This window comes from Rissa tridactyla, chromosome Z, assembly GCF_028500815.1.
Source record: "Rissa tridactyla isolate bRisTri1 chromosome Z, bRisTri1.patW.cur.20221130, whole genome shotgun sequence".
NCBI lineage: Eukaryota > Metazoa > Chordata > Aves > Charadriiformes > Laridae > Rissa > Rissa tridactyla.
The window spans coordinates 56,517,426-56,805,783 of NC_071497.1; the positions used below are offsets into that span (position 1 = coordinate 56,517,426).

Below are 288,358 nucleotides of genomic sequence, written 5' to 3' on the forward strand. Positions count from 1 at the left end.
TCATACAAAACCCTAAAGGTAGCCATCATAATGCCTGCCTTTGCTTAGGGAGAGTTAGATGTGGTGCCACAGTAACTGATGGTCCAGTTAAATTTGAAACTAAAGCATGTGGAGAGTCACGAATTGTGATGCAATTGTGGGGAGACACAAATTGTTGTGTAGATTGACGAATCAGCCTGCTATATGGGGACCTCTCTCAAAACTACCTGGTGAAAAACTCTGAGAAAGACATATCCAATATTTTGTTGCTTTTAAAGACTGTGTCCAGTATTGGGGAGGCACCATCCTTGTTGCCCTGAAAGTCCTGGTAATGCTTGTGCACATGACTACAGCTTTCCAGTCACTGAAAACAATTCCCTTGCCTAGCATACTACTTACAGTCCAGGAGTAAGTTCAGCTGATGTGATGGGTATTTTCAGAAAAAGTCCACAACACCAACAAGGTCAAGCTGCTGCTCTCTTTAAAAATGGAAGTTGTGATTATCCCAGCACAACTTGTCTGTAACAGAATAGCAGTTAAGACTTCAACTGACGGAGAAAGAGATTGAGGTTTTGTTCTTCAGGAATTTTGGACTGGCAGCCTCCCTCTCTGTGGATTGCATCCTAGTAACAGCCTGGATTATAGTTAGTGTCTTCTGTTGAAGTGGGACCGCTATCCAAAATGTTTAAGACTGAACCAAAAAGAAAATCCACGTAAAGGCAACTTTGGAGGTTGCCCACTACTCTAGCCCTCCATGGCCTCCTTCTAGATCCCGGTCAGCATAAAACACCCAAGCCTTCCTTGAACAGGTGATTGGAGTCTGCATCTCCTCTGCCCACACAAATGAATCATTCACCTTTGTACACTAGGCTGTGGATGCATGTCTTCTTTCTGCTCTCCTAGATTGAGTTTTGAGGGTTTTTCTTTATACGTTAACAGTACCCAACGGATAGAAAGCACAGGCCTCATGCAAAGGGATCTGTAGACAAAGCTTCATTGTATTTTTAGAGAGATTAAATTTTTTGGTTTTCCACAGTAGGACTGTTTATAAAAAGGTACAGCAGCCACTTCTTGTCCTATTGTGCTCAAAAAAAGAACCAAACCAACCCCAAGAGCAAAATTTATTTTCACAGGATGCATAGTTCCGCTTGGTAAGTGTGAAGAATGCCACCCTTGTTGGCCAGAGCCAGCTGAAGGCTGCTGGTGAAACACGCCAGCATGGAGCTCCGCATCCCCAGGGCAGGCATGTCGGAGCCGAGGCCTCTCTGACGCTTGGGTGCTGGCGGCTGCCACTGAACGTGGGCGTCCAGAACAACAAACTTGAACGTGAGAGAAATTCAGGCTTTCAAATCCTACCTCCAGTGTCCACAGTTTAAGTAGTTCTGTGGCAGTGCTCTTATTTTGCTTCACTTGCTCCTGTCTTTTTGCTTCACTCGACATTTTTAGGATGCAGGAGTAGGTACGCAGATTCTAGACCTGCGAGGGAAAAAACAGCAGAAGTTTTCCACATTTTAGGAGCCACTCGAGGGGGCATCGGCAACTGGTACTTGACCACAGGCTGGCAAAGCAGGGACGGGGAGGGAGAGCCGGGCGGAGGGCCTGCCGCATGGCTGCGGGTCGGCGGGGAGCCGGCGGCTGGCCTGAGGGGAGGCGGAAGGCGGGGTGCACCCTCACCGCGGCGTGAGGAGCGGCGGCGGCAGCCAAGGGGGCAGAGGGACGACGGAGCGCTGCCCGAGGCGGCCCGGACGCCGGGGCCGGGGCGGTGACTCAGCGCCGCCCTCAGCGCATAAAAGGCGGGAGGGCGGGCAGGCGGCGGCAGCGCGCGCGGCACGCGGGGCGGTGGCTCTTGGGTTCGAGGGCCGCGAGTGCCGGCGGTTGGGGGGACGGTGGGTCCGCCGCGGGGACAGGGACGGGACCGGGACGAGTCCGGGGCGGGCAGTGCCATGGGGGCCAAGCTGCAACTCCTCTGCGCCGCGGCGGCGCTGATCTGCGCGACGGCCCCGCCGGGGCAGCCCGGCGGCCGGGGAGCGGCGGTGGCGGCCGCGCTCCCCGCGGGCGAAGGGGACGGGTACGGGGTAAAGCTGTGCGGCCGGGAGTTCATCCGCGCCGTCATCTTCACCTGCGGTGGGTCCCGCTGGAAGCGGCTCTCCCTGCTGGCGATGGAGCCGGCGCCCGCGGCCGGTGAGTGTCCGGGGGACGGGCGAGGCGCGCCGGAGCGGGCTGCCCTGTCGCGGGCGGCTCTGGGGCGGCGGCGCTGCCCAGCCGACCCCGGGGGCGGAGGGGACTCTCCGGGCGCCTCGCCTCGCTCGGGAGAGGTCCCGTGAAGAGAAATGGCGGGGAAAAGTGAGGGAGTGGGGACGGGCTTGTTCCTCCCGCCCCGAGCGGCGATGGGAGCGTCGACGTCCCCGTCTTCCCCTCTCGTTCCCCGCGCGGGTCGGCGTCTCGCCTGACTTCCGAAGGGAAACCCGCGCGTTTGGAGAAAAAGACCCGGCTGTCGCCGGGGCAAGCTGCAAAGTTTTCGGTGTGCTCGGAGACATTGCTCCGCACAGGGCTGAGCAGCCCTGCCGGCGGCCGAGGCTCACTGAACTCTTTTAAAAAAAAAAAAAACAAAACAACAAACTCACGAAGAATAAATCACACCTTTTTTTTTTTTTTTTTTTTTTTTTCTTTTTTCTCTTTTCCCCTTCCTGGCCATGCAGGGAGGTGTGATGCTCCCTCGGAAGCGGTAGGGAACGCCTCTCGCTATGGCTTTGCTCCCCATCCAAACTCGGTGGCTCTGCCGGCTGGGAAGACCCGGCTCAATTTTCCCTCTCTGCCAGGAGCTTTAAAGCTGTGCTCCTCGTCTGTCTGGGCTCTGTGCTAGGGGCGTTATTGGGTGTGGAGTCTTTTGGGGTTTTTATCACTCGCTTGTGCTGCTCTGCACAAACGAGTAGGCGCGTTGGAGGATGGATGGGACTTTTCTGGTGCTTCAGGTTATGCTTTAAACAGCAAGAACTGCTTTAGGCATCTTTGGTGAAACAGTCAATGGGTAAAGTACTCCTCAGAATTTTACTGCTGTGTGTTCCAAGTTCAGTGTATTGGGAAAGTGTAAGCAGATGGTTTTTTGGCTGTGTTCTCAAACTACAGTAATGTAGCAGAGTAATTTTAAGTAATGATTCTCGCTTATGTTGATAGTTTGAATAGTGGAAAAAAAACCACGTTTTCTAACAAGGACAAAAGTTGGAATTGTGGCTAAAATGTGCAATAGAAGAACATCTTTTTTTTCCTCCTTAAACATACTGTTAATGAAATAACATTGGACCTCAGTCAGTTAATGAAGCGGTATTTTGGATTTCTTGGGAGTTTTTTCTTGTTTGTTTTTTCCCAATATGTTGAGTAGCAGTTAAGTTACCTTTGTAATTATAACAAATGACATGTGTACAGCCTCTGCTGGGATTGTGTTCTTTCCCAGCAAACTTTGGTTTCCTTTTTATGAACAGTAGCTTCTGAGAGCATCAGTCACTGAGGTCCCCAGACTGTGCTGTGTAACTAAGTCTTCACTGCCCCAAAAGACTACTAAATAGCAGTTACTGTCTAATTGGTAAAGTAGCTACAACCACTTTTATTTTTGTACATATTCAGGCAGCTGTTCTATCTGAAAAGTAGCTTCTCTACATTCATTAGCCATACTAAAGTAAATATAACATTCACTGGATGTTCTTGTGTTCTTTCAGCTTTCTGAAACAAAATAACATATTAGCAGCATTAAGACCACAAGACAAACACTTAATTGGGATTTTTTTTTTTTTAACTTGAGAACTGAAGGAGCTGGTTTTGTTCACATTAGCTGAAGTAAGCAGCACTACTTCCCTTACAGAAGTAAAACCAAGAGAAACGGTATGAGGGGAAAGGAAGTAGAGCTGGATTTTTTTGAGAACACTCCAGTCAGTGAGACAAAGTGTGTTTCTAAGTAAATTCTGCAAGCCTCTGCTATGCCTTGAGAAATGAAAGAAATGAGTGCAAAGCATCAACTGAAAATAGCAATAGAAAAATGTATAAGAAGTTTACATACAGTATTTCATCCCTACATTTCATCTTCATATGATGCTAATTTGTGTGGTGGTGCATGGGAGAGTAGTCGTCTTATCTAATTCATGAGCCACATGGCATAACTCTATGTGGTTTCTGGGTACATGTCTTTACAACAAATTTTTGTTTTTATAGAAATATTGAGACTTCTGTGTCAGTAACACACTGCAGCAGTTGTGATAGGATGTCTACACCTCAGTCATGGTTGTAGCCATATACTCTCCATGTCTATCAGAGAGTGTAGCCTTTAAAACACAAAGATTCCCCTAAAAGTAAGTTACAAGTAAATCACAGAGTGGAGACACTGCAGTACTGACAGTCCTCCTAGAAAACAGTGCTTTGCTTATTACTAACTGAATGGTTTTTATTGCTGCTGCTTAGAGCTACGTGCTGCTTTTGATACTCCTACAGTCTGAACTTAAAAAAAATCTTCTCTTTAAACAGATTCTGCACAAACAGCAAGTAACAGCCTACTGGGAAACTTCAAGCTGCAATCAATTTTGGGTCCTGAAGTGGAGCAGCTGCAGAGAAGCAGCCCATTTCTTGGATGGGAGATGTTCAAGGACTTGTATAGTTTAAATGACTATAATGAATATGTACCTGTGGCGGATGACTTCAAAGAACTTGTTCGCCAGGTAGAGGAAGCTGTTCAGAAGGACAGGGGAGGAACAGGAATTGCAAACCCCCTGGGATCAAACAGTTATCTTTGGGCCAGGTATCCCAGAAGAAAACGGGAATCTCTGGGTTTGGCAGGAATGTGTTGCAAATGGGGATGTACAAAAGCTGAAATAAGTACTATATGCAGAGTTTAAAATTCTCTCTGAACTCATGCATGAAATTAATGTTCATTGCAGTGCTACTTGATTGAATACTGTATGGAGAAAGAAAACTCTTACTGTATTTTATTTTGTCTCTGTACCAGTCAGTACTACTGGTTTTCTTTAAAAAAAAAAAAAAAAAAATGCACAAGTGTAACTGTAATGACTTTGTTTTGCTGCAGTAACTTTTAGCCTATATTTTTTACTAAGTCTTTTCTTTTAATTTTGAGCCTTTACACTTCTATTACAAATGTATTATATCTTTGTAACACTTTAGGAAGAACTTCAATGTTTCATTAAAGTGTAATTATACTAAGTGTTACTGAATTGTTCTTTCGCTGTTGACGGGAAGAACATCCAGCGATGTTCTTGAAATGAGATTCATGGTACAAAGCTGTACAGAAAGCTCCACTCAACACTGACTCAGCTTGCTGATTATTTTGGACACACTTTTTCCATTTCCTTATAACTGCAGAATTGTTTTATGGATATTGTCTTTCTAAAAACTTTACCACAATACAACACTTGCAGCCTAAATTTGTCTTCGTATTCATGGGTGGACTTATTACTGGGTAAAATATTAACACTTTAACTATTCCTTGTTTACCTTACTTCCTCATTTTTTTTCCCTACTGCTGCTAAGTGAGAGCATTGGGTTTGCTTCAAATCACTTATTCTACAGACACTCAGACATCTTCCTGTGTGTTCTTATGGTATGCTGGTTTACACTACTTTGTCTGTATTTCTAAGTTGCTAATTGCTGCTGTATTTGTAAATAGCTAATTTAATCTTGGTAGTTTCTAAGCTTTTTGCCTTCCTGGCTGTTTTTCTCAGCTGTAACAATTTTTATTTCTAGCTATGTTTTTGATAGCTTGAGGGTTTTGTTTATTTCTGACCTTTATGAAGTTATTGGCCTTTATGGTAGCTTCATTTAGCTTTGTAGCAGCAGTTGACTCAGAGTATACTTAGAGCTTAGACTGCACAGTTGTTTCCCTTGGCTGATGGTGCTTTGTTCTTCACATTGTCTTTTGAAAGGTGTCCTTTGATTGAACTACCGCTTAGTGAAGTTATTGCATCACTTCTTTATCCCTTTTCCTAAAATATCATTGTTATTCCAGCAATTAGGCAGATATCAATCCTTTTTATTCTTTTAAACCATGTCTATTTTATTCAGTAGAGACTGGGCAGAATGGGCATTCACTATTAATGCTGTTATCTTCCAGCTGTAAAGCCCATCTCTTCCATCATTGTAACAACAATGTTTAGCAAGAAATGAGTTATCTTCTCCTTCACTGTTGTTGTAGTGGCTTTCTGTCACTCTGGGTGAAGGAAGCTCTGTAAGGTTCTGCTATGGTTTTCTTTGCAACAGGCTGGCTAAACTTCTATAGCTGACCTTCCAGCAACTTCACCTCACAAATAGTTTTGGGTTTGGAGACTCCTAGTTTAGATCAGGATTTTGTAGGAGAATGGTAGGCTTTGGGAGTAAATGGTACATAGAATTGCTAAGAAAAGGGAAAATGTGAAAACGCTGTCCTTCATGAAATTGAAAATTAGCTGGTATGCATTGTTTGGATTTTTTTAGAAAACTTTCAATAAGAAATATTGTGAAAGGCGAATATGGTGTTTATTCTGCTTGCTTGCTCGCTCCAGTAGCACCGGTCTGTCCGGGTGCACAGCTTGCATATATAGTGAGCAGGCTTTCTGATATCCTGAGTGAAACAAAGTTGTAGTTAAAACCTTAAATTTGTGAGCTGAAGTCTTTAACTGAACAATCTGGAGTTTAACTTGTCAGATGTAACACATTGGTAAAACTATAAATAGTTTAAGTGGAAATTAGTGTTCAAGATGAACTATTTCACGCGGGGACAGAATTATAAATAGAAAAATTGGTCTTTATCTGACATAAACAGGCATTTTTCAGAGGTATGAGTCAAGATACGTCTGCATGTGTAACCCAGAAAAAGGCTAAAATTTGTGTTTTCATCTGGTTTCTTAATAGGCTTTGTTATAGCCTGTTAACAGCTTTAGCAGGTCATCCATGACACAAATACATGGCACAGACTGAAATTCAACCTGTATTTTAGAGTAAGGAAGTATTTGACTCAGTGTATGCACCAGAGTGTGCAAAGGTGTTCTTTGTTTTAAAGCAAATTGAATTTTCAAAGCCCACTAAGGTTTTCAGTGTGGGTAGGCCATATTTTGTAATGGTTTCTTTGCAATGGAACCAAAGGTGACAATTATGTGTCACTCAATTGCAACAGATCTAGAGGATGCAATCTGCTCCTGCTCACATGACTCAGTGTCCAAACACACCTTTTTTTAAGACCAGAAGCAAACCTTTTACGTAAAATGAGGTGTCTGACTAGTTACATGAGGGAAGCAAACAGGTTTTGTAGCAGATAGCTCAAAATGTGAAATAATTACTGAGTTGGCATATTGACCCAAATATCTGCCTGGGAGGACATTGTCCCTGCTGAAAGCTGCTCTGGCAGTACGGCTCTACGTAGACAGCAGCATAAACATGAGCACAGCTGCTCGACGCAACGTACTGCGCTTACCATCACAACTGTTCAGAAACACTCTTCATGAGAAAAAAAGCTTTTTTTCGCTCATGTCACTCACAGAGCAGTTAACTATTGAGAAAAGTCTTGTTTCAGTAACTTGCTACTTACAGAAATTGCAGTCCCACTGATGTAGTCTTAATCTCCTGGAAGCATACAGTTTCTGCGGTATCTATTAAGATGTGTGAGCCATCTTCTGAACAGTAATTTTGAGTTTGTGAATACAAAATGATACATTAGCACATTCCCATATTATCACTGCTATTTGCGTCTGCGAAGGTTTATTATTCTGGGTGGTTTGGGGATTTTTTTTGCACTGCGTGTGTAGTCTGATTCACGTCTGACTGTGAACTCCTGGAACCATGCTCAAAGACATGGGAAGAATCCACAGCAGCACGTGCAACAGGTTTTCTAGCTCTGTTCCCTGCCATTGCCTTATTTAAACCTGAGAGAGCTCTTCATGTAAAGCATTAAGCAATGTGGAGGGTGTGATATGGCTACAGCCAAGTACCTCCAGCGACGATAAGGTGGAAGTTTCACCATATGCAGAATGCTAAAAGTGCTGCAGGCAACCATCTGACAAACCCCAGCAACCTAGAGGACACGGCTCCTTTCTCTGCCTCATCCTATTCCATCAGTTGATTAATTTGCCAGTTCTTAAAACTATACAGGAAAAAAACTGTATTTCTGAGTTACTGGAGTAGATGTACTATTCTCTTTTTTTTTTTCTTTTACCTCTGCTGCTAGGAAAAAGTTAAGCTTTATTTCTAAATTCTGGCAAAGCCAGGGACAGGCCTAGAGTCAGCACTCAGAGTTTTTGGAAGACTTTCTGAGACTGCTATCTTTCCTGCCCAGCAGGCAGCAGAGACCCAACGGAAATCGCAAGCTGCTTGCCTACTCAGCAGAAGAGAACCTGGACAGATTTGTGTCCCATCTGCCACCCTGCAGTCACTCACTGGTATCAGCGAGTGGCTGAATAAGGGTCCTTTCCTCATTTGTGTCACCTTGCCATCACATGTGAAATTAATTTTTTTCATCACACAGCTTTTCTGTTTCTTGGGAACAAACACCCAAGCTGTTGTCTCCTTTCCCTGGAATTTTAGCTCAAACAGTTATGTGCCTGTTACTCTGACTGCTTTGTGCCACCCCATTTGAGGTCAGGTCTTGGTATCAAATACCGCATCTGTGGGGGACAGTGAGTGAAAGACCACGTGGTTCTTTGCTGCCAGCTGGGGCTAAACCATGGCGGTGCATCACCCTCTTTTCCTCCACCTGACCTCCCTGCTAGCTACATTTTTCCTGGAAGTTTCCTATGCTTGATTTGCAATGCTAAAAGTTCCTCAGCTGCAGCCTACTCTCATGTTTTAACCTTCAAGTGTGTAAAGCCAGATGTATGACTCTTGAAGAGCACGCCGTTGTTAACACAGCCGAGTGAGGCAGCGTTATCGCTCACATACAGAAACTCAGATGAGAACAAAAACCTGGCTTCCAGCCTTGGTGCTTTGAAACCTTCCGGGTGCTGCCCTTCCAAGCAGGCTCGCGAAACAGGCCCCAGCAAGATGTGCCTCTGAATTCTCTGGATTACACTGTGTGACCTGAGACTCAGGTCCTTGCAGTTCCTGTGACATCTCAGCCAGCAAGTGCTGCATCCCTTCTGGCGCTGAGAAGTGCCTCTTCAGGAGCTGTTTTGTCCAAACAAACTGAAAACGAAATGCACTAAGATCACACTTTCTGCCTCTGCATCAGAACTGGGTTACCCTGGTTTCACAGAATCACAAAATGGTAGGGGCTGGAAGGGACGTCTGGAGATCATCTAGTCCAACCCGCCTGCCAGAGCAGGGTCACCTAGAGCAGGTTGCCCAGGATTGCGTCCAGGTGGGTTTTGAATGTCTCCAGAGATGGAGACTCCACCGCCTCCCTGGGCAGCCTGTTCCTGTGCTTTGGCACCCTCGGGGTAAAGAAGTTCCTCCTCACGTTTCGGTGGAACTCCCTACGGTCAAGTTTGTGCCTGTGACCTCTTGTCCTGCCGCTGGGCACCACTGAAAAGAGCCTGGCCCCATCCTCCTGACACCCACCCTTGAAGTATTTAGAAGTGTTGATAAGGTCCCTGCTCAGCCGTCTTTTTTGCAGACTGAAGAGACCCAAATCCCTCAGCCTTTCCTCATAAGAGAGGTGCTCCAGTCCCCTAATCATCTTGGTAGCCCTTTGCTGCACCCTCTCCAGCAGTTCCCTGTCCCTCTTGAACCGGGGAGCCCAGAACTGGACGCAGTACTCCAGGTGCGGCCTCACCAAGGCAGAGTCAGCTCTCCTGGTATCATTCTTCAGTAGCTTATTGAGTGCTAGCGTGAAGTTGTTCCCTGTGTCAGCAACGTGTGACTATATGCTTCTGGCACTGCAGAAGTTATCGAGCTCAGCAGCAACTAGTCTCAGCACCAAAGGCCACTGTTGAAGTGCTTCTCTGCCTCTGTAGTTTTGCATCTTTCAGCCCCTGTGCCAAGAGATGGAATCTCCTGAGGTGTTTCCCATGCAGCAACCCAGTGTGATGATATGCTTTTTCCTCCTGCCCTTTTTTCATTTGAGCTCACAACACTGGGCTGAGTGCCCCAGTGCGGTGCCACCTTGATCCCAGCAGTCTTGTTCCCTCCGCGCAGAGCTCCTGAGAGGCAGAGCCTTCAGTAGGCAGGTCAACATTCCTGTTCTGCTGAAGTGTGAGGTCTTGGAGTCTTTCAGTTACACGTGGCTACAACGTGTTGGTACGTGTTACAACGTGTCTACAACGGGCTGGTAACAACCTAGACACCTTGCAATGTGGGGTGAGAAGATCCGCCCTGCAGATCCCTCCAGCCCTGATACAAGGAACAATGTGGGCCAAGTTACCTGAACAACTGGGTAACTTTTCAGAACCTCCTAAGGTTTACAGCAGTATTGCTGCACTTCCACTTCAGAGGAAAGGCTGGTACTTTTTACACCTTGTCAGACTTCCTACATTACCAACATTCATCCTAAGTCTCTCAGCACTAGGTCTTTTGGGTCTTTTCCGCTCTCATTGAGTGCTGCATGAGAGAGAGACACGAGTGCATGTGTATGTATCTAAATCAGAAAGTGAATAGGTCATGGAAGAAGGCATAGTCGTCTTCATTGTTCCAGCTGTCCAGCAACCAGTCAGATGTGAGTCTAAATTTTATTTAACTTTTAACCTTGGTTTGACTTTGCAGACTCATCCACCTGTAAGAGAAGGATTCTCAGCTTTGCTTTTAGAAACTTAGATGACTTCCAGCCTGGCGCTGGTGTAGATGCACCTTCCTGTCTGTCCCCTCAGCTGTTTGTCTGCAGTGCCTCTTAGAGACGCAGAGTGCAGATGTCTTCAAAGAGATACACTCATCTCAGAGAGGACTTTTTATTCATTGGAACCTCACCCTTCAAGGTTCACACATCCCTTTTCCGGATTTTTAGACTACCCTGCAATTCCTGGGAATCTTTCCAAAATTTATATGATGAAGCAGGCCTTCCAATTTTTCTGCTGTCCCCCTCACACTCTCTTTTTGTCACACCCTCAGTAATTACAGCTTTGTCAATCCACCTTCAAGCACGCACAAGCTTTTTCTCTTACTGTGGGTCCAAGCTTGTCCAAAACTTTACTCAGGAAGAAGCATCCATCTCAAAATTTGCCAGTGAGCTGGTTTTGAGCTTGCATAGGGTCGCAGGCCACACAGAAAGGACATATTGGAAGCTAAAAATCATTATCAATGAGGAGAGAGTCTATTAAAAATAGACTCCAGCGATGGTCAGAGCTGTGTACCTAAATTCAAGCCTCGTTAAATCACAGTAACTTGGGCTTCAAAAAAAGCACCCGTGCTGCTTGTAGCATAATCCTTTTGCATGGAAGTGTGTGTAAGTGAACTTTTACTGGTGTTCCTAACTTGGCTTAACTATTCTGGCTTTCAGGCTTGCAGCATCCAATAATATCTTTTTTATTTTTTTTGAGCCTAAATTTAACCATAAACTTAGATTATAGCTAAACTAAATTGGTTGACCTGAATAGGTTATTGGCCCCCTGCTGTCTATGACGAGGTCATCAAGGAGCCAAGCTTTTCCCAGCAGTACGTGACGAGAGGATGAGAGATGGTGGTGATAAAGCCAAACACCAGAGGCTCAGGCGCAAGGTAAGAAGGAGCCTTTTGCCCACGGGGACGGCCGCAGTGGGGCCAGGATGCAGAGAGGTGGTGCTGCCTCCAGCCTGGGGCAGTTTTCAAGCCTTGTCTGGGTAATGCCTGGAGGAGCCTTGTCTGACCCCACAGCTGAGCCTGCTGTGGGCAGGGTATGGGGCAGGAGCCCTGCCGAGGTCCCACCAACCTGCATTTCCCTGGGATCTCCCCTGCAGGAGAGCAGCCGGGACTGGCTGCAGAAAGGACATGAACCCAGGAGTCACATACAAGATGGCAATCAGTATAAAGACTTAGATGTGGAAGGAAGTATTTTCCTGATGTGGTATCGAGAGAGGTAAAAAAAACCTCTTAGTTCATTATATATTCATTATATGCTATTGTTCATTATATATTAATAGATAACTAGAATATATGTGTATGTACACACATACTAGAATGAGTTTATTACGTAGTAATGCAAGAGGATAGGAAACAGGAATAGCTAGATGTCTTAAATCATATTCAAAATCATGTCTTAATTGGCGCAATAGAGATTCGGTTGGACAGTTCATAGAGACAAGTGTGGTCTGTTCAGGAGGATAGCTAGGACTAAAAGGCTATTTCAAGGATGAATATACTTATTCTTTAGTCCAGAAGGGCTAACAGAGGCTTGAGGGAGTAAATATTTCCCAGTAAAAGCAATATTGCTGTCATGTAGGGGACTATGGTAGGCTGTAAATAAAGAAGATAATGGAGATGAGCCTTTCACTGAGTGACCAAAGGACTTAACAAAAGCATAAACACTTCATACTAATGGGAAATTTCAATTATCGTTCTGACGATGAAGCAATACAGAAGTACACGGGGTATCCAGAAAATTCTGGAAAGGTGTTGAAGCACTCTGCAGAAGATGGAGAGACCAACTGGAGTGCAATGTGCTATTTAATTACAACCACTGCCACAGATCTGGCTGAGAATGTGGACATGGTGGGCATCATAAGAAAGAATGACCATCATATAGTCATCATTTCTAGGAAAGAAAGGAGCGTTAAAACAAATCATGACATAGAGAAGTAAAAAAGATAAAAACCCAATGTCTCCCCCCATGCTCCAGTATTTACTGAAGTTACCAAGTGCAATCGACCAGCACAACTGCACTGGTGATCTAGGGCTGAGAACTGATACTAGGCTAATGTCGCAGACGAGTGGAAGGCTCCTCACTTGAAAGAGAGAATACATTTTATTGAGGTAAAATAATAATTTGACAGAATTCAATAAATTTCATGGAATTTAACAAAGTTTAACAGTGGTTTGGCAAGGTTCAGTAAGTTTGATGGCAAGGTTTACCTTATTAATTACTCATGGAAGAAACATACAAAGGAAAATTGAGTTAGAATTGAGTTAAAGTGATTCACACAGAGTCAGGAGATGCAAAGAGCAGGGAAGACCCTCCCCTTGAGTCACAAGGTTCAGAGCGGACCCCCTTGCTTTCTAAACTCCTTATGGAACCTAGATGCAGCTGAGTCCAACCTTAGTCTCAGACTTGGACAACGGTTTATGCCTAATGGAATTATCTGTACAATGTTTACAATAATATTCAATAGCTATAGGGATTAGTAGTATTTCATTAGTATCAATTCAGCATGCCATCAGTCACTTGCAGAGGATCTGTCGTAGGTAGGGGATCGCTCCGTCTGGGGTACGGAAGGGTCTCAGGTAAGGCATCTCAGATCCTGAGAGGTGCCCCTGTGGGAGGGGAGAGCTGCCTGGCGCGCAGGCCAGCTGCGACTCAGGGAGAGCTCAAGCTGGGCCCATCCGGGTGGTAATATTTGTAGGTAACATAGACAAGATAGATGTCTTCAGTTTAGCTCTGGTGTCTTGTTCTGTACAGTGGTTATCTTGCGCTTCCGGGTTTTGAAACCACCTTTGGAAATATTTTTCGGAGGCATCTTCACTCCCTCATACATGACCCAGGAGCTTTCTACCTCGCAGCTTCACCCCAGGGCACGGAGCCGGTTGCCCCTCAGTCAGCCTGAGCCAGGGTATGGCTGGGGCTCAAGTGTGTCCATCTCAGCTCAGGAAAGAACAATTTACAGACAGCTTGTTAAGGTGGGTGTTTGCACCCTGCCCAGGCTATGACCACAGAATCATTGACATTCCCAACCTGTGGGAATTCAAAGAGGACAAGAAAGTTTTCAGGTAGTAGGAAAAAAAATATATATAAACTCTTTAATAAGTGGACAGAGAGTTACAGATCAGTCAGTCTGACTGTAATTCAGGGGGCAAGAGGAAATGTAGCAAACAGTCAAATAAACAACATGCAGGTACTTAGAAGATGATGAAGAACAACCATCATGGATTTAAAAATAAGAAACAAAAATCAAATCTTGTGGCTAGGTAAGACGTTATACATCTTGGCATCAAAACTGACAATCCTTGCGAATAAGACAAGGTAACACAAACTGAACTAAACTATTAATAAGAGGAGTGCTGTCGCACCCTCTTAGTGTGAGGTTCCAGGCATTTATCGAAGGTGTGCTGTCAAGGAGCAGAGACAGACCAAACTGAGTTCAGAGCATCCTCTCTTTGGTCCGATACTATTTGACATCTTCATTAGTTCCTTGCAAGAAGGAAGAGAGACAATGAAGATGCAGAAAGAACTAGACAAAACATGCAGAGGAATTTGCAGATGGCATTAAGAAGGAAGGGGCTGGAATTATGGTGGAGGAGTTCAGACTGATCTTAAAAATTAGGGAAATTATTTCCTAAACTAAGGAATAATCAAAAACATAAATAGAAGAGGTGTCTGTCTATACAGAAGAATCTGGAGTTGTAGATGATCACAGAATGAGATAACAATATCACATTATAAAACCAGGCAAACATCATACAGAGATATACAAATGAGAATCTTAACTGTAAGAAAGAGATGTGGGAATAAATAAGGCCTGCGGTACCATGCCCAGTTTGGGACACCACGATTCAGGAAGGAAGAAGTCTGTAAGACATTAACAAGAATTATCAAAGATATAGAAAATATGGCTTCTAAAGAAAGAATGTAGAAATAGCAGTTCTTTAATACAGAGCAAAGGCTGAGGAAAGAACTTGCAGAAGTCTTCGGCTACATAAAGGTAGCAGTAAAGATGAAAGACAGAAATTTTACAAAGTCAGTGTAAGACAAAGAGCAATGTGTTTAGCCTATAGAAATATATTTTAGAATCTGAAAAGACTTCTTAAGAGCAAGGCAAAGTGATCACTGGAATAGACTTCCCGTACAGGTTGTGGGATCCTCACTGGATATTGGATAAATATTTATCAAGAACGACTTCAATATGGCAGGAGAGGTAGATCTGCAAAGATATAAACAACCCCTAATCCCTTTCCCAGGATCTTACAATTATGACTTTTTTATAAATAGCAGAAAACTATCATTTTGGGATACTTAGTAAGTGGTATGTGGTACGATAAAAGGACTTGATTATGATCACCTGATTCAATCTCCCTGTCCATTAGTCTAAACTATACATTTATACTGAAAAGAAACTTAGGCCAGTTCCTTTAAAAGCCATTTGACAGTCCTCGTATCTAAGGAATTTTCTCTCACTTTGGGAATTCTCCTGTGATTTCTGAAAGATTTGCGAAACTTTTCTGCCCCCATTTAGTAATTCAGTTTGCAGTGGGATTGCAACCTGTTTGGTCCTTAATGGAGAAGTTCTTTTAGTCTTTTTTTTTTTTTCATTTGCTATCAAAATATCCTTTTAAATAGTAATATCTTTGGCTAAGCGAATAGAAGGATTTATGTCCTTACATCAGATGCTCTTCTGTTGAAGGCTGAAGCCAAGCTTAGGTTTAACATTAGATTTTATTCCAGGCCTTTTCAGAGGTCCATTCAGAGGTAAGAACCTGCATGTACTTAATTGTAAGCTTCACACGTCCTATACGGAATCTGCTGTTACATGGGCTAGATGTTAAGTTTGATTCACCTTTTTAATTGATAGATCAGTATTTCTGAGGAGAAGCCACTTCTTATAGTGGCCTGACTCAGAGTTTTTAATGACATAGTTAGAAAAGCCCATTGATCTGATTAGAGCTCAATCGGCTGTAGCTCAGGCAACGCATCTAGCATCCACATTTAATAGCTGTTCTTTTCAACTCCTCTTGATGTAATTGTTTAGCTTTTGTTGTTTCATCGTTCAGGTTAGATGTACTCAGTAACACACAAGATGATTGCTAACTGGAGTTCTTGTTGGGGGGAAATAACTGCAATTTTAAATGAATTGCAATACATTTGAGCTATATACTCAGTTATATTTAACTAATTTAAATATCTGATTTGTTAATGCTTAATTTCTTAAAAAAGTTTTACAAAAGCTTTCTAAAATTTTTTATGCATATATAAAGACTAAAGTTAAAACGAGTTGTCTAGGTTTAGTAAAACAGTAGTCATGATTACAGCAGCAAAGCAAAATCACTAATAGCTATTACATTTGTAGGATTCTTTTTTCTTTTTAAGAAATCAGTAATATGGTGGCAGCTGTATTACAGAGGGAATGAAATAACATCTTAATTTTCTCCCACCATGTAGCATCCAATCATGCACCACCCAGCTAAAACTGATTGTATGTACCTAAAATATACACTGATCACACACTTTGGACTCGGAGAGGATTTTTCTGCTATCCTTGTTTAGGTAGTCTGACTTGCAGCAATCCTGATACAACTCTGCAATAATATCCTTTTTCCTTCCAGCATACTTAATCCAGCTTTTAGTTCTCACATTTCCAGTTCTTCTGAGAGTCTTTTACAAGGTGGTAGGTGTATTTATTGAAGTCATCTGACGTAATTACATTCTTATTATTGCATATCGTTAAAAAGAAACAATTTCTTTGAGATCTCTTATCTCTATAATCAGGTTTATCTCCACAGATGCACTAGTTGAAGACCCAGGATTGACTGAAAATTTTATGTTTTCCATTCCGTCGTTTGTAGCGCAAGCAAAGTATGTTTGACGTCTTCCTCTCTGTTCAACCATGCAATTTGAAGGTCTGACAACACAGACAAAAGAAAGCAAGGTAAAGATGATAATTTGAATAAAAATGTGTTTTGGAGAGATCCAAAAGTTTTGCCTAGGTGCCTAAGGGAGATGTGCTTAGAAAAGATTGCTAGAGTTTTCATTCTAAACTTAAAATCCTTGAAACTCATTCTTAGTTGAAAAGAAAACTGATTCTTAGTTTTAAAGCCACCTCAGTTTCGTAGACGTTCCTGTTTCTTGAGTCCCTGTGCACTCCTCTGGCTTTCGTTGATGCCCCAAATACTTTTTTTTAGCGAGTGGTTTGGTGGCTGTTTCCGATGGCAAAGCCTGACTCAGTGCCAGGGAAGTGTTTGGTTTCCTACATGGCACTGATGGCTCTGCCTCAGCAGGCCCTCAGTCTGGTGGATGAGGTCGGTAATGGAAAACACGGGCTGAAATCGCAGTATACTTCTGTTGGGGTGAGGGCAGGTAACAAACCGTTTGACGTTGCTAAGCTTAATGTATTAAACCAAGCACGGGACAGGCTTTTCACTCGCTCATGTTGCACACCCATATACAACCACCTGAGACCAGCCCCAATGATGGCCACCACACGCCAGCAGAGTTAAGCCCAGGGGACCGCCTCGCTCCTTCCCAGCGGCCTCACTGCAGGGCTCAGTTCCCAGCTGGAGCAGCTGCACCTCAGCCACATCCTGCCTCTGTGCGGGGCTGGGCTTCCACGCTCCCTGCCACACACCTCCCTGATGGATGGCGGCACAGGGAGCTCACGCTCTGCTCCCCTCCCGCCCCAAAGCAAAGCTTTGCCTTTGCCAACAGTCACGATCCTGGTTGGCCTGCTCCAAATCTTTGTACACTTACCAACCGAGCGCACTAGTGGGAGACGCTGATTGACCAGCTCTGGAGCCACAGGTCCCCAAGGGCCGAACGGCCCCAATACAGCAGGCTGAAGTTCCTCTAGGGGCAGCCTCTTTCTTCTGTATCATATTGGTCCTGTCACAGCAGGACTGCCCAGTCACCTGCAACATGGGATGGCCTTTGTAAGGAGGTCGTGATATCCCTATATCAACTTCCTTGTAGCCTTAGAGTTATGCACCTTACAGCAAAATAACAAAATCTTGCTTAGTCCTGAGAAACAAAGAGCATATCCAGTACCTTGCTGACATGCAAGTGTTCCTTATTCAGATCTTCTCCGTGGATTTGAAATTTAAGTTATACCTCACAAAGACCTTTCAATACTGGATACCATTCTGCTTTCCACTTATCACTAATTTCTTCTGCTGAGAAAAAAATACTAGTTAAGGGTATGGATGCAAAAAGCAGGGAAGCTTGATTCCAGCTATCCTTTCATCAAACTACATTCTCATGTTATAAATACAACCTCATGCTCCTGAATTCCAGTTCATGCTCCAGTAATCTGCAGTTTTGGTTTAGAAGCTCAGATATGCTTTCTGTAGCTTTTGGTGTTGTTCCCTGGCAATTGCAATTTATCTCAATTAGTTCATTTTTTTTAATGATAGCATTAAAAAAAAAAAACCAACAAAAAAACCCCTCTCTGCCACCTGCCAGAATCTTCCCCACAGCCACGTTGCAGAAGGATGCACTCCCGAAGGACAAGCCCAGGGCTCACAAAGGCCTCAGAGAAACGTCCCCTACACAATGCCTGGTTGTCACACAGCTGCATGGAGACTCGGGGATCCTCCTCCCCTTACACCTGCACACATGCCTGGCAGAGCCATCAAGCCTTGCTCCCAGCACTGCAGACCATATCTGCCTTGGGATCTGCGTGTCCGTTGACCTGACGGCAACAACCGTGAACCAGAACTACAAGATACGCGAACGCCCGCCAACTCCTCCTTGAAGCACCCAGGCTTTTGGTTTTGCCTGCTGTGATGGCCAGCCTTTCTGCCGTCCCCATGGGCACGCGGGGGGATGCTGCGTGGCGGCGCAGGGCAGAGGCACATCCTGGGCACCAGCCTCCTGGTTCCACCAGCAACTCCGGCACAACGGGGCAGCGCCAGCAGGTCCCAAACTGCCCCAGAACCCGCGCTGTTCAACTTTGCCTTTCTTCTGTTGAGTGCTGTAATGCTTCGGAGTTAGCATTACTCCAAATGTAGCTCAAACACACTCAAACTGCAGTTTGATACTCTAGGAAAGAGTAAAAAAAAAAATGACCTGGTTTATGACAGGACCATGTCTTTCAAATCTTATGGCTTAACGAAACATTTTCCAGATTTAATTCTTGCAGTCCTGTTTCCTTTGACCCGTTTGCATCACTGGTATCTGGCTCTGTGAAATGCATGCATGGGGTTATTATACACCTGGATTTCTCCAAGTTCTATCTTTCAGTCACATTTTTTTTGACTTTAATATGAGAATTTTTGCTGTCTAGGCTGCTGTTTGCCTTCAAATTCATATTCTCTAGAGTTAATACTGGGTAGCGTATCACATGCTTCACACGAGTGCAAGTCAGATGTGCAGCGCAGCCCCGAACTGTGGGTTGTGTGGATTTCCGAGAGCAGCCACCTCCCAGACAAACACAGGAATTAACCCAAACAGAAATCACGTTTGGCCCTGTAGCACCAAGCTTTCTGTTGCTCACGTGCTCCACAGTCCTTTCACGCATTTCCAATGAGAAATTCTAGAAAAATATACGGCAACTCAATGTGCGCATGCACTTACCTTCTCAAATGCAAACCTTTTTCTGGCTTAACTCCAGAACAGGACACATTACCACCCAGAGTTCCAGAACTGTCAGGGTGCTCAGCATTTTTTCGGAGTCTCAGAAGAAACCTTGACAAATGGAATAAAGTTGCATTGCATGAAGAACTCCCACTGAGTTAAATATTCCTCTGCAGAAGCAGTGTAATTCAGAGGAGAGGTTGGTTGCTTAACAGAACTAATAATAAAAACAATCATGTCTCAGGTAAGACTTGGGCAGAACGCAAATGTCAAAATCGGATCCTAAAAGAACAGCTCCGTTACCACACAGACTTTCAGTAGTGATCCTACTTTGTTGCAGAGACCACTATTTGACTACTTGACTTTTTTTTTTTTTCCTAAGTTTATGGGGATGTGAGCTTCTTTTTTTATAAGTTCACTAAAAGTTTCACTTCTTTACAACAAAAAAGGGAAAATATCTAGGAAGAAACATAAGCAACGCAGAGTTGTTTCTATACATGAGTTGCTTTGGTTTGACTGATACTCTTCAATGAGCTGAAGTTTTATGGCACAGCTGCATATAGAAAATGCAACTGAATACACAGAAAAACAGGCACACAGCAAATTAGCTATTGCAGTCTTGCAGAAGTTTAAGGTAGTACCTCAGTTTAGTATGTTAGTCATTTTTTCTCATTCCCTGAAAAAAACCCAACCAAGAAACCCAACACAACACAGTTCACTAGAGTTCAATACTTCCTGTGCTGCAGAATTAATTTAACTAACAGTTCTCGAATCCTTTCCACTCCTGGATGTTTCTGCTTTGCTCAAAAAAATTAGTCACGTAAAACTTGAAGAATTTTAAGCTTTACCTCCTTCTTCTGCTTTTATTAGTATTACTTAACTATAACCTTAGTATTTAAGGTTTCTGCACTTGGTCACAGTAATTGGCATTGTATCTATTCATTTGTCTGCATCGCTACGGCAGACTCAGCTGTGTCAGTACCCTGTAACAGGCAAATACCTGAACTAGTAATGCTGTCTTGGTTGCTTTACACAATTAACATAATTAGTTTCTATTTTTTTTAATTTTTTTTTTTAATTTTCTTTTAAATGCCTCCCTGAATCCTTACTGAAATTATGACATAATATTTTTGGGTAATCTTTGCAAATACTGGACATTCTTATTTCTTTCCTTATTACTATCCACAAAGAATGTTCCACTTTGTCTGACTGCAGTTTGACGGGTTTCTAAACCTATTGCAGAATTCATTAAAATCACTATGACTATTTATCACAAAGTACAAGCAGAACATCACACTATTGCACAACAAAAATGTATTGAAGGCTATCTTGTGCCATACTTTATGACATAGGGACAACATGATTCATGACGTTTCGACATCTCCTACAGTATTGTCTTCTTCAAACTTTTTCATTTTCCCTGAAATTTGTTCTCTTGAACAATTAAAGATCCGCAATCATGTCAGTAGGTGTTGGGAGGAACAGCAGGAACAGTACATATAGTAACCTTTAAACTTCATTGGGATCATATTTTGTCACATGAAAGAAGTATATATTTGCATCCTCATATTTATATGCATATTTTCCATTTTGCCACTGTCCTCAAAATTTAACAACAGCATTCAACTCTGTTCAAGGTAAGTGGTGGTGGTAATTTTCATGTAAAGATACCAGAAAGTTGTATGAAAAGATGACAAAGTAATGCAAATCAAGAAGTGGCTTCATAAGAGATTGTGTTAGAAATGCTAAAGAGCTGTAGTTTGAGAATAGGAAATCTCTTAGTGGTCCCTGTCTCAGACTCACTCTCAGTGTTTAGAGAGGAGCAAAGGGAAGTGCTTCTTCATCCCAAAACAATTAGCTTAATGAAAACTTAAAAAACCAACCAACCAACCAACCCACCCCATTCTTCTTGTTAGGGAGTACCCAATATATCACCTTTACTTTGGTACATACAGGTTAAAAGGTAAAACACTACATATGGCTAATCTGGGAAGGTGACAAAGTTGTATGTGCTGTATTCTACCCCTTTAAACAGACCAGCTCTCTTCGATACCGATTTAAATACCAGTAAGTAATTTTAGGTATTACATAAAAGAAAATCTTGGCAGGCATGTGCCATTCATTGCATTTAGTTATTTTATTTTCATTATCCAAGCTCAAAAGAAATGCACAGTTCAGTTTCAGCTATCGATACACAGTTTTCTAAAAAATATCCCTTTCATGTTCTCTTCAGCAAACCACGTGTTCAAATGTTTGCCATCCAACCACAAGTAGCAGGTGTTTTCTTCCCCCCGCCCCCCCACAAAGGGACTTTTTCTACTTTAATATAAAGTATTGTAAACCTCTTATTCACAAAGCAAAATTCAGTAGGAAACTTCTTATCCAAACACCTTTTCAAAATTGCCGTCTGGCATGGCACAACCTTAAGCAGTTTCTTTTGGTATAGTAATTCTTGTATTTTTCATTCAGGTTAGGTCTCTGTGAGTATTTTAGATTTAAGGCAGACAAAACACAGTTCAGAAATATATTAGCACATATTTGTCATGGTACGGCATTTTCAACAGACATCAGTTTTTCATAAATCATTGTGCATTTCACATTTTGGAAAGCTTCTTCAGTGTTGAACATCAGCCTTTTTCCATCAGTCTTATTCTTCTATGCTTCGACTTTTGCTCTCAGAACTCCAGACTCCAGGTGTTTGTGATCATACATTCCTGAAAAACCTGCTTTCTTTACAAGAGATAAATTTCTTCCTACTTCAAACAGTGACATCTTTTCCCACACATTTCAAGGCAGTTAGTTGGTCAACATCTCAACTAAATGCAACAGTGAAAAACTTAAAGTCTGGAAAAAAATAAAATAATTTTTACATATCTCTTTACAATTATATTCATCTGTGCATTTAGCAATAATTATCTCAACTATGGAAGCTTTTAATCAATATTAGGACTTGACAAGAATATGGGTTTCTTTTCCTGAAAATTCATTCCTCCTCTGGCTTATTACATGACTGTTGCAAGGTGTGGAATATATTTAAAAACTAATTTTGAAACTTAACATATCTACACTGATAGACAACAAGCCAATATTACACTAGACAATACCTGTTTGCAGAGATTCCATAAGATATATTGTGCACTTACAGAAAAATTCTTTCATTTCAAATATAAGTGCAAAGCAGTTAATATTTTAATTCTACATCATAGCAGCAGTCAGGTATGCATAAATCATCACTTTTTCTACAAAAAAAATCACAGCATTTTGGGTAGCATAATGATTACACTGAAGTATGACAAATGCAATGCCAACTGAAGAAAGTTTCTAAAACAAAGAACCAAGTCTGTTAATACAAGGGCTATATAAAACTACGGCGTTATACAATGCTACTGTAGATCTGAGAGCTTTCAAAATGCAGTGTTTTTTGTTTGCTTTTTAAAATGGTTACTACAATTGGCAGTAGCAAATTCAGCAAAATCACTGGATTTACCTCCTCAACAGCTTTTTGAGAAAACCATTCAGTCTGCTCCAGGACCCAACATTGACGCTGCAGATGATCACACATCCCCTGAGAGTCCTAAGCACTACTTGGTCCTATTCACCCAGCTAAGGATACTCATCCTGAACGATCAAGCCCTTTGCACAGACAGACTTGTTACAAAAGACTGTATGTTCCTGACCAACAGCACAAAATTATACTGCAGTGTAAAGATATGGCTTTCTCTAAAAATTATAAAGTATTAAAGTAAAAAAAAAATAATTCACAAGACACTTAAAAATTATCCTTGAGTTCAACACTATATTTATGCAATCAAATAGACTAGGTAATCAGTCATACTGTAGTAGAACAAGAAAAAGACTTTTTATTCACTTGGAAAAATATCAGACTGGAAGATCTCTTCATTGCATTACACAAACTTCCCTGAGATTTTTACATAAATTATGTTTAGTCTACTATATACTGGAAACCAGTTAGCTACTGAGTGTCATACACTGCAAATTTTACATAATTCCTGCATATGTTATTCCAGCTAAAATGCTGTTTCAATGCTTTAAAGCTTTATCTTCTTTTGTTACAAAAAATACGCACACACAATTGAGACTACAAATGCAAAGACATCTTTTGCACAAAATTTTAAATCTTCAAAGCAATGTATAGAAACAGAGAAAACAGATGTTAAATTGAACAAAGCACTTTAAAAGTTATCTGCTTAAAACTGATTATGAAAGTAGTTTAAAAAAATTAACTATGCAAGTGCTTGGTGGCAAGAAATCCAATAGAAGCATTATTAAATGCAGTGAGCAGAAAGAAGGCTGATGCTGCCCTCCTCATTTAGCAATCTCCCTATTATAAAAATCATAATTTTGTATGAGTGATGCCAGGAGAGAAACATCATAGTGGTACAAAACACTGCTATACTGGCACTATGTTACACCAAGTAAGGGTTGGGTTTGTTTTTTTTTATTTTTTAAAGTTGAGGTACTTAAACTTCTGATAAGATGGATATACTTAACCACAAATCTTAAGGAGGCCCCACAGTGAAAGTAACTCCTCTGCTTCACTGAGTCACTGCCACAGATTTTAAAAATGAACATTTAATTTTAAATACAAAATGGATGTCAGGTCAGTTTGCCAAGCTGTATATCCCCATAACTGAACTTCTCTCAGCGAAAGTCCAAGAAGAACAAGCATCGTACTTTGCAAACAATAATGCTTAAGAATAAGTAAAAACAACAAAAAAAGATTATTTGAACTAAAAATAAACAACCTGCAACTGCTACTGCTTTGTGATACGAGATTATCCCCAAGTTTCATGCCTGAAGGCAAACCGAAGAGTTGTCTTGTCCATAAATTTTTGTTAGACTTATTTCAAAAGTCAAATGATACAGCATAAGTAATCTGTTCAGGTAGCTCTGATCTCCTTCCAGTTCTCAGTAACTGGGATCACGTCCTTGCCCCCCGCTGAGTGTGGAGCAATTGCAATTGTAATTCCTCCTTCCAAATAGTCTTAGGTTGGGTATCATCACAGAAAGAAACAGAAGGTAACTTGAGCCACTTCATTACAAAATAGACTAGACGTTGTGACTGGCTGTGTCAGATACTGGGCATAAGCATTCCTTTTTCTGTACTGGAAGGAAGGTATACGGTGATCATCTTAACAGCAAAGCGAAGAACTGTGAAATGGAGGGCATTTTCTAGGTTTTTAATTCTGCTTTAAAAAGTTTCAAATTTATAGATACACTTACGACTGCATGAAAATTACAAAGATGGAAAGAATAAAAGAGCAGCATTTAAAAGCAGTATGTTTAGCTTTTTCATATTCAGAAACAAAGTGAAGACACTGCCTTGTATAAAATGTCTTCATTTCTACTTGTTATCACTGCATCTTCAATTATATAAAGGGAATCTAATAGTACTCAGAGGAAAAGAAGTGTAAGAAAAACTGGATAACGTGTTTGCTTTTCTATTTTAAGTTAAAATTTTCGTATCAATGAGTAGGTTTTCTGGCTCTCCAAATTAAGAACAATTTGCTCCCTTTCCCTCAAAATACTTACAGTACATCACACAGCCTATTACATCTCTTTGCATATATTGCTGGCTGAGAACTGATTCAGACAGGCACATTAGAAGTTTCTGGGTTACATAACCACTTCTATTTTGTTATACAGAGAAGCCATTTCTGCATCAACAATGAAAAAATTATAAACCTGTATTAACAAACACAAGCCCTTGTGCAACAGACAAAACAGGGTGCCAAGTCACTATACACTCAGTATGAAAAGACTAGAAGTCTTTTCCGTGCATCTCCGTTTCAACAAGGAAATACACTGTCTTTTCATCTCTTAATCTCTATGCATTTTAAATCACCTCTTTTTTGCATTGCCAAGTAAGGCAAATAATGGTGTTGCAGACTGACCATATATTAGATTATTTTACTTAGAAAAATAATTTCTCTCCCTATTGAAAATTTCAGCATGTTCTCATAGTAACAAATATATCCTGATAAAGAAAACCAGCAGGATTCCCCAGTATGCAGATTGAGATAGGGTATTTGCCACACAGATTTCACTTCCAGCAAAGGTAAGATGCACGTGTGTACATATGTCAATTATACACAGCAAACCAAGTACATTTGGTTCTGCATTCCAACACATCCTGTGAACGAGGGACAGTTTTCTCACCCGCCCATGTTATCCCTTATATGATCCACTCGCTGAGCGAGATCCCTAAAGGTGGGACGCTGGGTAACATTATTGTTCCAGCATTCGTTCATGATAGCATAAATCTGGAGAAGAAACAAAGAAAATCAGTATTAGGTAAACAGATGCTACAAACAGTTGATAACTACTTTGAACTGGCCCAAAGACCATCCAACTTAACCTTCGGCTTCCAAGCAACAGTGGCACGAAGAGCTGGCCTGAAGTCTTGCTGTATACCAATCAGTTTATCTGCTTGATCCCAATGACAGCAAGAAGTGAGGACCACTAGCTCTGCTAAAGCTCTTTAAGAGGAGGTTTTGGGCTTTTTTAAAGTTAGTATGGAAATTCACTCAGCTAGTTTTTGAAACTTTCAAGAGACTTATGTTATTTTTTGAAGTTTTTATCTTCCTCGTTCTTGTATTTTGCAAAGCTCAAAAATGTTTAAAATGACAAATGCTTTACAAGTCTGACCAAAAATAAGATTTACAAAAACAGCAATACTAAATTAAGCTTTCCTTGTAACGTCAACATACACTTCTCCACATTTGTATACTAAATTTTTAATTATTCTTTATACATAATCAGAAATAAGCCAGAAAAGTTACTGCGCAAACGGCACCCACTTCTAGAAGTAGATTTAAATGATTTTTGGAAGATATTTCCATTACAATAGGCGTTTGGAAACAGTTCACTCTTTCCCAGACGTGTACCTGATACCTAGTCACAAAACAACTTGCCAAGCTCTTCACCTGTCCTCTTCTCACTAATTTAACCCAGACAATTATTATCAACTTATCATACTTCCAATCATTTTTTTACATGTCGCTTAAGAACAACCTGCATGGCTGCCAGGAAAAAAAGTTATCATCTGTTCCTTATTTTCCAGCAAATCTGAAGCTCCTGCATTGACCAAGCTGCTTTAGACCCAAGTCTCAAGCCACTTGTGAGCTACAGACATCTGGAAGATTTAATATCTGTGAAAACCGGCCTTTTAGGATGAAAATGGGAAGAGTTTCTGACAAGAGAGACATTTCCATCTTGCTTTGATATCTGAAGAAATGTCAGACATTGAAACCTTTGCATTAGTTCAGATACAGTTTCAGTAAAACAGATTATGTATTACCCTATACAAATGACATTCAGGTTATCTACAAAAGGCCAGACTTCCATAATTCAACAATTGTTGTACTCACACATACAATGCAAGAAAGGTTACTTCAGAGACTTCTCTTTTGATTCCCTATAAACTATTTCTTCCCCTATGGCTTCCCTGCCATACCTGTACCATTCCTTCTCTTCTCTACGAGACCACGTGACCCTGATCTCTACTCTGTCTCCAGTTTTGAACAGATTATTTCTCAAACTATTGCTGAGTGTGCTTGACTTTAAAGAGATGCAACAATTGATCTGAGCTGGAAGTTACACATGTTAAAAAGCATACCTATTTTACTTATTTTCCTTCCCTATTGATTCACCTACCCAGCCCTACCAGTTTGACTCAAGAAGAAGTGCACCCTACTCTGATGAAGAGAAAACTACAAGACTTAGAAGTAGTATGAAAGTATTTTTTAAAACGCCTGGAGTATTAGCAAAAACAAAAGAACACTGAATTAGTTTGTGTGTTCTGAGGATCGCTTTACATACATACACACTTCAGTATCTGTGAAGAACAGGAGTACTAATCTGAAGGCCCTGAACATAAAAAATATGATTCATATACTTAGCTGTGCTTACAGTTTGCAGGTAGCTATTGGCTTGAGAATGTTTGACAGTGAATAATGTACATGATAAACATGGGTATTCCTATGTTTGAGGAGGGAAGATCAAGAGAAGGAAAATAACCAAGATAAAGAGTTCTTTAAATCTTGGAATTAAATGTGAAAAACTTACGTAGATATTAAGATACTTCTGCTAAATGTTAGACGTCAAAAGAATCCACAGTTCACCACTTTGAACAAGGATCTCCATATGGGACTTCCGTGGAAGAAGTTCTATATTCTAATCTCATAGCCCTAATAAATTTATATTTTTGCAATAGAAGCCTGAGTGCCCCCATCAGTCACAATAGTCCTATTTGCTATATTTAGAAAGAGCACATTCTAGGCTCCTGAGGGAATACAATCTAAAGAATCAGAAAAGAAACGTGATTATACTCATCACGCAACTGATAAAATAACAGCACATCCATTCTGCTTGTATAAATGCTTCGGTAATCCAAGCAGAATGAAACACAAGTTTTGCATTTACCAGGTACTCACCCTGACGGAGCACCTTCCAGACTACAGTAACATATTAATACAATACTTCACCTCATCAGGACATCCATCCGGTCTCGGTAGTCGTCCATTGTTCTTCAAAAGCTCTATCAAATGAAATACAATCATCTGTCCTTGTTTATCATTGCCAATCATTCGCATGAATTCCTGAAACAAAAGGCCAACTGTCAAATAATTTTTAAAGGAAAAAAAGATGCTGCAATATTCTTACCAAGGGAAAATTCTTATGAGAAGAATAAATAAAAATGAATAAATAATAAATACAATAGTATATAACAATGATAAAATTATAAATTACAAGTCCAGAAAATATAACAAGAATCACACATTTTGTGTGTGTGTGTATAAAAATACATACAAAACTTAAAGCAGTATGTGAAAAATCTTCTGAAAAAAATGTTGATCATCATCTGATGATTAACTAGTTTTAAAAAGGATAAACCTCACACCTAATTCTAAAGAGCTCCCAGAAACGTTAAAACAAGATCCCAATGCTTTGAAAAATCCCAATCAAACACACAAAACACATAATATCATACCGCTGTATTGAAAAAAAAAAAAAAAAAAGAGATTAACAGGATTAATCAGTAACTACAGGCCAGAAACAGCACCATAACTAAAGCCAACAAAAATGACTTAGCTAAATCTTGCTATCCAAAAATCAACATAACCCAAAAAGTAGATTAAAATCTCACTCAGACTGCCAGAGATCAAAGTAAATGAGGAAGTACTATTAACGGAAAATAATTTCTAAGTACAACATAAAGGAATTCTTTTCCTCCAATGCTACATAAATTTCTTCAATGATCCTTGACATTAAAATGTGAAAATGGTCAAAGTTGGGGAAACAATGTGTAATTAAGAAGACTATGACAGTTAAACAGACCTCTTTAGCTAACTGGTAAAATTAATTTTTCTTGATACATACCAATAGGGTAGCCAACCTGATGAAGTAGTGAATGCATACACAGAGTTGATTTATTCAAAGTATATTCTACCTGAGCCCATGACTTACTCTACCACTTTCCATTTCATAATCCTTCTGAAGAAGAACTCCAGGTGTCTGCAATGTTTATGTTATTATGCAGGAAGAGCTGCCCCCTGCCTTGACATTCTTCCTTGATAGCTTAATCATTGTATCAAATTACTAAAAGGTCCACTGAGGTCAACGCAGAGATTTTCCAAGTGCATTTTTGCCTGTCGTCACTGTTCATCTCTCAAAACTACATTTGCCAGGACTGAGACACTGGCTGAGAGTGAGGGCAGCTCCAGTAAATATATAAAGGCTCAACTCTCCTCTGTTATGCCTGCAGAGGACTGCTAGGTGTAAGTAAGACCATGAATCTCATTTCCAATTGGAGAACTGTTGTTCAGTGTACAAGTAGTATTTTTCTCCATCCACTATAAATTTGTCTTTAAAGGAGCCTGTCAACAGTCTGCAAAAAGCCATTCTCTTTCGTTCTTGAACTTCAATTACTTACTAACTTGGGTTCTGGTAAAATAACAACATAACCTTAAGTTACCTTATTAAAATCAACTTAATTTTAATGTATTTGTTTGGCTTAGCCTTAGATTTGGAATGGCATGAAAAATACACATCATGTTGCAATGAAACAGTTGCATCTGGGATTACTCTCCACAAATGACAAGAAAGAACAATCTATAATGAGAGATTTTAAAATCTTTTTCAAACAGGAGTTACAGGATGGATATGATATGCACAGACTATCAGGTAATTTTCAGATCTCCCTTCCTCCTTATGGCTTGATACTAACACTTTTCAGCATGTTGCTTCTTCTGATTGGATGCTGCCTCATAAACACTAGGGTATCTCCAGAAAAGGATCAGTAAATATCAACCTATTTAGGTGTAGGGACAATCTATATCTTTTAAAAAACTTAAATAAACAAATAAAAAACCCACTCTCAGAACCATTAACTGTGTACTTACAGCTGGTGGGCTTTTGCTCTTGTCAATATATGTGAAGAGTTCATATAAGACCACACCAAAACTCCACACGTCTGAGGCCACAGAAAATTTGCTTTCTGTCAGAGATTCTGGAGCATACCTGCAACACATGGTAAAAGCAATATTGTTCTGTGTAACATGTATCTTTTTGGTTTTGAAGATATTTCTTTTAATAAGACTGACTTTTTTTTTTCCCATGAATAAGTGTTTTTTGTTCATAGGCATTAGCACATTCTCATTTCCTTCCACTGCCTTCACTAGTAACTATTCTTTTAATAATAGTTAATTGGCACTGAAAACACAAACCACCTTAAACAAACACAGTTAGCAATAACTATATTCAAACTTGGTTTTTTTCAACAAAGTTGTAGATATTTTTGTTATCTGTAGTTCGAATAAACAAGATTTTGATGCGATAAGGCCTGGAAAGAAAGACAATTATAGCCAGTAAGCATCCTTCTTCCATCATGTTCAGTAAGCCTTGAACTGTGTACCAGGTACTTCTGGACTTAAATTTTACAGCTCACAATAACATCTACTAAACTGCCATTTTGTATTATTTATTCTTTAAATATGACACTGTTACAGTGCCTAAGGCAGACTAAAATATAGACTATAATCATGTGCACGGAATGGCATTTTCTTTTGCTACCAGGACATAAAATGTTTTTTATCATAGTTATTTGCCAGTGTATTTTCTAAGGTATTTCTACATCTTTATAGAACAGAACTGAAGTATATATTTTGTATTCTGAACACAGTCTACCAATTTTCATTTCATAATCTTTCAGTCTCCCACAGGCTACACAGAGTATTCTTTTCCTTTCCAAGCTAAATGCACCTCGTTGGGAGCTTTACTGCATTTTGGAGCAACTTAGACCTCCTCTGGAAGCTCAGTGCACAAATACAGACATGTCCCCAAATACTGAACCCAGCACTTTATCCTTGCTAATTACAGCCTGTGGCATTTAACTCCACTTGGTCAATAGAGGTTCTATACAACAGATCTCAGGTAGAAAATACGAACAACCAGTGTTTAGGGAACTGAAAGGTCAAAAATTTTGAAAGCATCCTGGATAATAGTCCTTTCAGATTTCTTTTGTCTTTGAGTATCTTTCCTGTTGCAGTCTATTTCTTTTAAATATTTTGGTAATATTTAGGGGGATTTTTTTTTTTAAATCTGTTTAAAAGTCCTACAGTTACATGCTGTTCTGTAAAGTCAAACATCAGGCATGTGACTTTGACAATGATGGGCAAATGACTTGGAGTTTGCACTTAAAAATTCCATAATGTGCAAAACAATTGTCTGAAACTGCAAAAACTGAAAACATGCCATGATTTCATATACCAAAGGAAGACTTACCAAAATATAGGGCTTTCACCAGGTTCTTTCACTTTGTAGTATTCCTTGTCTTGGGGCAAGACTTTTGTCAATCCAAAGTCTCCAATTTTAACTCGGTTCTCATTCTCAACCAAGATATTTCTGGTTGCTAAATCCCGGTGAACGTATCTTTTTGTACCCAGATACTCCATGCCCTAGGTGAAAAGTTCACAAATGCAACAAGGAAATACCATTAAGTAGCTGCACTTTCCCTGAAGAGATGAATTAATGTCAAAGTTAAAACCAAACACAGATTGTTACCAAAATCGGTGTGCTTGAACATTTGTAATTCTCTGAGGAGTTTTGATTTTTTCATGATCATCCTGAAGACCTGTAATATCTCAGTGCTTCTTTTATATATGCGTACATACACGCACACACACACATTAAGAACCTTTTTCTTTGTACCTTCTGAATACAATTCCTTTCCCAGAGTCTCCTGCCAATACCTGCACTATCTGCAAAGGTGAAAATCCACTTTCCAATCCTCCATCAGATACCTCTGTCTCAGAGACCAGGGTCCTGAGATATGTTGCCACTATTGTTCCTTCAGGCTTTGGATAAAGCTTTGGATAAGGCCTGAAGACTTATATATGCAAGCTTCACAGCTTCTTACGAAAATGAACAGGGCAGGCACATTATGACCCTTCAGGTAGTAGGCTGAGATGGCCACAGAATAAAACAGGTAAGTTGCTGCAGCCTTTGTGTGTTCAAAAATCCTTGTTGCTTCTTTACTCTGTGAAAGATTCACTGTCACCATCCTCCTAGGTGGTGCCAAGTGTTAGACTCTTCCAACTCTTTGCCTGAAGGATGATTGTTTTCTTACTTACCAGCACTGATAACGAGTTTTGTTGCAGAAACAATAGTGAGAGAATTTCTTATGCCTGTTACTAGAGAATGACTTCTGGTTTTGGAGACACAGATCAGAGGGCTTTTTAACCCACTTTGAGTGGGTGGTCACACGTTCAGTCCTTCCTCTCTGTGAAAAGACTGACACTTCCCACAGATTTGGGAACATTTTCTGTTTTCCAACCTCATAGCACATTGCTTGCCCATCAAGGAGGTTTTGCTGGAGACTACGCACACAGCCTTGCTTCAGTGAAGCACGTGAATAGGTAAGATCAGCTTTACAGGTGCATGCAGCATCCTTCTGTACATGTCCCAGGTTCTAAGAGGTTCACTTGAGTGAGTCCAGTTTCAAGTAGGGAACTATCAAGCTCTGCACACTACCTGGAGAAGATCTCAGCTCTTGCCGAGACTCTACTGACCAATACTTCTCAGGCCATTTCTGCAGATATTGCAGAAGGAAAGTCTTCTGCTCTGAATGTGGCAGGGCACATTACCAGACATAACAGTATGTGAGAGTTACATACCCTGAAGAATACTCAATGTTAAATAACCTGCTGTTTCCACATCTTTGATGTGGGTATTGGCAAAAGGAATTAAAAAATATTTCTGGTACATGCCTTGAGGGTGTAGGGCGCTGTCTTTTTTTTTGGTGGTGTTTTTTTTTTTTTTCCCTCTTTTCTCTCCTCTCCTCGCACTGTTCCCCCCCCCCCTTTTCTTTTTCTTTCCCCAAACTACCGAACATGCAATGAAATCTAAGGTGTCCATAGTTTCTTTTATCTAAAGCATAATAACAGAGTAAAACCAGGGTAGGCGTAAGCCCTCTGAGGAAATGAGATATCACAATAAAGATTAGGTGTTTGCCCCTCTTTTCAGAATTTTGTGAAAGATGTTCAGTACCAACCATTGAGACTAGCAAATAATTTATTGCAGCTTTGGCACTTCTGTGGCCTCTAGTTCTTCGTACAGAAATCGGATATCTTTGCTCTTTCTGCTAAATTAGCTAATATTATTTACATTTTAAAGTAAACTTCTCGAACATATACATGCTGTTACAGTGCTTTTATAGTTGAATGTCCAAGATTTGAAAAATCGGTTATAGTATGTTACAAACAGTTTGCCTGGGCAAGTATATTTTACCTCAGCTCTGATTAGGGTGAAAAGAGGTTTTAATTCTTCTGAAAGAAATATCAGCTAAGCAAGCTATAAAATAAACAACAACAAATGCAGTATATTCTGCCTCAATCAGTAGACCAGCCAGTCTCAGCATCCTGTATTAAGATACTCAGAAGTTTGTTCAGTTCTTGAGTACACGAAAATGTGTTATGTTTTTTAGGGTTATGTGGTGCGAGCAGCCCAACAGTATTATAAAAGATACATCAAAATAGCCAATGATGGTTGTTTTAAGACAAATGAGACCAAAGAGATAAAAATTTGTTGAAAAATATCAATCATTTGCAATTTCCTACCTTGCATATCTGAGATGCATACAGCAAAAGCTTCTTGTGGTCCAGCCTCTCCTTATGTTTCTGCAGATAATCTCGTAAACTTCCATATGGTAAATATTCCATAATTAACCTTAGATTCCTACGACCTTTTAAAACAACAACAAAGAACACAATTTTTCTGTCATTTTCCAATAACAAGTTTTGAAATATATTTACAAATGTATATGAATAAAAGTAATAGAAAATAGTCTTAATAGCAAAAAACTAATTTATGATATGTACGTCACTACGCAATTTTTCATGTAATAGTTGACTGCATTTGTTCAGGAAATGCCACTTATTTAAACAAAACAATAATGTGGATATGCTTGATATACAGAGCATCACTAATCAGGATTGTTTCATCAATACTTCAGCTACTATTCCTAAAGCAAAGCAAAACTGCCACATGTATATCTGTCTTTATGTAACTCCTTCTCATTGCTGAACTGTAACTCAGAATGGCAACTGACATCAACTGGTTAGCAATTTTACCATCTTCAAAAACTTAGTCTGAGTTTGAACCCAATAGCCTTCGTTTTACAGCAGATCCTGAGCAGAACCAATGTTTTCATTCATCAACTTTAACAGCATCAACAATTCACTCAAACACGTCTGTTTCTGAAACTTTCTCCTGTCTAGTCTTTTACCATATAGGCTGTACAACAATTAGTAATATCCAGACTGGGACATTACATTGAGCAAAAAACAATAACAGCTACAAAATGGTTGCATTTTCCTACTTAATCCTAAATACTTCTTTCTAGGAAGACTTTTGTGCTTTATGATAAAGGAACTGGGTAACTAGCCAAAATCGTACTTTCTCTAAATCAATCAAATTATGCAATACGCTGACTGAATAAAATGTCCACGTTGTGCTGAGTAGTACACGACAGACACTGCTTCCTTTGGTTTGTACTCTCTAAGTTCTGGTAAACTTAGGACCAGTCAGTGACTTTCATAAACACTTATCTCTCTGAATTTCTCAGTATGCTTGCTTAGGTGTACACCTGAAGGTATATTCAACATAGTACATACCTGCGCTGTAGCATACTCCTTTGTATTTAACGATGTTATCGTGCTGCAGAGATTTAAGTATTTCAATTTCTCTTTCAAAGTCCCTAAGGTGCTCTTCTGTGCTATGCTGCAGCTTTTTCACAGCCACCACCTCCCCAGTGTTATCCTGCAGGGGGTCATACCGGCACATTTCAACACTGCCAAAATTTCCCTAGATCACAAATGGAAATACTTGAATTAAAAACAAGTCCACATCATTGTCTCTTCCTTAATGCTTGTTCATACTGCTTCCGTGCTCACTGTAGCAGCATTTAAGGTGACCGCAATTAATTAAGTGGAATGCCACAAAACTTCCCTGAGAAAGAAAGAGTGCAGGATCACAGCTAACAGTTCCATAAAGAAGCAAACAGCATGAGAGTAAAGGAGGCCAAGGAGAGGGGGTAATGTCCATTCATTTTCTTCCTCTTCTTTACAAATTTCCACTTGCACTTCCAAACTGTCAGTTGGGATACTGCTTTACCTGCCCGTGCAAAACCCCCTGCATTTAGGTTCCTCTTGGTTCTTAGTTCTCCTGTTTCTTGGTGGTTCCTCCCTCATTTGTTTCAATGTTCTGCCTTCATCCCTGATATGTTCTTTATCTGCCTTTATGCAGCGATCACCTACCCATTCTGTTCTTCTCCCTGTGCTGTGCTACCATTTACAGTCAACAACCGAACACCTGCAAATAGAAGTAGTTTTGCTGCTTCACTTTCAGGCTGGCTTTTGCTAGTACATGGAGTCAAAGGAATATATAGCTATCATGTCAATAAAAAACATAAACCAGCAAGGAACCATTCTGGAAAAATGCTACTTGGGTGAGGATCTGCCAGCTGCACTTGGTCATCTGTCTCGGCATGCTTCCACACAGCCAGGCTGCAATGACTTGCAGTACTAGTAACCAAATCACAGAATCACAGAATCTTCAGAGTTGGAAGGGACCTCTAGAGATCATCTAGTCCAACTCCCCTGCTAGAGCAGGATTGCCTAAAGCACACCCCTCAGGGCTGCATCCAGGCGGGTCTTGAAAATCTCCAGAGAAGGGGACTCCACAACCTCCCTGGGCAGCCTGTTCCAGTGCTCTGTCACCCTCAGCCTAAAGAAGTTTTTCCGTGTATTTGAACGGAACTTCCTGTGTTCCAACTTGTGCCCATTGCCCCTTGTCCTGTCACTGGGACCACTGAAAAGAGTCTGGCACCATCCTCCTCCAAATGCTGATTTCTAAAACCTAAAAATTTCAATGCCTACCTATATCTCAAAGACGTTACTGAATTTAGGGACTGCACATTGAGACTTCTAGAATATGCATGCACAAAAACCCCAGCCCCAGTAGATCTATGCAGGACATTTTAAATTAATACCAAGTACTAAAAAAAAAAAAAAAATAAGATTATGTCAGATGCAGCTCTGCATTACTGAAAAAGATTTTAGCTTTTTGGTGTGACTGAATTAATTATACTTTCTACCTTCCGATAGAAGAAAGCTACCTTTCTTCTATCGAATTATATCGTGAAACCAAAAAAGATCCAAAAGAAACTACATGTTCAGATATTACTGAAATTTTTAATTTCTGCAACAGAAGTTCCAATGTAAATAATTGTACATGGGGTCATCAGAAGACAACTGAAAAAGATAGTTCTTTCCTAGTCAATTAGAGATTTTTGAAACATACTACCTTGCCAAGTTGCTGTAAAAACTTCAGATGTCTTTCTTCGAATTGTGTTGGGTCCCGATCTTCAAAAGCACCAGAAAATCCAAGTGCTCCAATTCTCATATTTGGCAACATATCACTTTCTGTCAACAGCTCGTAATCTGAGGGGTAGGAGGAAGAAGGGAAGAGAGAAAGGGAACAGGAGGCACAGAGATGTGAATAGGTGAATGAAGACACTTACTACAATCATGGCATGTTCTACCTTTGCTTGGCATACCCCAAACTCAGTAGAATATTAACAACTACCTTAATTTCTATATAATAATTTGCAGTAAAAGACAAAGATGTATTACAAAAAAGCCAAATGACTTGAATCGACTCATAGTGAGTCTTGCTTTTATTTCCTTATTTTCTTTTTTGCAGGCTATTGTACTTCAAATTTAGCAACTATTTTGCAACAACTCCACTACTGCAGAGGGGGAAAGTGTAAGCTTCACAAGGGCTTGTGATAATATGCACCTACCACTTGGAAATAAGAAAGATACCTACATATTTTATAGAGGAAAAAGACAGTCACAAACATAATATACTTGGTTAAGAGACCAGAATGTTTGGGATAGACATTAATCAAACCAGAAAACTGCTTTGAATGATAATCATAACTTTTAATGTGTTCTCTTTTAGAACAAACTAAAATAGCAGTAACATACAGTCCTCACAAATTCAGATTTCTGAGGCTGCTTCGGAGAGTGGTTGTGGGTCAACATACCAAAAGGGAATGCACAGTATGAAAATGAAACAATAGGAATCAGGGATCTTTTTGTCTGGAGCGTTCTTGTTGTATCACAGACTCACCTGGAGTGAACAAACTATTCAAGTCACGTATAATTGCTCTAAATGAAGGCCTGAAGTCTGGCTCATAATCCATACAGTTGTTTATAAGGTTTGCTAGTTCTGTCCAGTTGGGGGCAGGAAGCTGGTGCCTATCCTCATAAAACTGTAGTTTCTGGAATTAAAAAGATAAAAGCCATTTTAATATACAACCACAAAGAGGTGCAAAAGCCTTAACATTCTCACCAGAGCAGCCAGACCTGTTTTCTCATCAAATGTACATCTGGCCAAACTTATATCAAAAGCCAAAGCTGACAATGTGGCAACACTGGAATAATGTAATCAGTTCTGAAATTACCAGTCAGTTACTGGTAGTGGATATAAAAACAGAAAATGATAATGGGAAAGATGGTATCTCCTTTGTTGGTAATTTCATTAAAACCTCAACTAGATCAGGTCCAGCAGAAAATACTATCCACCTGTGAGCTGGCTGAGCTCCTCCAGTTGTAAAAAGCTTCATGAGTTATTATGAAAGAATGTGGATCAGTACAGGAAAGAAGGGCCACTTCTGAAATACTTACGTACCTATAAGTTAGGTCTAGGCAGACCTTGGAGCTTATGGGAAAAGCTGATTATAACATGAGAGAAATCAGATCAGGCTTAGTGAGAAAGTAACAGTCCATTTATAAAAATACTACTACAAGTCTTTTTGTAGCACAGTAAAGGAAATAATCTTTTTGCTTCCAACTAAGGAAGCAAATACATAAGAAATAATATTTTTATGGAATGTGTTTCCTCTTCAACCCCTGCCCCTAGCTGAGACAAAGTTACCATTGCTGGTTTAGCTTAAATAGTAGAATTGTCTGCAACACACAAAGTCTTACGGTATTTGAGGTGTTCAATTACTAGAAAAATGCCAAAAATCAAAATCCATGTACATTGCTAGGAATACTTTTTGTTTAAAGTGATACACTGTTGCAACAAAGCAACAGAAACATGAATAAGATAATATAGGCAACGCTGTACTTTGTCCCTGTAAAAATCAAAACAAACAACATAAACCCAAACCTCAAATTATCACTTCTGATCATTATGAGTAAAAATGTCCTTTTCCTACAGTAGTCATGGGCCACACCACTCTACATACTTATGTATTTACAACAGCAGATGTTTTAAATTAGAAGCATCCAAAGAACTTTCATGACTGCAGACCTAGGAATACTTACTCTTGAAGAATCCAGTGCACTCAGAGGTTTGTCTCCTCCACTGCAGATTTCCCACAAAGTAGTACCAAAACTCCATTTGTCGGTGGCCAGGCTCAATTGTTTGGGATTCTCAATACATTCAGGTGGAACCCATGGTATTCTCTCAAGAAGAACTGTGCAATCACACAAAGGAAACTTCATGTTAAGATGAATAATAAAACCAGAAAATTCTATAACATACTTGATATAGTAAAAGTTACTTTAGTTTACATAGGTATTTCATTCTATAATATGCTTTTAATACCTTTCTAAGTTTTTGTTCCTGCCCAAAAAAAAAAGCTACAGAATATGTACAAAAATAATAGTTATAAATCAGAGTGGAGGAACACAAGTTTTATTGTAAAATGAGCCTAATGTTATAAAGCTTCCTTAACATCATTTCCACATTATAATTTTGCTCCGACTTCTTAATTTCCCCCAACATTACCAAGATTTAGTAGCTGGAACAAAGGAACTATATGGCAAAGAGTAAGAAGTACTTTGCTCATGGTTGGCACATTACAGCACATCAAAAGATGCCATAACAAGGAATTCCATAATATTTGATTTTTTAAACTTGATACTAATTGTAGTAACAAGTTAAAAGATGGTATTGTACTGATGTAGATCTAGAGCTCCTTAAAAAGAGAACCGTTAAGATTAATGTAGGCTTCTCATTTAAAAAGGGAGAGCTTAAACAGTTTATTGGAAAATAATAACTCTGCATTGCTTATAGTCTTTTAGATGTATTATTTCTTTTGGCATGTATAAATTTACCAAGTATAAAGTGTGTTCATTTTTCCAAAATGATTAAAAAGACTATATAAAGAATAGTAAGGTTACTTCAGTTTCATTAGCATAACAACCTTGCACACTCTTTTCATTTCATTTAACTAATGTTACTGTTTATAAAGCATTAGAACAGCCTCAATGGCAGATGATAGTCCAGTATTTTTAGGATCATCAAGTGGTGACGCTTCAAGTATTCACCAAGAAATGCACTGAAGATGATTTTCAACTGCCAGGCAGCATTTTCAAAAGTCCTTTTACTTTCAACTCTGAAAGCTTCTTCAAGCTATAAAATACATCAATTTAATCTTGATCAATAATAGGATACAAAGTCCAGCAGCTACCTGCAAATGCAACAGACCTACTCATGGTGCATTATAGCATCCTAATAGTACTGCCAGTGAAAAAAAAAGTTGAAAATGGGAACAGCAGGAAAAAACCCCTCATACAATGGAGAACTGTGGCTTTATTTCCTGTAGCTATTTGCTGATAAAGAAGATACACTTGAAACTGCTGACTAGGACTGCAGATATTTTGAAGTGACAGATGGATGAAGGAACTTACTATAATAGAAGTACCTTAGATGGTGGTCAGAAAAAAAAACCAACCCAAACTTATTTTTCAAGTCAGAAGCATTAAACAAGAAAGCTGACACAAAGACTTACTATCTCTTGGCAAAACTGTGATACTAATTCCAGGATCACTTAGTTTTATAAACGGAAGGTTTCCAGACTTCCTGTCTTCCTCTCTGATAAGCAAGATGTTTTTCGCACAGACATTCCCATGAACAAGGCCTTTATCCTCCTATGAACAGGAATGCACGTTTTACATACTGTCAAAAAAAATCTTACAGTTGAAGAGGTATTTTAAAAGTATTAAAAAACCAGTACTTTACAGGACAAGGGAAACATCAGCAAAGAAAATAATGATCATAGATTAAGTTAATCAAATCTCAGACATTTTTTCAGCTCCTCTCAGAGTTATAGTTTCTAGCCAATTTTCATTTATTTTAATTATTTACCTACAGTTTCAAGTTTAAAATTATTTGATGTACGTTAACTCTGAAGAATACTGATCCATCAGTATGATCCTTTTAAAATGAATACAAGAACATTTAAGCTCTGTTAAAGTGAAGAATCATCTAATCGCATATCTTGTCTCGAATAACAGCCTTTATGTTGAATCAAACAGACTGTAATGTTGGGATCTAATGCACAAAAAGAATGTACTAGCAGTTTGAACAGTACAATGGCTTCCCTTCCCAGTGGTTAACTACTAACACTACCAGGAAATAGTTTATGTCTAGCATCATGAGCTGAGGTGGGAAAACAAGGAAGGTTAGATTCCTGAAGGGAGGGAGAGGGTGGGGGGGGAAATTATTACTAGAAATATGTCTTTATTTCACACTAAAACACAAAGCATTAAAAAAGAATGGGAAATTAAATTGCACTTTGTGCAAGATACAAAGATCTGTCCTTGTCTGTCCACTAACTACCTGTTACATGCCTAGCCTATCTTCAAATACCCTCCAGAGTTTCATGTAGTAGCATAATAGCTCAGCCATTCTACATGTATTAGCCAGAAACGTTTGAATTCAGCCATTACCAAAACTGGCGAATAAACTACTTACCAGAAAATGCATGGCTAATGCCAACTGTTTGGCTACTTCAAGCTTCCACAAGATAGTGATGACGTTTTTGTTCTTTTTCAAATATGTGTCCAAGGATCCAAATTTTACATATTCTTGTACAAGGATGTCTGATTTAAAAATGGTAAACAAAGTAACAATTAAAACCAACAACAAATAATGGAATTTCAGGACAGATTCATTACTCTAGTACTACTCATCCCTTTCTTTGATATCTTGATAGGTGAACTAACTATAAATTTGAAGCTATATGACATCTGAGTATGCCACAAATATTCTACGTTCTTTATAGTTCTTCAGGGTATGGAAGTTTGCCTGATTTCTTCTTCAATGCAAAATTACTGGATTTAATAGTTTTTCAGAGAACATGTTTCCACCTTAACAAATTCAGTGGGCATCCTTCCACCCTCACTTGAAATGCACAATAAATAATGTAACTTCTAATAAAGCATAACAGTGTACAGCAATATCAATGTAGTGAGCCAAATAACATCCAAGTTGTTCACTTAAGCGCTGTTTAAAATCTATATTCTTCGTGAAAAAATATGATTTGCTGACAACAGATGCTCTTCTTAAAAACAGACTAATATTTGCTCTAAAAAAAAAAAAAATGTATATATATGACATATGCCTCCACGCGGCCTTCCAGCGAATAACTCAAGAAACAACATCCATTTCATAGTAATGCACAGTCTTCATCAGTTTCAATACAACAATTTCAAATTGTGTGACTGAACTCTTGCCTTCAGCTGCAAGATGCTCACATTGCAGCACTTCTCATTTAGACTCTAAAGCCACTGGAAACTGGTATACTTGGTTATAACAAATAAACTGTTTTTTATAACAAATTAATTTTATAGACAGCAAACTTATTGTTTTCTTACAATTATGTGAGGTAACTTGCATCAAATTTGTACATCAAGTGTGTAACTCAAAAAAAACCAAAACAGCCTCTCTTCCTATTTTGTAGTAACTGCCTCTTACTAAACTGGAGTAAATCTCTTGCCTTCAGAAATAGAGCCGTCTATGGAGGCCAACTGTGATCTAAAGCAGAAATAAGTAACATCTTTGGATAAATTTTTTTTTAAATTGGACATGTGCTCTACCTGAAATTTTATATATAGTCCCTGTGTGTGGTACAATGAATAAACTAGAAAAAGCACTTGCAGGCATTTCTGTGAAGAAACTGGTGTAACAAGTTCTTGGCCAAACATGGTGCTGTGCCATTTTCCAGCCTCCTAGGAGAAGCAACTCCTGATACAGAATCCGCCCTCCCTTTTGCACATTCCTTCCCTCTTAATGCAGGCAACTGTCTACACAGTTATGCTTATACAATTACTATAAAATGCTTCTTTTTGCTACAAATTTGTAATCACGGGGGGGGGGGGGGGGGGGGGGGGGAACAAAAATGTTTAGGGCAAACTGACATTTCTGCCCAAAGACTGAACGAAGAGGAAAAACTGCCAAAGTGAGACCCAGCAGTGCATATTTGAAGATAGCGCATACAAGCATATGACAATCATCCAAAATTCACATTTCATTACAAGATGTTATAAATGTATTTCAGGTGTTCTTAAAAAACCTTATTAATACATAGTCGCAATGCAGTAAGCTGAACTGAAAATACATTCTACTTCTGTAGACAATGCAAAGGTTTTACCTTTGTTAACATTTCATAGTGTTTTTGTTGAGTAATGGGACCTCATGCTTTCAGAACGGGATCTCTAAACCAAACTTCCCAAAACCGTCTGTGCTCACAAAGTCAGCACACACACGACAGGGAAAGGGTAGCAGTTTCTGTGTTTCTGATCATAATAAATGAAGATTTTATTGGGTAGCCAAGCACTTCCCTTTCTAGCTAACCACAGTTGATACAATATGGGTGCAATATTGTGTAATTTTTCTGTCATTTCAAAAGCTCATTTCAGAAGTTCAGCAAAACTTTTCAAAAGTGAGATTTTCAGATACAACAGACATGGCTGCAAGTCATTTACAAAGATTACTATTATACTGACTGTATTTACATGATTTTTCAATTTTTTTTCGTTATCACCATACTAACCAGTTCTCAAGACGCCAAGACCAATACTACCGCAATGTGAATATGTATTGGTTGTCCAGCTGGTGCAACAGGTTGTTTTGTTTAGGTCCCCCCCCCCCCCCCAGCCTTTACCCAGAACCAATGGCAAACTCTAATGACAGCTGTACGAAATTAGTACAAAAAGATAATTTCTACTTACTCTCCTCTCCACATACGCAGACTCCATAATTTAACACCAAATGTTTGTAAGAAAGCTGGCTCATCATACTTGCTGCCTCAAAGAAAGACTTTGAAGAAAGGGAGAGAGAGATCGAGAGAGAATAAATATCAGTGAAAACAAACCCCCAAAAGATTACATGATTTCTAATAAATTTATTAACATATATACATTTTTTAAAACATTTAAACTTTCTTCTCATTGCAAATATCCTATGTAACATATTTTATATTGTTTGTGGTTGATTGAAGTTTTTCTTGGTTTTGTGGGTTTTTTTTGTCTGTTTGTTTTTGGGGTGGTTTTTTTTTGGTTTTTTTGTTTGTTTGTTTGTGGTTTTTTTGGTTTTTTTTAAAATAACTGGTAATTCACATTTCAGAGAGGTCAGCAATCTCTTTTTCTGCAGGCAGGTCTGTCTCCGCATTTTAAAAAGAATCTTTTCTTCTGTGTCAGTTAACTAAGTAAACCACAGACAAATTCATGACACAGTGAATACTCAGTTTCCAATTTATTCTTTCATAATGCACTATTCAGTTTCCAATTTATTTCTTGATAGCACATTATTAAGTTAAAAGACAAGAAGTATTATATCACTCATCCACTACTGCGAGACCTTACCTAACCTTCTCAGGAAGGTTTCAGATGCTTTTACTTCTTTAGTCATTTTTTTATTCTTTTCAGTGGCATCTCCAACTACACTTGCTTGTGTACTGATTATTCACCCAACAAAAAAAGGTCAAAGTTAGCACATTTTCCTTCAGGCGACTATACCTCTGTACTCTTAGTCCTTTTAACAACTGATTTTCACCTAACTTTAGAATGTAGAGTATATTACCCAGCTTATTAAAATTAAAGTATAGGTTATAGTTTCTTTATTGTTTTCAACTGTCGAAATTGTATGCCTACATTGCTTATGAATACTAACTATCTGAAATGTCTCTTCCGTTTTTGCTTACGTTTTCATATAAATTTGTCTTAAGTAACCAAAAAGGTTGGTAAACAATGAATAGTTCCTTTGGCTTGCTGTAAATACAGCTAGATTAATTAGGAATTTGATACAATTATATAATCAAAATGAACAACAAACAGCCATATAAAGTTACATTAATATATTAAGCACTATCACATCTTGTTAAAGTCTTCAAAATTAAATTCTCCCATTCACAATCTTGGGCTCTATTACATTACCAGTGTATTGGTTTCTGCACAAAGGCATTTCAGGCTACCTCACAGCTTCACTCGAGCAGTGAAAAGTGTAAGTGAATACAAATGATTCTACATATGGCAAGTGTTTCTCATACACAGATACTTCGGATTTTTAAAGGCTTGATGCAAAACATTGATTTTACTGGAGAATCAGTATGACTACAAAACATTGAAGATAGTCTACCAAAAGAAAGCAATTTTCCGTAAATGTTGGTGCCTCATCTGTACATAATGAATTTACTGCTAAAAGCAATTCTGTGGCCATTCCACCTCTCCTGTGGTAGTTGCATCGTACAAAGAAACTGTTCTCTCGCAATCAGCGGGTAGCTCTGAATTCTCTGGCAGATGGTGGGGAGAGGGGAAATAAATTACATAAGCGTACTTCCCAAAGCCAGTCTCAAAATCCATCCTCGCAGCATCACAAGGCCAAGAATGAGCTTGGTTCAACATACAACCCTCTACCATATAAAAAGTATTCATTTACTGTAAGAAAAAGTAACGCTCAGCATAGCATGGACAAACGTTATACAGTAGTCAACAACCACACCTACCTCCGAGTAGTTTCTATGCACTTTATCCAGCACCTTTAAAAGAACTTCAGTTTGATGGAGCTGGCCATAGTCTCCCACTTCTTTCCTTACACCTTTGAAAATCTTAGTAAATGTGCCCTGTCCAAGACTCTCCTCCTAAAAGACATTAACAATACAGACGGGAAAAAATCAGAAATCTCTGCCTGTTTTGCAAAAGATCTCTACGACAACTACTCTAAATAGTACATACGCAAATCTTTATAGTTAGCACACCTCTATAATGAGACTGAGGGCACAAGGAAGCAACTATATCATAAACAGCTTAATTATTTGTTCATTTTTGATTGACTCCTCAAGGATCTCAGAAAATATTTTGCTGCAAGAACGAGAGAGGAAGGAATTGCTGTTATTAAGAAGTATTTAGACATCCCTAGATGTGAAGAAAACAACTGCTATTGTAGTCAAAAGGACACTTCTTATTTAAAAAAAAACCCCGAATTATTTGTACTAATGACAATTAAAAAAAAAATTCTTTTCTCTCACAGCTCTAAGTAAAGATCACAGCAAAATCTCCTAGCTCAGAAACAGCTCTTTTGAACACATACTGAGTTTTTTAAAGCTTAGTGTGTATTACAGCAATCATCTGCACGGAAGAAGCAACTAACGGACTTACGAATATCAAGTCCTCATTCCGGATTTTGTGAAAGACCATCTGGTTGACATTATTGTGCCTCTGTAGCGTAGGTGATGAAGGTACATCAGAAACACTATTGCTTCTGAAGACTAGGAGATTTGATTTATCTAGGAGAGGAAAGAAGGTGGAGAAAAGAAAAACAAAGTAAATTTGTAAAATATAAAACTAAAAAAATATGAAACTAAAAAAATTCAGAATGATATAATTATATATAATTAATGAGAAGCTGTTAATCCAACAAATAGAAGGTATCACACTGACATAAGTTTATTCAAAAAGCCACACGGTATTTCATTAAACAAATTCAAAGTCTAATTTTTTCTAATCAGCAAGAACACTTAGGTTCACTCAGCTAATTTAAGCTTCTTAATCACTCCTACTTTTGACAAATACTCTGAAAATATTCCTGCCTTTTTTCACATTTTAAATTCTGCAGTATTTGTAATAACAATCATGAATGGAAAAAGGGAATGTAAGTCTCCTCCTTCTTTTATATTACAAAGTTATACCATTAAAGACGTCCGTACCTTTCTGATGCCTCTTTAAAGCTTTTACATATTTTTGCTTTGGCAGCACTTTAGTGATCCTCACTGCCTTATGTTTAACAGAGTAATCATTCCTTGAGTGAGTCTGAAAAAGCGCTCTTCACAAAGTAGGGCAGGTCTGTTAGTAAAACTAAAACTGAGGCACGTATTTGTGGGTATATGTGTGCATGCATGTGCAATTATATTTATTTAATAATTTACAATTCTGATGCACACAAATTTCTGGTTTTGATGGAAATAAGGCTAAAAAGTTATTCTCTGAAATGTGCACATATCATTGTTAAATCTCTTCTAAGCTTTTGAATCCATTGGCTAATTTCAATCAAATTTAAGAGAGGTAAAAGTGATATCAAATAGTCTGTTCTTTTAAGTTTTTGTTTAAATAGGGACTTGGATAGAGACAAAGGCTAACTAATATTAACTGTAAGTAGTACTACTTACAATAGACAAAACGGGCAAACATTATCAGAATTCATAAAGGACAAAGATATTATGAATAAAAAAGCTAGGTTAAAACCTTTAATGTAAATTCAAGAAAAATCCACTCAAGCAGAAGGTCTGCTCTGTGTGTATTTTTCAGTGCTAAAAAGAAGTTGAACTCACACTGCAGCCTCAGCATAATTCAGCTAATATATCAACAATGAAAGAAATTCACTGGCATTGTTGGTTCTATTGCTTATGGAACTATTCTTAGTGAGAAAGGATACATTTAGTAGCTCCTTCCTTCTCAAGACATGAAAAGGCTTGATTGAAAAAGAAACACTGCTGCACACAACCCACTGCAATTAAGAAACCAGTTTTGCTTCTAATCATGAAACTGGCTACCATGATTCCTTCTGGAAGACCATCTTATACTAAAGTAAAATTTGGTAGGCACTAGGATTGAAAACTATGACTAACAAGGTGAACAAATAGGTCAATGAAATTTAAAAAAATCCACACAAACATAAGTATCTATGCACCTGAGTGTTATTCAACATTAACTTATTTTTAAATCTTTAATCTAAAAGTTGGAAACCCTTCTGTTTAGAAATAATCTTTCTCTTACCTTTTGGTTTTGGAGGACAGCATTTGATGAACTGGAAAATTATGCTGTCAGAACGGACAGTTTCTGTCTGGTAACAGGTCAACAGATCCTTAAGATTACCAAAACTTCTCTTGGTTCCACTAAGATTATATTCTCCATTCTCATTCTTTGTAATTAAGCAGTGCTTATAATCAGTGGTATTGTCACGCTGCAAAGATTTTTTCCGTTAAAAATAAAATTGATCAATATTTAGCACTTGAAAGCTTATTTAAAAGTATAGCACTCTAATAATTAAAGAAGGAATGCTTCAGCAAAATATTACCATAATTTGTTATTTTGTTCTCACTATGTAATATTGATTCTGAGAAAACATGATTCTACTCCCATCACTGGAATTAACATGTTGATGCTAAGAAAAACAAATGTTACGAAAACTGAAAAGATGGAGCTGAGAAAACAGATAATGGATCCTAGGAAAAATCCTTCAGAGCTAGTAATGAAAGCTTCTTCACCTTTAAATAGGGTAACATCAAAACAAAATTTTATTGGAAGCAATAGACCAAATGCTTATGCTCCGTGTTGTTTTGGCAAGCATTTGGAGATCTCAGCTGTATTTCTATTTTTCCGTTGTCTACAGTACAGTTCTAAGCAATTAGTTCCTAGCACAGATTTTCAATATGCACTGAATTATTTTTACAATGAGTCTTGAAAAGATCCCATTAAATATTTTTAAACAAGAGGAGCTCTCAATAGTGCTTTCATGGTCCTTCACGTCAACACTGCAGAAAATGTTCCAACAAATTCTGAATCTCAAAAGCCTTCTATTGGCTTGCCCAGAAAGACTCAGAACAAGAGAAAAAAAAATATTGACTAGGTCAGTTAGTAGCAGGCTTAACTCACAAGCCTGATTCTGACTTTGACTCTCTAAGCTTGCCTGGGGACTGATCTCTTAGTCTAAAAAATTCCATGTCTCACACGCTTCACTGACTGGACACAACATTTTTGTGAAACAGACCTTAAAATGGCTGTTCACTTCTCCTTCAACATTATTTTGTCATTTTCAGAGATGTACTCATATCTGTGACAGTATTTTGCGAACATGCTAGCTTGCTGCAAACCAGCAGGAAACCCCATGTATCACCTTCCCTAGTTAAAAACCAAAAGGTAGTTCTGTTAATTTAATTAAAGAGAAGCCCATCCTTGGAACAAAATCATGCAATTATGTAAAAGCAATATTAAAGTACAGTATTATCACTAACTACAGTCTCACAGAGGAGAGGAACATATGGTTCTTTAGCTGCATGAGAACCACCGACATTACAGGGATGGTTCCCATTCTAGCTAACACCAGATATCCAGCAGATCATCTGCACTGATGTAACAGCTGCCAATTAATCTGACTGGCCCAGCACTGGGCATGGGGACAGGACATGAACCCAGAAGAACCTGTGAAGGAGAGACACTCTCAGATCACCTAGGGCTGTATACTCAGTCAAAGCAAGCCCTATTCAGGAGGTGCAAGGACAGGGGTGGGCAGAAATCCCAGGGAAAAAAATCCAACTAAAAAAACCCAAACCTTAAAAAAAGAAAAAAAAAAACCCAAAATGCTCCACCACCCAAACATTTACTACAGTCCCAAGGGCCATGTCACCACCCTCTGAACTCTAAGGCTCTCTTCCCTCTACGTGTGTTGTTTTCCTAGGCATATGGATGTCATTAGTCATTCTTTACCATACAAATATTTTGATGTTTCTCACAAGACCCTGAAAGTTGGCCAATCTGACAGAAGCAGCTATAGAATATACACAGAAGACAATCATTCTGAAGAGAAAATCCAGAATCATTTACTGAACATCCCAGGATCATTATTATCATGAAATAAAGATTATACAGGTACTATCTAAGGCAGAATACAAACCTCTATAGCAAAGGTGAGGAAGTATTTTTTAAAATCTTTAGGACTGCAACGAAGAACGTAGAAACCAGTCTGATTACCCGCTTTCTTCAGTTTACTGATAGCAAAGTCCATGCTATAGTAAAAAGAAAATGTTTAACATTGCATAATTTCAAAATCCAAGAATAGCAGATATTAACACAACAACAATTCAAACTTTCAAGTTTTACAGCTTCCTTTTATTTTGTCCCTTTATTTTCCAATATTCATGCTGGCTGCTTACGTAGAGAGCAGTATATTAGAAATTCTTAATACCAAAACCAGCACAATTATTTATTAGATGACAAATCCTACAGCCTAAAAAAGTACATTCCCCTACGCTTATGATATGACTTTCAACACCCATTATGGAAGAAGCTGTAATAACACTGACTAATAAATAAGGAAAATATTTGTGTGGGGGAAGAAGGTGGGTTTAACTTGGAAAAGGGCTAACAAGAAAGAGGAGCTGAAAACAAACAAAACATTGTTTGTTACTACAAGAGCCGATTTCCCCTTTAACAAGCCTTGCTAACTGACTATTTCTGTCCAACTCAGGGAATGAGGAATAGAATAGAATGGCTTGAAAATGCCTAGACTCATTGCACATTCTTCTAAATAGCCCTAAATAAAGGCCAGGCTATAGCATTAGTCATTAGTGCAACAAATGTGATTAGAACTATATAGATCTCCATCCCACTCCTCCTTCATCTCTTCTGAAGGTTATAGCCCCTATCCTCTTCCTGTCATTGGGAAATTTACAGAACTACTCTTTATTAGCTGAGTAAACAGTGGTAGTTTCATGCAACATATCTTGTCTGTAACAGCTTTCAAGCTTTCCATAGCTAGAGCAAATATCCATTTTATTCTGCCTAACAAAACATTTCTAAGTTCCCATGTGTGCTTCGGCAAACAATACTACATGAACTATTAAAAAAAAAGTTTAAAAATTCAATGGAGGTACTAAAGTCTTCCTTTAATAAAAAACAAAAACAAACCACAACAAAGAAAGCAAACAAGGAGACAACATTCCTTAAAAACAGACAAAACCTCCAATTTCTATGGCTAGCAGTTTACTGCAATCCTTGTACAAATATTGAGGAGAGTGTTTCCTGAATTTGCCTTTTTCCCCATGGCAACTCAGATAATATAACTGATAGAGGCTGCAGTGAAAACATGAGATCCTCTGTCTATGACACTGTATGTTGCTGCCATGGTAGTAACTATAATTCTGTAAAATCAGCACCGTGACTTTGCTGCCTGTTTCACTTGCAGATAAAAAAGAATTCTAAGGGAAGAAAATTAAAACCAGAATCTTTCCATTTATTTTTTATAGTACGTCAAAAAGTGAAAAATAAGAGGAGAACTGTAAAGCATTTTATGTTACATAAATAAAGTAAATACACATTTCAAGATGTCCATTATGGTTCACAGTCAACTAAAGTCTTTCAAAAATAGTATCACCTTGTTAAATTGCTAAAAAATCGCTTACAAAATTGGTCCATGGCAGTTGCTTTGGATATTTTCAAGGACTGACGGTGGTGCTACTTCTTTACAGAGGTAATGGTGGGCATCCGCAGTTAATCTGTAATATCCATCAATTAATGACACAAAGGAGAGAGCTTCTCTTAATGACTGAAATTCAGCCTCCTGTTAAATTGCCAGGGGAGGATAAGGTGGGGGGGGGGGAAGGGGAAGGGAGAGAGGGAGAGGGGGAGATAGAAAGAGAGAGAATTTAATTTTTCAATAGGCAACATAAAATTTCTGGGTATGGTAATGGTATAACAGATATAAATACATGCATACATTAAAAATATCCCAACTGTTTTCAACTACCGTTTGTATAGTTCCACCTTCCTGGTGCCACCCAAAACTTCTTAGCAATCTCCAATGTTCAAAGTTAAACCCAACCCAAACCAATCGGCCACAGAAAAACCTCCTTACTTTAAATATATGAAACAGCAGAGGAATGCCTGACAAGAGGGAACATCTGAAAGGGAAAAACTGAGTAGAGGCAACTTAGCATGGCAGACACCTACTGCACTAGCTACACAGTGGGTTGGGTTTTTTCATAAAGGAAAGCCTTCACTTATCAAAGATTTATGGAGCTGCCTTCAAGTAGCAAAGAAAAATCTCTAGAAACGTACGTGCCTGAAAATTTAAATAGTAGTCAGCAAAAAATAGCATCCTGAGCTGGATCATAGATACAACTGACCTTTATCTACTATAAGCACAGGTGCAACTGATGGAAGTGGGAAGAAGAATAATGCGGTCAAATGAAACGGGGTGTGGAAAAGGTCTATGCAGAATATGCTTAATAGGTAAGAGCAGGGCAAAATTAAATCCATCTGTAACAACATATTTATTACTGCCAATACAGGAAAATAGAGTCTATTTTTATACAATTATCTAAATATTCTTATCATTTTGACAGCTGTACCACAGCATTAAAGACTGTCTTTACTTCAACAGAGAAGTGTTACTCTACCATCTACAGAGCCACAATAGATTTCATTCAGTCACACAGCCCAAGAGAACAGGCTTTACTATGTGCTGCACAAGTTTGCCCGTGACACTGGGGACACACTTAGTGGCTGAACACAATTCCTTCGTGAGTTCTTTGCTAGACAGCAATAAAAAAAGCTGGTGCTTTTGATCACACGCCAAGAACTTGTTTGGAAGTCTTCAAATTCTTTTAAAAAAGAGGACCTGGAAACAACTATCTTTCCAGTTGTTTCAACATGATTAGAAAACCCACACAAACAACAGACCTAGAAATCCAGTGATTTTAATCAATCCATATATCCTAAAATTGTGTAAAGTGCATTTCTACAGTGACTTCTACCAGCAGTGTAACAGGTTAAACAAAATCACAAATTCTACTTTTCACATCAGCTAATTCTGGGGTGTAAAGTGTCCACACAAAAATCATAAGCAAAACAGCAGCTATTGCACTTTTTCCAACTCTGCCTTACTCTTCAGTAGCTTTTTTAGACAAGCGCTTAGAAAGTCACTTTTACCCTCAGAAGCATATGCAGTTAAGTACCTAACTACTGCTATTGAGAATTTTTAAAGAGAATTTCCATGGCTCAAGATTAAGGAAGTCTCCTCCACCAATCTGAAATATTATTATGCTCTCAGTATCATAGATGCACATCACAGACAGTCCAGCTACTCTTATGTTTCAACGAAATATCGTAGTAGGAGTCTGTTACAGATCGTAGTAGGATATCGAAGTAGGAGTCTGTTATAGACCGCCCAATCAGGATGAGGAGGCAGATGAAATATTCTATAAATGGCTGGGAGAAGTCTCAAGATCGCGAGCTCTTGTCCTCATAGGGGACTTCAATTTGCTGGACATCTGCTGGGAATACAATACAGCAGGGAGGGAACAGTCTAGAAGGTTCCTGGAATGTACTGGGGATAACTTCCTGACACAGCTAGTGAGAGAGTCAACTAGGGAAGGTGCCCTGCTGGATCTGTTGTTTGTAAACAGGGAAGGTCTTGTGGGGGATGTGAAGGTTGGAGGCTGTCTTGGGAACAGTGACCATGAAATGATAGAGTTTTCGATTCTGCGAGAAGCAAGGAGAGGGGTCAGCAGAACTGCTACCTTGGACTTCCGGAGGGCGGACTTTGGGCTTTTCAGGAGCCTGGTTGACAAAGTCCCCTGGGTGGCAGTCTTCCAGGGCAAAGGAGCCCAGGAAGCCTGGATGATTTTCAAGAAGGAAGTCTTAAAGGCGCAGGAGCAGGCTGTCCCCATGTGCCAGAAGACAAGCTGTCAGGGAAAAAGACCGGCCTGGCTAAACAGGGAGCTAGTGTTGCAACTTAGGGAAAAAAAGAGGATCTATGGCCTCTGGAAGGAAGGGCAGGCCACTCAAGAGGGCTACAAAGAGGTAGTGAAGCTATGTAGGGAAAAAATCAGGAGGGCCAAAGCCCAGCTAGAACTAAACCTGGCTTCTGGTGTCAAGGACAACAAAAAAAGTTTCTATAAATATATTAGCAATAAGAAGAGGACTAAGGATTATCTCTGTCCTCTAGTAGATGGGGCTGGCAACATAGTGACCAAGGATGAGGAAAAGGCTGAGGTACTTAATGAAGTCTTTGTCTCAGTCTTCAGCAGTAGGACCAGTTGTTCCCTGAGTACCCAGCCCCCTGAGCTAGAAGACAGGGATGGGGAGAAGAATGAAGCCCCTGTAATCCAAAGGGAAACGGTGAGGGACCTGCTTCAGCACCTGGAGGTGCACAAATCTATGGGGCCGGATGGGATCCACCCAAGGGTATTGAAAGAGCTGGCGGAAGTGCTCGCCAGGCCACTTTGCATCATTTACGAGCAGTCCTGGACAACCAGGGAGGTCCCAGCTGACTGGAGGTTAGCAAATGTGACACCCATCCACAAGAAGGGCCGGAAGGAGGATCCGGGGAACTACAGGCCAGTCAGTCTGACCTCGGTGCCTGGGAAGGTCATGGAACAGATCCTCCTCAATGCCATTACACGGCACATGCAGGAGAACAGGGTGATCAGGCCCAGTCAGCATGGGTTTGTGAAGGGCAGGTCATGCCTATCAAACCTAATATCCTTCTACGATAAGGTGACCCACTTAGTGGATGAGGGAAAAGCTGTGGATGTTATCTACTTGGATTTTTGCAAAGCCTTTGACACAGTTTCCCACAGCATTCTCCTGGAGAAACTGGCTGCTCATGGCCTGGACAGGTGTACTCTTCGCTGGGTAAAAAACTGGCTGGATGGCCGTGCCCAGAGAGTGGTGGTAAAGGGAGTTAAATCCAGTTGGTGTCCGGTCACAAGTGGGGTCCCCCAGGGCACGGTGCTGGGGCCGGTTCTCTTTAATATCTTTACCAATGATCTGGATGAAGGGATCGAATGCACCCTCAGCAAGTTCGCAGATGACACTAAACTGGGCGGGCGTGTCGATCTGCTTGAGGGTAGGTTGGCTCTGCAGAGGGATCTGGACAGGCTGGACCGATGGGCTGAGACCAATGGTATGAGGTTCAACAAGGCCAAGTGCCGGGTCCTGCACTTGGGTCACAACAACCCCATGCAGCGCTACAGGATTGGGGCAGAGTGGCTTGAAAGCAGCACGACAGAAAAGGACCTGGGGGTGTTGGTTGACAGCCGGCTGAATACGAGCCAGCAGTGTGCCCAGGTGGCCAAGAAGGCCAACAGCATCCTAGCCTGTTATCAGGAATAGTGTGGTGAGCCGGACTAGGGAAGTGATCATCCCCCTGTACTCGGCACTGGTGAGGCCCCACCTCGAGTACTGCGTTCAGTTTTGGGCCCCTCGCTACAAGAGGGACATTGAGGTGTTGGAGCGTGTCCAGAGAAGGGCTACAAAGCTGGTGAGGGGTCTGGAGGACAAACCTTATGAAGAACGACTGAGGGAGCTGGGGTTGTTTAGCCTGGAGAAGAGGAGGCTGAGGGGAGACCTTATCGCCCTCTACAACTACCTGAAAGGAGGTTGTAGAGAGATGGGGGCTGACCTCTTCTCCCTGGTGACAAGTGATAGGACGAGGGGGAACGGGTTCAAGTTATGTCAGGGGAGGTTTAGATTGGATATTAGGAAACATTTTTTCACTGAAAGGGTTATTAAACATTGGAATAGGCTGCCCAGGGAGGTGGTGGATTCACCATCCCTGGAGGTGTTTAAAAAAAGGGTAGATGGGGCACTTAGGGACATGGTTTAGAAGTGTCTTTTGTCAGGGTAGGTTAAAGGTTGGACTCAGTGATCTTAAAGGTCCCTTCCAACCTCAGCAATTCTATGATTCTATGATTCTATGAAAAGCCTTGAAAAAATTTCAAATTCTTAACAGGTCATTAATTCTGAGCCATCAATGCAGAAAATGAATGTGAATTGCAATTCTACTATAAATGAGTGTGCTTATTGAAATATTTTTGGAATTTTTAAAAATTATTTTTACAGCAAATAAGTATGTAAACTGTACGCACCTTTTTTGTACACAGAAAAGAAAGCTCTCCAGTCACAGAAATGCCTGTGATCAGGAGCCCCTAAAGGCCCAAAGATCAGTCACAGAGATAAAGGAAGAAACAACTTCTATTGGGTTTGCGTGGAAAGGTTTTGTTAGTGGGGGAACTACTGGGGTGGCTTCTGTGAGAAGTTGCCAGAAGTTTCCCCCATGTCCAATAGAGACAGTGCCAGCTGGCTCCAAGATGGACCTACTGCTGGCCAGGGCTGAGCCCATCAGCAACAGTGGGAGCACCTCTGGAGTAACATATTTAAGAAGGGGAAAAAGTTGTGTGCAAAAGCAGCTGGAGGAGGGGACTAAAACTATGTGAGGGCAATAACTCTGCAGGCACCAGGGTCAGTGAAGAAGGAAGGGGAGGAGGTGCTCCAGCTGCCGGAGCAGAGATTCCCCTGCAGCCTGTGGTAAAGACCATGGTGAGGCAGGCTCTGCAGCCCACGGAAGTTAATGGTGGAGCAGATATCCACCTGCAGCCCATGGAGGACCCCATGCCAGAGCAGGTGGATGCCCAAAGGAGGCTGTGACCAAATGGAGAGTCTCTGCTGGAGCAGGCTCCTGGCAGGATCTCTGACTCACTGGAGAGAGGAGCCCAGGTTGTGGCAGGGGAAGAGTATGAGGAGGAAGGAGCAGCAGAGACATGTGATGAACTGACTGCAACCCCCATTCCCTGTCCCCCTGCGCTGCTGGTAGGAGGGGAGGTAAAGAAATTAGGAGTGAAGCTGAGCCCAGAAAGAAGGGAGGGGTGGGGGAAGGGTGTTTTTAAGATTTGGTTTTACTTCTCATTACCCTATTCTTATTTGATTGGCAATAAATTAAATTAATTTCCCCAAGTCGAGTCTGTTTTGCCCATGACGTTAGTTGATGACTGGTCTCTCCCTGTCCTTGTCTCAATCCATGAGCATTTTGTCATATTCTCCTCCCCCTGTCTGGCTGAGAAGGGGATGATAGAGTGGCTTGGTGGACACCTGGTGTCCAGCCAAGGTCAACCCACCACACAACAGCGTGACAGTTATACCTGCTGGAAAGCCTGACTCAAGTACAATGCTGGAGTTGAAACTGAAACAACTTTTAACATTAATGTATAATACTTTCCTAAGATCTTCTTCAAAGAATTTTAAACTGTAAAAGCAATGACATAAATTTTGTCCCAATACTCATTTTCTGGGTATCATCATTCCTTTGAAGCATTTTGAAGTCTTTTTCAATGTGTTGGTCGTTGGCAGACAGCTTACCATGACAACATGGAAACAGTATGCTCGATAGCTAAAAGCACAGACTCAAGTTTAAGACTCCAATTAAAAAAAAAGAACCAATCTACTTATCAGAAATACCCTCAGCTGAAGCATCTATTTCTATTTCAGACTGTGCACAGACCTTTGAATGCAAAAGACCTTTAGATACACCCCTTATATTGCTGAAATGCATTTAGTTTTACCTCATGGTTAACTAACATGGTAATTGGTTATACAATACTATAAATACCACAGCAATCGCACAGTCTGCTCAAAGCAACACCTATTTGAAAAAACAGAAAGCAAAGTAAACAGACCAGATTCTTGCTGTCTTGTTTGTGAATGGTGACAATTCTTCTCTCACTGGAGCCTTCTTGGCTTGCTTGTTTAATGCTGACATCAATGATATCAGGAAAATCACAGTATGTTTGTAAATCCTGCAATAAATATCAGTTATATAATAACACAAGTGGCAACAAAAAACCCCACTTGCAGCATTAGAATTCCTACAACTCTGAACTTCTAAGCTAGCAACAAAGAGTATCATAAAACCTTAAATATGCCATTACAAATAGAGAAAGGAGTTTTGTTTATGGGACCATCACTAGGAACACTAATTAAAAAATGCATAAAGAGCCATGAACCATGAATGGAAATATCCATATATGTGTTGGATTTTTTATATTTTTACTGTAGATATTTCTTTGCTCTGTAATATTTTGTGAGGATTAACAATGAACATTTTGATTAATCTTTTGGCGTTTAGTGGGTTTTTTTGGTTGGTGGTTTTTTGGGGTTTTTTTGGGTTGTTTTTTTTGAGGACTTATTATTAGCATCCTGATTAAAGACGTTTAGACGGCCTGTTAACAACCCAAAATGTCATGGCTTCATTCAGAGTGATACAAGCTGCAAAATTTCCTATAAAAGAGATGGATGTAGTATGAATGAAGAAAGGGTCTAAGAGAAGGTTCTCCCCTCAGCCATGGTCATTCAAAGACTATGTAAATTGAAGCACCGATCCTAATTACATGGGAAATTCAAGATACATTTTCCTTTGATGCAAGTTCAGGCAGTTTTTGATACTATGATATTCTGTACCACTTCCTTCAGTCTTTCACAAGTCAAATTACAATGTCATACAAATCATACTTTGTTTTGTTTACAGTTGAACTTCAGATGCTAAGTAACATCCTTAAATAAAGGTAGATTTATCTAAAATTATTCTTCCAAAGCAAATCGATTTTATTCAAGTCAGAATACCCCACTTATATGGCTGCAAGCATATCCCAATACATAAATAGGTATAAATAAGACTCAGTGGCTATCAGCTACAGTAAGTCAGCTCAAATACACTGAAGTCCCTGAAGATCTGGGACTTCAGTTCAGTAGTTCATCTGGTTGCTGGAAACATTAACTGGCAAAACAAATTTCTTCACAACCACATATGTCATTCCTGCCTTCAAAAAAATAAAAATTTTGTTTCAATTCAGTATCTCAATAAAGATTCATGAGTATAGTTCGCTGAAACAAGAGTTATGATCACATTTACAAGCAGCCTTACTCCTTTACTAAGCTTTCAGCACCAATTTTATAAACAGTTTCTGTACTAGTGAAAATACATTCAGCCTACACCATTTGTCTGTCATTAAGTCGGATAATATTAGTAATTATGAAAAAATAATTTGGCAATCTCTATAGGAAATATGATCAGTTCAAACACTACTCTTACTAAAGGCTTGGTTGCCTGCCCCAAAAGCATAGTATGCATAAATTTTGTTCACCTAAAACTAGAAATTGCAAAATCTGACATTTATGTTAGCTCCTACCATAGCAACTGGACTTACAGACAACTTCGGATAGGCAGAGGGCTGAGACATAACACCTATGACTAAGGTAACCCAACCTAATGCCAACTTACAGATATTCTAAGAAAAGCACACTTAAAAAAATCTGTGTATGTAATTAGATTTTTTTTGTGTGTTAAGTATTACCAAAAGAAAAAAGCATTTTTACAAATTATTATAGCACACTGTAAAAATACAAGCTTATGTAATTTGGTCTTGACTGCTGTGTATGATGCATCAAGACTACTAAACTAATGGATGGAATTATGTTGGAAAACATAACACGTGCTGCACTTCGCCTTTAATTTTAACTTGAGAAAATTCCCACACTCTCAATGTATACTGCTATGAGCTTGTAACGGATTCTGACAAATTTGACAAAATCAATAGTCACGCTGGGAAATCACACACAAAAGATACAATACTGATAAATAAAAATGCAATAGCACATGATTAATAGCTCTTTTACTAGCTCTTATTGTAACCATTTAACATCTAATTCCGTAACAAAGAGTACATGGACTCTGCAGTCACAGAAATCACACTTTAAATTTGCTACCTTATGCACTGGTAGGAGTCTAACTGCAGCAGGAAATAGGAAAAGGTAAATTCCTATTTCCTGGGTTTTTTTGAGTCCTTAAAACCCAGCTTTCACAGCGAATTTGAGAAATTTGTGCATTTTACCTATATGTGAGGCCAGGGTCATTACTTTTTCACATTGATTTTTTTTACAGTAATGGAAGTCCAACACTGAATTTTTCATTTGTCAAGCACAGAAGTACTACATGTTCAAGACTTTCTTCTAATACGTCAAACAAAAACTATTTTGAAAATCATGCACTGTTTAAGTCAATACATTTCTGTAAGCCTCAGCCATACAGAAGTTGTATCGTCACTGTGAAGTAAAATTTACTTCCCAAATTTACCTGGGGTAAATCAGAACTTCTAACAAAAGATAATCACTCTGTTACATGAAAAACTGCATAATTATTACAATAATAAAAGAAATTACCTGCTCTGCCAGCGACTCACAGTCCTTAAGTTTCCCTCTTGAGCACTGAATTCCACCATTTCCAGTTATTACAATGGTTGCAAAGCTTTCCTCTCCAGAAGGATCTCCACCAGGTTCTTTTACTTCAAAAACCTCTGAATAGAAGGCAGACTGAAGGGTTTCCAGATTTATAAGATACTTAAGTTTCAAGTTTCTGGCAGTAGCTTTGCATTGGCCAAACTGTTGTATAAATTTGCGGAACCTGTACCTTATTCTTTTTCGCGTCAAAATGTGGTAGTCTTGAATTTTTGCTCGCACACATTTAGGCAAGAACATTTTGTAGCTGTGAATACATAAGCAGCAAAAAAACCTACTAATTTTATCCATTAAATCCAGCAAAGATAATTAGTTCTGTGCTAAACAAGTCAACATGAAAATATCTTCTCCTCTAAATGTAATCCTTGTTATCCTACAGTTTAAAGAAAAAGGTATTTTCTTCAATCTGTAGTATATTCTTTCAAATACAGCCCTGTCTCTTCTTCCATTTTTTCCCCTCACTCTGTTTCAACATATATTATATAATGCATTTTCCATAAATCCAGATATGTCTGTTCTAATCATTACTGAAGTTTTGAGGTAAGGCAGCAGAAGTTACACAGTTGCTGTGTTTGGTGTATAAGTTGGAAAGAGGATATTGCACAGACAGAGGCAGCTACACGAATAGAGGACGGACTTCCAAGCTAAAAAAATATAGGTGGTAGAATAAATAATAGAATAAATGTGGTTGGTTCTCACTGAAGTCCCTATATCACAGTCCATATTCTGTATCAAGGGGCAAGAGAGTAGTTTGTCACGTGAATGAGCTGGACAATTTGTTGTCTCATGCTGTTTTTTATTCTTCCTGCCAGGTTTCATTAAGAGACAAACATCAAGCATTAAGTACAAAGCAGGAATAGAATTAACTCAGCTGGAGTGGAAACCAATTAGGTTGATAAACAAAACTGAACTGATAAACTTAAGCAACTTTGCCAGAGATCTGCCCAAGATGGTAAAGAGCGTGGAGCACATGACATGACAGAAGAGGCGTAAGGGAGCTTGATTCGTTCAGCCTGGAGAAAAGGCGGCTCAGGTAGGGTGTTCTACTAACTGTCTTCAGCTAACAGATGATTATGGAGAAGAACGAATTAGACTCTTCTCAGACATGCACAGTGAAAGGACAAGAGGAAACAGAGGATAATCAGCATCACAGAGGAGACTGATTAGATACAGGGAAAATCTTTCTCAATGAGGGTGATCATACACAGGACAAAACTGACAGAGATACGGTGGAATCACCATCCCTGGGCATTTGCAGAACTTGACTGTACAAGGCCCCTAGTAACTTCATCTAACTTTGAAGTTGGCCCTGATCTGAACAGTTGGTGGGTCTGGTGACTTGCAGAGATTTCTCCCAACTCAAATTATCGCTTACATCCTTTCCCACATGAGTAGTTGCTGCCTTACCTCTCATCAAGAGAGCCAAACCCATGTACCCAAAAACACGAATGGCCATCATGACACGAGCTTTCTATCAATTTCTAGTTTACACTATAGGTAAGTTTATGGAATCACTACGCAAGAATAAAACAATGACCAACAGCTGAACATCTCCTACCAGATGCTGATGTGCAAAAATACTATTTTTAGTTATCAGATAGGTGTGACAGTTATGGTAAGTATGGAGTCACCTGACTGAATTGTAAATAGCCAGTGGGGTTTGGTCCTTTTCTTTGGCCACTCTCATCATATCCAGAACAGCCATTCCAAGGCATTCTTCTTGTGTTTCATGAGTAACAGGCATCTGTATCCATCCATCCAAAAAATCATCTCGCCACTGAGAAAGAAGAATGCAAGAAAGCAAATAAAAACTGTAGCACTGCTGCTCATCAATAAAGGTTTTGTGGGATGTTGTTGTTTGGTTTTTTTCTTTGTTTTTTTTGGGTTTGGTTTTTTGGGTCTTTGTTTGTTTCAGGATTTTGTTTGTTTGTTTTTGAAGTCTGCATTCTTCTGAATTAAACCCATTCATCTGCAAAAAGCTGTGCATGTTCACAATGGATACCAGTAACCATCATGCTTAGAAACACTGTTTTCAAAATATTTTCATTTCAAATCTCAAAAAGGACCATATGGGGATGATGTTGGTCTGCATTGCGTCAGCCCAAAATGAAAGTCACACTGGAAGACTTCCACATGGTAGTGGCACAAGAAAGGAGCTACACACTCTCCCTGCTCTCCCCACAACTGCCATTTGAGCTTCATCTCTCCAAATACACAACATGACATGGAATTTAATTTTCATCTTGAGTGGGCTCCAAGCTATCAAAAGAGCCTACACAGTTACCATCAGAAGATGTGAAAGCGAACAAATACTAAGAACCTTTACCAATACGCATTAAAAAATAATCGAGCAAATCATACCTGTGCAAATAGGTAAGACATGACAACATCATCAAGAACAGGGCTTTCTGCACCTCGAATAATGCCATACCGATACGCTCTGCTGGTGCCATTGCAATACCAGTGAGGAAAATAAAACCTGTTAGGAAATATTTAAGTAAACATCAATAAACAAATACTTTTGCTTACCAATGCCAGACATTATCGCTTTCCTAGGCATGTAACCAATGCTGGCTGGTTTCAAGGACCAATATGAAGCCCCATTAGTCAATGGAAGACTTTGCATTCAGTTCTTGGTATCTTGAAGTACTACAACATCTAAGCAGGGTGATAAGATGTACTGGTAAGAATGAGGAGCTCTGCAAAGTTATCCTCACTAATCAGAATATAGTGAATTTTATATTACTGTCTTCCATTTTCCTTTGAGACAGTTCCTAAAAAAACACTCAGGCCACATTATGCAATGTAAAGAAACAAAATCTTTTACACAAGGAAAACTGTGACTGTAGCTTTAGGTGTCCACATTCAAAAATCAGGTTCCATCATTAAAATGGTCCCATTGCAGTCACCTGTCTCACTGCACAGGATAATTACTCTACATTTCAGACCTGCCACTGATTTCAAACAGGCAGACGTAAAGGAGATGAGATGTATCATTATTAAGAAAAATATTATTTTTACTTCTTGTGGGTTTTTTTGTTGTTTGTTTCTTGAATCTGGTGTGGCAAACATATAGTATATAAACTATAGTATATATAGTATTGTATATAGTATATAAACTGATAAATTATGTTATTCAAACCTACTCCAATAATTCTGATTCTTTTATCTATCTCTTATCCAGATATCACCAACAATCTGTCCATTACTTCTTAGAGAAACTATGGATCAACTAAGTATCTTATTGGTTGTCTTTTCTCACATAGTTTTGTTTTACCATGGAAAGTGCATAACTTTTTATTTAGATTACCTTATTCGGTAAATTAGGATGAGTCTGGTTGCTTCATCTACATGGAAGATGTGATTTGGGGGATACCACATTCTCTCTGCTTCACTCATGAGTGCAAACATGTTATGATACACTGGCATGATACCTAAACAAAGAACAGAGAAGCAAATACGTATAGGGAGTTGTTTTCAAAAAGAATCAATCTTATTTAAAAAAAAAGTATTGTGCGTTAAAAGTAGCGGATTGGCACATATTCTCCAGCTATTCATTGCACTGGTCTATCACTGTCAACAGCGTTGCAATCATAACTTGCAGACTGTTTTTGCCGGTTTATTTTCTCATTCTTCCTTTATGTTCTCTGACTGCAAAACGTGTTCACCTGTTATCCTATACTTCACTGCTAGATTACAAGATTTTCCCCATATGGCATTTAATACAACAGCTTCTTAGGCCTCTCAGTTTAGTAACAGCTAACAACAGTACATTACATCTTTCTTCACCTTTTCCAAAAACAGATCTAGGCATTGATTTTAAGATTTTAGACCAATGAAAAATAAGAAGTAAAGCAATACTAAGAAAGTCATCATGACTAGGACAACCACCTGACATTTATATTTTAGAAGCTCAGTTGAGAACAAAACCAAACATTTGTTGTTAATTAAACAATACTGAAAAATATTTTTTCCCCTCAGCAATTCAGGATTGTTTTAATAATAATTGACAAGCAATCCTACTTAATCAGAAACAATGGAAACCATTTGAGCATCGACTCTTCAGTAGCACCAGAATTTTAAGTTAAAGTACAGCCTAACATAAGACAGATGCCACAGCATCATACTATGCTGCAGTGTAATGCATCCACGCGATGCCAGTGCTACAATTTGGAAAACAAGCTGAATGTCTGAGAACTGACAGCACACACTGACAAACGTATTTTGAAGACAGGAAGGGATACAGGTCTAGAGGTCAGAGATTAGGATGAAAATTACAGTGTGAAAGTCACAGTAGGACGTAATGAAAGAAAATTATGTTTACATCAAAGCAAGACACTTTGGGGGAAGAAAGCAAAAAATATCGTAAAAATAACAGTTAAAGACAACAAAAGTAACTTAAAATGATGTTAAAGAGACAAAAGAATTCCGGGAAAAGGCAAAGTACCCACAACCCGGCCCAAAGACTTCGAATGAAATCATTGAAATTCACACAAGAAACCAGGAGGAAGAAAAAAAATAAATCCCTTATTTCTTTCTGTTCAGAACAACATCTAGGTAACTACTGAAGGGGACAGACCCGAATTCCTTTCATCACATCTAACATGCATGTAAAACAATCAGAAACAAGTAATCAACTCCATATATAAAACTGCATAAGCTTGTGGAATAAAACGTAATTCGGTCTTAAACAACAAGTACCTTAAATTAATTACAAAATGGGGTTTGTCTCTGTAGGGAGGCAGTACGAGGGGGAAGAACAAGAGGTCTATTGTGCAGAAGTCACATGAAACTGCTGAAATCTACAGGCTAATCTGACACTTGTTTAAACTAAGGCTTGCCAAAATATAGCAGAACTACAGGTCCTAACACATGGTTTTCTATGAAAAGGAGTCATAGACTTACAGGAAACTACAGAAACGGAAAACATTATGCAAAGTAACCAGAGAGAAACCAAAACTAAACAAAAACCCCAAAAGAATAACCCTGAAGGGATTAGTCACTGAAGGACTGGCTATAAATCTAGATGTTGCAAATTTGTGGTGCGGTAAGGCATATTTGGTCCTTCAGAGTTTTGACAAATACCAAATTACCTCCATTTCATGGAGTTAAAAAGAAATCTATCCCATGCAATCAAACATGGTTCTCATTTGATGTGTGAAGTGGGATAACAGATTAGTTGTCTATAAATTGGTAACAACAGATTTACACTTCTAAGGCTGTGTGGTGTCTGCATCCCAAAAAATTTCAGATCAATTACAGTGTAATGTATGTGAAACACAAGCCTATTTCAGGAAGCTAAATTCACCATTCAAGGCAATGCTGAATATTTACCTAGTCTCACTAATACTTTTCCCCTAACTATTAACAATCCCACTTAAACAGCACACTGAACAAGAAAAAATTTCCAAGTAATAAGTAATATTCTTGAATGTTAAGCTGCCGTATTTCACCAAATACATTACAGACATCACCACCACCACCCCACCTCTCAACCAAAACAAAAAACACCCACAGATATTTAAATCCAGATCATAACATTGCCATTCTGAAGCTTTATTTAAGTAAGAAGCATGACTTTGGAATTCTCCCTACAAATCAGAAATGTCAGTATTAACAAAAAAAAAATATCCAAAAAATCCTCTTTGCTATCTTCCTATATATGAAAAGTAAACTGTGCACTCATCCATCCCTCATACTTCAGCATTTATAATTCCAAATGCTAACTTGTACCTTTCACTGCCAGTGCTCAACAACATATCATAGAACCACAGAATCATGCAACAGTTTAGGCTGGAAGGGACCTTAAACACCATCCAGGTCCAACCCTCAATGCCATGGGCAGGGACACCTCCCACTAGACCAGGTCATTCAAAGCCCCATCCAGCCTGGCCTTGAACAATTCCGGGGATGGGGACTCCACAGCTTCTCTGGGCAACATCTTCCTGTGTCTCACCGCCCTCATAGTGAAAAACTTCTTCCTGATATCTAATCTAAATCTACCCTCTTCCAGTTTAAAGCCACTACCCTTCATCCTATCACTACATGCCCTTGTAAAAAGTCCCTCTCCAGCTTTCTTGTAGGCCCCCTTTAGATACTGGAAGGCTGCTATAAGGTCTCCTCGGAGCCTTCTCTTCTCCAGGCTGAACAACCCCAGGTCTCTCAGCCTGTCTTTGTAGAAGAGGTGCTCCAGCCCTCTGATCATCTTTGTGGCCTCCTCTGGACCCACTCCAATAGGTCCATGTCCTTCTTGTGCTGAGGGCTCCAGAGCTGGACACAGTACTCCAGGTGAGGTCTCACAAGAGCAGAGTAGAGGGGCAGAATCACCTCCCTTGACCTGCTGGCCACACTTCTTTTGATGCAGCCCAGGATACAGCTGGCTTTCCGGACTGCAAGCGCGCATTGCTGGCTCGCATTGAGCTTCTCATTAACCAACGTCCTCCTGTCCTTCTCCTCAGGGCAGCTCTCAATCCATTCTCTGTCCAGCCTGTATTTGTGCTTGGGATTGCCCTGACCCAGGTGCAGGACCTTGCACCACAGACATATCATATCTGTTTTTCAGGAAGAGGAGTTAACGCTTTTTTTTTTTTTCTTTTTTCTCCCCCTGAAGAATTATGCACTTGTGCCAGAATATTGCTACACTTGAAAAAGTTCAATGATTACACAAATAGAGCAAATCCCCTTATTACAGTCTTGTCAATTGCCCACAAAAGTCTGACGAAAGCAGAGAAGCCAGAAACATCTCTTTTCATGTAATTCTTACCAGCACTATTAATTGCACGGACTTTTCAAGGGAATGATAACTGCAATATTTAAGTGTTTTTCCAGAAACAATGAAAACCAAAAGACTGGGTTTGGAGGTGGACGTCTGGGGGTGCGATGGGTGGAATCAAAGTCTTCTGATGAAGCCTAGATACGTCAACAACAGTGAAAACTTCTGAGAAATTTATTTTCAACACAAGTAAAATCAGAAAAGCTGTTCACAACAGGTACTAAAAACCCTCCCCTGGATTTTTGCAGTCACTAACCATGCCATCAAATCAATCATTGATTGATTAGGAGACGAGACAGTGACTCAGACAAAATAACGCAGAACTGTTCTCCACTTTGCTTCTCCAGCATGAGCTATTAAATAAATTGTCCAGACCACTGCAAAGTCAAAAACATGACTATCTCTTGGCAAGTATTTATTTAGTATGTAAGGCCAAATAAAGGAGTCTCATCATGCTATATAGACTGTCAAGTAATATCACGAAAGGCTGTAACACAGCAGAAGTTTATTCCTCAAATGCCTACCTCAAGTCTAAAAAAAAAGAATTATTTGCATAGTAGTTTCTTCCTGTCCTCATTATGATTTTAGAGCACCACATCCAGACAAGTCACGCTACTTCATATACCCTGAAGCAGCTAAGGAAATACAGCTTTTATATATTTTCTCCTTTGTTGGCATTAGGTACTCTTTCACCCATACAGTGTGTTTTCATTAGGTAATGTCCCTCTGTAACAAAAAAATAAAAAAGTGGAATTGTATCACAAAAAGCCATGGCATCACTATGAAACGTGGAAGCCATGTGTAGTCTACAATAGAAATAGCGTCTTACAAAACTGTCAATTCAAGTCACTAGACATATAGAGACGAAAGCAATTAGTTGCATGGACTTAATGATTAAAAACAATATAAAAAAATCTCTAATTTTCCAAGTACAATACAAACATTAGTCAGTTCTCACACACAACTGTCAAGCAAACTATCTAAAACTTACGAAGGCTTGCACATACCAGGTGGAAAATTGCTTGGTTTTTCTTACATAAAAATAATGTCTTACCCTCATCCTTCATACAAACTGGAGGCTTTCCAAACTTTGACACCACATTCAATGGTGCTATCCTGTCAACAAAATGTTTTCTGCATAGTTAATCAAAGCACATGTTTCCTTTCTTGGCAAAACAGAATTACCCAGAGTTCTGAATAATTCATTCCTCCCTTTGGGGAGGAAGAAGGGGAGGGACGGTGTGTTGTGTGTGGATTTTCAGGAAAGGCTATCACTTACGAAAAAAACCAAAACACAACCCAATAAAACACCTAAGCAGGCAGTAATAACTCTGAGACATGTGAATTCGGGAAATTCAGCATGTTAAGGATAGATCTGCTTAAAATTCTCTAGCTACTAACACAAAATCTCCTCTGAACCATATAAGGAAAGATGTACTACAGATCACCACAATCAACACAGTTGCTTGAAAATGTTTAATTTTTACACTGCTATCTTATGGCTTTCTGGGAGGCACCGGCAGTTTTCGAGTAAAGTACCATAGGCTTCCAATCTATTTACAAATCAGATGGGTGAAAATTAAAAGGTTCCTAGGTGGAGTTTCAACATTAAAAGAAAACACACCCAAAGCCCCAAACACAGAACCCAACAAATTCAAGGTCTTTTATTAACTGCTAGCTGCCTGTAACTCAGCAACCCCGTCAGGATTATCAAAATAATTCCTTCTTGGGATTCTAGTTCCATTAAAAGGTTAAGATTTTAGGGTTTAACAATCCTAACACAAGGGGAGGGGGGAAAACTACAATGAGAGCCTGTTAGAAAGCAGATTAGTAGCATCAGATACATCCTACAGAAATTTAGGGTTCATATACACCAGGGGACGAGCCATGGCAGAAATGCAAGATGCCAAACGAAACTATGCTCCCTGGTTGACTTTGCCAAAACATTTTTCAGTGTGCTATTTAAATGTTTTAGTTACATTTAAAATCACTAGCTCTGCATACTGTGCTATTTAATTAAGAATTAAGAATCTCAAGAACATGGCAGAAATTTATTTGGCTAACATCAAAGCAATGCTTTGCTTATAACTGTAACTGTTTTAACTGTGATTTACAATATCACTTACCTAGTGTAATATAAAAATATCTTCACTTTATTAACTTCAATTCAGTAACAATTTGGATTATACATACAAGTAATGCACACATTTTTTACTCATTCATCTGATGGAATAAATCAACAAATTGATAGTTTAAAAATTAAAAGAAAACTATTTTTCCACATAATACTGGTCTTGTGTATAACGTATTATTCTGGTAAGTTACAGCGTACAGTCCACAGCTCTTTGTTTGGTTGGTTGTTGTTGTTTTGTGGGTTTTTTTTGTTTTTTGTTTTTTAATTACTTTATCTCATGATAAGAACTCTTAAATCCACTTACAAGAGATTGGGCAGTATCTTATTGCAAAGTTATTGGTATAGCATATTTACACTACTACAGTATATAAAACATCCTTCTTTCTGTATACAAATACATCCAAGATTCAAACTCAAAGACTTCAGATGTTCCCAGCAGTCTGTATCTGATTAGCCTACACCACAACAAAATTAAGTTCATCTTATTTTCAATTACACCTGCTCATTTTTAAACACAGATTTCTACATTTTTTCATAATTTACACTTTGAGTAAAACAAAAATTGTAAACAAAGTTTATAGTTGTTCTGTAAAGAATCACTTTTATTTGTTCTGTAAAATACCACATCAAGCTTGTGTTATCACTTTCTTGCATCAACTTTGGTGGCTTTCCTGAAGCATTACTACTCCTTGTGTTCCAATGGCCTTGACTGATTGATAGTTTTATAAACTGATTGTAAATATATTAAAAACAGCTTAAAAAAGAGATTTCATTTAAGATTTGAGAGAGTGGAGAAAATGAAGTGGAGATCATAATTTTGGAAAACAAGTGTCTGATACGGAATTTAGAAGATACATCTAACACAATGATTCTGTAACCTCTATAACAATTTCTCCATCATATTTCATTTCTACCATCAGTTAGGTCCTCTAATATCCCTTTCTCTCTTAGGCTGAGAGCAAAGAATTCCTTTGTTTTATATTTTTTTTCACAGCAATTAACACAGTAGTTAACATGCAAGAGCTGAACCACGATACTGACTAGTGAATTTAAACCTGATTTCAAGACATTTCATTTATTCCTGCGTTTCTGGCTAGAAAATGTGATACTCAGTTTCATGTTCAGATAGTTTTCCATATGAAAATACAACATACAAGAAGTTTCATATTTACTATATTTTTCAAAAAATGGAAAGTTGCTTTTAAATAAAATAAGGAAAGGCTTAGCTTCTGCATGCATGCCTCAAACCCACATGCAACAACAGAATAATATTTATATAGCCAATACATGCCATATACAACAGATCTAAAGTCAAGTCAGCACAGACTGGAAAACCTTCAATTGTTTGAACTGTGTAAAGGGTACACAATAAAGCTGTCTCTGTGACTGCTGATGTTTGCCTACATCCAGTCCTGCCTGCTGCCAATAACAGCCATACTTTGATGTAACCAGCTCTGCTATCAAGAGATCGAACAATTGCTCAGATCACAGAGAAAGTTCATTAACAATTACCACGTTTGTTACATTTCAGACATGCCTACTACCTGAACCACTCTCTGCTTTAGGAAGTATTCTGATTCACAGCTAACTCCCAAAAGATAAGTCTTGCCAACATAAACATTATTTGACTGTACAGGCTTTGCAGACCTACGTATTCTGCTGCACAACCACAAAACCTCCTAGAAAAAACAGAAAATAATAAGAAGTGATACCTCATGATTTAAGCATTAATAACTGTTATGAAAGAGGGAGAAAAAACCCTGCAGTCATTTCAGCCTTTTCCACCAATTTAGAAAGAAATGAAGTTATAAATTCCTTTGAGAAAATGGTTGTATAATACTGCCATAGTAGCTGCCAGACACCACTCTTCGGTGGATTTTGTCTACCTCAGCTCTACACTCAACATGATAAAACATTTTATTTATACAAGTCATTACTGATACACTTTAGAAACTCTGGGGAAGAATGCTGAAACAATAAAAAAATATAAAAAGAACTCGATAAGGAGTACTATTCATACAAAATTATTTTTAAAACAGTCAAATATAAAAGGATACATCCAGGAACTAGGTACTACTCATACCAGCAAAACAGAAACTGGTACCCCAAAGAGCTAGAAGTCTTGAGAAGGACTGGTGAGGTCTGACAAAAAAGGCAATAGAGTATGAAGTCCTCAGATGATGTCAAGGGAAACAAGACTAATTTGATTTGTGGATTTGCAAGAATTGGGTTTTGTATGTCTGTGATGTGGGTGAGAAGAATATCATACCTGGCCTGGGCTGCACATTTTCCTGCGAAACTGGAGATAGTGCAGAAGACAGCCAAAAAATTAAAAGTTATGACTTTCAAGCTAAACAAATCAATCAACTAAAGTTTTATCAAAAAGAAGACCTAAAGATAATTTGTTTATGGCAAATAAATATCTCCTTAGGGTTGGTGATGGGGAAAGTAGAAAAAATGTAACTTGAACAAACATCTGAAAACTGAAGCAAGGAAAACTCAAACCAAAGAAAATGGAAGAAAAATGTGGTCAGACCCGGAATAATAATAAAAAAAATAATCCAGTCAGATAGGAAGCAAAGGAAGCACAGCACTTGATGTCATGGTTGATGATGCAGTATATTCTTTCAAAGACCATTTTATTTTGCACAATTTTGAACATACCGAATTTCATGGATATGAGCCCTTATCAGTTTAATATTCTGGCAAGCTGGTACAAGAATATCTAAGTTAAACAAAGAAGCATTTTTTCCACCACTATCTAGTAAAATTGTCCGCTATTTCACTCCCTCAGCAACACTCTCAGTGACTACAGCAGTATTTATTTCCATTAAAAAAAAGTTAACTAGCGCCTAACGTAAAAATTCAGTATCACTTTAACACTCAGAAAGTGAAGAGCCCCTCACTGCCCCCCACTAGCTTTATACACCTTTAGATGCTGTACCTGAGGGTCTGGACTAAACGGACAAACATAACTAACAGAGGCAAAACCGCAGCTGAAAAAGCACAGGCTAAAAAATTGGGCATATTTTCTAAAGCAGGGAGACAATACCTTTTTTTGTTTTCTTCAACTGGAGGAAAGAGACTACAGAACCTTTGGCACATTGTGGAAGATAGCTGTAAGCTCTTGATTTGAGTCACCATCAAAAAGATAACTTGATTTGAGAACACTCCCTGGTCCATCTATCAAACTCAGGCCTACAAGGTCATTAGAGCAGCAGGAATCTCACACAGCTAAAACCTTGCAAACCTCTGAATACCACACTACTTCCTCATAATCTCCCAGAATGAATCCCAGGTAGTGCTTCTGCTGAACTAATTATATGTGCTTTGTGAAACTACCATATACAAGCAAATTACCAATGCACAGCATGCAACTGAGTTGATACAAGACATTCAACAGCACAGAAAACACTGACAGATCCCTCCTAAAAGTAAAATCATTAAAACCATACTTAAAAACAGTATAGCAATCAAAAGAAAAAAAAATCACAAAAGTATAAGATGTTTGGAGATCATAAAAGGTACAGTCAGAGTCAGCAGCTTCATATCAGTGATACAATGGAAAATAAAGATTTGGAATTACGAGCCCTTCTTTTAAATTCATTTGCACCTGAAATGCAGCACTTGAAAAGCTAAAACACAAATTCAGCCTTGACAGCCCAAAAGAAGTTAGGGAGAGACTCCATGTGTGCGTGCACATGTGCATGAGGAACAAAAAGACAGTCACTTTAATATACAAAGTTTATTGGAATTATTTTTTTTTACTCACAAATTCAGTGTACTTTTGCAATGAAAGAAAGATGCATGCAGAAAATGCATGCTTGAATTATTTTACTGTGGGTCTCAGCACCTATTCATGTTAAACTCTAGGTAAATGTAACAATTCAAAGGCATTCTTTGATATAAACATGGTTTATTTATTTATTTAAAATATACTGTCCTGTCATTAACTCTATTACCTAAACTATTATGAAAAATATTAACCACACACACACAGGCAGTCATGTTATATCTAATAGAACAGTTTCCATCTGCAAAGTGATTAAGGATGTATAATACACAACATATGCATAATTTCCAGGACCAATCTGTTTTGCAGGGTTGCATCAGAAAGTAGTAGTTCAAGCTATCTCCAGCTCCTGCTGTGATTTAATTATCAAAACTCTATCTCAACTCAATGAAAGAAGACTTCCAGGTAATGCCTAGTATACCCTTGAAAAAAAAGGTGGCAGTCACTCAATTACAATGTCACTTTCACCACCATTCCAACAGGAACAGTTCTGCAGCCTGATGCTAATTACTTCTGATACCTATTAATTCTGAAAGACCAGAGAGATTAGCATTTCAGTTAAAATGCCACCATTTTGATGATCTCTGAATTATTAAAAACTTTCTTGCATTAAGCTGAATTTTGCTCCTTCATTAGGAAAACCATTACGTATATACTTACCACAGGCTTTACAGGCAACAGCGCAAATCTCTTCTGCAATATACTCTCCAGCTGGAAATTGAAGGTAATCTCCACCTGTCTTCCCAGGAGAATGATAAAGGTACACTTGAAGCAATGGTTCCGTCTGCTTGGGTGCACTGGTATTCCCATGGATGTCACCATTTTGGTGGACAGTAGAAGTTGCTGTACCTTCCATATTTGTCATTGTAAGACAGGCCATTGTTCGTTTGGGTTCTCTTCAGAGCATTTGCCTAAAAGAAACGTAAGGAGTACTTCTTGACTAAACTGTATTTGATTTTGCTTGTAATACTCCTATTTAATGATAGTACTGTTCTGACACAGGAGAAACATTACCAGCTGACGATGAGAGAATGGCTTAGAAGGTTTACTAGAAGTTGCATTTCTCCTTGATTTACTACATAGCCCTAGTCTGAAAAGTAACAGATGCTGAGAGGAAAAACAAAGATATTAATTGGGAGTCTGAACAGAGGATTTATTACTTCTTACTGGATTTTAGACAGTGTCTGCTCACCTCTCCAATTGAAACATGCTAGTTAAATCTGAAAGCCAAAATAATCCCTTTAATGACATTTGTGCAGCTCATCATATTCACAGTTTAAATGCAAAGATTGCACTGAGAATTTACAAGACAAAACAGCTAGCTAGGTCACAAACCGGAACTGATGAAGAGAAGGATAGGAATAGCACCTTTCAGCTAACTTTTAGTCTTAAGCAGACACTTAAAACAAAATGTGATAAATGAGGTGAGACTCTAAGTAAGCAGACTTGTGTTACATCTACTAGTGGGAGGACTTCCAAGACCTCCTCCTTTCAGACCCATCATTTAAGTCTATTCAAAAGGAACTCCAGATAAAAACCCTCTCTGATAAATGTAATCAAAGAAAAGAAGAAACTAATAACTCAATATATAACCACAGTTATATCTGATAGTGCAAAAAAAAAAACCCCAAGCTTAAAAAAAACAGATTAACAGCACATTCCAATAGCCAGGTAAGAATGTCTTTGCTCTTCTGTGAGTCCTTCATAATATTAATCAGTATAATCCATGCTTATGATAAAAGCTTTGGCCACAGTCTGTAAGGCTTGCTTTTACTAAAAATGACTCCAAGTAGCTGCCACCTGGAATTCTGATAATTTTTGTGGCCTCCTCTGGACTCAGTCTAACCAGTCCATGTCTTCCTTGTGCTGGGGACCCAGAGCTGGATGCATGACTCCAAGTGGGGTCTCACAGGAGCAGAGCAGAGGAGAACTGACCTGCTGGCCACACTTCTTTTTATAGGATACAAATGGCTTTCTGGGCTGAAAGAGTACATTGCCAGCTCCTGTCTTATTTTTCATCTACCAATATCCCCAAGTCCTTCTCTGCGTGGCTGCTCTCAATCCATTCATCTCCCAGTCTGTAGCGACAATGGTGATTGCTCCAAGCCAGATGCAGGACCTTGCACTTAGCCTTGCCGAACTTCATGAGGTTCACATGGGCTCCCTTCTCAAGCCTGTGAAGGTCCCGCTGGATGGCATCCCTTCGCTCAAGTATCTAAGCTGTACTACTGAGCTTGGTGTCATTCCCAAACTCGCTGATGCTGCACTCAATCCCAATCCCACTGTATGTTGTTGATGAAGATACTGAACAGTTAACAAATATATTGAACATGAAAATATTACTGTTTAACTTAAAAATATGTTTATTGTTTTGCATAGGCATATGGGTGTTACATTCTTAAACTGCAATTTTCAACAGCTTCTGTTCGTATTGAGCTATGCTGCTTTATCATAAAAGAGCTGTTTGGAACATAATTTTTTTTTTTTTAATTTTCTGCTCCTAACTACAATTACTGAGGAAATGGTGAGCATTTATGTGGGCTAAAGATGACTCGTGCTACAGAAATAGATTACAACAGTTAAGTCAGCAGAAAAAAAAGGCTAAACACCTTAAAGGAGGAAAACATTAACTTCATGAGCTATGTGATAGACAAAAATATTGAATTACACATACTGAAGGATAAAAATATGCTACCATGATAGTAACTCTGGGGCAAAGAAAAAAGAAAAAAAGACACCGTAAGAGAAAAGTGCGTCATTTTATTTCTTAAACTAAGCAACACAGAGCCAGTGTACTGTACCACAGACATAAATCTGAACTTCTAGGGGCAGATGTCACTCACTACAGTTCTTGGGGCCCTGATTTAGGGGGGCAAGTAGATTCCCTGTGCCTCATTCATAGAGCCAGCCACGTTTAAATGAGAACATTTGTGCTTTCAGCTGCAAAGCCAGCACAAAGGTAACAAGTAAGTGTTCAATTAAAGAAAAAAACACATTTCTCTTAATCCACCAAGGAATTAGTGTTTCATAGAAGAAAATAACCACATCACTAGAAACGTAAAATTTAAAACATTTCTCACTACCCCTGTCAACAATATGCAAGATGTAATGTATGTGCCCTACCACTTGTTTATACAAAACTTTCACAGCTTTAATCTCCAGAGGAAGCCTTCTGTAATAACCACAGCAATTTTTCTAAAATATTTTAATATTAACCCTCTGTTGAAGGCAAACCTTCACCTGAACTGACAGATCCTTTCATCTTGGTCACTTGGTATTATGTCTATCCAACACTGAATGGAAATAATATTTATAGATCTAACTGAAAACCTGGCCAATTTCAAAAGTGAACTAAACAGACATGCTTGTGCCTAGCTCTTCGTCATAAAGTTTGCGCATTTACAAACACATCTGCCATTTCAAAAACCCCTCATTGTTCCCTCCTTGTTTCTATATTAAAAAACTCCATAACCCAAGGGAGCATTGCTTATTTATTCCTTAGCATGTGAAATAACCACACAGTGCAGTAAAAAATGCAAAGTAAATACTGTAACAGAATACTCTACTGCACTTTTTTTGTTGCACTCATTTCAAAAGTTCCATGCAACAATGTGAAAAATCTCCAGAGATTTTTTTGTATAATTGTGTGTCACTACTTTAATTTAAATAATTTTCAAGTTTCAAATACGTCTTCTATGTCAAAGCAATGAGCAAACAGGTGAAAGCAAGAAATATCTCCTAAATCAGTTTCTTCACTGAAAAATAGAAAACACATTTTCTTGGCCTTTTTCCTATGCGTCCAAGTAAACCCGTTCTATGGACAGAGCTTCATGAAACACATCATCACCACTCACTTGTGGTGTAAAAGAGGTCGTCATTAACAAAAATTGCTTTCACCTCTATTTCTTACCAGACAAATCTCCAATCAGACACATTTGATTCTCCCATCTTTGCTCCATCCAGAGACCATTGCATCAGCATAACAGAAACATTAAACATGGCAAAAAAAATTTAATTGCGGTTCATCCAGGATATTTAAGATATGACCTATTTTTCTGACCATTGTCAAAGTTGAGTCATTTGAGACTAAATATACTGGGAGACTTCAATCTACCTGTTTGCAGAACATATTTGAGTATCGTTTTCTGGGGTATACAGAACAGATTTGTTATCATATCATACTTCAAAAGAATTTCTGTCGGTATAAAGAATGTAAATGTTTGTGTAAAGAATTCCAAGAATTCCCATAGCTGTATAAAAGGATTTGATATACCAAGAATGGGACTTCTGTAGGTAAGTTACTCACAGTGTCACAGAAGTATTTTCCAAAAAGCAGCTATATACCAGGTCGACACACATCTGAAAGCGGATGTCTGACACAATCAAGACGCAGTGAAAGTGAAAAATGGCCTGTCCATTTATCCACGTAACAAGAATGTTTAACAAAATCTGGATGGAATATCAGCATCTTGACTTGGAGATCAAAGCTACTAACTATAAAAGATCTGATTCCGGTACTGATGAACCAAGGATTTGATCCAATAGGATTATTTTAATGTTCCTGATCTGGATAACATTACAAATCACAGCTTCTAAAGGATGAGATTGCTCTAACCACAGTCACCAGCATCTACAATGCAACATGTTTACATTATTATATGCAGAATGGATACATACAATTCTCTGTTGCTGTCTGTACCTCCAATGCACCTGAGGATTAATTTTACCAGCCACAGTGGGCTGCCCAAATTCATACGGTTCTTTTTAACTCAACCAGGAAGAAATTAATGACATGGAAACCCACCACTTATGCAAGAAATTTAATTAAAATATGGAGGACATACAAAATCCTCATGATTTAATAATATGCAGCATTCACAACCCCATTCAGAACAAGGTTTTTTTCTTCTTATGGTGAATTTGAGCTATGGGCTCTATGAGTTTGGCATAATCTAAACTCTCTTCTTGAAAATAATCCTCACCCACCTTCAGTTTGTGCCTATTTTTCCCCCCCTTTTTTCTCTTTTCTTTGTGGGTTTCTAGGGAAACCTCCAAGGCTCTGATCTTAAGCCATACCACTTTAAACACAGAACTTTTGAAGTTCAAAAATCAGTGCATTCTCTCACTACCAATAAATCCTCAACTGTTAAGTACCTTTTATCTCTTGATAAATCTCTGTATGAAACATGAGATTGATGAAGCCCTTCAAATAAGCCCGTCACAAGTCACCCACTTGTTGCTGGTATCCACAGGAGGTCAGACAAAGCAGGCACATGAGCAGTGGTGGAACATAACGTATCTGCAATAAAACCAAACTTAGTATTAGAAAAGTTAATGGCTGTGAACAATTCATAATGCATCATTATTTAAGAATTCAAGTCTGTGTTTAGGTACAGAGAGTGATCCACTACTACCTAATTTACCCAAATTCCTGTTGTCTTTGACAAGAACTTTTTAAATTTATGGTTTTTTAGTTACAAAGTTTAAAAAAAAAAATTTTTAAAAACACTTTTTGGTATGAGACTGCTCTGTAGTTCTAGCAAGAAACTGGTGTATGAAACAGACAGCTGACTTGAAACATAATTACCAATTATATTTTTTTTTGCACTTACCATGTTTTTCTTTTCTGTGAATACAGCATCAGTTTAAGAAAACTTGATGCCATTACAGGAAGAAAAGAGAAAAGAAAAAGGAAAAGTAATTACAAAAAGAGACATGGTGTGATCACTTCCTGTAGTAACACTCCCTTTAGCCAGAACAATTAATTCTATTTGAAACAGACATTCATTTCTATTCATGTGGAAGTTAACACCAAGTGCCTTGTAGCAGGAAGGACAAGGGCACACCCACCCTTGCTCTCTTTACACAACACTTCTGCGGTTGCAAGAAACACCATTTGAAAGGACTTAAGCACAACAGCAGCTTCCTGTACGAGTGAAAAAAATTATAAATTCCCTGTTGTGACCCTCCTAACATAGGAAAGGGCCTGACAGAGAAACAAAATGAATTTTAAAACTCAACACGGGAAAAAATAAAATGGAAGTTCAAAGGGGACAGAATTCAGAATGGGAGGACTCTGCAAGTTTTATATTTGGTGACTCTTCAGACAGAAATCTCCCTGGACAGGAGAGAAGAGACGGAAATAAACAGAGGGAAATAAACAGAATTTCCGCAGCACCATGTGCTGTGTCTACTGAATATATCATAATACCCCAAGAAAAAGGAACCTATCTCAATGAGCAGTAAATTCAGCTTCTCTCCACAGAAGTTAGACTGTTATGGCAATGATTAGAGTTTCTCCCCTTGCAATACTGGCTTTAGAGATAAGCAGTTTTGCCTTGTTTGGACAGCTGTGTATTTTGTATGCACCTCCAGGGACTCTCCTTCAAATGCTGTCTAGCCAGCCAATTAAGATCTGATCCAAAGTCCAGTACGGTCAATGCAAGTTTTCCAGATGTGTATTGAAGTGCCGGAGGGGTAGAAGAGGGGTTGTTTGGGGCAGAGCAGTCTACCACTGACCTACTGAGCACACATTCCATGCACTATGATCTAAGAGGACCAGCTTCAAACACGGAACCAAGCATGGAACCAACACCTGCTCCTGCAGGTTTCAGATTGAGAGGCATTGCTGGTTATTTTTTATGTTAAAAATACAGTTCCATGCTCAGAACTGCCTTGCATTCATCATTCCCAGTCAGACTCTTGAGTTGGAGCAAAACTACATGAATGTTTACCTAACTGCAGTTAATTATATAGTTTTTCCATAAACTCCAGATCAACTGCATAACGTCATTAGCTATATGAGACAGCTGCTGATGAACTGATGGGATAAACCAGGTTAAGATAAGAACTCAAGTCACTTCTACTTGCTGCTTAGCAGAGCCCAGTGGAATAAGGGTTGCAACATTTTGAATAAGCTCAGTGACATTGCAGCTTGCTTTTCAAATTAAAAATTGGGTAAAGCAGCCTAATATCAAGTCTGTCCTTTTTCACATGACAAACAAAAAAATTATTGCTCACTTATGAAAGAGCAGCAGCTCATAGCTCTGGATAAAAAGCAAGGAAATTTGAAGATGAAAAATGCCAAGCTGAACAGGCTCATGGTGGTTATAGTAACATATTTCTCTCTCTTTTTTTTTTTTTTTGGAGAGTCAACCACTTTTTTTCTTCTGCACACATTTACAGAGATACCTATTTATAGGATCTGCATCAAGATCCTATAAAACTGTTCAGTTTACATACTTTCAGGCTGAGTAAGACTCATCTGACACAACTTGTTCTTTTAGCAGCAAAGTTGCAAAGAATGTTACCTACATTCCTGGCTGTACGAAATCTGACAGTGCACCATCTTGCCAGCAACCTAGCTCCTCCATTTCCTCTTTACCTCCAATTTTTTTGACTCTACACCAGCCTACATTTTTGGCAGCTGCAAGGATTTAAATGTCCAATTCCAAAACAAACTTAGAGTCTAAAGAAACTCAGTGAAAGTAAATTAGTCCATCATCTCCAAATTGCTATTATCTGTAAAGAACATAATACAGTTTGTTATGCAGAGGAGGTTCTGCAACCTACAACAGTCACTTCCAAGCAAGTCTTCAGAATTTCTGTACAGTTAGTGTTTATTGTGCCTGTGTCACCAAGTACCTTGAACAGTGAACTTCGTGGCAAGAGAGGAGAAAGATCAAAATAGCATTTTCTATTGACAAGTAAGGCCTTGAGGACATAGGTTGTCTCCCAGCAACTCAACATGTGTATTGCCAGTAGACTACGATATCTTGCATAAACTGACAAAAATGTGCACACTTTCCATCTGCTATACACACATCCGTCTTTTAAGGAATCTGAATGAATATTGTAAACATCAATCATGAAAGCCTTCCCAAGTCATGGTAGGCAGGTGGTTAAGAGTGTAGGTAAGAGACTAGAAAAGCCTCACAAAAAATGCTAAAAGGTCTTCTGTTAGTAAGCAGTAATAGGAGAACATCAGGAAGTTCTAAAAATTATTATGTATCTTTTTATAAGACCTCCAAAATATTTATCTTTTTTTACCTCTAAAGCTAAGATTAGACTGAGAAGAAAAGCCAGTCAGTCTCCCACTTGTAATTGTTTTGGTTAGCTTTCTTGGTTTACCTTTAATATGTATACTTGCTATTTAATTATACTCTTCACAGTTCAGTGAAGTTGTGTCTTCACATACAAATGGAGTACAAGTAAACTTTCCCGTAACAAGCACCCAGCATGGTCTGTTAATGCTGTGAGAACTTTAATCTTAAAAAGATAACAGTATTCATATTCTGCATCTAACATGCAGTATTCCTTGCATATCTGGTCCGATTTGCTTTGTGCATGCAGGTCTGTTTCAGTGTTTTTTTTTTAAACACAAAAGTATACTGAATTCAAGGAACGAAATGCATATGCTACTTTGACAGGCAATAAAGTATTGTATTTTTAAAACATCAGCAGGTGCAGAAATGCCACTGCTCCGTAATGGACCAACAAGAGATTCTGAAGTCTTCATTCAGTCAGAACACACTACATCAGCTTCTATTTCACAAAAGTTCACTGCAACAGATTCACAACTTTCCAACACATATTCAAAAGAACACATTCTTCTGACTAACTTTATCAAAGTACTCAACAATACCTTTAAAAATACTAAGCAATCTGGAAAATCTGAGAACTTTTCCATTGCTTAGGCAACGGATGCCAAGTTTACACATCCAGTTAATCTGTGCTTTAAATGCATCATCTTCTGCATTAAGAAAACTCTGATCTTTTCCCAGTTCTTACTTTAAAAATAACTTTCACAAAAATATAAAATATTGTCTAAAAACATGTTTTAAGATTTTTTTGTAGAGAAAAAGTATGTCTTTAATTTTCACCGTCTTCTTCTAATATGCTCTGCCTATTGGGAGATCTAAAAGTTGCCCTGACACAAGGTAAAGCCACTGACACAAGAAAACAACTACTCATACAAGAAACAACTGAAAAAAGTTAAGCGACTCCCAAGGAATTTTCCTGTTTTATCAACTGTACATTAATTCACAGAAGGATTTTTAATATATCAAAATTTGAATGCACACAGTAACAAGCAGATACATAAGGAAGATGACAGATTAACATATCAATGACAAAACATATGCTAAAACAAGTGGAGAAGCAAAGATAACATTTGCTTACAGTTTTCACTTGGCAAACCACTGCCTGGATCAGCAATTCAGCAAGAAGCCATGAACTTTTGCACAAGGAAAGAGTAATGATCCTGGCCTGATCTGCTTGTATGACACACAGGGACTAAGTGGATAGAAGCTGTTAGCATGAGGATTTTAATATTTTCATTCTGATTAGGAATAAAAAAAAAAAAATCGTGATTTTTAAGTTCTTCACAACAGAATGAGGCCCTTGCTCTAACTTACCCTAGGAAGAAAGCTACCTGGGGATGCTGTCAGAAAAGCAGAATGAACAATACATCTTAGAAGCCTCAGCACCACAGTAACCTGACAAGTAGGTAAGTTACCTGAAGAGCAATCAAATCAAAGACCTGCCCACAAGCAACACCTCTGCTTTGGCCCATCAGAACTTTGGCAAAAGTTGGTCCATATCTGCTAAACATTTCAATTTCACCATGCTGATAAGTTTCAGCAAAAGACTATTTCATCAGAAAATTTCCAAGCAATTCAAATTGTTGCCCAATTGTTTTGGCAAAGATTACCTCCTGAGACAGTGGCATCTGAGGATCCTTAGTCCATTCGGAGACACCACTATCTGCACAGCTTTATATGCACAGAGGATATAGGAAGAGTAACCACAGTAGGTCAGAAAGACCTTTTGCATGAAGTATGTGAAAAGTGCCACCAGTCTCCCATGATTCCCTTACACATATCTCTCAAATTCTTCTGAAGCGAAGCAATAAAAAAAAAAAAAAGACAACAGCAAAATTAGGCCTAAGTGATATTTTCACAAGTATGCCACATCACACTGGGCTGTGTTTCATAAACTGTACTGAAAACTGAATTCTGTTTAATACCTCAGATCATGCAGTACTGGTTAATTAGTAGAGCATAGGTCTTCCTTAACCGATTCTTTGATTTCTTTCAAAAAGACATAAAAAAAAGGAACTGCCAATGCTCCTGTGTGCACAGAGCAAGTTAACTTAAAGTAAAAAGTGTTTCTGAAGATTGCTCATTACTAGTCTCATTTTGCCTGATGGCTTTTGGTTACAATTAATGGAGAACCACTATCCTACACTGAAGAATCAAATCACTAGTTTCTATGTAAAAGCAATTACCAGTGAATTACCAAGAAATTAGGAGACAATTTTAAAAGGTTAAAAAAAAATCACATTTCAAAGTGAAAAAAAAAATTGTGACTCACCACTGAAACAGAAAAAAGTGTTCTTCTATTAAAAGGCATCTTTGTTGAAAACACCATCTAGGGGAAAAACCCTTCAACAACCTCTATATAATACATATGATAGTTATAGCTATACTCAGAAGTTAAAATAAACATCGAAAGTGCAAACAAAAGCAAAAAGGACAACAGCAACAGTAGCAAAGTTGCTTGTCAAACTGCTTGACTTTCTTGAACATTGAGATGGAGATAGCGGGGAGGTGATGCTGGAAGACACTTTTGAAGAAAGCAAGCTATCCTCTCCCAAATGCAATGCCCAGTGTCATAATTGAAGAGGGATTTGTCAAAATATGAACCAACAGTTGTTGCTACAGTACTGTGTGGACAAAGAATAGCATCAACAGTTGCAAAACAGATGCCAGTTTAGCAGATGCTGTCAAGAACCACATAGGCTACACTAAGCTTTCAGAAGTCGCACACATTTCACGTTGCAGTCTGAGAGCGCTGAAGAGTGGCACAGCAGACACCGGCCGTATCACAATGGAAAAGGTCTCAAAACCGTTGCTCTTCTCTCAGCCTCCAAAGACCTGTCCTTTTCCTGTGGTAGGCAGGGATTTCTCAGGTAAATGTCTGCTCTCAACAGCTTAATTGTGGTAGAAAGAGAAGAGCCAGGACCCACCACTTGCTGTAGTCTGGTACTTCTGAAAAGTTCTTTATCCTCTCCAACTATAGGAGTGCTCTGGATCTCCGAGTCTATAAAGGTATCTTCTAGGCAAATAATAATACAATAGTTTCATCAAGCGGAGTTATATCCTGGTAGGAAATACAAGGTTCTCTTCCTTCACAGAAGACCAAAGGGTTTCTCACAGCAAACATTTCTGTGAGGAAAACCAGTCATAACTCTTTCCAGTTGCTGGCAATTGGCTATTAGAATAAATTGCCCAGCTTGCAGTTGCTTGGGGAGATCTTTCCAAGACTTGGATTTTAAAAAATTAAAACTTTTGGACTGTCCTTCTGAATTCTGTCTTCTCCCTTTTCTTGCCCTCTTATCTCACTTCCCCAGTCAGGCAACTTCCCTCCTCAGAGGTTAGTAAAACTACTGCCTCTACAGTAACTGTCATATGTGTTTACACTGTTTGCAGAAACTCACGAGGGCTGAAGAGCTCGAATTTTCTTCCTGTGAACCAAGAGCAGAAGATTATGTGGCAGGGGGGAAGGGCAGTGACACCACTAGTCTCCTGTAGGCAAGTGGGAGGTACACAGAAAGAGGAAGAGCAAAAGGAGAGACAAAAACTGTCAAAACAACATTTAAAAATCTTCTTTCCCCTCTGTGGGTTACGCCACTTATTTTTATTTTGGTGATTATTCTCTTCCAAAACAGCTTAAATTTAGCTGCATCAAAAGAAAGAGGGAAAAAATTAATTAAGTACAGAAAGAACCCAATTACTGGCCAAGTATCAGAACAAGATCAGAACAAGAAAAATCTCTTACTCAAAACTCAAAGACAGATTAAGGAAATTTGCAGTCACCTTATGTACACTGACAAATAATTGCACAGAACGGTATTGCTATGCCTTTCTTGCTATATTGTTCTAGATGAAAAGGTGTCTGGTTTCAACAACTAGAATATCATGACTGAGTCTACTCTTCTCTGTCAAATTTCTAAATCTCTACCTTTAGAGATCAGAAGTACACTTTCACACTTTACCATACTAGGTAAAGTAAAGTACCATGGAGAATATAATCACAATCCCAGCCACCGTTTCTGCCTACAAAAAGAGAAACCAAAAAGACATCCACTATGTTCTTCACAATACTATAAGATGTCCCCCCTGCTGCTCCCCCTGTGTGGGTTCTTTGGTTTCTTTCCTCTTCCAGTTTTTGAGACCTCACAAAAACAAAGGGTAAAGTGTTCTTGGACAAGAACATTACATAATATGCTACATGATAAAACACACATGACCTTATTTCCTGTAACATTTTTCAGTGAAAAACGTGGGGGAGGGAAAGACTTGCAAATCTGAGAGAGTAATCAAAAATGTGAAAACATCTGGATGAATGAAGTTATCCCCTTACTTCTATCCCAGCTTTTAGACTATCTGAAAAGATTCTGAAAACATGTGGTTCAACAAATTAGCCCTTTGCAGAAATAACTGTCAGCATGTAAACAGAATAACATTTAAGTCAGAGTGAATCAGCAATCTGTACCGAACAGCCAAGGGCAACAGATGCCAACGTCTCCTTTAGACTCTCCAGAATGACTCTCTTCATCTTCAGCCTACCCTGCTTTTTCAACTTCCATTTAGAAATTGTGTATCAATAGGCCAGACCTCATGCAAATTTCATGTATGAATTTCCTCCTCAAGGTGCAGGGTGTTTCTAGGGGATTTTGGTGTTGGTTCCTCGCACCTCCTTTGGAAAAATGCTTAAAGTTTTGTAAAAGAAACAAAGCTAGCTCTTTACAATGACATATCAATTACAAAAACCCGGAACACTAATATGATTTATAAGTGTTTACTTTTGAATTACCTTTCTTTGTATTAAATGCAGTATCATACAAGGCAATCTATATGTCCTGCATTTTTATTTAAGTTTTCTTTGGTACTGCAGGAGCAGCTAAAATCCTAGGCAAGATTAGAGACTACAGCTGTAAACCAGCTAATAAAAAAATCTTCCTTAACCCAAAACCAAAACCCACAACACCTCCCTCCTCGCACCCCAACTTAGATCCTATACAGATTCAACAAGGCTGCAAGTGAGCATTGTGCATGAACCGAATCACATTTATAAATCCTTACAGAATCAGGATTACAGAATGCAATACAACATAACACAAAAGAGAGCCTCTGAAACAACCAAGCAACAATCTTGTGAGACAGTGCCACAGAAATGTTTGAAATCAAATGATTCTGCAAATGAAAGTTTAATTAAATACTAATACTCCAAAAACCGAAACTATATAAATGCATTCGCAAGCCTGTCAAATAATGATTTAGAGTTCAATAACTGTATATATATATGTATATATCAATAAATGTTGCAGTTTCTGTTATTCTTTGACAGAAGGGTTGAAGTATTTTAAAAAAAAAGAATACATTCTTTTTTTAAACCCTATTTTAATGCTTCATATTGTTGAATAATTTATGATAGCAATGTTGACATTTTATCTTTATAATTCAGGAAAATGTACTTACTTGATAGCTTACTTGATGCTTCCTTGATCATCAATGGCCTGAGAGCTCTCCACTTGTTCCCTATCTGAAACACCAGCCAGCTTTTGCAAAGATACAGCACTACATGCTTTGCCAAGATCATGTTATCTCTATAAACACAGATTGTCAGAAAAAAATGGAAGCCAAAAAACACAGGGCTCGGAAAGTAAACAAAAGTTCGTCATAAAGTGTACCATTAGCGGTGATTCTGCAAAACTCTAATGAAAATGACAAGGAGAAAGCAAAGTTTTTTGAGATAACTATGTCTTTGCAATGTAACATTTCAAATATTCTGTGTTCTCTTGTGCATTAAAAAAAAAAGAGACTGGTGCTTCCGTCCAGCAAAACAGTCAAATTATGATCATGTGTATCCAGTACTTACAGAATGCTGGTTTGAGTATGATTAAGTTTTACTTTTAAAGAAAATATTCCTAATTAAGATACACTGAAAGAAATCCCTATATTCATATTGCATATTTCCTCAAATTCCAAAATAAGAATGACACAAAACTTTTTTCATTATTCTTGATATTATATCCTGAAAAAGCATACAGAAATTGCAGAAAGCAAGACCATGAGAATTGTGCCCCAACAGATCAAAAAGCTCCAGCAGACTACCTGACAAGGATTCAAGAAAAAAACCCCACATAATGGAAAAGGAAACAATGATTTAAATAGGGGATACAATGGCTGTAGAATAAATACCTATTTGAAATGCAACATTTTTTCTCAGAAACAAGAATGTGATACTGCTGGGACAAACAGTCAAGAAAGCAATAAATTCTGTATTTCTTGATTTTAAAACATCAAGAGTAGATGCACTGTTGCAAAACAGGCTTTAGATAAACCCGTGTTGCCGCACTTGGTGGAGAAGGAAAGCTGCAATGTCACTGGTCTGTGATATATAGAAGATCAGGTAAGAAGATAGAGTGTCCTTTTCTGGATTTCAAAATGTGCTGCTATAGATTGTGTTATTATCAGTTCCTTTATGAGAAAGCATTATAAAATAAAGATGAAACATTTACAGCATCGCAGTATTTTTAAACTGATAAGTTTTTTTATAAAAAAGTTACATTACAAAATTCCTACTGAACAATTATTCAACTATTCTTAAAAGACTATCTGATGACAGAGAAGTAGAAAAAACTTAAGACACTCAAGTCTCTCAGTACGCAACTCAAATTCCAACACAAACTTTGCCTCTAAGCCCTTAAATCTAGGGCTTTCACCTACATTTCAATCTCAGATGAGTTCCCACTACCTTAAAGAAAGTTCTGAGGATGTACCCACTCAGTAACGCGAACAAAGACACATCGGTTCTTCCTGCCAGACCCCACCCCAAGTCAGAAATCATTCTGTTTCAATCTTGCCTAAAGGTGGTATTTTCCCCACCCACTGTTGGATGGAAAATTCAAATCTACCTAAGGTGATCTGTTCAAACTTTAGGATACTCTATTCTCTAAATAACAGAACAAGATGGGCTTTTCCCTAAATGAATCTCAAACTCACAAACCACTTCAGTTTTCTACAGAACTTTTCAGCATATTATACATACTTATTTGCACCTTCACCTCAGCTCTGCCAAACTAAGAATTTTAAAGCCCTCTGCCAGGATTTGGAACAAGCAGCTGCAAAGGAGTAGACTTTGATGGACCTCAAGAACCACTTCCCAGGGCAAAACAGAAAAAGACTTCTTATTTCATGCTACTTTACATGTGGCTAATGAGGAGATGACAAAAAACAAGCTAAGACCGTGATGCACTGAAAAACCCAGCCAGCCACCCCCAAAATGCCTGTTACAGATACTGCAGACTCTTTGACACATTTTATTTCACTGAATGCAATCACTTTTATTTGGATAAGCTGGAGCTAAATCTAGAATACAAGTGAAATACAGTTTATTATAGCCAAGTTTTTTTATAACTTGCAAGCTACACTGAGTGTCTCCAACTGAACTAGTCACTCTAAGAGGTTTTTGCACATACATTTTCAGGTATAAGACAAATTGCTGAGATGCACTGAAATCAACTAGAAGTTTAAAACCGACCATGGTCTCTCCTCTCTTTATCTATTCTTTGAGCTCCTGAAGATATACCCTAACAAACTACAAATTACTATAAATACTATTAGTTACTGGATTTGTTAAATGTGTATTCCAGTTAGCATACTAAATCCAATAAAAAGTCCTAAGCAGGAATTAAAACTTCCGAGCAGGCATTCCAGTATCTATAAATGGATAGCCCTCTACCACCTCCTGCCCTTAAGCATTTGCCTCATCTGCTCAGCTACCAGTAAATGATCTTTTAAATAGATTTTTTTTTTCCTTAATTGGTACATAGTAAGGACTTTGACCACTAGAACATGCAAGAAACAGTCCACCCACACATAGATCCAAATTAAACATCATGATACTTGTCTGACAATTCATCAAATAATAACTGAATTGAGTTCCATTTTGTTAAAGCAAATAAGGTCACAGTGCAATTACATCCCCCTGACTGGCACACAAAGAGAAAGAAAATGTAAAAAACCACAGCCAAATAACATGGCCTTACTTTTTTAGATCACTGATAGCATTCTTCGGTATCAAATTTAATTAAAAACAAAACCTCACAATGCAGCGTTGCAGTAGAAGACAGAGCATGCTTCTGTCAGTGACAAACAGCCTCAGTGCCACCAGATTACTTCCACTGTTCTAGGCAATCTTTGCCTATTTGCACAACTCCGTAACTATGCATAGTAATCTTCATATTTTCACTTTGCATTGCACCTGAGTTCTAGGATGCTTTACATAAAACATTGTAACCTCTCTCATTTTCCAGATGTAACGTAAGTACAAGGGTCTAAACTATTTGCCTAAGCTCACACTGTGAGCCACTGGTAGATCAGTTATAAACACAATTCTTTCTTTCACAAAATAATTACTAGAACAAATTTCATTGTAAAGAACAAACTACCTCATAATTATTTTCAAGGAAGATAAATAGTTGAAAAAGTAATTAACACCGTAAAGGAAGTGCTGTTGAAATCTCCAAACTGCTTAAACACTGCAAAAGGAAATCCACTTTAACATTCAACCCTTACCATAACTCTCCCCATACACAGTGTGTCAGTTTCATTTTTCAGTTTTAATATATAGAGGAAACCTCAGGCTGGGAAAGAAAAAGAAACTCTCGTGAACACACAGAGTTCAATACAAAGGGCATGTGCAAGACAAAACCAAAACATACTAAAGCAAAAAAAAAAGGCATTAAGAGGGAAAGACATAGATGTAATCTATTTAACAATTCTCAAAGTAATACAACACAATGATTCAGCAAACTGTTTAAGACTTCCATTCTCAACTACTCTTTAGAGTTCAGTAAAAAGAGAATTAAGCAACAAACGTGACACTACTGTGAGCATCTCTATCAAAGCCTGTGGGTGTATTGTTCTTTGCCTCACAGGTGACCAAGACATCCTTCATGCCTTTAACACAAACAGGATTCTTAGTGGCTCTGTGGTACTGATCCAGTCTAAATGCCATTTACTATGTAGACTTAATGCCTCTGCATTATTCCAAGCAGTAAATAAAACAAGTTCACAGAAATGGGCTCTTGTTATTCTTCCATTCTTATTCAGGAGTAATGGGTTCTAAAAGAAGAAAAGTTTACCTCATTTAGCAGATGCTTCCCCTTCCACTCCCCTGAAAACTGTTCATAGACAATATCACTGTGTACAACTTGACCTCAACCTACTGGCATAAGCAGCATACATCACCATGACCACATGTAAGGACAGTATAAGCTGGGACAGATCCTGCCAGTCATTTCAGATAGATATAGTCAGAATTGCAACACGTAGTACATCAGTTTCCTTTTGAGAAAATAAGTTAAGGTAGGTTGATGACTCTCATAAACAACAAAAGATGCTAAGAGACACCCTAAAACCAAAATAATCTAAGAAGTGGTAGAGCATAAGAGTCTTCCCTTGGGCTTCCTTTTACCAGCCACATGCTTTTGTTGACAGCAAGACAGCGTAATGGAAGGATTTATCCTCTGGTGAAGGATTCCCTCTCATCTGATGTGGAAACTTTCCTAAAGTCAAATATCTCTCTCAGACTATGTCCTGCTAAGCAACGTGTGCACAGCAGCTCAGTCACACATGAAGACTTCAGCCCATTTTATGTGTTGCACACAATCTCTGCCAGAAAGAAGAAAAAGAGTTGGCAACAGGAAAAACAAGCAAATCCTTAGGCAAAAAGAAAGAGAAAATCAAGAGAGAAAGAGGACAGGATGATAGATACCAGAAACTGACAGTCAGAGCAAAATGGGATATCTTCTACAAAGATTTGAGAACCCCTTACTTCAAAATCTGGATGTTGCTTGAATAGTCCTCAAGTCTGAAATGCATTATTAGGTCAAAAGCACAGATTAGTATGCCACATCTGAGCCCAGACATCTCAAAAGACAGCTGCTTTTCCTCTTTCCCCATCCCCATTCCTCCTCCTGGTCAAGCTTCCCTAACAGAGAGAAATTCTCCTCTCTCACCTCCCATCCACAACTGGGTGCAGAAGCAGGTTCGAATTTTAATTGAAATAACCTCAGTCACCTAGCATTTACACCCCCTTGTTTAATTAAAAGGTAATTAAAATTGTTTAAAACTAATTAAAGTCAGTGCATTGCTAGGCAGGCATAACCTTAATACACACATAACCTTAATACACACAAGGTGAAACAGGTGATTGTGCATAGGCAAATGAAAAAAGCCAGCAAGCTGGAACCTGCTTTATCTCAACAGGTACAGGAAAACACACAGAAACTACTGAACATGACCAAAAAGTCTGGACTCCATTTGATTCCTAGAAAAATCAAAAAAGAGGAAGGAAATGAAGGCATCCTGCCACAATCAACTTCTGCCAAACATTTTGTTTTGGTTTAACCTTTGGAAATGCAATTGAACACAAATGAAAACTTGGGAAGAAGTTTACGCTACTCCTGAGAAGAAAATACCTTCTCACAGTGATTATTTGCTGGGAGACAGTGACAGACACCAGAGGGATGAGATACTCCACGATGGGAAAGGAGTCAAGTAAAAGAGGAGCCTCAGTTCAAGTGGAAGATGGAGACAGCACACCGAGTCATACGTGGGACACGAGTCAAGAGAACGGGTAGCTATTTGTCCTACTTTATATCTCCTGCACCTCTACATTCTTACCTTGTAAGAAAGAGTATGCAGGACTCTCTCATTCTCCTCCCATCTCTGCCAGATACGGGCTCTTCTAATCAGGTCTCAAACTCACTTAAGTAAACCAACTCTATGTGACTCCCCACCGAGGACTATCCTTTCCCAGTTCCCTTAGGTTCTGTGAGCCTGCCCAGCAGGCCCAGGCTACCAAATCAAATACTACAGAGCATATGGTAGGGATCACATCCCATACCACAGGGTAAAAAATTCATTCATTTTCCATTCCCATGGTGTCCAAATCATATGTACGTGTAAGTAGAACTAAGAAGGAGGAATAGCTGCTGTTAAAAATATACCACAGCTGCTTGGGTGGGTTTTTTACCCCTCTCCTTTTTGGAGGGAAGGAGAAGTTATTATTTTAATCCTTACCAAATATTTCTTTGGTTCTTTCATCACTCTCCAAACAACATGTACTTATTGCCTTAGAATGCTGGAGGAAGTTGATGGAGGAGGATTCGATCACATTGCTGAGCCTCAGGGGGTGGTGATTAGGATCTTTAAGTCAAGGATTTCAGTCATTTGGGGGACACCTCAAAGACAGCTAATGCCTTTGAGCATTAAAATTACAAGTGCCACCTTCCTGTTGCTGACATTTGCAGACCTTTTTTCTTATGAAGGCAGAACAAATGAAACCTATAAAATCATATTTTAAACAGACAGAAAATGAGAACAAGTGAGAGAAAAGTTCTTTGTAGGGGAAAAAAAAAAAGACCTATGAGGGGTGATTCATCGGAGGAAAAAAAAAAAAAAGAGAAGGCTTAAGGTGTTTTTCAGTAAAGCACTTGAGCAAGACCAAGTTAACACAGATGTCCAAATCATCTTTTGAACCTTCTCATTCTTTGTGTAGTGTATAAAAATACCAGTAAAAATGACTGTTATTGCTCAATAAACTTGAACCAGCATGGCACCAGAGAACATACTACGCATATGCGCAATGACAGAATAAGGAATGTTTAGACTCTCAACTATTGACAAATGTTACCCGTTGTGGAGCCAACTAGCCCTACTGAAAGAAACCAGAACAGTTAATACTTGTAGCTACATGCTCCTCCAGAAGAACAAAGAAGCTCTAATCCCTGTGGTTCCAGTCAGGTACTCTGTGCAGAACTCTCAAGCAGAACAGAGACATGGGGAAGTAGCTGTGCTATTTTCTTATCACTTGGAATATACAATGAGCCAAACTACAAGTGATTGTAAGCATCTGGCTGTCTTGCAAGGGTATACAAAATAGAACTGAAGAAATGGTTCTGCACAGTCCACCAGGTCACAAGTTTGGATTTCATAGCTGTTCAAATTTTTCTTGGGCAGTCTATGCAAACATTTGCTCAGATAAATCAGTTTTGCTTCCTCCTGAACACAAGAAATTACCTCGTTTTCCACAGAGCTTTTAAAACACTCAATCTAAATACGAACAGGCTTCAGCAAGGTGTGCCAACTATTCTTTGAAAAGGTGTATAAAATACATCAGTGTCAGCCAATTTCTTCTCTAGCCAAACAGACATACAATCAGTATTATGAGTTTCAGTGCTCTACTTGATGGTGGTCTTGATGGGACAATTTAGCTCCCAGACAGCTTTTGAAGCAGCTTGTCATTTCCTGGTTTCTTGCCACAGGGCTTCCCCCCGCAACACACCTTGTTTTTCTAATACCAGTCTGAAGGCTTTCCAACCATACAGAAGTTGTAGACATACAAGCACAGACTGAGAAGAAAGAAACCTGGATGTTCAGAAACACTAAAACCAAGGGCAGCACAATTAGCTGGTCCTCACCTGTCAATGCCAAGTTCACATTGATCTTTCTGCCTGATTCCCCAGCCAACCCGTTCACTTAGGTTTGAGAGGGGCTGCATGATATCCAACACACATCAAACCCTCCCACAATGGATGGTGTATGCTTTACCTATTCACTGAAGCAGCTGTCAAAATTAATTAAATGATCTTGTGGTACATCTCCTTCTGTCAGCTGCTTTATGTATCATTATCATAATATATATGATAGATTTATGGAAAATCAGAGATAGGTACCTGCCTTTCAAGTAGTTATTTTTTTCCAGTCTTTGGAAAGAATTCAAATTAAAGATGGTAACTTCTTTTTTACTTCAAGCACTTGCCTAAATTGCAAGACTAGTGTGGGTATTTTTAATTAAGAGTATGTAGTTTTTATGACCAGTAGGTATCGCAGCAGGAGACAGTTCCTCACAAATGATTTTGTGATTATTAACAGTTTCTCTAGACTACCAACGTGAAGAGCTTGAAAAATTTAATTCCTTTCCATCACCAGTATGTGATGCAAATTTCTTACTGACTACTGCCCAGATTCAACTGTCTACTGTACAGGAAAATGAACTGGCAGAGTGATGCCTAGTGAGTTCCTAATTAATTATTACTAGTTAATACTTCTTTGGATGTTGCTCACAGTGGTTACTCGAAGCTCAGTGGCCACGGTAGGCATATGAGACAACACAACAGCTTTCGACAAAATCTCTAATAGACTGATATTCTCTACTAGCATAAACAGTATGAGAGAAATTAACTTGTGCTTATGACCATCTAATTTTCAAGTATGTTAATTTACCAACAAGGATAACAAACATGGGTCATATTTTTTGGACAGACACATAATCAAAAAGCTGTCTTGTTGCATGCATTTTTGCACTACAGCCATTGCCTAACCGTTCCTTTCATTCTTTTTCATTTAAGACTCAGAACAGGTATCTTTCTTGAGTCAAAAGCTGAACTCCTAAACATTTGCTTCCCTCCAAATTAGCCCCATTCTCTGGTCTTTAATGTCTCTTAATCTTCATAATCTGCAGTGCTTCTTTTACTCCTACAATGGAGTATCAGTAAATATTTCTAGAACACCTACACTCCATGATAACTAATGAATGATGAAAGAAAGGCTCAATTCTTCACACTCACTAGTTATCACTTACATTTCTTTCAGTTATATGAAGCATTCATTCTTCCTTTTCCTCAAAATGCTATATAACAACCATTCTGACACCTGTAAATCCAACCTCTGTTTTGAAATCTCTCTAGAGAATTTAGCTATAGCAACTAAGGTTCTTTTATTTCCTTATGAACATACGTTTATAGCAGTTTTGAGGTGGTTTTGACTTAATGTACACAAAGCTTACTCCATTCACTTGGTCATATTTTGCTTTTCTGAGCATTCCACTCTAAAGGCACTTTTTGCTGACTGGCAAAGATCCAGCGAGCTTGTTTTGGAGCAACCCATAAGACCAAAAGGTCCTTCCTCAGCCAGCCTCAAATGTTTAGCACATTTTGTGATTTCAGACTAGTTTTGCTTTTTAACTGCCCCCAGAACAATTCTGTACTTATATTTAATTCTGCACCTAAACTACAACATGAGAACATGATTTTGAGAGTTAATTTCTCTGCCAGTACATTTTTTGCAAGCCATTTGCTTGTTCACTTGCTTTAGAACAGGCATCCAGGATCAGACCAAAGGATCACGTCACATCTAACTCTTCTTCTAACAGTGGCCAAGGATAAGTGCCCAGGAAAGAGCTTAGGAATAGGACAAGCCTACAACAGGACTTTCCCAGTGTAGTTTCACAGTGATTTGAGATTCACAAACATCTTAAGCCAGGATGAATACGAAATCATCTTTGTGTTCTTTAGAAACAACACCTGAAAAGAGGTAGAAACAATTACTTGTTTTTTAACCAAACTCTTTACGGTACAACTATTGTAGTCCTTGTTAATATCACATTCAAGAGTTGTAGTCCTGCATCTTCAGAAAATTTCTTACCGGTGATTAAGACAAAATGGTATTTAACCATTTGCAGGGACTGCCTTCACACATTCTACTCCCCTCCTTCTTTGCTGATTTTAGAACAGTCAGACTTTCTACATCAAAGGTGTTTTCCTCACTATTTTTTCCCCATATATTTTACTCTATTACCTTGTATCTTTAATCCTTTTCCCAGCAGCATCATTCCTATGTCACTGCGAAAAGCCTACAGCAGTGTTTTGGCACTGATCAAGACCAGCAACTTGTAACAAGGAAAGAGATTTAACTGCTTGGCAGAAGAAAGATATTGGCAGCGGAGAAGAGACGAAGAGGAAGAGGAGAGGAGGAGGAGAGGGAAAAAGCCAGCACAGGAGGAAAGCCACTCCCACATTTCATTTTCTTGTCAGTTCTGAGTGAAGAGTGGCTGATCAGCAGTACTATACATCACCTAGTTATAACATACAAAATCTTTTAAAAGAAGAAAAAACCTTCATTGTATTTTTGAAACAAAGACAAGTAAGTTAATGCATTTTCTCATTGTCAGATGATGGATTAAATTAATTTGTACTGCCTAATCACACCATGACTACAGTGAATATCCAAACGCTCCCAATTCCAATGTTTATCCAAAATTGTTAATACAATCATTTCTAACTTAATACAAACAAACCAAATTAACATCCTGTTGGGCTCACTACAGCAGAGAGAAGAGATTTTTTAAGCATCTGTACAATGCCCTATGCCCTACTCTTAGCACCCATCATAATACACATCCTTCCTCCTCCTCAGCTTCCACTCATTTCAATTCCTTATCGTAATACCCTCATCCCTAAACAAACAGGTCTCTCTAGCTCTCCTTATAGCCCAGAAAACTTCAACTTCTGACACCTGGCTAGCTTTTGTTGCGTTCATGTCTTTGTCTGATCTCCCACTGAGCCAAAGGAGGTATTAATTCTCACAGACAGCAGCCAAAGGACCTCCATCAAACAACATTCTGCTCTCTGAAAATGCATCTCCCCTCTACAATCTTCAACCCCACAGTTCTACTGCTACCCATTCCACAACTTCCCCCCATCAGCACTGGCCACTTCTCATTTTATTTCCTTTCTGTTCTTTTCTTGGCCTATTTATACGATTATTGAATCTCTCTGCTCACCCCTTTATTTCTGCCCATCCTCACATCTGTTCTCACTCTCTTTCTCTCACCTCACTTCAGCATCTCCAAGAGCTTCTGTTTCCACTCAAGCTGAGCAACCACCTTGGAAGTTATATAGCCTGAACATCCAGTATATATGATTCTTCTCTAACATTGTGATTTTACTAGGAAAAGGTTGTTCTCTCTAGCATAACTGAACCCCATGCTGCCTAACTTGCACTTCAGGCTCCATTCTCCTGCCTCTGCTTCTTCCTGTCCTGATTTCCTCCCAGAGCAAACAAACTGCTAAATGGTCTTAACTCTGTACCCTTCTCACTGTTTTTTTTCCTTCCACTACTTTTCCTCTACTTGAAGATACCACAAATTGACATGTCTGTCTGATCCCGTCCTTTGATCTCTGTTATCTCCACTAATTCCATTCCATTTTCTGTCCTTGCTTATTCTTTCCTCTTGTTCTACTCTTTCATCTTCACAGGCAGTTTCTGTTTCGCATTCATTCCCCACCAGACCAATGCAAAAACCCACTCTCCCTGTCCCAATTATTGTCTGAACTAAACCTCTTCCATACTGCTTCTGTTGCCTAGAGGTGCTCTCCATTATACCATTTGCTACCCCCCAAAAAAAAGTAAAAGAAAGACTAAGAAAATGTTGAAGTGCTGTCTACCAACTTGACCATTATTGGTCCCTTACTCTTCCTACTCTTCTGTCTATATCTGCTGTATACTGTCTTTGTGCAGAGTCTAGGCCAACTTTTCTGTTCTGCATTTGTATATCACTTATGCAGCAGAGTCCCCAGCCAAGTTTAGAACTTCTGAGAAGTTGAACAAACATTGATTATACCTAGGAAGATGCATCATAAGGAAAATACTGCACAATTGATGCTACCTAACAGGCTCAGGGAAGTCTTGCAGGACAGATACAACTGCTTGAGAATTACTGTCTTCTCCTAGGTCAGTATATTTGTTAAGTCTTAGGTTTGTGTATCTCAACAGGTCGGCAGATGAATCACATATAAATCAATCCATTCTCTTAATTATTTTACAATGATGCTTTCCTGCCAAAGTGATAAATGCTAACACCAAGATGAACTGGACATTTTTATGTGAACATTTAAGATGACTAACACTTATTTTTGTTCCAAACACATATAAAATTGCCACATGTCATTTACTTCTACAGCACCCTGACAATACCTCAGTTTCTTACCAACCATGCCAATCATGCTCTTTTTTTCCTTTTTTTCTTTTCTTTCATGCAGTTGAAACAAAAAGTTTCAACTGCATGAAATATTCAGTTCTAACTTCTAAGGCAAATGATGATTACTGGCCTTTTTGAGACCAGCAATACAAATCTGAGCCCTACCAAGTTTCCAAAACATATGTGTTTTCCTGCTTACAAAGAATGAAGACCAGGAAAAATATGAGCTACCACACTCCTATCAGGATACTACTGATTTGCAAAGTAGATTCAACTTTTTCATCCATTTTTCTGATACAGAAGAATTACAGCATTTGGCAAACTAAGCTTACAATTCAAATGAAAGTAAACTAAAATATACAAAACATGCACAATGAAGTATGTGGAATGGGACCGAACTGATTTTGATCATCTGCCTTTATAATAATGATGACATATAAAAGGGAACATATTCTTAGAAATCATATATGGTATTATAATTTCTTTTAGCAAAAGAGAAAAATATAGCGAGTATTATAGTTCTTTTATACCTACAAGACTCCAGGCCCCCGCCACCACTATCAGATTAATTCAGTGTTCATTTCTCACCCAAAATTATTATCAGACTCGGGATAAAGATGACTATGTATTGAAATCATTACTGGGGTAGGCTGGTGGGAATAAAAAAAAAATCTCAGTAACATGCTTTGTATCAGTATTCAGACAGGAGATTTTATCTGCTAGATTAATATTCCAGATAGATATTCATCTGTCTTGTCAATTGTATGGCACATATTTGGGCTCCTTAATGTTCTGGCCAACTTCTGCCATGTTTTCAAAGGTTTACAAGGATACACTTGGCTGAATTAGAATACAAAAATCACTCAAATGATTAATTGATTTAGATGGGCATTAGTCATGTCTGACAGTTCTGAAAATCCCTCTGGCCTTCAAACATGAAAATCATGAGACCAGGAGATATTCAAGTCCTAGCCTTAAGTTAGAGATTGTTTTCTTTTTCCCCCAAAAAATGATTAATCTTAAAATCCCACCATTCCTAATTTCCATATAATTTCCTTCTTCTTTTGTAATGTTTCCTCTCTCCATCTTGTCACTTTCTACAGTTTTTCTGACTAGGCAATCTGCTTTTTCTGTCACCCAAAAGGCAAAGAGAATCACAGTAACTTACCTAGCTTAGAAGACACAGAATCATTATCCACCACTCAATGAGTTGACTTCCAAGTAATAAATTCAGACTCAAAGCAGCACATCTGACAGATATTTTTGGTCACAAAGAAAGCACCTACCATAAGCAGTCCTTGCATCACATAAGACAGACAAGACATTATAAAATAACAACTCCGTACTAAAATAATTGGGTGAACAGGGAAAGAAAGGGAAAGAAAGAAGCAGGTCATTTCACTCTCAAGGGAAGACACAGAACATGGCAGCAAGATTGGGCAGGACTGCAAATCATTTGGCAAGGACAATGACTCACACAGGAACACAACATGGGGTGAGGCAGAATTATACAACTTAAGAATTCAGAGATCTTGAAAGGACTTGAAGAGGAAGGCAACTGATCTTCTCTAGTGACGCCTCCTGATCCTTAAGTAGGAAAAGACAGGCATGTACTAAAGGAAGAGTCCTGGCTGTGGTTTTATTAAGGCACATCTGATTATACTGGTTGACCAGCAGAGAGAGCTGCGTGAACCAGAAAGCCTGCATCTCAAACAGGGCACTAGTCAACAGAGATTATCTGGAACAGAGGTAGAGGCAATATCTAATTAATAATTTAAAATAAGGATATTAGGTATGCATATGTGGTACACACACAAATTGACAGACCACAAGAAAACTGAACCCACACAAACACATTCATTCAATTCTCATATACAAACGCTAGGCATCTTGCTAACATCTGAGAAGAATGCAGACAGTTCTTGAGAGTTGGGAGTTCTGAATAAGTTCTTATATAAAGTAGCATTCCTGAAATCATCAACACAATTTACAGTGCTGAAATAAGTGAGCTGTTGGCAAACCCACCTAAGGAGGGGAGCCGAGTGTTAACATTATTGCAACTTCAAATGAAATCTTTTGAACGCACGGAGGATCAACATGTAATTTATAAAGTCCAAAGGAACCTTACCTTATACACTCTGGATTAACTCTTCTACATGCCAGCTTTTCAGTATATAAACATCCATTTAACCATTTGAGCCCAATGAAAAAGAAGAGAAACTTCAAATAGAAGCAACTATACTTAAATACAAGGATTTTATCACTAAAAGAATTGTGTATGTTGGCTTTGGATATCCACAGTCTCCATCTCAAATTACAGAGCTATCGGAACAGAGCTGACATTAATCACAGACCAACACAAACAAAATTACAAATGGCAGCAAGACTCATACTAGTCTGCTTTTTCTCCCAGTTTAAAGGTTTTAATAAAGATACACGTGCCACAGAAATAAAAATCCAGTAAACCAAGTGCATTTATTTACAAATTTACCTGCAGGAGACAGCTACATTTTGAGTTGAACAAGCAGCTCAACTAATTTTGAATGCCTACAGAAACAGCCACGCTCCTATTTAAACATGAGCAAAATTTAAGATTACTCTAATTACTTAACTGTTAACTCTAGTACCAAATTGACTAAAAAGACTCAAATATGAAGGTTAATGCTGCCTAATTTCTCCTTTGAGAAATTTGTACCGTGTCAACATTCGGTAAATCAATTTCAGTTAGGACTATTTCAAAGTTTTCAGCAGGACCAGTTCTCTGCATTTTTTCACTCCACAGACAAAGGATTGCTAGCACAGGTGCAGAGAAATGTGTGAGAACATGACCCAATCTAACACTGACATACACTGATGTGGAACTGTATCCTCAATGAAAGCCACTGAAGTTTCTCTTAATCTACAGAAAAACCAGCAGAGTTAAGAAAAAGAAACTTACATTCTCTTAGAAAGAGACTCAAGGAAAATTTGAAAATAAAATATTTCACACAGGAGAAAAGCCATGAGCACACTCTTTTTTTCACAGAAAGACACTTTAATTAACCAAAAAATATCTGTACGGGTTCAGCAGGCTTTTGCATTAGTATCGCATTACGTTCCACTGCAAGAAACAACTGAAAAACATACTTTAGAGAGGTTGCTATACACACATACATAAACTATACATATTTTAGAGTCTCAAAGTAATTATCAACAGGGAATCAAAATGAAGCAGGGTTGTTTACCCTGGGGCTAGGATTATTCATACACAGGTGCAATTCAAGCAAACATTTCCTTTGGTGTGAGACAACACAGTGTTTTCATATAGCAACAAAATAAAAGTCACAACTATTATGCGTGAAAGTGACAAATAGAAATCATAGACTAATATAGTTGGAAGGAACCTATGACCACCGATGGTGGTCATTTGGTCCAATACCTCTGCTCAAAGGAGGGTCAAACTATCCCAGGCTCAAAGTCTGCCTAGTGAAGTTTTTACCATCTTCAAAGATTGGGATTTCACAACCCTTATGAACAGTTTGTTACAGTGTTGGACCAGCCTCCTGCTGAAAAAATTTTCCTTAATACCTAACAAAAATATCCCATGTTTTCACTATATCTGTTGTCTCTAATCCAAACACCACATACCTTGAAAAGTACCACATACTCTTTTTTTAAAAAAAAAAAAAAAAAAAAAAGCCCAGCTCCATTTTCTTTATAGCTTCCCATCAGGTAGCTGAAGACAACAAACAGATGTCTCCTCAGACTTCTCTAAATGGAAACACACAGTTCTCTCAGCCCCTTGTACATCATGTACTCCACCCCTGTTCATCTTTGGCGGTCCTTCACTGGACTCATTCCAGCATGCCAATGTTGCTCTAGTATTAAGAATCTCTGAACTGGAATAGCACAATCAGACAAAATGACTGCCCTTTCAAATAAAACGTTCCTTCAAAAGAAATATATATTAATAATAGAAATGCAAAGTTAGATACCCAAGAAAAATGCAGGCTATACCTAGGAAACAACCAAGTATGCCCTGAAAAGTAGCAGTTATAATAACTAGTGGCATCGTGAAGAGTGAATTCAATACAAATTTTCAATATAATTGAGCAGTAAACCTATCTTATAAGCACCACCCATACATATGGATCAGATTAAATCTTCTTTATACACACACATGTATAACATTATGCACATTCAACTTAACTTATATACTTTACATATAAAAATGTAAATATATAAATCAAGGGACTTAGTCATTAAGGGTGGAGACAATTTTACCTTTATATACCAACTGGCTGATATCCAAAACAGGAATACAGTTCTATAGTCCCTGCATGTGTGACATTTATTTAAGATTACTCTAGTTTGAAGACTATCTAGACAATAAATTACAAATATTAAAATGCTTAACATTTGCAAAAATTCAAGACTAAATCAAAGACTAGAACTGTAATTTATAAACATTTTTTGTTACTGTTGAAGTTGTACATATTTGACACAATCACTGAACTTGCTGGAGCAGCCTCTGACTCGCAAAAGTCTGCGAAACAATTGCAAGACCTGCATGAGAAAGAAGGAGCAGTAGCCCAAAATTCTGCTCTTATGTAGGAACTTTGCTATGCAACAAAAACAAACACAAAGTGGCTGCTGCAGTTTTAGACTTTCTTTGGGCTAACATGATTTAATTATTTTTTCTTACGAAGCACTGCAGACCAAATTTTACAATAAGACAATCCCTTTCCTCAAGCTAGAAGGATGTTTCTACAATACACTTCACTAGACTACACATGAGAAACCTGTATTTTACTCCACATAACATCAATGACCAGCAAATTCAATCTGTAGGTGGAAAAAAAAAAGTTTACAGAGACACAGACTGATTCCTGAAGATGCACGGTGCCTTTTTGGATTCTATATAAAGGTAGAAGAGGATTCAAAAATACCCTTTTCTCCAGGACAGGTCGTGGGATGGTTTTATCAGCCAGCAAGTAAGTACTCTCAATTTGACAATAAAATGAAATAATTTCAGAGAAGAACCATTTTAGTATGGAAGAGATGTTCCTAATTATAAAATATTTGGAGATTAAAGGGTTTCCTTCCCTTTGCAACTACAATAAAGTATTAGTCTATCTCTGCAATCTGGTCTGCCAACAGACACAAGCAAAGACCTGTTTCGTGCTTGTCCACTCTCTGCTCTCCTGCCCCTAGCCCTCTGTTACCTTTAGAAAGCTCAATCAAGTGGAAATTGGTATTGGAGTTTTCCCATACCTCTTTTCAACGCCTAACCTGCATCCCAGGAAAGATCTGGGACATGGAAGCTTGTTAAACTTATACCAAGAACTTCAAGGCTTTAATAATAAACAACAGGACCTGTCACACAGAAATATTCTTGAAGTATCAAGTCCAGTGGGTGCTAAGTGTACTGGTAGTTGCCTCTTCTATCTGGAATAACAAACATCCTTTTCATTACCTCGGCAATACTTCAGGAATCAACCTTAACTAAAAAATTAACTCTTGCTACATAAAACCAGCTACTAGCTGAGCTACATATTACTCAAATATTTTTGTTCATCATGTCCACATAACTCGAAATGAAAATGGAGAAGCATTCAAATTAATTTTGATTTCATAAGGCTTTGACTGAAAGCCCAGCGCAGTAAAACAATATTTGAATCCTGACAGCAAAACAAAATAGAAATCAAATTAGACAAGCTGTGGCTCAGTCAGATTAAGGAGTCTAACATGTTTGATTGTTGACTTGCTTTTTCCATATTAATCTAATGTATTTTTCAATTTGAGTCCCAAAAGAGCTCGGTACTTTAAACTAGGCAAATATCAGAAGCTAGGTTTCTAGTGATAAAACTGGATCTTTTGATTAGAGGTGTTTGGTCATTTTATACAATTTTATATCGGTTATGTTATACAGGAACAAAAAAATACAATCCAGCTGCAGATCCTCTTTAAAGGCACTTGAAATTTGTCTGCTTCAAGGGCTGTAATCATATATGCAGTCATGACTCTTCTTTTGTTCTTATCATGTTATGGACCTTATTTTATACTGAATGAAATCAAATAACAGAATCAGTGCTTTGATGAAAACCACCTATATTTATTTCTAAACTGGTATTTCTTTCCATTCCTTCAAATACTATAACAACACTGTATATCTAGGTGCAAGGATTTGGGCAGCTTAATGCCCACCTCTTATCACTGCAGCACCAGCACTAGAAATACAAACCTACTAGCCGTCCCCATCTATGTTACTCAACTACAGTTAATTCAATTGGCCTTTGACTCAATCAACAGAGGATCTTTGCAGCACTGAAAACATCACCTTGTGGAACCCTTCAGGAACAGCCACAGTAGCATTGGCCTTACCTGTCTTTGATGGCCCCTGACATCAACAAAAATGTCAGTACTCTTTCTCTTTTTTTAACCCCTCTCTCTTCTCCGTGCTTTCTGCTTGAGGACTTCTTTTTTCTTGTTTATCAGGCTTGTTAATAGGAAATGTTGACAACGGTGACACCAAGCTTCCACATACCTTCTCATCCCAGCCTTCCCAAACCTTTTCCCCTCGACGCTGTCTACCTCACCTTACTAGCAATTCTATTTTATAAGCTAACAAAACCAGTAAACACTCATGCTGCTGTTCTCCTTTATACTCCACTTTTATGTGTTTGTAAGTAACTGATGTAGTGGATCAGAAGCTTCCGTCGCATTGCTAATATGGGAGGTAGAGATAGACAATAGTCAAAGGCTTCACATGCCAGTGCCCAGATCCTGGTGAATGGACAACATGCTCATTGAAACAAGTGCATTTTTCACTATGGTCAAAACAGCTGAAATGTCATTACATCTTTTTCCTTGTACGCATCCAAAGCTGTCCCACACATCATTCAACTGTCTTCCTAGAGCTGCAGTTGCTCTCAACTCAGTTCTTTCTGTAATCCCTTTGCTCAGTGGCTGAGGACCCCCTTTACTGGCCCTTCATTTCATGAACTTTTCAAATGTGGTAGCATGATTCAGACAAGTGACTAAGTATTTTTCCCTCTACCATATGAATGCAAATATATTGCCTATACCGTGTCTGCAAAGCCTCAAAATACTTCTCAAGCTGAGCCTTCAGTCCAGCAGTACTATAATTATGCTGGCCACTAAATCCCCTTCAACTTTCTCCTCTGGTTTTATGTTCTTCCCTTCTCTTTTATACATCATAATTCTCTCCCCGCCCTCAAAAAGACAAAAGGAAAAAAACAGGAGAGAAAACAAAGGGCTGGGGAGGAAAAACCTACACAGCCCCTTCTGCTCTTAACACTTTAATCTATACCCCAGGTCTATTCTGTATTTTTTAAGAGTTGCCCACTTTAAATTCCTTTTCCTTCATTTCTTTTTGAGCATTCTCCATTTCCCATTTTCTCTTTCCTTTGCTAGCAGCAGGACTCCTCAGAGGAATTCATTCTGCCCCTTTGAGAGGTTTGGTTTTTTTTTTTCCTTTCTGTAGGCAACAAAAAAGCCACCGCTCCCTAGTATTTTGTTTCCTTATCACCGAAGAGCATACAAGTTGCTTTTAGAGTTGATAATCTGCAGTGTCTTCTTATGTAACGGCTGTCAAGTCAGTAACAGAAATAATACATTAAAAGTATCAATTATTGATCTGGCTATTTATGTGACCACTGAACTTTACAAGACAGGATTATCTGCAAACAGGCTGCACTCAGAGACTGAGTTCTAATGGGGAAACAACTTAACTTAGAAATTTGCATAAACCCTAGAAATATATATAGAAAATATATCTAGAAAAAAGGTTCTAGAAAACTCATTTTTATGCTATCATTAAGGGCTGTGTTGCCAAATTTTTCTTGTTCCTGTGCTGCAAATTACTTCATTTCTACCAAACCATGGTCAAGTTTAGATTCCAGTGTTGCTTTCATTAATTCCAGCACTATTAGTGAGCCAGAAGTCACATACGTTTTTTTTCATCTCCTACTTTTTGATTGAAAGAAACACACAATTGCAGATGTCAAATGATGTGTTACTGTTATTGAGCCTAGATATCACGCATTTGTTCCAAATAAACAGTCTAATCATCATAGTAGTCTTGACAGTAAACATGATGTTCTTTACTCAACCAGGATTTCCAGGTTACAAGGGCAAAACTGAAAAGACAAATTAACAAACTGACACTCCCACATACATTCTGTGTAATCCAAGGCTGACCTGCCATTTCTTTCATTACTTGTACACAACATTTAACACTAAGTACGGCTGTAATCATATAATGAGATTTGCTAAAGCCAGACTTTGTGTGAACTAGTCCAACAGTAGTATTTTGATGATCTACCGGACAAACACCAAGAATACTTTTCAAATGTTTTGAAACTAGCAGAAACAGTAACATTAGTAATAATATATTTGCAATGCTCTAATTGCATTTCGAAAGCATGTGAAATTTTCTAATCATGACCTAGATTAACTCCCATGTCCCAGAAAGCAGAAGCACGTTATGCTTTTAAATAGTGATAAATGTATATTTATGCATGCAATGATACTCTACTAAAGATTCCCTCTCATAAAAACCATCAGAACTGTGCAACATCTTACTGTGAACACTGCGTGTACAATTATATGAGTATAAAATTGTTTCAGTAATTTAAACAGTTACAGTTTTATGTAGCAACCACTACCCATTGTTAGTATCGTGATCTGATATTTTGATTATGTCATCAAAAGGACCTCACTCGTTAGACAGATAAAAGAAAAGGAAATAAAAGTATGTAGGAACAAACAGGAAAGGAAAGATCCCAAATCATGATTACAAAACTAATCCTGTACACCATCTGTGACAGTACAAGAGATGTGATAAAACAAAACTGCTACTTTATTCCCCCATATGGTCTAAATAACGGAAGGACCACAATCTGAAATACATATTTCTCCTCATTCCATCATTAAGAAACTAAAAAACTATTGGTGAAAAATAAATAAGGAATATGCGCATGCATACATGTTAGATACAGCATTTGCTGGGGAACTTACATTAGAGGTAATTTTAGTTCAAATTATGAATTCTTTAATGTTCACATATAGCCAGAGTGTGTGGCCCTCAACCATAGCGAACCAAAAGTGGGCAAGATACTCAAACACAGCACGAACTGCAGCCCCAAAAGCCTACCAGCATCAATTGTCTATACCAATGTCACAAAAGAAAATTTCCAAAGTCTTATCGCAAGAAAGGACTTGTCAACACACCAGCCTCACAGAAATCTGGAATTATACAGTACCTTCCAACAGCTATAACTGCTGAAATAATTAAACATGGATATTAACAGTTAAGGCAAAAAGATACATACAAGGACTTGAACTGTCTGCATTTTCAGTACAGAAACATTTCATCTACCCACACCTGCTTGCACCTTTCTACCCATCTGTCATCTGGGGTTTTTTTCCCCTCATTCATAATACATTTTGACTTCCTCTCATTATCCCTGTTTTTCAGACTGAACATCAGCTCTCGTCCAGTCTATTGCCAGGCCACCTGCCAGTCTCTTTTCCTTCCAGACAAATATCGATTCTTCTCATTCCCCACACTTCAAAATAAATTCTAATCACAATACCACACCCTTGCCCACTGAGGCTAACAGAACTGAGTCTTCTCACGATTTGTTTTTCACAAGCAATTTGTTTCTTCCACTAACAAATCAAAACTAATTTCCTCTTCAAAACCAGCAACAGTTCTCCTCTAATTGAAAAATCAATTTTCCAACCTCCGAGCCAATTTTAATATAGTTTAGCCCAGCTTGCAAAATATAACTATATTTGGCATATAGTTTCTTATCTTAATATTTCTTTCAGGTGACATGCTTTTTGGTTATTTTATTTTCTCACCATTTTCCCATCCAGACACACCCAAAACTCAACTAGCGAGTTTGCTCTAGCAAAACTGAGGGCCATGGATCCAAAAGATAAAAGGTTGTTTCACCTGTGTAAAATGAAAGACTAAATACTTGGCTGGATCTGGGCCCTGAAGCTTGGTTCCAAGTAGGTCAGACCTTGACTACTGTCAAGATCAGAAAACGATCTTAAAACCTACTTGACTCTGAGAATAACGGTACAGCTAATGGCTCTTTTATTTATGGGACTGAAGGAAGGAACATAAGAAACCAACAAAGCAACAATAGGAGAGATGTGGCTGAACATGACAAAAGTTCTGAAAAAGAAGAATAAGATGGTAAGAAGGTAAAGAAGGGAGATGCATCTGGAGGGATGAAGAGACAAATCTGTTTACATACTTGCTCCCTCCTTACTTTAAGCCATTTTAGTTCCAGAATCCTATTGAGTTCCTGCTTCTGCCTGTAAACGCACCTTCTTCTTCACTACTGCGAGGAAGGAAAGCAACAATATTTTTACTGTTGCGGGAAAAGAAGTAAATTCCTTTTCTTACAGCACAGGAAGCATAACCATTCGGAAGCAGTAAACATGTATTATGCTCTCCCCATGGTGTCTCCCCAAAGAGACTTTGACTGAGACTGCCTTTTTTTATTTGTAGGTTCAAAATAGTTATCTTGTGTGTGGTGCAATATAATTTATATTAGAAAGTCCACTTCTACAATTTTAAAAGACTTCTATTTTTTCGACCATCTGCTATGTAAGCTTACCAAATGAGTCTACAAGTCCATTTAACTCTGTTGCTTTATCTTGCATGTTTTTGCCAGGGAAGCTTTTATATTGTTCCCTTAGTCTCTTTTCCGCAAAGTCTTATCAGGGATGATGGTTTCCCTTCTTATTTCCCTGACAACAAAAGGATGTCCATCAGTTTTGTTTGCTTTGTTTCTTTCTCTAAAGGCTCAGTGAGTAACTGGAAATTATGTCAAGATAAGAAAGATACTGCACCAAACAACAGTAAGTATTTCAAATTCATTGTAATGGATTATAACAAATTAACTATTAGATGAGAATTTATATTTGCTTTAGAACCAGAAATAAGCAAAGACAGTTTCAAATAATAGCACTGTAGAGGTAACACATGCATGCTTACTCCTTCTGAACAGATATATTTCTCAAATAGAGGAAAAGAATTAAGACACAGATATTTTGCTTAACAATTTGGGACTTTTTAAAATTTCTGTTTGAACTGATCTTAAATAATCAAGAAAGTAGCCCAATATTTTAGCTCATCTTAATTTAATAATAGAGACAGCAACATGAAATTTAAAAAGCGATATAAACCAAAAAAGAAGTGGAAAAAAAAGGCAAGCATTCTAACATTACACACATAATTAGCTTCTCAAGTACAAGAGTAAATCTCAGTAATAAATAAAAGTATTTTAGGAATAAATAATAACACTAGTATAAGCTCTTACTAAAAAAATTTAGATATCATTAAATCATGCAAAAAATGGCATATTGATTCATCATACAGTTATGTTCTTCAAGGGAAGAAACTCACATTCCACAATTAACTTCATTAGTAAGCAAATAGGTTCCAAAGCAACTGTTAAGACAGGCACATATTAAAACTAACTTGGCTTGTGAACTTATACTCAAGAATCCAGCTTGAGAAAAGAACTATATCCCACTGGCGTACCCTTGTAACTAGCTCTAGAAGACATTCCAGCAAAACAGAATGCACTGGTCTCAACTGGTTGAGGTTTAATGACTTGACAAAAACAAAGGCCGTAATACTCCAAAAGTTCCATTCGGTTTAACAGTCCATGAATCTTAGAGAACCAAAGGGAACAGAAAAAAAAAAAACCAAAACACACCAAAACACCCAAATATAGATATCACATGCATATGAACTATGTATAACTAAGTACTCAGCAATCTGAAGGCAAGATAGATTCATTTATTCAAAAATAATTTAAAATAGCTTAACTTATAATTGAAATTGAAGAGAACATTTAATATAAATCACTCATTTTGCACATTTATTTTTTAAGCTGTTGTTCCGTACATTTAATCACTGAAGCAAATAGTTCTTTGTACTATTTTTTTTTTAATTAAACAAGACACATTATGTTGCATTTTTATGTAGAAGCAACAGAACTTAATGTGTTCTATCTAGACATTGAGTTTTAATTAATTAATTACATTATGCTTACAAGCATGTTGGCTTCAGTTTTCAAGACAGTAATTTTTAACTTATTTCTGGCACCCTGCATTTAGAAAATTGAAATGTAACAAAAACATACACAAAACCAAAGAAAAAAACCTAGACTTGATATTATTAAACACAACACTTCCAAAGAAATACTACATAACCAAATAAATTTATCAAAACACATTTTACATTTCAAACTGAGCAGTTCATTAAGGAAGAGAAGCATTATAATTACATTAACTGAACAGATTGCTTCTGGTCACCATGTCCTTCAAGGATTTAAAACTAATGTATCTCATCATCTTATGGTTATTTTTATACATCAGCTGGGAGAGGGAAATGTTCCCAGTTTGGTTGTTGGAAAGTCTCTGACCGCCTACTGTCCTGGCTTTTCTTTAGAACTTTGCCAATATTCAGATCCTACTTGAATTTAAAATTCTGTGTCCAGGCCCTATCCCATCCCCCGAATACAGAAAAAACACTGTCAAACAAGAACAAGTTCACAGCAGAGGCCACCCACATAGTTGGGGACCATAGCACAGACCCTGTGAGGACAGACTGGGGAGAGTGGCCTGTTCCACCTGGAGAAGACTTTGGGGGAACCTAACAGCAGCCCTCAGTACCAACAAGCAGGTTATTCAGATGATGGAGCCAGGCTCTTTACAGGACAAGACACAACAGGCATAAGCTGAAACACAAGAGTTTCCAAGAGGACACAAGGAGAAAGTTTGTCATTCTGCAGACAGCCCAGCAGTGGACGTGGTGTCTCTGCCCTCGGAGGTTTTCATGACCTGACTGAATACAGCTTCGATACCCCTTCTGACCTCATTACTGACTCTGGTTTTGGCAGGAGTTTGGAGCAGAAAGCTACTGAGGTCGCCTCCACACTGAATTATTCTGTGATGCTATGAATACAGTACCATTATGTAATCAAAAGTTACATTATTTGACTAAGTATAGGCCTTAGCAGAATTGTGGTAACAACCTCCAAATGGTTTTCTTTAAAACAAACAGTAATTTAAATAAATCCTTTTCATCTATGTTAACTGCCTGTCTACCCAAGGTCAGGGATGATATGCTCTTCTTTTCCTTCCACATGTCCCCTTGATGCAGGAAGAGACCACCACTTTTCCTGGCTCTATGCATATTTAACCTATCCTTTTAGCAGTAAAGATAAAGGGCACTAGAGGTCACTTCCCCTTAGGCATTCTCAGTCAGAAATACTTCAGCTACGTTGTGGCTAGTCAAAACAATACTGGGTTTCTTAGCCAAGATACACTTCAGTTGTGGGAGAAGGAGAAAAGTAGTTTGACACATTAACACAGAGCACTGAGTGCCCTACATGCTGGTTAAAAGTAAAGCTTTTCTGTATTTCCAGAAATGGCTACAAGCAATCTAAACATAAAGTTGCTCAAAGATATTTCACAGAAGTTGGTAGAGCAGTCCACAAGGCTACTGCAGGAATAAGAAACTAGACAGAATGCCTTCTAGCATACTACAGCATGTGGTTAACCTTGCTGCAATATCAGGTAATGACAAACTTCAAATCTCCTCCTAAAAAGTCTCACTGTAAGAAATGTTACTTCACTGCCTTGCACAGTCTTCTAATCACAGCATATCTTAAATGACAAAAAGAGACATCATGTGTTATCAACTTACTCAAAAAATTTTAACTCAGGTTCAAGAGTTCCAAAAACTTGTGTCAAAACTCACAGAACTAAGATAAAATTTACAAATATTACAATATTTTTCACGAAACAAAGCAAAAACATTTTAACATTCTAAAGTTATTTTAAAACTCAGTTCTGTGAGTTCACAGGCAAAAATATTGATAAGCTATCAGCCTGAGCAAGTGGCAGAACTCTTAGAAAACAGACTTGGAAAAGTACCAAGGCCCAAGAAAATTATGGTATGGCTTAAGTCTGCTGCATTCTAAAGATATCCTTCTAAACACTGTTAATATACCTGAAACAGCTTGGCTAGCAAAAGCAACATGAAATGTTCAGTATCCTGTACAATTTACGCTGCTGTGGCTTCCAGCTGATGAAGTATGACCTGGTTCAGGTACCTCCATATGTGTTACAACCACACATGCAACTATATTACAGACATAGCTTCAAATTGATTTGGGTCTGACTTACACTGGTATAATCTCATTAACCTCAACCAAATAAACCTCCTGCTTTATTTATTCTCCACTTTGACCTCAGTCTATTTCATCACACTGCTTTCAGGTCGGCCAATGCATAACAATGAAAAGTGAAGATTCCAGCTCACTTTTCACACCCACCTTGCACAGGGCCCATAAGTCCTGTTACCAGTTTTGCATTCTCGTTATCACAAACTTAAGTCTAACATGCTTCTCCCCAACTTCCACAAGCACTCTTCCAAAATACTCTAGAATTCAGTGCAACTCCATCATCCTTTCAATGCCCCAAACGTCATTTTAATGTGAGATGCTCCAGTTTTAGGGATCAAAAGACTTTTAGGAATAGAACGTCCTAATGTTAGCAAGCTACCTTGAGAACACCTTTAAGTGAAGCTAGGTTAAGATAAAAGCAACGAGAAGTATTTATTCACGAAACCCCTGACAGACAGCATAGTTACAAAGGTTTATGAAGACCCAGGTATACAGCAATTAAAAGATAACCATGCATCTATTTACACAGTTGTTAGAATAGTTCCAAAGTCTCAACCTTTTGGGAGCCAGCTGTTGGATTGACACATGCTTTATTGCCCAGAGCTGAGGATCTGGGTCTTGTGCAATCCCATGTCCTCAGATTCCACTGGGAACCCAAAATTTCTTTTGTAGCTCAGTCCATCTTTGGGGTTATCCAGGATGTGGTTACACAACATTTTCTCTGGCGCTGCAAGCCAGCTTAAGAAGTTATCCTGTCCATTCCCCTTCCCTCATGCCACTTGTTCCAAAAGAGAAAAAAAAAATAAAAATAACTTAGGTCACAGTTGTCATACAGTTTACAGCACAGCCCTACAAAGAGCTGTTGTGTTTACAAAACCGAGGGAGCAGCAAATTCCAGTGCTTGGAGAGGCTGAGAAAAGAAACATCTTGTGTGCCAGAGACAGTTTAAGAGGACACTTAACACACGTCATGAAACTACCACCTCTACCTCACCCTCAGATCTCTGGGACTTCATGGCTTACATTTCCTGGCAGAAAGGACAAAACTCTCTGCTTGGATTCCCACCCAAGGAACTCTCCTGTCTCTTGGCCATCAGTTGCTAAGTAGGTAGAGTTTGCTTTCTACTGCTCCAAGGAGCAAAACCTCAAGGTATCAAAATATAAAAAACCCAAGTGAGTGTCACTGTGCCACTCAGTGCAGAAATCCGAAAACTATGTATAGCAGATAATTTGTCAATATAATAAAAGTAAATCTGTTGCTTAAAAACTGCATATCAACACTGATCTTAATACATAGAAGTGGGCATTCAAATCTCGCACAACTAATCTGAGACTCTCAAGAATACAGTCTTGTAGAAATGGCTTAAATCTGATTTTACAAGACTATGAAAACTGAAGACATTTCTCTGCACATGTTATTATATGACTACAATATACTTCATATTAAAATAAAATTTACAGTGGTTCAAAAAAAGAATCCAAAGAGAGAACCTGTACTGCCAATGCTGCAAAGTATAGCAGAACAGCATCAGGAATAAGATCAGAAATGCCAGTTATAATTTCTAAAATCAGTTTGTATGAGGAGCAGTTCTCTCCAAGTGAGCTACATTTACTATTGAGAGAAAATATCTTTAGTAGTTTGATGATAAAGTTGAAAAACATGCAAGCTTTCAGGTTCACCAATCCTCTTGGCAGTCTGTATGCAACCTATGAAACGGAAATAATTCAGCTTTGTGTCCAATTTTGACTCCTTCTACTACAAGGGATGGGTTTTAAAGGTTTCACTTAATTCAACTCCTTTTAATCCTTCCATTTTCTGAGGATAACATTTTGCCTTCTTTATCTTCATTGACTACAGGACTGGAGTAGGAACACCTTTGATCCTACTTGTCCCTGAGGGGATGCTCCCTCATATGGACCAGTTGCTGTTTGGCCCCGACTCTTGCTTTCTGAGCACACAGGAGTACTCCTTCATATAGACAGGATGCCACAAACACATAAGCGGCTTTCCCTCCTGCATTTTGGCAAGCTTTTGCTCCTTTGCTTCAGAGAGAAGTATATAAGAGATGGGGATTGCTGTCCCTTGCAACTGTACTATACAACTTATGGACAAACATAATACAGTATTACTACATTTTGCAGAACCAGCACCAAACATTAAAGAATGTCAGAATTCCACAAAACTGGGAAATCCTACAAAACAGAAGATTTTTGCTGGCTTATACTGACCACTGTAGCATACAGTACATAAACTATACCCCACATAACAGACTTTATATTTTTTCTGAACATCATCCTCCAACGTGAAACCTCACTTGAAAGATGTATTTGTAAGAGGCTTTTGTCTTTACAACCTCAGAGCCTCCTATGTTATTTGACTATCTTAATAGGTTTCCAAAGCACCTTTTAACTCACAAAAACTCCTCTTTTATTAGGAATTAATGGTTGTTTTCCAATAGCCTAGGTCCTCAAATGCTTTTACATTAGTCTTGTAGCGAAGTTTTACCTAATATATTCAGTAAAACTCAGACACCACCTGTGGCCCTACCTCTATAACTGAACCCATGCAAGCAATCCCATAATTTTATGTTGAAGTTAACAGGGCTCCCAATCTAAATGCACTTGAACAACTGAGGCCTCTAAAAATTGTTTGAGAAATACAGGTACCAATTTTACTGTGTGTTTATATGCAGCAAGATTAGACATTTAAAAGTCAAAGTTTTTCTTACTTTCAAAATATCTCCCATTGCTGGAAACCCAGGCACAATACATAGAAGAACGATGAACGTTTTACTTGTAACTGCAAAATGTTAGTAGTCAACCAAGACTAATGGAGAACAAGGAGGGAAAAATATTGATTTAAAGCACACTAGACATGTTCTTAGATATCCATTTTATATATGCAAAGTCTCAATACTAGACTAAGAAATGTTAACACTATTCCTCTAAAACACTAAAAAGTATCAGTCACAGTTCTTTTCCCCACATACTCTGTTTTTGGGAAAAATGATTACTTAGTTTGTGCAAAAAAGTCTCACAAATAGATTTTGACTGATTTGATAATTATTCTTACTAAAGGCTACAAAAAAGAAATCATTAAGACCAATAAATTCACATAAACTTTTTTAATTCTTAATTATACATGCAAATAACTTTAATCACAACACTTTGAACATATATAATATATTAATTTATTTAAAACATTTGTAAAAGACTTTCTTAAACCCTGAAATCTACTGCAACTGCTCAAGCACATAAGCAAAATGATAAAGGGGGTGACAGCAAAGAGAGCTCCACTAGGCTGTCAATAAAAAAATTTACATCGTGAACATTACACAGTTGAAGAACTGAGGTAAGTATGTGAAAAGTTTCTACACGGGGATGCACGCAGAGCAAGGAATACCACACTATACGTATTTATGCAAGCATATAAGCACTTTCAAAGTCATAGCCTAAGTAATCAATCTTCAGTTTACTAAGTCCATAAAGTGTTCCAGCTTTATTTCCTAGGCCTGGCATTGAATATACTTGTCAGCTTTCTACTAAGTATTAAACACCAACCTAAAAACAACTTCAGTGATAACCGGTTAACATGAGACTTGAGCAGAATCAAAACTGAGAGCTAGCCAAGCGAAAAAACAGGAGACAGATAAGATCTGATATCAACCAATACAAAATAATAAACTCCTGAAAGAATAAGTTGCAGCTATTCCCACATGGCGTTGAATTTTAAGCCAAATGTAAGAAGATAAACAAAATAACCATGCACAGGATGTGCAGCTCAACAGAATCTCTGCTTAATACAGGCACTAGCAAGACAAGAAACAAAGTGTTCCAATGAACAAAGAATGGGATCGAAAACATTCTTATTTCACCTGGAATACTGTCTTTTGTGACATCACAAAAACAACAGAAAACCAGAATCAACTCATAGATTTATCTGAGCTACGGACAAATAGTAAAGATACTAGGAAAAAAGACCAGCAAACCAACAAAACAGAAGAGAGTCCAGAAGAAGGGACAGAGGTACAGAAAATCAAAACATCAAGAGCTAATGCCTCCCTTCCTAGTACAAGGAAATGTTCAACCACGATTAAAAAAAGCAACCTACTAACAACAAAAAGAACTGTGTAACACTACTGTGGAAATCACTGTTAAAGACAGATGCAGACACAACTCACAAAGCTTGTATTGACTTTAAATCAGCAGTTGGCTGCAGCACATTGGATTTTTTTTTTCCTACAAGTCAGATTTAAATATTCATGTTTGACTGTGTGATACAGTGACTGCTTAACCAAAATTAGATGGACAGTTATCTTCCAGGCAAGTCATTCTACTTGTCTACTCAAGAAGTATTTATATTTTCCTCCACAGAAAAATAACTTTCTAGTACCTGTCAATGGGACAGAACACAAGCTAGGATTACTTTTAAAGATCAAATCAGCTGCACCTCAATACCCACAATAACACAAGGGTATTATATCACTGTCCATGTGAATCAGATCTCCCTGCACTCAGTATTGCATAACTCAGGGAGCTTAACATTGGAGTAAGGCATCACTTTTTTTCTTCCAGCATCTCACAGGTTGCAACTTACAGCAACGAGATACCTTACGCTTGTACTTTGTAATTCTCACTGTATCACAAGGCACAAAACCAATTTAAGTGAGAGATATAACACACTCTCTAAATCAACACAGCATGCAACAAAAAGCACCTATTTGTATGTAGCAAATAAAACTGACTACAGTTCTTCCAGCAGAACTGCTATAAACAAACTTCATTGTATATACACGTTTTTGTTTTGTTTTTCATGCCTCCATAGAGACAGATGTACCTTACGGAATAATCTGCAAAATTTCATATCCAGAAACTCAAGAAAGCTCCTCATTTACCTTCTGATAAAGCAATCACATCTGAAACAAATTAGAAAAATACAAATGCAAGCATGAGCTCAAATGTTGACTCAGATCTTGCTAGTCTTACTCATATTAGTCATCTTACTGGGCTCATGCTGAGAACCCTGTGGGTGGACACATGAATTCAAATGGCACCCACTGAAATCAGTGCACAGTCAGGGTCAGAGGCTTTGAAACAACAGCTCTGTTAAGTTAAATGGAAAAAATATAACTGTGTATTGCCTAATAACAGTGTTGATAATTGCATACAAGCCTAGGTAAAAAGAAGGTGGGGTGTTATAACAGAAATGCTAGCCTATAATAGCATAGTACCACTAGGATAGAATAATTTTGGTTGAAAGGCACCTCAGGAGGTCATCTAGTTCAACCTCCTACTCAAAGCTCCAGCTTTTTTATAAAAAAAAAGCCACAGGGTTTTGGTTGCCTTCTTCCGTATCAGTTATTTTTTTCAAAACACCATTAAAACAAATACTTAATAAAGTATTGCATGATTAATTATGTTAATCTGATTTTTCATTGAAGTTTTGTAACTTCTGATAGCAGTTATCTTTTATCCATAACGAACACCATTTAATTCATGTATCTGTTTAATATCACTGTGTTTCTGAATCCTGTTTATTTCCCTCTTCAGGGCCTTTCAGCTGAAATGCTAGATTATTTCCTGTAGCTGCAAACATCATCATTTAGCTTTTTGTTTACATAAGGTCATACTATAAAAATGCCCCAGAGCTGAGATAAAGAGACCAATGGCAAAAACAGCAACGCTGTTCAGTAACAGGTTTTCTTACAACTTCAGCAAGAAGATGCCATTGCTAGTACAAGATGGCAGTGACATTCACTTTAGTAGTATTCTCTGGTCGTGCATAACATTAACTTCACATAGTTTGAAAATGGCTATTCTACAGAGATTTCAGCTTTGATTTTTATTAGCCCAGGCACCACTCTCACCAGCTACACGTGAGAACCAGCAGCAGTCTCCTTTCATTTTCCATTCTGTAGTTCCAGTCAGTCCGATTTAATTAACAAGAATGTCAAACCATTTTCTGCATTCTGTAAACTTCTTGCTCATTAAAACTTCCCTTTCCAGCAGCAAACACTACTTCCCTATGTTGCTATTGTTGGCATATACAAAAATGAAAAACTCTGTAAATAGCTCTGATTTATCACTCCTCTGGCAAGTGCACCACTGCTTAAACCCCCTATCATTTCACACTGTAATACTGAAGTTGTTTCCTACAAAATTCTCCATTTACACTACTGAAGTCACTTGGAACTCATCCTTATCAAGCAGAAGACAGCGATGGCTCCTGTGTTCCTACTGAATCCCCAAATTACGGTCACCAACTCTAAGCAGGGATAATAAACCGGCATGCCCAAGGAACATCACTACATTACTCCCATATCAGTTACTAGGAAAACTGGACAGGGGGGAAGAAAAAAAGGTTAATCCATATAACTGATCCAAATAATCCTTAACAGTGCACAATCTCCTGTCAATATTGATTTTCCATAAAATACAAACTTTAGAAATATTTCTTTCTCACTTAAACTACATATATATTAAATTTAACTAACAATAGAACCAATGGGGAAGTAGATGATAAATTGGAAAGCTGTACAGGACTAAGATGTCAGAAACACTGACTATTAAGCAACTAATCTCAAATTTAAAGTCACATTTGGAATTATGAGTAGCCACCAGGGTTTTCCCAATTATGTTTCCCTCTGCCCACACACCAAAAGGAATAATTTACAAATAGCCAAAGCACAGTGTTATTTTCTCACCTGTCACAGGCTGCAGAGGTGAGAAGGGGAAATTTGAAGACAGAGCCAATCAGGTTCTAATTAGACCTCAGTTGCACAAAAAAAAAAAAATCTGAAGTTTTATCCACAATTCTTTTCTGAAAAAAAGAATAAAAAAATCTTTTGTGAAAATAAATGAAATTCATGAACTCATAACCCACATCTAAGGGAACATTTCCCCACCCAGAAGCAAATTCAATACAGACATACAGAGAAAAACCACAGATGCTTCTGTGACTGTTTGCCCTCCTTCTGCCGTGAAAGCATTTTTTTTATTATTATTTTTTAGCGGCACAAGTATTCTCGAGGAAGTTCTCCCGCACAACACACCGCCTCCGCCGAGGCGCGGCGGCCAGCGGAGGGACGGCGGCTCCCCGGTCCCCCCGCACCGGCCCGGCGGGACCCACCACCGGACGGGCCCCCGGAGGGGGCGCACCCCGGTGACCCGTACACACACCGCCGGCCGCGAAGGGCCTTCCCCGCCGACCGGCAGCCCTCCTGCCCCTCTCCCTCCCCAGGTACGGCCTACCCAGGGGCCGCCGTCCCGCCGATAGCCGCGTTGCCTAGCGCCGGCCCCGCCGCGCACCCCCGCCCTCCCCTCACACCCCGCGGAGGTCCCGGGGCTCGGGGGGGCGCAGCAGCCAACAGGCGGCTCTCGGGCCGCCCCGTAGAGCTCCCCCGCCGGCGAGACGGGACGGCGGGATACGCCGAGGTGTAACCACCACTCCCTCACCCCACACCCCACCCCACCCCACCTCACCCCACCCCACCCCACCCCACCCCACCCCACCGGGCACCGGCCGGCGGGCGGCGCTGGCCCCACTCACCCCGGCGGCGGCTGGGCAGGCCGGGGCGGGCAGGCAAATCCCCTCGGCGCCCGCTCCCTCTCCCCATGCAGGTCGCCGGGGGAGGCGGCGGCGGCAGCGGCTTTCCGAGCCGCGCTGTGCCCCGCTGCCTGCGCGCGGCCGCCCCGCCCTCCCGCGCGGGGGCGCGGCCGTTACGGGGCCGGGGGGGGGAGGGGGGAAACGGCGAGGGCGGGGCGGGCGGAGCAGCCGTCCTTCTCGCTGGGCGGGGCGCGCGGGCTGCCGCTGTCTGCGTCATCACGCAGCTGCTAGGCGACGCGCGGGGCGGGGCGCGGCGGAGCGCGGCAACAGACGCGCCCACCCCCACCCCCACCTCCCCCTGATCCCCTCAGGGAGAAGCGCTGCCGTCCCCAGTCCCTCATCCACCTCCGCAGCCGGATGTCGCTCGCCCCAGGGGGACCCTCCCAGGGGCCGGTGATCGGCCCGGCGGGCTGCCCGCAGCGCAAGCAGGGAACCGCTGGGCCACGGCGGCGGCAGGCTCCCCGTGCGGCGCCGGGAGGGCAGGAGGGGTGCGGGGCTGCGGGAAGGGGAACTGCTCCTGGGCGAGCGGTTGCTGCTGTCTGCCCACTCCCCGCCTCCCCCGGTCCCTGTGGAACAAGGGCTGCTTGTCTCGCCCGAGTTCCCGTCCGCCCTCGCCAGTGGGAGCCGCTGTGAGGTAAAAACTGACCTGAAGTGAGGCAAAGGGCCTGGGACCGGCTAGCAGGAGTTTGAGGGACGGATCTTGCCGCCTTCGTCCGTGGTAAACAAAAGTAGTGCATCTTCGCTGTGGCCCTGCTTCACAGTAGTCTGTGTATTAGCTGGGCTAAAGGAAAAACGCAAGTTTCTGTGGTTTGGTTTTTTTCCTGCAATGCGTGTGTGTGCTAGTTCTGTCCTAGCTCCCAGGATTTATTGCACAATTCCAGCCTTGCAAAGGTACGCTTTTCTGTAACTTCTCCTGTGATGCATTTGTTCCTTATTTTCTTGTCTATGCCAAGTAAGCATGCTTCATCTGAAAGCTCTGGAACTAGGCTGGCTGTTACAGACAAGCAAAAGGAGAAAGAGCTTGACTGCTGACCTGAAGAGGAGGCAGGTTAGCGAAAGAACACCAGCGTTAGAGGATTTGATCTGCAAATAGGTACTGTGAAGTCTTTATCCAGGAGACGAAGGAAGAACAGAAGTTGGGACAGGGAAGAACTAAAAAGCCATGTAAAAGTTTGATAGATGATGAGTCTCAAAACTACCAACAGACTCATGCTTGTAACTTTTGGTGATTTCAAAGCAAGCAGTTAACTGTCAGCTAACAATCTGGTAGTGTGAAATAAAAGTATCATTCTTTAAGGACAAGCTTATTACTGTCATTTCTACAGGCTTATGTGTGTTTTTTTACTGTTTTTGCAAACAAGAAGAATATGCCTGTGTCATATAATGTCAAATTACAGAAAACAAAATCTAGGCCAGTTCAGAACTAGAATTTAACTTGGTGTATATATCACTTTCCATATTTGGTTTCCTTAAACATGCTGTTTAAAATACCTGGTGATTCTGAATTAAAGTCAATTACAGCATGTTTTCTTCTAGTATAGTCCCCAATCTCACTGTAAGTTTCTGTGCTATTACATCCTCTAATAATTTGCTTTTCATTTTTAATGTCTCTCCAGGCTCCAATGTGGAAAACTCACACAAGCATGTACTGCAGCGACATAGAAAACTTCTTGCAAACAGGGAAAGGAAACAATATGCAAGATAAAAATGTTCTGATGCCTCCCAAATATAATCAGCCAATATACCACCGGTATCCAGACCACTTGAAAGGCTAGGAGAGTAGCGTACTATGTTGGTTGTGCTCACTGCATATGTAAGACTCGTCAAGATCTCTGTGGACAGAACCCTGCAAATGCAAATAATTTTACTGAAATGGGTGAGAAATCCTTATATGATTAAGGTTCAACATTTTGTCAGGGTCAGCTTTAGTTGGACCTGCAAAACGTGCCAAAATCTTGACTGATAAAGCACACCATCAGTTGACGAGATTGTGAAAGTCCTGTCTACGTTAGGACTCCAAACATTACAGCTTATCTAATGATAGCGGGCATTTTTACTTCTATTTGTCTTCTGTTATAATTAGTTTAAACACATTTTAGCATAGTATAGCAAGAAACATTATTGTCCTGTGAATTATCCTTTTTCACTAGTCTGTTCAGGGTTGTTCATTACTTTCAACAGTGTTTGTGCTACTCTGTTAATTTTTAACAAGCCCTTTAAAAGGCGTCTGCACCCAAAACCTGTCAGCATCTCAGATTTGCATCTTCTTACCATGTAAAAACTCCCCTTTGGTTTTTCTTTGCTAAATGAGAATACACAGTCTCCATACATTTGCATGTACAAGTGTCAGCCTGTGACATGGGGGAACTGAAAAGTACTGAATTATCACTTATCTACATCCTGTTTACACATTTCATTTCATGTGTTCACACCATGGCAAACACAAATATGTGTGGAGTGTAGTAACACAGGCATAACCACAGAACCCTAAATTCTGTGTAAAACACTAAACTTAGTAAACATACCCCCAAATAATGGGTAATAATACCAGTAATTATACACAAAATGTGATTTTTACAACTGTTGTAGCAACTTCAGAGTGAGTTTGCTTTTCAAAGCGAGATTCAAAACTTGCCATCTGTGCAAAAGGCTTAGTTTTACTTTCTTGATTACTTCTGTGTTCTAAATTCTGAGACCAGCATACAGACCAGGAAATAGATTTTGTTTCATTTTCATATTCAAAGAACTAAAACTGATAGAAGCAGTTTTGTTGTAGTTACTTCAAAAATTCTTATAGTTGGATTTAGATTTATCATTTTCAGATGAAATTAAAATCCAAGCACGTTCTGTATTGAGGGTGGGGGGATTATTTGCAAAGCCTTCACAAAGTGGAACAAGACTAAGGAAGTTACTTATTTGTTTAAGTCAAATCTATGAAGTCAGACTGCACGTATTTCACTTTTCCTTCTGCTTTTGGAGTAGGATGTAAAATTCTTACTCTTTAAAGATAAGTATATATGTTGTAATAGTTTTTTTCCTCTTTGTGTAGGCCCAGCCTTCGAGAAAAACGTATTTTGGTTAAAAAAAGGTGCTTTTTCTTTAAATATATGGCACAAAGAACGCTCTTGAAAGAAACTTTTTCATTATTTGTAATCATTCTCTGAAGCCTGTTTCCTTGGGTGATGTGACTGAATACCTCCTTCCTGGAGGAGAAAAGAGGAACAAGCACCTGCAAATACAGGTTTGCATATGATTCAGCTCCCGAAAGGACACACTTCTAATTTACCCACTTTGAGGAAAAAAAAAAAAATAGGGAGGAGAGCCACCTCTTGGCTTTGAGGGTTCCAACGGCAAGTATAAGTTCGTTCCCTTCTAGACATTCACTTGATAACCATTCCTCTGAGAGACAGTAGAGAGCACCTAAAAAACCACCATGATGCATTTCTGCAAAGACATGTACCATATACCCATATAGGTATATATAGGTACCTGGGAGCGTATACCTAAGGATGAAAAATGTTCCTCCCCAGACACTAAATTCTGCCCTGAACACTGCTCCTGGTGGAGATGCACTTCTTTGACCCCACTTTGTCTAACAGCCCCGCCGTGTTCTTGATCAGGCTGCATCATACAGCAATCCCAGAGCGAAAATTTGAAAAAAACCCCAAAGCAACACAGAAAAAAACCCCACCAGAACAGGCACCAGTTCAATTGCTGAGCAACTGGAAAGCACTCAGACACTACAATGACTAATGCAGTACAAGGTCTTCTATAAAACAGAGAGGAATAAAATCAGATTATGCTCTCCCCCTCCTCTGTATCTGTAACCGCCCAATTTCCCTTCCATGGCGCTCCCCAGGGCCTGGGTAAGCTGCCGCTTCCTAACAGCTCTCTGGGATTCTCTCCATGCAGTTACAAGGAGAAAACAGTGAAGAAGTCCGCTTTGTAGCCTACAGTGATCAGAAATAGTGCTCTACCTGACAGATTCTTGGTTTGTGTGATGGGGGTGTGCATGCCGGCTGTGCAGCGGCAATAAAATTTGGATTAAAAAAAGACAACGTAGTGGTATTGCTGTATTGCTTACCTATATTGGTAGCATATACACAAATCAAGCATGTGTAGTGCATAAGCTTTTCATCTGTATCTTTCAAATTGAGTTATTCTGGCTATAGTTTCTGATAGGTTTTCTGCAAATAGAGAAATATTAAGTATCTTTTTATTTTAGTCTTTAATGAAGCTGATTGCCTCGTGTGAACAGCAATGCCCACACTGATCTCCACGCTGCCCATGTCTCTATTAAATGTTCCAGGCCTGTGAACCCTCTCATCCATGTGGCTCAGCACAGGTTGGTGTGGATCCGATCTGGAGATGGAGTAAATTCGTTTCTTGCCAAGTGTGTTGAGTCACAACGGAGCAGCAGCATGGGATTTCCTTTTAAGGAACCAGCGCCTTTCTCCTATTATAGGATAAAAGCTAGTGTGCAGCCAACAGCTGGAAAAAGCAGGCCTAGGCAAGTAAGTGCACGCAGTTGTCTTAACTGTAGACCTTCTTGAAAATAAATTTTGAAATACAGTCCACTAATGGGAAGTGGCTTGGTGTAAATGACGGTACAGGGAACCACAGATTTACTGTCACTCTGTGACCCTCTAAGCAAAATGGAACCGCTTTTTGCTTAGTGTCAGAGTAAACAGATAACGTGTGCTAGCACCATCCAGTGAGGAAAAGAGTCAGTAAGAAAACTCTGAGGTTCTCCTTCCTTAACAAAATCTGCTAAAAGAATGAAACAAAGCAAAGTTAATAATACTGCAACCTGAGTTGAAGGAGAACCTTGAAATGTAGACACTGCAAACCCCAGCTTGCAGTGTTTGCCAGTGGCTCTGCAGTCAAAACTCCTGGTGATTGCAATACAGATGCTGCTTCTGGAGTCCATCAGCATAGATCTCCATTGAGTTACGCTGTATTTCCTAATCAAATTTTGCTTGCATAGGTTTTGGTTTGGTTGGTTGTATTTTCCTCCAAGGCTGTTTAATCTTTAGAGCGGGATGTCCTCCGTGTTTAACTGGTGCCTAAACACAATGATACATCATTTCGTATGGGTTTTGGTTATACTGTTATACAAATGGAATGTATTTATATTCATAATAAAGAGGAGCTAAAGCTGTGCCTTCCTGGGTCTACTCATCACCAGGAAAATAGATTATTACTCCCTCCGAAAAAGTATTTTAAAATCTCTTGGGAGTAGGGAAGTCTACTGACTTGAAAACCTCCTGTAGCAGATTTTGGAGGGACCAGGGTTTGTTTGTTTTGCTTTGTTTTTCTTTTGAATAATCTAAGCAAAATCACCTCAGCCTTTCTTACATTAGTCAAACATGGGAAACAGCCCACTTCCCTCATATACATAAACTAATATTTCTGCTTCCAAACATTTAAAGGGACTCAGAAATAGACCAGAAGTACTCTAATACAGAATTAAGAGTTTCCAGCCCAGGTCCCTGTAAATACCTTCTTCAGGACTTCATCCTGTGCAGTGTTCAGAACTGCATAATGACTTGGGTGGACCTGGCACCAGTTTGTGGAAAGTAAGTTTGTTGTTTGATATAGATATTTTCACATGTGTACATATATTAGATTCTTTTCTTATGTTTCAAGATATTTGCGGACACTTAGATGGAAAGTGAATGAGGATTTTTCTGATGAAGACTTTTAAAATTCAGGTTTCTAGACGTTAAATATGTACTTATTAATGATATCCGATTTTAAATGCAATGAACTGCAGCTCTGTCAAGGTGCTTTTGTTTTGCATTATTATGGACAGTTAACCTTCCTGAACTTGTTTGGCAACACTTATCTCTCTCTCAAAGTCAGGAAGCTTCAAAAGTTAATGTTTATATAAATCCATTTCAGTCAGTAATTTCTTATCCTGTTGTTTGGTTGTTTTTTTATTATTATTATTTAATCGGTTCGTGTAATTTAATCAGCCTTAGCCAGTGTGACAGGATGTGAGTGTGATACAGCTAGAAAATAAAAAGACAAAAGACAACAGAACAGGGTAACTAAATCCCTTTAAGGTCAGCTGTTGAAATTTTGGAATTTCCTCACTGGAGAGCTCAACCTTAATGATATTTTTGAATATTTTTTTTTGCATTTTTATCTATGATTACAATACAATTACTAGGCTACTTGAATACAATATGGAAGTTAAGGTCATAAAACTGAACCAAGTTTATCTTGTACATTTTTGAAACTGCCTACTGTATTCACATCAATCGCCAGGGACTTGAAAAGCAAGAACCTTTAATACACACATAAGTATGTGAACAAGAACCTTTTATGAACTGCTCCTAAAACTCTTCAAATTGCTTACAGTAAATTCAAAGTGAAACAATTTCATTGGTTTGTAGCTAATTTTTCCACTTGGTATTCTCATCTTGGTATTAGACAGTGAAGCAAAGAGACAGAGTTTCATTTTTGTTTCTATTCAGTTTTACTTTTGGTGGGTAGCACAAAGTAATAGCAACTTGTGTTTTGATTCACAGTCCTGAAAGAGGATGCGCAGAGTTTAATTTAAAATCAGAAATATTTAAAATCTTTCAGTTTGAAATAAAATTACAAAAATATGCCTTGTGCTGATTTTTCAAAAGTGCTAAGTAATTATTGCTCAAATGAGAGTCAGTATGAGACGCTTTGCTTTACAATATTTCTGGAAAAGCACGTTACTGCAGGAAGCATCTAAATGTCAATGTTGGTATCAAATGTGCACACTGACAGAACTCTAACATCAACACATTTTAGGTTAAAAATAAATTAATAAGTATCTTTAGCATGGCTGGTTTGCTTTTGAATCTTTTGGCCAATTTTAGTTAAAACTAGCAGAAGCACAGGGATTGCACAAAGAAGTAAATCTCCCTGCCTGGATTCAAAAAGGTCCCTGCTAGGTACCTGTGCAAACCACCTAAGAGGCACTTCTTATAAAGAGAGAGGTCTGTCCCACAAGCCATCGCTTGGGTAACGCCGCTTTAATTAAGTAATTGTGATGTCATACTCTACATAATTTTAATTAACTGGTAACTTTCACTCTTCCTGTGGAATTACTTTAATACAAACAACATCAACCCCATGTCAGTTGCTTTTCTTTTTCTGCATAGGAATTTTTGAATTCCAGTCACATTGGTTAGGTCTTTTCTTTGTAGTTAAAACAATAAATCAAATTCAGCTGTTTTCATTTCCTATTTCCAAAAAAAACCGGTACCCAGCAACTATTACATTTAAAAACATTGGTTCCTCATTCCACTGTCTGTGGCGTAATGGAAATAAACCACATATTGGAGCTCTCAGAGAGAGCATTTCAGGATCCAGAAATAGCTTCCACAAACTACTCTTCTTGGAGGAGGAATGTTTTTAGATAAGCAGTTCCTGCAAGTGTTCTCCCTCACACCGAGGCCAACATGCAAAATAAAGCGTGAAAGTTCTCCCTTAGGGAAAGGGATAAGTCTCACCAGCCATCAAGCTTCCTGGCCTGCCTCCTGTGGGGTTATAAAAGACATCGCTGAGGTGGTTGCACGGGAGGCAGAAACAGTGGTTAAATTGGTTTGGTCTTCACAGGGAATAGCTTCAAAACAGGTCATTCCCAAGGTAAATTTCATGTGAAGAACTAAACCAATTAAAAGTGTTTACCTAATTGCTTGAAAGAGTACAACTAGTTCTCATCCACTGAAATGAAGGAAAGCTCCTTTTCATTGTTTTTTTACTAAATGCCCTGTCCAGTGCCAAGCCCTGTTGAACCTGGCATTCCTGGGACCAGAGGAGCCACAGGAATGCCCTGCAGCCCTGGCGCCGCCTCTGACACAGCTCAGCCCAGGGAGCAAGCCTGGTCCTCTGAGGTGAGCCGTGTGAGCCCATCCCTCATGGTTTAGTGTCTTCTGCTTCCCTCTGCTGCTACACGACCAACTCAGCCATCAGTGGAAAGCCTACAGCTACCGGCAAACCCACCTGGAGATATTTTGGGTCAGCAGAAATCGTGAAAATGGGGAGCCAGTCTGTGTAGAATAGGTTCTGCAGTAGGCAACAGAAATAAATATTCTACTGATCTACGAGTGGGCTACTGTTCAGTAAATGGCAGAGGAAGCAAACTGAAAAGATTGAAAGGGAGGCTGTTTTTACTTGGAACTGCCACTTTTCTGCTTCCCCCGAAAAGTGGAACTGACATATTATGCCACACATGCAGCTTCAGTATTTGGCTAGCAGCTGCAGTAACACCAGCAGGAGCAGATTGTCATGAGAGCGGTGGGTGAGATGCAGCATTGAAATGCAGCATTGAAATCCTTAGCATCTGCATTTCTTGGTTTGTCACATGAGCTAGTGCTGCAGAAGTATTCTGGCAAAGGTTGTGAATTTTTTTTGTATTCCCTATAAAATGTTAGTGGGATAAAGAACAATATTTTATAATAGTTTTAAAAATTTAAAATATAAGGAGATAATTGAAACGCTAGCACTGTTACATTCATTTTTTCTATTGTGTGCTTTTGTATCTCTGTGACATTTCCCCTACATTTTTCTAATTTGTATTCCCCTACCTGTTTCTCTGAAAAGCAAGGAGCTAAAAAGTAGTATCTAGTCCCCAGAACTCCTGCTCTTAAGGCAACACTGTCTTTGTGCTGGACATAGTCTTTGTAGTAGCAGTGGTGGACACCTTACATAATGAAACAGAGTCAGGGCTTTCACCAGTGGAAGGTTAATGAGAGAAAAACCCACAGTATGCTAAGTAAACGATACAAGGTCTGCTTCCTCAACAGAGGGTCCTAAAAGAATACAGTCTTTCAGCTTCACAAGAGTGGAGCTGTACATCAAGATTTCCTCTTGTGCAAGCCATGGCTCCAGGACTTTATAAGAGCATGCTCATTGTCCCTTTAGTAGCATGATGTGACACCAGTTTTAAAGCAGCTCATACATTGTAATGCCAATCAGGAAGAAACTTTGATTTTCAGTGTTAGTAAGTAGTTCGTTTTCTTGCTCCACTTTAAATGTCGAAGGATTCAGCTAGAAGGCCATTAGTTTTCCTCTGTGTGTCAGTTAAGGCTTTCTGATCCCAAAGAAGAAATCTTTTTCCTTTGAGGTCTTTCATGTGTTACTCGTGGGGTGGAAACACACTGGATCCCACAGGCCTGTCTAGCGCTGTAAGGACCAGGGGCTGAAAGATGACCAAGACAAGTAAGTACTTATTTTTAAATAGCAAGTGATTAAATGCTAGAACAAATTCACGGAACTGTGTAATGGAAATACCATGTCTCAGTTTTCTGGTGAAGTCTGTGGGCTCTTCTGAAAATTGTCATTTCCCTTGAAGGAGGAAGAACATACTGATATACAGGAGGTCAGACTCTGCGTGATTAGCAACCCTCTTGGTCCTAAACTCTCTGATTTCAGGATGGCAAGCCTGCAAGGACACCTCTAAGATAGAAGAGATAAGGACAATGCTTTGTTTCCACAGCAGGGACTACTAGGGCATATTTAGTTAGAAGAACTCCAGTGTATCTATTCGCTTTTCTGTTTTATAAACCCTGGATGAAAGTCCCTGCAGTGAGGCTGGACAAAAGAGAGGGGGTGAGTGGCCAGGGAGAGAGCCTGCAGAGAATTCCATGTACATGCCAGGGAACAGAGAAGGGAAATGATCCAGCAGCTCAGAACACCACAGTAGTGTGGTGGGGGCTGTTCTTCCAGCTTGTACGACAGCGGAAGGGCCATGGAGCAAACACGAGGAGGGAGAACAGATCTGCAGAGAAAGGGTTGTACCACAAAGGAAATCTTTCTCAAGTAAAAATGGCCAGGTTTAGTCTTTACAAGAATCTAATGTCGACAAAATAACCCAAACAAATCCTATGAACAGAACAAACAGACAAAAACAGGGGGGAAAAAAGCAGAAATAAGGTTGGGAGATTGGGCTTGCAGAGCCACAACATGCCTATAGCCCTCATAGGGTGACGAAAATGTTTGCACAGACCTGAGAACATGTGGATCTTGATATTTTCTAGTCCAGCTCCCTGTGGGATACAAATGAGTCACTTCATTTTTCTGTACCTTAGGCACAAAGGCAGTTCTCAAAAACACAAACTTTGGAACAGAGGATAAAATCCCATAAAGCCAAGAATTTCATTACGTGAGTGCAAACAATGCACCTTTTTATATTTGTATGCCTATGATTTGGCAAAAACAATTCAAGTAGTTTACTAATTAATAGCATTGTTCTTGCCTGGGGAAGGCAAAGGCAAGAGGGAATCAATGAGAGATTTTACTGAAATCTGAAAAGGTGTGAAAACAGATGTTTCAGTCAAGTTCTTGCATAGCAGCTCTTTCTTCGAAAGCTGGGTCGGTGAAGAAAATGCCACGAAGATAAGCATGGTTAAGTTTTATACTCTGTGTTTCAGTCAGGGGCGTGAGGATTTTGATATTTTCCTATATTTTCCTCACAATGTCTCAACAGCTTCTCAGCAATTTCTGACCAAATTGCCCTTTTCTGTGTAAACTTGTGGGCCAAGGGAGGGAAAAGAAGGGTAATGGGATTCTGTAATATCCGTCTCCTTGGTTATTAGTTACACCCTCTTTTCACAAACGCTTCTTACCATAAATATCAAGTCTTAAAAGCCATCTGCGTACAATGCTTATTTAACTCTGCAAGCTGAAACAGATGTTCATTCTTTATTTGTATTTCGAAACTGAAAATTAAGAAGAAAACATATTCAGAATAGGCAGCTGCCACATTCTTCCTGGGACAAGGCCAGCCTCAGATGGTGTATCATTAGCTTACCCTCCCCCTCATCACCCTCTTGTTAAGTAAGAATCTGTTAAGGAGCCTGTGCCTGTTCTTCTGAGATGCTCTGCATACCATGGAAAAAGCCAGATCTTTTCAAATCAGCTCTTCTTCACTTCGAATCCATACATCATTGCTCAGAAAAGACTAGGTCAAGATCTTGACACTATTTCAAGGGAGAACTCACTACTGACATTAATAGTGAAGGCTACGGAAACAGTATTTTTATTAACAACCTGACAAACACATTTCCGAACGAAACAGGAATAACATTTTCTAGGCTGTCTTTCTTAGCCCTGATTTATTGTGGATGTTTTCTTTGAAAGTACATTACATACATTATTTAAGTCACAAAGGACAAGATGAAAATAGTGGATAATACACTTGTGGCATGAATTACGAAGTAGATTTTTACAATCAGTGCTCAAAAACTTTCTGCAGTAGAAACTCTTTCCCGCAGACACATTCTGAATCTCTAGATGTGTTTCTAAATGCATACTTAAACAAATCTTTGAGGAAGACTTACTGAATCAGGCACCTTCTTAATGCTGACACACAAACAAGCCAATCCCCACAAGGTGGGGTTTTTTTCCTCTTTTTTTTCCACTTTGGTTAATTTAAAAAAAAAAAAAAAAGAGAATAAATAATCAAAACTCACGCATATTTTGATTTAGACCCAGGTTGCAGATGCATAGTGTTCTATATCTGATCAAAACTACATTTCCAGACACGTGGAAGAGAATTGTCTGCCCTGATGATGCTGAGGGATGACCATTCAGAACCACTGTTTTACTTTACGGAATATATCTACATTCATCACTGGCCAAAGCAACTCTTTTCTTATCCATGGAGACAGTTTAAGATTGGAAAAAGTGTAAGTAACTTCCAAGGAGCAGAGTGGTTGCAAGTTAGAAGCAAGGTAAGATGGAGCAAGACATTTGTCCTCAAGTGGTGTGACTCCTGATGCAGCCTGCAAAGACAGGTGCACTACTGAGCCCCTCACATTTTGTGTAATGGGATGTGTCACTGACATGTGGTGATGATTGCTGGAATCAAGACCGCAATCCTACTAGCTCATCCATAGTTAAACACTGTGTACCTCACATCCGCAAGGACCCAACAGATTTTCACCACGTTACAGGAGTACTGATGTTTGTCGTGTGAACAGTACAGTGGAGGCTGCCAGGGAAGCGTGACCAAACCTGTACAGAGAAGAGTGGGGCGAGTGTGGACAATCTGGCAGATGTACAGCATCACAGCAAATGTACAAAGACACCAGTCTACCCCGGTGTGCACCACGGGCCACCCCTCAATAGCTGCACAGTTGCCAGCAGTGGCAGGCTCCTGGCCGCTTCGCTCCTGTGGGCTCCCAGCCACTGTTCACCCTGAGGTAGAGAGTTGCTTTTGGTCATTGTTTTCTTGGGGTTATACCCTTGATCAATACCAGTTTGTAAGAAAACATTTTCTCTCTGCGTCTCCTTATTGCTACCTCCACAAACACAGTTGTTTCTATACTCTGTAGTACACAGGGAATATAGGTAAGGACACTCTTCTTGGTGTGTGTATATGTAATAATCTTACTGTTCCAGAAGAAAGATTAGCACTCACACCAAACATCTCTTGCTACAGATATACTACAACTCATCCCAATGAAATCTGTCTTATAACAATGTCAAAACTTAACTTTATGTAGCACAAGTGCTATTTGGACATTGTGATGCTCTGACGCAGTGCATGACTTACTTTCATTACACGTAACAATGCTCCCACTGCAGAGTTCAACCCACACACTCTCTTCCCTGCAGGACTTTCTGTCTTTTTTACCCTTCACACTGACAAGTAATCGGTGTTTTTCAGAGCTTGTCAGTGCTGCTCCCAGAGCAGACACAAGGAAAACTGTACATATCCCAACAAGAATGATCTTTTAAGACAGGGCTTACTAAGACCTAAGCAGTAGCTGTAAAAGATGCCCCTTCCATCTTTTTCTTTTATTTAGAGCTGCCCTGACACAGCTGCATGTCTCACTTGGTATCCCCTAGGATCTAGACTAAATAGAAATGCTTTCCTCAGACATACAAAATAAAACTGTGGAGATGGCCATACAACATCAAAAAATGAGAAAGAAACAGAGAAAATTATGCCTCTTGAAAGCTGGTACTTTTCTCTGTTTTTTTTTTTCCCCCTGTTGCTGTCTCTCAGGACCATGATTGAAAAACAGGGACACGAATGTCAGAGCTTGCAAGCAGCAGAATTATGCCTCAGTGGCTTGAAACAAAATCCATTTGACTCATAATATCACCTGTGGGGAACAAAAAGAGGAGAGAGAGCATCTATGCTCTGGCAGTCGCATAATCACCATTTGGAAAACGTTATCCAAGACAGCCATGTACTTACCAAAACGGCCTAGCTGACTTCCCTACTGTGTGCTTCCCCAGATGGTTCTGGCACTGGCTTCTAGCCCTGTGCCTTCAGTAAAGTGCACTGGCTTGGACTGAAGCAATTTCACCTTCAGCATAATCTCTACTACTCCAGAACCTGTCCTACAGCAAGCTAACGTGAATTTCATGATGGAACCACAGAAGGTGCAGTCAACTTAAGATCACAGCTTAGAAATGTAAGACTTTGACAACAGATACTACAAAAGTGGGTGCAAGGTAAAGGCAATTTTGAAAATAACTTCTTACATCACCACTGTAGCACGCTGCCTTTCCTGCTAGGCAAGTTCAAAGGAAAAGATTCTCCATTTAATGAGGTGTTTTCCCCCAAACCATTTTTCTGTGCATTCTTCACCCTCTCCCCATATGTTAAGATTATTGCAATTAAAATGCACATTACAACATTAATTCTGTTAATTAGTCCCCTCCCACATCTCTGCCTCCATAGGTTCAGCCTTAAAGTTTTCTGTAAGCAGAGAAGTTTCCAATTACAGCAGAAGGCTATTATCATAGAATCACAGAATGGTTCAGGTTGGAAGGGACCTTAAAGACCATCTAGTTCCACCCCCCTGCCATGGGCAGGGACATCAACCACTAGACCAGGCTGCTCAAAGCCCCATCCAGCCTGGCCTTGAACACTTCCAGGGAAGGGGCAGCCACAGCCTCCCTGGGCAACCTGTTCCACTGCCTCACCACCCGCACAGTGAAGAATTTCTTCCTGATATCCAAACTAAATCTACCCCCTTTCAGTTTGAGGCCATTACTCCGTGTCCTATCACTACACTCCCTGAGAAAGAGTCCCTCCCCATCTTTCCTGTAATCCCCTTTAGGTACTGGAAGGCCGCTATAAGGTCTCCCCAGTGACTTCTCTTCTCCAGGCTGAACAACCCCAACTCTCTCAGCCTGTCCTCATAGCAGAGGTGCTCCAGCCCTCTGACCATCTTCGTGGCCCTCTGCTGGACCCATTCCAACAGGTCCATTCCTTCTTGTGTTGGGGACTCGCAGAGCTGGACGCAGTACTCCAGGTGGGGTCTCACCAGAGCAGAGTAGAGGGGCAAAATCACCTCCCTCAACCTGCTGGCCACGCTTCTTCTGATGCAGCCCAGGATGTCGTTGGCTTTCTGGGCTGTAAGCGCGCATTGCCTGCTCACGTTGAGCTTCTCATCCACCAGCACCCCCGAGTCCTTCTCCTCAGAGCTGCTCTCAAGCCATTCTCCGCCCAGCCTATATTTGTGCCTGGGACTGCCATGACCCAGGTGTGGGACCTTGCACTTACCAGTTGTTCAACCAAAGGGATTAACTAAGTTGCTGAGGGATAGCTCAAAGATTATTCACAAATGGCTAATCAGTTCAAATTCAAGTTATCTGAGTATTAAATCTGGCATGATGGACTAAAATGAAAGATGAATCTCCTAGTAACTATGATCCTTACCATGAAGTCTGTGGCTGCAAAGAGTATGAATTGTGTTCACCAAAAATTAATTTTGTCTGTCCAGCTCTAAAATCTTACTGCTTGTGGGATCAGTCCACCAAAACAGGTGTTAATCACTGTTCTAGTGATAAACAAATAGTTTTTATCTGCAGGATTCCCTAATAGTTTTTTTCACAGAATGTGAAGGTCAAACAATTTTAAGAAAGCTCTTGCCTAAAACCTCTTCTGGAATCGTTCCTGTTTCTCCAGAGACTGGCTGCTCTGGAAAAACATATTCCTTTCACATACCTATCTTTTTCCTCTGTAAAGCAACAAGCAATTCTGAGTCATAGCAAGCGTTGTGCTGTAAAGGTATGCAATTTGCAGCAGAGCTGAGGGTTAGCAGTCTAACTTTAACACTGAGGTTTAGTTAAGCAGTGGTAATAATTACTCTATTGCTAAAGAATCTGCTACCTGGGCAACACATTGCCCTTTCTACATTTGGTGCAACTGGAACATTTGGAAAAAGCTGTCACAGCTTCAAAGTTCAGAGCTTTAAAAGTTTAAAGATAATGAAGCTTTTGATTTTTGAAGTTGTGACAGTACTTTTCACTTAGGCCAGTTTTGGAAATCTGAGCTGTGTGAGCTGTGCTACTAACTTGTATCTGGCTATTAATCTCAGTTTGTACATTTCACCTTTTGGATCGGTGCCTACCTGTATTTAGGATATTTAATTTGGAGAGTTATAGCCTTTTCATTGTGTAAATGACAGAAGGGAGAAGGTACATTATTCCTTGCCCACATTATTTTTCCCAATGTAACTTGAAATTTAAAAAATATAGTCAATTTTATTTCCCATTCTACTGTTTTATTTAGGGGCTCCTTAGCTGAAAAACAAATTTTGGAAATCAAGTAAATTATAAGAAGGGCCTTGCTCTCTCCCTTCCTCCCACCCTGGCAACTCCCAAAGCTGTTCTTTTGATGTATGGGTTCAAAATAGCCCTTTATCTTGTGAAATGCCATCTTAGTAGGGCTGGGGAAAAAGTTTTAGGGTTTTTTTGTTGTTGTTGTTTGTTTTGTTTTAAAGGGAAATAAAACCTTATTTAGGAAAAAATACTTTATTTTTCAAAAACATGTTTAGACAGATTGCAACAAGAACAAAGTACAGTACAAAAATGACTCACACAGCCTGTAATAGTTAATAAAACACTAATCAAATACCTAACTTTTTGTCAAAGTCCTTTTGGGTCCAATATACATTTTTCATATTACAGAGGTAATGCCCACTTTACAGTGGCATCAGATAAAAGTTTCTAAGACCATTATAACACAGTCACTAGTATTTGCTCTATATATATACCAGCTTTTGACATAGTTTTATTTTTACTCCAGACACACCGAGTGTAGTCTGAAGTAAAGTATAAATTTCTTTCCTTGTGTCATGAGTTCAGCATTAACTTGAACAGGTTTGCCTGGAGTCTACCGAAAGCCTTTCCTGGGTAAATATTTATATCCCAGTAGGAACTTTCTGTACTTGTCAATCCAAGCACTGCCCATAACACCATTATCCCCTCTTTCAAAAGGGAAAAGCTGCACAAAACGTGACGGCATAACTGAATGTATTTTTCTCCCTCAAAACCTACAGCTTTTTTTGCCGCCTTTCACAACTAATTGCAAACTGTCATGTGTGGCATGCCAAACAAACCTAAAAAGAATATATGTGATAAGTCAAAAACTGTCAAGGAGGTTTCTCTTCCCATGCCCATCTTTGCAGGGGAGGGTAAAACAAGTCAGTATAGGCTGTGATCTCTTCTGCATTAGTTTAACATCAAGGAAGATTAAGACAGATTTTTTTTCTTCCTATGAAACTGTAATTTCATCAATGTAAGCAGGAGTGAAGCATTTGACAAATTCTGAACACATGCAATGTATAAACAAAAAAAAAAAGTTATCATCACACCTTTACTTTTACTTCCATGCCAATATTGTCTCTGCAATTACCTCAAGAATTTAATGTTTCTGTTATGATCATTTGTTTTGCACTGCAAAGCTCATTTTAGTCATTCTTGTTTTTCCGTCTCTATCTAAACCTTTCAGAAGAATCTAAGAGAAGTCTGTAGATACACAGAACTAGAGCACCCACTGCATTGAGGCTTGAGGGCAGAGGGACATAAGAGGCACTTGTGTCCCTTGCAGTGGAATACAGTGCAAAGAGTCCCAAGCCAGCTGAGACTCCAGCCAGACATTCCATGCAGCACAGAATACTGGCATGGCACTTATAAACAGCACAGGTCTAAGCAGCATAAAGTCAGCTTTACTGTTTACATGCAGCAAGCTTGGGTACCTCTGCACTGGAATCATCACTGGTTTCCCTGTGCCAGAACAAGCACAGGGAAAAGCAGGTTTTATCAGATCTTTGAACTGGTTTTTGTCACCCCATTTCATGAAGTCTGTGGATGCTTCTTATCTTATAGTTTTGCTAAGGTTGGAAAATCCAACGCCAACACATGTCATTAAGACTTTCTCCCCGCCCATGTGCTCCTCCTCAGGGGTCTTTGTTTCAATTTTAAACATGATCTGGAAGAAGCTTCTCAGGTGTCGGAGAAACTCAATTCTGAGGGAGAGAAAACAACAGCGTTTAAGAAACAAAACACAAGATCGTTAGCACTATGTACTAAGGCTAATTCCAGCAACAACAGCAGTGAATAGCACATGAAAATATAGCTTAGTACAGAGAAACAAGTCTACATTCTTCCCACTTGTGTTGTGGAAGTGGCTAGTGACCCCTACCGAAACCAATGCACTCTGTATGAGCTGAGAGAGGAGGAATGCCTGGTAACATAGCAAGACGAAATGGTGAGGGCAGCAGAAAGAATGGAGAAGGAAGAGATGTAGCCAGGCAAAGTCACTTACTCATGATACTGAGTACCAACCTGTGGTACTCCTCCGCCCTCTCCCAATTTTTAAAACAGAAATAAAAGATAAACAGAGTTAGCCAAGAGGCTGCCTTGGGTGCATACTTTAAAACCTTTACTTTAAAAAGAGACATCAGATCCTAAAACACGTTTGATTTGTATTACTAACTTGCCCACTTCTTAGTTAAATGTTTCATCAGAATGACATTTGGACTCAGAATTCTTCCTGTTTTCTCTCCTGATTTTCAGAAAAAAAAAAAGTAATTTTCTTGTCATCATTTTAGAATGAGAGGCACGAAGAGACTAAAAAGCCACAGTGCTCCTAAATGCACACTGACTGGAGGGCGAATGACAGGAAAAACTACTGAAAAGTATAAAAAGAAAAGAACAAAACCAAAAACAGCCAAGAAAACATTCCTGCTGACATCCCCAAAACAAGGAACAAGCAATTACACCAAGAGGCTACAAATATAAAATTGGCAATTGCTCCTGACAGAAGTCTCGTTTCTTCCAGTCATGGCCACAAGCAAGTCTGCAGTCTTGAATTAAGGTTTAATCTGCAGCAGTTGGTATGTGCTCTTCTTAGGTTAAGTTTAACCTTTAAAGAAAGGGAATATGCACATCCAGTCCACACATTTGTTTGGCTGCTGATCTGGAAAAAGCCCCTGATCTGCATGCTGACAGCATAATCACAAGCTACACTTACAATCACACTTACATCGTTACACCAAATCAAGAGAAAGTACCCACAAAATGGGAAGCAGGAGACCTACAGGGTAGGACTGTCCCCACTGCAACATGATGAGGCCTCTGAAAGCCTCCTGGCAGCTCCTATTCACAGAATTTGTGAATAAGCACAATGAGAGTTGCAGGAGCAAGAGTTGCCTTATCCACGTCAGCTGGGCATGCTGCTGCTCCTGCGCTCCGGTATGTGCACAGGGAGAGGAGGGAAACAGCAGGAGCCAGAGAAAGAGAGGCTGCTGTTACCTACACGCTGGTCTGCGCTTAGCAAGATCTGGGAGTTCTTCTTCTGCAAGGTGAATGTGGGCAGATGGGTTCCCATGCTATGTACATCTTTCTACCTCACCTTCCTGGGCTTGTAACCGGCCTCGCCACAGACACCAGCTCTCTCATTTCTCAAATGTATTAACAGTTGAAAGGAAGAACTGAAAAGCACCTTCTCTTCCAAGGCTCCCTAGCTGCAAGGTTTTTGGTTGCTGCTATAATAGGCAAATGGGCATGTGTTGGCACAAATGCTTCAGTAAAGCTGACAGACAACAAGCTCTTGTACCAGCCTCCTCCTTAGCTGGGTCCTTTCCCAGAGCTCTGGCAGTGTGACAAGAAAGCAGCTCAGCCCAAAACAGCAGGAGCGGTGTGCTGAACTGCAAGGAGGGCACGGAATAAACTCTGCAAATGCCAGCGGCAGCGTGGCGCCCAAGGCTTGGGGAAAAACCCTAAAAACCGATCAGCAAATTCTGCAACATGTTGGTGGGACCAGTTCAGTCTGCACCTCTCTTTTGCACATATGTGGGCTACTGTGTTTCTCTACCTCTTCTCCCTTTTGAATAAAGGCAGAGTGAGAAAAAAGCAAGAGGGCTTTGCCACAGTCCCCAGGTACACGGGAAAAGCTCACAGGAGTGGGAGCGAAGGGGAGGCTGCATGGGGATGCTGGGAGAATTTAAGAGCAGTCGAAGCACAAGTGGTAAGAGCCCTGGAAATAGGAGAGAAAGGGGGGGAAAAGGCAGGGCTATGAGACAGAAGTGCAGCAGAAGGTGGGTTTGTATTAGCCTGTGGCTGATACGGGTTGCGTGTGGTAAGGTTTGCACCTCTAATAATAGCGGAGGCTGCACAAACAGCCACGTACAGACTGGAGGACTGAGGGAGGGGGCGAGAGGTACAGAGAAGCTTTATTTTGCTGGAAATTTGGACTGTGTGTCTAAACACAGTGTGTAAGAACAAGGCAGAGCTGAACACTTTTCCTTAGCCCCAGGTATAGCAACATGAGCCACACAGGTTTTCCTCAGGGCCAGCTGCTTTCAAATAAAAAAACCCATTGTATTACCAACAGTGCCGGGGTGGGGTGGGGGAGATTTGTCTAAGTTTTATCTTTTCCCAGAAGCCTGCTAAGCAACACCAAAAGGTACACAACCACTTCACACGTCTTAAGCTTGCTGTCAGGGCCACAGATCGGTGCAAGAGAAGACCTGTGCCCCAGCAATGCCTTCTCAGCTCAACTACCCTGAGAATAGGGCAGGACACAGCCTGGCAGTGCCAGCGGCCCCGGTATTGCTCCCCTGCGTCCTGCCGGGGACAGCCAGCCCTAACCTGCAGCTGCTGGCCACCACCACCCTGGCTCCTGCCAGCTCACCTGCAGGCATGCTAGCCTGTCCTGCACTATTGATCTCTGTGAACGAGGTGGCAACATTTCACCCTGTATTTGACTTTAAGCTCTGACAAAATATGAGAGGAAGGAATCCAGACGGCCACGGGTCAAGTGGTCTTTTGGGGACTGGCATCCCCAGTGCCACTCAGGATAGCCCAGCTCATGGTATTGCCCGCTCCATGCCATTAGAGGGGACAAAGGATGTCTCCCATGGAAACACACAGATCTGGGAGACATCGCCTCATTGTGATGGATGCATTCCAAAGCACCATGTCCCCACACAGTGCTCTCGTCCACCAGCTGACCTGTCACATTCATGCTATATTGTGCTAGATAGGGAAGCCAATCTAGCGTAACGTGGCTTATAAATAGCTTCGGATTCTGCAGGGTTAAAGTGTTAAATACAGAGATGTCACAGCCCAAAGAAAGAAAAAAAAGGGGCAATGAAATGGAACACGACAGTACCGCAATTTGCTTCAAAAGCCTGTGCATCTAATGAGTTGCTTGGGAGCCAAGTATCCCAGCCCTTTACACACTGCCTTAGTGAGGGCACAGGGGTGCTGCATAGAGAGCGGAGTGATCTCTGAGTAGATCCTCGCAGGACTGATGAGTCATGGATTCTCACAGAATCACAGATTTTATGATCTCATGTGACACACGTTGCTTCAGGATGTCTGCTCCTGACCTTCATCCCTGCCACACACTCCTAGCTTTGAAGAAATGACAATCCACCCATTTGAAATCAGCCTGCTTACAAAATAAACTAGTGCGCCTGTGTGATTTTCATAGCATCAAAAAAAAAAGAACGAAACCAACCCAAAAAAAGACTAGACAATGACAAGTGATTGGTTTGTTTCACATGCTTAACTGTACACTTCAAATACTGGTATCTACTCTTTGTAATCTATTCTTTGTAAGCCTTTCACATGGATAGTTTACAGGGGATTACTTTACCCCTGTGAAATGGAAGGCTTCCCTGTCTTCCCCTCAAAAATCTGATGTTGTTTCCAAGATATCAGGGGTTTGCAGGGCTTGAGAATACCAGTTAGGCAATTTCTAGCTCTCATGTGATGGCACCACCATTCTTCAGTTATCACAGTACTGTACCTTTCACGTATACAGCACCGGTACCATGATAACCGAAAAAGGACAGTTCATATTCTTATCATTTGATGCCATTGTCAGATAAACAACCCTCCCTCCATTTGATTAAAGGAAAACTGCTCAGTCTCCAGGAATAACTGTGATCTAGTCAATCACTTGTAAGTCTGACAAAGTAAATGAAAAAATTTTGATACTGGATGCCCTTCCCCTAACCTGTGTGTTGCAACTAGGAATCTAAGAGATTTAGTCTTTTTCTATCCTCTGAACCACTACCAGCCACAGACAAAGCTTTAGTAAAAATTGAGACTGAAGGACTAGACAGAAATCTGCTGCCTCACAGGGCTAAAGCTTTGGGGTCGCACATAGCTCCATGAATTGAACTCTTATGCTCTTTCCTATGGACAATCACAGCTTTAGCGTTTGGCTAGCCATTTGAAACATGCCATTTAATGCCACAGCTACAGAGAGATCACTAGGAAGACACAGTAGTGTATGCCAGGCAACAAAAAGCAAACCAATGTACACATACAATCCAAACCAAGAACCAACAATAAACCCCATCTCTGCAATTCTCACAACTAGGAATAACAGAACAGTAAGGGAATCATCTTCTAATGTGTAGAAATAAACACTAGGTAACTTACACCACCCGTCTCATTTGAAAATGGGTACAAGTCGTTCTATTCACAGCCACAGGCAGTCTTCCATATACAAAAAATAGCTGTGCAATAAAACTAGCGAATTAAACAAGACTGGGTAATTAAACTGAACAAAACAACTTACGTATATGGAGACAGAGGTCCTAACAGGACTTTGGAAACATCCCGTTGTCCAAGGGTCATGAGGAGCAGAGCAAGGCTCTGATTTGTTGAATCTACACAGCCTCCCTGCAACCCAAAATGTTTTAATAATTAATCTCTGTACAAACCAGAAATTGGGATGGGAGGAGAGTAACGAAGGAGAAAGATACACTTAAAAGGCTGAATTACCGCTCCCAATTTTCAAGGGCCAAAAAGATAGAAATCTAGATTTTGTTAACAATGACAAATTAATTTCACATGGCAGGCTGGGAAAGGAACAGAACTAAAACAAAACCCAGTAACAAGGTCACATTAAAGATCCCTCCCATCTCTCCCAACCTGCTCTCTTCTAACATCACAGAATATAAGCAGTGAAGAATTTATTTGCAGTAAATTGAAAACAGGTATTAATTAAAGTTCATGTGCATTTGAAGATACTATGAATTGCAGCACTTTATGATAACTATACAGTTACATTCAGACAAATAGTTAGCAGGTGCAAACCAGCAAGTTAGAAGTTGCTTCACGCATCCACCTAAGCCCTTGGTGCTAACTTCTCTGGTTAAAGGTAAAACACTTATCCCCATATTTAAAATGGGAAGATTTCTTTTTTTTATTGCTGCGTGAAAGAGCCATGCATAAAATTATGTAGCACTACACATACTCTTGTACATATTTGACTGTAGTAAGTCACATGTACATGCATGGTAAATTGTTTTGTATGTGGAAGTTGTTAACTATGATACATACGTAAGTTAGATTTGGAAGGCTTTCTTTATTTACAAAGCTTGAATGTACATTAAAAGGGATAGTTTCAGTCAAGACTACTGTAGAGAGAATTTACCAACTATTACTGTGAAAATAGAAAATATATCTGAAAATAGAAAAAATATCTGGCATAACATTATTTTGGACTGTCCTCATATTCATCCTGATCCACAGCCACATGAAATCTGTGAACAGTTTCCTGCTGGATCAGGCCTAATGCTAAGCCCTCTGAATAGGCTCTCTGGAGAGAGCAAAAATAAAAATTTATACTTTTAAAACCAACTTCTCTAATGGAGGTAAACTGACAGTTAGGTTTGTGGGCAAGGAGTAACCTGTCATCATTTTAAGAGCTAACACCATCCAAAAAGGCAAGGGAGGGGCAAAATAAATTTTGGACTACATAGATTAAGAAAACACAATGATGCGACAACCTCAGCACATTTACTCAGTGAGATGTCAGAAAGGAGGACCTTTCCAAGGAGAGTTACTGAAGGTTTAATCCTTGTATTGAAGGTACTGAAGGTTTAATCCATCCTTAAGATGGCCTTGCTTCACTGTGACAATTCTTGGCTCCATTCTTCTCAAAAAAGCCTCTGCACTTCATGCAACTAATGGTACACCGCAATGAAGGAAACATCTTTATTATTTTCACTACCATGACCTAACTCCTAGTGACATGGTCTTACAGCAACCCTTGCCCTTTTAACTGCATGAACCTGCCCTACCAAAGCGAAGTTCGTGCACTCAACCTAATGCCCTCTCATAAAAATTGTGCTTTGTCTTGAGCAAACAGGTACTTGCCAAATTTGCTGGTGTGATCTAGAGCCACAGCTCTCACCAGCTGTTTTTACCAATCTGAAACAAGTACAAGAAGCAGATAAGAGTTTGGTAACAAATATTCCCGACACAGGACTTTTCTGTATTTGTAGCTTGGTTAACAATTCTTTGTCACTTGCATGAACACTACATTTTCTGAGCTTGTTTTTATTTTCCTAAAGCTGGAAACATTATAAAACATTTAATTTTTTATGACCGAATTTATACAAAAGCTTCAATCATCATGCAGACAACCACGTCCTAAACAATACAACAAAAACATGATGCATCCATCACGTCCCAGCTACTTACACAAGCTCTCTTGCTGCAGTGAGTCAGTCATCATTGTTGTGCATTAGCTATGCGCTGTTATGCCCATTCCCACATAGGCAGTTGCCAGAAGGGAAATTAAGTGATTTGCTTGTAATGTAATGATGACAGAACAGTAACTCGTGCCAAATGAAGGACACGCCACTCCCAAGAAGGCCAACTTTTTTCTCTCAATCCACCTGCCACTTACTCAAGAGTCCAAATAAAAAACAACCCTCCCATGAGAAATGTGATGGGCAAAGTCAGAGCCAAAGTACTGACATTTGTTCCAAAATAGCTGGCACTCGTTACCAACCTAGGGTGCAGCTTCTAGTCCATATTAATTCAGTTTATGCAGTTTCTCCATTATTGTTTCCATTGACAACAGAACCAGATCCAGCTGGATGTGATAATTAGAGACACAGATCACTTACAATCACGTCCATTTTGAAATGTTGCTATACAAATACCACAGCTGACATGCACATACAAATATCACAACACTGGGTATTGGACAACAGTGTTTCAAAGAGGCTTTTTCTTCTGAGCTTGACCCCAGCTTTGATTTAGTCTTGGTTATATTTTGGCATACACACAATTTTCTCCCTTACCTGCATGGTACATATTTGTACGCCTCAATAATTAGTTACATCAAGTGCAGAGGTTTTTTTGGTTTTTTGTTTGTTTGCTTGTTTTTGGTTGTTTTTTTTTTTTTAGAAGAATGGAGCAGATCCTTGTCACACAGAAGTAAGGCCATCTTGAAAATCAAACCTTTAGCGAAATGCTTCACTCATTTTAGCTCTAGTTAAATAAAACAAATAGCCTTACCCGCCCTGATCCCCCAAGCACCCCTAACAACTCAACCTTTTTTCATTTAAGAGCTCAGCCTTAAATAAGCATTGCATCCTGCCCTATTTCTCATAGTCCACAGGGAATATAAACATTCAATCCTTCGCCAGTTCTTCCAGGCCTTTCCATTCTGCCAATCAGCTGCTATATAAAGCTCCCACAACTCATGCCTTTCAAAGACAAGAGGAAAATCCTTATTGGCCTTCTACAACTAAGCTTAGGCGAGAACTGCATATGGATTTGTAAAGACAATGCTAGCCACTCCATGCTCCCTTTTTCAGGGTCAGTGTAACTAGCACTGTGCCACTGATTATTAGTCAATTAGCTCCGACATTCTTCCATCAGCAAAGGTACATAAAAAAAGCTCCAAGAATCATATGCCCTCTTTCATTTCTTTTTGAAGGCTGAGTAAAAGGGACGATTTAGCACTTGACATAGCAAGACTCAAATCCTTAAGATTTCCTCGGCGGTAAAGTTCACATAATAGCAAGCATTAGGCAAACACTTCAGATGTCCCTCGGCCCCTCTAAACAGTAATGAACTCCAGCAGATTTGCAGGTGACCCTGACAGCTAAAACCCTTCTACAGAGAATTATCTCCAGTGCTCCCAGGATGCTCTTTTCTGGTCAGCTTTCCTTGGCTCCTGCAGGACAGTACCTACAGGCAAAAACACAATCTCATAAAGAGACGATCTAAACATAGGGAGATAAATTCTCCCTTGAGCCCTGTATTCAGTGAGTAGCTGCTGTAAACAGAGTGGGACTTGAGTGCCTGTTCAGAGCAACCTATTCTTGCCCCATGCACAGATTTCCCAAATTTTTACTGTTTACTAGACAACTCATATAGGCAAAGAAACTTTAAAAACATAAATAGTATCTTCAAACTAAGCAAACATTGCATGCTTTACAACGTGTTTTTATATTGTCTCTGAGGTCAACACTAGCTCAACCCCTGCCCCCCCCCCCCCCCCCCAAAAAAAAAAAAAAGGCAATGAGAAAGTGCTAGCCAGGAATTTGGAAAGACGGGCTGTGTGACCATGTGTGTCACACGTAAATTCAAATGTGCATTCTGAAAACTACAGAACAAAACTCACCATATTGCCCATGGCAGAGGGAGCAGGGAATTAATGAACATTGAATAAGCACTGAGCACTCCAGTGGATAAGCAGCACAATAGCCAAAAATGAGAACAACAAGAACTTTTCCACTGTGAGCTGCTGCAGTCGAGAACCACAAGCAGTCTGTACACTGCCCAGAACTTGTCAATCACTTCTGGACTGAAGCGCCCCCCCCCCCCCCCCGCAAAAGAGCCTTCCAGGAGCACCAGTGATACTATAGCAGGCCACAGCTAACAGCCTCACTTGCTCAAAACCTGATCTTCAAACACATTGAAGCCTCATGGCCTATCACTTTACCATTCAAAGACTTGCCTGACGCTGCTTCCTCTTCAAACGCTTTTTTTCTTGTTGTCCCAAGACCCTCACTATCCTGGTGCTTTGCAGAATTTAACTCATCACATTCAAATGGCTGCACTAAAGCAGAAATTTACCTGTTTCAGACCTTTCCAGCCCTCTTCATTTTGGAAGTTCTCTGACATCTGACTCTGAAGAAAGTATAATATCTGGACTAATTCCCTCACGAGTTTCAATCTGTCAAGTGCTGGATGGTTTTCAAAGGAAAAAAATACCTATTGCTGCTGATAAAATTATGTGGAAATTGGATTTTTGATGCCTCCAATCATTTGACTACCTAAAGATATTTTCCAAGAGGTTTACACAAAGCAACAAATGTACCAAATTTTAGGTTGGTTTGGGTTCTTTGTTTTCGGATTGGTTTTTAGGTGGTTTTTTTGGGGTGGGGGGGGTGGGTGGAGAGGAAGCTGAAAGATTTTACAATTCACACCTCAAATAAAAATAGCTACTTGTCACTACATAGCTGTAGAAACAGACAGATGTTCCAGTCACTAATTGTGATTGCATTCTCCATGCATGCTGGACTTTCCAATGCAAGGGGTGTGGACTCTACCCAGGAAGAATATTTGTTTGTGGCGTTTCTATGAGATAAGAACCCTGGGCTAGAAAGGGAAAAGCCCTCTAGCGACATGACACATGACACACTGAATAAACACAGACAAAATATTAATGGAAGACTGGAACAGGTGGGCAAGTTCGTAATTCAGATGAATGGAAGGGTTTGCAGCAGGGAAAGAAAAGGGTAACATGGGCACAGATGAAAAATCTACTACAGGCATGGATGTGGTTTATGAGGTTATAGGGTATTTCTATAATTGACTAAATTACCTAATACAGAATCTCATTAATGGCATTTTTAATACTTTGAAAAGTCTTATCAAGTTATTCCAGTTCAGAGCAATTACTTTTTTAAAAACAGTGAGTACAATTTGTAGATGACTGCCTCCTAAAGGCCAAGTGTGTTTTGTCATACTAACAGCTACTTATTTTAACACTTGTGGAAATACACAACAAAAGCAGGTATGTTCTTTTTTAAATCAGAAACCCACTATGATGCTAATTGCCAGATCATTTACGAGACTGAAAGCTCATCATCTACTAGAAGTTTCACTACAAATAAAAAACATTTTAATACATAAAAAAATTACACTGCGGAAAACTGCAATGCACTTAATATTCCTACGCGAACACTGTCCTAGCTCCTTTCCAACAAACCATTCAGCAGATTTCTCATGCAACCAACAGACGTTAGCACATTTAACTTTGTTGTCATCATCGCCATAAAGCAGGCATCATTGAGGCCTAGCTGCTTTGGTTTTTTCCCTTTCTTCCTCGTATGTTCTCCCACTCATAATGCCCCATTCAAACCACTAGTTTAAGAGGACTGACTCTGTTGCAAACAGAAAGCAACAAAAGTCTGACAGTACCATGATTCACAGTAACATCTCCTGGACACAGGAAATAACATGGCCCAGTAAGTCTTTACACTGTTAATGGAACCATCCAAAACCACTCCTTACCTGGATGAAGACATTGGCAGCATCAGATCATTTCCCTGTTTGGATCTGAGGCTGCCCCCAAACTACCTCTTCCTTTACAAGTATGTCATTACTTTCTTCCCCTATGGCTATACACACAAAACATATTGGCCGCTTACCCTGTAGACCTCCTCAAGCAACAGCTTAGCACAATTCTGGCCAAGTTCCTCTGGAAGCACAGCTGCTCCCTGGCCCTGTGGGTTTGAGGCTAGTTCAGCACTGAGAATCGTACCATTGATGGTTTCTGCAGTAAGGCACATGCCAAAACCCGGTGATCTGAAAGAAAGGGAGAAAAGTGCATTTGAGTTAAGGACAAAAATAGAGTAATGAGCCAAGAACTACCCCCAGCCAGCCTCCTCCTCACAAACAGCTCTTCTCATAGGACAATACCAGGAATCGTGACTCCTGACAAATTTCCTCTTCCTTATACTTGATTCACTCTGGAAAAACCCTTAACAACAGTATTTAAAAGTTAAACCCAGTAGCACTTGCCCCAAACCCACTGTCCTGGCTATTCCTGGTATAAACTCTTTAAAAAGGAAAAAAGAAAGGAAAAAAATAAATAAAACATCCAAACCTGAGAAATATCCTCCTCTATTGAAAAAAAAATAGTGTCCTTCACATTTATTTAATTTGTGTTTGATGACCTTTTCAAAGGCATCTGGAGTTTCTTCTCTGTGACATTCAAAACCAAAACTAACTTTCCATAGGGATCGAGCTTTTTCCCTGGAAGCTTCAATATTTAGCAAGATTAGACCACAGCCACTACACCAAGCAGAAGATTTAAAAAAAAAAAACACAACAAAACAAAACCAGTTTGATCCACATTATTTGTATTTCCAATTGCTTCTTTTCACTTTCAGTTCAACACCATCCAAATCATTACAACTGTTTAAGAATTCTGAACATATGATTTGAAGAAAGAAACAAAAAAACTCAAGAGCTTAAGCTCCTCTAAAATGCTATTGTGAGAGTAAATAAACTTTTGCTACAAGGAAGTCACAGATGGCTAAGTACAGCTTGCTGAGAAATCAGAAAGTTGTAAGGAAGAAAAAAAAAAAGTCATAAAATCCTCTTATTTATACGGTCTGAAAAGGCACCAATAGCTAACCATTCAAAATAAGATTAACTTAGCTTCCCACAGTTCTGGACTCCTGCTGCTTCCACCACCCAAAGTTTTTAATTAAAATAGTCCCACTGACCCAAAACTGTAAAGAATGTCACCAACATCAACAAATGACAAAACCAAACCCCAAACATCAACACACACAAATACTCCCAATGCAGAAAAATGACAGTTCCTCCAGAGGCATTTCATTAGGGTGGTAATGAAACGATATCAGTGGTTCCCACCCATATTTATCTGCCTGCACTTGCTGAGCAACACAGAAGGTATGTTAAAGATGTTTCTCTTCTCCTTTCCTTCCTCTCAAGGAGGGAGAGATCTAGACAGCAAGACAAGAACAGTGTCAAAGGTACTTCTTTTTGCACAAGGGTCCTTTAATAACTATACCTACTGGCAGATTTTGTTAGTGTTCAGTGGCATGTGGCAATCTGCCTAAATAAAAATGAAAATCATCCAGTGCCTCATGTACATGGAGACAGCATTAGGAAGCATCTGCACAAACTTTCTGCTGCAAATGCTCAAAACGTAAACTGGGAATTTTCTGTTTAGACAGACATTATGGGTGGCAGAAGATGGTCAAATAATGTTTTCTCTGAAACTTTTCACACTGTGGAAGGTATCTATTTCAACCGTTTTACTCTGAAATCAGGACTTGGTTTGGGCTGAGCACAGATGGGCTGAGCTAGTCCTTGCTGGTCTTACTCATCACCAGAGGCAGCACTGGAAACAACGAGGCATATCGCTTTCCTTTCTTGTTCTGCCAAGACACACACACACACAAGCACCAGGAACCCGGCAATAAAAAAAGCTTTGCCAGAGTGGCGCAATGGTAGTATCAGGTATACTGCAATCCTACTGGTGCCATACTTACGCTGAACGTGACAGCACAGCAGCATCAGAAAGCTACATGCACCAGCAAGGTGGAGAGGGATTCATTTCCTCTTCCCATGCTATTATTTATCCCTCTGCACGAGCTACCCATGCAAGTAGTAAATGTAACACTGCTGCACCAATTCATTTGACTTTTCCACTTTATAGACAGATAAAAAACAAAGTAAGACCCTAAAACCCCACACCTCCCAGAAAAGTTTTCACAATTATGATCACTGTTAACAGTCTGGAGCCACAATATTTATTAACCTGGGATATTAAATATGATGAAGGATTGGAAAAGTGGAAAAATACTTAAAAGCGAGTCAACAATTTTTAGATTTGTAAACTTGCAAACCTAAGAAGTTTTCTTTGAGGTAATATTTAAAAAAGCATAAATGGTGAAAGAAAATGTGCATGCTTGCATTTGAGCATACAGACAGAAGACAAGCAAAATAGTTATCCAGAACTCCTTCAACCTTGATGAAAAGTGACAAGATGACAACAAAGCTGACAGATATCAGTAAAATAGCCTGAATCCCATCCACCAATTCTGTGTTCTGCTGGCAAACAAAATCTGTGGAAGTACAGTAAATTAATGTCTCAATTTTCCAGTCCTGACTTGTGAAAGGACACTCTTTCAGCTATTTATGTAATGGTAAAGCAGAAGACAACCACACAGCTCAGACACTTTCTAAAACAGCCTGGTCCCATCCTTAATACCACCATTTCCATCAGAAGGTGTAAAGTCAAGTTTGAATGTTGTTTTTCACAACATTCCATGGCACCTCTGATCTTAATCTCACTTCAAAGCAACAGGCTTAAAACTGAAGTAAGCTCAAGTTGCCTTTAGTGTCAGTAACGATGCCACTACATTCCTTGTTTAAGAAAACACACAACTTCTATGCCTGCATGACAAGTAATACAAATGTATGTAGTGAATTATTCCATTTTTTCCCTGGAATTGAAATATTTATTTCTAGCAAAATAGAAGATCATGGTCTAAAATTCAATAAAATTACAGATCACTATATCCTAGCAGATGAATAAATGCAGAATTACATTTCTGTTCCCTGTGAATACTGGATACTCACTTTCCAGAGCTGGCTCCCTTCATGTGATCCGTGTAGATATAAATGTCTGGGAGGAATTTATTCAGGATGCTCCTTGCAGATTCCACCATTCTGTTTGCCATCTGTGGTGACACTCTGACAGAGTATCTACATTTCCGAGCTAAGGAATTCATTGTGGTCACAAAAGAAATTTAAACCAGAGACTGACAAAAGTGGCCAAGAGGTCCCAAAGCATTATTTCAGAAACAGTGGTTTTGTCCAATACACCCTCTCATGAGCACTGGTCCATTTTCCTGTACTTAGGGAAGCATTTGTCCCTAAATGCTTTCTACAGTCTTCACTGATATACCTTGAAGTGAGGTACACAGAACATGTGCAGAAGAACAGCTTGTTATGATTAGGTAAACATCTATCTTAAAAATGACCTTCAATAATTTTAAGCTGCTGTTCTGTCACCGTATGTTTTCTTATGATGGAGGAAGGCCTGTGTGCTCTGCTCCTCATATACGATTAAAAGATGTTGACAGGTGAAGTTTCTGTGAATTAGGAAAAAGAAATCCTATCTTTCTATTGCTATCAGGGAGCAATTGCATAGATGAAATAAAAAACGAATGTTTTACCAAAAGAAAAAAGTAATTTTAAAGGGCTATAAAACCCAAAATCTTTGCGCTCTCCAACTATTTTGCAGTGCTGTAAGGCTATCGGGTTCTCTAGTCACTCAGCATGTGAGGATAAGAGTTCCAGGGAAGACACCTTCCTGCTCACACCAACAGGCCTCCTCACATTACACAAGAGATGAACGGCCTTTGTGCTCTTTTACTCAGATCCTGCTTCAGCGATATTCGCAACAGATCTGCAAATGTACAAAGCACCTTGTGCTCCAAATTCCATCCCAACTATGATGCAGACTCATGCTCTGCACATTTAACCACCATCTGCAACTACATACACAGCAATGCAGAGGAACACACTCTCAAAAATCCCAGCTGGCAGGATGGAATTTCCTTTTTTACAAGTTTCTATCGTATGCTCTTGCGGAGTAGATAAACCAAACGCTTTAAGATCTTAAGGGCAAAATCAGTAAATAATAATCAGAAAACTGACCATTCTGCACAGCTGGTGTACTCAGTATTTTGGATGACTATAAAAGGTTCCTGCAACACAAGCTCCCCAGCTGTGAGGAAGCAGAACTGCTCAGTTGAATCTTGAAGGGACAAAATGCACATATAAAAGACCTTATCATTCCAGATGTTTTGTTTTCTACTGGCTTGAAGGACCACTTAGTGGCCAAACTAAAATGCCTCTCACTGGGCTTACTAAAGGCAAACCTTTATCCCTGAGAAAAAGCCCAGGAAAACCTAAAGGAAAGAGGAAGTTCAAAAACCTGTAGTTCACATACATCAGCCAAATCCAGTCAAAGTGGCCCAGAATGGCACTGTGTATTAATGTCAATTTACAAAGATGTCACTAAAGTCATGATCATTACTTCCTCCTTCGCACAGGAAGGGAGGACCTAACTACTTACGACACAGGTGGACAGGGACATAAGGAAATTACTTTCTTCATGAAAAGACCATGGCAAATGCCACCAAAAGCACCACTGAGCTGAATCATTTGTTACTGTACAGCATATGGACCCAGTAAAATTGCTCTCACTTAGCAATGCTGCACTGATCCAAATGCCACGGCTGAAAACAGAGGTCAAGGCGTGCTGTTCTCACACTCAATTACGATGGTATGCCACAAAGTAAAAGGAGGAACAGGCTGCAAGTCTGCACCTCTGACAGGAAACCTGCCCCCATTCCTGCTTTCTTTTTGAGTAATCAAAGCCAGATCATGTTTAGGATTCTTATAATTAGAAATTAAACTACAAGTTGGCAAATGCCCAAGAGAGAGGAGGAGCTCATGAAATACAACCTTTAGTATACCTTGCCTGTAAGGGATTTCTGCCTTCTTCCCATGGTGACAGCAGATTCATGACAAATACTGTATAAAAACCACAAGAGAAAAATAAAGAAAAAAAACCCTTCAAACAAAACATTAACTACATGTGCAGTTCTGTTCGTAAAAGTCAATTGTCTACAACAATAGTTTGTGCCCTTATCTTTGTGTAGAAGTAAAACCTCCTCCACTTTGATTTCCAATGGTGCTACTGAAAGTGAAGCGCTAACAAACTTCATAACAAAAGAAAAAAATCTCAGTTCACATGTACGTAGTGAGGTGCAAACTGAACTAAAATTTAAGCTCCCATCCAACATTCTGCTAGGCTCATTAACAACCAAGATGCCACATATTCAATGCATAACCAAGCTACATTTGTTACTACTGGATTTACACACAAGGTAAGATTCCTTTTAGTGCTGCTAAATTACGTGATGGAAGGTATTTTAACTTTTTCTTGCTATTGAAAAGATTTTAAATAGTGCTGTTCAGTTTTAAATTTATTTACTTGTCTACGATGGTTTTTGAAGAGCAATATTCTGAACACAGCAGTTTTCAGACATGGTCCTGAAATCTAGTTGCGTCAAACCTCTGTGTAATGTCACCCTGTGTTATCTGGATACACGTTCAGGAACATGGGTGCACTTCTCTGACTTCAAGTTTGGAGGCTAATTTTATTTTTTTTTTTAAGGTAAACTCCTTTAAAAGAAGGAAAAAAATAAGTAAAAGAAAAGGATACGCAGTTCCTCTGATGCGCTTGATTTTGCCAGGGTCTGTGAACTGAATAGGCTGCAAGACCTTTCTCACTGGGCAAGAAAACACTATCTCTCCTCCCCCGTTAGGAGGCATTCCTCTCCGGTTAATCTAGAAACAGTAATGGAGGAAAAAAAGTAGGTTAGTAAAGGGCACAAAGAATGTACTTAGACAATCAAAACCGACAGCTTTTGTTTCACATATAATAAAATGTTATCAGTAGGGGTATTATGTGAACACAGGTGAGAAAAAGACATCCTAAAGGCAGAAATGGATTTTGCACCAAACCTATATGCAAAAATTGATTTATTTTTTCCTCGCCTCTCTCAAGTACAGTAGGGCATGGCTTCTCAATGGAAAACAAAACAAAACCAAACAAACAAAACCCCAACACCTTTATCAAGAAGGCAACCTTGGCTTAAGACTGGTCTCTAATAGCAAATCTGTACCTCACTGCTGAAGAAAGCCTAGAAGTGTTTCATGCTTCGTATGTATATGGGAGACCAGAATGAACTCATTCCCACAAACAGGCCTGGCCAGCCCAAGCCTGTCCCACCGCCCCAGCCAACGTCCACAAGGATAGGATGGGACATGGGCCCGTGGGTGGGTCTGGCTGGGGTGGCCCATGGCCAGGCAGGACAGGGCTTTGGGGAGCTGGGGACTGGTTCTGCTGTGGGGTTGCTGGAGCAGGGGCTGACAGTCCCAGGGAGATGACATGGGGTCCTGGGCCATGGGCAGGGGGAAGCACCCAGGGGGGCTTGGCAGAGCAAGCAAAGGCTGGTAATGCAGCTAGGGACTTTGAACGTTTTAAATGAGAAAGGCTATAGTTTCTTTCTCTAGCCTAAAAAAAATAAAAATCTCTATTCTACACCCAGATTTATTGGGCCTGTGAAGAGTGTACTCTTTAAAGAAATGTTTCTTTCCTGTATTTTCCAAACTGGAAGCAAAATTCAATCACTCAAACACAGATCCAGCTTCTCTACTGGTGAAGGAGGCAGAAGATCCTACTATTACTCCCTACCCCTAAGCACGGTGCAGGAAGATCAAGTGGAAGGAAAAAGAAATTAAATGAAGAGGAACAAGAAAGTGAAATGCTTATCTTGTAAAGTTCTTGCAGACTAAGAAAAGTCAGTACTTTCTCCTTACCCTCTCTACTCATAGCCTTTGCCTCTCTCTTCCCCCACATCTTCAGTCACCGTGTGGCAGATATGCCATTTAAAACATGCCAGGAACAAGAGGCAATTTTAGAAATATGTTCCTTTAGAAAAGAACAAATTGTCTTACCTTGATTTCCAGACTTTCACCATCAATTCCAAATTTCTTCAGTAGGGGTAGAGCTGTAGCCTTGAGGACATCAACCTATAGAACACAGAATTAAGAAAGCAGATTCTTTACTGGCAGTTACAGAAGTCAGTAATTTACAACTCACTGCATTATGAAGTGCCTAACAAAGACAGGGCTTCTCCATGCTAGGTATTCTATGGGAAGACATGGGAATGCAGCATAGACAGCTTTGGCTGCTCTCAGACTACCACAGTATCTCATTACTCAAACAATTTACTAGAAAAAAAAATACTGGGAGATGTAATTTCCTATTCTGGACATCTTCCTCAGCCTGATTTTTATTTCCATTATGGTTCAGCTAAAACAGCTCACTTGTTTCTGTGAACACAGACATTGAAAAAATTATATTCTTCTGTCATTGCTAAAAAATTGCTACAGCTAAGTAAATGATGACTGCAAGAACCTTTGCATTTTGGAGCAGGCCCTTGATTTGGCAGGAAGAACCTCATCCTTTTGACAAGAACTTCTTTTCATCTGTTTTCTGAGAAACAGAAGTTCTAGGTAACTTGTGCTGAAATACTTGGAAGAATCTGAAGTGGGTGACACATCAACCATGTACTCCCTCTGAGCCAGATGCTCGCCAGATCCAGGTCTGAGCAGGATTTCCCTTGCCATTGCTCCTCCTAATTGCTTACTTAAGACAACAGTGACTGTGATCTTCTTCCCTCTGCTGAAACTTCAGTAGCATTGCTGAAGGTGATAAAAATGATTTAGCGGAGCAATAGCACAGGGAGTTACCCAAGACAAGCAACCTGTGACACAGGACCAGCATGACCAAAGACAAACTACGTTCAGGTGAAGAAAACAAGCATGCGGTAGACAGTTGAAGAGGCAGAAGAAAAGCACCCTCCTTCCCATGCCTTCAGCCAGAATCCACAATTCTTGAGTTTCATTGTCTCTGCTCACAGAGAGAACGAAACTGACGAAGTAGCAGCACATACCTCACCTACAAAGCTGTGAATAACCTGTTAGAGCTACCTGAGCAGCTACAAGTGTATGCTGCAGTAATATGCAGCTGTATTATGCTGCTGTAATCCTGCTAGCAAACATACTTTCCTTCTTACAGAGGGACATTTGGTGTTGTTTTTAATAGTAGTATTGATATTTGAATGTTTTCATTAAAAAAACCTGCAAGTCAATGATTTAATTTTTTGTATTTATATATTCCATATTTTTTACAACCAGGCTACCTTAATTTGGCCCCTCAGTAATATTCACTAATCACACAAATTTGACTTTTAGAGCAAAAACCTTTACTAACATGCATGTGCACACACAGAGACACATGTGAATAGCACTGGTAGAAGTTCTAACAAGCTGATCTGGTTCACATTAAAGCTAGACAATATTTCCCTTCTTAGGAAACCAAATATACCAGTAAAAAAAAAGAGAACTTCACTGTGTAGGTTAGGAACTCCCTTTCCCTCCTCCATTTCCACTTTTGCAATTCTGGACTGAAATCTGTATCTCTGGAGAAAGCATGTTATGCCAGCATTAGGAAGCTGGATCCATTTTGAGTCTGGTTTGTCTGTTTCCAAAAATTTCAAGACTTGTCACAGTTTCTAGTCCTCAGATAAATTCCAGGCATGATACTTACCAGGTACCAGACAGACACATAATAAGAGACTGTCCCTGTTCCAAATTTGCAGCCTAAATAGAGAAGGTAATCATCAGTATTTGAAGAAGTGGAAAAGGCTGTTCTGCTTAGCAGACGAGTGGGAGTTCAGGCAGGAGAGGTTAAGTGCTTCACTGGAAATCACAAGATGGTAGCAGAACTGAGACCTAAAACCGTATTTCTAGTCTCTTGCCTATACTCAGCCATAAAGCCATCCTTCAGCTCCCCCTTGAAGGGCAGTTTTTCCATCTCCAGAGCAGACAACACAACACGAAGGTGTACCAAGGCAAAGGCATCACACAACCGAGGGCGCACCTCACCACAAATGCCAACAACTTGCTATGTCCCACAGACATTGCTTATTCATAAACTAGTGTAAATACCACTCTCTTTCTTTTAAAGAAACCTAAAATGATTAAAAAAAAAAAAGAAAAGTAACTTTTAGTGGTTTGCAGACTCCATTAGCTAGTGCAAAGCTGGCAGATGGAAGTTGATAAGCCCCTTTCCATTATATTTGAAAAGCTGTGTCAGTCTGGTGAAGTTACCTGGAAAAGGGGAAACATAACCTCCATTTTCAAAAAGGGAAAAAAGGAAGGCCCGGGGAACTACAGGCCGGTCAGTCTCACCTCTGTGTCTGGCAAGATCATGGAGCAGATCCTCCTGGAATATCTGCCAGGGCACATGGAAAATAAGGAGGTGACTGGTGACAGCCAACATGGCTTCACCAAAGGTAAGTCATGCCTAACAAATCTGGTGGCCTTCTACGATGGTGCTACAGCATTGGTACATAAGGAGAGAGCAAGAGACGTCATTTACCTGGATGCTTTATGTAAAGCGTTTGACACTGTCCCGGATGATATCATGGTCTCTAAATTGGAGAGACATGGATTTGATGGATGGACCACTCGGTGGATAAGGAACTGGCTAGATGGCCGCACTGAAAGGGTTGTGCTGAACAGCTCGATGTCCAAGTGGAACTGTTGAAGAGTGGTGTTCCTCGGGGGTCAGTGGGACCAGTGCTGTTTCACACCTTTGTCAGCGACATGGACAGTGGGATTGAGCAAGTTCGCCGATACCACCAAGCTGTGTGGCATGGCCAACATGCTGGAGGGCAGGGATGCCATCCAGAGGACCTGGACAGGCTTGAAAGGTGGGCCTGTGCAAACCTCATGAAGTTCAACAAGGGTAAGTGCAAGGTCCCACACCTGGGTCATGGCAATCCCAGGCACAAATACAGGCTGAGTGGAGAATGGCTTGAGAGCAGCTCTGAGGAGAAGGACTCAGGGGTGCTGGTGGATGAGAGGCTCAACATGAGCTGGCGATGTGCACCTGCAGCCCAGATAAACCAACCACATCCTCTGCTGCATCAAACGAAGTGTGACCAGCAGGTCAAGGGAGGTGATTTTGCCCCTCTACTCTGCTCTGGTGAGACCCCACCTGGAGTACTGCATCCAGCTCTGCAAGTCCCCAACACAAGAAGGAATGGAGCTGTTGGAATGGGTCCAGCAGAGGGCCACGAAGATGGTCAGAGGGCTGGAGCACCTCTGCTATGAGGACAGGCTGAGAGAGTTGGGGTTGTTCAGCCTGGAGAAGAGAAGGCTCCGGGAAGACCTTGCAGCAGCCTTCCAGTACCTAAAGGGGGACTACAGGAAGGATTGGGAGGGACTCTTTCTCAGGGAGTGTAGTGATAGGACACGGAGTAATGGCCTCAAACTGAAAGAGGGTAGATTTAGTTTGGATATCAGGAAGATGCCTGGCTCAAGGAAGGCTCTAAAAAGTGTCTGGGGTACCAGAGCACGTGGGACTGTGTTGCTGAAAGCAGGAGATACGTAGGAGGATGGGCAGGTCTATATTCTCCTTTGAAGCACAAAGAGAGTGCCAAAGGATCACATGTGTGTGTATGTACATGTATTTTTTCACACACACACATATATGAATTTCTACATTTATCTACAGGTGACAGATGTTGAACACACTCATGCAAAGATACATCCTGCAGAGTTCATCTAGCTCCAAAATATACACGTTTACAAGACATGATAATAAATAAATTTTACAAATTAAACCAATAAAAATTCTCCAAGGGCAATGAGTGGGTGCCTTGCCTATTGTACCTCCTTAGTTGAGATGGAGAGGTTCTTACATGCAAAGCAGCAGGGAAGAAACTGCACACTTTAAACTACCCACGGGGTATTTACATTGATTTGCCTTTCCCCTTTCTCCTTGGAAACCCAGAAAGTGTACAGATGGATAGACAAATTTAAGCATCCCTTTTTGGGCAAGCTTAGGTAATAGATGTTCACTTAGTTTCGAAACACCTTCTTCCTACTGAAAAATAAAAGCCTAAACCAATTTAAAACCAAGTTTCCATTTACTTAAACACATAAACCAATTAGGGTAGTACTTAAACTTGTGCTTTTACTCTCAGGAACCTGCAGAGCCATACGATATACAAAACATCTTGTAAAACTCCTTAAAGTAGTTTTTTGGTGTGCACAAGATTGAATGTTTACTCAGGCTAGTTACATAGACATAAACCAGGTTTAAACAGTTTTAGGAATCACTGCTATTGCCATTATTGCCACTTAAAAAGTTACTACACAAGAGCTGAGTCACAGTAACCGCAGTTGTGCTTCTACAGCACAATGAACTTAAGATATAACTCCTCAGCATGCACATCTGCATTTTATTTAAACTTAGTGTCAGATACTGTGATCAGCTGATGTATGCCTACGCCCTTCTGTGTCTGAGCTTTGGCCACTGCAAGCCCTCTTCAAGAACAAATTAACTGGCTCAAATTCTCACACCCATTTCAACTAAAATTGTTTAATCTCCATTGGCCCATGTGACTGATGCCTGAAAAGCAATAGTTTCCAGAATCAAGAATCAATTGCTTAGATGAGTGTCCAAACTTACTTGAAAGCAACACTAAGATTGGGCTGCTCTTTGTCTCCAAATTATTCAAGAATTTCTCCCACGTGATTAAAAAGATGCAGTCAACCAAAAAAGACTTTTTTGATTCTTACTACTTACCATTTCTATTAAGTACTTCTAATCATGTTGACTGAAAGGTTAGAGAAACATGCTTCTCATTCTAGTTTTTTTTTTTTTTTGACAGTGCTGCGTATAACCCACTTCAATCATCACAGAGCCACAAATGAGGGAACAAGTTTTTTAAATGACAAGAGCAGTACAGTTGAAAAGCCATAAATACCAGCAGGACCTGGAGGCTCATCTAATATTATGCTTAATAGTATCTATATTCATTTAAACACTCATAAAACAAAAAAACTGAAGTTTTCAGATTACAGTGTTTCCTTAATCTACTCAGAGGAAAACAGACAATCTTCAATCACCTTTTGAAAGGTAAACAGCAGTGTTGTTCTCCAAAAGCCATTATGTTTGGGTTTTTTTATGGGGGGAAAAAAGTGCATAACCACTAACCATTACTCCAGTGTTTTAATCCCATGTTACACATAGCTCATTTTTGTAACAACACTGTTAAAACAGAGGACTGTAAATCAGCAGCAGTATAAATCAGGGCAAGCATTTCATAGTTGTTTGATCTCCCATGCCTTCTAGTGTCTTTTTGACGAATTAGAGAGCTATTACATATTTTTTGCTAATGTAATTTCATAATTGTCATGTAACTTCTATTTCTAACAGAAAAGTGGCTTCACAGCAGCACTCGTACAACTATCTCCATCACCTAGCAAAAGAGAAAGATTCCTTCCTTGTCACACTCCAATTTTAAAGACAATTTCCTCTTTTTACAGTAAATACCTATCTATATGGGGTAGGGGAAACAACACATCTGATTTCGAAGAGAACAGGAGAAGCAAACCAGTGGCAGGGCCTCACACTGCATTTACGGGGAATTTCAAGGGGAGAAGAGTGAAGTAGTACGGAAAAAAGTCAAAAGGTGGATTACAAATTACAGTTTGGAATGCGATGCAGAAAAACAGCAGTTTAGCAGATGGTTTTTTCATTCAGAGAGTTTGCTGGCAGATGCACCAACACTGGATACTTCGGGATGTGAGAGATGACAGAAATTGAACATGTTTTAGAGACATCTTCCTAATCTTTTTTTCTTTTTTTAAAAAATATCATCCTCTGTTACTTAAATTTTATTACTTACCGAAGGATCTACTTGATCATTTGTTACTCCCCTCAGGACAATCTTCAATGGATGTTTCATGAAAGGTGCCAAGCAGAGCAGACCTTCCAAATAGTAGCCAATACTGCGACTGGGGCTGCATTCATGTTCCAACGAGCCTCCGTACAGAAGACCAGGCTGATAATACAAGCTAGTACCTGGGAAAGATGTGAGCGGAGCAAACCAATTCAGAGCACTGTCAGCACACTGGCCATCACTATAGCATAAAGACACTTTGCAACGATGTATACAGGCAAATTGGAGACACAAGAATTATATGAAAGACGGTAGCACTTCCAGCATGCTGTTCCTATGTCTGCAGTTAATAAATGGGCAAACACACAAATGTCTGTCTGTCTTGCACATCATTTCTCCTTTCCACTCCTCCCAAAAAATCAAGAAACTCTAAGCAATCCCCAAAATGCTGATACAAGCAATTACTATCCTCTGCAGTAGATAAATCTTCACCAGACCATCATGTCATTGTTGTCTTGGCATATCTGGTGGTAGTTCATCTCCTTCACTGACCAACCATAATCCTTAAAATTCTCAGTGGGGCGGGGGGGGCGGGGAGAAAAAAGGAGGGAGAAGAAAAAAGGACAATAACGAGATGAGATTTTTATTTTCTCACTCAAACCAACCCCTTTTCTGAGCATGACTAGACAAGCAGTCTTGCTGAGAAGAAACCTTGCCTTCTACAAAAATCCATTCTGATTCAGCACGATCTTCCCCTACTACGAAATCATGCATACCAAACAAAATACTAATTTTAATTCTTGAGTAGTACAGTTTGCTTAACTCTCTGTATTATGGTGGAGCACTGACCTTCTTGCATGTGATCAATTACTACAAAACTTCTCAGGTTGGTTATTTCTAGTCTTCTCAGTCAATGCTATCTGAACACCTACTTCTGTCAAGCCAAAACTTTGATTTCACTGCAGCAACTGATACAGCCTGGAAGACCAGAAGAGAGGAAGAAGAGAAAACAGATCTCACCTGTCTGGTTTATTTCAATCCGAGACCCATTGGTCACTTTGTCAATCAGGCGAATAAAGCTTGCTTCAAAATCTGAGGAGTAGAATAAAACCAGAATTTTAAAGTTCCTTAAATTCATTCGTGGAAGAAAATAAGAAACTTCAACACCATACTTGTACATTTTCCCATTCCGGCCTCTCACAACAATTAAGACCACCCTCACTCTTCACCTTGTTGTGGTATAATTCTACCACATGAGAAAAGACAATTCACTATGAAAACAGAGATGTTAATTTGAGCCTCCATGCTTATACGCATCTCAAATCAATTGAGATGCCCCTAGATGAGACCGTTGGACTAGCCATACTTCTCTCCCCGGCACACAGTGAGCGACACAAGCTGACACTTCTGACCACAGTGGCCTGAGGGACCAACCAAGCCCAGGATAAAACCTTTGACAATTTACATTTTGCTCAGTATGAAGCAAAACATACAAATCCTAGCAAACAGACCCCATATATTTAAGCATGACAAGCTAACAACACCTTATTCTCTGTAAAAGTCTTAGTTTAAAAGAAAGGGACATTCAGATGTGAAGTGCTGCTGCTGCACAGTTATTCCACAGACACAATTAACTATCAGCAGACTTTCACATTTCCTATTTCCAAAACTGTAATTGACACAATAAAGGCTAGAGGAGCACAAGTCTCCCCATCACCCCCTTTCTCGCTTATTGTGCTTATTGCGAACTGCTACACTATAGCAGTTCATGTGGAACTTATTCCTCAGTTTCTCTTGTTTGTGCGCACTCTCACTCAGAGACACAGGAAAGGACAAGCACACATAATCAATAAAAAATAAAAAGGCGGAATATGCTAGTATTCTAGTATTTAGGTATCCCAAGCTGGTACAGACTAGGTATCAAGGAAAATATGTGAACATATGCAGAGTTCAAAACTCAGGTAGTTTTAAGGACTACCTGCCGCCATTACAGCATCTGCGTAATGGTTGGTAGGCTGCGGAACTTCCTTAGCAACAATGCTGTGTTACTTGTTAAACAGTAATCGTATTTTTCCTTCTATATAAGCTTCTAGGATGCTTATAGACTTAAGCCAAAGAGCTACCTGCAGAATTTAAATTTGTTAATGTTGCATAATAAGGTGGATGCCCCAGTCACACGGTGCTGCTCTCTGTTACAATCATTTCTAAACTTAAAAGTCTATACGAGAGCTCTGGGACCTCTTCCAGGGCAAGAGCACATCCTTGTGAATACATGTTTCCCTCTTGAAGAACAAACCTGTAGAAAAGTTTTCATTGCAAAAGTTCCAGTCATGAAAAGCAGCGAGGTCTTCACGTTGACTCAGCAACACAAATCAGGGTTTGCTGTTACTATTTTTCTGTTACAATCACAGTTTACATTTTAACCCGTACTTGAAAAAGGCAATTCAAACATCTCCTCGCAAAACCTACAACCTTCACCACTACCAAACATCCCACGGTAACAATAAATGCTTTGGGTGACAGCAAGTGTTAAGTCCGGCACATGTAAGTGTTTTGACAGTTTCAGGGGAGAGTTTCTAGCTACATATAACCCTAAGCCTCCTCTGGAGGCATCGTAGCATCTACACTGGTCCTACTCCTACTGTGAACTTCACACCTTGCCCCAAAAAATAACGGAGCACCACAGCAGCGTTTTTCCTCCGCCTCTATCGTGCCTCCTTACTTCAGCCACGCGGGGACGTTCACCTGGGGGCGCCCAAACCCCTGCACAGGAACGAACCGGGTACCCTTCGGGCACAAGAACGAACCGGGCTTCCCCAAGAGGAGTCGGCGGGGCCGGCAGCTTTCAGAAACGAGGATTAAACGGATTTCACGTCCTTCGCCTTTACCGCTATCCGGGCGAAACCCAGATTAAAAAAAAAACAAACCAAAACAACAAACCAACGGGTGATGCCCGACCTGTTACTGCTCTGAGAACCTGACCCCCACACGCACCTCGCACAGAGACGGCGGCCGGAGCACCCTCAAATTCGGCGAGTTTTGTCCGAAGGGCCACACTTTCTACCGTCACACGAGCCAGCTGCCGGCGCAGCTCCCGCAGCACCCGGCGAGGGCGTCACCCCCATGCGTGGCACCTCCCCACCGGCCCCGCAAGGCCCCACGCCTGCGGCGGAGGGAGCCGGGCCGCCGGCGGGGTGACACCCCCACGTCGCTTCAGCCCCTTCCGCCGCCCTCCCACACCGGCACGGCCGGGGCCTCATCATCCCCCCCCACCTTCCCGGGTGCCGGCGCTCCCCCGCTCACCGCGCAGGCCGGGGTCCTCCTCCTTGGCGCGGATCTTGCGGATTTTCAGCGGCCGCCCGCTGAGGGTGGCGAGCACCAGCCGCTGCCGCAGGAAGTTGCAGCCGGCGTAGTCCAGGCAGGACGCCGCGCCACCCGCCATGCCGCCGCGCCCGCGTGGGGGGAACAGGAAGCGCTGGGGCAGCGGCTGCGGGGTCAGAGGGCGAGGGGAGGGGCGGGGCGGGGCGGCGCGGCGGAGGCCGTTGGGGGCCGTTAGAGGGCGGCAGGTCCCTCCGTCCGCGGCGGCAGTTTCTCCCCGGCTGTCCTGAGGGCAGCTGCGGGGAGGAGGGAGTGTCATTTCCAGTCCTCGGTGGCGGAGCCCAGCTGCCCTTAAAGAGGCGACGTGAGCGAAGCTTTCAGGGTGTGCTTTAAGAGAAGCGTGAGTTACAGCAGAGGCGTGTCAGTGTCAATTGCTGATGTGTGTGGGGAAAGAAGTTCCTTAGAATAAGAAAGTTCCAGTTGGAAGGCACCTACAACGATCAGCTAGCCTAGCCGCCTGACCAGTTCAGGGCTGACCGAAAGTTAAAGCACATTGTTAAGGGCATTGTCCAAATGCCTCTTAAACGCTGACAGGCTTGGGACATTGACCACCTCTCTAGGAAGCCTGTTCCAGTGTCTGACGACCTTCTCGGTAAAGAAATGCTTCCTAACGTCCAGTCTGAACCTCCCCGGACTGATGCAGCTTTGAACCATTCCCACGTGTCCCATCACTGGATCCCAGGGAGAAGAGCTCGGCACCTCCCTCCCCTCTCCCCCTCCTCAGGAAGCTGCAGAGAGCAATGAGGTCGCCCCTCAGCCTCCTTTTCTCCAAACTAGACAAAGCCTCAGCTGCTCCACATAGGACATGCCTTTCAGCCCTTTCACCAGCTTTGTTGCCCTCCTCTGGACGCACTCAAGGACCTTCACATCCTTCTGAAGTGATGGGGGCCCAGAACGGCACAGAGTACTCCAGGTGAGGCCGCACCAATGCTGAAACGGTGGGACAATCACTTCTCTTGACCGTGTTTGATGCACCCCAGGATGCAGTTTGCTCTCTTGGCTGCCAGGACACACTGCTGGCGCCTACTGAGCCTGCTGTCAACCAGCACCCCCAGATCCTCTCTGCAGGGCTGCTCTCCAGCCACTCCTCTCCCAATTCAGACTTGTGCCTGACATTTCTCTGTCTCAGCTGCAGAATCGGCATTTGTTCTTCTTCAATTTCATGCCACTGATGATTGCCCAATGCTTCAGGCTATCCAGATCCCTCCACAAGGCGTTTCATCCCTCAAGAGAGTCAACAGCACCTCCCAGCTTGGTATCATCTGCCATGAACAGAAAAGGTCAGCTCATTTTTCTTACAAATGATACTTTTTTTTTTGTTCTCTTAATGAGTTGTTTTCCAGAGACTAAAACTTTTTTTTTTTTTCTTTAAACCATGATAAGGATGCTTCACAGGAACTATGGAGGAACTAGACCTCCTTTTGTTAGCTGACTGCTGACTCAACTTTTCTGATCAGTGTGCAATATGGATCATTTGTTGTTTTGATAAACCAATCTACAAGCTATGCGTCATAGAATAATAGAGTGGTTTGGGTCGGAAGGGACCTTTAAAGATCATCTAGTTCCACCCCCCCTGCCATGGGCAGGGACACCAACCACTAGACCACATTGCTCAAAGCCCCATCCAGCCTGGCCTTGAACTCTTCCAGGGAAGGGGCATCTACAACTTCTCTGGGCAACCTGTACCACTGCCTCACCACCTTCACAATAAAACATTTTTTCCTAATATCTAATCTAAATCTACCCTCTTTCAGTTTAAAACCATTACCCCTTGTTCTATCACTACAGGCCCTGATAAAGAGTCCCTCCCCATCTTTCCTACAGGCCCCCTTTAAGTACTGGAAGGCTGCTATAATAAGCCAGTTTTGACTTTCTGTAAGCTGCTATGGTAGATGAAAGGACAGAAAAAGTTTGAAATGAGATTTCTGTGGTGTTAATGTTTCTGTCTGTCCTTTTTGTTGGCTGCAGACCAAATCACATTTCACCTCCTTAGTTACATATTTGTTATTGTAGTAAGGAGAATTTCAAGGCTATAGTCACCAGGATGTCATAGTAGTCACTCAGCAAGAACGTCTATCTGTTTCGTAAGGGTCTTTTTTGAAATAAGATCAATATTATGTTTGTGCAGGCTTTTTAGCAGTAAGAGTCCACATTAGATAATTGGTGCTAACCCATGAGGGGTTCACAAGCTGTTCATATCCCCTGTAATACATTAATTTCCACAAGAACATAGACGTTCGGAGTTACGGCATTTTTCTTCCCAAGTAACTATTACACATGATGGAGCCCTGCTTTCCTGCAGATGGCTGAACACCTGCCTGCCAATGGGAAGTGGTGAATGAATTCCTTGTTTTTCTTTGCTTGTGTGCGCAGCTTTTGCTCTACCTATTTAACTGTCTTTATCTCAATACATGAGTTTTCATTATTTTTTCGATTCTTCTACCCATCCCACTGGGGAGCGGAAGAAGTAAGCAAGCGGCTGTGTAATCCTAGTTGCGAGCTGGGATTAAAACATGACAGAAATTTGTATACATTGATGAGGCCCTCCCTGAGCCTTCTCTTTGCCAGGCTGAACAGTCCTAGCTCTTGGTATGAGAGATGCTTCAGTCCCTTCAACATCTTACTGGTGCTTTGCTGGACTCTCTTCAGTATGTCCATGTGTCTCTTGTAAGGGGGAGCCCAGAACTGGACACAGAACTCCAGGTGTGGCCTCACCAGTACTGCAGAGAGGGCAAGGATCACCTCCCTCAACCTGCTGGCAGCTCTCCTCCTGTCACAGTGCAGGACACCATTTGCTGCCTTTGCTGTGAGGGCACATTACTGGCTTATGTTCAACTTGTTGTTGAACACGAACATGAACACCAGCATGTGCTGGTGCATGGGATTGTTTCCCCGCCGAGTGCCCTTTATTCCTTGATGAACTTCATGTGGTTCTTGTCAGCCCATTTCACCTGCCTGTTGAGGTCCCTCTGGAGGGGAGCATGACTTCTGGCATCAGCCACTCCTCCTAGTCCATGTCATCAGGAAACCTGATGAGGGCACACTCTGCCCCGTCATCCAGATCATTAGTGAATATGTTAAACAGGAGTGGACCCACTACTGACCCCTGGGGTACATTTTTCCCCAGGAAGCGTAGGATGTGCTCAGCTGTATCCTGCAATGGGTCCATTGGAGCTGGCTGGGACTGGCCATGACAGGCACAAGACAGCCCCTGGACCCCATCCCCTCTGGACAGGGACACCCAATACACCACATGAGGGTGTCTGGAGCAGTGCAGGTGCCTGGGCAAGGACAGGAAGCAAGATTAGGCAGAGGGACCGTGGCAAATGGAGGAGCTGTGGCAGGGGACATCTGCCGAGAGGCTTACCAAGGTCTGTCTTCTGGACAGCCTCCACGTCGGGGGCTGCCATGGCAGGGAGAGAGTGCGCAGGAGGACTCTCTTTTGCCTCCTATAGGTGGCCACTCTCGTCACAAGTAAGTGAGGGCCTGCAAGCTGGCTCGTCCCAGAGGAGCCACTGGGGTTCGTGGGACACCCCAGAAGGAGCCATTGCAGTGTCCTGGGTGCTCGCGTATCCCGTTGAGGATGGAGGGGCGCAGCAGCCCCTTGGCATGTCCCTGGGGCCAGTTTGGTGGCTGAAGCTCCCCATGACGATGTGGAGCCAGAGGGGCTGAGTGGGCCAAAGCCCCGTGCAGCCCCAGCCCATGTCATCCTGAGCCACTGTCCCCTCCTTGCTCCATGGGACACCCCCGTCTGGCATGGCAGGCCCTGCCCAGGCAGGGGGAAGGCAGGGGGCCATGCTCGCTACACAGCATGTCCCCGTGCCACCACACGAGATCCCCACTGCCCTCGGGGCAGCCTGTGCCCCCCCGTCCCAGGAACCTGCCTGGTCCACCGAGAGCCTATAAAGCACACAGCAAACACCCTCCTTTCTCGACCCAGGCTGCGGTGGGTTGACCCCAGCACACCGATGCCCAGCCAGTCCCCAAGAAATGGCTGCGTTGGAAAGACCAAAGGCCCAGGATTTATTGCGGAGCTTGACGATCCATGGTGTGGAGCAGCCCTTGGGTCCCTTTGGCTTGGCTCTCCTTGCTGTGTCCCCTCCCAGCCTCTCGCCCAGCCTCAGCCCACTCGCTCGGGGACACACAGAGAGGACCAGAGGAAGCCTTGGCGCTCTGCAGGCACTGCCCAGCACCACCTGAAACATTGCTGTGTTTTCAACACTGTCTGCTCACAAATGCAAAGCACAGCGGCCAAGCGGGCAGCGGGGTCTCTCTCCACCCCCCCACCCCTCCTGCAGTTCCTCCTCTGACATCACAGCCACGACCTCAGACCGTGCGGGGACAGGCCTTGTGAGGTCATGCACCGTGGGCTATAAGATGTGGTCTCGCGGTGTGCTGCTGGCTGTGTGCCTGTGGCAGGCGTTCTCCTCACGGCTATCTCCATGAGGGATCTGCCCGCACACACACCACTCCTGCGGCTGAAGGAGGCCACCTAAGCTTGCGGGAGAGCTTCGTTGCTCGCGAGGATGGGGAGAAGAAGACGGGCCAGGGGCAGCCGGGCAAGGTCTCGGCAGGCTCAGGGCACCAGACAGCCCAGGCCCGCACGCCGCAGGCCTGCAGAAAAGAAGCGTAAGTTCAGTGCTGCCTTTCGCCCCGTGTTTGCACCAAGTCTGCCTGGCTCGGCCGGGAGCCACGGGCCTGCACACCCAGCCTCATCCTGCCCCGAGGGAGGCCTGGGGCCACCTCGTCTCCCGGTGACCATGACGGAGATGGCTACCATGCCCGTGTCTTTGTGGGATACTGCACTAACCACGGGGTAGGCTGGGACTCGTGCCAGCCCCCCTGCCCAGGCACGCCAGCAGTGCCCTGCCTGCGAGGGGATCCTGCCCGGCCCTTGTACCCCACTCCCAGGCTGCGCCCAGCTGCCCCCTTCTCCAGGGCAGAACCACGGCCCTGCCCCTGCCCCCAGGGAGGGAGGACCGGCGCCTGCCTCCCTGCAGGGATCTGGCACGCGTTGGACCAGTGTCCTCAAGAAGGGTCCTCAGGCTTTTCTGCGGTTTCTTTGCCCAGGGTTGGTCTTCGGTCTGCCAGCGGCTGTGGACGCCATCCAGAGATGCCTCAGCACAGGCATCTCCACCCTGTGAGTACAAGACGTGCGCAGTGGGGACACGGAGACGAGGGGTGACAGTGGGTCAGGGCGAGCAGGGGGAGGCTGGCGGTGCTCCCCACCAGCAGACCCTGTCTCCTCCAAAATTCCTGCTCCTTGGCTTGGAAGAGAAAGTCCCCTCGTGCAGGGCTCTGCCCTTGGCCACTGCTAAGCTCAGAACTCCCTCTTTTTCAGGAACGAGATCGTCACCTCGAACAAGAAGAGGATCTTTGCAATCTTCGTGATGATCATAGGTGCTCTCGGTGAGTCTTCGTCTGCTGCCAGCGGAGGCACAGAGGCAGGGAGTGTGAGCTTAAGTTCACAGGGAGATAGTGGGGAGAGGAGCTAGTGGGGCCTTTCCAACCTCCCACGTCTGCAGCTCAGGGAGCTCCCAAGATGCTCCCTACGCGCAGAGCGGGGAGGGGAAATGGGGCGTAGCTGTGGGGCGGCCAGCGTGCCCGGGAAGCAGGGCTGTGCAGAGCCCTGAGGCCCAGGGAGAGAGAGGCTCCCTTCTTGGAGCCGCAACCTCTCTCTGCACCCTTGCCCCATGTCCCCAGCCAGCCTCTTGCCACCATGCTGGGGGAGGAGACCGCGGGACTCCAAGCATTGTCAGAAACCCTCCTAAAACAACTCTCTCTTGCTCATGTGAATTACAGTTGGTTCCTGCTGCGGGATCCTGCAGCTCATGTGGATGCAGGGGGCAGAGGATGTGGCACAGGTCAGTGACTGCTGCTGTGGGACAGGAAAGGCCCACGGAGGAGCCCTGCTGGCGGTGGGTGGGGAAATGGCCCAGCACTCTGCTTCCAGGCAGTGACCCAGAGAACCAGCAGCAGCTTCTGCCGTGCCTTCCTAGAGCCACCGGCTCTGGAAAGCCCCGGCAGCTCGGGGACTCAAAGGGAGAGCCTTTCTCTTTCAGGTGCCGCTGGGGCAGGCATCAGCCAACCTGTGGTCCCTACGGTAAGAGCCCTCTCCTCTCTCCTCACCTGCAGCACCTTTGGCGGGCTAGCGGCAGATGAGCCCGTGCTATTTGCCTTCCCTTGCACTGTGCCCAGGGCTCGTGCCTTTCGCTCCTGCCTGGGCCTTTTGCTCAACCCGGACGGGGAGGGAAGCGCTTACAAACCAGGGAAAGAAAAGGGGGCTCGAGCGCCCCTCTCTCTGCTCTCCCTGAGCTTGGAGGCTCTGGGAGGGGCTGGGCAGCGCTCTGACGAGATCTGCTTTCCTGGTGACTGCAGGGAACAATCCCCAGCAATGGAACTCCTGAGGAAGGAGATCAGGCGCCTGGCTGCAGAGATTGATGCTAGGAAGGAGGTGATGCTGCACTTTGGGAAAGAGGGCTGGGACGGGCAAGGCCCTTCCTGGGCCACTTGGTGGGCTTTTCCTGCTCACCCCACACAGCCATCCCCAGCCAGGGGCTGCTGGTCGAGCTTCTCCGCTCTAAAGCCCCTTGCCCTGGCCAAGGGACCTGTGGTCATTTCCCCTGCTCCCATGTGTCTTTCCAGGAAGTTCGGCTAATGAGAGAGGCAATGTCTGCAAGCACGCAGATGTCTGACTGGGCTCTGAAAGAGGCAGGTACGGATGGACGCAGGCAGGCAGGGCTCTCATCGCACTGAACTCCTGCTCAGTGCTCCCAAAAGGAGGCTGCGCTGCAGACTCTGCTCGACAAAGCGTAGGGAGATTGAACGAAACCACGGTGCCCAAGAGCGTGACTGTGGCAGAGCTGGGCCCAGCCCTGCCGTCGGACCCCTCGCTGGTGCCCCTGGCAGCATTTCTGCCCTCTCCCTCTCCGCTGAGCTTTGCTGGGGAACAAAAGCGAGCGGACGGGCTGTCCACGCAGCGCGGCCTCGGCTTGGGTCTGCAGCTCTTCCCCAGGGGGCTTGCTGTCTCCCAGCACCCGCAGACCTTCTCTTTGTGCAGCCGGGAGGGGCGTGGGGCACGGGGATCCCCTCCTTCTCCTGGGGCACCTCCAAGCGTGCGCTGCTGGCTGTGGGGCTGGCAGGCAGCCTTAGTAGTTGCCTGCAACCACCAGGTGCTCTGAGCCTGGGCCTTTTGCAGTCACCTGCGCTCTTCTCCCTTCAGGGGCTGCCGTGGACCTGCAGAGATCGTCCAGCAGCTCTGCAGGACTCTGCAGGGTGTTTTGGTTCCTGTGTGCTCCAGCCCCCCAGGACACCTTTGTGCAGGTACAGGAGCAGAAACTGTCATTGCTGCTTCTCTTGCCTCTTTGAAGGTGTGGGGCAAGTCCTGGGGCATCTCCCCTCAGGCCAATGGCGTTGCCCAAGGCCCCGGCACCGGGGCGGTGCCAGGCACCTGAGGTCTCCCACAGGGCTTGGCTCCCTAGAAAACAGCAGTTGCCCTCAGAAAGGGGCTGCGCTGAGCTGAGCTTCCTGCCCACCCTCCCGGTCCCTGCTGGGTGAAGATACTTCTCCTTCGGGACCCCATTTCCCTGCCACAGCTCTGATTGTCCCTCTCCCGCGGGGGCAGTGGAGGGGGTGGGAGGCTGCAGAGCTGCTGGCTGCAGAGCTCCTGTCCGCTTCCCAACACGCCATTCGTTTCGAGCACAAGCACAGCCCACAGGGGCAGTGCCGCCTGTGCTCCTGGCTCCACGGGAGCACACGGGCTCTACTACGTCGTCGTGTTCCCATCACGCCCTCACATTCTGTGCTCTTGCTTTCAGCCGGATGCTTTGCCGGGATACTGCTGGCCTTTCCAAGGGTCTTGGAGCGAGGTGCTGATCCGGTTGCCCACACAAATAACACCAATAGCCATAACCATACAGCACACCGCAAAGATGGCCTCTGCGCTGGGGACTGTCAGCAGTGCCCCCCGAGATTTCACTGTCTCTGTAAGTCTCTGCCGGGCACTGGGGGTTGGGATCTGGCCACGGGCAAAAGCTCTAACGGGGACTTGCTGCTCTCTGCGCATCTGCCGAGATTCTGCCGTTCCCTGAGGGGACATTTCAAGGGACGTGCCGGGTGGTATCACCCCTCCTAAGGCTCCCTCAGCACCTTTTGGCCCAGCACCTCCGGGCCCCTGAGCAACACACAAGGAGGACACTCAGCCCCACCGCATCCTGCGCCAGACCGCACTGGAGCTGCAGGAGTGGGGTGCAGATGACGGGCGCGGGTCTGGCATGAGTGTTTCCTGGTGCTCGGGTCACGACTGACTTCCTCCCCTGTGCTTTATCTCCAAGGGACTGGATGAGGAAGGCGAGCAAGAAACTCTGCTGGGGACATTCACCTACACTTTGCAGAAAGGGCCAAATCAGAGCTTCCCTCTGCAGGTACAGTGTGTGCGTCTGGGCAAGAGGCCAGGGCAGCAACGCCGGTTGGCCAGCAAGCCGCTTGCAGAAGAAGTGCAGACGGTCCCTGCTGGGACAGGGGCCTGACCGTGGCCGAGAGAAACATGGGTGGGATGCGGGGGAAGAGTGGCATCCGTCAGGAAGGCAAAAGCAGAAGGAAGAGCAGATCAGCCCCATGTCTGTGTTGGACCCTGCAGCTCCCCAGCTGCAGCCGCCGGGCAGGCGGTGGCAGGGCGGACGCCCAGCACCTTGCCCTGGCAGCAGGACTTTCCCTGGGCCCTGCTTCCCCGGCACCAGCGAGCCGCAGGTTTCCACGGCTGCCCGCCACCTCCCCGAGGCCGGGCGTTTGCTCTGCAGGGGCACAGGGGTCCTTTGCCGCCTGCGTGGGAGGAGGGGAGGGGAGAAGGGCCCGGGGCAGAGGCCGGGCGGTCAGAGGAAGACGCACAGAGCCTGCTCTCACTCTTTACACCCCGGAGTAACGCTGCTTTTTGCCACGGTTTCTTTGCAGAATGGGATTCCCAGAGGCTTTCGGTTTCTGAAACTTGGCATATGGAGCAACTGGGGAAAACCAGGATACACCTGCATTTATCGAGTGCAAGTGCATGGGAAGATCGTGGGAAGGAAGGCCGTCGGCCAGACACCTGTGTAGACCTTCTTCCCTCAATAAAAATTAAAGTAGAAAACTGAGAAACAGAGCAGAGGGATGCGGCCGTTAGTCTGGTGCAGAGCAATGTCATTTCAGAGGCCCCCTCAAAGGTGCCAACTTCTGCCTTTCGCAGGCTGAGGCCTTCCTCAGGCTTTCCGCTTTCTCTCCACCAAGGAGATGTTTCCTAACCGAGCAAAAGGAGACGACGCTCCCATAGCCTTTCCTTGCCTAAGGTCCTTGGTGAAATCCTTTGGCACGAGGGCCGTCCCTGCGTCTCACCCCAGGCAGGAGTCGTCGGAGCCTGGCAGCGTTGGGGGTCAGGATCCCCAGAGCTCATGAGCTCCCCCCCCATTCCCTTCAGGGGACACCGTGCATCTGGGGACTGGGTCTAGTGGGGGCCCACATGGGGTGCAGCCATGGCTGGGACCCTAGAGGGGTCTGAAGCTCCAGCGCAAGGGCTCCTGCCGCAGTATCACAGCCCCTGCAGTTATTGCTCCAGTCCCAGGGCACGTCGCGTCTAGTGTCTGGCCATACTGTCCACGGGCGTCTGTCACAAACCCAAACCAACCTATTGATTCGGGGAATTTCTCCGCATCTAATGGACTTGCCTGTGAGCAACCTATGAACTCCTGCTTCTCATATAGGAAGAAAAGAAACACTAACACATCTCTCCGGCGAGACAGCCCTGATCTCTTGGCACACCTCTCCCCACAGCCTGCTCCACGCCACCCATTTTCTTCCCCTCTCTCCTCCCGCCCTGCTTCCTGTGGCCAGCAGGTGGAGGGAGGTCATCCTCCCCCGCTACTCTGCCCTGGTGAGGCCGCACCTGGAGTACTGTGTCCAGTTCTGGGCTCCCCGGTTCAAGAGGGACAGGGAACTGCTGGAGAGGGTGCAGCAAAGGGCTACCAAGATGATTAGGGGACTGGAGCACCTCTCTTATGAGGAAAGGCTGAGGGATTTGGGTCTCTTCAGTCTGCAAAAAAGACGGCTGAGCAGGGACCTTATCAACACTTCTAAATACTTCAAGGGTGGGTGTCAGGAGGATGGGGCCAGGCTCTTTTCAGTGGTGCGCAGCGGCAGGACAAGAGGTCACGGGCACAAACTTGACCATAGGAAGTTCCACCGAAACGTGAGGAGGAACTTCTTTACCCCGAGGGTGCCAAAGCACAGGAACAGGCCGCCCAGGGAGGCGGTGGAGTCTCCATCTCCGGAGACATTCAAAACTCACCTGGACACGATCCTGGGCAACCTGCTCTAAGACGACCCTGCTCTGGCAGGCGGGTGGGACCTGATGATCTCCAGAGGTCCCTTCCAACCCTATGATTCTATGATTGTATGATTGTATGATTCCTCTGGCTCGGCCCTTGGAAACTGCTCCGACTGGAACCCGCAAGTTCCTGCTGCTCTCCAGCACAAGCCGTTTGTGGGCCCCTGCTGCAACCACGGTGCAGGGTTCTGAGACGCCTCTGGCAGAGCCACGCGAGAGCCCAGCCCTCGCCTCGCTGGGACCCCCGGCCCCGTGCTGCTGCTGCTGCTGCTGCTGCTGCGTCCTGGTGGGTCTGTGGTGAGGGAGAGAAGCCGTGGGGGCTGTTTCAGAGAGGGCTCTGGCCCTTGTGCTGCAGAGGCCCTGGGAAGAGGTGGGGGCTGTGGAGGAGGGCAGCTGCTCCCCTCTCCCCGTAGACCGCCAGGCCTCTGAGACGCCTGCCCAGGGGCAGGTTGGTGCTATGGAATCACGGAATCACGGAATCACGGAATCTTCAGAGTTGGAAGGGACCTCTAGAGATCATCTAGTCCAACTCCCCTGCTAGAGCAGGATTGCCTAAACCACATCCCTCAGGGCTGCATCCAGGCGGGTCTTGAAAATCTCCAGAGAAGGGGACTCCACAGCCTCCCTGGGCAGCCTGTTCCAGTGCTCTGTCACCCTCACTGTAAAGAAGTTTTTCCGTGTATTTGAACGGAACTTCCTATGTTCTAGCTTGTGCCCATTGCCCCTTGTCCTGTCACTGGGAACCACTGAAAAGAGCCTGGCTCCGTCCTCCTTAAACCCACCCTTTAGATACTTGTAAACATTAATCAGGTCCCCCCTCAACCTTCTCTTCTCCAGGCTAAAGAGTCCCAGCTCTTTCAGCCTTTCCTCATAAGGGAGGTGCTCCAGTCCCATAATCATCTTGGTTGCCCTACGCTGGACTCGCTCCAGTAGTTCCCTGTCCCTCTTGAACTGGGGAGCCCAAAACTGGACACAGTACTCCAGTTGTGGCCTCACCAGTGCAGAGTAGAGGGGGAGAATGACCTCCCTCGACCTACTGGCCACAGTCTTCCCTATGCAGCCCAGGATGCCATTGGCCTTCTTGGCGACAAGGGCACACTGCTGGCTCATGGATAATTTGCTGTCTACCAGGACCCCCAGGTCCTTCTCCTCGGAGCTGCTTCCCAGCATGTCCGCCCCTAACATATACTGGTGTTTGGCATTCTTCCTTCCCAGGTGCAGGACCCTACACTTGCTTTTGTTGAACCTCATTAGGTTCTTCTCTGCCCAGCTCTCCAGCCTGTCCAGGTCACGCTGGATGGCAGCACGGCCCTCTGGAGTGTCGGCCACCCCTCCCAGCTTGGTATCATCAGCAAACTTGCTGAGGATACACTCTGTCCCCTCATCTAGGTCATTAATGAATATATTGAACAAAATTGGTCCAAGTATTGACCCCTGAGGGACACCACTCGTTACAGGCCTCCAACTGGACTCTGTGCCGCTGATCACAACCCTCTGGGTTCTGTCACTCAGCCAGCTCTCGATCCACCTCACTGTCACCTCGTCTAGCCCATACTTCCTCAGCTTCCTAATGAGGATGTTATGGGAGACAGTGTCAAAAGCCTTGCTAAGGTCAAGGTAGATGACATCTACGGCTCTCCCCTCATCCAGCCAACCCGTTATAACATCATAGAAAGCTATCAGATTGGTCAGGCATGATTTGCCCTTGGTAAATCCATGCTGACCACTTCCAATAACTTCCTGTTCCTCTATGTGTTTGGAGACGACATCCAGAATGAGTCGCTCCATTACCTTCCCAGGGACAGAGGTGAGACTAACCGGCCTGTAGTTCCCTGGGTCCTCCTTCTTGCCTTTTTTGAAGATTGGAGTGACGTTAGCCTTCCTCCAGTCCTCAGGTACCTCTCCTGTTCCCCATGACTTTTCAAAGACGATGGAGAGTGGTCTAGCGATAACATCTGCCAGCTCTCTCAGCACTCGCGGGTGCATCCCGTCAGGGCCCATGGATTTATGAATGTCCAGCTTGGCCAAGTGGTCTCTGACCCGGTCCTCCTCAACTAAGGGAAAATCTTCCTCTCTCCAGACCTTCCCCCTTGCCTCCAGGGTATGGGATGCGTGAGGGACGGCTTTATCAGTAAAGACCGAAGAAAAGAAGGCATTCAGTAACTCTGCCTTCTCTGTGTCTTCCGCCACTAGGGCACCCGTCTCATTCATCAGTGGACCTATATTTTCCCTAGTTTTCCTTTTTCTGTTGATATACTGGAAAAATCTCTTCTTGTTATCTTTAACTGCAGTGGCCAAGCTGAGTTCTGATTGAGCTTTGGCCCTTCTAATCTTCCCCCTGCATAGCTTTGTTATATCTTGATAATCCTCACAAGTTGCTAAGCCCCTTTTCCAGAGAATGTAAGCCTTCCTTTTTTTCCTGAGGTCCAGCCAAAGCTCTCTATTTAGCCAGGCTGGCCTTCTTCCCCGTCGGCTCGTCTTTCGGGACATGGGGATGGCCTTCACCTGTGCTTCTAAGAGCACCTGCTTGAAGTATGACCAGCTTTCCTGGGCACCTTTGCTCTTCAAAACTGCCTCCCAAGGGACACTCTCAACCATGCTCCTAAACAGGCTAAAGTCTGCCCTTCGGAAATCCAAGGTGGCAGTTTTGCTGGCTCCCCGCCTCCCTTCACCAAGAATTGAAAACTCTATCATTTCATGGTCACTCTGCCCAAGACGACCTCCAACCTTTACATCCCCCACAAGACCTTCTCTGTTAACAAACAGTAGGTCCAGTAGGGCACTTCCCCTAGTAGGTTCCTTCACCAGCTGTGTTAGGAAGTTGTCTTCCACACACTCCAGGAACCTCCGGGACTGTTCCCTCTCTGCTGTGTAGTATTCCCAGCGGACATCCGGGAAGTTGAAATCCCCCACAAGAACAAGGGCAGATGATCGCGAGACCTCTGCCAGCCGCTTATAGAATACTTCATCGGTTTCTGCATCCTGATTAGGGGGTCTATAACAAACTCCCATCACGATATCTGCCTTGTTTGCCTTCCCCTTGATTTTTATCCATACACACTCAACACTGTCATTCACAGTGTTGAGTTCCAGACATTCAAAAACGCCCCTAACATAGAGGGACACCCCACCACCTCTCTTCCCTTGCCTATCCCTTCTGAAAAGCTGGTAGCCATCAATTACAGCACTCCACTTGTGTGTGTCTTCCCACCACGTTTCCGTGATGGCAACCACATCATAGTTTCCCTGCTGCACGATGGCCTCCAGCTCGTCCTGCTTATTCCCCATGCTGCGTGCATTAGTGTAGATGCACTTCAGTTGGGTTAATTGTCCTACCACTTTCTTGGGGGGACAGGCCCTGATTTGCACCTGATCATTCTCGGACACTACTGTAGTTACCAAATTATCACTACTCCTTGTGTCTATGCTGCCACACAATTCACTATCCCCCACCATTGTTGAGACAGGCTGCAAGACCTTGCTATCACTTATACCCATGAGCACTGCTATGTTGCTCCCAGGCACCACTTTTGTGATCCTGGTTTCGTCCCCATCCCCCATCAAACCTAGTTTAAAGCCTTATGGATAAGCCCTGCTAATTCTTGTCCCAGTTTCTTTCTACCCCTTTGTGTTAGGCTTCCCCCGCCTGATGCCAGCATGCCTGGTTTCCTGTAGATCAGCCCATGTTCAAAAAAGCCAAAGTCCTGCTGGATGCACCAGTCTCGGAGCCAGGAGTTAATTTGCTGCTAGGAGTTAATTTGCAGCCAGGAGTTGGTGCTATGGGGGCCGGGGGCAGTCGAGGTGAGAAGCAGTTGTGCTGCCCTGCTGCGCCTGCTGCTGTTTCGGTCTCAGCACGGCGGGGATGTCTCCCGGTAGGCTGCCCAAAGGCTGTCTCCTGGCCAGGGCCTCGGCTCTCGTGGCATGGAGGCAGTGCAAAACAGGGCTCTGCCTGTTTCCTCCCAGAGGGGTAGCCCCTCTCCCGAGGAGCAGGGCACCAGCTGGAAAGGGCCAGCACGCTGCAGCTGCAGTGCTGGAGAAAAGGGGAGTGGCCACCAAGCCCGGCCCCACGGCACTGTGAGCCACTGTCTCCCACCTGGAAGGAGCTCGTGCTGTCCTGGTGGCTCTTGGCTCATGGCAGGTGTTCCCTTGGCCACATTTTGGTGGCTGTTGCCTGAGTGTCCACCCCTGGGCAGGCAGCATTCCTGCAGTGGAGCAAGTGGGCATAGGCTTGGAGGAGAGCTTCGTTTCTCCCCAAGATGAAGAGGAGAAGGGCTCCTCCAAGAGCACAAGGGGCATTAACAGCCCTCTGAAGGAGAGCAGCAGACAGCAGACAGTCTCTCCTGGAGACATCAGCTGGTGGATAGGACACACAGAGCCTAATGCAGGGCTGGTTGTTCCGGAGGGGGAAGCTGTCAGGAGCTGTAGGCATAGTAAAAGCCGCGAGGCTTAGAAACCTGCCTTGAGCGCAGGAGAGTCTGAGCTCTGCCCGAGTGCTGTTGAGTTCAGCCTGAGAAAAGGAAGCGATGTTCCTCATGACTGTACCAAGCCTGCTTGGCTTAGCCGGGACCCACGGCCCCGCAGAACCAGCGTCATCAAGCCCCGAGGGAGCCCTGGGGCCACCTGCCCTGCATGCCCATGTGGAGCTGGGTACCATGTCCACGTCTTTGTGGGATCCTGGAGTAACCAGAGGGTACACCGGTACGGTAGAGGCCAAGAGGCCAAAGCCTCATCTGTTCTCCCTGCCCAGGCACGCCGTCAGCGCCCTGCCTGCGAGGGGAACCTGCCAGGCCCTCTGTGGCAGGGCTGCCCCCCTCTCCGGGGCATAACCCAGCCCCCTGCCCATGCTTTGTGGAGGGAGTGCACAGGACCAGTGCCACCTCCCGCAGGGGTCTGGCATACGCCCTGAAGGGCCGGCCACCTAGAGAACAGTCCGCAGGCTTTTCTCCAGTGTCGTTGAGCAAGGTTGGTCTTCAGCATTGCTTATGGTCTGGCCACAGCCCTGGTCTCCCTCGGTGGAGGGACTGTGGCCGGTGGAGGGGCCGTGGCAGGGACGGAAGCCCAGAGGCTTCCCAAGGCCCGTCTTCTGGACAGGGCCTCCACACTGGCGGCTCCCCCCGCTCTTCGCTCGCAGGGCGTGGAGACAGTGCACAGCAGGGCTCCGTCTTTGTCCTTAGAGGTGCTCACTCTCATCATGGCCCGGCAAGGCCCTGCAAGCTGGCTTGTCCCAGAAGGGGATATTGGGGTGTCCTGGGTGCTCGTGTGTCCCGTTGAGGATGGAGGGGTGCAGCAGCCCCTTGGCATGTCCCTGGGGCCAGTTTGGTGGCTGAAGCTCCCCATGACGATGTGGAGCCAGAGGGGCTGAGTGGGCCAAAGCCCCGTGCAGCCCCAGCCCGTGTCATCCTGAGCCACCGAACCCTCCTTGCTCCATGGGACACCCCCATCTGGCATGGCAGGCCCTGCCCAGGCAGGGGGAAGGCAGGGGGCCATGCTCGCTACACAGCATGTCCCCGTGCCACCACACGAGATCCCCACTGCCCTCGGGGCAGCCTGTGCCCCCCCGTCCCAGGAACCTGCCTGGTCCACCGAGAGCCTATAAAGCACACAGCAAACACCCTCCTTTCTCGACCCAGGCTGCGGTGGGTTGACCCCAGCACACCGATGCCCAGCCAGTCCCCAAGAAATGGCTGCGTTGGAAAGACCAAAGGCCCAGGATTTATTGCGGAGCTTGACGATCCATGGTGTGGAGCAGCCCTTGGGTCCCTTTGGCTTGGCTCTCCTTGCTGTGTCCCCTCCCAGCCTCTCGCCCAGCCTCAGCCCACTCGCTCGGGGACACACAGAGAGGACCAGAGGAAGCCTTGGCGCTCTGCAGGCACTGCCCAGCACCACCTGAAACATTGCTGTGTTTTCAACACTGTCTGCTCACAAATGCAAAGCACAGCGGCCAAGCGGGCAGCGGGGTCTCTCTCCACCCCCCCACCCCTCCTGCAGTTCCTCCTCTGACATCACAGCCACGACCTCAGACCGTGCGGGGACAGGCTTTGTGAGGTCATGCACCGTGGGCTATAAGATGTGGTCTCGCGGTGTGCTGCTGGCTGTGTGCCTGTGGCAGGCGTTCTCCTCACGGCTATCTCCAGGAGGGATCTGCCCGCACACACACCACTCCTGCGGCTGAAGGAGGCCACCTAAGCTTGCGGGAGAGCTTCGTTGCTCGCGAGGATGGGGAGAAGAAGACGGGCCAGGGGCAGCCGGGCAAGGTCTCGGCAGGCTCAGGGCACCAGACAGCCCAGGCCCGCACGCCGCAGGCCTGCAGAAAAGAAGCGTAAGTTCAGTGCTGCCTTTCGCCCCGTGTTTGCACCAAGTCTGCCTGGCTCGGCCGGGAGCCACGGGCCTGCACACCCAGCCTCATCCTGCCCCGAGGGAGGCCTGGGGCCACCTCGTCTCCCGGTGACCATGACGGAGATGGCTACCGTGCCCGTGTCTTTGTGGGATACTGCACTAACCACGGGGTAGGCTGGGACTCGTGCCAGCCCCCCTGCCCAGGCACGCCAGCAGTGCCCTGCCTGCGAGGGGATCCTGCCCGGCCCTTGTACCCCGCTCCCAGGCTGCGCCCAGCTGCCCCCTTCTCCAGGGCAGAACCACGGCCCTGCCCCTGCCCCCAGGGAGGGAGGACCGGCGCCTGCCTCCCTGCAGGGATCTGGCACGCGTTGGACCAGTGTCCTCAAGAAGGGTCCTCAGGCTTTTCTGCGGTTTCTTTGCCCAGGGTTGGTCTTCGGTCTGCCAGCGGCTGTGGACGCCATCCAGGGATGCCTCGGCACAGGCATCTCCACCCTGTGAGTACAAGACGTGCGCAGTGGGGACACGGAGACGAGGGGTGACAGTGGGTCAGGGCGAGCAGGGGGAGGCTGGCGGTGCTCCCCACCAGCAGACCCTGTCTCCTCCAAAATTCCTGCTCCTTGGCTTGGAAGAGAAAGTCCCCTCGTGCAGGGCTCTGCCCTTGGCCACTGCTAAGCTCAGAACTCCCTCTTTTTCAGGAACGAGATCGTCACCTCGAACAAGAAGAGGATCTTTGCAATCTTCGTGATGATCATAGGTGCTCTCGGTGAGTCTTCGTCTGCTGCCAGCGGAGGCACAGAGGCAGGGAGTGTGAGCTTAAGTTCACAGGGAGATAGTGGGGAGAGGAGCTAGTGGGGCCTTTCCAACCTCCCACGTCTGCAGCTCAGGGAGCTCCCAAGATGCTCCCTACGCGCAGAGCGGGGAGGGGAAATGGGGCGTAGCTGTGGGGCGGCCAGCGTGCCCGGGAAGCAGGGCTGTGCAGAGCCCTGAGGCCCAGGGAGAGAGAGGCTCCCTTCTTGGAGCCGCAACCTCTCTCTGCACCCTTGCCCCATGTCCCCAGCCAGCCTCTTGCCACCATGCTGGGGGAGGAGACCGCGGGACTCCAAGCATTGTCAGAAACCCTCCTAAAACAACTCTCTCTTGCTCATGTGAATTACAGTTGGTTCCTGCTGCAGGATCCTGCAGAGCAGGAGGGATGCGGCCGTTAGTCTGGTGCAGAGCAATGTCATTTCAGAGGCCCCCTCAAAGGTGCCAACTTCTGCCTTTCGCAGGCTGAGGCCTTCCTCAGGCTTTCCGCTTTCTCTCCACCAAGGAGATGTTTCCTAACCGAGCAAAAGGAGACGACGCTCCCGTAGCCTTTCCTTGCCTAAGGTCCTTGGTGAAAACCTTTGGCACGAGGGCCATCCCTGCGTCTCACCCCAGGCAGGAGTCGTCGGAGCCTTGCAGCGTTGGGGGTCAGGATCCCCAGAGCTCATGAGCTCCCCCCCCATTCCCTTCAGGGGACACCGTGCATCTGGGGACTGGGTCTAGTGGGGGCCCACATGGGGTGCAGCCATGGCTGGGACCTGCATCCAGTAAAGGACGGAGATTCTCCTTAGCCCTCCTTTTGTTGCTAATATATTTACACAAACGTTTTCTATTGCTTTTTACCTCAGTAGCCAGATGAAGTTCTAGCTGGGCTTTGTCCCTTCTAATTTTCTCCCTTCATAACCTCACGATATTCTTGTAGTCTTCTTGAGTCACCTGCCCCTTCTTCCGAAGCTTGGAAACTCCCCTTTTTTTCCTGAGTTCCAGCCAAAGCTCTCTATTCAGCCAGGCTGGTTTTCTTCCCTGACAGCTTGTCTTTCAGCACATGGGGACAGCCTGCTCTTGTGCCTTCAAGATTTCCTTCTTGAAGAATAGACAGCCTTCCTGGACTCCTTTGCTCTTCAGGACTGCCTCCCAAGGGACACTTTATAGGGAGGTTAACAGTGAGTAGATTGATAGTTCAGAAAAGAAGCACCTAACATGGTACTTCCATATTGGTGTAAATTTGAAACACAAGAAAATAAAGCAGTATGTTTTGTACAGAGTTTTAGTGCAGGTACTTTCTTTTTGGTTTAGTCTGTTATAATTTCATTGGTTTGAATCAATTGTTCAACTGTCTATATAGTTGTGTTTTGGAATAAGTAGTAAATGATGCTAGCTCTAAAGCACATAAAACGAACACTTCAGAATTTGGGGAAAGTTTTATGTAGCAGTCTGTCAAAATGTTTAAAGTCATTAACATGTAAGGGAGGAATACTGTAAAAGTTTTTGGTATTTTTGTAAGAAAAAAAAGTTGCATACTAGTGCAAATTGGTTAAACTACAGCCACATGCATCCCCACATGAATACTGACCCTTGCTGTGTGATCCTCAGAGGAACACCTGAGTAAGATGTCCCCATATATTTGTGACTTACAGTTGCAAACTCTAGGGAAGCACAAAGGAATGACATTTGGTCAGTAGAAAATTCAGAAAGATGTATGAAAATGCGTATCTTTACAAAAGAGAATGGACCACAGTTTGTCTTGAACTAGGATATCCTCCAGATAAGTCATCTACCCAAAGCCTAAGTTTAAAAGTCAGTTTCCCCAAAATGTAAGTGGATGATCCTGGAGAATCCATGTAATTCCCAGTCTGAAGTACTAAATCATCTTGATTTTCCTCCGTTCTGTAATAAGCTTTTGAATCACGCCTTCTAAAAGGGACTTAGCTGCATAGCTTTGAAAGTTCCTGGAAAAATTGCGTTCTTATTAAAGATATCAAAAGATATCAAAAGGATAGGGATCAGAGGTACAGTCTTTGTGTAGTTGACAGTCACAAATTATTCCTGATATTCTATGCATTGTTATAGGTTGAAATAATGTGTAACTGAAAATGTTTGGGGGCTATATATGTATGTATCTTACAGGCTGGTACATAGGCCTTCATCAGCAACTCATTCAGTTATTACAGACTGTGCTATGCTTCTGGGATGATACAAAAAGAGTAAGTCATACCAGCCAGCATTCCTCCTGCAGTTCTGGTTCATATTTCTTAAGGTCCTTGAATCAGAGCAGTCTAATTCCACCCAAAAGCATTAATGGAGAGAGGGTCATAACTGTTCTAAAAAACTGTCCTTGAAAAGACGTAAAGTGCTTTGAAATGAGGTAAAACCCACCTCTCTCTACAAGTACATGAGCTTGTCTTAACACTGTACTTCTGTATCATTTTTATAACAAAGCTTGAGAATGGTAGGAGATACAAAGTGCTGTGACTTACCACTGGCTCTCACATTCTCTGCCAAGAAAGTTGTTACTGGGGTCTGGGTGTAGGGAGCCAGTGCTGGTGGTGGTGAGAAGTAGACGTCCAACCAGCTAGGAAAATAGCACTGGCCTGTAAAGAGGCAGCCTCAGTTGTTTAGACAGCGTTCTGGGCTCCAGAGCAGGATTGCTTAATAGAGGGGAGGGAACACAGGCCCATCAACACTACTGACTTTGGCAGCAGATTCTCCTTATGCTTTGGTTGGTGGTCTACCAAGACTTTATGTATTTGACAGGCCAGGGTGTCTGGAAATGTTAGAAGAGAGCAGTAGATCTGCACATGTGGACATGTCAGCTCTGTTCTGCTTGCAAAGCTCAATTATACAGAAGAAATTCAATTTAGTGTAACCAGAATGTCTGTCCTACAGGTAGACTGCCCTCCATATCAATACAAATAGAAATGCACATCACATACTTCTCAATGTAGAAAGTAGAAAATGTCAGGTTTCAACCTACTTGTATACCTGTGCCAACCATGCCTAAACAATAATACTAGGTGCACCTCTGTAGTTTATTTAGGCAGAGGTTACTATATACAAGTCACTCCTGGCATCTGGAATATTTATTGAACCAGGTTTTTCATGCAGGCTCATGGCTGCCATAGAATAACATTGTTCAGCTGCTTTGAGTCTGGCTGCCACAGACCTTTCTTTGTGCCTGCGCTATCAGCAGCATGGAGTACTGGTTCAGGGAGCTGCTGTAGCTGGATACTACCTTTTCTGGAGAGTTAACTTTCACCTGAATTATCTCCCTGAATAAGCTTCCCATGAACTGCTGGTTCAAGAAAGGCGACAGAGGTGTGCTGAGGAGGTTAGGGAGAGGATGTGACTTAGTGGCATAAACTGCTGTGGAAAAATACCCGAGTCTGAATAACTGAGATCAAAGCAATTGAAAGGCTACTTTACACTTGCATGCAAGTACCGTCCCTGAAGTTCAGTGTGCCTTGTGGTTTTCCTGTGTAGACATAACTGCAGGCTATGTTTCACAGTATGAAGCATTGGATGGCTACACTAGTTAAAGATATTCCTCCCCTCTGCCATGGTCTCTTGCCCTCCTAGTCTTTCCGGCAGAGCTATTTCTGCACCTGTGTTACAAACGCAGTTGTGGAACCGATCAGCTCTAAAGTGAAGAAGGAGCATGAACAAGTCAACCTAGTATTCATCCTGATCTTTTCATACTGTGAAGCCGTTCCCTAAAGGTAACTCCTTCCAGTGTGGTTCTCGCATTCTCCCTTCCTCTTGACTTATCCTTTGTCGAGGATACAGCTAAAGCATACATTCCCATTGGCAGTCTTTGGAAGAGTGCTCTTCAGAGAGGTTTAATTAGAATGTGTATTTCCTTGATTTAGATTATGATCTCAAATCAAAATGAGAGGTGACCTCATTGCAGTGTACAACTTCCTCAAGGCAGGCGGCAGAGCAGGAGGTGCTGATCTCCTCTCTTTGGTGACCAGCCGACAGGACATGAGGAAATGGAATGAAGCTCCATCAGGGGAAGTTCAGAGTGGACATTACGAAAAGGTTCTTCACCGAGAGGCTGGTCGGTGACTGGAACAGGTTCCCCAGAGAAGTGGTCATGGCACCAAGCCTGTCAGAGTTCAAGGAGCATCTGGATGTTGCTCTCAGTCATATGGTTTAGTTTTAGGTACTCCTGCGAGGAGCAGGGATTTGGATTTGATGATCCCTATGGGTCTCTTCCAACTTGAGATATTCTATGATTCTACAAAATATTTCAAGTTCTGAAAATAAAACAGAAAAACAGCAATCAAGGCTTGGAGCTATGACAAAGATTATGTTCAGCATTTAGAAGAAGGATTGGGTTTACATTCAAATCTGATTTGAAATTACCTTTTGGTCGTAATGTAAACTCTTCAATTTTCTTTCCAGCTTTTTTGAAAACTCTGCAAAGCTTTTCTCTGTTCTTTCTTGAATTCAAAAAGATGAGCTTTCTGCTGAGTTGATTTGATCATGGTTCTTTTCTTAACACGGCTGGAAGTAGATTCTTCACTTGCATCGCCTCATCAAAAATCAAATTTTTCTTCTTTATGTAAACTCAGGGCAATGTCCCTTCATTTTATTGTCAGGCCCTTCTTTTCCAAAGGATCTACATGCTAATGACTGGTAATCTACTGCATGAATCTGTTGAATTGTTGAATTCACAACAGCCACGCATGGGAGGAGTGGTGCTAAGAGGCCATGCAATTTCCAAAACTGCAGTTATGTAGACAAGACAAGGATCTTAACACTTGCCAACCTCAGAGCTTCATGGAGGCCACACAGGAAGAGCTTTGGTCAGGTTTACCTGCCAGGAGACCAGGATGATCCAATTTTATCTGCTCTATATAGTTAATTGAAAAGTGAACAAGAATGTATATCATTAGTAGTTAAATTGGGGTGGATTAAAATAAATAATCCTAATAAGATTAATTATTACTTTTTTTCCTGAAACATGACCAAATAGCATTGGTCCTCTTGTTTACATGCAGTCCATTTGGAGGCGGAGGAGAGAAATGAAAATATAATCTGCAAGATCGCAGAAACACAGAATGATAGGGGTTGGAAGGAACCTTTGGAGATCATCTAGTCCAACCCCCCTGCCAAAGCAGGTTCACCTAGAGCAGGTTGCACGGGAATGCATCCAGATGACTTTTGAGTATCTCCAGAGAAGGAGACCCCACCACCTCTCTGGGCAGCCTGTTCCAGTGCTCTGTCACCCTCAAAGTAAAGAAGTTTTTCCTCACGTTGAGATGGAATTTCCTGTGTTCCAGTTTGTGCCTCCTGCTCCTTGTCCTGTTGCCGGGCGCCACTGAAAAGTCTGGCTCCATCCTCTTGACACCGGCCCTATAGATATTGATAAGCATTGATAAGATCCCCTCTCAGTCTTCTCCAGGTTTATCAGACCCAGGTCTCTCAGCCTTTCCTCATAAGAGAGGTGCTCCAGTCCCTTGATCATCTTGGTAGCCCTCCACTGGACTCTCTTCAGTAGCTCCCTGTCCTCCTTGAAGTGGGGAGCCCAGAACTGGACACAGTACTCCAGATGCGGCCTCACCAGGACAAGGCAGAGGGGGAGGATGACCTCCCTCCACCTGCTGGCCACCCTCCTTTTTAATGCACCCCAGGAGACCGTTTGCCTTCTTGGCCACAAGGGCACATTGCTGCCTCGTGGTCATCCTGTTGTCCACCAGGACTCCCAGGTCTCTTTCCACAGAGCTGCTCTCCAGCAGGTCAGCCCTAACCTGTACAGGTGTACCGGGTTATTCCTCCCTAGGGGCAGGACCCTACACTTGCCCTTGTTGAATTTCATTAGGTTCCTCTCCACCCAACTCTCTAGCCTGTCCAGGTCTCACTGTACGGCAGCACAGCCGTCTGGTGTACCACCCACTCCTCCCAGCTTTGTGCCATCAGCAGGCTTGCTGAGGGTACACTCTGCCCCCTCCTCCAGGTCGTTGATGAGTATGTTGAACAAGACTGGCGACAGTTCTGACCCCTGGGGAACACCGCTAGTTACAGGCCTCCAGTTGGACTCAGATAAGTCATTGTAGAGTTGGATGTTTCCTCCTTTTACCAAATATTGGACAATGTTAGATGTTTTGAGTGGACTGGATGGCACGCATCGCACCTGCAGCTCAAATACAAGAGTAAAGCCGAGGAATCACGCCGCTATTAAATAAATACCGCAGTGTGACGCCGCCCGAAAGCTCCGAGGGTCTGCACAGCGTGGCGGCCCCTTCAGGCGTAGGCGTAGCGACATCTCCTGACCAAAAGTGTTACTGCAGGTCTTCAACTGCCACTTAAGCTGACCGCGTTGGGGGTAGCTGTGCTTCTTATGGGTAGGTATCAAGCAACTAGTGGGTGAAGTCTTGTGGAAATGTTCTGTGGTTTTGGCTGAATCCGTTAAGGATTCCTATTGAAAAAGACCAGAGTTAAGAGTAACTGCTTTTTGAGTATTATTTCACCCATGATAGCTTTAGTGAATCTTCATTTTATGAATGCAACACGTGTTCAAGTGTTGACAGATCCATGATCAGCTTTAGCTCTGACTGTTCTTTCTTATCCAGGTTAGGGTGACATGCAGCATTTTCCAGTCATGTAGTTTTATTCCTTTTCGATACCTTTCATGCTAAATGTAATATTAGGTGAATTACATGGTTATATGATATATGCTTTGATAAACATGGATGCTTTGCAGAGATTGGATACGTAACAGAGGAAACAGTATAAATTTGGAATTACAACACCAGTATTCTGTGGTTTTTTTCTATTATTGGTATTCCGTTGGGATTGTGGTAACACGTTATGGCATGATTATGATGCAAAGGACACTTCTGCATACATGCAAACTCTTACTTTTCAGTTCCTATGCACCCCTGAAGTTAAGTATCTTACTACTCAAGAAACTTATCTACTGCTAGTAGACCTGACCACAGTAAGTTTTTTGGAAAGTATGTTGAATCTAAGTGTAACAACTCCTTATTTTCCTGAATTTCAACACAGAATCATGGAATCATAGAATGGTTTAGGTTGGAAAGGAACCCCACTGCCATGCGCAGTGATGTCTTCCACTGGATCAGGTTGCTCAAAGCCCCATCCAACCCTACGTTATACACTTCCAGGGATGGGGCATCCACAACTTCTCTGGGCAACCCATCCCAGTGTCTTACCACCCTCATCGTAAAAAAGTTCTTCCTTATGTCCAATCTAAACCTACCTTTTTTCAGTCTAAAACTGTTGCCCCTTGTCCTGTCACTACAGGCCCCGGTAAGAAGTCTCCCTCCACCTTTCTTCTAAGCCCCCTTTAAGTACTGAAAGGCCACAATAAGGTCTGCCTGCAGCCTTTGCTTCTCCAGGCTGAACAACTCCAACATTCTCAGCCTTTCCTCACAGGAGAGGTGTTCCAGCCCCCTGATCATCTGCGTGGTCCTCCTCTGGACTGGCTTTATCCAGTCTGTGTCTTTATTGTGCTGGGGACCCCAGGGCGGGATGCAGTATTCCAGGTGGGGTCTCACAAAAGCAGTGTAGAGGGCGACAGTCACCTCCCTTGTCCTGCTGGCCACGCTTCTTTTGATGGAGCCCAGGGTACAGTTGATTTTCTAGGCTGCAAGCACGAATTGCTCACATCCAATTTTTCGTAAATCAGTATCCCCGAGTTCTCTCCTCAATCTGTTCATCCCCTGGTCTGTACTGATATTGAGGATTTCCCCAACCCAGATGTGAAGGCAAAAAAATCAAACCCAGAAAAATTATACATCCAAATCAAAAGAACATATTTGTGTTGAAAAAAAGCATGAGACATTTTCTTAAGGGAAGCAGGCTGAGAAATTTGTGAAAAATGAGGATCAAAAAATGACAGCTGGAATACAGCCTTAGCTCATGTACACAATGTCCAAGATTTCTGAGATATGGACAAAAGTGTGTAGAACTACTCATGTGCAGACAAACACATCTGTATTTTTAGAAAAAGAGTTTTTTGTAATTTTTTGAGGAATCAAAGCAATGTAGCTTTCTGCGTGTGAGAAATTTGTTGCCAATTGCATCCCTTATCTAGGATATGACAGAAAAAAGTGTGTCTTGTGCAGCTGAAATTCTGTTCTGTGATGCAATGGGCAGAACTAAGGGAACATTGTGAATGGGAAGAAGGTAAATAACATACATATCTTGTCATATCCCCTCCCACCTAACAAATCTATGTCCAAACTTGTCTGCACAAAAATTCTTAAAACATTCTTCATAAATTGGTGGCTTGTCCTCCTTCTTACAAGCAATTAAATTCAGCCAAATCTCTGCTCAGTTCCTTTGGGTTTCAGAATTTGGAAGGTATTTTGGAATTCCAGAGCAAACAGTGCTGAACTCATGATAGTATTCAATGGAAAAGAAGTCTGACACTTACTGTTCCCTATTTTCAGAGAATAATTTTGTCTCCTTTACTTTCCTTCATTTGCAGGCCTTTTAGACATAATTACAGGATACTAGTTAAATAACATTTTGCTATGAAGTTGTGGATACAGGATGTAATAGAGGATGGACACTCCCATTGAAATCAAGAGAGTCTTCTTCAGTGAAGACAGTCGTGCAAAATGCTTCCACGTCCTGCTACTGGAGCTATGGGTTTTCCACTGCAATTGTTTGAACTCTGTATCCGTGAACCCTTTGATTTGTGCAGAAAATGTCTAGTCTAGTACATCTAGTTCAAATGAACTCTCTGCTCTGGTTAATTTATCTTCCTTTGTCTACACCCCTCCTCTCCAATACAAGTATTTTTAGTTCCATCCATCTCATCCTTCTGCTGTAATTTCCAATGACTTGCTATCATCTGTTAACAATTTGCAAGTATCTGTTTCATGTCAAGGCCTGTGAAAACAAAATCGGGAAAACAGTCGTCCTCAAAACTGACTCACTCCATCAGCAGCCAGAATGTCCTCATGTAACTGAGATAAGATACTGCTGAGAAGAATCACTGGCAAAGAGAACGTAAACCACTAATTGGCTGGTATCCTGTATATACCTGTAATGAGAGCTCTGTCTGTCATTACCATATCTAATGACATGGAAGAGGGATTTCCTTCCCCTGGAAATACTGGCAGCTTGTTGTCCCAGGACTTCAAGGATTTCTTGAGTCAGGAAAAAGACTTTTATTAACTGCCCAGAGGTGCCACAGAGAGGCTGAATGGCTGGTTGTGGATGTATAAATGTCGTGATCTGGACAGTCATTACAATTTAGTCTCATCATGTAAAGCTATTACTGGTTTGCTGTTAATACTTAGGATAGATGTTTGGTTTTTTTGAAGGTAATGGTTGGAGAACATGACAGTCTCCTGATAATTGTTTGTTGAGATAAATAATACAGAATAGGTCATGACAGAAATTTCTAAGAGATCTCTGCTTTCTGACAATGTATGAGGCCTCCAGGTGTCCAAAAAGATAATGCTGTTTTCTGAGTTTCTGTTGGTTCATGAATCTCCCAAGTGTTTTCGCATGGGCTTGGAAACACAGCTATGTAACCTCTGTTTAACTTACTATCTTTTCCTATTAGCTGCATTTTGAGGGATGTTTAAACAATCTGTGATGAGTGCTTTTTATAGGATTAAAGCAGGACTACTTCATTACAGACTATAAATTTATCTCAAAAGAAAGACTGGGAAGACAGAAATGTTTTGCAAACAAAATACTGTCTTTGATCATTACCAACTTGTAACTGTGTAGCCCTGTAATAAAGTATTGCCTTTGCTCGTAACAGGCCATAAGCCTTGTACTGAGTTTCCAGCTGCTGCTAATAAAGTTAACTCTATCCCAGCCAAAATCAGGATGCTGTGACAGTGGTTTCTCCAGCTGATGAGTTTTCTATGGCTAATTTATTTTTCTTTTGTATCTTTACATGGTACGATGATAGTTTTAAATAGATAATAGTAACAAGCAGTTACACTGTGTAGAATGATACGATGAGGTAACGTAGAGAAAAGGAGGCCTGGTACAATACCTTGAGAAGCCTTGAGAAGTGGAGACAGCATACGTAGGCTGGTAAGAGATGGAGCACAGGGTCGGCACAAACAATGCTACAACAATCCACTGCTACAAACAATTCACCAGTGGCCAGTTAGAGAAATGCAGACCTGGAGCTGGACACCACTGTTTTTAGGCGCAGCAAATTAGTCAAAGAAACAATATATGTGGACGGCATTGTATATCGTAAACTCGGATGTAATGTGCAGCTGCAGGCTAGTGAAGAAAAAAGCGAGATGTAAAAGTGTGTTAGCAAGTATGCAAAAATAACTCCATGCCGACCCTTGAGGGAGGAAGAAGAAACCATGAACATGAACATGGTATTCCTCCTGCTGGAGGACACCAGATGCTGATGACTCTCTGTAACACCCGCCCCTGCCCCCGAATGAGACCACTGACCTTGGCGTCTGGGGAAGATGGGCAGAAGGGTGAACACAGCGCCGGGAGAGTGGTAGAAACTAAGAAATGTGTGTGGAACAATTTCAACTGTAATATTATTATTACTATTGAAACTTTTCAGCATAGACATATCCTTTCTGGTTCTGTAATAATTACCTCTGGATTAATAATAATTAATGAATGAGGCTGTTAAGATCTCAAGCTAACAATAATTTTTTTACTTTATAAATAAGGCGTGTTTCATTGTTGTCATAAATAAGGTTTCGAGTGTAACAAGCTTGTTGTACAGATAGTAAATTTCTGTCTCAAGAACACACATTTCCTAGGAAACTTACAGTTTTGGGACAACCCTTGTTAAGGATAAACGTTAATTTGCTGTACTCAGCATCTGGGAGGAATAATGCATTAGACTGTTTCCTAAAGGTAGGAATGACACAACAAAAGAGATACTGTTATACCCCTCTTTGCAAAGCATATGACATTATTTCAGTCTAAACAAAGAATCACAGCTGTAGATGTTTGGTTTGTAAAAAGTCACGCATTTGATACTTCAAATATAAGGCAAACAATTAAAGCTAACAACATTTCACACTATGTATTTCAACCTATATCTAATTAAAAAAGAAAAATGCAAGTTGTATTAGTTAAACATTGGTTACTGGGCTAAGATATGAATAATTAAGTCTGAATGAAGATAAATCAACTATCATGTTCTAAACATCAAAATGATAATGGCAGAAAAAAAATCACGTGCATGTTTTTAAATACATCTGTGTAAAACATTGTTTACAAACTAATGAGCCAATGACCTATTTCAGTACTACAAATCCTCCCATGATTTCTTTTTCCACTTCTGAATATGTCACAACTATTGCACAAAACCACTAGGACAAGGTTTGGACTCTGGCAAAGAAAGCCAAGGAGAAGGGAACAACCATTTATTTTACTACAAAATTTTTATAATATAAATACCCACTTCCGTTCTGCAAAAGCCGTATGTTAGTAAGAGCATGTGTGTGTGAGAGAGAAGTGCCTTTCTATCCACTTCCACCCCTTCTTTGTGTATCCCTTATGAAGTTCAGGCAGGTTTCTAAGCAGTCTTCAACAGTGGGATTATTTTAGCAGTCCTCTGTGGAATTTTTCTGAGCTGCTCAATAGTGCCCGTGGGGAGGCTGAACCTCAGGTTCCCTCTTTAACAGTCAAATAAATTATTTCTGCTTTTTATACATGGTGACTTTGGAGATTGGAGACCATTGGTTAATGGTCTCTCTGACAAATCTAGCTATTTGTTGCATATTTATTTCATACAATGCCTTCCATTTTCCCACAGATTTGTTTTAGGAACATTCAGAGGTTGTCTACACCCTTTGTGGGCTTCCACCTTTCAGAAGTCTGTGAAGTGTGGAGCTTTAAACAAACAGCATGGCTTCTAACATTTAAATGGCTTTTTGTCGACAAATTTTATTTAAGACTGTGGTGCTTTGGCAGACCGAGATGTTGCCCTGGGAACAGTCATAAAGCCCTGAATGCTTCACTCTTTCTGTCCTACTGCATTCTAGAACAAACGCATCGCTGGGCTCAATTACGGAGGTTCACATTGCTCAGTGTAGTAAGATTTATGCTCATGCTAACATTTCTGTGCCATGCCAGTGCCTCCCTACTTAATTGTTATGGAGATTTATTTTGTTGACTGGGCAGTTTTGGGGCTATATTCCCATTTTCATACTGTTGTTAAGTACCACACATCCATTTGTATGTTTTCCTCTTGCTGTTGCAAATCTCTTGTAAAACCATTGAAATTAAACCAGGTTTTAAAATGGAAAGCTGAATTTCATTAGTGTTTTGGCTTGAGCTCTGCATTCTGTGAGATCACTTGTTCACTGCAGCTCTTGCAGCTCACAGTGGCCGAGATTCATCAACATCTCCAGAACTTTTAGTGGGAAGGCTTGCTCCTCTGGCTGTGGACATGACAGTGAACACTCAGTAAGTGGCGCAGTCTTCTATTTCAGTGAAAATTCTGTCTCCTGCTGTAACTGAGAATCACTGAACCGTGTCTGTGGGAAGGGACCTCTGGATGTCATTTGAAAGAACCCTGCTCAAAAACAAGGCCAACCTCCAGCAGTTCGCATTCAAGTATCTTAAACAAAGCTCAGACACTGCTTTTTAAAAACGCAGCTGCCTGCTACCAGACAGTTGGAGCTTTTTTTTTGCCAGAGACCATCAAGAAGAGGGTTGCTGCAGGGAGAGGGGCTGGGTGAGCTGGGAGCCGAGCACAGCAGAGCTGCCTCCCTCACCCCACAGCCACTGCCCGGCAGCACCCGAGCCAGGACGTGCCAGCAGCCCCACGGCTCATCAGGTGACAGCCAGATGTCCCAGGTCAGTCTGGGAAATCCTTACTGTAGGTCAGGATGGAGAGTGGGGCAGGGGGGCTGCGGGGGCGGATGAAAAGGGGCTCCTGGCAGAGGGGCTTGGGGAGATTGGTCAGGGCCAGTTAGGACAGATCATCGAATCACAGAATCGTCTGGGTTGGAAGGGGCCTTTAAGATCACCGAGTCCAACCATCAACCGCACGCTGCCAAAACCAGCCCTAAACCATGTCCCTCAGCACCATGTCTACCCATCTTTTAAATACCTCCAGGGATGGTGATTCCACCAGCTTCCCTGGGCAGCCTGTTCCAACGTTTGACAACCCTTTCGGTGAAGAAATTTTTCCTAATATCCAATCTAAACCTCCCCTAGTGCAACTTGGGGCCACTTCCTCTTATCCTATCGCTTGTCACCTGGGGGAAGAGACCGACCCCCCACCTCGCTACAACCTCCTTTCAGGTGCTTTCAGACCCTCTCTGATGCTTTACTTTCCATAACGCCATTTGCTTTCGTGTTTGCCTGGTTGTGGGGTTTGTTTTGTTGTTCCACCCCCCTCCCGCCCCCCCCCGCGGTGCTTTTACGTAAAGGATCTTTCCTTCCTGCCCCTGATTGACAGCCAGAAAAGCTGCCACTGTTTTTCCCTGGGAGGACCGGCCTCGCTTTTCCCCCCCTCCCTCCTCCGCTCTCCTCCGCCATCCCCGGTCTCACGGGGCGGGGGGCGGCCGAGGCGGCGCTCCCGGGGAAGGCGGCGCGACGCTCCTGCCCGTCCCCTGCCCCGTCCTCTGCCGCCGCCGCCGCCGCCAGCAGCAGCCGCTCCAGCATGGTGGTGCCGCCGCTGCTGCGCGCCGTCATCATGGGACCGCCGGGCTCCGGCAAAGGCACCGTCTCCGCTCGGATCATCAAACATTTCGGGGTGAAGCACCTCTCCAGCGGCGACCTGCTGAGGGACAACATGCAGAGGAAGACAGGTGGGAACGGGGATGTTCTCCAGACCCGGGGGGAAAACTAGGAAAACGGGGGAGGGGGGATCGTCCCCGCCGCCCTCCCCCGGTGGGATCCGGTGCTCTTCTTGAAGGCCAGAGCCCGAGGCTCCCCTAAAAAGCTGTCACTCGGCATCCTCTTCCGAAGTGTATCTGGGGTTTATCCCTGTTTTCCCGGTTTTCGTTAACGCCTGCTTGTTTCCCAGTCTCGGTGCTTTTCGTGGTTTTTTTTTGTTTGTTTGTTTTTGTTTGGGGTTTTTTTTTTTTTTGGTAGGTGTTTCTGATAGTCTTGCAGCTGAAACGTTTTGAAAGGGAAAAAAATACTCGTGTCTTTTAACAGACGGGCCAAGAGGAGGAGTTCTGGGCCACGGGCCTTTTGCAGATCTTTTATAGATGGCTAGAAGTAAAGGCACCTAGAATTACCAGCTTTATGCCAAATTAAGAAGGCCTTGTCCTGAACTGGCAGGCATAACTGTAGTGGTGCTTTCCAAAAAACAATGGGAAAAATTTTCAAAACGCTTACCTTGTGCTTTTTAAATTCTTTTAAGTTTGCATCGTGCTTAGGTTTCAACGTGGTCTGTGTTTGCATACAGAGTTGCTTGTATTAGGTAGTGATGTGGATTATACTAAGCATATTGTCCTGGCTTGACCTTTGGCTCTCTGTGGAGATGCCACAACCCCTCTCTCCGCTGGATTTTTGCAATGATGAAAGGTCCCATCCTGACATCCGCATCTGCTTTTTTTCACGGTGGGGTCGAAAACCTTCTGAGAACCATTTCAGGTTGCATGGGATGAAGTGAGAGTATTCCTATTTCCAGCACTTTGAAGCTGCAGAGGACTACATTCACTTGTAAGCATCACTACAATATTATGGTTAGGTAGCTGGCAGTCTTGGTTTTGGAAGCTTATAAGCATGTTTGAAGGCAAAAAATTATCTGTATTATGAAATCAATTGTGGTGTGATTTCCACATCTCTTTTCACACAAATTCTGTTTGCTCTGGAAGAACAATGACTTTGGCTTAGTTGACTGGCTTTACTACAGCTGATATCTACAAGTTAAACATTTGCTAAGAGCACCACCTCTGCAGGCATATCTGATCACATTCATGCTTTTTCTGTCTGTTCGGTTGTGCAAGTGTAAGTTTTTATTTACAGAGGGTCATAAAACCAAAATTGTTGGTATTAGAAACTTCCAATGTAAGTGAGACCTAGTGAGAAGGGAATGTGTTCCAGAAGAGGAAGCAAATATGGTATTTACTAAAAATTTCGGGTTTTGTGCTCTTTCAATATGTCTTGGAGGCGACATCAAAGAACACTAGAATCAAGCTGAAGGGTGTGTGAGAAGAGGAAATTGTGAGTGGAAATACCCCATTGCTTGATTTAAGGAGGGAGGCGTGAGCTGGGGAAAGAAAAACACTTGGATTCAGCAAAGTGTTCTAGCTGAGTTGGACAGATGAAAGAATGTGAAGGAGAACCAAAATGTGAAATGGAAGTGTATCAGACACTTTAAAACCCTGGATGTGAGGAGAGAAGCCAGTGGAGGGTGTAAGAGATGATGCGGTTTGCTCTGAACTAGCTAGCGTAGAACTTACAGGAATCTGCTACAGAGTTTTCCATTCACTAATTAACTCAGATGAAGCTCTATTGTAACTGTATTGAAAGGGAGTCACTGGTTGCAGAAATGGTCTCCAAAGGATTGAGTTGAATACTGAGGTAGTAGGAGTAAGTAGAATCATAGAATCATAGAATCATTTAGGTTGGAAAAGACCCTGGGGATCATCGAGTCCAACCATCAGCCCCACTCTACAAAGTTCTCCCCTACACCATATCCCTTAACACCACATCTAAACGAGTCTTAAACACATCCAGGGATGGTGACTCCACCACCTCCCTGGGCAGCCTATTCCAGTGTCTGACCACTCTTTCTGTGAAGAATTTTTTCCTAATGTCCAGCCTAAACCTACCCTGCTGCAGCTTGAACCCAGTCCCTCTTGTTAATCGCTAATTACCTGTGAGAAGAGACCGGCACCAGCCTCTCTACAATGTCCTTTCAAGTAGTTGTAGAGAGTGATGAGGTCTCCCCTCAGCCTCCTCTTCCTCAAACTAAACAGTCCCAGCTCTTCCAATCGCCCCTTATAAGATTTATTCTCCAGGCCCTTCACCAGCTTCATTGCCCTCCTCTGCACTCGCTCCAGCACCTCGATATCTCTCTCGTATTGAGGTGCCCAGAATGGACACAATACTCAAGGTGTTGCCTCACCAGTGCTGAGTACAGGGAGACAATCACCTCCCTCCTTCTGCTGGTCACACTATTTCTAATACAAGCCAGGATGCCATTGGCCCTCTTGGCCACCTGGGCACACTGCTGGCTCATGTTCAGCCGCTTGTCAATTAGAACCCCCAGGTCCTTTTCTGCCAGGCAGCTCTCCAGCCACACTTCCCCAAGCCTGTAGCGATGCATGGGGTTGTTGTGGCCCAAGTGCAGGACCCGGCACTTGGCCTTGTTGAAGCACATTCCATTAGCATTGGCCCAATGATCCAATCTGTCCAAGTCTCTCTGTAGAGCCTCCCTATCCTCATGTAGATCAACACTCCCGCTTAGCTTCGTGTCATCTGCAAACTTGCTGATGATACACTCTATGTCCTTTTCAAGGTCATCAATAAAGATGTTAAACAGAAATGGTCCCAACATCGAGCCCTGAGGGACACCACTTGTGACCGGCCACAAGCTGGATTTAACTCCATTGACCACCACTCTTTGGGACCGTCCATCCAGCCAGTGCTTGATCCAGCAGATTGTATGCTCATCCAGGCCATGAGCTGCCAGTTTTTCCATGAGAGTTCTATGGAGGACAGTGTCAAATGCTTTTCGAAAGTCTAGGTAGACAATGTCCACAGCCTTTCCCTCATCCAATAATCTGGTCATCTTGTCATAGAAGGAGATCAGGTTCATCAGGCAGGACCTGCCTTTCATAAACCCATGCTGACTAGGCCTGATCCTCTGCTTGTCCATTATATGACTTGTAATGGCACTCAAGATGATCTGCTCCATGACCTTCCCTGCTACCGAGGTCAGACTGACTGTAGTTTCCCGGATCCTCCTTTCTGCCTTTCTTGTAGATGGGTGCTACATTTGCTACCCTCCAGTCCATTGGGACCTCCCCAGTTAGCCATGACTTCAGGTAGATCATGGAAAGTGGCTTGGCAAGCACGTCTGCCAGCTCTTTCAGCACTCTTGGATGTAACCCATCCGGTGCCATAGACTTGTGTGCATCCAAGCGGCGTAGCAGGTCACTGATCACTTCCTCTTTCATTGTGATGACCTCGTCCAGCTTCTCCTCCTTGTCTCCTAGCTCATGAGGCTGGGTGCCCAGGGAACAGCTAGTTCCGCTGCTAAAGACTGAGGCAAAGTAGGCATTGAGCACCTCAGCCTTTTCCTCATCCTTTGTGACTATGTTTCCCTCTGCATCCAATAAGTGAGGGAGATTTTCCCTAATCCTACTTTTGTTGTTAATGAATTTATAGAAACATTTTTTGTTATCCTTAACAGCTGTAGCTGTGTTGAGCTCTAGCTGTGCTTTGGCTCTCCTAATTTTCTCCCTGCATAGCTTCGCTATATCCTTATAGTCTTCATGAGAGACCTTCCCCCTCTTCCAGAGGTCATAGACTCTCCTTTTGTTCTTGAGGTCCAGCCAAAGGTCCGTATTTAGCCAGGCCGGTCTCCTTCCCTGCCCACTTGTTTTTTGGCACACAGGGACAGCCACCTCCTGTGCCTTTAAGACTTCTCTCTTGAAGTATGTCCAGCCTTCCTGGGCTCCTGTATCCTTCAGGGCAGCCTCCCAAGGGATTTTGTCCAGCAGTCTTCTGAACAGGTCAAAATTTGCCCTGTAGTACGCTGTAGTACACTGAAGGAGGGAGAGGGACTGAGAGGCAACTCAGACAGCTTTGGCAAGTTTAGTCGAGGCAGAGTTTATGAGTTTTGATTACAATAGAAGACTCCTGCAATTCCCAGTTCTCTGGGAACTGTGTTAGGCTAAGTTGTGCAGATGAAACACTTGGAAAATTAAATATAATTAACAATAGTGATATGGTACTATTTTTGGCGTTTGCTGCGTTGTGAAAATGGACTTTTTCTGTTGAAAACATCCTTAGCAATTTGCAATTATTACCATGTTCTGCTGCTTTGGAGAGTGGAGAGTCTGTGACCACCTCTCTGGTGCTAAGCAACCTGCTGTCTGCATATGGATAGAACTTGTTTGCTGTGATGCGGTTAGAACAGGCCAGCCTTTTCCAAAACCTTGAGACATGGATACCCGTTACCACCTAGGCAGGAAAGAAACCTGTGTTGCCTTTAATTGCAAAGATTGCAATGCCGGCAGTGGTTTCAGACCCAAGCTGAAAAAACAAAACAAAATAAAAACAACAAAACCTCATGAAATCCCATCCCCAACAACAGGGAAAAAAAAAAGCAGCTGTGGTCTTGCATACGAACTTTTTGTCCTAACGTAACTGTGGGTACAGTTGTGCCTATTTTTCTCTTCTGTGAGAATGACTTTCTAAACGACCTGAAGTATGTAGAGAGAGGCAGGATGTTTCCAGCTCTGTTGGTCTAATAATAGCACCTGTGCGCCTTACAGCTTGCCGTAAACCTCTCCAGGCCCAAATGCTCATCTGTCTTTTCAAAATACATTAGTACCATTCTCTTATCAGCCTTGCCTTGCGCATATTCCTAGACCATTGTGGATAGAGCAATGCTGCAGCACAAATCAGTAACAGATCCAAGCATCAAGTGCACGTTAAACTACCTAGATGTAATTTATTCCTCCTCCCAGCCTACTTTTGCAGGGTACATAGTTCAAAGTGCAGTAGAATAATAAAAGAGGTATGACTTGCTGACCTCAAAGAACGGAGATAGGGAAAAGCATAGAGACTTTGTACCCAGGCAGACCGTCACCTTTCCAGCTTGTGATGTGCTGGGGGACTGAAGCACGGTAGTCTGACTCTTTTCCACGTCGTGAGGATTATTAGAAGTCTGACCAAGGTTCATAGCGCATATTTCTGAATGGTCTTCAAACTTTACAAAGCCTGACTCTAGGTGTGAACACCCAGTAAGGGGAAATTGTCCTTTTATTACCTTTTTTTTTTTTTCCAGCACCAAAGCTACTGTTTGTATTACTTGAGGGCATCTATTGCTTTTCAGTTGCCTTATCTGAAGAAAGGCCTCTATATTATTGCATGCTTCAATACTACATCAAGTGATGGGATTGGCAGTCTTCATTCCTTTCTGATAAAAGTGGTTATATCTTGTGTTGGTATGTCAGTCCTTCCCATTTTCTTTTCTGTTTAGTTTACTGTAACTAGATCTGAATTGGCGGCAAGTAAAGGCTTCTGCAGATCCACAAGAAAAACAATCTAGCTGCTATTCTGGGTGATTTACATTATTGGATAATTGTTTTATATATGAAGGCCACGGAGACTTTGTGCCTAGGACACAACCCAGGCAAAATAATTTCTTCCTGGCTAGACCCATAATTTGGGTGTAGTGCAGCACGCTACTGCATGTCATGTAGGAGCATGGTGTGATATCCGGGACTGTCATGCGTGGATGGCATTTTAGCAAGCCAGTGAGTGAAACAACGGGCATTAAAGGTTAGTCAGTTCCATGGGAAAATACTAGTGTCTGCGCGCTCCCAAAAATAGTTTACAACATCTATAAACATCCTCTTGTAACTCTAGTAATCATAAAAACACGTATCTGGCAAGCATGTCCCACTGCATACTGCTCTTTTAAATACCAAAGGCGTTTCTCTCTGTAGTGGAGTCACAAGTAAGAACTAGCCACTAACCTGATTAAATAGCTTCCCTGACAGGAAACCTGAGGGCTGATCTCTTAATGAACATGTATCCTTCACATTTTTCTTCTTTTGAAGATCCTCTTACCTAATGCTGTCTCCTGATTTTAGTTTTTGGCGCCTAATATTTCAAACACTTACTAGTAAAATTATTCGGAGAATGTGGGGTAGAGGTGTGCTGAATGCCCAGTTGCCATCTGTGGAACTACAGACCGGTCAAATTAATCTGATGTGTATTTGCATGATCAGATCCTAACTGATCACCTGGTTTTGAATTTCAGCAAACATACTGTCTGTCTTGTTTGCAGCTCCACTGTTCTGCGCCACCCTGATCAAAACAATTTTTTTGCAGGCTTGTGGGCTTTTTTTCGCTCGCTGGAGGTCAGAGATAGTGTAATGCGACTTCTGTTACTTTCGCAGAAGTTGGAATCCTTGCCAAGTCTTACATTGATCAAGGGCGGCTTATTCCAGATGACATCATGACACAACTGATGCTGAGTGAGCTAAAAGGTCTGGATCGGTACAACTGGCTATTGGATGGTAAGTTAGCATATTGGGTATCGCTGTACATGGAGAGAAAAACTGCACTCAGAGCATTACAGGGATGTTTAATTCATGTTGAAAAGGGTAGTTCAGCACTCCAGTAAAATTTCAAAACTGGCAATTCTGGTAATCCTCATATTTTATTTCCCCTTTAAAATATGCATTGAGAAGTTTCTTTTTTTGTGGAACACCTTTGAAGAATGGGGCTGAGGAATTATTTAAATAGGAAGGTAGGTATATGATAGAGCAACAAAGTAAGTATGGAAAGCAAGTACTGCAGCAGTGCAGTCTGTAATAAATCACTAACAAAAACACTGCTTAAGTGCTCTAAAAGATCTCTTTCATTTGCTTTTTGGTTCTGTTCTCTAGAGTGAATCGCTCTGCAATTCTGCAGGGTAAGCTCCTTGCTTCAGCGTTCAGAGTAGAGAAAAAATGCATTTGCACTGTCTTCATGGACTGAATGGCTGTTGGCCCCTGGGATGCTCAGCACAAAGATAGCGTCTAGGCTGGATGTGTGTGTTTTTGGATTCTAGGCGCAACCTGTCTCAGTAGATAAAACTAAAAAGTTGTTGGTGTGGCTTTTTATTTAGAGGGAGTGAAAAATCCACAGAGTTCTTTGTCCCTTAGTGCTTTATTATAATTGTTCCTAATACAGCAGTCTGTTCTGGTGGCTTTAGTCACAGTTATGTTCCTCCTTAGTGAGGACAAAGGCTTAATTCCCATGCTGAACAGCACAATAAAACCTAGTCAATAAAAGAAAGAGCTGCAGATGTTTCTTTTCTTTAGTTTCAGGTCCAGTGAACACACAGTTCCAGCCTCGTGGATCTGAATGTGTAGCAGTATAGCTGGGCACACTGGCAAGTCTCAGTAGGTTGATGATGAGGAGACCATAAGAGAATAAATCGATTTCTGCTTATTTTCTGTGATTTCTGTTAATGTCCTGCCTTCTTTAAACTTCTGGAGCAGAAATTTTGTCTGCATCAGTATTTGTAATGAGACTCGGTGAATTACACTAGGGATAGCTCTGGTGTAATCGGCTCTGTAGGAACAATACTGTTCTGTTGAAATACGTTAACCAGAAAGTCTTTAGTATGATAACTGCAACACAGAACAAACAGCTGAGGTCAGCTAGGTCAAGCTAAATAGAGTTGCTGAGCTGCATGTATGCTCACTTAGCCAAACACCTATTTCCACTGCCTTAGTCAGGTTGGTGGCTTCTGGAGTCACAGCAGATGTAGCAATCAGAGACGTGTGTGTGTGGGTATGACCTGCTTAGACTTATGCGCTGTATAAATAGGGCACTCTTCTCTGCGTTCTTGGATTCTTCATAATTCATTACATCTTTTAGATTATTTTTTCTGTATCAAGAAAACACTGAATGCAGCAAACGCTGGTTCAGCTTCAATGAAATGCTTTTATAAGGGCATTTGAATTTGTTGAGGAAGCTTCTCACTAATAAGTCCCAAAGCAAACTCATTTTCCAGCCGTGTAACTAAGATGTGTGGTGGCTGACTAGCTTGTCAATAATAAGTAAGAACAGCAGTGCTGGAGTCCTGGCTGTCCCTCTGCTCTTAACATTTGGAAGCACTTCCATGAGATAATCTGAATGTGAGAGAAACAGGATGAGGTCAGTTGATGACTGTGCAAACCAGGTGCATCAGCCTTAATGCACAAGTGAGAGCTTGGTCTGAGTTAATCAGCTCTTTCCTTTTGTGATGTGTTAGTCAAGACACAGTAGCCTTAAGACGATGATTTTTTTTTTTTCCTGTTGTAAGGCTAGTTCTTGGCTGGTTCCTTACTCAGGCAATGGACTCATCAACCAGTGTTATGCAAGGAAGAGTTTCTTAAGTTTGTACCTATAAGTTTCTTAAGTTTAGTCCTATAGTATGATGAAAATTACAAGCTCCTTAAGAACATAAGACTATGCAAGAGCTTTGTGGGTAGAGGTAGTATTCCAGTGAATCTGTGGTGCAGTAGCATGTTCTGCCGTAGCTTTGACTGCTAAAGTTCTGTGGTCATTTTTGCATTTTAAATTCTTTGTGGAGACCTTGGTTTTCTTGTTCTGTTTCCCACCCCCCCCACCCCCCCGCCTCCTTCTTAAGTTCCACTAGATTTCTCTAGTAGTAATATGTGCCTTTGAAGGCACGCTACCAGAGCTGTAGAGTTCATGGTGCAAAATGCAGTGTCTTTTAAGTGAAGACACAGATGCCTGTTCAGCCTGAGTGTTCTCACTCATGTTCTCCAAGGATAGTTTGATACGTTAGACTTTTCCAGAACTCTTTCTAAAGCTTTTGTTTTATGTAAAACTAATCCTTGACTGTCTCTGGTAGATCTATTTGGCTTACTGCAACTGAATAAAATAGGTTTGTCATGGTCACCTCCTTACCAGACTTACACAACTGTGGAAGTAAGAGTTGTCACAAATGTTTCTAGTGAGCTGCTTGTAGCTTTTATTGTTTGAAATAGGTATACAATGCTTTTATTCAATATAGTGGTATGTAGTGCATATGAGTATGGGGTCTTTTTCCATTTATTTGTTACACTTTTGGGAAGATGATTAAGTGAAACGAGGATACAGAAGCTGGGAGGTGTTTAACAAGTGCTTGAAACACTTTAAAACTAAAAACTGCTGAAAAATACTTGGAAAATCTGATGTCTCTTCAACCTTTACAGTATGACGAGGTTTTTTTTTTTTTTTTCTGCCTGACAATTAATTTCTCTAATGACCGAATCCAGGTAATTCTCGCTATAACTCTGCCTTTAGATTTTTATGGAGTTGTTCCCTTTAAACAGGTTTCCCCAGAACAGTTGCCCAGGCAGAAGCCCTGGATAAAGAATGTCAAATAGATACTGTGATTGACCTGGATGTGCCATTTGAGACCATAAAGTGTCGGCTCACCGCACGTTGGATCCACCCTGCTAGTGGCAGAGTCTACAATCTTGAGTTCAGTCCTCCCAAAGTGCAGGTAGGCAATACACATCGGTGTTGGCTCTAAATAAATGTTGGTTGCATTTCGTCATTGCAGTAGACTATTTTTTGCATATGTTGTTTCAAAACACAGTAACTCAGAAGAAAAAGGCTCATTCGTTTGATCTGTTCGGAGCACAGAACCTTTCTGGTAACACCCTGCCTCTCAGGGTACCTTAGTGCCCCTGGTAGAAGCTCAAGCGGATGGGCAATGTGTTTGTTCCCTGCAGAATGAAACACCGTGGTGTTTTGTAAGCTCTTGTTAAAGCTGTTCACTGATCTGGAAGACTCTCACTCTTGCACACTGGCATAGGAGTTGGGCGTGTTCTTAGCTTGTTCTGCAAGTCTGCAGCCTGTACAGTCCAAAATGTAGTTTCCTTTTCCTTCCTCCAGAGGACTCATTCTTTGTATCTAGGAAGCATGCTGAATCATCATTCAGAGGAATCTACTGAGTGCTTTCCCTGTGTTTACATTTAATCAGGATGGGTATTCTCAAGGGAACAGCTGTCGTATTGGAAAACTAGATGTATTTCCCTGACTGGGAAACTTCTCAACAGATAAATCGGCTGTTACAGCTTGAGGCATCCTAGAAGAGGAATAGTAAACTTGAAGATAATGACTGTATATTGTTACCTTAAGATTTTTGAGGAACTTGGATTAGCTTTAGCTCAACTCGGCTTAAGTTGTATTTCATCCTTAACTCTAAGTAACTTCTCTGTTGTGGCATCACATTTCACCTGAAAGCTTGATTAAGTTACATCAGAAGCATGGCGGGCCATGTACTTTTTGGATTTCAGTGTTGCAGGAAAAGAAGCCAGCTGTAATAGCAGCAGGTAAACACCGGAAGTGGGAAACTCGAAACACTGTCTTTGTCTTGTTTAAAACATGGTGGTTTAAGTCATGGGTACTTTAATTGCAGAAGAGCATAGGCGTGTTGTGACAGAGAATCATCAGACCTACCAAAGAGTGGCCTTCAGCTGCAAGAGCTTTGCTATTAGGAACACTCCACTCTACTTTCCACTAATTAACAGGCATATCACAACAGTGATATATTGCAAAGTAGATTGCAATATATAAGTGAAACCATGGAATGGAGGTGAACAGCTGAAATACGGTTGTCTCTGTTATCTAACAGACCTTTACCTACTCAACAGAACCAAAAGATTACAGCTTTAGAGTTACTGCAAGGCTGAAGTACCTATTTGATAGGTACAATGAAGGCACTAGTATGGCTGCCTGCACAGATGCTAGAAAGAAACATTTGAGTGTTTTAAATGTTTGTATTATGTAAACAGGGTAAGTTTGACCATACAAGTCCATCTCTAATATAATACAGATGTTCTGGAATAGGTTTTCTTCACACCTTCACAGAGAAGCTTACTGAACGTTGGTGGTTATTGGTGTTCTGAAGTCGACTGCTAGAATGCAAGCAAAAAAGGAAAATAACTGGCTTTGTACTTGCACGATCACTCATGTTGCCACTCCAAATGTCAGATTAAACTTGTCTTTAGGGAAAATCAAAATTCTGGAGGATTTAATTAATATGTACGAAGGCGCAAGGAGTATATGTGGTGGGTCATATGCTGTCCTTGGATGCACAATGATTCAGTGCATCTAAGAAGTAGCAAACTTTGATGCCACTAGCTAGTCCTTCGTAAGATGTGCCAGTGGTCAGTAATTTCTTCAGTCATTGCTGGTTTCAAGGCTTACAAGCTCCGTAATCACTTAAAGCACTTCAGTAAACTGGGGACAAAATGTGCAGCAAAGTAGGAGCTCTCATAGTTCATGCCTTAGGTTGCTACCTGTGTTTCCTGAATTCTACAAAAACTTCAGCTGGCTTTTATGCCATTTTTTGTACAGCTGTTGCTGAATGTTAACTCTTCCATTTTGCAACTTAAAAATCAAAGCGCCACTAACTCCTTTCCCCATTTCAGTACTGTCAAACAAAGGTCAAATTGGTCTCTTGCTTGTTTCCTTTTATGCAGTAATATATTACCAACAATATTGTTTTTGCTGATGTATGAAAGTTTTGTCTACATATTTCCCATATTCAGCAAATGTTCCAGAGGACATATTAGGCAAGTTCATTGCCAATACTGAGAAAATATTTTTAACTGATGGACTGTTTTACTGGATAGTCAACATCTTATATTCCAGATAAGATATGGGCAGTAGCTTTTCTCTTTATACACAGAATCTACACCTTGACTAACTGGAAACTGATCATAATTTAAACAGAAAATTACACAAAACATACTTAAACAGAAATACACACCAGTGTTTGCTTTTAACCATGATTAGGGCATTGATGATATTACTGGAGAGCCACTTGTTCAGCGTGATGATGATAAGCCAGAGACGGTTACCAAGAGGCTGCAGGCTTATGATGCACAAACAAAACCTGTTCTAGAATATTACCGGTAAGTAGTAAAATCTACGCTTCCACATTAGCATAGCGAAGAACAGATCTCTTCAGTTACAGAGATATTGCAACAGTGAACGTGGCATGAGCAGCAGTGTATCCTTCATCACCTCAGTAAGAAATCAACCCAGTAAAATGAGTATGTTTTCCACCATTGAATGAAACCCCTTCAGGAACCGGCTTAGCAAAACAGCCTTTCACTGCAGCCATATTTAGCTTTGCAAAGAGCACCATGCATTATTCAATGTGTTATGGTACTGTTCTGAGCAACATAGCTCTGGTTAGTAAGATAAGAGAGACAGTGCCTTTCTTTTTTTGGAAGATGTAACAGTATTTGGTCTTCTGGATGTATAAGTAGAAGCCCTCCTAACAAGGCCTAGAGGTCAAGAAATGATACGCAAATAGAAAAACTGTTAATGAGGATTTAAAAGTGCCTGTTCTAAGAACAGGACTGTGACGGGCACAGCTAGCAAGACTCATTGGAATAAGTAGCTATTTGAGAATACTGCCATTTGCACTGTGGAGTGATAACAAATTACTAGTTCTTTTAAGAGCCAAGAATATACACCAAGTTTCTCTTCACGTAAAGCTGCAAATATCGCATTGTTAATATACAGATATTAGTAGGTCCCCGTGTAGAGCTACAGCTTTGTAGTCTTATCTTGCCTAGAAAAAGAAATCAGACTCTCTTTGACATCCTGAAGTGACTGTCCTTCCTCTATCTCCATATCCACCACCCTTCATTATGGTCTATCAAAACTGTTGAACAGAAGACTAGAAGCTCCATCTTTGGGGTGGTTAAGTTTTAAAGAAGGACTTTTTCTGGATTGACAATGATTTTCCTGACTTTGGTAGCTTTCTGAAGTGAAAATGCCTCAAAGCACCACAGTAAGACATAGGCGTAAACTATTATTACTACTGGTCATAACATACTTTACAGATAAAATTAGCTACTAGAACTAATTCGGAATAACTTGAATGTGCCTGATTCACTTGTTTGTTCTGATGCACCATCTTTGATCCTTGAGGTGTAACTTTACAAGACCTGGGTTAGTCACAGTTGTTTGGATGACTGCTGTACAGCATGTGCTATATGACTGCATTGCTGCTGCTTATTTTTACCCTTCATAGTTTGTTATTAAGTACTCTGTGGACAGCTGTTGGTTTTACAGACTGATGTCACCAATAGCTCACTGTTTGAGGAACAGAGTAATGCATGTCCAGCCCGCGTTCACAATGTTATGGCTGTTCTTTGTGTTAAATCACATGCGTATTCGGACATTCCTGCCAGGGCAATTTTAAAGTGATGTGCAGATCCTGGAACAATTAAACAATTTGACTTCTGTAACGCTTTCTTTTTCTTCCTTAGGGAAAAAGGGTTGTTGAAATCCTTCTCTGGAACAGAAACTAATAAGATCTGGCCACATATCTATGCTTTCCTCCAAACCAAGTTGCCAGATGTGAGCCAGAAAGATGCTACCACTCCCAGGTGAAAATAAGTCTAACTTCTGCTCCTCTGTCGTAGCTCACACATGATTACATGAGATTCAGCAATCAAGGCTTTCTCTGTGTAGTCTACCAGACTGATCAATAATTAAAGTCTAATGTTGTCCTTAACTTACATTATGATAAAATGGCATCGCCTGTGGTCCTCACTTTAATGCTGTGTTTTTTAATATTAAATATACCTAATTTTTTATAATATAGTAACTGACTTTAACAAAAGCATCTACTCTTCTGTCTCTTATTCCGAAAATATTTAAGTTTGCAAATATTGACTGGTGAAGGAAACACATTTCAGAATACAGCTTAATTACAATGCACATTGATTGATTTACTCACTCATGAATAGTGGTGTGAAGCAATAAGGACAGGAAACCACGTTTCTTGATTGTGTGGGCCAGACAGAAGCTGTGGGGAACCATGAACACCATTCTGCAAAAAGCCATTTCAGACCAGCACTGGCATACAAATAGTCACGGTTAGAAAACAGTAGGTACCACATTACAATGAGAAACCATGATGCGCTGCTTACTTCTACTTGTGCATTTTGATTTCATAAAAAGCAGCTATGCTTGTCTTTTTGACAGCCTACATTAAGTTTCGGTTAGCTGGTGGGAGATGGGGTAGGGAATCGCCTTATGATTTGACACTGAACTCCCACACCATCCAATCTTAGCCCCCTAGAAACTTTAAAGATAACCTTCAGTATATCACACGTTGCTAGATCAGCGCGGCTCTACTGCTAATGGTAGCAATTGCAAGTCACTGTGATACACTGCCCTTACTACCCTTGTACATAACATTCACTTAAACAACCTGAAGTTATTAGCTTCCCTTAGTTTCCCGTAATAATTAACTAATTATTAAGGAGGAGGCAGTGTTTATTTATCCTCTCTGGAGTATCTGTCAAACTTAAAAAAAATATAAAAAATTACTTTACTACTGAAGCTGATTATCTCTTAATTCACGTCAGAGACAGAGCTGCTCCTTTATCCTCAGTCTGTCTGCAAAAGAACTGCTAGAGAACACAAGGCACATGAAAAGCTGGTTCTATCGGTGGATCTGGTGTTCCTACTTTTGCTGCTGCAGCTGTACCAATACCCACGCTGGAATATGCTGCAGACTTAGAATTTTTCCTACCTCTGCTACAGCCAAAATGAAAATTACTGGATCTCAGCACAGCTTTTGCCTGAATTAGCAACTGCAGGTAGAGTGTGTTCATCAAACTATTGAAATCTAGATACCTTCCAGACCTCATGTACAATCAGAACAAGACAGTAAAGGACCGAGAGTGTGTACCGATACTGATATTTGAGATATGGGTGGTCTTCACTGGACTCTTCCAACTGCAGTATACATTTTTATATATAGAACCGCTGTAATAGCAGCAAGTTAGAAAAGCACAGTAGAATTTTGGATTGCAGAGGTTTTGTGGAAGGCCTTGTCTAGAAATAGTATTTGTATTTCCAGCTCCTTAAACAGCAAACTTCTAATGACTTTTTGCTTTCATTGTTTGAGTTGGCAATGCCAAAAACCCACTTTACTTTAGTAGCATATGAAGTACCTTTCAAACCCTGCAAGACACCTTACCCTATATGAACTGTGACAAAGCTTGTTATTTAAACTGAAGTCTTCGCCTAACCCTTGTACCTCAAGTTCCCTCCATCCAGTACTTCTCCCCGTAAAGAGACCTGGTTTAAAAAAAACAACCCGAAGTTAGCCTTATGAACAAGAAAAGAGTCAGACTCTCAGAAATCACACAACCCAGCACTCAGATGTAGACAAGCATTGCTTACGTTTTAGGATAAAACCAAGTTATGTTTAATGAAAGCACAATGTAACATTTAAATCCCCTTAGCAGAGGTAGACAGCCAGTGTTTTAATCTAACCCATTCAGATCTGAAATACTGATACCAGATAATGATTTATTGCTATTAGTGATAACCAAATTTGAGAGCTTATAATGTCAGCACGGTAGCATGAATACAGTTGTGATCTCCAATATTCATAGATTAAAACATGTCCACGTCTGTAGTAAAACAATAGCAGATTCTACCAAGAATCTACCACTTCTTGTAAACATTGTACTTGTGCAGATTTTTTTTTCATACTTTAATTTCTAAAGTCATGAAAGGCAAGGTTAGTAGCAGAAAACACATCCAGTTTCACATTCGGCAATATGAGAACCCTGCTCTTCACAGACAACCAAAAACCTAGCAGCACATTTTCAAACAATATTAGAAGTTTTTCTGAATTACCCACCCTTCAAAATCCCTTCCCAGCTAAAACCAAAAAACAACAACAACAAAAAAATCTGACAGCAAAAATAAAGTGCAGTACCCAGAAAAATAAGTGTCAAGAAAATAGCCATGTTGGTTTCTTTAAAAAGAAAAAAAAACCAAAGAAAAAAAAAAAAGAGTACTTGGCCTCAGTCTTAAGAGTACTATACTGTGTCCATCATTTTGGATTCTTCTTCATCTCTTTGTATCACAGAGTTTAAACTGCAGTCTTCTGTGTTTATGGAACCTTGTAGATCACCTGTGTTCTGCAACAGATGAAAAATTGACAGCTTAATTCTCCATAACTGTATAGAGGGGGAGAGGGGGAGAGGGGGAGAGGGGGAGAGGGGGAGAGGGGGAGAGGGGGAGAGGGGGAGAGGGGGAGAGGGGGAGAGGGGGAGAGGGGGAGAGGGGGAGAGGGGGAGAGCTTTTAGCTTAAGTTGGACTCTGCCTGTTGTCCATCTTAAGACAAATTTGCAATAAGGAAATAAGCTCTGAAAAATTCATCAACCAATATTTTCACACCGTGGTAAGAATTCTCTAAATTTGCTGGCATAGCTTGTATTTGGTCTCAATATTTCTAGCACTTGACTGCATATTTACTTAAAATTCAGCTGTTGGATCATACTTGAGAGGTACTTTAATCAAATTATTTCAAATAAGTAGTTTCAATTGCGAGTCCTTCCCTATTACCTAATAGGTAATTGCTTCTTCATTCTAGAATGTGGCCATCACTAGTACTGTAATAAAAGACTTAAGTACCCTCAGTTTCCTTTTATAACAACAGGAGACTTCCCTTAGGCTTGACTTACCTGAATGATCCCACGAACAGTCATTTTACACTGAAAGCTCACTTCACTGTTTGTGGTAAAGACTGCAAATACAATTCTAGCATCTGATCAGTTTCATGATGCAGTGTTTATTTTAAACATGAAAATGTAAAGGCAGTGAACTAACATCTGCTTTTGACCTTACGCTGTTGCTTTCTGAATTCCAGTATGTAAAAAGAAGGCTCATATATGCCTTGCATACTGATAATATCCTGAGCACTAGCAGTTCTAGGAATAATCCTGTTTATATTTCCGAAAGGTACAACTTCTAAAGGCAGGACCTATTCCTACTTTAGTTAAATTAATTTCTAGAAATAACAAACCTACCGGTGAAAAAGATGTCAGCTCTCCTACAAGACCAGGATTGACACTGAGATCATGTAGTAGCATAGTTTGAAAGCCATGCGATTGTGACCAGATTCTCACTCTCGTCTTGAATGCCTCGAGTTCATTTTTAAAAGCCTCAAAATAGCCTTCTCCTGTCTGCAAAGAGAAAAATTAAATATTTGCATTTCAGACAGATTTACTTCTGAGTTGGAAGCATACAGAGCGCTGAAAAAACCCGACACAGTAAGGCATGTTTTATCCTTTGGGGATAACAACTGTGAACAACTCAAGAATAGTGTTAGTCAATTTAAAATTAAATTTAAGGTAGATTTCTTTTTAAGACAATCTGTAGTATTTATATGTAGAATCAAAGTAATTGATTTATCTAAGGACATGTAGAAGTAAATCTAGTGTTAGCCGTTCCCTTATTTCAAATCAGAAGCTAGTACTCTTAGAAGAACAGGTGCTTGTTGTAGCAGCACCCTGGACAAAAGTAAAGCACAAGCTGACTCGCACTTAAACTGAACTCCTTTAGGAAATATTGAGAGCCATCAGAGTCTTGATTAACAGAATAGTCTACGGCAAACCACAGTTTCAGTCTTCCGCATTTCTCCTGCATAGCTCTGGATTGCCCTGTTTCAGTAATGAGAAACGGACACTGCTGGGCCCCGCTGTGATCTGCAGATGAAATGGCAAGTTGTGGCAGTGCATAGGTACGCTGTGAAAACACGGGTGTAATTAGCCAAAAATCAGTCCTTAGACTGGTCTATGTCTGCTGTTGTTATTTAGTTATTACTTGTCTATAACACCCTTGTTGTCCCTCTGGGATCAGCAAAATCCACTAAACGTTCACTTTCAGAATTGGAATTGCACCAAAATATTCTGTCTAGAAAAGAATTGCTAACAAAACACTTTCCCATAAGCCTAAGTCAGTCAATAAAATATTTAGCCTCTTATGGTTAGGAAGAAGCCTCCTCTAAAACACTGGTCCCTGGTACAGCATCAAGGGTTTCTCCCATCATTACCCTAGTTGACTTACTTTGGCTTTTTGGAAAAAGAGACGAAAACACCCTCTTGGATCCACGTTGCAGCTTCTGGCAATTTCTATAATAAACTGCATTGCAACTGCTTGGTGTGCTACTTGCTCCATGAGAGCTCTTTTCTGGGAAAAAAAAAAAAAGAAAATAAAAAAGTTAAAGTTATGATTTAAAGATATTTCCTGTGATTATATTTCTAAAATTCAGCATAATTTCCTTTTGTTCTACTTCCTAAACAGATAAGAACTGATGCTCACAGAAGCAAGGGGACTGATAATTAGCTATAACTAGACAGATACGTGAGAATGCACTATAAAGTAGAGAGAGGGTGGGAAGAACAGTTAAACAGCTAATCAAGTTGGTCAGCTTTTCTATAGTGTAAGTGGGAAAATGTATGCTTTCAAACAATTTAAACATCTTTGTCATACCTGTTCAGCTTCTAGATGATAACACCACAACATGAGATACCTAGATGTTTCTTCACATACAAGATACGGGTGATCAGACAAAAATCTTTGACTGTCATCCCATCTGCTCAGCATACCTAATAAGAGAAACATAGTTAAGATATTCTAAATGAATAAATGATTTAATGCAGCAAAGAAGTTACTTGCATTAATACCCCTGTATATATAACACCTTTGCAATTCACTACCTCAGAATGGCAGCATGCAGCTAAATTTGGAGGGTTTATTTATACATCTAACCAACGCTGAAAGCACTGCCAGGAGACTTTGAAATACTAAAAGTAGATTTTAACAGTCAAAATTTCCTATATTTTAATGCATCTCTAGAATCGTTGATGTTATTTTTCATTGGCTATCATACACACTAACATAGCAGTGTAGGTATCTACTAGTTACATCATCAAATAGTGTAAAAAGCTCATGGATAGAGATTTACCTTCTGTGATTCTGACAAACACGAATCCTCTAAATGTTTGCAAATAAGAATGCAAAGAAAAGAACGTGTAATCTGTCAAAAATGAAAGTGCTTCTAACACATGATTTGCTAGGTTTTTAGGAAATTTGAATTTAATTACAGGAACAGCTTGATCTCAAAAAGCAAAGCCACATCAGTATTGGAAACTTAACCAGAAGATTGAATTTTGATAGCATGAAGCTACCTTCCTGTGAAGAGCTGAGTTTAAAAATCATAACTCAATACTCAGACCACTTCTTAAAATTGTCCTTCATGTATCACTGACAGTCAAGTCATTACTGGCAACAGGTACTGGCAACAGATGTACAGCTTTAACTGTCTATCAGTGTATAATTATAACTGGGCTAAAGATAATTCAGTAGTAATGACCTAAGCTAATCTTAATTCTAACAAACGCACGCCTAAAGAGAAAGCAATGGCTAGTATTTCTTTTTGTGGTTTTCAAGAGAGCTATCATGAATAGGTTCTTTATTGCTTGGAAGCCAGAGCAGGATCCAGAAACGGGACTCATGCAGTATGGCTAGCCAAGTCCACACTACCCCTTGGCAGCAGCCAGCACGCAACAGGAGACTTGAAAGAGCATTAATGTACTGTCCCTTTTTACAATGGATTTACATATTTTGAATTAAAGTAACAACATGGCTTTGCATTTAGAAGGTAACAAAAAAATTGATGAATTTCTTTAATAATCACAGATTCACAGAATAATAAGGTTGTTTCTGTAACGGCTTAATCTGAATTTAGACAACAAAGTAATTTTGCTCAACTCTTAGCTAGGAAGCCTGCAAATAAGATGATTTTTTTCTGCTGAAATGCACAGCAGGGAGACGTCTTCTGATTCCACTATCCTTACACTTAGCAGTTAAGGTATTTGAGAGAACCTGTGTTTATCACTGCTGTTTGCATACTCTGACAGTATTGTGCCTCAGCTTGGTACTTGCAAGGTTTGCTAAGGCTAACAGGGCTAAAAACCCTTTAAAACTGTTTAAGATCCTTAGAAGCCAAATAGCTTAGTAACAACGAGTTTGTACAAAGAATTAATTTTGCCAACTCAGTCCTGTTCTTGATTGTTCTGGAATTCCAAATATGGCTGTACTATATCGTATTCTGACATCAGCCTGTAACTAAGAATGGAAAGCACTTCAGAGAACCATCAAAATTTCAGACTACATTACAAGATCAGCTTTCTGCTTAATTGGGTTCAACAATTATGACAGAACTGAAGTGACACCTAGTGGATAATAATGTTAAGAAGCACACAATTCTATCCACACATACGCTCAGCAGGCATTTATAGACATTTCCCTTCAATCAGTCATTACCCTTGTAGCTTAATAGCCACCAGAAAAACAGTTTTTTAAAGGAGACAATTATGGACAATCCTATGCACTTTTATACACATGACTTGCACTTCCATGAATGTCCCTGCCCTTTCCCACTGAGCAGCAGAAAAAGTTTCTAGAGCTTTAGTCTTCAGGGCTTAAGCTCATTCAAGTATTAATTTTATTTTTTAAATTGAAGCTCTTATTGGTCACAGGCACTAACAATCTTCTACAATTTACACCTTACTTCGCTTTGAAATTATTAACTGTCCTGATAAAATAAAGATGAGCAGTCTGTTAGCCAGGTCTTAAATTTGTTAGCATTCACTCTGTACAGCAAGGAGCCAACCTACGCAAATTCTGTCAAAGTTTGAACCGCAAAGTGTTGGAAAAAACACACTCACCAAAGTGTCTAATCTTTTGTTCATGTTTTTGCATACGTGGTTCAGACACATCTTCATCTTCTACTTCTTTTCTCTTTTGATTAATAAAACTCTGAGGAACAGAAAAATTTTACTATCATAGAAACTTGAGACATACCTTTTTGTGATATATAGGGTCATGCCATATACTTGAGAAGGTTTTCCTTAAAAAAGCACATTTCCTAATAATAGAGTTTAAGTGTCTCATTATAGTATACTGACCAAAGAACTCTGAAAAATTTCTATCCTCAGGTAGAAACTTACTGATCTGTCAACAATGAAAATCATGTACATTGCAGCCTGGATGCAGCTAAATTAGGAGATGTGCTAGCTGTTCAAATTAAATTGTGAAATCAAACCTGAGATTCTACTATAAAAAAAAGTTTGTGCTAAATAATCTGTATTACTGTAGTCACTATTAGAGGCAAACTAACAGTTTCACATTTTAAGAATTTGGCACAGTAGAAAAGCACACTCTTCATGTGAGGAAACTATTGTTCAGCGCATTTGGCAATACTTGTGCTACTTAGAATCATAGCGTGGTTTAGGTTGGAAGGGACTTCTGAAAATCATGTAGTTCCACTGCCATGGCAGGGACATCTTCCACTAGATCAGTTTGCTCAAAGCCCCATCCAGGCTGACCTCCATTGCTTCCATGGGTGGGGCATCCACAGCTTTTCTGGGCAACCTGTTCCCATGCTTCACTACCCTCATAGTAAAAAAGTTCACTGTAAAAAATTCTTCCTTATATCCAATATAAATTTACCCTCTTTCAGTTTAAAACCATTGCCCCTTGTCCTATCACTACTGGCCATTATAAAAAAAATCTCTTTCCATCTTTCTTGTAAGCCCCCTTTAAGTAGTGAAAGGCCACAATAAGGTCAGTAAGGGCTCCCCAGCACCTTCTTTTCTCCAGGCTGAACAACCCCAACTCTCTCAGCCTTTCTTCACAGAAGAGGTGCTCCAGCCATCTGATCATTTTTGTGGCCCTCCTCTGGACCTAGTCTAACAGAGCTGGTCACAGTACTCCAGGTGGGGTCTCAACAGAGCAGAATCACCTCCCTCGACCTGCTGCCACGTTTCTTTTTATGCAGACCATGGCTTTCTGGGCTGCAAGTGCACATCGCTGGCTCATATCTAATACCTAGATGACCCATGCAAGGGGTCATGATCTGCCCTTCTGGAAGAGAAATGTCATCCAGTTTTGTTGTATGAGTGCAGCTTGCTCCCTTTCATGAGGCAAAATAAGAAACAAACAAAAAAACATTTAACACAGACTGTGGTTTTGTACTGTACTGGACACAGAAGACAAGACTAGTAACAACTGGAATGAAGAAAAGAGGCTAAAAATTGTTTTCATGCACACTGATATGGGTCATACCTTATTAAATACCTCCTTACTAACAAGATCTGTGTTCCATAGATTGTGTCTTTCCCTCTGATTTAGAGCTTCTTCTTTTCTTCTCCACTCTTCCTCTCTCCATCTCAACTCTGCGGCTTCAGTCTTTGCTTTAGCAGATTCCTGATTGCAGGATTCTGAATTATGCAGTGCTAAGCTACCAAGTTTTTGTTGGGCTTCCGCTAGGTTCCATGTGCATTCTACAGAGTGCTTCACGAACTCTCTTTCTTTTTGGCAGGCTAATTCAATCCCTTGGCTGTACGTCTGTGAAGAAAATCAAGACATGCTATTTATGGAGGGGAAATTTACAGTTTACAGTTTATATAGGAGCAGACAGGCATAAATCCCAAAGATAATGCACCTGGAAGGCAGATATGCAGTACTATATTTGCGGGAGTGATGAAGCTTGGTATTGTACAGCTAGATGTTTTTATAAAAACAGATTTTTTAATTCAAACTGTCTTAACTTTGTTAAGACATTTGCAAAATGTCTTAACGTTTTGCAAGTGTCCTGCATTTGCAAAATCACGGATCACGTACCACTATCAGTAATTGCCTCCAGACTGTAAAAATACTTTTGACACAGCTGAAACCCCTCTGGCTATCTTTGGGCTGGAACGCTATCTACAGCTGATTGTGAGAATACCCTGAATATATACTTCTGAGAAGAAAGGATCAGTTTTGTGATGTCAGATAACAACAGTAAAGGAAGGGCTGCTGCCTGCATTCCAATACGGATTAGTACCCAACAGATGGCCAACATCTTCCCTTGAACTGACAGTGAAAGCGGAATTTAAGTTATGAAGTGGCTGAGGCCCAGCACAAGCATATGCTCCTTTTGGTCAAATCTATTGAGGAGGTCACCACTCACAGGTGGGAGAGAAAACTGACCTCTTAAGCAGCAGTGCTTACATTACTTCTGGGTGTGAGCTGGGAATTCACACTCAGTAACTTCAGAAATTATCCTCTAAAGCACATGCCATGCCTTCCCACCAAGCAGAGAAAAAAAATATCCATACACATTAGCTCCTCAGCCTTCTAGTGCTGTACTTAAAAGTCGTGATGCTGATAACCTCTGGCAGAGGGACATGAAGGATAACACAAGTTCTGAAAGCTTATTTGAAGGAAACTTTAATGCAGGTACATCAAAGTTCTTGTGCCAACTTTGTTTGGAAATTGCAGCGGTTTTTTATTTTTTTTTTTTTTCAATAACAAGGTGATAAATTTCACTGTTTGGAAAACTAACATAAGGGCAGCTTCTTGCAAGGACACACAGAATTCCTGACAAGGTATTTATAACATGCCGACTTGCCCTAGCCGACAGAGAAACGCACCGCCTACGCATCTGCTTTTTAGACACGGAGATACCGAGATAACTTCAGCCCAGCTCCTTCCACATCACTTGCCAAACGTGGAACTGTTACTCACGGGCGGCGGCAGACGCCAGACAACCCCCCCCAACACTCCCCACCCCCGGTGGCGGCGGCAGCGCACCGGCCCCTGCAGGGCGGCGAAGCGGACGCCAGCGGGGAGCGGCCCCCTCCGCCCCGACAACAGACCGGGCTGCTCGGTCCCCCCCGTACCCCCGTGGCACCGGCTGGCTCCGGGGACGGGGGGGAGCTGCGCTACCGGGGGTCGTGAAGCGGCGGGAGGTACCGGGGTGGATGAAAGGGTTGGGGGCGGGGGGGGCATGGATGTACCTGTACTTCCTGCAGGCGCCGACTGGAGGCGGGAGCCCGCCCCCGTTCCTCGTCCTCCTCCGACGGAGGGTCGCCGTCCCGGGAGCGCGGGAGCCACAGCGCCATCCCGACCGAACGCCGTCCCCCGCCGCCCGCCGCGCTCACACACCTCACCGGAAGTGAGGCAGAGCGCAACACTTCCGGCAGCCGAGGCGGGTCGGAGCCTGCGCCGTTCGGGCCGCGCCGCGAAGGGCCCGGCCGCCGGGCCCGCCCCCCTGCTCCGCCGCCGCCGCCGCCGCCGCGGGAGGGCGAGCGAAACTCCGCAGCACTCCCCGCCGGGCCCGGCCGCCGGTAGAGCGCGGTGGCGTGGCCGGCGGTGATGGCGCCGAGGCGCTGCCGCGTGTGTCCCCGCTCGGAGTACCCTGTGTCGGGCCTCTTCCGGCCCGGCGGAGGGCCGGCCCCCTCCCTGGAGGCTACCGCAGGACGCTGACAAATTATACGTGTATGTGTGTGTGTGCGTGTATATATATATGTGTGTGTGTGTGTATTGTTAAAAAAATTAAAAGAGGACGCGCCCGCGCGGGTGCGCAGGAGCCCTTAGGGGCCGTCGTGGGGATGGAAGGACGCCGCCGTCGCCGTGGCAACGCGGGCCGGGCCCAGTAGGGCCGTCGTCCCGCCCAGCCCCGGCCCAACCGCCCGGATGGCGCTGAAAGTGGTGGTGGAGCTGCAGGTGCAGGCGGTGAGGCCGCAGCAGAGCGGGGCGGCCGGGGTAGGAGGGAGGGAGCGAGGAGCGGCGGGGCGGCCCAGACAACCGGTGCGGGGGGGTGGAAACTTGTTACCGCCGTTGTTCCGGGACCCTGAGGTGCCGCACCATGCCACAATCTGTATATGAACAGGTGTGCGCCTGCATATATCCTGTCTTATGTGTGTATGTGTGCATGGGGTAGATGTAGATGAGATATTAGGAAGAAATTCTTTACTGTGAGGGTGGTGAGACACTGGAACAGGTTGCCCAGAGAAGTTGTGGATGCCCCATCCCTGGAAGTGTTCAAGGCCAGGCTGGATGGGGCTTTGACTGACCTGGTCTAGTGGGAGGTGTCCAGGGCAGCGGGGTTGGAACTAGATGATCTTTAAGTTATCTTCCAACTCAAACCATTTTATGATTCTATATGTATATTTATATACATATATTGTGTTTGAATATTTGTGTATGTATACCTGTGAGCGCGCCTTCAGTTCTAAGAGCTCCTGGGGAGCTGTTTAGTTTTTCACAGCTTGGATGAAGTTAACGTAATGGAAATGGAAGTTAACGTAAAATGAGGTTGTACCTTTGCAGTGATAATACCCCTGTGCAGATTAAAACACACCTTCCTTGTAGCCGTAGTTTCTCATCCATCGGTTATTTAGCTCTTCCTCCAAACAGGAGACACTTACTGGTTCTTTGGAGTTGCAGGCATAAAGTCTGCTAGAAAGAGTGTGCAAGGAAAAGGTTAAATTAAACGTGAAGAAGTTCTTGCTGTGTGATGTTTATTTAATGAAGGGTATTACTGCTGTTATGCAAATGGATAATACTAATATGTTGCTCATAACAGATCTTCTCATCAGATGTAAGAATAAAAAATGGTCGTTTTCACTCATTCATTTCCTTGTAGGTATCAAATGTTTCTGTTGTGTGTAATGCTAAGGTCTATGAAATCAGTCCCTGTTACATGAGATGATAAAAAAAAAAGGCCAAAATACAAAATGAGAGAACTCCTAATGACAGAGCTTAATCTGGCACCCTTTTGAGATCATCAGTAATAAAGCCAAGGGCCTGCTGAGTCCCCTCTGAGATTGAGTCCTGTAGGCTTGGACTGTTGTGTGGGTGTAAGACTGGACTAAGGAGTCTCATGGGAATGTATTTTTTTCTTTCCAAAGGTTACATGTCCTCGTGTGTTTCTGCTTGAGAAACATGATGTTTTTCTTGGTGTGTGTATCTTGGGTCAACACAAAGAGACAGAATGCCTTCCTCCTGTTTTCCCTCTCTTGTTTTATGAGAAGATGTGCTTTGAAAAGGTAACTTTCATTTTTCAGGTGCCTTGGGCTAGAAGGTCTAATGTTTCATGCATTGTGCAAGCTGTAATTCATGCATAATCTTATTTTCCTCTACAACTGATAGGTTATTCTTGTTTCACATGCATTTCAACATACTAAGATGAAGTACTAGGCCCATTCCTGGAACTGAATAGATTTTAACATTTCTTTAAAATTTTATGGTCTGGAGCTTTGACAGCAGTTGTTATGAGACATCATCTCTCCCATGAACAGTTCTTACCTAATCTCGGTAATGGCAACAGTGTATATGAGGGTAATTGAATTTATTCTGTTTCAGACATGATTGCTCTGGAAGCAGTATGTTACCTCAATTCTAATATGGCTGTCATCTATTCAGAATTTTTGTCATCATGGCAGTAATGTAAATGAGATCAAAGTAAGTGATAGACAAAAGATAGGTTTTTCTGCCATTATACATGCCACCGTAACACCTGGAACAAATGAGAACAGGAGTCTTCAGTGTGTTTTTACTGTACTCTACTGTATGCTCATTGGTTGTGATTCTGGTGAATGGTACTTTGTGTTTGAAAACTGTTTTTAAAAAAATGGTGTAAGACAGAATGGCTATGTCTATTGACAAGCAAAACCTTGCTGAAGCCATTGCAAAACAGGAACAGACAAAGTTTAGAGGATGTCCTGATTTGAGGTGTAACAGAACCAATTTTCCTTTCGGTAATTTTACTTTTCGGTTAAGTCTCTTCTAACTAACTGCACTCTGAAATTAAGGGCTTATTTTTCAGACAGTGTCTGCTTCCAGGGTGATAAGGCCTGATGTTTATAGTTAATGCCAAGGAACGGTATGCAGAGAGGCCCTTGATTATACTTATTGCTACAGCAACCAAGTTCAGCTAACTTTGTTATGTGCCCCGTTGGAGGGTCAGAAGTGGAAGAGCATAGAGGGATAGCACCTGCAGGGAGGGGTGGACAGAACAGGTGACCCAAAACTGACCGACGGGGTATTACATCCCATCAGCCCCATGCTCAGTATAAACTGAGGGATCAAAGGGTCAACTCTCTTTCTTCAATGGCCAGCATCCGAGCAGGACTCTGTCGTTCTGCCTTTAATCCTGATCTGTGCATTCTTGAACCCAGTTCCCATCTGTCACTGAGTCCAGTCTGGGACTTTCCCAGTGCCTGCCAGTGATGCGATTGTTATTCTGGGAGCTTGATATTGGTTTTGCATATATTATATACATTTCATTGTTTTCTTATTATTATCTTTTTGTTGTTAATAGTTTTAGTTTCATGTTTCATGAAAGTAGTTTAGTTTCTTTTCACCCCATAAGCCTGTCTCCCTTATTCTGTCTCTTCTCTTCTGAGAAGAGAGGTTAACAGAGAGCATCTCTTGTTCCTTTAGTGGCCATCCCAGCCTAAACCATGACAGAGGAACACTTTCTTATCTCTTTCTTTCAGACGCCACTCTTTTTCAAACCACTCTACCTGTCTGTTTCTCTAAAATTCTTTGTACATGGCTCACAAGAGGCCTTTCCTTGAGGGTTATAATTACTTTCCCTTTCCCGCTGTGGTTTTTATTTACAGAAGTGAAGAGCTACATAGTTAATACAACTGAAAGCTACAAAGTATAATTTTCATTAAGGCCTTTACCCTGCTGCAAGGCGAACGCAGCTCAGAACACACCACTCTTCAGTAAATAAAAGACCATAGGTGCATTCTGACCAGAAGCGGGTAATATAACCCACTTCTATAGAAGCGTAGTTTCTCATACATTTACCTAGTTATAAGAGGAGCATCAAAGTAATTATCATGAAGTAGATGTTGTTAGATAAGTTCATCTTTTGTTTTACCTCACAGTAATGTGGCTTTGTGCCTGTGACCTTCCTTAGTAGGTGTTAACTAGCATGAAGCAACATATTTTCTTAGGGAAAACATGACTTTGCACAGCCCTCTCAAAAGAAGACTGTTGCTAAAATATTGTCTGAAAACACTGATATTGTTTGAAGAAGGATGTTGGCACATTTGGAAAAAAAAAAACAACCAAAAAAAAAAGCAGCAAATATTGATAAAATAAGTGGGATGCAGCTGAGGGCAGCTTCATTAGATAGGTAGAAAGTCCAGCGTGAATGCACAAATAAAATAAGTAGTAAAGTTGCCATTTACTTCAAAGAGGTCAGAATTTCATGCCAAGTCATGAGAAGAGGATAAGACATAATTCATTTTAGTAAAATAGACAAGAGCTAAATACAGGCAAATGCATTTGAATTTCTTAAGACATTTCATAGATGATATCTTTAATGATTTTATTTTTGTAAGATATTTGGACAATCTTTACATAAGACACAGAACCATACAGGAAAACTTCCTCACACCTTCTCATTTGTCTATGATCCCTGTGGAAGATTTACCTGTGCTTTAAGGTGCTTGCAGTTAGGGCTTTTAATTTTTTCTTTTGGGATGTGTCCTGTAGGATTTGCCAAGAATTCAAGTGTTTTCCAAACATAAATTTCCTAATTGTATTTGTGGTTCTGCTGTTTTACAGTTCTTAGAATTGCATTTAAGGTACTGTAAACATGGCAATTTTTCCTACAAAGTACAAACTGTTCTGAAGTTGATGCAGACATGGATGAATACGCATTTTCAGCTTTAAAGTATTTTTTCCGAAATATTGCATAACTTTAAAAATGTAAATGACATCTTAAAGTACACAAACATAGATATATAGTATTATTGCTTAATAGCAGCTTGACAAAGAGTAGGGGAAATATTTTGAATAGGTATTAAATTATTCCTATGAATTGTAGATTGTTAAATTATTTGGTGTTATAATGAGTTTGTTTACTTCTTACTGTTTTCCTGAAGGTGTTTGAAAGTGCCATAGATCCTGTTGCAGTAACTGAAATGCTTGAAAGTAAGTATGATTTTTAAAATGCTTGAGTAGTTGAATAGCTAAAAATGATGAAGTAGATCCATGTATTCACATAGTCTGTCTGTCTTCTTGTCTGACTGTCTTTCTAAAGTATGTGATCTGGTATACATTGTTGCCCTTGTGCATTGCTCTGAACTGAGCCATTTGAGTGTCAGCCTCTACTACCTCCCCTTGAGTCAATTACATGATTTTTCTGTTCTTAGGCCAGGCTGCATTTTGACACCTAATGTAACACTAGGCTAACCTGAGAGGTCTGCTTTTTATTTTTTCCATCAGCAGTTCTTATTTTGAAGTCTGTGGCATGTCATGAATTTAATGACTAGGCTGTCTTTTAAAAGCCAAAATCATATTTATTGTTTGTAAGGGAGTGGGGGGAGAAAAAAAAATTGTTTATGATAATTGTCTGTCTACATTCTGTTTCATCATTGCAAGTAACCTTTGGCCAGACTTTTTCAGTCATACCTACAGGAGCAGGTGTTGTATTAATTTAAAAAGATTTCATCCCTTACCTTTAATTCAGTTAGCATTCCTTTGTCCTTGCTGGGTCTCAGGTTTTTGTCGTTCCGAAGCAAGGCCCTCCTGTAAAGTCAACAGAAGGTCAAGTCAGAAGCCACTGAGTATCCCATTGCCCTATAAATCCATCTGATGTTAACCACAGAGAGTTACCTTGTGTTGATATTTCTTTCTTGTGTGTTTCTATTCTAATATTAATAATATTAGAATAAATACTCAAGGAACCAAAGTAGAATATTGCCAGTTATAATGGACTAGCTCTGCATCTGTCTTCTTTCTCCTCTGTCTTTTGTCTGCTCTTCTGTTTCCTTTGCTGTCCTTCCTCCATCCCTTCCTGTAAGGTGAGTCTTTGATTAGTGTCCCAGGAGTAAACAGTAAATCTATTCTAGTTATTCAGCCACACTGCTATAATTTATTTTTTATCTTCCAGGTAACGTCATGAGGTTGGAATTAACTCAGCTTGTGTCTTCAGGTAATAGACAAGTAAGTATTTTCCCACATGCTAGTTAATTTGAGACTGGAAAGAATATTAGTAGGTGTTGTTATATGCCATGCCCCTCAGCTTTCTCTCCCTCATAAGTTTCAGGACCTCCTCCAATGTTATTTCTTTCTACTCCATCACTTCCTGTACATTCTTGGGTACACACTTGAGGAGAAAAGAATGCCTCTTCTGACTGGACACATTGAATAATTTGTTAGGATCAGTCATGTTGCTTTATTTTCTTTACTCTGATTTTCTTGTTTTAATAGTGGTCTAGTTTGCTAGTAATGTTCAAATAGAACACGAATAATAATGTAGAGTTCATCTTGGCAAATAGTACTGTTGGTCTTCTACAGACTTCATATTGTGTGTTTTATAAGATGGGGAAAAAAGGCAAATGGACACTGGGTGGCAGATGAGTGCTGTTGTTAAGGCCACTGATTATGAAGCATTCGTATATATTCTAAAACTGCACGCAATTTGTTAAAATTGGTTATTGTTCTATTATGGCAAATTCAAAATATACTTTATGTTCCCTGTGTAATAAATATTGCTTGTACTTTTGTGTTTGTTTTTCAAAATGCTTTGCTTCAGATATTTGTCTTTCCCTTTCTTCTTTGCTTTTTGCTTTTAAGATTGCTGATATTAATAAAGGTTTATTTATGATGTTATTCTAGGTTCAAAACCAATTAGTTATACTGGAAAAAGGAGATGCAAAGACCCAAATGAGAGAAACTGTTATTATCTCTACATAAAAGCCTAAGCAATGCCAAAAAAAAAGTGTGATCTGTGTTAGTCCAGAGAGTGCTCATCTTCTCATGTGATTTCTTTTAGGCAAGCTTTGTGGGTGTCACGCTGTCATGTAGCTAGGTGTAGTATACAATGCTTGTTTGTCCCCTGGGCATAGCAGATTTTCTCTGTGCATATTAAGGCAGAGAAGTTAGTAATAATTACTAACTAGAGTTAGTAATAACTCTAAAAGGGATGAGACCATTGTAAAAAGTACTAAAGGATTTAATATTCTCCTTGGCGTATTCTGGCCCTGTAGAACACCTGTTCTTTATTCTGTATAGTACCTACATGTCTTTCATGACTCAAACTTAAGTTTTTTTCCCGTTTTGTTTTTTTTTTGGTTCTGCAAAAATATGCAGCTTAGAGATTTTGCTTACTTTTCATACAGTGGAACGTGTTGTTTTCTTTCAACTTTCTAAATTAAAAAAATATTCAGAAAAATTAAGTATATTCCTCATGAGAGGAACCAGTGCCTGCCTTTGTCCTTACTACATCAGAAGCCAGGCCCCATATGACAAAACTGACTATTTGCTTTCTTGTTGTAGTGTCAAAAGCTCACAAAAGAGTTTTTTCCGAGTGATTGTAAAGCTGGGATCCATCATAAAGACGGTTCTTACAAGCCATGTGACTAGAAAAGATGAAACTTTGAATAGGATCAGAAGTGTTACTCTCATTATTAACTTTTTCTGAAAATTTTCTTCCTTGCGCCACTGTTTTGTCTAGAAATCACCAAATTGCAAGGTTTGTTTTCAGTCTGATTAGGAGCGAGCATGTGTCCTTGCTCTTGTAAAGACACAGAATGCATCGAAGAGAAGGCAGTAGCAGCTTTTATAGCATAGTATCCATCCATAGTGGGCAGCTTAGTCTCTCATTTCAGGAAATCAAAATCCTTGCTGTAGTTTCTAAGCCTGGTACTTGACGGTGTACCTTATAGCTTGCCTCCTAAGGTGGGCGCTTATGAAAGTATATCCTGTCTCTGGCTGTTCTACCTTTACAGAGCGGTGCTGACCTTCTCCATTCACTCAGAACACAGTTAGTGGCGTTCTGAAGGAAGAGAAGAACTAGTGACAAGCATGGTGTAGGGCACAAGCAGACTTAGTCACAGTAACCTAGTATAGTTCGTACCCCCCATCCAAGTGTGTAGAGTCCCCAGGCACAGCTTATCTCATTGTCTGGTAACCTGGGATAGTTTGGTTCTTTCCATCCCAGTCTGTAGAGTCCCAAGCACTCTTACCCTGTTATGGTAACCTGGGGTCGTTCACTTCTTCCATCCAAATATGCAAAGTCCCAAGCATGTTTTATCTCGTTGTGATGGTAACCCAGGATAGTTTGCTTCCCCCCACATCTGCATCCACCTTTGCACAGGCGCCAATGTGATGGCCAGCTGCAGATCTCATAATTCAGACAACAGTACCTCAGTACCTGCATTACATCAGCAAGTTCGCTGATGACCAAAACAGGACATTGCATATGTATGACACGTTAATCGCTGCAAGTTTTATTGTCCATCCCTGTGGTACTTTCCTTTGAGCTTCATTCCCAAGCAGGGTTCTACTGCATCAGGTCCCCACTTGATTAGCATCAGTGTACTTGGTCTCTCACTGTGCTGACGCCACGCTTTCGTTAAAGCCAAAGCTTTCACTTGCTGAGTATTGTGCCTTGTCCCTGAGGGATGCGCACCTGCTGTTTGCTTGTAATAGGTGGATACTTATGCCTTCAGTTAGTAGGACGCTGGTCTCATGCTGTGTGGTTGGATGGCCAAATTACATGATGTTTGTTTACTACTTGCTGGCTTTCTGGAGGGAATACATTTCAAAAGTAATGGTGACTGTCTTTCAACACCATTTTAAGATGAGATATTTGCTGAGCAAACATTGGAATGTTGTAATGTTATATCAGCCTTCTTTATTTTATTCCTGCAGATAGCTGATTAGAATAATTAGTTGTTTGCCCAGTGCGGTGGCTCTTGGTCATACTGAAAGCACTGAGAAATCATCTGGACCAAGATTTAGCACGCTGTGTATAAACATATGCATATACATACTCTGTAAAATATGCATTATACATCATCTGTGTACATTCTCTGTCAGAGTTTTGGACATTCTCTACACTGTAACTAGGTAGTCTGCCTTCAAGCCTTGCAGTCATCTCCATCTCCAAAATATTTCAAGGCACTTGTGACAGTTTGAAAGTTAATGACAGCATCAGACTCCAGTGTTGCTCTGCTAAGCCAAATCTTTCAAAACTAATAAGAACATAGATTGTTTCCCTCCCTTTTGCCCTCTTCATTTCATGTTCAGAAGACAAAGTGATAAGGTGCAGCATAGTCAGAGCACTGGAGATAAAGCAAAAAAGCCATTTGCTGGAGAAATAGTTACTGTCTCAGTCACACAGGCAAAAAAAATCTGATATTGCTATGTTCTTTCTTGTATACAAATACAGAACCAAATGGTTTGGGTTTGCTGTTTTTCTGTGGTTTTGTTTGCTGTGGCCCTCAAGAATGTGAACTTAAAGGTTCCCTGACACAGAGGAGGACAGTATACTAAAAAGGAACTGCTGTCTTAAACATTTCCAACATCAAATAATTTTAAAACATGCTAGGCATATGCCATTTCTGTACCACTCTTCCTAGGCCCTCTAATATCCCAATCACCACCTATTACTGACAGCATCATTATGCAGGAGAGAGGCAGCATTCTGTCAAGGACATTCACAATTTACTGAGTTGACATTGCACAGCTGCTAATGAAAATTCCATGTAATAACCTTGACAGCTATTTTTCTGTGGGTGTTTTTTTGTTCTTTTAGAAGGCGATAACCTTGCATTCTATGAAGAGAATACACGAAACTTTCTGTTCCCAGAGTGCAAGCTGACTCCTGCATGTCCAGGTGTAGACAGAGAATTACTGATGAAAACTTCTCCTCATTTTCCAGTAAGTTGCCTGAAACTGGTAGTTATCATAGGTGTCTGAAGAAGGAAGGAATTCAGCTACTTAGTAGCAACTTCGTGAGGGCTGGAGTTTGACTGTCCCTTCAGTCCCCTTGAGCAGAGGGAGATGCTTATGTGCTCTTTTGAATATGGAAGTGTCTCAGAGAAGGTACCAGGTGTGTGCTATCCTAACAATTAAATCTGTTAGTCACAGACGGTAAGAATAATCTCTCTGCATAGGCAGGTTAGAAGTCCTAATAGCAAAATTTTATGTTCAGTTATGTACGTCCATCCACAGATTATGTGAAAGGGCCAGGCACTTGAAAGGTTTTCAAGTTTCTTTGTATCAATTGCCTTTGAGGATGCCAACTTTCTGTCTATTTTCTTTCTCTCATGTACAGGCCTTTTTTTCTCACTCTGCCTGTTCTCACTCATCTCTTGGGTGTCTTTAATTTTCATATCTTTGTAAACTCTTCCAGTGCCTGTTCTTGCTAGGGTTCGTTGTTTCCAGAAGCAGCAATAGCAACCTAAAAAAATTACATTTTCATCCCTCTCACTGCATTATGGGTTGGATTATGCAAAAGAAGCAATAAAACTGACTTGAATTTTATTAGTCTGAGTTCATTGCAGCTTAGAATAGCATTGAACAGGGAGAAGCATCCTTCCTGAAGACTCAATTTTGCACTGATTCATTCAGAAAGTTCTTGTAATTACTCTATAAGCTGTGAATGTAATTACTCTGTAAGCTGTGAATGCCATTATTTCACATGAAAAGCTGGGGGTTTGTGCATAAATTGCAAGTATAGAAAATACTAGACTTAAGAAAAACTAACTGTTAGAAAGTTCTGCCTAATACAAGAATACTTTCTATACATTTAGAACAGAAATTTAGAAATTTATGCTCTGGTTAACCAAATGTTACAATGTATGATTTTTAACTTGATGCTTAAGAATCAGCTGAAGGCAAAGAAGGTGATGACATATTGGTAAAGGAATAGGTGATTTGGGCATACCCTTAGACTGACATCCTGTTTCCCTTTTTCCATTCCCCTTTAAGACTAAAATCAAATTACTGCTCTACAAAGCAAAATTGCTGTACAACTGTTATTTGCTGGTGAGTTTGCCACAAGTCTTTTCTAGCTGCAGTGCCTCTTTTAGTCATTTTTGATTCTGCAGTTGCAGTGAAGAATACTTGAAGTGTTCTGATTTTGAGGGGGAGGTGTAGGCACTGATTATGTTTTTAATCCTTTCCTCTTAACTGTTATTTTTTAAGGGAATAGCACCAAAAATAGAGTTCTCCACAAGAACAAGCATTACAGAACTTCCACTTCAGCACAGAAGAAAGAATTATGTAAGTATTTATGGTAAGGATACAGACCTGATGACAATTTTATAACCTTTGACTGAGTATATTTGAGCCTAGCTTTACTGTTGCTTTTGTATATAGATAGCTTAGGCAGCAATGGTAGGTAAGATTTAAGGCCATGCTAGGAGTCCTAGATTTTGTTGTAACAACAGCAAATCCAACTGACTGAACCAAAGCCATCCATTTCTCAGTTTGTTATCTGCTATCCTAGGTGCTCTCATTTCCTAAATATTAAGAAATTAATTCTGTGGAAAACCCACAAAAACAAATAATCCTTGCATTGCTTTCTCTGGAAGGTAAGAGTTGAGCAGATAATATTCTCTTGATTTGATGGCATTGCAGTACCTCCTGTCTTTTGCTGACAGTGGTTTATATCTAGCCTTCACCAGTGTTTGTCTTTGCATGCTTAGTGAATTCATGCTTCCCCTATTTATAATTGCGTACTCTGATCCAGACTGAACTGCAACCAGTTAGTTCCCCTCTGAGAAAGTGCTACCAGAGCTTTCTGTGCTTTGTTTAGTGGCTATAGATCTAACAGATTATCTATTAGATAATATTCTGCGGGAACACAATTCTGCCCCCCCTGCTGGAACAAAACACTCACAGCAGATAAAGTACTTTTGTTTGAGTAACAGCTGCTGAATTCGGCCCCAATAAGTTATCTCTGAGATACTTACAAGGTTTACTTGAATAAGCTCCCACAGAGGTCAGAATTTCAAGATTTTGACCAAAGTTCTGAATTTTCTAACCTCACAAGTTCTTTTCTGAAGTAATTCATCCTTCTCTGAGCTCTGTGACAGACAGGGAACAATCTTTCAGATTTCAGATGAGAGGTTAAGCAACTGAGATAATGTGGAAGGAGAAAGTATATATGAGCCCATGCTGACTTTTTTCTGTTTTTGACTTTGCCACACTCCAACACAGAATCACGGATTCTTCCAATTTGTACATACAAAGATCCAAATTCTGCTATCATATGGTCAGTTCCTACTGGAAGGATTTCTGCTTAGAGCTTAGTCTTCTTTGCAGGGAGTCGCAAATGGCTTGTACCTGTTTTTACTTAGATAACTGTAACGCAGTGAATTTCTCTGCCAGGGCCGAAACAGAACAAGGAATCAAAGATCTGCATCACCTAAACAAAAGAACCAATCACTAATGCAATGCAAGACATCAGTGAAAAGGGATAAAAGCTACGGAAGGCATACAAGGTCCTTAAAATCACAAACTCCTCCTCTAAACACTAGAGACCGCTTCTGTGAACTCTGCAGAGAAAATCATCAGCAGCCATCAAGACTGTGCCTGGAGTCTGCTGGGCGCAAATCAGAAAATGAGACCAGGCCACCATTTGTAGTCAGACACGTAAGTCCTAAAATTTCTGTACTACATTAAGAGGGTGAATTTTTGTTAGTATTAATTTCAGCATTTTTGTCTAACCTGTCTTGAACTACTAGATCAGCAGAAGACTGAAGAAATTTAGCAACAAATTTGAAAATATAAATAGAAATATTTTTTTGTTCAGTATGTAGTTGGCCTGTCAAATGCACTGACAGCTGGCAGAAATCAGGTTGGTCAGTTAACAACATTCAGTAAAGGAAAAGATACTACAAACAAAGAATTCAAAGACACATTTAGATACTATAAAAATATAATGCATTTTAACCCTCCCCTTTTGTTTTGGACATAAACCAATCTGTATGTTTCTACACTTGGTAAGGAATCTGTGGAAAGTGTTTCTGGGGTTTCATCAATAAACCTTTGTGTTTAGCCAGTAGGGTGTTCCATCTGAGTGCTTCAAAACACTAACAGTTACCAGGACAGTGTCCTTCTGACTATTTGCCTGGTTCAGAGAGAGGAAAACAGTGTATCTCAGGTGATCAGTACTTCCAGGTGATAAAGTGATAGCTATCTAGAGTAACTTAGATTTGGTCCAGGTTTTAGGTCCTGGTCTTGTATTGCACAGTCCTGTTCCACTGTGCATATGTTTTACCAGACCTGTATTTAACAGTCGTGTATTTTAAGTATTTCCACAAATATGTTAATCTGTGACAAGTTACATTGTTTAAATCCATCTTTACACCCTGAGATGGACCTCTAGAGGACACTTAGTCCAAACACCACTTAAGGCAGGTCCAATTCGATTAAGCTCTTTAAGGCCCTGTGCTGTTGAGTTTGAATATTTCCAAGGACAGAGATTTCGTAGCCTCTCTGGGCTGACTACCCTAAACCCTGTTGAGTTTGAATATTTCCAAGGACAGAGATTTCGTAGCCTCTCTGGGCTGACTACCCTAATGGTAAAAAAAATTGTCCTCATATCTAATTGGAACTTACACCATTAGTTCTTCTCCTTCCAGTACATATCTCTGAAAAGCACCTGGCTCAGTCTTCTCTACATCCTCACGTTAGATAGTCATAGACAACAATACAATCTCAAAATGACAGAATTGTTTTCGTTGGAACTAGATGATCTGTAATGTTCCTTCCAACTCTAACCATTCTATGATCTTACGGATCAGTTACTCCTCCCATTTTTGTACTGTCTGTGTACTCATTGAGGGTGCACTCTGGGTCATTCATGAAGGTGTTAAACAGTATTGGCCCCAGTGTTGACCCCTGGGATACACCACTAATGACTTGCCTCTAAGCCAGTGACCACAACCCTCTGGGCCTGGATGTTCAGGCTGTTTTAATTCACCTCGCTGTGCACTTATCTAATGTGTACTTTGTGTGTTTTTATGTAAGAATGTTATGGGAGACAGTGTCAAAAGCCTTACTAAAATCAAGGTAAAAAACATCCACTGCTCTCCCCTCATCCACCAAGCCAGTCACCTCATTGTATAAAGTTATCAGGTTGGTTAAGTATGGCTTCTTCTTCGTAAATCCATGTTGATTGTTTCTAACTACCATCTTGTGCTTCAGGTTTGGAAAAACAGCTTCCAGGATCAGTTGCTCCATAACCTTCCCAGTGATTGTAGTGAAGCTGGCCAGCCTGCAGTTCCCTGGATCTTTCTTCCTGCCCTTCTTGAAGATAGGAATGACATTTGCTTTCCTCCAGTCTTCAGGAACCTCTCCTGTTGCCTTGATCTTTCAAAGATACTCAACAGTGAACTTGCAATGACATCATGCAGCTCCCTCAGCACTTGCGGGTGCAACCTCTTATGCCCCATGAACTTGTGTCCAGTTTGTTTAAGTTCTCTTCAATCTCGTTTTCCTTTCATGGAGGGTAGGTCTTGTTCCAGATTTTCCTTCTGGTTTCTGGGACTTGTGATTCCTCAAGGACAGTTTTACTGGTAAAGACCGAGGCAAAGAAGGCATTGAGTATCTTAGACTTTTCCATATCTTTTGTTACCAGCACCCCTACTCCATTAAGCAGAGGCCCACATTTTCCCTAGGTTTCCTTTGCTGTTTATATATTTTAGAATCCTTTCTTATTCCCCTTCACATCCAGAAATGTTGTCGGATTCAACTCCAGGTCGGTCTTGGCTTTCCAAGTGCTATCTTGGCAAGATCAGACAGCATACTCCTCTGTCCTGTCCCAGCTTCCACTCCTTATACACTTCCTTTTTATGTCTGAGTTCAGTTAGGAGCTCCTTACTCACCCATGCCAGTCTCCTGCTGCCTTTGATTTCCTACTTGTTGGGATGGTGCTTGCTTGGTCTTGGAGGAGGTGATCCTTGAACATCAACAAGGTCTCTTGGGGCCTTCTTCTTTCCTGGGCCGTATTCCATGGGATTTTGCAAAGCAGATTCCCGAAGAGGCCAAAGTCTGCTCTCCTGAAATGCATGGCTGTGTTCCCGGTTTTTGCCTTGATTTTGCCTCTCAGGGTGCTGAATGCCAATGTCTCATGGTCACTGCAGCCAACGCTGCCCCTGACCTTCACATCCACAAAGAGTTCTTCCCAGTTTGTAAATATCCGATCTAGGAGAGCACCTTTACTTGTTGGCTCCTTGATCACCTGTGCCTGGAAGTTGTGATCAGTGCAGTTTAGAAATCTGCCAGGTTGCTAGAGCCCTGCTGTATTTTCCTTACAGCAGATATGAGGGTGGTTGGAGCCCCCAGTGAGGACCAGGGCCTGTGAGTATCTGGCTTCTTCCTGTTGTCTGAAGAAGTCCTCATCTACTTTTCTCAGCCTCTCCAGTTCTCTTAGCCTTTCTTTGCATGGCCCGTGCTTTAGCCCCCTGACCCATCCTGGGGCACCTCTGGTGGCCTGTCACATAGGCCAATATTTGTCTTATAGCAGGGAGCCTAAAATTGGACCAAACCCTCCAGATGTGGTCTTACAAGTGCTGAATAGAGTTAAAGAACAACTTCCTTCAACCTGCTGGCTGCACTTTAATAGCCCAGGATATGGATGGGCTTCTTTGCTGAAAGGTCATGTTGGCGGCTCAGGTCCAACCTGTTCACCAGACCTCCCAGGTCTATATAGAGCTGCTTTCTAGCCAGTTAACACCCAGCTTGTATATGGGGTCATTCCATCCCAGATGTATGACTTTCCGTTCACCTTTCTTGAACTCCATAAGATTTGTGACAGCCCTTTTGCGCAGGCTTTTAAGGGCTCTTTGAATAGAAACCCTGCCCTCTGGCATATCAAATGCTCCTCCCAGCTTTGTACTGTCTGTCAACTTGCTGGGGCTGCACTTTGTCCTATTGTCTTGTCCTTTTACAAAGATGGTGAACATTATTTGCTGTATATTGATCCCTGAGATATGCGTCCAGGTAAGTGGCCCATAGCTGGTCTTTGAACTGGGGATAACAACTCTCTGATCCTGGTGATCTGACCAACTCTCCATACACCGTACAGTCCACTTATCCTACCTGCATCTCACCAGTTTGGCCATAAGGATACTACACACTGTGTCCAAGGCTTGCCAAATGTCATCCACTGCCAGCTTTCCCATCATCCATTGGCAGGTACCATCATAGGAACTTACTGAGTTAGTCGAATGTATTTTTTCCTTGGTACATCCATGTTTACTGTTCCTATAAGTCTTCTAGTTCTTTGTAGGCCCAGACAAGTTTTCCAGTAGAATTAGATCCATAAACTTAACACGGACCAAACTTAGGTCACTAACGTCATTCTTGCAGGCTCAGGCAACATTGTTGTTTTCCTGCCTGGTGACCCATCACTGCTTACCCATATCACAGTACACTGTCTGTGTACACAGTCTTCATGATAAAGCTCAGTCAGAGGTTCCTTGTTCATCCACGCTGGCCAGGGCAGGTTTCTTCTACACTGCTTCTTGGGTAATGTCCGTTATTGACGGTTCCCATTCTAAATTAACCAGTAATGTGGCATCCTGTGACCTTATTGAAACATCAGCACAATATTTAGCAACAAAACCAGACTCCTAATCTTGCTGACCTGGGCCTTGTCTTCATACTCTTTGCCATCTTACTGCCAAACATATTAAAAAAGAATCCTAGAATCGTAGAATCACAGGATATCTCAAGTTGGAAGGGACCTTTAAGGATCATTGAGTCCAGCTCCTCACGGGACCACCTAAAATTAAACCATTAGACTAAGAGCAGTGTCCAGATGCTCCTTGAACTCTGACAGCCTTGGTGCCATGACCACTTCCCTGGGGAGCCTGTTCCAGTGGTCGACCAGCTTCTCTGTGAAGAACCATTTCCTGATGTCCACTCTGAACTTCCCCTGGTGCAGCTTCATCCCATTTCTTCATGCCTGATCACTGGTCCCCAGAGAGAGGAGATCAGCACCTGCCCTTCCACTGCCCGCCTTGAGGAAGTGGGCGGTGGAACTTGCTGAGATCACATGAAAGCTCCAGTGCGTATCTGGCATTGGGGAACACTACCCATCCTTTGAGGGGATTTATATTGTAGCGTGGAAAGCAGAGAAGGTGTAATGACTGGCTATAGGGACTATTGGTCTAGCACTAAGGGGCTGTCTACTCATGTAATCAGTGCTCAGAAGGGGGAAGAGGAGTCTTTGTCCTCCCTGGGATCAGGGATCACGTCAACAGGAATTGGGAGCCAAGGATGTGTTTCTCTGCAGAAGAAAGACCCTGCCTCTTATGTTAACAACTCTAATTGCTTCTTTCATAGCAGCATTTCTTAACTTTTAAAAGAAGACGTCTTGCTTTAGAATGATTTTCACAGCAAAGAGCTGCGGGCCAGTGCAGGACACTGGGAGTAGAAAAGTTGTTCTTGCTTCCAGAAATAATATGTCCCTTTATATTCCTAAAACTTGTGTATGTTTCTTGCTCTATGTTTTGTCCTGAAACTTCATGTTATGTGGGAAGTCTCTAGTTACAAAGTTAAATCTACAAAGGAGAGCAAACTGCGGTTTTAGAGGAGGTGATTTTATGAAAAATGTTTGTATTATGGCGTGTACATATTTTTGCAATTTGAGGAGGGAAAAAAAAGAATAAGAAACGAAGGAAGAATGAATTTATTATTGTCTGTGAGGGCTGGAGGTGCTTTACATTAGACCAAGTCTTTGTATGTTAAGCAGTACATCTGCATATTATTTCTTCTTTTTTAGGTGGACAGTTCTAAATTATTCATTGAAGTAACCTCACCGTTATGTTACCGTAAGATGAAGCAAAGTATAAGATCAGCAAAAGATTCTCTTAAATCCCATGAGAAACGAGGTACTTGTGATTTGCTGCTAGTAATAATACTAACAGGGCTAATACCGCTGTTGATATTACTACCTATCTCAAGCAAATCTTTTTAAAACTATATGCAGGCTTGTGCTGTTTTTCAGTTCAGATGAACTGTTCACAAAAGAAAACACTGGGATGGACAGGTAGCAATACCTGGCTAGAAGAGACAGCATGTGAATACATAGGGGTTGTTCCAGCAAAGGATTTCCCCCTTGTTAACAGCATATGCCTCTGAAGAAAACAGATCTTTCAGGAAAAGGAGATCCTGATGTCTTTCTTCTTCACTGACTTGGTTTCTATGTCTTAGTCGAGTTGTTGTTTCAGTGAGGGCCTCTAAAGGTCCTCATCCGAAGTGCATTCACACAAATAGAAATACTTTTGGGGGATAGCTGAATCCCTGCATCAGTATGACGTTGCACCAGTTTTCATGTGTCATCTGTTCTGCCCCTTGTAATATGCAAACTATTCATAATCCAATCAGCATATTGGGAAATGACAAAGAAGTCATACAGTGCCGGAAGATCTGTGCGCTTCTGTTACGAGAAATAGCTTGGTACAGATCGGTCCTTCTTACTCATGCATATTTCTTTAGAGTACCCAGAAATTTAAGAGGCATTACGCATTTTCTGCATTTTGTTTGGTATCTCTTACATTTTAGTGCTAATGTATTGAAAGTACCAATGTAAGATTAATTGCCAATAATAGTCGCTGAAATACTCTTTTTTTTTTTTTAGCTTCATCTTTTGACAACTGTGAAGCGTCAAATACCTCAGTTAAGGTAATTAAAAAAAATAAAGAAGTGGAAAATGGTGTCTCTTCTGTTACTATGTATTCTAACAGAACACTTCCATGAGGAGGGTTGATGGTTCAGAAGACAGTATTGGGAAATTCTAGTTGTCTGCCATGGAGAAAATGTGAGGGACATGATATTTTGGCATAGGGAAGACGAAAGGCCCACAGAAGTAAGCAAAGGTATTAAAAAAAATCCCCCCAAATCCTTAATTTTGTAGACAAATAATGACAGATCATACTGAAGTTTCCTTGCCTAACGTTACTGTTTACAGCTGTTTACAACTTTACAGAAGACATTTTAACATGGTAAAGGCAGAGTTGCAAAAGTAGTTATGGAGACACAGTTTTAGGCTCTATCAATTAATGCCCTTGTTTTTCTCTCAAATATCAGGCATGCTACTAATTATGTCTGATATCAAAGATGAGATCAAATGGTCTTTCAGTACCTTCCCGCTCTTCTCTGAACCAAACCTCTTTCATCCCAAAGTGGGCTGCTCCTCTGTTTTTTTTTCATTGTTTAATCACAGTCCACCTGAACTCCCACTTTGCAAATGAAGGTGAAAATGCAGGTTTGTAAAAACCTCTCCCAGAGTGCTTCTGTGTGGTTCATTTTTCCCAGTTCCCTCACGTGTCAAGGGGCAGCACAACTCGTTGGGAGGAATGCTCCTTAGCCTAATGGAGCAAAGTAAGCTTTTGTATGTAAAGACAGGAGCAGCTTGCTCATATTTCCTGTGGTGTCCTGCCCTTTTATGAATGAGGTAGTATCTGGCTAAAATAAGGAGTTTCATTAGCTTTTGTCAGCCACTCATCAGTGTGAAGAGTTCTGCATATTTTTGTTAATTATGGGTCTTAGTTTTAAGGGCTTCCATTTCACGTGCCTTGCAGTGGGTCTGCATTCATGGTTCATTATGAATTTTCAGCTAACCTCTAATAACCCCCTTGTGCTTCCTTTCCATAAAGTGGATGACAACTTCTCCCTTCCTTTCTTTCCCCAGTCTCTTTCTTATACTATGTTATGTGTCAATTCTAGTTATGGAAATTTGCTTCCTTATTCCCCAGATGATCAAGGAACCATCTGAACAGACTACCTCTGAACATGATTCATCATCTCTTGGAAGAGGTGGACCTGTGAGTTACTTGCATTATCCTCCCAGTCAGAGGGATTCAGCTTTTCACCGTACAGCTTCATCTGCTGCCTCCCAGCACCTCAAATGACCAAGTCCTGTTGGGAGTCCCTCTGCTTTTCAAAACAGGTTACTAATTCTTAATCAGATTAGTTAACTGACTGACTTTGTGCTGTGAGAACACAAGCTGAACAACCAGAAAGATTCACTTTTTGACTTCTTGGGCAAATTGAACTTAGCATTCGCAGATAAACTTCACTAGAAAAATTGTGACAACTCTTCATGAAATGCTTTCTTTGTACAGATATATAGAGAAGCCATGGTTGACCTAGCAAGTCTTCTTCAGTGACTAGGACTAAACCCTTCAGAAGGGGGCATGAAAACCCATGTAGAATACAACTGCATGAAGAAATACCCCAAAGAAATTTTTTGTCACCCCTGTCAATTCATAGTTGGCTTTATACCCTGAAATATGAGATTTATGTTCCATGCAAATTCTTTATTTCTCTTTATGATATGCTTTCATTATTGTGAAATACTTTCCTGCAGTTCCCTGGAGAGTTCCGCAGTTAAATGCTGCCTCAGGTAGACAAATACAACTGATGTATCTCCTTCTATTGGTTTCGCATTTATTGTTTCTGAATTTCATGGGGTGTGCTCATGATACTTATCTGGAGATGAACTGAGATTCAGTTGCCCTCCTCTCTATAATACAGCTGCCTGTGTCCTTCAGTTGGAACTGGATGATCATCCCCTTCAATTTGTGTAGGAAGAACCCCACATGCTCCATTCATGAATGCTTGTTTAGGTCAGGAATTTTTTGTGGGATGAGCACACGGGGCACTCAGCCTTATGAAAGGCCTTTTCATACCAGTTTTACAGACATAGAGAACACATTTCCATTAATCCATAAATTGCAAGAGAAAATGCAGAGGAGTAATAAGAATTGTGGTGGGATTGTTTTGTTTTGTTTAAGTGAAGGGGCCTTCTTTTGTAAACATTAGTCCTTTTATTCAAAACTATGAGCACTCCTGCTACGGGTTCGTATTTTACCTGGGTGTATTTCGTCTGGGAACCTGCTTTCCCCTGTCTTTGGGCAAACGAATTACTCAGCCTTTTCACAACTGGATTTTGAATCACAGAATCACAGAATGGTTGAAGCTGGAGGTCATCTTGTTCAAACCCCCTGTTTTTCCTTAGGTCTTGATGTTTACTTTTTACTTGGGCTTTTTGATGCTTTGATTAAACCACATGGTATTTCTGTGATGTGGTTAAGAGAGGCATTATATCCACCTTAACAATAAATTGCTGAACCAGAGGGAAATGTTTTATCTTCACCCCAGCTGGATATTAAGGTAATGTCAGAACAGGAAGGGAACCCTTTGGGGGATTCAGGTGCTAAGCGCAAGAGCTTGATACCATTTGGTATGCTCTGTGTGGGCTGCTGCTGCCGCTTCAGAAAAACGTAAGCCTCCTGTCGGTTTTCCCTCGTATGCACCTGCTTTGCATGCGAGTTTGTGTGCTCTTTCCTATCTGAAATGGTGTAAAAGCTGCCTGTATTTAGTCCCCGGAATCTTAACCTCCCTGCAGGCAGGTACTGCAATTCAGTCTTAGCCTTTGTCTTAATTTCTTTTCTGTTTTCACGTTGTTAGGCAGTGAAAGTCTTACACAGTGTATGTGCCCCGACTGCATGGAGATCATGGCGATAACATTAACTTTGCTCTGAGATGCCTGGCAGGCTTGTCTGTCTTGCACCCTTTTGAAGGTCTAGACCCTGCCGTTTGTGCAGGAGGGCAGGGCTGGTGGGGTGGAGCCAGTTTGCCCTATGGAACCTTTGCTTTGGGCAGGGTCAGCAAGCAGGAGAAGAGAGAAGGGGAGGAGAAAGGCATGTCAGAGGAGAAAGAGGGAAAGAAAGGCAGAGGTGTGGGGGATGAGACTTCATGGAATACGTGGCAAAGCAGAGAGGACTGGAGGAAAGGATGAGGTAGGGAAGCATGGCTGTACAGGGAAGAGAGTGCTGAATGCAGTTGAAAATAGAACAAGTCTGGAGGGCAGTAATGAAAGAGGAGCTGGGGATAAAGGGGAGAGAGTGAGCGCTCCACTGGGAGTATAAAACCCCAAGAAAAAGTCAGGAAGAAATAAGTATCCTGAAGGGGAAAAGGGACAAGAGAAGAATTATTTGCGTGTGTCCCTATTCGGAGATTCTGTATGAGGGGATGAAGGGATCATCACGATCTTAAAAGATGGTTTGAAAGGATGTGAGGAAGGAGGCATTAGAAATAACGTGCCTAAAGGGATCAAATGATGTCACTCCAGAGGGGGACTGAGAGGCATCTGTTGGATCTCTTTTGGTAGGGTAAATTCCAGTTTGGATCTCAGCTGGGAGAAAATCAACGAGAGGGTGCGGAATCTCCTCACCTCAGCACAGGCCAAGCAGCGGCTTGTCACTGTGAGTATTAACATTACAGGGCCACCAGTGCTGACTTGACAGTGTCTCCTGGTTCTCCACGCTTTCTGGCATGTCAGGACTTTTGCCTGTTTAGCTACCATTCTACCCTTGGTCCATACTTATGCCTGTTTAGTTGTTGGCAGCCAGTCACCTGCCTGACAAAGTTGGCCAAGTCGAGGAATGCTCTGTTGCTACGGAGTGCCACAGAGCAGAGGCCAGAAGGGGTGTCTTGGATTTCTGTTTGTGAATGAGCACAGCAGTGGTGTCTGTAACATCAGAAGAAAACATATAAATTAAATAGCACTTGGGACCTCAAAAACAAAGGACTAAACAAGGGAGCTGTGTCTATATGGGCCCGCTGTCACTGACAAGAGAACTGGTGAATCCCTGGATTTATTCTCTTTTTCTGGCTACAGTAATAATAGTTGGTCCAACAGGACATTGCCTTTCCCTACTGTCCATGTGTCTCTTTTGCCCTGTCTTCAGAAAAGGATACTGAACCCCTGCCATTCCGCAGTGGCATATAGAAGGCTATTTCATTCTGTCATTGATTTTTATTTCAATGACAAGTCCAAGCCTGAGGTGTTTATTTCACAGTCAAGGGAAGGGCTGTGAATCCAAATCACTGATGCTCCCTCCCCCCCTCCCCCTCTTCTGTACAGGCTGTGAGTGGGAGCTGCCCACCTCAGGTGGCAGAAGTGACAGAATTCATGCTCTTACCCTCTACCTTTTTGGGTTGTAAAACAGCCTAAACAAGACAACTAATGATTAATAACCTTGCAGTTAGATGGTAAGAGGCCTTGTATGAGTCAGGCTTTCATTTCACTGAGGTAATTTCCCATTGTTTAGTTAATTGGTAGCATCAGTTTATGGTTTGGAGTTACACAAGCATTGCAAGTGTCGGTAGCCTTGCACTAGCCTGAAGGAACCACCCTAGAGGAAAGAAGGGGAACATATGAACGAGGATGAATGCATCAGTGTTGCTAGCCTAGTGCAAGATGCAGCAATCAAATTAACATTTCCTTTCACTTTCCAGTTGTACGGACTGTGTTATTTAACACATGTGGCAGTTGCTGTGAAGATGCACACGGCTTATAGCTTCCTAATTAGTTACAAGTTAAATGTGTTCACAGGAGTAGGGTCAGATGCTTCAACTGGGGAAATTTACATCACCAAACCCCAAGTTCTCCGATGATATTTTCCACCAAATAAAATAAAACCTGAGCAATAAAACCTGTGAACCTACTATTAGAAAGTACTAAATGTAAAAGACAGCCATCAGAAGCAATAGTTTATCTGTTCATGAGTGTGATGTCAGCTGATGTTGTCTTTTCTTCCTACTGTGTCTGACTTCAAACACCAAAGAACAAACTCTTGATGATATTAAACAGTGGGTTTTTTTCTCACCAGCGTTGATGGTGAGGAATGTCCATTTTCTGCAGTTGTCCTAAGTAGACTAATACTCTGTGTAGTTATGTCTACTTCAGTGGTGTTTACAAGAGGAATCACTTCGAGATTGAGAACTGACCCTGCAGCATATGAGAAACATAGTGAAATGGGTTCCTAGATTGTCTTCTGTCTTCTGACTCTCATCAGTCTTTCATAACGTTGATTGCTACTTACCTAAGTACATAAAACACTTCTCTGATAATAAAAAGTCTGTAATCCCAGAGAATCCCGTTGCATTCAGTGTAACTGTCCCATCGGTCAGGGAGTGCTTTTGTTGCAACCTTTAGATGGCGACAGAGGTCCACTGAGTTTCTTTTGGCGTTTGTTTTGGCACTGTTTTGCTAAAATAAGGTTTAATAATGAGGCATCCAGCTCTTGAGAAGGCTACAGGGAACAGAGGACATCATTGTCTATTGCCCTGAACTGGTTCAACTCTTTTGGAAACATATGGAAGGTTTACTTTGGACTAGATAATTTTATAAGTTCTCTTAAAGATGAGTGATGAATTAATGTGAGGTGTTTTTGCTAGGGAGCTACTATGAATGAAACTGATGATGTCGTTGAAAGAATGTCTATCTCTCTGAGGCATTCCATGTATGAGGACTCAAAGAAGTAGCTGTTGCCAGAGAGGTAGGCAGCCTAAGCCTTAGCTTTTTGATATCCTGAATTTATTCCAGAAACAGAAATACTGTAAGTGAGCTACAGTATCAGCAAGAGAAGCTATAGTGAAAATAGGCTACGCAATCCTATTTCCTCGTTCTGGAACTGCAGATGATTGTGACTACCATCTCTTTTGTGTTTTTAGCTTGACAGTCACTTAAACTCTAAACTCAGGGTTCTAAAAAGGACATATGAAATTCACTGGTGTCTCTCTCTGTCAGTTTTGTGTTTGTGCATGAAAACAGTTTTTAAAAGTCTGCCAACTGCTTTTCCGTAAAATTCACAGGGTGCATGTCTCCCTCAGTTGTGTATCTTTGTCATCATGAAGGACAAATTTTGCACTGGGAATTTTGTGTAGCATTTCTGAGTAGATTTTCAAAGATGGCAGGTAAGCTATTAAACTCTAGTGCATCATAATAGAATTGGAGCACCTAGTTCTCTTGGACTTTCTGAGAAGTTCAGCTCTTTTTCAGCTTTGTCTTACCAACAGAGTGAGTAGAGCTGGCAAAATACAATAAAAACTACAGCTGCCCATTTTCGTGGCAATACAAGTGAAAAACCTAAGATTAAGACTTGCTGAAGAGTAAGGTGCCGTGTTTGCAGTGTCCCCTTTCTCTCCAGGGTCACATTTCTGCATGTTTTTTTCTTTACTTGAGTCCCAGTTCTGAAGCATTATAGTTGCATGCAGCCATCAAATCAAACAGCAGATGCTCTCATCCTTCAACTCAGTGAAACGCCCATAAAGTAGTCTATGTAAATTAAGCACAGTTAACAATTGCAGAATCTGTGTGCATATTCTAATTTTGCATTAGCACACTTCCTTAAGATTTCAAAGGTCAAACACAGTGACTAAACACATCTTTCCCAAATGCCAGCAGATTCGTGTGAAGGGTTTTTCATCATTTGTCTTTCTTAACCATGCTTGATTAACCTAGGTCGGGGCAATCCCAACCACAGATACAGGGTGGGAAGAGAATGGATTGAAAGCAACCCTGGGGAGAAGGACTTGGGGAGTGTTGGTTGATGGGAGCTCAACATGAGCCAACAATGTGTGCTTGCAGCTCAGAAGGCCAACTGCATACTGGGCTGCATCAAAAGAAGTGCGACCAGCTCTGGTGAGACCCCGCCTGGAGTAGTACATCCAGTTTTGGAGTCCTCAGCACAAGAAGGACGTGGGCCTGTTGGAGCAGGTCCAGAGAAGGGCCACAAAGATGATTAAAGGGCTGTAGCGCCTCTCCTATGAAGACAGGCTGAGAGAGTTGTGGTTGTTCAGCCTGGAGAAGAGAAGGCTCCAGGGAGACCTTATAGCGCCTCCCAGTGCTTAAAGGGGGCCTACAAGAAAGGAGGGGCGGGAAGGAATTTTTCCAAGGGCATATAATGATAGGGTGAGGGGAAATAGCTTCAAACTGGAAAAGAGTAGATTTAGATTAGATATCATGAAGAATTTTTTCACTGTGAGGGTGGTCAGACACTGGAACAGGTTGCCCAGGGAAGCTGTGGATGCCCCATCCCTGGAAGTGTTCAAGGCCAGGCTGGATGGGGCTTTGAGCAGCCTGGTCTAGTGGGAGGTGTCCCTGCCCATGGCAGGGGGGGTGGAACTAGATGATCTTTAAGGTCCCTTCCAACCCAAACCATTCTATGATTCCATGATTTTAAACTTGTTGATATTGAATTTCTGTGAGGAAAAAAAATGACCAAATTCTGACCCGTGCAGCATCCTTTACATTAGGTGATTTGCCTGCATATGACTGAAAGCAGACTTGAGCAGTTCCTTATATAATCATTTAAACAGCTTGTTATGATATGTGTAGCATGCCTGCCATGTGGCCAATTCCTCACAGGGCTTCTCTTGTAAACAAAGAGTTAGTTTGGACTGTCCCCTCAGTCTCAGGACCCTTTCTTCATCGCTAGGTGGAGATGGCTGACACAGAGTAATATGGAGTATGAAGAACCAGTGGGCCACACATCCTGGAGTCTTCACTTGTGCAAGACTTACATCAAATTCAGTGAGATTTTCATTTTAATAGCGACACAGGATCGGTTCCTTTATCTTTGTGGCACTGGCTCTAGTAACTCTAAAAAAGCACATCCAAATGGTCTGTGCTTGAGTCTGAAACCTTTTATGAAAAGTCTGTTTCTCAAAGCTGATTCTTAAGCCCAGTTTTCTCAGAGATCATTGTTTAGAGGTGTTTTAGATAAAGCACTCTTGCAGGCACTCTGGTTCTTGGGCAGTAAAATTATTCTTGTTTCTGCAGGTTGAACAGCTCAGAACTGCTGGATTCTGACCTGAAGAACACACTGAGGCTGATGCCTCTACTCCGTTTGAGTGCTGGTTCATTTCTCTCTGGACATACGGCATTTTACTCCTTCCAAGGTTAAGTAACACTGTTGATTAAAATAAACTGAAGGCTACAGTACCTGAACACTGTGGAGCACTGAAGTGGAAATAAAGAGCTTGCCATTACTTTTCATTTCTATAAATCACTTTTCCCAAGGAGGGTGGACAGTCATTTAAAATAGCAATTTTTAAAGACAATTACTTCAATAGTCTTCCAGCTGCTCAGATATAAATTTTACAGAAAAAATATTAGGATAGTGCAAGGTGATTGCAAAAATTCTAAAAGGCCAAATCCAGGATTAATCTGATTCTGTCATTTAAATTATTTCTGCCCCCTCCCTGTATGAAGTCCTACACCAGCAATTAATTATACAAGCCTTAGCAACTGCCAGCAAGGTGTTCTCCCATTTATTTTCTGATAGCTGTGTTGAATTTGAAAGGACAGGCACATAACAACAAGAAAGAGAAGCCCTTCATACATAAGGCTCCCATACTGTTAACGATCCATTCAAATAGGACCAAAAGACAGAGTTTCAGGCTCAAATGGCAAATAGAGGATTGTTAACACAGTACAAATTGAAAGTAAGTTCAACCAGTGTCATAGCACAAAGGCAGTAAAATTTGCCCTAAGTTGTAGTTATATTACATTTAATCACAGAATCACAGAATGGTAGGGGTTGGAAGGGACCTCTGAAGATCATCTAGTCCCACCCCCCTGCCAGAGCAGGGTCACCTAGAGCAGGTTGCACAGGAATGCGTCCAGGCAGGTTTTGAATGCCTCCAGAGGAGCAGACTCCACAGCCTCTCTGGGCAGCCGGTTCCAGCCTGGTCCAGGGCTCTGCCACCCTCAAAGTAAAGAAGTTCCTTCTCATATTTAGGTGGAACTTCCTATGTTCAAGTTTGTGCCCGATACCCCTTGTCCTGGTTCAGCCAAGTCCTATATTTGGTATCAAAAGATTACACACTGGGTAAGCAGATGTTATCCATTTTACTTTAGCCAGTGTTTAACTCTCTCCTACATTGCTGGAGAAAGCATTCAGTGCCTTTTGTTTGAAAGCATATATTTTGCGACGGATGAAACTTACTTGCACTCTCTGAGAATGCAAGACCCTTGCCTGGGGGGAGGGAATGCTCCAGATGTTTCCAGGCAAGATTCTATCAAACTAACATAGCAAAAAGGAACTTACAGCTTTAGTCTTCCTTGGACAGGGATAATCAAGGGTCTGGACATTCAAAAAACCTACTTAGGATTGGTGCAAAGTTCAAAGAATGTAATGTTTCCAAAATGAAGGAGGTGTTAAATAGACATACTCCACCTTGAGATTAAAACAAATGAAATCAATCAGCGAAATGTAGTCTGAAATTAGTGAAGAGGTTTCTAGACATTTAAGTGAAGTTCTGAAATTAAACTACCTTGATCTTCTACCTTTGCAATTCAAAGATGGGTATTTATCCTTCTGTGTCTAGGATTTTCATGCATTGTTATTTGCATAACAGGTGCTGGACTCACTGCACCAGGAAGTCTCTTCCCATGTAGCAGACCGTGCTCTAGAATGATCAAAGGAGTGCTTGAGACTACTTCGTCGAGCACTAGTTGATGCCTGAACCACCACATGCAGGTTTATAGGTAGAGATGCTGAAGTGCCCATCTTTTCTCCTTACTCAGTCCTCCACACCTTTTGAGAGCAAACTAGTATTCTCAGCCAGAAAAGAACTTTTGATCATGAGGAGAAGAGCAGAGTTCAGGTTTCTTTTTCAGTGTGTGTCTTTAGCAAGAGCTATAATATAACTTGGTTTTAACTTTTAATTCAAATAACAGTATTGTGTTCATGTCTACATTAACACGCAAACTGTAAATTTTGCAATGCAAAGACATAAATAATTGAAGAGCAATGGAGTTTTAAGTTAGTTTTTCTGGCTCACAAACACAGAAAATGATGAAGTGGAAGTGTGTGGCCTTTAAAGTTTGTTTCTATGAAGAAAAATGAAGATGCCCTGTAGAGAGGAGAAAAAAAAAGTCTAAGCAGTGTGGCTTCTCTTTATAGTGATGCTTATGCGAGATCTCAGCTTCACAAAACATATGGAAGCAATATGCTAACTCTCCCAAATGGAATTAATAACAATTTCGGAACCTGTATCCCTCTGAAAAAGTGAGAATGCAGAAAATCTGATTGATCATTTTGAGTTTCCCCATCAATAAAATCTTACTGAGGAGCGAATGAGTGACTGCACATTACCTTCAGGCATGTGCTGAACCAACACATCAAACAATATGAGACAATGAGAAGCTCCAGAATCTAAAGCAGGGATCAGCTGTAGCTGACAGTCTCTTTAAAACATCCTACAGTAGCACTGGATTACACTTTTCATTTAAATGCTGTTTTGAAGGCAAGCTGTCATCCTTTTCAGACAGTTGTGAAAAGAGTGTCTCTGCTGAACTGCACTAGGCAGCCTTTTAAATACGGCAGGCGTCAATTTAAATATTCTCCCTGTTGCTGTCATTGGTCCAAGTTAGAATAATGTAATTGTGTTAAAAAACAGATAAATTCTTTAAAATGGAGGTACCAAATAGATGTATATCATGAAGTCTGTTTAGCAGCCTATGCTAAACCATGTAAACAAGGAAAGTTTTAGTTAAGGTCTCAAAGCACACATTTACATATTATACCACCTGTATTCTAAGGAATCTCTGCACAGTATTCTAAAGAAATACTACTCTATTCCCCTAATACAGTTAGAAATAACTACTATATAAATAGGTAAGTGGTAAGTTTTAATTTTGTTTTTTTCTGCTAAATTTTTGTCACTGAAACTTCTCAGTCCATTGGTGTTCTTCGAGCTCTGTCCGACAGTCAGAAGACTGACCTCTGGGGCAGAGAACATGTCTTAATTGTTTAGGTGTACAACACTTAGCAAAGGGATCCATTGCTTTACTGCCCCTGGATGGCTTTAGTATAAAAAGTAAAGGCAGCATGTGCCTCATTAGACTACTCCGTGCTCTAACAAAGATATTTCCTTCATTTAGGCTACATATTCTTTCCTCTCACAGAAGCAGAATGCAAGTATTTTCTCACTATATCATATGTAATTATGGAAGTGTGAGTAGAAAACAAACAATTTACACTAAAAAGTTCACACACTGATTCTCTTCTCCAGCAATCCCTGCAGTGCACAAATAGATGAAAAAAACAGTACCTCCACTCAGTACCCTGTACAGTAACATTTTGAATTGACCTCAAGTATATGTTGGCACAGAGTTTTTCCTACGTACTTGTATAACCTACCAGCTTCAAAACTAGATCACGAGTGGAGCTTTTTAGAAATAGATGGAATAAGCCACAGCTCTCTTTTTTAGAGAACTGAAGTTGACATACCTGAGCGGTCTTCATGTTTATAGTACTACAGAAGTAGCCATTATGGCCAAGCTACAGATAAAGAAAATAAAGCCCCAGGGGGTTGGATCTAGATGATCTTTAAGGTCCCTTCCAGCCCGAACCGTTCAACAATTCTGTGATTCTATAAGCTGCTAGGAAGTTAACTCAGAATAGCCCCTGCCTGATGCACAATCAGTTCTTGGAAAAACTAATTAGTTCCTTGCCATCTCCCACTTGCTCCATATCAGAATTAATCCAGGGAATTTACATACCTACCAGTTAGTGTCTACCTAGTGCTGAAGTATTCAAATGCATGAGAAGGTTGAAGAGCTTACTTTTTGGATGTGATTTTTGCATCTTGCAAGCAGATCTCCATGGCCCTATCTTTCTCACTGTCTCCCTCTCCAAAAATACAAAAAATAAAGATAAACCTATTTGACAAGCTAATAGAACAAGGAAGTCAGGAGTTCATTGTTATTTACCTATGGCACAGCAGACCAGGCTGAAAACATGCAAAGCCAGGCTTCTTCATCTATAGAAGAAAAACCTTTTGTCTGCTCTAACTTTTTACTATTGAGCTGTTCAGTTTGTTGGTGCTTCATTTAAAATACATAATTTTGTTTATCATAAAGCAAACACCTGGCTTGTTTCCGTTCGTTCTCCACCATTCTAAGGGGTTATCTTTCATGCAGGACATGTGCCAATACAGGCTGTGGGACTTGTTCAATATACTCTAAGGTTTAGAGCAGCAGTCATCAGTGCACTCACTTGCTAAAAAGATTCATCAAAGAAAATTTAATTCTTGGAAACAGAACATAGTGTTCTTATTTCTGTCTCCTTTCCCTTATTCTATGCATATCACTAAGGATATCCAGAACAATCCTTATTGAGATGGTAATAAACTAGATATTACCTTACAATAACTTAATACCTTACAAAACTATCGCAGAACAAGATGATCATTCTAATAAAAAAAAATTTCATTTTTGTATCTTGTTATATTTCACATATCAGAGCCTCCGAGCTATGAAGAATCTTATGGATTAATTCAAAATCCCTTAAGTGATCTGCTTGCTTAAATGTGTACCTTAAGGTGGTTTTGTATAAACACCATTAAGAAGATTCCAAATTCAACAGGTTGCTCATTTAATCTACCAGAAGATGATCACATTCCTCTGCTCTATTCCTCTGCTCACCATCCGTCTCCATGTTATCTGTGACCAGTCAGTCAAACTTGAGGAGCACACAGGTTATTTGTCTGTGATGGTTGCCTGTGTGTCATCCAGTGTAGTTTGTGCTCCATTACGTGTCTGGAGATGGACTGTTTGAAGAGAGGTAAGAGACCCTCCCCTTGACTGCTGTGGATGTCTAGGACAAGTCCTAACTTGCCGCCTTGATTTTAGTCAACTGACTGGCTGCACTGCAGCAATCTCAGGTCCACAAGAAATTTTCTTCTATCACATCAGAGACCTGTCTGTTCATCTGCTTTCTGCTTCCTTCTGCTTCCCAGCTTCTTGCTGTGATGCTGTCCCTTCTTTGTAAATGAATGTAGCCAAGAAGAATGTCTACATGAAGAAACTTGGAGGATTATGCATAAAAGCATAACTGTGCCTGCCCAGAAAAATTAACATTTAGTTAAGTTGAAAAACTACAAGATTTCATTAAATTATTTAAAATAAAATCCTGTATATTTCAAAGTTATTGAAAGTATTTTATTCGAAGTGATGTTCCAAATATGTCTATCAAAGATCCATTTTAACAGGGTTTCTTCAAGAAGCAGGAAGAATATATGACACAGTAATTAAGCTGTCAAAGAGATTTTAGTCTTTTTATGAACATGCAAACCTTTCTGATTACTAGTTCCAGTGCTGTAAAGTTTTAGTGGTGATTTCAAGTGCCTAGCCTAGCAAAAATACAGACGAGAGTAAGGACTCAAAGATTTCCATTTGCTTCAGTAATAAGCTAGTAAGTGTAGAACTTTGTGAAAATTGTAGCTGAGACCACCATGTAGTTATTTAATTAGCCACTCTTATCCATCATCAGATAGCAAAAAAAGGAAATCTTAGAGACAGAAAATTTAAATTCAAATTTAAACTTTAAGATTTAAAGATTTTATCTTTGAGTAAGAGCTATGGCACAGTATAATACAAAAACAAGCTCCCACTCAGACGGAGTAGGGGCATCAGCCTCAGCATGTTCTTCATGCCAGAACCCAGCAGTCACTGAGCTGTTCCACCTGCAGAAACAGCAATAACGTTACTGCCCAAGAACCATAATGCCTGCAAGAGTGCTTTATCCAAAACACTTCTAAACAATGATGTCTGAGAAAACTGGGCCTAAGAATTAGCTTTGAGAATCAGAATATTCATAAAAGGTTTCAGACTGAAGCATAGACCAGCTTTTTGGACTTAGAGTTGAGAGTGGAAGTTGATCCATTCATCCTCATTCATACGTTCCCCTTCTTTCCTCTAGGGTGGTTCCTTCAGGCTAGTGCAAGGCTACCGACACTTGCAATGCTTGTGTAACTCCAAACCATAAACTGATGCTACCAATTAACTAAACAATGGGAAATTACCTCAGTGAAATGAAAGCCTGACTCATACAAGGCCTCTTACCATCTAACTAAGGTTATTAATCATTAGTTGTCTTGTTTAGGCTGTTTTACAACCCAAAAAGGTAGAGAGTAAGAGCATGAATTCTGTCACTTCTGCCACCTGAGGTGGGCAGCTCCCACTCACAGCCTGTACAGAAGAGGGGGAAGGAGGGAGGAAGGGAAGGAGGGAGGGAGGTAGGGAGCTACTTGGGGATGCTGGTGGACGAGAAGCTCAACATGAGCTGGCGATGTGCACTTGCAGCCCAGAAAGCCAACTACATCCTGGACTGCATCAAATGAAGCGTGGCCAGCAGGTTGAGGGAGGTGATTCTGTCCCACTATTCCACTCTGGTGAGACCCCACCTGGAGTACTGTGTCCAGCTCTGGAGCCCTCAGCGCAAGAAGGACATGGACTTGTCGGAACAGGTCCAGCAGAGGGCCAGGAAGAAGGTCAGAGGGCTGGAGCATCTGTCCTATGAGGACAGGCTGAGAGAGCTGGGGTTGCTCAGCCTGGAGAAGAGAAGGCTCCAGGGGGACCTTATAGCAGCCTCCCAGTACCTAAAGGGGGACTAAGGAATCACGGAATCACGGAATCACGGAATCTTCAGAGTTGGAAGGGACCTCTAGAGATCATCTAGTCCAACTCCCCTGCTAGAGCAGGATTGCCTAAAGCACATCCCTCAGGGCTGCATCCAGCCGAGTCTTGAAAATCTCCAGAGAAGGGGACTCCACAACCTCCCTGGGCAGCCTGTTCCAGTGCTCTGTCACCCTTACTGTAAAGAAGCTTTTCCGTGTATTTGAACGGAACTTCCTATGTTCTAGCTTGTGCCCATTGCCCCTTGTCCTGTCGCTGGGAACCACTGAAAAGAGCCTAGCTCCGTCCTCCTTAAACCCACCCTTTAGATACTTGTAAACGTTAATCAGGTCCCCCCTCAACCTTCTCTTCTCCAGGCTAAAGAGTCCCAGCTCTTTCAGCCTTTCCTCATAAGGGAGGTGCTCCAGTCCCATAATCATCTTGGTTGCCCTTCGCTGGACTCGCTCCAGTAGTTCCCTGTCCCTCTTGAACTGGGGAGCCCAAAACTGGACACAGTACTCCAGTTGTGGCCTCACCAGTGCAGAGTAGAGGGGGAGAATGACCTCCCTCGACCTACTGGCCACAGTCTTCCCTATGCAGCCCAGGATGCCATTGGCCTTCTTGGCGACAAGGGCACACTGCTGGCTCATGGATAATTTGCTGTCTACCAGGACCCCCAGGTCCTTCTCCTCAGAGCTGCTTCCCAGCGTGTCCGCCCCTAACATATACTGGTGTTTGGCATTCTTCCTTCCCAGGTGCAGGACCCTACACTTGCTTTTGTTGAACCTCATTAGGTTCTTCTCTGCCCAGCTCTCCAGCCTGTCCAGGTCACGCTGGATGGCAGCACGGCCCTCTGGAGTGTCGGCCACCCCTCCCAGCTTGGTATCATCAGCAAACTTGCTGAGGATACACTCTGTCCCCTCATCTAGGTCATTAATGAATATATTGAACAAAATTGGTCCAAGTATTGACCCCTGAGGGACACCACTCGTTACAGGCCTCCAACTGGACTCTGTGCCGCTGATCACAACCCTCTGAGTTCTGTCACTCAGCCAGCTCTCGATCCACCTCACTGTCACCTCGTCTAGCCCATACTTCCTCAGCTTCCTAATGAGGATGTTATGGGAGACAGTGTCAAAAGCCTTGCTAAGGTCAAGGTAGATGACATCTGCGGCTCTCCCCTCATCCAGCCAACCCGTTATAACATCATAGAAAGCTATCAGATTGGTCAGGCATGATTTGCCCTTGGTAAATCCATGCTGACCACTTCCAATAACTTCCTGTTCCTCTATGTGTTTGGAGACGACATCCAGAAAGAGTCGCTCCATTACCTTCCCAGGGACAGAGGTGAGACTAACCGGCCTGTAGTTCCCTGGGTCCTCCTTCTTGCCTTTTTTGAAGATTGGAGTGACGTTAGCCTTCCTCCAGTCCTCAGGCACCTCTCCTGTTCCCCATGACTTTTCAAAGACGATGGAGAGTGGTCTAGCGATAACATCTGCCAGCTCTCTCAGCACTCGCGGGTGCATCCCGTCAGGGCCCATGGATTTATGAATGTCCAGCTTGGCCAAGTGGTCTCTGACCCGGTCCTCCTCAACTAAGGGAAAATCTTCCTCTCTCCAGACCTTCCCCCTTGCCTCCAGGGTATGGGATGCGTGAGGGACGGCTTTATCAGTAAAGACCGAAGAAAAGAAGGCATTCAGTAACTCTGCCTTCTCTGTGTCTTCCACCACTAGGGCACCCGTCTCATTCATCAGTGGACCTATATTTTCCCTAGTTTTCCTTTTTCTGTTGATATACTGGAAAAATCTCTTCTTGTTGTCTTTAACTGCAGTGGCCAAGCTGAGTTCTGATTGAGCTTTGGCCCTTCTAATCTTCCCCCTGCATAGCTTTGTTATATCTTGATAATCCTCACAAGTTGCTAAGCCCCTTTTCCAGAGAATGTAAGCCTTCCTTTTTTTCCTGAGGTCCAGCCAAAGCTCTCTATTTAGCCAGGCTGGCCTTCTTCCCCGTCGGCTCGTCTTTCGGGACATGGGGATGGCCTTCTCCTGTGCTTCTAAGAGCACCTGCTTGAAGTATGACCAGCTTTCCTGGGCACCTTTGCTCTTCAAAACTGCCTCCCAGGGGACACTCTCAACCATGCTCCTAAACAGGCTAAAGTCTGCCCTTCGGAAATCCAAGGTGGCAGTTTTGCTGGCTCCCCGCCTCCCTTCACCAAGAATTGAAAACTCTATCATTTCATGGAAGGAAGGATGGGGAGGGACTCTTTATCAGGGAGTGTAATGACACGAAGAGGGGTAAGGGTTTCAAACTGAAAGAGGGTCGATTTAGATTGGATATTAGGAAGCAATTCTTTACTGTAAGTAGTGAGGCACTGGAGCCCAGGTTGCCCAGAGAAGCTGTGGATGCCCCATCCCTGGAAGTGTTCAAGGCCAGGCTGGATGGGGCTTTGAATGACCTGGTCTAAGGGTTGGTGTCCGTGCCCGTGGCAGGGGGTTTGGAGCTAGGTGATATTTAGGGTCCTTTCCAACCTGAACCATTCTATGATTCTATGATTCTATGAGTGTGGAAGAGAGCATCAGTGATTCCTTTTTACATCAAGACCTAAGGAAAAACAGGGGGTTTGAACAAGATGACCTCCAGCTTCAACCATTCTGTGATTCTGTGATTCAAAATCCAGTTGTAAAAAGGCTGAGTAATTCGTTTGCCCAAAGACAGGGGAAAGCAGGTTCCCAGACGAAATACACCCAGGTAAAATACTAACCCGTAGCAGGAGTGCTCATAGTTTTGAATAAAAGGACTAATGTTTACAAAAGAAGGCCCCTTCACTTACACAAAACAAAACAATCCCACCACAATTCTTATTACTCCTCTGCATTTTCTCTTGCAATTTATGGATTAATGGAAATGTGTTCTCTATGTCTGTAAAACTGGTATGAAAAGGCCTTTCATAAGGCTGAGTGCCCCGTGTGCTCATCCCACAAAAAATTCCTGACCTAAGCAAGCATTCATGAATGGAGCACATGGGGTTCTTCCTATAGACGCTGCTCCTGTCTTTACATACAAAAGCTTACTTTGCTCCATTAGGCTAAGGAGCATTCCTCCCAACGAGTTGTGCTGCCCCTTGGCATGTGAGGGAACTGGGAAAAATGAGCCACACAAGCACCCTGGGAGAGGTTTTTACAAACCTGCATTTTCACCTTCATTTGCAAAGTGGGAGTTCAGGTGGACTGTGATTAAACAATGAAAAAAAAACAGAAGAGCAGCCCACTTTGGGATGAAAGAGGTTTTGTTCAGTGAAGAGCGGGAAGGTACTGAAAGACCATTTGATCTCATCTTTGATATCAGACATAATTAGTAGCATGCCTGATATTTGAGAGAAAAACAATGGCATTAATTGATAGAGCCTAAAACTGTGTCTCCATAACTACTTTTGCAACTCTGCTGTTCATCAGACATGTATCTTTTGCCTTTCAAGGGTCCTTTACCCAGAGGAGGATAAAGACGATGGCTGAAGCCAAATTCTAGTGTCTGGAACAGGTGATGGGATGTGGTATGGGTCACTTCAAAATTAATTTGGCTTCTCTGATAATACTGGCTGCAGGTTAGTATGTGCGCTGTTCGTCTCATTTAACATTGGCCATATGGAAGCTCAACATCCAGTTCTGACTACTCGTCCAATTTAGGTAACCAATGAAGAGAGGTAAGAACTGCTGGTATATAATACAGACCAGTTGCCTCGGAGAGTGATTTCATGAAAGAGCAAATCACCATCTTTCCACCGTCTATGGAAAGAGCTGAAATGTTTACCTCAAACTAAATATTAAACCTGTCTCTGGCTGTAATTACTTTAGATGATTGCTACTTCACTGTTGTCCATTCAATGTTCTTTCTGATGTTACTGCAGATACCAGTTCAATTATTAACGAGTAGGCATCAAAAACAGATGAAAGGCCCCATATTTGGCTCTACCAGTCCCTTGATACAAAGCTGGAGTCAATTACTGAACCTAGGGCATGGTCAATGAGTGACAGGCAGAGAATGACGAAGAATAATACACATGAAGAGCAAACATTCCTTTCCGCTACAAGTTTGGTATTTTGGTTGAGCCGTATTTGACAGAGATGGTCAGGTCACAAAACACATTTCAGCACATGACTGTACCTGCAGATGCAGAGCAATGTCTCTAGAGCCTTTTCCCATCAATACCAATTACCTGCTGCTGCTGCCGCTAAACTAAGGTAGGTTTGAATTCATGACTGAGAATGAAGCAACACTCTATCATATTGCTACAAGGATGTGTCCGAGCTACAGTGTTTGTGTGAAAGACTTTTGCACATTTGACACAGCTACAGCGTCTTGGGTACAACTGCCATGTTGTCGGAGGGAAGAAATGCAGCATATGACAAAATGCTGACCGACTCTCAAGTCAGTTCAGGTCTCTTAGTGTGCCAGCAGTAACTTTCTTTAGCAACTGTACAAGGAATCCTAGACCAAAGGTGGAATTTGCACAAGAAATTCCCAACCAAGATCATATTACACTGGTTTTGCCGCTGCTAAAAGTCAAGCAAGTTAGACTAGTGCTGACACAAGTATGTTTTTACTTACTACACCCCAAAGTGAAATGCGGGTGTTGACAAAGAGCCCTGTGGTCTTCTCTATTTTGGCCTCGTTGTAGGCCACTTAGAAGTTAGAAATCTCTACAGTTTTTGTTAACATATCTTCTGTAAAGTTGTAAACAGCTGTAAACAGTAACGTTAGGCAAGGAAACTTCAGTATGATCTGTCACTATTTGTTTGCAAAATTAAGGATTTGGGGGGATTTTTTTTAATACCTTTGCTTACTTCTGTGGGCCTTTCGTCTTCCCTATGCCAAAATATCATGTCCCTCACATTTTCTCCATGGCAGACAACTAGAATTTCCCAATACTGTCTTCTGAACCATCAACCCTCCTCATGGAAGTGTTCTGTTAGAATACATAGTAACAGAAGAGACACCATTTTCCACTTCTTTATTTTTTTTAATTACCTTAACTGAGGTATTTGACGCTTCACAGTTGTCAAAAGATGAAGCTAAAAAAAAAAATAAAAAAAAATTCAACGACTATTATTGGCAATTAATCTTACCTAAAGTGAAAAGGATACCACACAAAATGTTTCTTGCAGGAAATGCTCTTTGTAACCTCAATTACGTTATGTACTTCTGTTACAGTCTTCCCATCTGGAGAAACTACTACTGTGAAAATGCCTTCATTAGATAATGCCTCTTAAATTTCTGTGTATGCTAAAGAAATACGCGTGAGTAAGAAGGACAAATCTGTACCAAGCTATTTCTCAGAACAGAAGTGCACAAATCTTCTGGCACTGTAAGACTTTGTCATTTCCCAATATGCTGATTAGATTATGAATAGTTTGCATATGACAAGGGGCAGAACAGATGACACACGAAAACTGGTGCAACGTCATACTGATGCAGGGATTCTGGCTGCTTGTGTACTCTTCGCTGACTGAAAAAATGGCTGGATGGCCGGGCCCAAAGAGCTGTGGTGAATGGAGTTAAATTCAGTTGTCAGCCAGTTACAAGTGATGTTCCCCGGGGCTTGGTACTGGGGCCAGCTCTGTTTAATCTCTTTATCAATGATCTGGACGAGGGGATCGAGTGCACCCTCAGTAAGTTTGGAGATGACACCGAGTTGAATGGGACTGTTGATCTGCTTGAGGGTAGGAAGGCTGTAAAGAGGGATCTGGACAGGCTGGACTGATGTGCTAAGACCAATGGTATGAGGTTCAACAAGGCCAAGTGCCAGGTCCTGCACTTGGGTCACAACAACCCCATGCGGCGCTACAGGCTTGGGGAAGAGTGGCTGGAAAGCTGCCCAGCAGAAAAGGACCCGGGGGTGTTGGTTGACAGCTGGCTAAATACGAGCCAGCAGCGTGCCCAGGTGGCCAAGAAGGCCAATAGCATCCTGGCTTCTATTAGGAATAGTGTGGTGTGCAGGACTAGGGAAGTGATTGTCCCCCTGTACTTTTGGAAGCAAGAACAACTTTTCTACTCCCAGTGTCCTGCACTGGCCCGCAGCTCTTTGCTGTGAAAATCATTCTAAAGCAAGACGTCTTCTTTTAAAAGTTAAGAAATGCTGCTATGAAAGAAGCAATTAGAGTTGTTAACATAAGAGGCAGGGTCTTTCTTCTGCAGAGAAACACATCCTTGGCTCCCAATTCCTGTTGACGTGATCCCTGATCCCAGGGAGGACAAAGACTCCTCTTCCCCCTTCTGAGCACTGATTACATGAGTAGACAGCCCCTTAGTGCTAGACCAATAGTCCCTATAGCCAGTCATTACACCTTCTCTGCTTTCCACGCTACAATATAAATCCCCTCAAAGGACAGGTAGTGGAGGAAATTGTTCTTTACCTCTATTCAGCGCTTTTAAGACCACATCTGGAGGGTTTGGTCCAATTTTAGGCTCCCTGCTATAAGACAAATATTGGCCTATGTGACAGGCCACCAGAGGTGCCCCAGGATGGGTCAGGGGGCTAAAGCACGGGCCATGCAAAGAAAGGCTAAGAGAACTGGAGAGGCTGAGAAAAGTAGATGAGGACTTCTTCAGACAACAGGAAGAAGCCAGATACTCACAGGCCCTGGTCCTCACTGGGGGCTCCAACCACCCTCATATCTGCTGTAAGGAAAATACAGCAGGGCTCTAGCAACCTGGCAGATTTCTAAACTGCACTGATCACAACTTCCAGGCACAGGTGATCAAGGAGCCAACGAGTAAAGGTGCTCTCCTAGATCGGATATTTACAAACTGGGAAGAACTCTTTGTGGATGTGAAGGTCAGGGGCAGCGTTGGCTGCAGTGACCATGAGACATTGGCATTCAGCACCCTGAGAGGCAAAATCAAGGCAAAAACCGGGAACACAGCCATGCATTTCAGGAGAGCAGACTTTGGCCTCTTCGGGAATCTGCTTTGCAAAATCCCATGGAATATGGCCCAGGAAAGAAGGCGGCCCCAAGAGACCTTGTTGATGTTCAAGGATCACCTCCTCCAAGACCAAGCAAGCACCATCCCAACAAGTAGGAAATCAAAGGCAGCAGGAGACTGGCATGGGTGAGTAAGGAGCTCCTAACTGAACTCAGACATAAAAAGGAAGTGTATAAGGAGTGGAAGCTGGGACAGGACAGAGGAGTATGCTGTCTGATCTTGCCGAGATAGCACTTGGAAAGCCAAGACCGACCTGGAGTTGAATTTGGCCACATTTCCGGATGTGAACACATGGAGGTAAGTTTTTGTTATTATTAGGTTTTCCCTATCAATTTATAAAGAGAAATAGGATCTTCATGGGAAACTACTCCTTGCGGTTTTAAATTTGGATTTCCTCTGAAAATGCAGAAAGTGTCATCACCATGTAATTATTTCTCATTTAATAACATATTAGCAAGGTACAGTCACCATGGGAACCCATGGAGCAGTCAATTGCTTTTATAATTTTAGCTCCTATTGCTGCAGCATAGTGGCAGTTTTCTTATTTAAATTAGATTACTACCTTGTTTTCTTGATTTGTCTTTGATTGTTGTGGTTGATGACATGCTTTCATAGTTTTTTGATCCCTAATGGTAATACTAGGGGATAAATAGAAGATATTAATTGAATGTCTGCCTTCATTACAGAAGATAGCTTGTAACAATGTTCTTGCAACTTTCTGTTATACTGAAGTCCCTATTCCCCCCTAAAACACACAGTCATGGCATTTTAAATTAAAGAATTTTTGGTAAAAGAAAGTCAGTGCCTTTCCTGCTAATGCGGAGTGCAGTTCTTATCTTGAGCTTGCTGAACAGGAGAAGAGCTGTATTTTTGCCTCATACTGTAAATTATCTCCTTATCCTGCCTGCAACTCTGGTGCTGAAGGAAAAATTTGCCTTGCTTGGCCCTTGATGCTTTGCTTTAATAAGCAGGGAAAGCGTATTGATCAAAAAGAGGCTGGTTGTACATACGCCCATAAAACAAACTGCCTGAACAGGACCTCTGAGAACAGAGAAAGGAAATATGCCATCCTGCAAGGAACCTTGGGCAGGAGAGTGTTAGCAAAGGTAACGTGTGTCCTTGGCAAGAATGAGTCACTCACTAGGTGACTAAGAGTTGGAGAGTTATGAAAAAGGATTAATAACGTGTATTTTAGCATATCTTTCATTTAACTAGCATAAGCTGGACAAAGAGTGTGAGTGCAGATATTTCTGTGTCTGCAGGAGTCCCAGAAGACTTATGTATATTTGGAGCAGTATGTCCCAATGGTCAACCCAGAAATGGGAGTAAAGGTGAGGTACATGGTTGTCTTCTTTTCCTTTCCTTTCCTGTGTGTCCTGCCAATGTGTCATGCAGTTAGCATACCAAACTTCACTCTTGGTCACTTGGGACCAAGGTCTGTAGGACCGATACTCCTTCCAACAGCTGCAGGATGGATACCCCTCCAGAAAAGGTGCATAGCAACCAGGTCACTGTGTATATTCCCTTTGATTGTGCTTGCAGTCTGTGTTTGCTCTACTATTGTGATTTCTTCACTGTTTTTGAGCCTACATGTTTCCCACTCTTATAATCCTTCACTACATCTTTACAATGGACTGTACTGCTTTCCTCTTTCTACCTAGAACAATGTGTTCCCCCTTTACTGAGCTATTCTGGGAGCAGGGGCTTCTACTGATTTCAGAGCTCTTTGATTTGCCTTTAATTCAGAGAAGGCCCCTCTTAAACTACGACAACTGTTTGCTTGTCCCTGGCTGCAGCTCAGCAGAGTCCATGCCAAGATGCACCATTATTTTTCTGTCCTAAAGGTACTAATTTTTTGCTGTGACTGTTGCATTATCTCCACGTACCGTGTTTAGCTCCATTCAAAATTTCTTTAATTCTATTTGCAAATATCATAGGCCGGATTTTTTTACACTGACTTAGCCAGAGTAACACCCATCTTAGGTACACTCTCACCTTCCTCTTAAAAAATGGTCTTGTTGCCATTGTCAGTACAGCTTGGACAATTGGAGTTACTCAAAGTTTCAGCTTGATATGCTCCAGGGAAGATTAAATGTCAGTGACTAAAAGAGTGGTTAATATACTGTTCTCCTTTGCCACAAAAGCTGCTACCCTTTGTGGCACTGTTTCAACAGGGACAATGAGAGGAGATTTTTAAGATAGTTTCCTAACACAGGCTCTGTGTTTGGATTCTGATTTTTTGTAGCCTCCAACTGGAGGCTACAAAAATGGATTAGTCCCAGTTGGTATTGATCTGCCAGCTGTTCTAGTGTTAAGTCTGCCTTGAGACCCTCTAATAAAACAAAATAGCAGCAAAAAAAAAGAAAAGTTTGTTTTGCTGACATCCAGTGAACTCTGTTTTAGTGCCAAATGTCTAAATCCCTTCCTGCAGCAAAGCTCGACCCTCTCAGGCCATTTGCAGCTCTGCAGCCCCCCAGAGATGTTCCTTCTAAAACTGGTTCATTGACTTTAAAATGACTATTTTGAGGCTAGTCACCTCTAACTACAGGGATGACTGGAACATCACGTGTTACCAGTCATTTCTCAGCCTCACTCTTGTTCTTGACTGGGTAGTAAAAGTTTCTAACTCATACAGATTGTATTAGAAAATTAAATACTAGTATTTCAAGGAGTCTGTTTCATGCAAATCTGCTTTCTTTTAGTGTGTTGAACTGGAAACATGTGCTGCTACATATGCCTCTTTATCCTTAGGGCAATGCTGCAAAGAAGAAGCAGAAGACCAAGCATGTATGTTAGGCAATGGTTACTGCAAAAGCAGCAAGAAACAGACTTTGGGACACACACCGCAGCCCTGTGCTCTTAAAGACCACAGCCACAGCAGAAAGAGCAGGTATGTTGTTGGCAAGTGCTTACAGGGCTCTTATATGCAAACTACTTTTCTGAACCTAGTATACCAGTAAATATTTCTCCCACTAGAGTAGAAGATGACCCTCTGTGAAGGATTTCGCAGTTACTGCAGCACACTGAAGAGCAAGAGGCTGTTGAGTACAACGAGGATGCATCCCTGGGATTACCACTGGCTGCACTCCCAAGCCCTGAGGAGGCATTTGAACACCCAGATTTACCCTACGCTCAAATGTAGCAGGAGTGGTGGAGGAGGTGACAGACCACCCCATGGCTTCTGCGGCCCATACTCAGCAGTGGGAATGGCTGATCATGAGATTCAAGGCTAGACGATATGTAAAAGAATACAGCTTAGTTAATTTCGATCAGGTGTCACTACATGAAGCTTATGAAACATTTGTTCAGGGTGCAGAAAAGATTTTTGATCATTTACACCATCTGTATGAACCTGTTGATTATGCCCAGCTCTGTCTTGAAACTGCCAGCATGAGTAACTCTTTGTAATCTCACACTACAAATTTATGCTATGTGAAGGCTGTGAAATTCGGGTCAGTAATGTTTTGCAAAGTAAAAAAGAGATGTGTTTTGATCAGTCTTTCTGCCTAGCTACTGTGATTTTAAAAGCCATTAGGAATGGGGTATGCAGAATCCTACAGTCTATCTTCCATTCCAAAACTATGGACAAAAAGTGATATTATTTAATTCACCTAAATAACAGTCACAGTAATCTCTGTTTTGCTGGGAGTCTTACAGAGAGTTTACAGCTGTGAGGGACCTAACAGATGCAGAATTGTTAAGCAGAGCAAAAGAGCTACAGGACAAACTAGGCTGGGCTGTGCACAAGGAAGGCCGTGCTGAGCAACATCTCCTTGTCCAAGAATCTGCAGCATGTAAATACTGCTCCTGTCTGAAAGAAAAAAAAAGGGTTCGGGGACTTTTAAGCCAAATCGTGGTCTTTGATATCGCAGGATCTGTTTCCTCCTTTTACATGATTAATATTATTATGCTATTAAGGATGCCAGGAAGTTATTTTGGGTAAGAAACTCTGTGAGCTTTTGTCATATATTGTATAGTCATGGCCATAGCTGTAAATATTCTTGCTGGCTCTGCTTGTCTCATGACTGTGCAGTTAACCTGGGGACAGACAAGGTGCCCCAGCTGGATACTACTCTGCAGGCCTGGGAAATATTTGCTGAAGCACAAGGCCCTGGCTGTTGAAAAACAAATTGATTGTCTGGCTAAGATTTTCTGTGAAAAGTGTAAAGCCTGCATAGAAAACATCATGAATGTAAAGTCTCTAAGTGCGGGCTGTGCTGTGAACAATCTGTAACGTAAATCAGTGACGGGTGTTTGATGGCCAAGAGAATGGTAAGACACATGTCTTGTGGACTTTATTCCCTTGTTTATGGACAAAGAGATTCAGGGCTACACTTTCCTAGCACATAATGCCAAAGGCTGGGATGACTACCTTGTTTTTAGTCGGCTTCTGAAGGCAAGAGTGGATGTGTGGTTTATCACCCAAGACGGTGAACTCAGGTGCATAGAAGTGCCGAGCCTGAGCATGCGTTTCATTGACTCTTTAAATTTTCTACCCAAGATATTAAACAGCCCTCCCCAGGCTTTGGGTATTGAGGGCTGCAAAGCTTGTTTCGCCCATTTTTTCAACACTGCCGAAACCCACATTTATGTGGGGTCTCTTCCACGGCTGCAATATTGGTGGGGGGGCGGGGGCAGCATGGTGCTCAAAGAGAAAAAGCAGCTCTCGGCATGGCACACAGTAAGTCAGGAGAAGACTTTTGACTTGCAAAAACAGCTGAGTTACTATTGCCAGCAGGATGTAAAAACTTTTGAAATCACACAGGAATGAGTGAGATTATGATGATAACCCATCACTCATTCTATGAGACAGAAGACAGTGAAAAGTGAAGGTGACAATCCCTTACGGTGCACTACACTGGCCTGTATTTGCATGACCACACACTGTTTTATGTTGCTTAAACTTAACACGGTAGCACTCTTCCTTCAGATGGCTATCATTCAAGGAAAAAGAGAAATACAACCCGCTTTGATGGCATACATATGTGGCTGAAAAGAAAAATACTCAAATTTGTCAGGCATTACAAAGTGGTGAATATCAAATGGGATCCTGCTTCTTGGGTGTCTATGCAGTTATTGATGGGATATCAACACCTTTTGAATTATCGGTTGCTTTTTCCACAGATGTATCAAATGCTACCATCAACATGACCAGAACCATGTGGCCGGGAACAACCTTTGGGTATTTGTATTGCACAACACAGCAAAAGAGGGACGACCTAAAGAAAGCTGGATTTCATGTCAGATCTATATGGCAGCATGAGTGGGTTGATATGACAAAATCCAATGGGGAGCTTGCACAGTTCTTACCCAGGACCAAAGTGCCATAATGCTGGTCCCCAGAGATGTGCTTGCTGGTGGCAGGACAAATTCCATTTGTCCATGTCACAAAGAGCTCCTGATGAAAAGATAAATTTCCACGGTTTTACTAGCCTCTCTCCCTTCATGGACAAAACAAAACAATAGCCTTTTGGACTCCCCAGAGTTATTTTTGAGAATTTTGACACCCTGACAATGTGCTTTGGGATGGTCAAAGTAAAGGTGTACTTGCCTCGTGGGCTGTTTTTTTGCTGTGCTTCCTATGCAGACAAAAGCGGAAAAGCCCCTTGAGACTCCTGAGGCCTCTGACCCTGTAGTTCAGGGGGTGTTGCATTATGGGCATACACAATATCAGAGGAATGCATAAGTATATTAGGGCAATACAAGCATATTTCTTCTGGGGATAACCAGGGAAGTTGTGCAACTCATAACCATGCTTGCTGGTCCTGGAGAAACATGGGCCCTAGGGAGCCAGTTGCTTAGGTAAACCTAGAAATGAGAGGTGGGCCTGTGCAAATCTCATGAAGTTCAACCAGTTCAACAAGGCCAAGTGCAAGGTCCTGCACCTGGGTGATGGCAATCCCAAGCACGAATACACACTGGGTGGAGAATGGATTGAAAGCAGCCCTGAGGGGGTGTTGGTGGATGAGAAGCTCAACATGTGTACTCGCAGGCCAGAAAGCCAACTGCATCTTGGGCTGCATCAAAAGAAGGGTGGCCAGCAGGTTGAGGGAGGTGATTCTGCCCCTTTGCTTTGGTGAGACTCCACCTGGAGTACTACATCCAGCTCTGGGGCCCCTAACTTAAGAAGGACATGGACCTGTTGGACTGAGTCCAGAGGAGGGCCATGAAGATGATCAGAGGGCAGGAGCACCTCTGCTATGAGGACATGCTGAGAGAGTTGGGGTTGTTCAGCCTGGAGAAGGCTCCGAGGACACCTTATAGCAGCCTTCCAGTACCTAAAGGGGGCCTACAGGAAGGATGGGGAGGGACTCTTTATCAGGGAGTGGAGCAGCTTTAAACAGAAAGAGGGTAGATTTAGATTGGTTATTAGGAAGAAATTCTTTACTGTGAGGGTGGTGAGACAGTGGAACAGGTTGCCCAGAGAAGCTGTGAATGCCCCATCCCTGGAAGTGTTCAAGGCCAGGCTGGATGGGGCTTTGAGCAGCCTGGTCTAGTGGTTGGTGTCCCTGCCCATGGCAGTGGGATTGGAACTAGATGATCTTTAAGGTCCCTTCCAACCCAAACCATTCTGTGGTTCTATGATTGTACAAAATGTTTGTTTGGCATAGGTATCTGCTGAAAATAACCCAACAAAGCAGTTCGGTGTCTATCCTCACATGCAGTCAAAGAGCACGTGTCTCCGCTGGTTTACTTCTGTCATGTTATCAAAAATCCTCTACTCAACCATATGAATACTGGTGATCAAGGCCCCTGCGAAGTATACTTCTGGTTTCTCTTTGGTTCTCTCAGGAACAGTGATCAGCACATTCTTTGTCTGGAGACAGGTCAAAGGCAAAAGTTATAGCCGCTGATGACCTCTTCCCTGTCAGCCAGCAGGGAATGGCCTTTCATATGGCTGCCAATTGTCTGAATGAGCTGTGTGTACTCTCTCACACAGCAGACATTCTCAAAACTGGGCTGCAGCACTGGCATTGGGTTTCGCTGGCATCAGTTCACCATCCTCATACAGGGCCAAAAATTTATATCATAATCCTTGAAGTTGAAAGCGTTCTTCACATAATAGCTGCTAAAATATTGTTCTCTATGAACCCAGTAACAAGAACTTTGTGCAGCTCTTCCAGAAACAACCCCCTTTTAAGTTGCAGGATGGTCTTTCTAATCAGTCTACAGAATATACCTGCAACACCCACACCATGCTTCACACAAAACAGCTTGAAAACCAGGGAAACCGTTGCCAGCCTGGGCTCTGTAATAATTCACATACAAGGATGCGTCCCCATAATTTTTTACCACTATGATTTTGGTGTGGATTCTTAAAATGTTAGATACTTCCAGGGCTGAAGATGCAGTTCATAATCACTTACCCAAAGCAAAATGAGACGTGCTTTTGTTGGTCAGTCTTTCTTTCAGTGGGGATTGTGTTGATGTGCTGGTGGTCCATCAGTGCGGCTTGTCATACATCACTGTGATGATCTCAATGTTATTATCGATGGTCAAACACAGAGCAATAATGGAATCACAAATTCCCTGACAAGTTTGTGCTCTGCAAGATGTGTGTAGTGGTGGAGTGAGTTAAACCCTCCAGTGACGTCCACCAGAGAGGGCAATTTCTTAGCAACAACCTGCAGAGAAGCCCCCAAAATATGTGCTAGATCTCTGTAGAACAAGTGTAAGGATGTTATCTGCTTTAAGCTTTGTTTTCACTGTGATGGATCACCGCCCAGGTCCACTGCTGGAGACTTGATGGCTGAAGCTCTCTTGTGGGGGTTAATATGATGGTTCACATGTTCCACAAACATGGAGAGAGACAGATAATAGCCTTTCTGCAAAGTATACAGCCATATCTTATCTTGCAGTGGGATTTCAAATGTAGCATCTTTGCTGATGTTATCACAGCTGTGCAGGTACTGTATTCCAACCAGACCCATCTCCCACTTGCCTGAGGACTCCAGGCGCCTTACCAGCTCTACAGTAAAGTTCATGCTGGTGTATAGTGGAAAGATGCTGGTGCTGGCATTGCTGGGAAGCATGATGTTCTACAGTCCCCCTTCTGTCACCCTTCCTTTTTCCCCTGCTCTGCTGCCAACCGCTAGATGTTCTGGACGTGGGAGGCTCCTGTCCAACTGTTAAATTTCTGGGAGCAGCCCCACCACTTCTCCAGCAGCTGTTTTATTTCTTTCTTTCCTTTCTGCAGTGATGTTCTTCCCAATTCTGTAGATTCTGTCCTCATCAGGGTTCATTTTTTGAAGTTCTTCGGGGTAAAATATCCCCTCTATTGCTTTGTGATCATCATAATCTGTTAAGTATTATGTAGGTAGCTTTCCCCTTCTCCCAATTTCAGCTACTATGAACATTTCATCTGTGGACACCTGCTCATAATGTTTCTCAAATCTCCCTTTTATTCCAGACCCCCTGAAGCGGTACCCCTTTTTGCTCAGAGGCACAGATTCTTTAATTTTAAACACAACCCCACGTACGGTTTTCCAAACCCTTGCAGAGTTTAAAGAGTTCGTGTCCACAGGCCTGGCTCTGATAGCTTGGTGGAAGCTATAGTTATAGCCCTTTATAAACATTGACAGCACATCAATACAGCAAGAAGTGTTGCGTGTTGTGAAATATCTCCACACCTTGGTTTTGAGCATCCTGTTAAAATGCCCTATGACAGAGGCTTTTACTTCATTATTATTAATAACATGGTGAACATTACCTGCTTTAACAGCTTGTTTAAAGGCTGGTTTAAAAATTCTTTTCCCTGGTCCACCTGTACTTTCTTAGGCTTGCACTGTCTTCTAAAATGTTTTAAAAGCCCCACCTACCTCAGAACATGTTTTGCCTTTTGGATCAATGGCCGAGGCGAGCTCGGCTAGTGTGTCTATCACTGGTCAGATGTACTAAACACTATCATTATGATGTAAAACTGTTGCATATTCACCAAGTCTGCTTGCCGTGGTGCATCCACCTCTGCCACGGCCACCTGTTTCTTTTAAAGTGCTTTCTTGCTGCCTTGTCTAAGCTAGAAACAACTTGATTTGCAAGCCGGATTGCCACCAGGCTTCTCTTGAGATCAGCAATTCACCTTTTAGCAGCTTCAAAAAGGGGATCTGTAACCCCAAAGCTTCCCACCTCTCCAGGAGGACAGTAGACTGCTGCTAACAGAAGCTGCGGCATAGAGGCCCATTCACATGCTATTACACAGGCTTATGAGAGGAAACACTGGACGATCAATTTAACCCAAGTACAGAGAAACTCTGCTAACAGGGTTATGAGAGGAGTCGGTTGCCAGTCAGACTTCAGGCTTTTTCCTTTTTTCCCTTCAACGCCGCTGTCGCTTCTGTGCCAGTGATCCTTTCCTTGGCTGCTGCAGGCCAGGCACGAAGGCAGACCAGCCACGGCACAGGCCCCAGCCCCCTGTACTCAGTCAGACAGAGCTTTCTGAGACCTTTTGTAAGGTCATCGACCTAAAAGTAAGGCAACATACATAGCAGCAGCCTGCACCCCATAGTGGTCTTACAGGTATCTAGAAGAAGCCCCATAACCGTGGGCAAAGGGAGCTCCCCCCTCCATCCGCCCTCTCTGTGTGACACCTCCAAATACAGTTTGTAGTTCACAAGCCCATCGGATGGTTCTTCTCGTTCACATGGCTGTTTGGGTGATTCGCTTAAGGTCTCTTCCTTCCCTGTCCAGCTCACATGAGAGCTCGGTGGCCTCTGTAGCCCTCAGGCACGTTCCAACATGTCTGTGCCCCACCACCCTTTTGTCCCTCTGCCCTTTTCAAGTTCCCCCAGCCCAGACATGTAGTGCTTGCTCTGCAGCCTGTTAAAGTGCAGCACCCCGACCCAGCCTATTCATTCTATTACCTCTTATTAAAGAATGGTTTACCCATTTTATACCTTTCTCTTAGGGCTATATATATTTCTGTATCTTGATAAATATGTGTATATTATCTATTATATGGTGTAGGATAGTAGTAGTACGTATATCACGTAGTACCGTGTATAGTGTATTTATGTATAAATAAATAAAATATATATTTATAAAATATATAAAATATATTTATATTTATATATTTATAAATACATAAAATATATATTTATAAATGTTTATACACGCCTTTCTATTTACAATTCTATACATGTAAATATTGTATAATCGTTGTGGTGGGTTAGCTTTGGCCAGCTGCCAGCAGCCCACCCCGCCACTCTCTCATGCCTCCTCAACAGGATGTGGTAGGGAGAAATAAGATGGGAAAGCTCATGGGTTGAGATAAGGACACCGACCAGTCACTGTCACAGGCAAAACAGACACCTACTTGGGGAAAACTATTTTAATTTATTGCAGACTAAGAATAGAGTTGGATGGTGAGAAGCAAAATCTAACCCACCCTCCCACTTCTCCTCCTCCCCCTCGCTTCTTCCCAGGTTCAACTTCACTCCTTCATTGCTCGCTTCTCTACCTCCACCCCACCCTGAGCAGCGCAGGGGGATGGGGAATGGGGAATGGGGAGTAGGGTCAGCCCGTACAGCTCCTCTCTGCTGCTCTTTCCTCCTCACACATTTTTCTGCATGGTGGTGACAATATAGGTGTTTTTGGGCCAGTTGAGACTGTCAAGAACAGTGCAACATTTGATAAACTCTACGACAAGTAGTGGGTCAGAAAAAAAAATATCTTGCCTTCTCAAGATTTTGCCTTTGACAACAGACAATGCAGATACTGGCTTCCATAAAGAGCATTTATAAACAGGTCACGGCCTTTCCCCATTACACTTTCAGCGCTTTCAGCGTGCAATAGTGGTCTGGTGGTCAAGGGGCTGTGACTTGGTTGCTGTTCCTCACTTGGTCTGCCTCCTACGCCCTGGCAATTCTGCCTTCCTTGTGCTCTGCAGTCCAACAAGTGCTGCCAGGTGTTATGCCAGGAAAAGCTGGAGGCAGAAAACATGGAAAAAGGAAACACAAGAGAACTCTGCCTGGCTGTAGCTCTGCACGGCTGTGCACGCTCCATTGTTCGGCATCTCACTTGCTGAGTGCCAGGAGATGCTCCAAGGGACATTCTACATAGCCAGACAGGGCCTGAAACGGTAACTTAGGGGAGGGACCTAGCCACAAGTTTGGGAGTGGTTGGTTGTGTCTTTGAAGAGCTCAGACCGTGCAGTTTCTTTTCTTATCACGGAAGATTAAAGAATAAGTGAACTGCATGTGTCATGACTGGTTTTATGCAGTTTAAACTCTTGTGGAGCTGATATAGCTGACCTGTGCATATTGACACACCTGTGTATGTTTATGTCCAGGTGCTTTCTTTTCTCCGTGTTAAGAGTCAACTACAAGCCCCTGAGTATTCCAGCAGGGCTGTGTGAGTGGGTAACCTTGTCTTCCATGACCGAAAGCCACACACGCTATTCAAAATGCTGGGTCCAATCCCATGATCACTTCTGCAGCCCCAAAGACCCTACAGGAACATAACAACATGGTGTACAGGGCCAAAAGCTGCAGGTGGTTTTCTGAGGGGAGACTCTCCACCACCCTCCAAAGCTTCCAGACCTATGGTGAAAGCTATGGTGAAAAGCACACATTGCCCATGCATGGTTTTTCCACATACATAGAATGTACCTACTCAGAATATTGTGTCCAGAAAAGCATCCTTGGACTTAACAGTATCTTTGGTATATGGTTTGGTCTCTTGGTGGTGAATAGATGCCAAGACAGCACCATCAACCCCTGCTTAGTTGAATCTCATCCATATCAACAAATAATAAAGAATTAATTCCCTGCTTAGTGTGTGTTTAATAGTATACTCCCAACCCAGAACATCCGTAGTTAGAGGCCTTTCTTGCAATCTCAGCACTGTGCTCTTAAGCATTTATTTTATTGGAAGAAGAGAGTAATTCTTGCCAAAGCTACAGCTGAATCACTAGTGAAGATAACATAAATCCTAAATTCAATCAGTTTTGTTTATCTTGCTATAGCTAAAGGAACTCAATATTTTACACTGAGGAGAGGATGGTAGCCTAAAACAAAAGTAAAGAGAGAAATTATTTATTTAGAACACGTTAGGAACACTGTTCACAGTACATCGTAATACAGTGACTACATAATGTGGTGATCATAAAAGGGTGACTTAGAAAAGCAATGAAAAGACAAAGCGTAGTTGTGAAAACCTGTGGATTTTTTCCTCCCATAAGCAAAGCTGTACAAATAGACACTGTCTCATACTATTTCTGCACAAGTAGAAGATGGATTTACTCAGTCTTACTTATTTTGTATAAACATACCAATACTTAGATTAACACTTCCATATAGTTTACAATGTTTAATTTAAGTACAGTATTATGTCTCATTGACTTGTTGATTTAAGGTGCAATTTATCAAAACCTACAGTAAATATTTTCTTATTTTCTTCATCAGTTCTCTTTGGCACGCTTCTGGTTTATTTAAATACAAAAGTGTAGGATTGAATTGGATATATAACACTGCAGGAACTTGAAGTTGTTTGGTTTTTTTTTGTTAGCATATGAGTGCAATTTTAGGTTTACCATGACCTTATTTAAAAACAAATTTCAGTTTACTTTACATATAAAATGGCTAATGTGCAAGGCAAAAAAAATTGTTACAGCAACTTCTCCCTTGAGAGTGATTTCTGCACCATGGAAATCTTGTATAAAATGGAGATTTTTTATGAGGAAGTTCTTGGTGCTTCTTATCCTACAGCAAGCCACCTGAACGCATGACTTTCTGGGTCCAGAAATGCTTCTTAAGATACAGTTAACTGATATGTTGGCACTGTAGTAGTGTTGCAGCTACAAACTTGCATGTTCAACTAGCAAACTAAACCAAAGAGCAAAAAACGAACCAGTCTGCCTAAAACGCTTAGTGACCGTGGTTTCTTTCTAGAAAGAGGTATGCTTCCTATATTCTTGATATTATATCTGGTTTTATTCCAAGGAGGAAAGGTTTAGAATTTGCACTATGCGTTGTTATATAGTCTATTTTCATCTTCATGACCTCTGCCTACTTTTGGGCTGATTAATATTTGGTTAGAGTCAGAGGTGAACAATGGTACTTATTTCTGTTTCTGATGGAAATGTACTAGAAGGCCATCAAAGTAAGTACCACTACAAAACCTCTTCAAATTCCAAAAGAGCAAACCCACAGCAATTTATTTCACATCTAAAGGCAAATCCCAGCGGCTGGCGTTCACATGAAAGGCATGGGAAAACCTAGCTACATGAACATTGGAAATTCTTCCATGCCCAATTATTTCACAATTAAAGAAAAATGAAACCCTGTTCACAGTAAAATACTTATTACAAGGCCTTTCTGGTCTGTTCCTTCCTCAATCACTCAAGTGGTATCCTCTCAGCTGCAGAAATGAGTATTTTGGCACGTGATCGAGTTACAGTAGGTGTCAAGTACAGTGCAATCTGTTTAGAAGGCAAGGATGTTAAAAGGGATTTCATACAGATGTTTTGTAATGTGGGTAAGAATGTGGAATGCTGTGCTACTCCTGAGTAAAACACGTTTGGCTGTCAAAGCTAAGATCCCCATTTATAAGCATGCTTATTCCAAAGAGGCATTTCACAGCCTCAGTAATAGTGTATATTCTTAAAAGAAAAAAAAGAAAGTATTTTACAACTGTCTTTTTCTTCAATCTATCCCCAAGGACTAAAAGTGGTGAATTCAAATTTTTGGGAGGTGATGAGAAGGGGGCAGAACTGGTAAGGAGAACCAGAGTCTGAGTAGTAAATCAAATGCATATGCGATGTAATTCATTTTTAATTATCCTTTAAGCTTTTTGAGATATTGCATATGGCCATGTGCTTTAGCGCTCCTGTTTCACCTGAAAACTACTGGCTTTAGAATTGAGATGTCTGCGTGAAGGATATGGTGTCAGACTTATCTACAGCAAAGCCTCCATTGACGTACGATTTCTTGGTCTCTGTTTCATCATTATCAAGAATTCTTGTTTCCAAGGCAAAAGGATTGACTATGCTGACTTCAGAGGTGACATCCATCTGCTCCAGCTCCTTTTTAGAGAGCTTCTCCACTATCCCTGTACCAAAGGCATCTCCCAAGACATTCACCATTGTTCTGAATCGATCCCTATGGAATAAAAATGTTGTCAGATAAATCATTCTGTAAGTTACTTAGAAAATCCTTATACTAAAATTAAGCTACTCCAGCAAACGCAGAGCTGGTTTTTTCCCAGTGTAGATTCTGGGTAATTCTGCAATTGAAAGAAAAAAAGCCTTGTAGAACAAGAAACTGAATTTTCCCCACATGCATTTCAAGAAACCTAGAGTCACCTTAATGACAAATTACTTTGTACAGAGTGTGTAAAACTGTAAGTCACATCAGTAGTCTGTTAGAGCAGTAATCACACTGCTGTGCACAGCCTTGCAAAATGTTGTAGGGGTCGCTTCTCAGGCCCTTAAGGTCTGCCACACCACCGGTTCTCTTTGTGATGAGACTGCCTTTGTTGGGAGGAGAGACCGTGGGGTGCAGCAGAAGAGTCTCCACTGTGCCTTTTGTCCTTCTAACAGTCATTTCCTCAGCCAGAGGAGTACCTAGCCCAGTATCTTCAATATGCTGGCCCAAACTCTTAAAATGGGAAAGGCTATTTTCTGTTAGTTAAAGGGCTGAAGTACAAAGCTGTATTAAACAAGTCAAATGAATATGGTACTTCTGTACTGTTGATTTTTCTCCGAACAGAACTGTGACTTGCAGGCCTTAAAAATTTGCCACTACTCAGCAGAGGAGCAACAAAACCACGCAATATAGCGTAAAGTAGAAGGTACTTCTACTGGCGTACAAGTAAGGTAGGGACAGTGGAAGGTCATGCTTCCCTGTTCGTCTTTTCAGCTACACAGCACCACAAGGGCTTTGTGGTAGAACAAGTTGCTCTGTCTGTGCAGAGATGATGAGGTGTATATATTCACAAATAGAAGGGACTGCAAAAACAATAGTGAAGTGAATTGATGTGTCTCATATACATATTTGTCTACTACAACTGCTAAACCCAGTGCTAAAAAATGTCCATGTGTTCACTATGTGGAAAGGAAACATATTGTAGGGACAGGAAGAGAGGGGTAAAGTAAAATTCTGCTAGGATCAGATTGGCAAGCAAGGCAATCTACAACACTGGAAAATAGTCTTTCGTACTACTTCTATTATATTCTCAAAATTTTTCTATTCTTCATTAAAAACATGGCAGTACTCCTCAAGCCTATGTAATAAAATCTTGGTGAGTTCAGAATTAACTAGAGGACTGTTAATGAGCCACTACTATCAGGTTGCAAAATAATACATTTTGGGCAATAAGTACAAAAGGCGAAAGTGTTAATAATCTACGTGGCATCACGATGTGCATTCCATCTGCTGAGGTGCAAAATGCACTGGCAATGATCCCTGGTACATGAAATTAATCTTTAATTTGCTTCACAGAGCAAGACACCTTAATCTGAAAAATATCTCAATTAGAATCAGAAACAGCTTGAATTCTTTGTCTGTTTCATGGTGGAACAGGTAGCTTCCATGAATTCATATTGTGCCTAAGAATCACATAAATTGTGGACTTTCAAAGTGGAGACAAGGTCAGATCCATAAAACTATGATTACTACAAGAAATAGGAAATTACTATTCTCTTTCTCTCTCACTCCTATGAAAGAATTAGATGGCATTAAATAAAATGATTAGGATGCACACTAAAACAAACAAAATTAAGTATGTCTCTGTGCAACACACTGTTTGGTTGTGGAATTCCTCTCCAGAGGACTGGTGGAAATGCAGAAGTTTGTATGGGTCCCAAAAGCATTAAGGCATTCATAGAAGATGAAGAAATCTATTGAGAACTGTTAAAACAAAACCCACCTCTAGCTCAGGAACTCTGTAAGCTGCAATTTGCAGAAGGCTAGGAGAGTGCTTTGGGAAAAGAACCAATATACGTTTGTTCTGTTCTTACACCCTTCTTCAGATACCTGCTCTGAGCCAGCGGTTTGTACTTCACCATCCTTAACAAAACTAAATGTCCACTGGGAAAAGAGGAGAGCTGGAGAAAATTAAATGATTGCCGAGCACAGCAAACAAACCTATCAGACCCTGTTGCAGACAGTTGATGGGGAGAATGTACTTGTGGCTGGAGATGCTTTGTTTGGAGCAATTATACTTGTACAGAAATCGAATTGATTCTTGGATCCATTCAACAGCCGTAGTTCTGGAGACTGGCATTTCTCTCTACAGCTTGCAAAACTGAGTTATATAATCTAATAAATTATATATATATATATCTGTGAAATACACAGGTTGCTCTGCCAGAAGTCCTTCAAGAAAATGATTGGAAAGGGTGGGGGTGGAAGAGGAACGCATTTACCTGGAGTGTAAATACGAGCCTAAGAAGAAGACATGCAGAGATTATGAAATGATTAAGATCTCTGCATTGATACCAATGACATATCATCCATGCTGAGTTACTGCAGGTGAAGAAGACCTTGGTCTGACCACTAAAGCTTGCATGGTTTAGGAGGCAAAAAAGCTGTATTACAAACTAAAGTTATACTCCTTAACTTGTGAATCCTCTGTCCTAGTGAAAGATTTCTGCTTAAAATGTTTCTCTCCAGAAAGAGATGCTTAATGGGACTAAGGGGTTCTGATGTGCTCTGAGGTGAGTTGGGATCAGGCATAAGGAATACTTTCTGAGTTTGCATGTGCGTGCATGCAAAGGGGATGGGTCTTTAAAAAGCTCTCGGTGAAGAACAACCCTGTCAAAGTAATGCTGGCAGCACAGACCCACGTACAGCCCACCATGTGTGTGCATGTGGAGTCAAGGACCAGCTTTGCTTAGTTCATGTTGTGCCCCACTCCCTCTTCACCAGTATGGATTTTACGTGCTCTGTGGAAATCAACTGAGATGTTCTGCTTGTGGCTGCATTTGATTTTTATGAATGGTGTATGAATTTAGCATAATATGGTGCCAGCTGAGACACTCCAGAGGCACTCTTTGGTACTGTCAAATTTGTCTTTCCTGAGTATTATGCTAACGATTTATTAATGCTGTGGCCACTATTTTAAGGTTGCTAGAACCTCTGCACGGGAGGCTATTCGCTGCCATCCCATGCAGTAGGACTTCTCTCAGAATTAAGGACCCTACTGCATTCAATTCTATATTGAACGAGCCTGGCCACAAGAAGAATCTTAATCCAAGGTATTTTGTTGCTATCTTTGTCCGAGCCACATGTTCCCACACAACCTATGTAAACATTAAAAAAAAATGGAGAAAGAATCAAATTTCGAGTGCCTTAAACTTACAGAAGCCAATCAACTGCGATGATCAGAGTAACATCTTCAGCGGGCAGGCCGACGGCGCTCAGTACAATCACCATGGTGACAAGTCCGGCTTGGGGGACACCTGCAGCCCCAATGCTGGCTGCTGTAGCTGTGACACTAAATCCCAAATAAAACCCAGAAAAGGCATTCAGAATACACGTTGCTCACAGAAACTCTACTTTCTGGCACAGATAGGCTTATTTCGCTGCAAGAAAGAAGCCCAAATGTTCCAGTTTTCCTCTTGAATAGTATCTACTCAAAGTCTGGTGACAAGTTCATGGGACAGGTCATGTATAGATACTGGTAGGGTTACACTTGCAGAATAACAGGCAATGCATGATGAACAAGCAAACTGAAAGGATTTGAGGAAGAGGCTGAGTTGGGTTTGCAAATGTTTGCAGTGGAAGAATAATCACACTTTCCAGAACGATGCTGTATACCGCCTGCGTGTCCTGGCCCATCCCACCTCCTCATCAGGTTGCACAGGCAAGGCCTTGGACCAAGAAGTGAGAATGTTTCTGTTACTTCCTGTGCTCTGAATTATAGTTTCAACTTTCCCAAGGGGTACCCAAAGTTAATGTGCCGTTCAAAAAAACCCAAAACCCTCCAACAAAATGCATGTGATATCTTTAGTCTTACCTAATGGTAACTATTTGGCCAATATCCAGTTCTAAGTCATTCAGTTGTGCAATAAATACAGCTGCTACTGCTTCGTAAAGAGCTGTGCCATCCATGTTGATGGTAGCTCCAACTGGAAGAACAAACCTGGTAATTCTTTTGTCGATGGAGTTTTTTTCTTCTGCACAGCGGAAGCTGACAGGCAAAGTTGCTGAACTGGGACATAGAGCACACAAAGTAAGTTCAGGCAACAGCATGCCATTTCCCTTATCTTTTCCTTAGAGCCTGATCTGCTCTAAGACTCACATGGAGATCTAAGGCAGGCAGGAAGGCTGCACCATGAGAGCTGGCTTTTAAAGCAAAGTAACTTCTGTTATCTATTCTAATTATGGGAAGAAATAACAAAGTCTTAGTTAGCCTCAAAATTACATGGTAAAATCATCATGATGTATGTAGTCACAGAAACAGTGCAACAGCTTAAACTCCAGCAAGTCTGTGACTAAAGAACTGAATGCAAAGAACTTGCTCCTCCTGGGAGGGGCGGACTCCCATTTGGTGTAAGGCCAGTGCAATGTATAGTGCTGCTTTGGGTACTACAGAAATAATGATGAAGGTAATATTGCAGCCTCCAGGGAACTTAGAATTGTCCAGGTGAAATCAGGGTATGTTAACAAAGTAGCAATAAAAATCAGAGCACAAACAATGCAATTACTACTAAGAACATTACAGAAAATAAATGTTTCTTTTGTTTACCTGGAAGAAATCATGAGGGCTGTCAGAAGTGCTTGAGCCATCCCCATGGCAAACCGAAAAGGATTTTTCCTTACTATTATTAAGTAGATCAGTGGCAGAATTACAGTGGAATGGATTGCAAGTCTGCAAAATAAAATGCACTACTTAAACAAATGGATACATCTCATTGCCTTGTTTTAATAATGTGGTGATAATAGGTATCTAGTTCTGTCCTTGGGTACCCTTATGAAACACTAAAGGTGACTTCAGTGACACCTATGTTCAAAATTTAGAGAGTGTACCATCTTAAAAAAATGCAAGCTAATAATCTTTTACACTTTCCTTCGGAAGGGAGATAGAGATTATTAATTGTTTCTTTTTCCAAAGTAGAACAAGGATTAACTAATATATTGGAAATAATTTTAAACCGATGAAGATGAGAAAACTAAGGTAATAAATAATATTTAAACTGATACGCAGAGGGTGATTTGAAGTATGGTAAAACACTCCAGTCTCCTGCCAAATCCTTACCATGCAGACTAGAGACAAATCAGAAAAACAAACTAAATTACTTTTCTAAGTTTATCTGCCTTTATTATAGAACACGTTTTGGAATTAAAGGTAAATATCGTTCCCAGTCAGGGACAGATGAAGTCCACAACCTTCTGCAGACTTCAAACATGATCCTATAAAAAAAAATCCATGCTTACTTTGTGGAAAACTGTGTAAGCTTAAATTAAATTGTAGTGAGGTATTTCAGACTGTACAAATGAGATTTACATAGTCTCACCACCTTTAATGTTGTAAGATGCGGAAATACTGTCTTTTGAAATTGCTGATTTTTAGAATTAAGTGTGTTGACATGCAGAAGACCAAATTGCTCTCTTGACTTTAGCTGCTCAGGTGTATTTGCCTGGATATTTGGGTGGTTCTCAGGGACAAATTAATCCTTCAACTTGTGCATTAATTTTGAACATTGTGCATTAGTTCTGAATGCATATGAGTGCAGAGCTTTGTGGGCATTATGATTAGAGGTAAGCAGCCTGCTGTGAGTATATTTGAAATGAAATATGCCTGAAGGGTCTGGGAAATATCTCCTATGTTCCAAGGTTGCAAGCAATTATAGCAGCATCAGCTTCTTGTGAAAAGAAATTATCATAGCCTGGAAACATAAAGCCAAGAACTGTTGTCATGTATGACCTTGGGATTTTTATTCTGTCCTCACAAGATGTTCTTGCAAACATTACTGTGTTGTAATAATGCTTTATGATTTCAGAGCAGCTGATAAAGATAGTGATAAATCATGGTACTATTTGTTCTGCCAAAAATAGGCAATTAAGAAAGCAGTAGCCACAGCACTGAAACCCACAACAGCACTAAAAATCACCCACAAAACCTATTTGTTTCCTTGGAAAAATTACCTTTTTAAAAGCAACAGCCATTAAAGTTTTCACTCTGTATGTGAACAAGTGATTTATTTAGTGGAATGTAAGTAGCAGCATACAACATGTACTGATAAAATTTTCTAAAGAACTCTAGAAAGACACCTAACAATTTATACAATGATGCTTGAGAACAAACTGAATTCTGCAGAACATATAGAAAAAAATATAAAGTGGTATGGGCATTGTTGGCTGTTTTAACAAAATGTTGATGAGAGTAAACATTTCCAGTATGCCTACGCTTAGAAGCATACCGACTTCCACATAATTACCTTGAAAAATTTAGATCTACACTTTTTTAGTGGCAGCATGAACATAGCATTATCCAAATAAAGTATTTGTGCATATCTGCTTTGCTACTACTGATTTTAATGAAATGAATTCAAGTAATACTTACTTTCATGCATAAAATGCAACTGACAGCAAGTAGCAGAAATTACAACAAAAATCATAATCAGCAACTGAGAAAAGAAATTCTAATAGTGCTCAATTCTAAGATAAGAAGAATGTTGTCCCTCAGAATCCCAAACTGGCATTCCTTAGAACATCCAGAGATGCAGCTGCCTTGCCCCTTTCAGAAGAGACAAAGGTACAGGCAACCGAGAGTCTGCTCGCTGCAGCTTCCTTTTTTTTTTTCCCACCTCAGCCTGTGAGTCCTCTGGCACTTGTACTGTGCCTCCTACTTTGATTTTCTTCCTCTGTGACTGCTAACTTGTCCTCATCCTGACTCTGACACCATGAAAAGTGAGAGGCTGAAGGTATTTTGGCCAATTGGAGCAGAGGCACTGGGGGAAGTCTGTTGCCTCATGGTGACCGGAACGAGACATAAAGACTGAGATGTGTTGCAGACAACAGCGGGTGAGAGCCGGTAGGGCTGAGAATGTGAAAGGTCATGAATAATCAAGCTGGGAAGAAGGTGAGACAGAAGATGAGCTGGAGAGGGAAGTTAAAGGAAAGGAAGAGGAGGATAGGACACACCATCCCTCATGCTCTTGCATGTTTTTCTTGAGAGGGAATACAAGAAATATGTTTAAGATAACCTGTAATTCTCAGGATCAAGCTTAAAGGGAGCATGATAGACAGCTGCAGAAGACGCTGATGAACAGAACACACTGCAAACAGACAAGGTCAAGCAAATAAGGATGAAAAACAAAAAAATCATGGGAACATCAGTGTTTAAAAAACCAAAACAAAGAAACAGTACAACTTCTATTTGCTGAGAGGTGGGGAAAAAGGGTAATCTTGCTGGCTGGAAAGGAACTGCAGAAAAAGCACCTCTTCCCTGCATCCTATAGCCTGTGTGTACATTGTCATCTTTGGTCCTGTGATCTGATGACAACATGCCCTCCCTGATGGTCAGTTTTGCAGAGAATGTGCTGCTGTCAGCCCTTCTCCACAACACCTTGAGCACCACCTGCTGTAGGCCATCCTGTAAGAGACAGAAATGCTGCAGAGATCTACCTTAGCAGCCATCAGGGAAAGCTGTGGCATGTGTTCGGAGGAACAGAGATTTTTTGTCTCCAAGGATACAAACCCTTACTATGTACAATCTTTTTGATGGCACCTGAGAACCTGCTGAAAATTGTTGTGCCTCTCAAGTCCATGGTTACCAGCTAAATTGGAGACTATAAGTGGCGGTAGTTTACTTTGCAATCAAAGTACTCTGGAGAAGCACTGTGCCTTCACGCATATCTTAAGGAAGATACACCCTGTCACTGAACAAACAGTAACCATTAATAGGTAAACAATCATAAAACTTGCTATCAGATCTAAAACTGAAGTCAAAAGGCAGTAATAATTCATTCAACATATTCCTCCTCTGAGTTAATTGGAGTTAATAACATAGAAAACCTGCAGAAGTGATACAGTGTCATTCTATAAATGACTTTTACTTTACTTGTGCCCATGGTCTCATTTATATAGAAAATAACAGCCTCTTGATTTACAGTCTCTTGGTAAAAATCAACTTTTGCATCCTCTGAAAACTTGATTTCTTTTCCAAGTCTAAATGGGAACTCACAAAAAATTGCATTATGCATTAGACAAACATAACTTGCACTCATCTCTGTAACATTTTGAAAAAGTCATGATTCAGTGCTATTTCTGGAGGTGCAGAAAGTCATTATATCTCAGATGATTTTTGAATACCTAGTCCAAACATAGTGGCTTATGCATAAAACAAAACAACTTTGAAATAAATATGATTATATAGCAGAGATTAATGCAAATAAAAAAGAGATCGTTCATCACTATTTATAGAGAAGTTTGCATTTAAGACTAATACATTACCCTTCTCTCTGCTTGGTTGTTAGAAAGCATGTGAACAACATCTGAAGAATAGCATACATATGCATAAAGTGGGGGGAAGGAAGCTCTTGAACAACTTTGGATCTAGCCTCTAGACAAAACATGAATAAATCCTTAGTATACTGAAGGAATTATAGTAGTGGATGCTAAGGCAATGAACCAAGACAGCCTAGAAGTTATGCTTCACTGAATTGGAAATAGAAATTTAAATGCATTTAACTTACAGAGATTGTAATATCCATTTATCTATCAAAAGGGTTCTTTGTAGAATAGTCTTCAGAAATATATAATGATCTAGTATTATAACCTATATCACTTGGAGCAGTTAAGCTGCCCCTTCTAAGGCTCCACATCTGCAAGGCTTCACATCGTGCAGGTGTAACCTCCTCCACCCCAGACTGTTCTACACAGCCAGGGGTCTAGGAAAAGAATAAAAAAATGTTTTGATGCCTGGCTAAGCTATTCAGACAGCAACTGCTGCTTTTGCAGCTTCACCAGCTACCTTTGCCTTGAAGGAGTAACTAAAAAACAGTGCAATCCCCAGGGCTTCTCTTGATGTCAGCTGCATGCTCTGCACTGAGGTGGGAAGGGATCAGTTTCTTCTTTGGCATCATTTATTGTGCACTGCACTTACTATGCATTTGTGTTGGGCAGTGGAGCTGTGCCTGTGCTGGCACCCCTTGGGCCCACGGGTCCCATTAAAGTTCCCAACTTAATCCAGATATTTGTGTATTTTCAATAGGCTGTCAACCCCCAATAAGCCATAATTCACAACCTCACTCTTTTCCAACTTCTTCTAGTACTGAACAGATACACTACTACTCTGAAAAAAACAGTGATATTATCTGTTTCGGCACCAAGCTGAGAAGATGAAACAATGAATACAAGAAGTGCCTTTGCTTTTTTTTTCAGAATGCGAGGCAGTGACTTTTTAAAACAAAACATGCATTCAGCAAAACATGCATTCAAAACATCCTCACATAATTTTCACTGACAACTTTTGTCTCTGATCTAGACGAGGCTGGGTGTTTTGGATAACTGAGTTGTAACCAACTGAGCTCTAAAAATGCACACAATTTCATCTTTAAGAAATCACATACCCACTTAGTACTGTAGCCATATAGAGACCCAGTTTACGAAAGATTTCCCAGTCCTCAACTTCTACTATCTTCCCAGCAATTAAAAACACAATACCAACTGGCATATACCTAGAAAGCAAAAATAAAGCAATTAAAATGTATTCTCAGAAATATCGTGTGCTCACAACTGAATAATTTCTTGCACAGTACAACTTTTTACAACAGATAGAACTTTTTTCGTATTGTATTACACAACTGAAGATTTCATTTAATATTCTGTTATACAATCAACTTCATTCATTTGCAGCAAGACTACATTAAAGGTGATGAAAAAAAGATTAGAAAATCAGAATGAATGTAACCCTATGCATAGTCTAACAAGTACTGTATGACCTGCTGTCACAGAATACATAGAAGTTGGGAAGGGGTGTGGAATTTGCCCTACTGCAGCAACTGTTTATGCATAGCCATAAGCTTACTTAGAAGTGGAAGTTTGCAGGGTTGAGACCAGTACCTGTGCATTCTGCAATCATACACAGATGGGAAAGGTCCCCTGTGCATACACCAGCTGCCCTGCAGCAACGGGGCTATATGTGGGCCACCGCACAGGGTAAGAGTGATTTCAGTGTGTTGGGGTAGTATAGTCATCGGCGTGTTGCTTGATGGAGGGGGCTCCAACCGCTAGTAAACTGAGAGAAGCCACGTCTTACAGACATGAATAGCTGCACAGGCTATTGCCTACAGAAAATCCAAGGCAAAAATCAGGACTTATGCTAGCACCAGCTCTACTGCATTCCTTTTGGTACCAGAGAGCAGGCTATCATAAAGACAAGTTCAAGTTCCTTCTGTTCCAATAGGACTGTTTCTTTAGTATATAGTAAGCAGACGACCTGTCTCCAATGTCCTCAAAAGGATCAAATTCTGCAGAAAGGAAACTTTTTACCAGCCTTTCTTATAAAGTTGTTTGCTGTAAAGTCCTATACAAAAGCAAACATGAAGTATGAGTCTGCTCCTACCTCTTCAATGGCAAAACACTCTTAAAGTAGTTGTTAGAAAACGCCAGTTTGTCCTTGGACTTACCACATAATTATCTGAACTATTCTCATCGTAGCTTCATTCAGTGCATTGAAAAAATCCACCAGCACTTGTCCTTTCTCTCCCATTTTCCCAATAACAATTCCAAAAACAAGACAAAAGACGATCAACCCCAGCACATTGATGCCGTTGGAATACATGCCCACGATTTTGTATTCTTGGGTTTTGTTCTATAGAGTAGATTCAAGAGAAAAAAGTTACTATCTGAAAACATAAAATTTACTTCGAAGAGTTCTAAAGTGAAAGCATACTTAGTTCTTTCTTTGAAAAGACAGAGACCTCTTCCCCAGTCACTCTATTCACTTTCTGGCAGTGCCAAGTGGGTAAGTTCAGGAACTAAGGTAGAACTAAATTGTCTTTGAAAGCTTTGTATTTTAAAGCTGTGCAAGGACCTGACCAAACCCCACCAGGGTATAAAACACCCCTTATAGATTCTGACACAAAGTATGGCAAGTTCTAGGAATCTGCAGTCATGCCTTCAATATACTCAAGACTTACTCCCTGCTGTGAAGAACAAAACACAGCTGATGTAGAATCTTTGTGGTTATTTCTCAGCAACTTGAGGGTTTGTGTCTGCATTTAAGATAAATAGTCCGTTGCATAAGAACTGAGACAATGGTGCCCAATTTTGCCCCAAGTTTAAAATCCATTGTTCATCTGAAATCAGTGAAATTGCATAATTTACAGCAGAATTGGATGCACATCACATATAAATCCTACTAAATAGGTAGATATTCGCACATTCCTCTGTGTTTGTGCAGTATGAACATACGAAGGAAAGGGTGCAATTCTTCACTACATTGTGCTTCAGGATTTAATTAATGTCTTTTCATATAGCTCCTGTTCCCATGCTCTCATTACTGTGAGATGAAATTTGGAAGGAGTATAATAAAATGTGTACTGATTTGGTACTGTTAATAATTCTGTTTTCATATTATTTTGAATTCATTTTTCCGTCTCCTCCAGTGTAATTCTGGGCTTTATAAACTCATAAGCTTTCCACACCTCTAATCAGAGGCTTGTTAAACTTCTCACTTTTGTGTCTTTGCATTCTTTTTTGCAGAGTAACAAACTATTAATTGATAAATGACTTCCATTGTTTTGTTTTCCATTAAGAAGATTTTATTATGATTTTCCATTACTTACTTTATGCAGTGCTTACAGTTATCTTATTGCTGCTCAAACATCTCCTGCTGATATGCATCTAGCCTTTCCAAAGTGATTGCTTTCTTTAATTTCTCAGCAAATTGATGATTCATTAGCATATGCATTTAATGGAGTATATTAATGGATTATTTTCTCACATCACCTATTATCTTTGGACTGCTTAATTACCAGTGGAGTCCTCTGGTCTTCTTAAACCTGCTTGAAGATCCTCATAATCCCTTCTAGCATTTACTTACTAAGTTTTGTGCCCTTGCTAAAATCTATCTATGTACCATTCCCTTCCTTTTCTCAATCACTAACCACATCAACTGAACGAAATTATTCTATGTTCTTTCTCCCCACTTCATATATTATGAAGCAATACAACAATAAAGGTCTCACCTCTGAAGCCTCTGCTGTCGTCGCAGCTGTAACAGGTTCTTGTGTAAATGTGGAGCTATTTTTATCCAAGCCAGTTGTAGCTTCAACTTTTTCACGTTTGGTTTTATACTGGAATTTTTTTTTTTTTAAAAATAGGACAGCTTATTTAGAAACACAAGGAAACTGAAGAATGGACAAAGGCATAGCCTTTGCCCAGTAAAAATAAGGTAAAAATGAACCAATCAGTCTTGAAGGCAGAAAACATAGACAAACACCTTATTTCCCAATTCATGTAAGCCATCATGGTTCTGTATTTCAGGTGCTGTAGATCAAACAAGTGATTCACAAGTAATATGCTATGAATTCCGCTTCCCAGGCTTTTGGGTACCCTGTGGATCTGCTGCAGTCTCATGGGCGATGAGATACAGCTCCTGACAATGGCAAGGGGACCTTTTGCTGGGACAAGCAATCTGGAGAGAATTGCTGACAGCCACCCCAGGAGAGGTCTGTAGAGCAGATCCACCCGATACAATCAGACCCCTGGTAGTGTGGTTATCATAACTACTGACATTATATAAGGCAAATAATCATTCTTTTTGGCTGAGCTGTTCACCTTTCCCACCATTATCAGGCCCTGAAGGTCCTGTGCACCAAGCAGAGAAACCAAACAGATTTTTTTCTTCCTCTCCCTAACAGCCTCAAGATTGCTGGGTGCCGGGCTGACTACTCCCCTCCTTACCAGCTTTGAAGGTCCCAGGCACCCAGCCAACTTGGTGTTGTTGATGACCCCGACAAAGAACGGGGAAGCATAACAGACCCAGAGCGTCCAAAAAATAAAGCAGTTACAAGTGCTAAGGGGGAACTGGACCAGAACTGCCACTGGACAGTGAGACCGGCGGATAGGGATGCCTCAACTGTTGTCTGCTTCCTCCAGGGATTGAGTGACTTGTATTCCTTTATATGGTTTTTGAGTCTAGATTATGATTGTTTTGTTAAGATTTGACCCAACCTGCAGAGGGTCCAGGTGATTAGAAACTGTAAGCTAAGCAGTGCTATTATAAAATTGTACTACACTGATTCTGCTTATAAATTCTGTGCTATACTAATCACAATATCCTGTTAGAAAATAAAGCCTTAATTGTAACTACCTATTTAATGCTGTCATCATTCTGCCAAGGATCCCTGAAAGAACCTGTCTGTCCCCTTAGTGTCAGGTGATTGTAATTAACATAAGAGAAAAACTACATGAAGAAGTTTTATAAACTGGAAATATATTCAGTGCTGTGCACAGCAGGACACTTAACATCATTTCCTGGGAAAGGTTAACTACCTCACTTACAAACCTCGGATAAACTGGTAGGCAGCTGCTGGGGAAGACAAAAAAGGGAAGCAGAGAGCATCACAAAAAATAGTTGATGTATTTACAGATTAAACTGAATCTGAAGTAAATCTGATATACAGACAACAGTTTCCCACCTCATCTTGCAAGTCTCTCTTTTTCTGAAAGATATCTCAAACAGACTCTACTGGCTGCCTTTTCCTTAAGATGGAAATGGGTCCGGCAATGGACATTAGATGTGAGATACCTTGAGGTGAGGGCTAAATTACACAGATCTCATCAGACACTGAGGGTTTTTAAGAATGAGGAAATAGATTTTCCTGACATGGTTCTTCTAACTGTCTGTCCCAGAAGGAAAAATCTTGTCTTATACACTGCTTGGTTTCTGCACCCAGCTCCTAAACTTTGTCTTTTTGCAAGGGATGATCAAGGACTTAATACCTGATAACAGGGTGTTTATCATAATCGAAATGAAACCAAGACGCCTTAAAAAAATTATTTTTATGGGAGATTAAGATACTCTTGGACTTCTCAGAAATAAATATTACGTGACATAGTTTTTGGGGACATAAAAGAAGAATAATTTGTAGTTATCAATGAAAACTACAGTAGCAACAAGGAATGTTCAAACTTACCTGCTGAAAACAGGCCTGGACAAGGTTTTCTGGGAACATATTCCTGTTCAAAAAGTAGAGGCATTTTAACATTATAGTATACTAAGAACAAGTTGTTTATAAAAACAAAATGATAAAATATGCTGCTTGTGTTCCTTTATCCAGAAAGCAGTGTATTTAGCACCATCAGTCCAAAGAAATTAAGGGTTCACGACTCCCAGTGATCAGTTGACTGTTGAATTTTTGCGCTTATTTTTCACTATTTGACATGTCTGTTGGTAAGCTACTAAACCCAATGTTTTTTTCCACTGCTGCATCACCTCCATCATTTGCATGAGGAATACAGGATACACCATTTTTACAGGATTTGTCAAATATAGGCAGAAAAAACCACAAACCGTCTTACAAACACTGTGCTTGAAGAATCAGATATTTGGTGTACCCTACTGTAGTTTTCAATTCAGACATTAGTCATGGCTGATGGAAGATTCCTATGTGTTGTTCCAGGGTCAAGAACCATTTTCACACATGGAAAAATGGGAAATTAGATCAGAAGCAGTGCAGTCCAGTTGTGTGACTCCCTTCCAACCACCAGATTTCAAACAATTGCAGGAAAAAGCATTAACTAGGTATTTATTGAATACCCAAGCCAGTGGAGAAAAGGGCACTTATATATTGAAGTAGAAGTCTTTAACTCCCTTTAAGATCTTTCACAAACTCTTGCCTTTATTTTTTAAGTTTTTAAAGCAAAATTTCTTCAAAAAGAAGAGTAGTTTGTACAAGCCTAGGAATTTCCTTAATCTTCACCAGACTGTCTGGATTTGAATCTTAAATCTGATGAATACGAGTAAGTAGGAAAAGTAATTATAATTCCTTTAAAAGATAATTTCAGATCTCAAACTTCTAATTTACATTCTTACATTTGTTTACAAGAAGTTGAGCTATAAACTGTAGCAAAAACCCAAACTACTCTGAATTACAATTCACACCACTTCTTACTACAGGAAGGCTTTTTTCTACATGGAACTATATTAGCCCTGTGATTACATGTGGAAATGTTCATGTGGAAATGTTCATGTGGAAGTTACTGGTAACAGACTGCATTAGGTTTTATAATGCAGCTGATTGCACAGTTCCCCTCATTGATTCCTGGGCAAGTGATCATGAGGAATGAGACGAGCCACCCAAGGAGCTGCCATTCTGGTCACACAGAGGCTGGGAAGAGCTGTGGACTGTTGCACACAGGGCTGTGGGGTTGAGGACTGTTAACTGTCTCACATACAAGCCTCAGAGAAATTGAGTTATTCTCGAAGAGGTCTACCTTGACCCATGCTGGGGCAGAGATGACAGCAGACATTTGTTATTAAACAGGGCAGTGACTTTTGCAAGGCAGATGTACACATGTATGTATATATGCATGTGTATATTTTACAAAAGTAAATCTGGAGTTGCATCAGCAAATGCCAGTCACGTTTCCTGAAATGAAAAATGCTGAGAAAGCCAATTTTAGATATGTGGCAGTTGATTCTTACACGATAGATTAAGTATAAATTCTACAATAAGAAAATAGTGGGCAGGAATAGTGACACAGAACAGAGATTAATTGCAGCTAGAGAGAAAAAATAATCCACAGAAACATTTTTGGGAGAACTACTTAGCCACTATTGGAAATGCAGCCCTCTTTTGTGATTTTTTTCTAATTCCTTAAACATGTTAGCTCTGAAAACCTGCTCAAGTCTTCTGCAGACTTTTCTAGGGGTTTCCTTCTCCTAATCAGTTTAAGTATCTATCATTTTCCAGGATGCTGATGGGGAAGGACTCATTATAAGGTTGCCTTAGATACTGGTGATGGAGCAAACTTGTTGACCGTGCAAATCTAAGAAAGCATCCTGCCTCAAGGAGAGGAAGCACAACATTGCAATTTCAAGTGGTTGTCTATGCTGGATGACACAGAAGCTGACAATCAGTAATCTGCCAACCATTCAATCCTTTCTGGATATTTTCTTCTGTGAAGAAGGGATTTTTTGTTGTCATTGGTTTATTAACCAAAGTTTATGCTGTAAAGAGATATTTTTTTAACAAACCTCTTTGAATACACTCTAAAATGTCTAACCTGTTATTCTCTCCTTACTCATCCAAACAACATTATACAGCATTTTTACTGTATTACTCATTACAACTTTATTTGTATTTGTTTGGTCTTCTGCAACAAGGGTATGGAAACTAAAAAAGAAAACCTCACCTGATGAGATCCAGCATGGCATCAACAGTACTGACTTCTGGGGTATTGCCCACTCTGTCGATCTCATTTGCTTTTTGAGTCACTCCAGGTTTGATGGTCACAACTAAGACGATCCCTGCAGAGGGAGAACCAGAAGAAAAGCTCACAGTGCAAGTAGAGGCATTGGTGCATCCTGCCTCAGTGTATCCCGTGTAGGTAAATTCTTAATCGGCTAAACTCACCAAATGCTTTCCCTGGGTGCTCATGCAGGGCTGTTCAGAAAAGGGAAATCCACAGGTGGTGTCCTTAAATGTGCGGGTTCCCCCAGCACAGGAGCTACTTGCAGCCTTGCTACTGGACTCGGGCACTGTAGCTTTGTTACCACATGTACGGTACTAAATCACTACTTCTCACCAAGAGGGTAAATTACTGCAGCTGGTCTTCAGCTCAAGTGTTCTGCAACTTTTGCATGGTGATATTTTGAATTTCTATCTACCTTTTCCCTTATACAGCTCTTCTTGTTACTAGCTTTCAGATATGAATACACGTGCATTGTCCTGTGACCCCAAAGAACAGGATGTTTTAGTAAAGCTAGTTAGCAATAAAGTTACATAAGAGAAGGGCTTCAGAAACAATTATGGGCAAGAAATACTATCTCTGAACTTGTGAATACTGAAATACATGACAAATTTTCCTAAATGGTGTAACGACAGTGATACATTATTCTCAATGGTACAACCTCTAGAAATTAATCTGGCTTTATAAGTCTGTATGTCCTCTCCTATAAAGACAGGCTGAGAGAGTTGGAGTTGTTCAGCCTGGAGCAGAGAAGGGTCCGGGGAGACCTTATAGCAGCCTTCCAGTACCTAAAGGGAGCCTACAGGAAGGATGTGGAGGGACTCTTTGTCAGGGAGTGCAGTGACAGGACGAGGGGTAACGGTTTTAAACTGAAAGGGGGTAGATTTAGATTAGATATTAGGAAGAAATTCTTTACTGTAAGGGTAGTGAGG

The 288,358-nt window shown here is 41.5% G+C and overlaps 8 protein-coding genes and 1 long non-coding RNA gene across 50 annotated transcripts in view; 5 read left to right on the forward strand and 4 right to left on the reverse strand.

The window, feature by feature from the left end:
- The first annotated feature begins 1,830 nt into the window (after nucleotides 1-1,830).
- Nucleotides 1,831-5,389, forward strand: LOC128902802 (relaxin-3-like). The gene is made up of 2 exons (XM_054186405.1): nucleotides 1,831-2,160; nucleotides 4,492-5,389. The coding sequence occupies exons 1-2, from the start codon at nucleotides 1,923-1,925 to the stop codon at nucleotides 4,857-4,859; spliced, it is 606 nt and encodes a 201-aa protein (XP_054042380.1). The 5' UTR covers nucleotides 1,831-1,922; the 3' UTR covers nucleotides 4,860-5,389.
- A 12,742-nt stretch (nucleotides 5,390-18,131) lies between these two features.
- On the reverse strand, nucleotides 18,132-118,528 carry JAK2 (Janus kinase 2). 15 transcript variants are annotated; one of them, XM_054186377.1, is made up of 29 exons: nucleotides 118,374-118,528; nucleotides 117,529-117,644; nucleotides 77,316-77,357; nucleotides 76,937-77,002; nucleotides 72,364-72,614; nucleotides 62,315-62,438; nucleotides 61,366-61,483; nucleotides 60,636-60,781; nucleotides 58,930-59,251; nucleotides 56,391-56,510; nucleotides 50,337-50,494; nucleotides 48,830-48,941; nucleotides 46,933-47,119; nucleotides 45,319-45,446; nucleotides 44,667-44,801; nucleotides 42,895-42,982; nucleotides 40,637-40,764; nucleotides 39,672-39,810; nucleotides 38,200-38,351; nucleotides 36,998-37,148; nucleotides 36,167-36,303; nucleotides 34,477-34,666; nucleotides 33,421-33,545; nucleotides 31,088-31,260; nucleotides 29,707-29,824; nucleotides 27,790-27,903; nucleotides 25,463-25,566; nucleotides 19,283-19,393; nucleotides 18,132-18,748 (listed from the first exon to the last, which is right to left on the reverse strand). In XM_054186377.1, the coding sequence occupies exons 5-29, from the start codon at nucleotides 72,581-72,583 to the stop codon at nucleotides 18,703-18,705; spliced, it is 3,546 nt and encodes a 1,181-aa protein (XP_054042352.1). In that variant the 5' UTR covers nucleotides 72,584-72,614; nucleotides 76,937-77,002; nucleotides 77,316-77,357; nucleotides 117,529-117,644; nucleotides 118,374-118,528; the 3' UTR covers nucleotides 18,132-18,702. The 15 variants fall into 15 exon arrangements, with proteins under 15 accessions (XP_054042352.1, XP_054042351.1, XP_054042353.1 ...); XM_054186367.1 differs by having other exon boundaries at nucleotides 18,133-18,748; nucleotides 76,858-77,002; XM_054186376.1 differs by lacking the exon at nucleotides 77,316-77,357.
- Nucleotides 118,529-118,679: 151 nt separating this feature from the next.
- Nucleotides 118,680-158,943, forward strand: LOC128903125 (uncharacterized). Of its 19 annotated transcripts, XR_008464014.1 has the most exons (8): nucleotides 118,681-121,671; nucleotides 122,656-122,944; nucleotides 123,863-124,009; nucleotides 126,195-126,310; nucleotides 127,543-127,637; nucleotides 129,959-131,885; nucleotides 157,871-158,118; nucleotides 158,419-158,943. It is a non-coding gene; the product is annotated as an uncharacterized LOC128903125 (long non-coding RNA). The 19 variants fall into 19 exon arrangements; XR_008464023.1 differs by lacking the exon at nucleotides 129,959-131,885 and adding an exon at nucleotides 152,125-152,920 and having other exon boundaries at nucleotides 118,680-121,671; nucleotides 157,871-158,943; XR_008464013.1 differs by having other exon boundaries at nucleotides 157,871-158,943.
- RCL1 (RNA terminal phosphate cyclase like 1) lies at nucleotides 135,535-162,363 on the reverse strand. Of its 2 annotated transcripts, XM_054187066.1 has the most exons (9): nucleotides 162,188-162,363; nucleotides 159,905-159,976; nucleotides 158,891-159,066; nucleotides 153,078-153,152; nucleotides 151,780-151,904; nucleotides 149,121-149,246; nucleotides 146,150-146,306; nucleotides 140,263-140,366; nucleotides 135,535-135,691 (listed from the first exon to the last, which is right to left on the reverse strand). In XM_054187066.1, exons 1-9 carry the CDS (start codon nucleotides 162,324-162,326, stop codon nucleotides 135,541-135,543), a joined length of 1,125 nt encoding a protein of 374 aa, XP_054043041.1. In that variant the 5' UTR covers nucleotides 162,327-162,363; the 3' UTR covers nucleotides 135,535-135,540. The 2 variants fall into 2 exon arrangements, with proteins under 2 accessions (XP_054043041.1, XP_054043042.1); XM_054187067.1 differs by lacking the exons at nucleotides 158,891-159,066; nucleotides 159,905-159,976; nucleotides 162,188-162,363 and adding an exon at nucleotides 154,735-154,772.
- A 64-nt stretch (nucleotides 162,364-162,427) lies between these two features.
- LOC128903123 (sperm-associated antigen 4 protein-like) lies at nucleotides 162,428-171,385 on the forward strand. The gene is made up of 12 exons (XM_054187065.1): nucleotides 162,428-163,175; nucleotides 163,454-163,542; nucleotides 167,333-167,402; nucleotides 167,604-167,671; nucleotides 168,065-168,126; nucleotides 168,325-168,365; nucleotides 168,641-168,716; nucleotides 168,908-168,977; nucleotides 169,485-169,585; nucleotides 170,080-170,247; nucleotides 170,596-170,685; nucleotides 171,212-171,385. The coding sequence occupies exons 1-12, from the start codon at nucleotides 163,003-163,005 to the stop codon at nucleotides 171,350-171,352; spliced, it is 1,149 nt and encodes a 382-aa protein (XP_054043040.1). The 5' UTR covers nucleotides 162,428-163,002; the 3' UTR covers nucleotides 171,353-171,385.
- Nucleotides 171,386-193,150: 21,765 nt separating this feature from the next.
- AK3 (adenylate kinase 3) lies at nucleotides 193,151-207,030 on the forward strand. 3 transcript variants are annotated; one of them, XM_054187061.1, is made up of 5 exons: nucleotides 193,151-193,504; nucleotides 199,790-199,909; nucleotides 202,706-202,878; nucleotides 205,182-205,300; nucleotides 206,672-207,030. In XM_054187061.1, the coding sequence occupies exons 1-5, from the start codon at nucleotides 193,357-193,359 to the stop codon at nucleotides 206,793-206,795; spliced, it is 684 nt and encodes a 227-aa protein (XP_054043036.1). In that variant the 5' UTR covers nucleotides 193,151-193,356; the 3' UTR covers nucleotides 206,796-207,030. The 3 variants fall into 3 exon arrangements, with proteins under 3 accessions (XP_054043036.1, XP_054043037.1, XP_054043038.1); XM_054187063.1 differs by having other exon boundaries at nucleotides 193,367-193,504; nucleotides 199,722-199,909; XM_054187062.1 differs by lacking the exon at nucleotides 199,790-199,909.
- A 1,567-nt stretch (nucleotides 207,031-208,597) lies between these two features.
- CDC37L1 (cell division cycle 37 like 1, HSP90 cochaperone) lies at nucleotides 208,598-217,236 on the reverse strand. 2 transcript variants are annotated; one of them, XM_054187059.1, is made up of 7 exons: nucleotides 217,064-217,231; nucleotides 215,346-215,627; nucleotides 213,947-214,037; nucleotides 211,707-211,822; nucleotides 211,281-211,403; nucleotides 210,242-210,397; nucleotides 208,598-209,350 (listed from the first exon to the last, which is right to left on the reverse strand). In XM_054187059.1, exons 1-7 carry the CDS (start codon nucleotides 217,166-217,168, stop codon nucleotides 209,249-209,251), a joined length of 975 nt encoding a protein of 324 aa, XP_054043034.1. In that variant the 5' UTR covers nucleotides 217,169-217,231; the 3' UTR covers nucleotides 208,598-209,248. The 2 variants fall into 2 exon arrangements, with proteins under 2 accessions (XP_054043034.1, XP_054043035.1); XM_054187060.1 differs by lacking the exon at nucleotides 208,598-209,350 and adding an exon at nucleotides 210,758-210,959 and having other exon boundaries at nucleotides 210,248-210,397; nucleotides 217,064-217,236.
- Nucleotides 217,237-217,575: 339 nt separating this feature from the next.
- SPATA6L (spermatogenesis associated 6 like) lies at nucleotides 217,576-260,557 on the forward strand. Of its 6 annotated transcripts, XR_008464002.1 has the most exons (14): nucleotides 217,576-217,781; nucleotides 218,960-219,097; nucleotides 221,954-222,002; nucleotides 222,964-223,005; nucleotides 226,615-226,739; nucleotides 228,009-228,086; nucleotides 229,197-229,460; nucleotides 234,601-234,709; nucleotides 235,459-235,502; nucleotides 236,576-236,769; nucleotides 253,553-257,355; nucleotides 258,321-258,389; nucleotides 259,810-259,948; nucleotides 260,035-260,557. XR_008464002.1 is itself a non-coding variant. In XM_054187057.1 (11 exons), exons 1-10 carry the CDS (start codon nucleotides 217,743-217,745, stop codon nucleotides 236,729-236,731), a joined length of 1,044 nt encoding a protein of 347 aa, XP_054043032.1. In that variant the 5' UTR covers nucleotides 217,576-217,742; the 3' UTR covers nucleotides 236,732-236,769; nucleotides 243,454-247,990. The 6 variants fall into 6 exon arrangements, 2 of the variants coding, with proteins under 2 accessions (XP_054043032.1, XP_054043033.1); XR_008464005.1 differs by lacking the exons at nucleotides 258,321-258,389; nucleotides 259,810-259,948; nucleotides 260,035-260,557 and adding an exon at nucleotides 258,030-258,307; XR_008464004.1 differs by lacking the exons at nucleotides 253,553-257,355; nucleotides 258,321-258,389; nucleotides 259,810-259,948; nucleotides 260,035-260,557 and adding exons at nucleotides 243,454-243,572; nucleotides 248,048-248,066.
- Nucleotides 260,558-269,074: 8,517 nt separating this feature from the next.
- The window catches only part of SLC1A1 (solute carrier family 1 member 1), a 55,815-nt gene continuing 36,531 nt past the window's right edge, over nucleotides 269,075-288,358 (reverse strand). The window contains exons 4-12 of the mRNA XM_054187054.1: nucleotides 287,370-287,484; nucleotides 285,149-285,191; nucleotides 283,196-283,303; nucleotides 281,633-281,817; nucleotides 280,574-280,681; nucleotides 275,746-275,868; nucleotides 275,014-275,208; nucleotides 274,357-274,491; nucleotides 269,075-271,154 (exon numbers count right to left, since the gene is read on the reverse strand). Coding sequence (XP_054043029.1) covers nucleotides 270,908-271,154; nucleotides 274,357-274,491; nucleotides 275,014-275,208; nucleotides 275,746-275,868; nucleotides 280,574-280,681; nucleotides 281,633-281,817; nucleotides 283,196-283,303; nucleotides 285,149-285,191; nucleotides 287,370-287,484 — 1,259 coding nt within the window. The 3' untranslated portion in view covers nucleotides 269,075-270,907. The remainder of the gene's footprint in view (nucleotides 271,155-274,356; nucleotides 274,492-275,013; nucleotides 275,209-275,745; nucleotides 275,869-280,573; nucleotides 280,682-281,632; nucleotides 281,818-283,195; nucleotides 283,304-285,148; nucleotides 285,192-287,369; nucleotides 287,485-288,358) is intronic.

What these genes read in the sequence shown, in the direction of transcription:
- CDC37L1 (XM_054187059.1), bottom strand. Translation starts at nt 217,168, where the DNA reads ATGGCGCTGTGGCTCCCGCGCTCCCGGGACGGCGACCCTCCGTCGGAG. An exon ending in GGCGCCTGCAGGAAGTACAG is followed by an intron (nt 215,628 to 217,063) that starts GTACATCCATGC and finishes TTTTCTTCACAG; the next exon opens with ACGTACAGCCAAGGGATTGA. An exon ending in AGCTGACATCTTTTTCACCG is followed by an intron (nt 209,351 to 210,241) that starts GTAGGTTTGTTA and finishes CATCTGTTGCAG; the next exon opens with AACACAGGTGATCTACAAGG.
- RCL1 (XM_054187066.1), bottom strand. Translation starts at nt 162,326, where the DNA reads ATGGCGGGTGGCGCGGCGTCCTGCCTGGACTACGCCGGCTGCAACTTC. An exon ending in GGAGGACCCCGGCCTGCGCG is followed by an intron (nt 159,977 to 162,187) that starts GTGAGCGGGGGA and finishes TCTACTCCTCAG; the next exon opens with ATTTTGAAGCAAGCTTTATT. An exon ending in GGACCTCTGTCTCCATATAC is followed by an intron (nt 135,692 to 140,262) that starts GTAAGTTGTTTT and finishes TCTCTCCCTCAG; the next exon opens with AATTGAGTTTCTCCGACACC.
- AK3 (XM_054187061.1), top strand. Translation starts at nt 193,357, where the DNA reads ATGGTGGTGCCGCCGCTGCTGCGCGCCGTCATCATGGGACCGCCGGGC. An exon ending in CAACATGCAGAGGAAGACAG is followed by an intron (nt 193,505 to 199,789) that starts GTGGGAACGGGG and finishes TTACTTTCGCAG; the next exon opens with AAGTTGGAATCCTTGCCAAG. An exon ending in TCAGTCCTCCCAAAGTGCAG is followed by an intron (nt 202,879 to 205,181) that starts GTAGGCAATACA and finishes AACCATGATTAG; the next exon opens with GGCATTGATGATATTACTGG.
- SPATA6L (XM_054187057.1), top strand. Translation starts at nt 217,743, where the DNA reads ATGGCGCTGAAAGTGGTGGTGGAGCTGCAGGTGCAGGCG. An exon ending in TGGAGCTGCAGGTGCAGGCG is followed by an intron (nt 217,782 to 218,959) that starts GTGAGGCCGCAG and finishes TTCTTTCCAAAG; the next exon opens with GTTACATGTCCTCGTGTGTT. An exon ending in AACTCAGCTTGTGTCTTCAG is followed by an intron (nt 223,006 to 226,614) that starts GTAATAGACAAG and finishes TTGTTCTTTTAG; the next exon opens with AAGGCGATAACCTTGCATTC.
- JAK2 (XM_054186376.1), bottom strand. Translation starts at nt 72,583, where the DNA reads ATGGCCTGTCTTACAATGACAAATATGGAAGGTACAGCAACTTCTACT. An exon ending in ATCCTAATTTACCGAATAAG is followed by an intron (nt 61,484 to 62,314) that starts GTAATCTAAATA and finishes ATTTCCTAACAG; the next exon opens with GTTTTATTTTCCTCACTGGT. An exon ending in GAATAGTTTGTTCACTCCAG is followed by an intron (nt 36,304 to 36,997) that starts GTGAGTCTGTGA and finishes CCTACCCCTCAG; the next exon opens with ATTACGAGCTGTTGACAGAA.
- LOC128902802 (XM_054186405.1), top strand. Translation starts at nt 1,923, where the DNA reads ATGGGGGCCAAGCTGCAACTCCTCTGCGCCGCGGCGGCGCTGATCTGC. An exon ending in GGAGCCGGCGCCCGCGGCCG is followed by an intron (nt 2,161 to 4,491) that starts GTGAGTGTCCGG and finishes CTCTTTAAACAG; the next exon opens with ATTCTGCACAAACAGCAAGT.
- LOC128903123 (XM_054187065.1), top strand. Translation starts at nt 163,003, where the DNA reads ATGAGGTCGCCCCTCAGCCTCCTTTTCTCCAAACTAGACAAAGCCTCA. An exon ending in GGGCAGAGGATGTGGCACAG is followed by an intron (nt 168,127 to 168,324) that starts GTCAGTGACTGC and finishes TTTCTCTTTCAG; the next exon opens with GTGCCGCTGGGGCAGGCATC. An exon ending in CCCAGGACACCTTTGTGCAG is followed by an intron (nt 169,586 to 170,079) that starts GTACAGGAGCAG and finishes TCTTGCTTTCAG; the next exon opens with CCGGATGCTTTGCCGGGATA.